This window comes from Protopterus annectens, chromosome 14.part0 (assembly GCF_019279795.1).
Source record: "Protopterus annectens isolate FY-2018-M chromosome 14.part0, PAN1.0, whole genome shotgun sequence".
NCBI lineage: Eukaryota > Metazoa > Chordata > Ceratodontiformes > Protopteridae > Protopterus > Protopterus annectens.
Window position 1 is genome coordinate 925319927 of NC_056748.1, and position 288358 is coordinate 925608284.

General features: G+C 38.4%; 1 protein-coding gene across 1 annotated transcript; it reads right to left on the minus strand.

The window, feature by feature from the left end:
• Positions 1 to 18623: 18623 nt before the first annotated feature.
• LOC122789346 (spondin-2-like) lies at positions 18624 to 212666 on the minus strand. Its single transcript, XM_044056724.1, has 5 exons — positions 212399 to 212666; positions 199983 to 200197; positions 113829 to 114321; positions 46562 to 47044; positions 18624 to 21073 (listed from the first exon to the last, which is right to left on the minus strand). The coding sequence occupies exons 1-5, from the start codon at positions 212598 to 212600 to the stop codon at positions 20988 to 20990; spliced, it is 1479 nt and encodes a 492-aa protein (XP_043912659.1). The 5' UTR covers positions 212601 to 212666; the 3' UTR covers positions 18624 to 20987.
• Positions 212667 to 288358: the final 75692 nt, after the last annotated feature.

Sequence of the window (288358 nt, forward strand, 5' to 3'; positions counted from 1 at the left end):
ACAATGAAATGTTTACATATATTTAATAATAAATAATAAAAAAACAAGAAAACACTGAATATTTATTTACAATGAACACCAGAGGTTCACTCACAGGAAATATAAAAAATAACACAGATGGAAAAACTCAGATACAAAAAAAAAACATTTAGCTAATCTCACTATATTTTTTTTAACTGACTTAAGAATTACTGTTCCCTGGTTACTTACTAAAGCAACTGAACAAACTAAACGCTTTGCAAGTATGGAATGCCCAGCCAAACCATGAACAAATCCAAACACCAAAGGCCAGCATAGAAAGTACAAAAGGCACTTGTAAGTTGAGTGAACTAAAAGTTTCCTTTATTCAGACCGGTTTCGGCTACCCAGCCTTCTTCAGTGATTTTGTTTCACTGAAGAAGGCTGGGTAGCCGAAACCAGTCTGTATAAAGGAAACTTTTAGTTCACTCAGCTTACAAGTGTCTTTTGTACTTTCTATGCTGGCCTTTGGTGTTTGGATACTTACTAAAGCAAGGCAATATGAAAGTGGATGAGTGTCTTGTCAGGTTCAAAAACAGAGTGCACTCCTTACATCTCTCACTAGTATTCAAATACAATTTCAGTGCTGGCTGCAGAATGGCATCACATCTGGTCACTTGACTCTGTAGTTCCCACACTGTCCTGTCACTAGAATTGAGACAGGATCTGGCACTGATGTGTTGCAGTATACAAATAAAACTTTTGCTAAGGTTTATCACAGCATCTGGAAACTAAAATTAATTAACTTGATTTTTCTGCTGTGAACTGGATTGGTTGGCATTATTTTAAATCTGTTTAAATTAAGCTGTCTGACTGTTTTCTGAGATCCAATGAAGCATGTTTTTACATGTGAAAGTGCTTATCTGTTGAATATACAATAAATTTGTTTGATTTTTAGAGCCTGGTGGTCCTGCCTTGTGTCTTCACTTTAGCATCTGGAAACTGTAAAACATTTACACTTCCATCTTTCCTGCAGAAACTAACAAGCAATTCTCTGGCACCCCAGGGTAGCAATTAGTACACCACTAAGAACAATAGAGCAGGATCCCAGCCAAGGGTTTTCACAGACATTGCATCTCTGGCTGCATTCAGAAGTGTGAGATAAAATCTTTATGGCCTAAACCAAGTAATTTTATTTCAGGCTATTTTCCTTAAGGTTTGCGTAACCCTTTCCTTCCAGTATCCTCTGCTAAAACATATATGTTTTATCATTTACAACAATACAGTCTGACATACATGTATATTAATTTTCTGTCCATCAGGACCCACTGTTGATACATTTTTAACACAAGCAACTTTACAAATATATTTTAACACAAGTATCTGGAGAAATCAGTTTGATATTCAAATAACATATACTTACTTACCAAACTCCAGCTAGCTGTACTTGCATATGTTACACATGCACTGCCCTACTCTCCCCAACACAGCTGGCACTATTTCACATCATCACACACATATTTAAATGTAATTAAAAATAAGACTGAATATAACATAATATAAAAACAAGCAAAAGATGACTATTTTTTTTAAAAGTGCGTTACTGTTGGAAGTGTTCCTTTAGTAACAGACAACGCAAAAACATGTATAAAAACAAACTGGGTTGTGCAGTATTTACTCACTTACATTTTTCTTAGAGCATGAAGACTTAACTCCGGCATGCATGGTTAAATACTAAGCAACTCATACTACCAGTATTGATAAGTGCTTAATTAACATACATGCAAAGCACTGCTATTTGGGATAATCTGATAATGAATTACTACTTTTTCATGAATATCATATAAATGACATTCGTCTCCTTTAAATCTGGCCATCAGATTTCAGCTAATAAGAGTGTGCATGATTTCCGCATTCAATATAGCCACCTAGTGTCTACCAGCCCAGGCCTACTTCTGCTAAAAACAGCCTATCAGTACATGACTGAGATCTACAGTTTATGACAATTGGCTCTAGATGTAGTCATATGCTTAGCTGCTACAGTCTGCTCAGTACTGAAAAAGAAGGTATGTTTTAAGAATCCATATTTTCGGCAGTAGATTGTGGTAATAGTAATTTGATTTGATATGTAGGTAGTCTATGATACAAAGTTATTTTATTTGTGTAGATCTGCTTGATTGAGTGAACTCTCAAAAGCAGAGTGTGCGACACAGGATAAATAAAGAGACTCACTGGAGCAAAACAGAGCAAAGCTGTTCCTGTGTTTATTTGCAAGTTGCCTAGAAATAAATAAGTAAAAACTCTGCTATCAGGAACTGTAACCAACCTTATAAAATCACTTACAGAAATTATATGGACAGGTGCATCCCCTTTCATTCAGGAAAAAATAACAACAGTATCAGTTTGCATTGGCATATGGATTTTGTGAGAACATTTCTCTGCATAAAGAGATTGTGTCTAGCTTAATTGAATGTCGGTTAGGAAGCAGAGAAGCTACAGGTGGGCTTTTTAATGTTTTCATTATATTATTCTGTAGGCTCATTCTGAAGACACTGAAACTGATCTCCTGCATGTTGCCACACGAATATAAATATATACTAAACCACAAAGCAGTTAGAAATGTAAACAAGGATATTTGGTAGTATTCCTTTGAGAGAATTAAATACTTTCTTCCAAGAAAGTGCAGATGCACCAGACCAGATCAGCTTGATTTTTTTTATGAATATATATTTTCAACTTTTTTAATGAATTAAGAGATGCCAATATTAACTAAAACAGTTAATATTTCTCCACTACCATGCCAGCATTTATTTATTTATGTATACTTCAGGCATCACATATTAATTCCTGTGAATGAATATTTCTTGCTATAGGTATCATGCTAAACTGTACAAATGACTCCTGTCTTACTATTTCAAGGAGTGATTATATGACTGGGAGTGTCTTATTGCTTTGTGAAATGCATGTCAAAGCCCAGGTGTTGTATGTATATCTTCTAAATACCTTTCTCATTGCCAGAGAGAGTTCTAATAGTATACAATTCACACACCAATTCCTTAACAACCTTAGAATAAGAATGTGTAATTCTGCCTTTTCACACTTCCAAAAATTAATGCTTCCAAGAAGCATTTGTGTACAACATAATCAGGGTATACATAATATTATTGCTCAGCATAACTAGGTATTTCTGGATTTCTAAGATCCAGTCTGAATGGTGCTTAAATATGGTAATTAAAGTCTGTGTACTATCTGTATGTAGCATGTGATTTTATCACAATAAAATAACTTTGTAGACAGTTAATCTCATTTATAATTTAAGCTGCACTAGGCTTGGCAGTGAAACATTAATGATTTACCAGGTTGATTATATATTTGCAGGGTAGGTACTGCTTTTTATTAGTGAATGAAGACAGCTGCTCTTGTCAGTCAGTGAGTGTCACATTTCACTTTAATTCTACCAATAACAGCTGAATGACATAATTGTTGCCATGTTATCCAACTGCCCATGATGGCTTATTTTGTATGGCACTTTGATTCATATAATTATTCTATCACTTGTGTACTTTGATTCATATAATTAATCCATCAGCTATGCATCTTTATTCATATAATTAATACATCAGTTATATGTTCATTCATTCATTCATTCATTCATTCATTCATGTTTGCTACATTAATATTACATTCGGGTTCCCTTGAATATAATTCACATGACTAATAGGGCTAAATTGATCAAAAAGTAAGTCACTAAGTACATGGTTGGGAGGGTGGCCTAATGGTTAAGGTGTTTACCTTATAGATACAAGGTGCAGGGTTTGATTCTCTCATGGGGTAACTGGCTAAGCTTAAAATGGCCCACAAGGACAGTTAGCCTAGTAGTAACCTATGAACCATAAACACACAATTTCCTCATCGAAAAGTGCATTTTACTCTCTGTAAAGTGATCCTTCTACTGCAACATGTGAATGAAGTGTGACTTGGCTATTTCTCCTCTGCAGCATTCATATGCTGTTCAGATTTCTCTGTGCACAACATCTTAGATCTGGGCAAAATCTCACAATATTTTCTTTAGAAATTTGTCTCTCTGGCTATTACAGCATAATAACCATCTCATTTTAATACTTTTGGCAGTGAAAACTATACATAGCAAGAGGTCTCTAGCCCTTATGTCTTTGTTTCCTAATGAATCATAAACTTATTGATTCCTTGATGATTCACATCTCTTTTAAAATGAACCACAGCTGCCTTTTCTCTACCCTTTTGTGCCATAAACCTTTTCAGTCTTTGGAGATTTACTTTTTTGATATGTAATGTCTGTAAACAGCTGAGAATGAAATTTCAGAAATCAAGAAACTTGATACAAAAAACAAACAAACAAACAAAAAAAACCCCAAAGAATTAAGTCTAGTGTATGCCACTGATTTCTAACTTTATAACTTAGAGAAAATATAAATAAACTACTATTTTGTAGGCATAAAAGCCAAGACACATTACAGTGTATTTAATATAAAATATGGCAAATAACATAGACAACAGAGTACCACTGAAGAAAATAAAAACTTACTGATACTTACTCTAGAGATTCTGAAAGAAAAATATAATTTTGAATATTGCCATTCTAACTGAACAAAAAGAAGTTCCCGATTGTGTAGATAGGGCATTATAATCTCAGCTTCTAGGGACACAGAGTGCATTAGTCAGTTAGTCCCACCCTCCCTGTTTTTGTTTTGGTGTTAATCTTAGTGGCCTTGAAACTGCCCGCTCCTCTTGTAAATTTGTGTTTGGATGCTCCTTCTGGGCCCATCTCATTTGCTCACTCAACTGAGTGCAGTGAGATCATATTCTGATTTCAGGCACTCCTACTGTGTACAAAGAGAGCATCTGGGAAACAGAAAAAAAAATGTAAGCTTGTTTCCTGCCTTTCCTGTTAAGTGGTATAGACTATTTGTAGGCTTCTGAGCCCCCAAGCCCTTCTGTGTTGGAGGGAAGCCTTCTAGCTTAGTTTTTTTTCTTATAACTAGCCAGTTTTCTAGTTTCAGCACTCAAATCTGTTTCTTTGATCTCAGCACTTGTTCAGAAAAAAAAAAATTCATCTGCTTTTACTGAACTTGTGTTTCTACCTACTTTATTTTACTTTTGCCTCACCTTAAAAGTACTCAGTTGTATTTATTATTGCTTGGTGTAACTCATTCTAAGCCTTTTGGTTTAAACACTTGGGCTTCGGACCAGTTGTTTTGCACTGAGAGGGTTTGTGGTCTGCACTGTAGTAGCAGAACAGGTAGCTTACATCCTTCTAGGTTGGGAACTGCTGATTGAGGGCTCAGTGTCTGTTACTCTAAAAGTGTATTAATTCTGGTTTAAGCACTTGGGCTTTCAGGCCAGTTATTTTACATTAAGAGGGTTCGTGGTCTGCACTCTTGTGGGAGGAGAGGCTGGACTCTGCCCTTCTGAGCTGGGAATTTCTGGTTAAAGGCTTATAGTGCATGCATATCTGAACTGCTTCTTACTGAAGTTGGTGCGCCTTGTTTGCTGTGGCATAGACTGGATTCGGGCCTGCTGGATCTAGCTTTGTTTGTGTAATTTGAGCACTAATCCAGGCATTCTCTAAAGTATTCAATTGTATTTATTACTGCTTGGTAGTAACTTGATTAAAGTGTAGCTATCATTCTAAGTCTTTTGGATTAAGCACTTGGGCTTCAGACCAGTTGTTTTACATTAGGAAGGTTTGTGGCATGCACTGTGGTGGCAGGACAGGTAGCTTTCATCCTTCTAAGTTGGGAACTGCTGATTGAGAGCCCAGTGTCTGTTATTCTTAAAGTGTATTAATTCTGGTTTAAGCACTTGGGCTTCAGGCCAGTTATTTTACATTAAGAAGGTTCGTGGTCTGCACTCTTGTGGGAGAAGAGGCTGGACTCTGCCCTTCTGAGCTGGGAATTTCTGGTTAAAGGTTTATAGTGCCTGAATATTTGAACTGTATCTTACTGAAATTGGTACACCTTGTTTGCTGTAGCATAGACTAGATCCAGGCCTGCTGAATCTAGCTTTGTTTATATGCTTGTTGTTTGTTTGCTTGTTATTTCCCTGGAAAGCTAATTCCACCTAATACGCGGCTTCTCAGCGCTTCTGTGGATCACTGGTGATATCTGCATTGCTTACTGTACTTATTTCCTTGTTTCACTTGAAAGAAAGTTACTGTTTGTCGTTTTGCATTTAAGTTACCTGTAACACATTGCACTTAAGTTACCTGGCACTTGCTCACTAAAGCAATTATATAAGTCAGCACTAAAAATTAAAAGCACTACACCCTCACTCCCCACTGGCCCTTGTTTTCAATTATTAAGGAATTCCCAATATTATTCTAGCATGTCCAAAGGTCAGTTGTCAATCTCCTCTCCGGTCCAGCTGGTGAATCTGGGAATCTTGAGGCAATGTTACAACTGCCTCATGTACACAGACAACCCCTCTCCTCCTCCCAACAAATTCCAACACATGTGATAGATGCAACCATATAGCCAAACTGAAGGCTAAGCTCTCTCAACTCAGTACTGGCATAACCAGTCAGGAGGAGAAGGAAACCACACTAACTACAATTCCAGTCTCACATAGACCTACCACGACAGCAAACCAAACACATAATCACACAAAAACATACTCGGAGGCTCTAAATAAAGATCTGCCTAAGCAGCAGAGACCTCCAAAGCAGACACCCAAGCAACCGCTACCCCAAAACAAAACACGTGCAACACATATCTCGCAAAGCCAGTGTGCCGAACAGTCACAGCCCTTAAGACTAAACAGCACACCTGATACACTTGTAATAGGTGACTCTATCGTCAGGCACACTGACGTCCCGCTCACCAGGCTGAACAAGGAGAGGGTCACGGTGAGCAGCCTGTCGGGCGCTAGGATCCGCCACATAACACAAGCACTCAGGTCCATGCTGGTGTGAATGACCTGAGACGTACCTCCCTGGACTACATGAAAAGAGACATAAAGGAGCTCTCTGAGCATGTAGCCCAGGCCGGTATGACCCTGACCTTGAGTAGCATCTTACCCTCACCAAGAATGATGCCACAATATGAAGACAAGATGATCAATTTCAACAATTGGCTTAAATACTGGTGTCATTCAAAGGGGATCCAATGCCTGTCAGCTTGGGATGATATGCTCGACAAGCCACGATGCTTCGCTAGGGATGGCTTGCACCTGTCACCCCTGGGCTTTTGGATATTGGCAAAGGCTCTTGCTACCCCCATAGTGCCTTTTTTAGGCAAGGCTCAAAAGACAAACCCATCTCCATAGGTATCACAAGGGATAAGAAACTAAGAGTAATGCTACTCAATGCCAGAAGTCTAAACCTCAGGATGCACGCACTCAAAACTCTCCTTAGCATGGAGAACATCGATATCTGTGCAGTAACAGAAACCTGGTTCAGGGCTCCCGAGAGCACCCCAGCACTACCAGGTTATACCTCATACCATGCTTTTCGGCCCCAAAACTTGGACCGAACCACAAAAGGAGGGGGAGTATCGATATTCATCAAAGATACCCACACCTCCAGGTTGGTGGCAAAGCACGAAGCATCAGAGACTATCCATGTGCAACTAACAGTGGGTAAAACTGCCTTCCAGTTTATAGCCTGCTACAGACCACCCTCCCAAACCCAGGAACCCCACTCGGCCTTCCTGAGAACACGGAAAATATGAAGGTCTCTCCAAACACCATTATATTGGGTGACTTCAACTACCCAAACATAGACTGGGAGCATTACTCTAGCTCCAACACCCTAGCCCAAAGGTTCCTAGAATTTATAAACTCAAATGCTATGGAACAACTTGTTACCACTCCCACAAGAGGGGAAAACATACTGGACCTGATCATCACCAACATGGGGACTATATGCTCCAGACCAGAAGTGTATACCTCACTGGTAAGATCAGACCATAAACTAATCTCACTGGATATTCACATCCCGACCCCACCCCCTGCCCAGAAAACCACAGTGAAAAACTTCTCTAAAGCAAATTTCACACTCCTCAAAACCGAGGTGGAATCCTTCAAAGCCCCTGGGCATGTGGAAAATATGGCCCAGACCGCAGAATCCTTTATAAACGCATTCTATGAACACCTTCAGGAATGCATGGATCATGCGATCCCAAATAAAACCAAGACCCAATCCTCCAAAGGCAGACGTCCTGTCTGGTGGACCCCAGCCATAAACAAACTATACAATAGAAGGAAGAAGCTACTAAATGATAGAGCAAAATCCCAAAAAGGGAAGGCATCACTGATCAGTATTAGCAAAAAACTACGGGCACTCATAAAATTGTCTAAGGCCAGCTTCGAGAGAAAAATTGCACAGGACACTAAGGATAATCACAAGGCTTTCTTTAGTTATGTTAGGAACCTGGGTGGTAATTCCCAGATATGCTCAGAATTAGTCCAAAATGACGAAAAATACACTGAACCCACAGACATTGCCAACATCCTAGCTGACAGGTTCAGCGCAAACTTCTCCCCTCCCCACCAAAGGGCAAATATCTATCCCAGCAGAGTGCTGCCCCTGACATCTCAGATGCTCAGGTAAGAGCCGCCCTGTCCAAAGCAAAAGACACAGCATCAATGGGACCAGACGGTGTCCCGGGCTGTGTCCTACATGAACTCCAAGAAGAGCTAAACCCAAACATAAAACTACTGTTCAATCTCAGCCTTACTACAGGATATGTACCCAAAGAGTGGCGTACAGCAACAGTGGTCCCTCTCCATAAAGGTGGTGCCTCAACGGATCCTGGAAACTATCGCCCCATAAGCCTGACTAGCTTGGTCTGCAAAGCTATGGAAAGGATCATCATGGACCTCATAAATAAAGATATTGGGGACCTACAGACACTGGATCCTACCCAGTTTGGCTTTGTTAAGGGCAGATATTGCCTCTTAAACCTGGTTGATTTCTTTGAAACAGTCACCAAGGTGATTGACGAGGGGAAGGTGGTCCACACAGCCTACCTGGACCTCGCAAAAGCCTTGGATACAATACCCCACTCGGGCATTATAGATAAGCTCACCAGCTTAAATATAAACCCCTATGTCACTAGATGGATTACAAACTTGATCAAGGACAGAACCCACATGGTTAGAATTGCTGGAGCCATGTCAGACTCCAAACCAGTTACAAGTGGTGTCCCACAAGGCTCAGTCCTGGGACCTCTCTTGTTCGGTATATATTTCTCGGAGGGACAGGCCAACACGGAAGGACTGTGTCTGACCAAGTTCGCAGATGACTGCAAACTGGGTGCCATAATCGACTCTCCAGCCGACACAAGCATCCTCCAAAAGGGCCTCATAGAAACAGACAACTGGTGCCAGAGCCATGGCCTCAAGCTAAATGCCAAAAAGTGTATAGTCATCCCCTTTGGCAAAAACAAAGTGCCCACAAATTACCACATAGGTGGTAATCCATTAAGTACAGAAGAAGTAATTAGGGACCTGGGGACCCAAGTTGATAGCAATCTCTCATTTGACAACCACGTGGCCAAAGTGGTTAGAAAAACATTTTATATAGCCCACCTAATCATGAAGGGATTCACATGTAGATCAGGGAGGTCATCGTGCCTCTTTACTCATCCCTCATCAGGCCCATAATTGAGTACAATGCCCTTTTGGGATGTACCTTACCAGACACCTGCAGCAACTGGAAAGACCCCAAAAGTACCTCACCAAGAGGATCAAAGGGCTCAAACAGATGCCATATGCTGCCCGGTTAAAGAAACTCCAGCTCTACTCAGTGGCATACCGCCTGCTCAGAGGCGATCTGTGCCTGATGTATAAAGCCATGTCCAACCCGGAATTAATGGACATGCTGCACCTCAGAAAATCCAAATCCCATCGAGCTACGCGCTCGAGAGACTTGAACCTCAGTACTGAAATAAATAGGACATGCTGGAGGGACAGATTCATAACCCAGAGGCTCCCTTCACTCTGGAATAAAATCCCAGTCCAGGTTAGGCAGAGTCCCTCATTGACTCTCTTCAAGAGGAATCTTGATGAGTGGATGGGAGATCGTAGGTTTACCCGGGTATCACTTCTGTGTCACTGTTAGACAGAGGCACAGTATACTAACCTCGAAAAAGGGCATAGCAAAATAAATTTAAAATGGGTGGCGAAAGCCAAACACATTCTGGCTAGGCTTATAAATGCCCTAGGGCAGATAGCCTAGTATGAACCTATGAACCTATGAACCATTGTGAGAAAGACAAATCTAAGCAAAAAAAAAAAAAAAAGAAAGAAAGAAAGCAGTATCTCGTCAGTATGTCTTCATCCATCTAGTCGTTTAGGGTTAAAACAAAATAAAAATTAATTTTCAGTACCTGTAGTGCTACAGGAACATCCATCATTTCTTTACAACTCCTAGTCACTGTTTTATCTTACCATCTGGTTTTGATAACAATTAAAGAATATGTAGTGTCTGAATGCATGGATACACATGAAAAGTTTCTCAGTACAACATGCATATCTTGTCTTCAATTATATACTTGAACATTTTCGTTTTAAATGAAAACAAGCATTTACATGTGTGTTTTGTTTCCTGTGCATGAACAGGGTGGGACATACCAGGCAGTTAATAGAAAACTGGACCTTTCCACTACCAGGGTTTATTCAAGAGGTTAAGCAACATTACTCTGCAGAAAACTGTAATACAAGTTTCAAAGCTAGTTTTGGATATCCTCCCTTTTTCTTTACCGAAGGCCTTGGTTGATCTTGGTAATGTGATGTAATGTGCAGTGGTGGAAACACAGCTGATGATTCTGGAATGCAATAATAATGTATTCATTTTGCTTTTTTAATTTTTTAATGGTTCCCTGTAGTAATTCTGAGACTTGTAATTACAAGCCCAGGAGAACAATAAATATTGAACATTTCTGTTATCCCTTAAAGTTGTTTTTTTTTCAGGGGAGGCAAGTCCCATACTGCCAGACATATAGATACTAACTTCAAGACTGCCATGCCTTGGAGAAAAGGGAATATTCTGAGAAATGTCAGTCTCATACTTGATATATGGAAGTCCATATTTTTAGCCATTTAGTCTTGCTATTCTAGTACTTGCACTTGAGTCTCAGAATCTCAAACAGTTCTCTTTTTAAACATCTGTATATTACTAGAACACAGTAGGTAGAAGACAAACACCATAACCATTTCATACAGCTGGTTATAAAAAAACTCTACAAAAAATAAAACCTACATAGGTTGTACCACGAATGAGCTAAATTCAACAGCTTTCCAGCAAATGGCAATACTTAATACTGGATGGTTTCTTAAAGGTTTACTTGCTTGCAGATCTTTTTTTTTTTGGCCCCCTAACCTCTGATTGCAGAGATCAGCCCTTATTCCTCATAAGTCCCTTCATTCACCTCTCTCCTGGGGAGGGCAGGGAGTGTATGGCCAAATCCTGATGTAACTCTGCATATGGCCCCCCTTCAAGGGGAGAGAGAATGTCCTTGGTGGCTAACAGTCTCTAAGACTGACATTCTCCCCTTTAAAGAAAAGAACTAGGAGCTGACATCAGATATGTGTCTGGGGGCAGACATTTAAGTATGCAGGGAAGTGAGACCCTAACTGGGCAGAGAAAGTATGATGTTTCAGACATCATTGTACTTTGTTATGTTTTCCAGCTACTGAATGATGGGTAACCTCTCTATAGCCAAGGAAACATACCTTAGAATAGATCATGGCTTGGATATAAGTAAAACCCTAATCCCTCCCTTGGGATGGGTGATCTGATGTAAGTCACACTCTCCCAACCTCTACCCCAGCTCCTTCAGTGGCTGAGCCACTAATCAAACTCAGGCCATTTGGTTTGCAGTCAGAGCTCCATCCTTCTATTCTACAGAGATGAGTTTTTTTTTGGGGGGGGGGTCCTTTACATCATCTCTGTGGCACTGTTACCCAGTGCCCCATGTCTACCCTGGGTCTACCAGTTACACCAAATTCTCTGGCTTTAATGCATTAATCTGCTGGGGCTGGTCATGGATCCTAAGGATGCCATGGGGGACTTAGCCATCCACATTCCATTGGGGGGATTTTTTGATTATTGCCAACCCGTCCCCATCCTTTGCAATACCTATGGATACATCTGAGGGTCAGGCATATATTGGGGATTTTGCAGAGTATAGTCCTGTCTCCAAAGCAATTCAGCCATGTCCAGTGCACTTCCAGTTTGGACCATACCTCCTACCATGTGACATCCCCAACCGCCAGCAGGGATTGTTGCAGGAGACATCCATGCCACTGTCCTTCCCAGGGAGTTCTCTTTTTCTTTAACTTATTGTTCCCCTTAGACAGAACTTGGTTTAGAGCTCTGCATTTTCTTAGCTGTCTGAGTTTTATCACTTGCTACCCTTTCTTTGCTCCAAGGACCCTCACTTAAGTGTCTTTATTTTTCTGTTTTGTCATATTTGTTGATGCAACTTTAGTTCCTTTACTTACATCTTTTATTTTTAATTTCTCCAATACTTTTGGGTTTCTAATACTATGATGGAATGGACCCTATTCTTAAGTCAAAGTATGATTAAAGTTCATTAAATTATATTGTTTCAGTCTTTAATGTTAGTCAAAAGTGCTCTTTGTAACACCTACAATGTGCCCAGTACTGTCACCTTCTGCAATTCATATGAAGTTACATGTATCAGTAACATATCTAAATACGACTGTAAATTCTTTTTTTATGAGACACATTGATCCTACTACTAACGCGGTGGTGGTGCTGCGGTAGTGTTGTCGCCTCACAGTAAGACGCTGTCCGGTTCACTTCTCAGCTAGAGCGTCTTCTGTGTGGAGACATGCGTGAAATGGGCGTACCTTCGTTGAAGGTTGTGCATCAGGGCTGGTAACTCGGCATGTAAAAATCAACTACCAATCATTAGTGGATCGGAGTTCCGCTGTGGTGACCCCTAATCGGGAAAAGCCGAAAGACACAACATTGATCCTACTACTATTGGGACTGTCTGGGTATCCTTCTTCCACATTGCCCTCATTTCTGCCTGTATATCCTGTTATTTTATGACTTTGTATCTCTTTGTATGTAAGACACTGTAATCAGTGCATGTAGCAATTTCAATTATCAATGCTATTTTTGTCTTCTTTTCCTGGACTACTATATCTGGTTTTCCTGCACCTTTTTTTTTTTGAACCATTGGTAATGGGTTATCCCACGTGATATAAATATCATCATTTTCTATAATGCTTTGTGGATCATGTTTTCAATACTTCTCAGCTATTTCAGTATAATAATATTTGCACAATCCTCAATGCAACAGTCTTGCCACATTATTTTGCCTTTCAGAATACAAGCCTTCTGGTATTAGTGTATGACACCCAGCAACAAGATGTACAACTGTTTCCAGTTCTGTTTTATAAAACCTGCATTTCTATGTTTCTCTCACATGTTCAATGGACTTTGTAAACCAATGTGTGTGCAGTCCAGTATCCTGGGCCACCGATATTAATCTTTTGTCTTTTGGTTTACATTCACCTCTCCTTAACCATTTCTGCATTAGATCCTGATTGATGTGAGGGTGTTCCAGGAGTTTTCTGTACTTGCAACTGTATTTATGCATTTGCCACATTTCTTGCCTTCTCATCTGATCCTTCACCTTATGTTTTTTTCTTTTGTTTTTTGGCACATTCAGTTGCTGCCTGATTTTTATCTATTTCTGATTTGATTTCCATTCTTGCTTGACACGGATATGCTTCTACTAAACTAAGCAAGGACGTCATCTTAGACTTGTTCTCCTTATGTTTTAAAACATTCTCTATGTTGGGATCTTGTGAGGTCAGCAGAAATGTATGCAGTCGTATGATTGCAGATCTAAATATGTAATCATTTTTAAGGAAGCCCATACCTTCTTCAGAACAGGGAATATATAATCCTGATATGTAGTGATTTTTACAAATCATTTGATAAGTATGAAGCATTTTCTTTTGTTTTCCTGTCCAACTGATTCAATAGTTGTGGGGCCAATCACCCCAAAACTGTAAGTTAGAACAGGAAGTGCAAATTGGTATATAGCTTGGACTTTATTCCTAGATGTCAGATGATGTCAGAGTATAGGGTTTCTGCAGCTCTTTTGATGGGGGCATCTACTGGTTAGACACGCAATCCTTTTTACTGTGTACCAATAACAGATTCTAATCCCTTGTGTAGCATCTGTGTTTACTCCATTGTCCTCATTTAGATTCTGAACCTCAGTATGACTATCACTGTCTTACTCTTTGTCTCATTCTACTGCTGAATTGGTGTACTGAGCGTTTACTATACCACTTCTGATTACGTGTATCAGCCTGCCACACGGTGACTGTGGATTCTCTTCTTCCCTCCTTTAACATGGTTCTTTAAAATGAGGAAGTTCTTTTCTTAATGCAGCATCATGAAGCTACAAGATGTTGAAGATTTCTTAGAATTGTTTGAATTTTTACATGTATGGGGGGATATTTATTTTTATTGCCATGAATACATATTACATCCACTTTCTTCTCATTACTGATTTTGTGCTTACATACCAGGGGACCACTGACAAGGTTAATCATGTCAACATAGTCTAGCAGAGCTTGAACTTCTTTCCCTTCCACAAATATAGTAAATTGACTAGCTTGACTGTAGCAAAATGACATAATTCTGATTCAATTATTTTATATGCAGTGTTATCACATTTCATAGGAGCAATTTCATTTGCAGCATGCATAACCGCTTTCAATTACATCCCACAGGAAAATTGAATTTGTATCATACATATCAGTTTTCACAGTTCTACTACTAGCATTCTGTTATGTACTAGTGGAACAGTATCTGGCTATGTGACCTCTCCATCTAAATTTGAAACAGGTTAACCCATTATTTGCAGCTATTTTCATGGAAAATGTCTCATTCTTACTGCAACTTTGGACTTAGAAATAGGCAAGTCAATTTTAAACAGTTTGTCATTAACTAATTAGTGCTCTACTAAAGTTATTAACTTATCAAAGGTCTTGGGATCACTTTGCAATACCCATTTCCTTAAAATCTACCTACTGCTAGAATGCCTAACATTTTCACTTTACTGTTAGTACCAAGTTTGAACCACAAATTTAAAATATATTTCAAACCATCAACAAAAACTGGGTGACCAGGAATCAAAGTGAAGTGTATTTATTATTGTATAAATAAAGGTACAGTTTCAAAATTCTGTAAGAGATTTCATGCCAACAAGCACTTAAACAGTTGAAAATGTTGCCATTCTATTCTCCTCATATTATAGTAATGCATATCAAAAATGATGCAAGTATCTTAAATGTACAGTTCCTAAAACAGGTTTAAGGCTTCAAAATTCCTTCAGCTCAGGTCTTGCATTAACTTTTAATGAGGTAATCCATCCATATTTACATAGTTCTGTGTAATTAAGTACTTCACTTTGTTCAGTTTATCCTCAACTCTGCCTGATAGTAGCTGGTCATGAGTGGCTAGTGGAATCGCTATTAATTTATGTTGAAAAAATGTTTAAAAAATATTGAATAATGTGTTATCAATTTTAATGGATACCAAACATGTTTATATCAGCTATGGGAATGGTATTCATTTAAGACACCAAATGACTTTATAGAACTCCACAGGAAAATGCTAACTCAAACAGACTATGCAATTGACAGTAGCGGCAGGTCAAGAAATGGCATATGTGGCAAGTTCTTGGCCAAAGTGCAGACGCATACACCACCAGTATAAGTCTGAAAAGACACTGGAAGCAGACTTTAAATAAAACTTTGGTTTATTTGGTAGAAGAAAACATAAATGCAATGAAAAGTATAACCCATTTGGCTCTTTTCAGTAAATACTGCATGCGAAACAAACAGAATATTAAAGGTATCAGCACCACCATACAGTCTTATCCAACCTCTCCAACAAACAGACCGAAAGGGAAGTTGCTGTTGCAGGCTGTGCCAGAACTTCCCTTCATCTCTAAAATGCAATAATCTTCAGCTGAGCTTCTCTCTTGTTAAATCCATACAATCAGAATCAATTGGACCATTGAACTCCAAGTCTCTTGAATCCCTGGTCAGAACCCCTGTTTTCACCCACAATGAATGTCTGACTGAAGAAATTACTTCCTGATTTATGGCTTCCATGCTACATCATTATATACACCCCTACATTTATGTTTACTTTGTCTAATATGCTATGCCAATTGCTTGAGTAATTTTCATAATTTTCATCACATTGCAATACCACTAGATATCTTTCCATAGACTAGATATCACAATTTGCATATGCATGTGCACACACACACACACACACACACACACATATATATATATATATATATATATATATATATATATATATATATATATATATATATATAGGGTCTATATTAGAAGACCGAAAGATTACTTCAGCGAATGCTCACATGAGCGAAAACGTTGATAATCGAACTGCTGATTGTGGGGGCTGTGCCCCCCACACCTCCAGCTAACTATATATTCCAACTCTGAGATCGCACTACAGTGAGGAAAGGGCGAAAATCCCACTCCTCACTGTACCGTGACCCCACAAACACCCTTTCATTTATCAGCGTTTTCGCTCATGTGAGCATTCGCTGAAGTAAACTTTTGGGTTTATAATATAGACCCATATATATACATATATATATATATATATATATATATATATATATATATATATATATATATGTATATATATATATATATATATAATAGGTGTATGACGATTGAATCACCTAAATGTCGACAGGCTAATCACCAAATTTCTAATGTTCAAAATATTGACAGTTAAAAATATCTAAATAAAAAGTATTGACAGGTAAAAATGTCTAAACACAAAATATTTACAAAACCGAACAACATTACTAACCAATATTTCTGCGCACCCCTTACACCTCTTGCTAATTATATGCCAACTCTGAGGTCCCTGGTGCAACTTCAGTTTTGTCAGTATTTTGTGTTTAGATATAGAATAGTTGACAACTGCTTAGTCAACACGTTTAATTGAAAAAATAAATAAATAATCAAAACACAAATTGCTGACAAAACAAACCAGGGCCACACAACTCTAAAAGTTTTTTGCAGGGGGCAATACTCCCAATGTCACCCATGAGGGGGCTGCTTCTAGCACACCCCCCACTACTTAAATATACCATCTCCAAGACCAAACAGCATTGTGGAAAAGGCAAATTTCCCATCACCACCATTACAATGCTCTTGTACCACTAACTTCAACCAGCTGTTTTGTTAACCAAAGTTGACAGAACGGGTGTCAGCCAAACAGTCATTGATTATTTTATACTTACAATAATATTATATACGTATTGATACATACATAAACATATATGTACATATGTATGTATATTTATAATATACTTTTGTCAAACAGTGTTCTGATGTCTTGTTTAATTGGATCACAGTATCATTGAAAATGTTCCAATAAATAGATGTTGTGATACAGTGGGTTTAGAAGTTTGCTCTTTTCCACACTGTTGTGTGGTCCTGGAGTTACTATATTTAAGGTTGTGGGGTGTGGAGGATGCAGGTGGGTTCCTCATACAGAAAGCCTTTGTGTTTTTATGTGTTACTTTATGTGCCAGATTGACAGTGCATTGATGTTTGTAGTTTGAGAACCTCCACTCAGTGGGGTAAGACTGTTTCTTCTAGTTATTATGTTCTTCTCTTTTGTGCAGTCTCTGACAGTAAATATTAACTGTGTAGAGGTGTGGGTGTCTGTGTTTTCAGCAGATTTTATTTTACATTTGACAGATCAGGATTTGATACTTTGGGTTCAGTGCACAATGTCCTAATCAAATGTGTTCTAAATGTAACACCAGCATTTGTGTGTGTGTGTGTGTGTGTGTGTGTGTGTGTGTGTGTGTGTGTGTGTGTGTGTGTGTGTGTGTGTGTGTGTGTATATATGGGATCCATACTTATGCATGAATGGCAATTTCACAGAAAGTGAAACTGACGATCATACATTCGCGAAAGTGCTTTTCACCGAAAAAGCACTTTCGCGGAAGTATGATAAAAAATAGGGGAAATCAGCAGGAATGGCTCTTGCTGAGATCGGAGTACAGTGGGGAAAAGGGAATATTCCCTTTTCCCCACTGTAGTGTGATCTCGGAGTGAGAATATAAAAGTAGGGGTGTGTGGGGAGCACAACCCCCCACATGGGGGTGCAGGGGGCTTGCCCCCCTGCGTAAATGTTAGCTATGTGTTTTTTGTTTTTTATTTTTTTTTTGTTTGTTTATTTTAGGGACTTTAGCGAAAGCGCTTTTTTTGGTTAAAAGCGCTTTCGCTAAAGTGTGTTCGGTAGATGTGGATTCAGACTATTGAACTTTTGTTCAATAGTATATACATATATATATATATATATATATATATATATATATATATATATATATATATACATATATATATATATATATATTATACACACACACACACACACACACACACACTATATATATATATATATATATATATATATACATACACACACACACACACACACACACACACACACACACACACACACACACACACACACACACACACACATAAACACCCACACATATACATATACATACACAATCAATGGACTCAACTTTACTTTTTGTAAATATACCATACCATACTATCTCCAAGCCACTTTTATTATTTTATTATATGAAATAGATTACAGGCTAAAATCGCAACATAAATTATATTACATGAAAAGCTGTACTGTTGTATTATAAGTGACATTAAACTGACTAAAACACATAACCAAAGTTCAAAGCTAAAAGATATAAACATAACCCTTAATAAACAATTATAACAATACCACAAAGCTAGCAACAAGATTAAAAACAATTAGAACTTACCCTCAGAGCTATAGCAGACGTTCACCCATGAGAAAATTCCCTCACAGAAACTTAGGTAAAGCCCCTTTCAACAGACAAACCTCAGAGTAACTGTATTGTACTGAAACGAGTGGGAAATAGTAATCCAAACAAAAAAGTCCTGGCAGAATGTTTAAGTGCAATATCTGGGCTCTGCTTTATGTGACAAATTAAATATATTTAGCTGTAGAATTAGGGAGCTTGTTCTCTGACTCATGGCTATACCATCCTTCATGAGACATGCTGCTAAATCTATGGTAAACCTTCAGTAAAGGATAATTCATTTATCTTATTTATAATATTCCAGACCCCCTACATATATAGATTTATATGCACTCAACTTACCTTTCTAAACATGTCATTCCTGAGACACTTTTATTATACAGAACTCAGAATGAGTTTCAGGGAATAATGAAAGCAGTTTACTTGCACACGATGCTGCATTATCACTGTATTTATTACTCCTAATGGTAACTGCATTTCACCTCTCAGCTAGACTGGCAACATATACATAGTATGTAATTCAGAATATGCTTTATGTGGCCACCTGACATTTAATCAAAACATGAACTACTGAGCGTATTGTATTAAAAGTTTGAAAAGAAAACCCTGGATGAAAAGACAAGCAAGCTCATCACATACCCAAAATGCAGGAGCAAAGTTCTATGTACCTCTTGTCCAACAGAAAATACTTTAAGATTGTACAGTCATGGAAGAAGTTAAAAAAATGTGCAATTGAACCTGCTCCATATAGTGGGTTCAAACAATCATTATTCACTTTATGGTGAAGCAGTTGTAAGTTGCATTACATGGTATACACACAAATGAATGAATTTCATCTCTTCTACCACTCAGTACCTTTACTGCCTCCTGAGCCATTCTCTCTCTCTTTTTTAATTTACTAGCCACTTTCTGGTGGTTAATCTCAGATGGCAGTTCCCTCACTGTATGCCCATTACTTAGTTCATCCCTTTCTCCTGAATCCATCTTAAGAATTGATGAGGTTGAGAATGGGGGTTGATCACTTTTACACTGCAGCTAAAGGTCTTTTTAAAATTTCGACTTACCATCTTTGATCCCATATGAGATAGCAAAGTGCATTGATATGAACTATGGAATTGAGAGTATGCTTATGTGAACCCAAGGGGATGTTTGGCAGTGTTTTCCTGTCTCATCCCTGCATGCTTCCTATAGCACTCCTGGTCTCCATCAGGGGAGTTGCATGGCAAGCTCTCGGAAAACTTCCCATAAAAAGTGGAAACATGACCTCTAGATGCACCATCCCTTTTCCAGTTGTTCCTGTATCACTGGGACAATGAACTGAACTAGATCAGAGACTTCGGTATAAGGAAGGAAACACTTCTCAGTAATAACAGTCATATATGGTCTGTGTAGGTGTTTATGAGCTACTGTTTGTGGGTAGTAAATGAGTGTGGGAGGATGAAATGACAAGGTGCTGAAACGTCAGGTGATAATGACTTCCTGTGGAGTTTAACATCTGAGTCATCAGCTGTAATCTGTGCTCATAGGCAGAAATATTGTGATGAAATCTAGTTCGATGAAGTGTACATCATATGAATGGCTATTCCTTTGTTCATTACTGACAGAGACTATGAATCTTGGAGAAGGTATACTTAACATTTAGTCAGTAATTACTATCTGGATTACTAACAAACGGCCTGTCACCCCTACTTTTTACTTGCTACCCAATGTAGTTTGTAGTGCATCTTATTATTACTATCTGTCATGTGTAACCTACTTCTTTCTGGCTCATTGGGACATGGCTGAAAATATTCCATTGGACCAACTATCCTACCCAGTTAACAACTGAAAAAAATAAAATAATTTAAAAAATACTAATTTATTATAGGTGCCAAAGCTGGAACCATTAAAACAAAACACTCTGCTCCTTTTATCTTTCTGAGGATAATTAAACAGATGCCTGCTTACTGACAGTTCTCTTTCTCAGGTGGTAATGTGAAACTGATGCATATGTTAATAGGCTTACACCATCTGTCAAAACACTGTACATGTATACAAACATGGGATTGGTTTCATTACTCTGTAGACATTTTGTTACAGGTTGGACTGGACTATGCCTGCACTGGCATCGGCTCAGGTATGGTTGCCTCCATGTGATTTGTCTTTTACCTCAGATGGTGAAAAAAATGATGGGAGTTGGTTGCTTGAGCCAGCATAACCTGTAAGTTAAACACAAAGAAAGTTGTCAGAGTGGTCTGCGAGCACACATCACTTTTGAAGTCATAGTCACAGCTTCTTTTCCTGTAAGTTTTGAGTTTTTGCTATCGAAAGATGTGAACTTTTTTTTTTTTTTTTTTTACTGTTTTTATACTTCTGTCATTTTCTTATGTACTAAATAAGACTAGCTTGGGGAAAAGTTCTGCAGCTATGTTTCTTATAAAATACTCTACTTACATATATACTTCTCAGTATGTATCTGTGTTGGTCTATATATATTTATATGTCTGTCAGTCTGCCTGTCTGTCTGTCTGTCTATCTACAGTGGATATAAAAAGTTTGTTAAAATGTCAGGTTTTTGTGATATAAAAAATGAGACCACAATAAATCAATTCTAAACTTTTCTCACATTTAATGTGACCTATAACCTGTACAATTCAATTGAAAAACAAACAAATCTGTTAGAGGGAAAACTATAAAAAATAAAAATGTATGATACGTTGGTTGCATAAGTGCACATATCCTTAAACTAATACTTTGTTTGTGTGCACACCCTTAAACTAATACTTTGTTAAAGCATGTTTTGATTTAATTACAGCATTCAGTCTTCTTGGATACACACCTGCCATCAATTAAAGAGACTCTGATTAACCCCATATAAAGTTCAGCTGTCCTATTAGGATTTTCCTGACATGTACAGTTGCTTGCTACAGCAAAAGCCGTGGTTCGCAGAGAGCTTACAAAGCATCAAAGGGATCTCATTGCTGAAAGGTATCAGCCAGGAGAAGGGTACAAAAAAGTTCCACAGCATTGGATATAACATGGAAACAGTGAACACAGTCATCAAAAAGTGGAGAAAATATGGGACAATGGTGACGTTGCAAAGAACTGGATGTCCCTCCAAAATTGATGAAAAGACAAGATGAAAACTGGTCAGGGAGGCTGCCAAGATACCTACAGCAACACTGAAGGAGCTTCAGGAATTTCTAGCAAGTACTGGTTGTGTACTGCATGTGACAACAATCTCCCATATTCTCCATATGTCTGGACTATGGGGTAGGGTTGCAAGATGGAAGCCTTTTCTTACACAGAAAAACATCCAGGCCTGGCTAAAATTTGCAAAACAATACATCAAGTCTCCCAAAAGCATGTGGGAAAATGTGTTATGGTCTAATGAGACCAATGTTGAACTTTTTGGCCACAATTCCAAAAGATATGTTTGACACAAAAACAACACTTTGCATCACCAAAAGAACACCATCCCCACGATGAAGTATGGTGGTGGCAGTATCATGCTTTGGGGTTGCTTTTCTTCAGCTGGAACTGGGGCTTTAGTCAAGGTGGAGGGAATTATGAACAATTCCAAATACCAGTCACTTTTGGCCCAAAATCTTCAGGCATCTGCTAGAAAGCTGAAGATGAAGAGGAATTTTACCTTTCAACATGACAATGACCCCAAGTATACATCTAAATCAACAAAAGAATTGTTCACCAGAAGAAAATTAAAGTTTTGGAATGGCTCATCCAGAGCCCAGACCTAAATCCAATAGAAAATTTGTGGGGTGACCTGAAGAGGGCTGTGCACAAGAGATGCCCTCGCAATCTGACAGATTTGAAGCACTTTTGCAAGGAAGAGTGGGCAAGTATTGCCAAGTCAAGATGCGCCATGCTGATAGACTCCTACCCAAGAAGACTGAATGCTGTAATTAAATCAAAAGGTGCTTCAACAAAGTATTAGTTTAAGGGTGTGCACACTTATGCAACAAATGTATTGTGCATTTTTTATTTTTTATATTTTTTCCAGAAACAGATTTGTTTGTTTTTCAACTGAATTGTACAGGTTATAGGTCACATTGACGGTGGAAAAAGTTTTGAAATGATTTATTGTGGTCTCATTTTTTTATATCACAAAATCTTGGCATTTTAACAGGGGTCTGTACACTTTTTATATCCACTGTATCTATCTATCTATCTATCTATCTATCTATCTATCTATCTATCTATCTATCTATCTATCTATCTATTTGTCTAACTATCTATCTCTCTATCTGAGACAGAAAATATAATAAATTATCACACATAGTTGGGCAAGAAGGATCAAAGTCAACCAGATATTTTTAAATTGGAAAACTAAAGATGCTATTACATAATTTATGATGTAAGAAGTCTACATAATTTCAGATAATTAAATATTTTTATTTGTTATTATCTGAAGGAAAGATGCAACCAAATGCAAGTCATTTGTTGCTTGTATGACAGTAATTGCAGTATTAACTAGTACAACTTTATTTGTGTTACTATTATCATATAATGTACAAAATATGGCTGTAAAAATCTCATACATGCCCTCCACACATATGTTATTGCATCTCCCATCTTTTTCTTTGATGATAAATCTAAAGAGCACTATGCAGATCTTCTGAGATTTAATACCACATTGGAAGTTTGCCTAGCAAATTTCAAATTCATATTGCACAGTCAAGAGCAAGTGATATAGCCTCATTAGTATTTTCTGCTGAAGTTTTCACTTTCTGTTAATGTAAACTGGAAGAAAGAGTTATATCCAAATATTCTACATCTCATAACTGATAATCTGGTATCTAAATATCTGTTCTATTTCATATCCTTACACATTGTGTCTTTATTTGTTATCTGGATGGTGCAGTGGTGCAGCGGTAGCATTGTCGCTTCACAGCAATAGGTTCTCTAGTTCAGTTCTTGGCTGGAGTGCCTTCTGTGTGGAGTATGCATATCCTCCCTGCATTCGTGTGGGTTTTCTCTGAGTACTCCGGTTTCCTCCCACATTACAAAGACATGTCTGGAGCATTTCTCCCCAGGCCTCCGTTGAAAATTGGCTTTACCGGTAAACAAATGTTAAATAAATAAAATAAAAATAAAATTAAAATAAATCTGTTCAATTATTTATATTTTAACTGGATTAACTTTGCTTGAGGAGAAAAGCTCCCGTCACATCAAAAAAATACATGGAGAGATCTTTCCAGGTGCAAGTGCGTAAACGCAGACTTCTGCAGGCACATTTAGCTTTTCACTCACAGTAATAAAGATAAAGGAATACAGGAATTTTGCACAAGATGCATTTTACACCATATGCATTAATTGCTAGTATTCCTTGCTTATGTATGCTACATTAATACATATTTCCTTACGTTATATATGCAACACTCTATAGACAAAGTAATTCTGAGTATACACAATATGTACAAGGTTTATGCTTGGCTAAAGACAAAAGAAGAACAGCAGTTAAGTTTATCAATGTAACTAAGAATTACTTCAGCTATTTTAAAGAGAATGTTTCTTTCCCTGTACTCCTCTGTGCCCTAGTTTCGCTAATTATTCATTTATTTTTACCTTTTTTTTTCCTTCCTTAACAACTCAGAGGTAAGCTGTACCCTTTGTAGCTCTAACTGTTCCCTTCTTTTATTTTGCCTTCACAATTGTCTAATTATTTCTTTGTCACCTTCTTGTCTTTCATCCAGCTAATAACCTCAGGTGATACTAAACTTAGCCATGCTCCAGGTGAAGCAAAAAATCCCTGAAGCCCAGTGTATGTATTTTCATTTGACTGAGTTACTGCATGCCTTCTCTGTATTGTTTCTGTATTACTAAGACTTGAAAACTATGCATCTTGACTCTGGGAAAATGAGCAACAAATATGATTTACTTCAGGCATGGATTACTTTAAACAGTGTGGCTCAAATGCCTCTCACACTGCTATAGCTGATTCCTTTCATGTATTTAGAAGTGTTAGATCTGGGCTGAAGCATTGTCACCTCACAGCAAGACGTTGTCGCGTTCGATTCTCAGCTAGAGCGTCTTCTGTGTGGAGGCATGTGTGAATGGGCGTGCCTTCGTTGAAGGTTGTGCATCAGGGCTGGTAACTCGGCACGTAAAAATCCATTACCAAACATTAGTGGACTGGAGTTCCGCTGTGGCGACCCCTAACCGGGATAAGCCGAAAGACACACACACACAGATCTGGGTTGAACCCCAGAGGTGGCTTACTTCTCCTAATCAGAATAGTTCTCAACCAATCAGGGACAAATCCAGAAATAATCTGGGACACTTTTAAAATATTAGTACTATTAACTTGAAACAGTGACAGAATAATTGGATACGGATTAATATACATTTTCTGAAGTAAAAGAAGTCTATAACTCTAATTATTGTCATTATTTATTAAGTGTAATTCACCACCTTTTCTCCGAAAGTCACCGGTTTTAGGAGGGATTAAGAGAGACAGAGCTAAAATTTGAGTAAAAAACAGGGACATCCCTGAAAATCAGGAACAGTTGAGAGATAATCTCTACTTAACCATTCCCTCTTGACTGATGGATTTGCCTGTAACTGTCTTTGCTCAAATTTTGTTAGGTAATACTGTAGAAATCAGCTTTTGTTCTGGTAGTATCCCTCCTACTGTGTTTCTTAACTATCTTGACAATCCCTTCCAAACTCTTCCCACTGAGTCAGCTAAAGAAACTTTATTTTGTTAGGAGATCTCAACCTTATCTGGTTAGGGCTTCTCATAAATAAATGTTATGATCATCTATAGTGAATGGAAACCTTTTAAAAGTGCCTGATAATAGTTATACATGAGAAGAGAATGTATGCACCACCAAGCTGAAATGCTATATTGTAATAATCTCCACAAATAACAGTGTGTTAAGCGTATATACGTATTTCTTGAAACAAATTATAAATTCCAAGATCTTTTAGAGAGTCTATTTTGCAATTAAGACAGAACTTACTTCATAGAGTTCTCATCAGCTGTGCTAGCTTACTTTCACTCTTAAGTTGTAGTCTTGGTTAGTAGTTCCCTTAAAAACTTCTGGATTGATGCCAAGTTAGCAAATGCTTTCAAACTGTAAACTGAAGCCCTTTTTCATTAGTCCAAGTCTCATTAAAACCACAAAAAAATTTTATTTCACAGTTTAAAACAACGCTTGCTTCTACAGGGCTCTCATCAGCTATGCTGATGCGCTGTCAGTTCACAATAATAAGTTCTGAATAATAGTTTTCTTTAAAAGCTTTAAAATAAATCCCAAACTAAAAAGCTCGCTCTGGTGAGCTTGTTTAGTAAAACACACACGAAAAGCACTTTCGGCTGTTAGCCTTCTTCAGTTCGGTGAGATTTCAGTTTCTTAGTTCCAAAATATAAAATAACTACTAGCCATTCAGATACTTCCATCTACACACACCTTTTTGTGAACTAATCATGTTCCTTGTATTGAGTACTTTACTTTGGTTTAGCTGAGACACTCCTGTTTCTTAGGATTGGTTTTAAAGGGACTACAGCATTTATCCCAGGTGACTTGTGTGCCTTTAAATTCAATATCCATTTAATTTCTTTATTCTCCGTCAGATTTTTAATATCACCTCCCCTGTTGGTTACTGATATTAATTCAGTAACCTGAAAAACAAAATTATGTGTGGGATGGGCTATGACATGATTTGCTAAATTATTTTGCTGATCCTGATGAATAATATTCCTTTGGTGCCTTAGAATACGTTCTTTAAATCGTTGGTTAGTTTTTCCAATATGAAACGCTGTACAGTCCTTACAGGTTGGAATGTAGACCAGATGTTGTGAGGTGCATGTGGCTGAGACTTTAAAATTAAAATGTTGGCCTGATACAGGATGGATGAAATTAGGTTCAGTGTTAATATATTTACAAGCCTTGCATTGTCCACATTTCTTAGTGCCCATGGCATGGGGAGGTATAGTACTAGTCGGTCTTCCTTTATTACATAATAAACATTTTAAATTCTTCCTATTTTTGAATGTAAATTTTGGTTGATCTCCCACTATGTTCCGTATTTTAGTGTCTTCCATAAGGACCGGCCAATATTTCACCACTTCACATATCTGGGCATTGTCTGTGCTATATGTCAGAGTACACCTAAGCTCATTTGTCATAGTTCCTTTCCTGTTATATGGTAAGGTAGTTCCAGTTGTAGTATTCTGATAATAGGGACATCCCTTATTATCTCTTATGCTAGCAATATCTTCATTTTTACAAAGATCTTTTCCTTTATAGCCCCTTTGTTGTAAATGTCTTGCTAGTGAGGCACATTCTTTCCTATAAGTAGGTTCCTCTGTACATAATCTTGCTATTCGTGTTACTTGATTGTTCATAATATTCTTATATATATATGCCTGGGGGTGCATACTATCACGATGTAAGTAATGGTTCCTCCATGTCTCTTTCCGGTGTAGTTCAGTAATCAAACCTTGGGATGGTGTATATTTCAATTTCACATCAAGAAAATCAATTTCTGTCCTAGAGTATTTTATTGTAAACCTTAGGAATTCCATAGACGAATGTAAATAGTCAACAAATGCTATTATTTCTTCTTCTTGTCCTTTCCATGCTAAAAAAATATTGTCCACAAATCTCCCATAATATAGGAGATGTCTCAACCAAGGATTATTCTCATTCAGTATTTTCTGACGTTCCCACTTTGCTAATACCATATTAGAATAGGTCTTTGCACATGGAGTGCCCATAGCTACACCCCACTTTTGTGAATAGTAATTCTCTTCATATACAAAGATATTATTGTGCAATATAATATCTAATAGGGTGCAAATAAGGTCAGCATTAAATCCAGTCTCTCCAGCTAGATCTCTAATAGCCTCTATTCCATACTCATGCGGTATAACTGTAAAGAGATTGTTCACATCCATAGTTACCAGAATAAGTGGTGTACCTGGCTCTAATTTTTTCATCTCAACTGAAAGTTGTCTTAAGAACTCTCCTGTATCTTTAATAATACTTTCCAGTTTAAATAAATGCGGTTTTAGTTCACATTCCACATACATGGAGATGGGTTCTGTAACCCATCCTCTCCCAGCTACTATTGGCCGTAAAGGTGGGTCCATCGCATCTTTGTGCACCTTTGGTAGTCCACTAATATATGGTATTATGGGATGATCAACCATTAGAAAGTTAAAAAACTCTTCATAAATTCTTCTCTCCATTAATAGTTCATACAAGTCATAATTTATCTTTGCTACCATCTGTTCCTGAATTGACTTTGTTATTATACAATAAGTCTGCTGGTCACTTAGCATGGATAACATTTTTCTTTTATACCAATTTGCTTCCATTACTATTATGGCTCCTCCTTTGTCTGCAGGTTTAAACACCAAGTCTTTTCTCTTTTGTAATTTCTTTAAGGCTTCTACTTCATCTTTAGACATATTGATGAAGCATTTTCCTCTCTTTTCTATTTCTCTTAACTTGGTGACTTCTGCTTCACACAGACGTATAAACATTTCCATTGTCGGATGGTTGACTGGATTAGAACTAAGTGAATCTGAAATAAAAATTAATGAAGAGTTATTTAACTTTCTAATGGTTGATAAAAATCTGACGGAGAATAAAGAAATTAAATGGCTATTGAACTTAAAGGCACACAAGTCACCTGGGATACATGCTGTAGTCCCTTTAAAACCAATCCTAAGAAACAGGCGTGTCTCAGCTAAACCAAAGTAAAGTACTCAATACAAGGAACGTGATTAGTTCACAAAAAGGTGTGTGTAGATGGAAGTATCTGAGTGGTTAGTAATTATTTTATATTTTGGAACTAAGAAACTGAAATTTCATAGAACTGAAGAAGGCTAACAGCCGAAAGCACTTTTCGTGTGTGTTTTACTAAATAAGCTCTCCAGAGCGAGCTTTTTAGTTTGGGATTTATTTTAAAGCTTTTAAAGAAAACTATTATTCAGAACTTATTATTGTGAACTGAGAGCGCGTCAGCATAGCTGATAAGAGCCCTGTGGAGCTAAGCGTTGTTTTAAACTGTGAAATAAAATTTTTTTGTGGTTTTAATGAGACTTGGACTAATGAAAAAGGGCTTCAGTTTACAGTTTGAAAGCATTTGCTAACTTGGCGTCAATCCAGAAGTTTTTAAGGGAACTACTAACCAAGACTACAACTTAAGAGTGAAAGTAAGCTAGCACAGCTGATGAGAACTCTATGAAGTAAGTGCTGTCTTAATTGCAAAATAGACTTGCTGAAAGATCTTGGAATTTATAATTTGTTTTAAGAAATACGTATATACACTTAACACGCTATTTGTGGAGATTATTACAATACAGCGTTTCAGCTTGGTGGTGCATAAATTCTCTTCTCATTTTTGTTCTTGTTTGATGCACCTTTAGTACTTGGGATTTTTTAATTAAGTTGATAATAGTTATACATGTTGCTGAGTATATCCAATGATGAATGGTGAAGTTTTTGATCATGAGAGTTACATATAATTAAATAAGAAATAGAAATTAAACCGGATGTTCTAAGCATAAATTGAATGTAAAGCTGCATACCCCCGAATGAGTTTCATTGTGCCGAGCATTTCTAATCAAGGGCGCCCGCAGGCCGGTGCAAGGGGGTGCACTTACACCCCCCTGGATTTTCTTAATTTATCTGATGAATGATCATGCTGAAATAGAAAAATGTACTGGCAAAACCACACATTTTTCGATTTTCAACTTTTTTTTTTCCCGTTAACCTGCATCATTTGGAAGTTCAGAGGAGATGCTGATATGCTATTGGAGGTTGCGGTCATATGATATATGACGAGCAAGCCTTAATTCCTCCTCAGACTCGATCTCCTACTTTTCCGTCCATTGACAGTTAACATAGCCAAGAGTTATCCAGATTGCCAGTGGCAGAGTCAGAGTGAACAACGAGATTTGTTTTTGTCACCTGAATCAGAAAGAGCTTTTGCCTCAGAAAAGATTAACAGATTTGTCGTGCGTGCAGCACTTAAGGTATGTTCTGTCATAAGAAAGAAGCGCCTACTGGTATTTTTTTTATATACACGGAAAGCATGAATATGTCAGCTAAGCTTCAAGCTTGGCGCCAAAATGTTAAAGTGGCACATTTGAGGCAATTGAGTAGTTTAATTTCCCCTCTTTACTTAAAATATACTGAGGAAAAGTTCATCAGTGCAATACATATCTCATTTTCTAAAAGAAAAAAAAAGCCAAAATCAGGGACAGTCGAAACTTGGTTGGTCTTGAGTGGAATGGCTGCGACCAGTATTTGGTAACGGTTCACAATTTAGCTGTTTTTGCGACAAAAAGTTTATATTCCTTTAATGTAAAGCCCATAAACAAACTAGGTTGAATGAGTGAATTTAATTTATGTACGGTCTACGGTGTTAACTTTTGGTTGTATGAGATTCTCATTTCTTCTTGGCAGGTGTGATGGCGTTGCTCATGTCTCATGCAGTGAGGTTTCTCAGTGCCTTTGGCTTCAAATGCTTTTAGACAAACCCCAGCGTCGGTCACTGAAACGTCGAAGTTTAACAGCGTTGTACCTGGGGGGGCTAGAAGGGATGGTATGGGGAGTTATGAACAATAAGAAATGATGTTGCAATACAAATTATGAATGTGCAGTTACTTTGGTCTCTCCAAGTTATCGAAAATCATTTGCGCTAGTTGTATAGTTGCTGTCTTTGTTCTGTTGTTAATCTGACATTTTTATTTAAACCTGGCTGCGGGGGTTGTGTTAATATTGTGTGATAAAATAGACCTATTATTACCCTTGTAAATTTCAAGTAGAGAATACATCTCTACATTTTGGGGGGAGTACCTCTGAGACTATTGATCGGTAAATGGAAGAAATAGAACAGAAGAAGCGTAACGTAAATGATAGCCCAGATTTCGAATTAATAGCCTGAAGGGAAAAAGCATTAACAAACAAGCTTTACCTGCACATTGCAATTAAACCACTGTCACCTAAAGGATGCACATAGCCCCTTGTCACTTCCCCTAGTGCTCATGTAATGATGGGGATTTATTCTGTGTGGGCTGTGGATTTAGGATGTGTAACAGGGAGTCTGTGAAAGGGGAGTGTGCAGCCTAGTGAGGTGTTTATTCTATGTGCATCTGGTAGGGGAGTCTGTAAATGGGGGTATGGTAGCCATACTCCCCTCAACCTACCCACAGAGCTCCAAAGGATGGCTGCATTCTACTGGTTTGGGTAGGAAAGCTGAAAAGCAGAAAACAAAACTGCTCTTAGGAAATGGTGATACAGGCATGTTTGAAAGTAGTGCATCCATTTGTAATGAATTGACTTTGGCTGCATAGTAAGAACAGGTGTAGTAGTAGGAGCAACAGGTCTTCTAAAAATAATCTACAGTCATATTTAGATACCTGTAACTCCATACAAATTGCAGGAGGAGTCATTACTGGGCACATTGCGGGTCCTGAGAAGAGCACTTTTGGCAGACATCAAAGATTGAAACAGTACTGATTTGATGAACTTTAATTGTACTTTGACTTAGGAATGGGGTACATTCCTGTCAAGGTATTAGAAACCCAATAGATTTGTTCTATCCACTTTCTAAGGAGGTGGGATTTATATCTGTGACTCATACCTCTCAACTCTGAAGATTTTCACAGAATGTCCAGATTTTTGCTTTACATTTTCGGTCTATTCCTTATAAATTTTTTTTTGATGAGCTAAGGATTAAAGTTAATAAATTACATGCATTTCAGTTTCAGACTTCATATCTTTCAGAAAATGCATTCTAACACAAAGTCTTTATTCTAGCAACTTTCTAAATGTGTCCATAGTTTAGGGCCTTTGTCTCCAAATTATAACCGGTTTGTCCAGATTACTTGTGCTAAGAGATTGACGTGTGTGTGTGTGTGTGTGTGTGTGTGTGTGTGTGTGTGTGTGTGTGTGTGTGTGTGTGTGTGTGTGTGTGTGTAGGTGTGTGTTGAAGAGGAAGGTAGTATACCCCTCAGTTATCCAGGTTTTTGCAGAATGTCCAGATTTTTCACCCATATTCCACCTAAAAAGGATTTCAGTTGCTAAATAGTGACAGACATTTTGAGTTTTAGGTGTCCTATCCTTTAGAAAAATGCATACTAACACAAATACTGTTATTCTAGCAATTTTAATCTGACTGTCCCTATTTATTTAGGCTTTGTCCAGATTTCTTGCACTAACAGGTCTGTGTGTGTGTGTCTGTGTGTGTGTGTGTGTGTGTGTGTGTGTGTGTGTGTGTGTGTGTGTGTGTGTGTGTGTGTGTGTGTGTGTGTGTGTGTGTGTGTGTGTGTGTGTGTGTGTGTGTGTGTATGTGTGTGTGTGTGTGTGTGTGTGTGTCTGTGTGTGTGTGAGAGAGAGGCATGACCTAGTTAGAGTTAGCAGGTGGAATTTATTTTCGACTACAATTTCAAGGAATTGTGAGCTTCAATGGAATAGAAGATACTACTACTCATGCTAGGTCTGCTTAAAATGTGCAACTGTTTTGTTTAGCAAATGGTATCTCTATTGTGGTACAGAGTTTTAAAGCAGTGTTAGCAGCACAACAGGTAGCATGCTTGCGTCTTGATACAGAGGGCTGTAGCTTCAACTCCCACAGCATGTAAATTTGTATTTTAAGGGGTGGGTAGGGGAAATGCAATCCTTACTATGGCCTCCTTTGTATGAGACGCCTAGTAACTTTGAAAATCTTTTTCAGCTTGTCATCTATTCCCTATTGCAATATGCCATCTTACCATTTCTTTTAATGTAACATAGGCAATTTATTCTTCAAGGGCAACAGGCACTGAATTTGTAGATGAAACATTGACATACAAGTTGTTTCATAGCAACAATCTCCATTAGTTTCAGATCTTTTTAATGTGGAATTATTCATATGACTTCTGCAGAGATTGTGCATATTGACTGATATTGGTGGATTGTAATGACAGAAGTTTGAGTGGCATTTTATGGTTGAAATGTTCCAAACTGGGCAGTTTGTCATTACTGGCTCATATGTTTTGTTTCACTGCTTAATGGAAAAATGTTCAAAACTATAAATTTAAAACACATTCTAACAAGTGGTGCTGTATTATACAAGGGATATAATTCAATTATTACATATTATAATTAATACAATCAGGAAGGTGATCACAGTACTTTTGCATGTTCCTAAAAATGTGTGCAAGAGGGCCTATGATTTGAAAACAGCCCAAAGGTAAACTTAACCCACCACAGCCCAGATGCATTCTCTTTGAATGTGGGTTTCAATGCTGTTTCAGTGAATGTGAGCTTCAAAGGCAGAGAAACTTTAATGGTAAATCTGTTTTCATTGTAAGACTATTGCTTTGCTTAGCAAATGTCGGTGGTTGTGCTATAAAATTTGAAATAAATGTTGTAAATTAAATCCAAATATCTTTACTCGTAGAAGTAAAGTATAAAAAGTATGCATACTGAGAGTTTTGAACAGTGTTTATGGCAACTGGGAAGAAATAGCCAAGTAATGGGACACTGGAATGGCTGCATGTGGGGGGGAGGGGGCTGCGTGGTGTGGCTCTGGGTTTGCACCCCCTGCAAAAAAATCCTGCGGGCTCCCTTGACAGAGCCAGGAGTTCCTTTATACCTTTCTGTCAAAAAAAACCCCAAACACCAAGTTCACACTGAGTTTAAAGTTGTTGTAACTTTGACAAAATCTATTTATGTACATTGTCAAGGCTGGAATGAGTAAATATTGTAAAAATATTTGGAAAGGACAGTTTACCAAAATCTCTAAGGGAGGTAGCATACCCCTCAGCTGTCCACATTTTTGCAGACTGTCCAGATGTTTGCCCCATATTCCTCCTAAAAGGGATTGAAGTTGCTAAATAGTTTTAGACATCATATCCTTTAAAAAATACATAGTTTCATAGTTTAGTACTAGGCTATCTGCCCTGGGGCATTTGTAAGCCTAGCCATAGTGATGTGGCTTTTGCCACCCCATGAAATGGTACAAAAATGTACAGAATAAATTTAGAATACTGTGCCTCTGTCTAGTAGTGACACAATGAAGGTCCCCTTATATAATAGAATTAGTTTACTGTGCCCCTGTCTAGCAGTGACACAGATGTGACCCCTGGGGTAAACTTACGATCTCCCATCCACTCATCAAGATTTCTCTTGAAGAGAGTCAGTGAGGGGCTCTGCCTAATATGAACTGGGATCTTGTTCCAAAGCATGGGAAGCCTCTGGGTTATGAATCTATCCCTCCAGCATGTCCTATTCATACTTGTGCCGAGGTTTAAGTCTTTAGCTCTCGTGGTCCTGATGGATTTGGATTTTTTGAGATGGAGCATGTCCATCAGATCCTGACTGGACATGGCCTTGTACGTCAGGCAGAGATCACCTCTGAGCAGGCGGTATGCTACTGAATAGAGCTGGAGTTTCTTTAGTCTGGCAGAATAAGACATATGTTGGAGACCCTTGATCCTCTTGGTGAGGTACTTTTGTGGTCTCTCCAGCTGTTGCAAATGCCGGGTGAGGTACATACCAAATGGGGCATTGTACTCAATCATGGGTCTGATGAGGGAGGAGTATAGGGGTACAATGACATCCTTGGATCTGGATGTGAATCCCTTCATGATGAGGTGTGCAAGGTAGAATGTTTTTCTAACCACTTTGACAACGTGGGTGTCAAATGAGAGGTCGCTGTTGACTTGGGTCCCTAGGTCTCTGATTACTTTTTCCGTACTCAGTGGGTTGCTGTCTACCAACACAAATCCTGTTACTCTAGCAATACCAACACAAATCCTGTTACTCATGAAAGCAATATTTATAATCTGTCCCTGTTTATTTTAGGCTTTGTCCAGATTGCACTAAGAGGTTGAGGTGTGTGTGTGTGTGTGTGTGTGTGTGTGTGTGTGTGTGTGTGTGTGTGTGTGTGTGTGTGTGTGTGTGTGTGTGTGTGTGTGTGTGTGTGTGTGTGTGTGTGTGTGTGTGTGTGTTAGAGAGAGAGAAATGTCCTAGTTAGATCTAACAGGTGGAATTTATTTTAAAATGCATTTTCAAGGAATTGTGAGCTTCAAGGGAAGCAAAGGTTACTACTGCTCATGCTAAGTCTGCTTAAAATGTGCAACTGTTTTGTTTAGCAAATGGTATCATTGTGGTATAGAATTTTAAAGCAGTGTTAGCACAGCAGGTAGCATACTTGCATCTTGATGCAAAGGGCTGTAGGTTCTATTCCTACAGCATGTACATTTGCATTTTAAGGGGGTATGGTACTACAGTTCTTAGTATGTCCTTCCTTGGATGAGACACCCAATAACTATGAACCTGTTTTTCAGCTTGCCACCCATTCCCTATTGTAATATACCAGCTTACCATTTCTTTTAATGTAACATAGACAATTTATTCTTCAAGGGCAACAGGCACTGAATTTGTAAATGAAACACTGAAATATAAAGTTGTTTTCTAGCAACAATCTCTTCATTGGTTTAATGTGGAATTATTCAGATGACTTTCTGCATATTGATTGATATTGGTGGATTGTATGACAGAAGTTTGAGTGGCCTTTTATGGTTGAAATGTTCTGAATTGGGCAGGTTGTCATTATTGGTTCATATGATTTGTTTCATTGCTTAAAGGAAGAATGTTGAGAACTATAAATTTAAAACACACTAAAAAGTGGTTCTGTATTATACAAGGGATATAATTCAGTTATTATATAGTATAATTAATACAATCAGGAAGGTGAATCAAAAAACTTTTGCATGGTTCTAAAAATGTGTGTAAGGAGCTTGATTTGAAAACAGCCCAAAGGTAAACTTACCTCGGCACTGGCCAGATGCATTTTCTTTGAATGTGAGTTTCAATGCTGTTTCAGTGAATGTGGGTTTCAAAGGTAAAGTTTTAATGCTAAGTCTGTTTTCATTGTAAGACTATTGCTTTGTTTAGGTTTAGTAAATGCCTATCAGTGTTTGTGCTATAAAATTTGAAATAAAAGTTGTAAATGAAATCCAAATATCTGTAATCATTGTAGAAGTAAAGCATAAAACTATGCACGCTGAGAGATTTGAAAAGTGTCTATGACAAAAGGGGAGAAATATCCAAGTAACAGGACACTGGAATGGCTGCGTGGGTGGTGGGGGCAGGACTCTGTTGCTGTGTGGGTGTGGCTCTGTTGTTGTGTGGGCGGGATTCTGGGTTGTCTGGGCGGGGCTCTGGGTTTGCACCCCCCTGCAAAAAATCCTGCGGGCTCCCTTGTTTCTAATGTTATGATTTTGAGGTGACCTTAAGCTGAAGAGCTAGGAAACCCCTTTCATTATTGGAAGAAACATGGTCCTTTAACAATTCAAGGCTTTGAATGATTGTAATGCCTTATGGTGTACAAGTTAACAAAATCCACTATTGTTCTGGATTCACATGAAAGGATGCCTAGAACATAAGCATGGACGCTCACTCACCTAATCGTCTTATCATACATGTTTCCAGCATTGCGTTCTACCCAGTGCTTGCCTCCCCCCTTTTCTGTATGAATGTACACAACATTAATGAACACTGGCTTTTTGAACTGAGATTTTACATGAATGAGATGAATCATAGGATCCTGATAAGCAGCGCACTAGTGAGATAAGCCACGTCTTAAAACAAATTCAAAACGGGTTCCTATTACATGAATTAACTTTTCAAAGTTCGAATATCACATGGTCGACATTCGGAGTGTTAAGGTAAGTTTTATTTATTTTTTTGATGTTTTATTATACATTAGAAGTTTCAAACTTTGATCATATGTTGTCGAACATATGGGATTCGAAGTTTTTAAACTTTGAATATATAATATAGACTCATTCAAAACTGATCATCGGTGTGCTCTGTTTGGCAGGGGAAGACACTGACGTTGGACTCACGTATAGACTGATACAGCAGCAAAAGCAAAAGGAGGAATTTTGTACTGTGAGGCTTCAGCCCAGTTAAAACCATGGCTGAGAACACTGGCATAGCAAAAAAATGCATCATGATGGATGGATAAATGGATGGAAGAAATGGATGAGTCTTCACAAATTCACGTCAGGCTTGATTGGCCTGGCCCTCTTTGGGAGAGGAAGTACAGTATAAGTGTGAATACTCGCAAGGTGTAAATGGTCATCAGGTTCAGTCACCTTGAATTTTCCATGATCCTATGATCCTAAGAGCTGCAGGCATAAGGGCTGGGATGTCGATGTCATACAGATTGAGAATGCTTTGCTGCAGGCACAACGTAGTTTAGATAGAGCAGTGTTGTCTGCCCCCCCCCCCTCCCCACCTGTCACAGATTGGTCTAAACCAACATTATCTAAACATTTTGTTGTTGAACACAATCTTACTTGGATACCATTGATAGCATAATGACTGATGGTCTGTTAAGCACAGGTATCATACATGTCATATTCTGTCACTGAAACATTAGGAATGTGCACTTTAATAATGTTAATAAGTAGGTATGTTATATGCAGTGATTTACCAATTAACTGCAACTTGGATTTTATTTTTGGAAATACTTAAATTTAAACAAATACCGAAGTAGTAATAAAAATATACTAATAAATGTAGTGAGAAGATTTTTGACTGAATAATCTTGTTTCAAGGACAGTTTTAACTTTGTGTATGTTTATGTATGTATTTAAGCTTGTACATTATTTTGTAGTCAGCTTATGTAAAGTGAAGAATGACTACCCTTCTGATGGATGGAGTTTCTACACTGTGTGTGTGTGTGTGTGTGTGTGTGTGTGTGTGTGTGTGTGTGCTTGGACGTGCAATTTATATATATGTGTGTGTGTGTGTGTGTGTGTGTGTGTGTGTGTGTGTGTGTGTGTGTGTGTGTGTGTGCGTGTGTGTGTGTGCTTGGACGTGCAATTTATATATATGTGTGTGTATGTGCGTGTGTGTGTGTGTGTGTGTGTGTGCTTGGACGTGCAATTTATATATATGTGTGTGTATGTGCGTGTGTGTGTGTGTGTGTGTGTGTGTGTGTGTGTGTGTGTGTGTGTGTGTGCTTGCACGTGCAATTTATATATATGTGTGTGTATGTCTTGTGTGTGTGTGTGTGTGTGTGTGTGTGTGTGTGTGTGTGTGTGTGTGTGTGTGTGTGTGTGTGTGTATAAAATGCAGACAGACCATTGCCAACACCATATTGAACCTATCCCATTGAATATCAAATAGCCAGAACTCTGGGGCAGATTCTAACTTGGGTTCTGCAGGAATGTAAGTACCTGTCTCTCCATATTTTCACAGTGGACCAAATGGTATCAGTCAATCCCATGTTAACCAAATGTCTGTTCAGCATCTCAAACTGGAAATATATATATATATATATATATATATATATATATATATATATATATATATATATATACATACATACATACACAAGCACGCATGCACGCGCACACACACACACACACACACTAATAGATACACACACTCATATACATACATAGAGATATGTGTGTGTAGTACCTAGGGTGTGCATTTGTTTTAAAATCATTTTAGATAATTGCTATTAGAGTCATGAGAATCTTTTATCATTTTTCTATTTGGGCATTTTTAAATGGAAATGGTATCAATCACAGGGAGGTATTTATAGTTAAACTGCTGCAACAGAGAAGGAATATCTTTCCATTTTAGCACTACTGATATAGTGATGGAGGAATTGACCACACTTCTTGTGCAAGGGTGATTATCTGGTTAAGTTTCACTGTGGCACAAGTTGCCACTGTCTGAATTATTTTGTACTGCCACATGACAAAAGTGCTTCTGTTGCACAGAAGTACTTTGCAATACAGTTCCCGTAATGTCATAACAAGATTTGCAAATATGTGTCACAGAGAGAGGCATGCAGGAACGGTGAGAGCATCACAGATGAAGCCAGCAACTATTTAAAGTTATCTTTTTAAAAATAACAGTGTTTTAAAAATAAACAGAAAGACAATGGTTAGTTTCCAGTGCACATAAACCACTTAACAAGGCAAAAACAGCAAAACAATGTAATTGCTAAGTTCTGTTTTGCATCTTTGCACATGACCTTTAACATGTCTTCATTCCTTTATGGACTCGCACAGAATTTTTTTTTCTAACTCGCCCAAACCCAGAATTTTTTTTTCTAACTCGCCCAAACCTCTTAACCGCCAGTGATTCCTCATTAATATCCCAGGTAAGTACATTATCTTTCTCTTTTTTCACCTCTGTAAGTGACCACTGCCTTTTCTAATCTGTTCGGTCCTTCAAAAAAGCTAAATCCTCTCCAGTTATTGTTTCTGGGAAGTCATTTTGTTCCAACAAGTACTCTCTTATTTTCACTCCTCTTTCTTCCATAGACTTGACATATGTTTGCTGCTTGGATAATGGTGAAAATGTGTGGAACTTTTTACCAAATTCCTTCTTTCTCTTAGGAAGTTGGTCTACAGAGTTAAGTTCCGCAGCAATAAAGACCTGTGGGTTACCTATAAATTTAAGCAGCTGGGTTTTTCTCAGGATAAAGTTTGGAAGCAATGAAAATTCATTCTTCTCCTGGCAGATCACGATCTTGTTATTATCTTAAGAACCTTGGTCAGAAAAGAGGTAAAACAGCAAAATCTTGTTTTGCAGAAATGCTCATATATTCCTCATGGACAATCCAAAATAAGTAATATTATGCATCAGACTCAAAATTCTCAGTTGACCATCCCTTTTCTAAACTATTTGTGACATTTCAGAAAAGTGCTAAGTTAGCATTTAAGAGGTTAGACATCTTGACCTTTTAGGTTTTACAGCAGGAACACAGTAGTTACAGAAACACAGGCTTTAATGAAGCTTTCGGGCTCTCAACCCTTCATCAGCATATAACATTATACATTTCAATCCATTTAAATAGAGGAAACAGTTAAAATCACATGATCAAACCAGCCAATAAAACATACTAAAAGGAAAAAGGAAACAAATACATCAAGTTCTGTAGGGAAATATGTTATATTAAAATACATTACCACATACTCTGGCCACTCTAACCAAATATGTGAAATAATCAAGAAAAATTGGCCAATTTTAATGGCAATGCCTGAATTCAGCTCAATAGTGGGCCCCAAACCCAGCTTTTCCTATAGGAATAGTCAAAGTTTAAAGAATATGTTGTGCTATAAAGATTTTGTGGAACAACATAATACCATACATAGTAAGATAGGGACTTATAAATGTTACAATTGTAGCTGTTGCAATGACATTTTAGATACAGATAGTACCTTTAAACATCCTGTCACACATAAAAAATTTCAATTTTACTGTAGTGCTAATTGTAATACTATGAAATTAGTCTACCTCGCCACCTGCATGCAATGCCAGGCTTTTTATGTAGGAAAGACTATACGTAGGCTCAAAGACCGTATAATCGAACATAAATCAGAGATAAATAGACAAATACAGACAAATGCTTTATTTAAGCATATATATGAATTCAGCAACCACACTTTTAAGTTTAGATGTATAGATGTAGTGCAAGTGGGTGTGAGGGGGGGTGATATTAACAACTTTTTAGATATGAGAGAGCTAGAATGGATAATAAGATTACAAGCTGACACTTTACCTGGTTTGAATGGTACTTTTACTATTAAACCAGTATTAGTGAAGCGCCAAATAAGTAATTTATAATACATAATTAATTTTGTAGTATAACAACCTTAAGTATATTACCATGATGGTTTTTAGAATAAAGGGACTCACACATATTTCCCTACAGAACTTGATGTATTTGTTTCCTTTTTCCTTTTAGTATGTTTTATTGGCTGGTTTGATCATGTGATTTTAACTGTTTCCTCTATTTAAATGGATTGAAATGTATAATGTTATATGCTGATGAAGGGTTGAGAGCCCGAAAGCTTCATTAAAGCCTGTGTTTCTGTAACTACTGTGTTCCTGCTGAGATTTTGTTCTATCTACGTGTTCAGTTCTTTTAGGTTTTACCCCAGCCTTTCTCTGATTACCCCTGTGTCTACCACCGTTAAACATTTTCACCACTGATGGTCTCCCCAGATTCCACTTTGATACTTTCCCTTGTACTTTAGTTTATAAATTACTTCAGAAAATTAAACCATCAGCCTCACATTTTCATTATATACTTCATTCATATTCCTAAAAAAACAGCAACATGCATAGCCAAGCCTCTCAGATATCTCAAAAACATATTCCTTTGGTCAGATATTATTCCAGCTGCCTGGAAATTAGTACTAAACACACCTCTTCCTCTTTCCAAATGTTGTACCCTCTTCAAAGTTGAAGACTACAGTGATAGCAGAACTCTCCCCATTGGCTAAAATACGTGCAAGACAGGTCTACACCGAAATTCTCTCATTTGTCCAGGATTGAAGCTTTATTGAGGATAAATAATATGGCTTCAGACTGAGCTTTATTTGTATTACTCCTGTACGTCTAACTATAGATGGCATATTTAAGAAGATGGATGGAGGCCATCATACAGGGGCTTTATATATAGATCTCAGTAATGCTTTTAATATGTTTGACCACTCTGCCTACCTTCTGGACTTTTCTTTATTGTTCTTGATGCCAGCCTGTCAACTGTTTTTAACTACCTTTTCAACAGGTGAATTAAATTATATTTTAGCAACTCTTTCTCAAAGACAGCTACCCTTTTCTCCAGTGGTATCATAGGCTCTATTCTTGATCCTCTGCTCTTTTGTTTACTTATTACTTCCCTTCCTCTTCTAGTTCTCAAACCACAGGCAATGATCTAATCAGATAACTTGTGCTGCTGCTGTAAGCAGGAAAATGTTGCATGTCTTGTGTATTCAAATAAGACACTGAGGCATGGGATGGGTTCAAGTCGTTTATTGTACATAAACACATCACAAGCTGTAACTGGAACATATACTTCAAACTTTGTATGCTTACTGACTGACTCATTACTTCTAACATACTTCCATGCGCATCTCCATTCAAGCTAGCACTCATTCTGACTGACTATACAAAATGGCACTAATCTCACACGTGCTCAGTAACTTATTTGCATGTGCTCTCTGACTACAGTGGCTGACTAGATACAGTATACACAATGATCTACATCCTCCCTCTTTAATTTTGTTCAACATGCAAAATAGGAGAACAAAGACATTTTGAGAGCTAAATGATATTATATCAACATTTTAACAAATAAAACAGTTCAAGTCCATGTCGCTGTGTATTTTGGATTTGGTGTGGAAATTTTACCCGGTCATGTAACATATAAACTTTGACTTTGTTTAGCAACAGGCACAGTCTCTGGGGATTCTTTCACAATGGGAACATCAGAGATTACCTCAAAATTATTTGAAGGAAGCACACTATCCTTTTGAATTCAAATAGGTGTAGAGTCACTTTGGGAATTAGAGTCATCGGCACCGACAATCTGCTGCTTCACTGGTTCAGAGACAGGTAACACATGTATTAGATTCCATATGAAATCCACTCCATCTGATTGTATGATGCAAGATCTCAGTTCCTCACAAATGTTCTTCATGATTCCCACTTGGTCTTATCCTTTAGATGTTTGCATTCTCACAACTTCTTCTTGTAGTAATGGTCTAAGGGATTTGCTGATCTTATTGTAGTACAACTTTTCTGACTGATGTTTTCTTGAAAGTTGAATCAACAAACATGCAAACTCTGCATGGACGGCAAGTGCAGCGGTCCAAAACGCAAAACCAGCAATTCCAAAACAAACGGACCAGCACAAAAGGAGAAGGAACAAGACTTTATTAAAAGTCAAATATGCAAATTCCTTGAAAGTTGAGCCTTGGCCACTCTATTGTTCCTTACATTTGGTACTGACAACTGTTTACTGATTAGTAAAGTTGCTCTAGCCTGTCTGGACATTAATCTCTGAGCAGGTGAATCAAGCAAGTTGTCTTAAGGAATGTTTTTGAGATTGAGTAAGTTAAGTAAAACATCGGTACCATCTCTCTTGGATTTCTCCAACAAATGTTTTGCACTTTGAACTGCATGCACAGCTAATCCATTGGACTGTGGATACTCAAGACTGCTGGTAATATGAATAAAGTTCCAATACTCAGCAAATTTCTTGAACTGTTGACTTTTAAACTGTGCACCATTGTCAGACATGACTTTGTGCGAACTACCATGAACAGAAAAATATCTCTTCAATTTTGTAATGACAGTGCTGGACGTCAAGTTAGGAAGTAGGTCAATTTCAAATGAATTTGAGTAAGAGCCTACTAACACTAAGTAATGTTGGCCATTCCATTTGAAAATATCTGTGGCAACCATCAACCATAGTAATTCAGGAATTTGGTGTAACTGAGGTGGTTCTTTTTGATGATGCAGTTTTGTGCTCTTGCAAACTGAACATGCTAGAATTTCTTTCTCTATATCTTTAGATGGAGAAGGCCAAAAATACAGTGCCTCTTGTCCTTCATTTGGATGAATCAGTACCTGGGTAACCATGACGGAAACTTTTGATATATTCCTGTTGTAATGGTTTAGGAATTACCACTTTTGGACCTTTCATGATGATTCCATCTCCCATCATGAGTTCATCTTGGTAAGGAAAATATTTCTGAATGTCTGTTTGTGAGTTCACTCCTGGATATTACTCCAATTCTAACTGCATGCCTCATGGTTTGCAAGCTGCTTCAACTTCGGATTCCATTCTGACAACATGTCTTATGTCTCGTGTATTCAAATGAAACACTGAGGCATGGGATGGGATCATGTCATTTATTGTACATAAACACACCAGGAATTGTAACTAGAACATATACTTCGAATTTCATATGCTTACTGACTGACTCATTACTTCTAACACACTCACATGTGCATCTCCATTCAAGCTAGCAATCACTGTGACTGACTATACAATACACATTGATCTACAGAAAAGATACCTTACAGTTCCTGAAAAGACACTGGTTGCTGTTAACAATCTCCTCTTCTTGTTTAATACCAATATACTTAATGTTAATACTAAAAAAAAAAAAATTGCTGTTTGGTACCCCACTGAGCTATCCCTATCAGGCTTCTTTCAAACTATCTGACTAACCATCTGACTCTTCTGAGATTTCTATTATCTATGTTAACTCTTATAAATATCTACATCTCCTCAACCCACATCTACAACTGCACCTTCACATTGACCTTGGAGTGAAAAAAATGTCTTTGGATTGCTAAATTCAGATTTTCATTGTGCCATAGCTAAACGTGGCATTATAATTGGCCCTGAATGATTTTTGTGCCTCACTTCTGCAAAGTTATCATTAAAAGGGTCATTTTATTCATTGATATGAGCTGAATTTGAACTTCATTTGAGAAGTTAGTCAGAGGATTAATGATCTGAACAGTTAATGGGCTGCTTCCTGAATCCAAAGTACAGGATGAGGTTCCTCCTACATCTGTTTGCCTACTGTGTGACTCTGAGCAAATCATTTAACCAGAAAGTGCCACTAGGAAGTTGCAGAAAACAGACAGACATTTGCATCTTTTGGGTTTCCCTTGTTAACAAATTTATAAAAGTAAACATCTATGACCCTATAAAAATACAATAAATAAACCTAAAAAAGATGACCCACCTTATATGTTTTTTGGATTAAAAAGCAGTTTTGCCTCTTTTATTGCTTTATTAGGATTGTTCACTGTTAGAAAAATACCATCTATATATATTGTTAATAATTGTGAAGTTATGGATGTTTACACCATTCATTGTTCTGAGAAGGACAGCATTTAACAGAGGTATCCAATCTATGGAGGAGCTATTGCCAGTTTTTAGTTTAATATTGTTGATAATATGTGGTAAACCTATATTTAAGTATTACAACTGAGTATCATTCTTGTGGTGTACCATCACTTTACTTATATTTTTGTTAAGTTGTTTGAACCCTCACTACCAGTTTAAGGACATTCTAGTGCAGAATAGTAAGTGGCTTAAAAATTGCAGGAGAAATGTGATTACTCCATTTTCCTGGTGACATTTTAGAGAATATATTGGCTGATATATTTTATAGCTATTTGACTTGAAGAAATTCTGCCTCACCTGCTGTTTTAAGTATTATAATTCTAAGTATTTATTTAATAAACTAATAGAAACATCCAAAAATTAGTCAGCTAAGTACACACTCCCTATCCTATAATTGCCGTTCCTGATATCCTACTGGTCGTCGATGCTGAGAAATTGGGAAGAATCTGGCGATGTTTGTAGGAACCTTCCCCAGCCTCTTCCATCCACTTTGAGAATACTCTAGAAATAGATACATAGTCTCTTTATCTTTCCTTTTATTTTTGGAATTAATATGCTCAAATAGGACTGTTTGCTGTTTTAGATACTTCTTGATATTGGTAATTCCTGCAGTCGACCAAATCCAAGGTTCTCGAAAATTTGCTTGACCTTTTCTATTAAGCCTAGAGTGAATATTGTAAGCCTTCCCACTAGTATTTGCCTGTTTCCAAGGGAAGCATAAATTGCTCCCATTCCATATCAGGGAAATGTCTCATTCTGTATTTATTCTATGTCCATTCTGATTCCCCCTTTTCTGGCAAAGTTCTGGAGAAACTGGTAGCTAAGCAATTCCATGAATACTTTCCAAAATGTGGCACTCTCTCCAGTAGTAAAACTGTAGATAAGGGCAAAGCAATATTTTTCCTTGCTGACCCTGATATGTTCACTATAGATGAAGGACTATTGACAAGCTTCATCACTGTGACTCTTAGTAGAATATTTTTTACAGAAAAACTTCTATATCCATTTGCTGGGACAGGTTTTGCTTTTATGTCCTTGTGTGTGATTTTCTAGCAGGGTATTGACTGTTAAAGAATGTGCTAATCTTTAGTCTAATGGCATATAAACTGTTTTGTAAGGACTACTGTCTTACCCTTAAGAAATATGAATTGTGGGGGCAACCTTATGCCCTTATGTTTATCATAGATGGAAGCATCAGTCATCCTAGACCTAATCTGAAATGGATGACCGTGCTTTCTCAGTGATGGAACATATAGTATGGAGCAGCTTTTATTTTTGTCATGTAAAGAACAACACTGTATTTCCAGATTTTACAATTAAGCTAGTTAGCTTCTTCATATGAAGGACATTTTGTGAGTATATCAGACAGAAGTTTATAATGGCATGGTTTATCTGCCTTTGTCCTTGTTGCCATTCCAAATCATCTGAATGATAGCTATATAAATCTCCTATACCTGAGTTGTTTAATTGCTTTATTTAGAATTATAATTGGATTTCACTAATTTTGACATTTTCCCTTACTTTATTATTGTACTAATACATGTGTATAGTAGTACTTGCATCTTCTTCTTTTTATATATTTCTGTGCTGCATCTAGGTTTCACAGTGTGTATCAAGTTTTACTACTGATTCTGTAAACATTTGCCCTTGTTCGAGGCTGAGGCTGTAAAGAATTGGACTGATTAGTCCAGCCCATCCATTAATAAATGAATTAACTAATGCATGGATAAATACATACATATTTTTGGGCTACAGTTTATTTATTTATATGTTAACAGGGTAGATCCACTGGGTGCAAATACCTCTTTCATAGCCATTTTTAAAGTTCTGTCTGGTTCTTTTGCTTGCTGAATCACGCATAATGCTAAACATATTTGATGTGGAAATGAAAGGAGAAGCAATACAAATTTGTACATTAACAGTCTGCACATTACTGTTAAATAAACAGAAAAGAAGTTAATATTTAAAATAAAAACAATAAAACATACCATTTTCAGCTGTGTTGAGTGATAGTCCTCTTTCTTTGATGACATGGCTACTGGTTGGTGGGTCTGTGCCTTTTATAAGCTGTCCATCTTGTGTTTTTTCCTGGTTTTCTAACAAAGTTGTCATATTTAAAGACTCTTCTGATGTTGTGTTGTCATAGACAGAAAGATTCTGGTTTGCTGCCTCTGAACTGTTACTCAGCTTTATTGCCATATCTACTTCCGCAGTTTCATTAAGCAGCTTGGGAGTATCAGTAGCATTGCTAGTGTCGGGTTCTTTTTTGGCGATCACACAGAGGGCGTCTTCACATTCTTCCTCCATTGCCAGTTCTGGGCATGGCTCCCCATTATTGGCAGGTTGGAGGATGACATAACGGGTTCTCTTTCTAATACCTTTGCCACATAATCTGCTGCAGAGACCCCAAGAAGACCAATCAGATACCTCACAGTCTAGAGGTGTACCATTGTGTCCCTCTGTATCTTTCTCTAGAACCAAAACGTGAAACCAGATTCTGTCAGTAAGTGAATAACAAAACAAAGCACAACATAACTGCAACTGTTGAATATAATGTAAATTATTAGCTAAGCAAAAGTAGTTTAGATTTTATTATGATAATTGAAAACTATGTGCTTTTTTTTGGCTTAATTATTTGGGATCAGTATAGGTGCCCCAAGTTTTACAGCAACAGCACAGTGCAGTAGAATTTCTTTTTTTTTTTCTCACAGGAGAAGAAAATTCATGTGATAGAAAAGTATAATTCCACAAAAACATAAATGTTTATAGACACATTATTTTTCTTCAGCAAAATAATAGAAGGTGCCTATGATTTAAAAACAGCGAGTGAGGCTTAGACAGGATCAGGACATAGGTTCATAGGTGTGTACTAGGTTAATGGCCCTGGAGCCTTTACAAGTCTAGCCCATAGAAGTGCCCAGGCATCGTGCTGCCTGATGTTAGTTCCCAGTGCCTCTATCAAGCAGAGCCACTGGAGTGATCCCCAGGGTGAACTTTCTATTTCCCATCCACTCGTCAAGATTTCTCTTGAAGAGAGCCAGTGAGGTGCTCTGCTTGACATGTATGGGAAGTCTATTTCAGAGCATGGGCAGTCTCTGGGTTATGAAGATGTCCCTCCAGCATGTTCTGTTGATTGTGGTAATGAGGTTGAAGTCTCTGGAGTATGTGGTGCGGAAGGATTGGGATTTCTATAGATGTAACATTTCTAACAGAGCTGGGTTAGACATGGCTTTGTTAGTCAAGCAGAGATCGCCTCTCAGTAGACGATATGAGACAGAGAATAGCTGGAGTTTTTTGAGTCTGTTCATGTAGGATATGTGTTTAAGGCCTAGGATCCTCTTTGTGAGGTACTTTTGTGGCCTTTCCAGCTATTGCATGGGTCTAGTGAGGTAGATGCTAAATGAGGCATTATACTCGATGATTGGCCTACTGAGGGAAATGTAGAGAGAGATGATGACCTCTTTCTTCCTTGATGCAAAACCCCTGGTAATGAGATGTGCCACATAGAAGGACTTTCTGACCACAGTGGCAATGTGGTGGTCAAAGGAGAGGTTGCTGTCAACCTGTGTCTTTAGATCTTTTATAATGCCTTCAGTGTTCAGTGGGCTCCCATTGATGTGGTAATTAGTGGGAACTGAGTTTTACCCAAAGGGGATGATGATGATGCATTTTTTTGGTATTAAGCTTAAGCCATGGTTTCAACACCAGTTATTGGTCTCAGTGAGGCCTTTATGTAGGGTGTCTACATCACTTGGGGAGTTAATAATGGCTCCCAGCTTGCAGTCATCTGCGAATTTGGTCAGTCAGAGTCTCTCCATGTTGGCCTGGACTTCTGAAAAGTAGATGCCAAACAGGACCTAGGACTGATCCCTGTGGGACTCCACTCGTGACTGGTCTGCAGTCTGACTTGGAGTCCACTACTTTTACACTGTGGGTTCTATCTGTGAGCCAATTTGCAACCCACCTAGTGATATAGGGGTTGATGCCTAGTTTGGTGAGTTTATCAATAATTCCTGAGTGGGGACTGATATCAAAGGCCTTGGCCAGATCAAGGTAGGCTGTATGAACTGCCTTTCCCTCATCCACAGCTCTGGTGACTGACACCTTTCACACAACCAGATTGCATGGGATCTAGAGTTTGGAGAGTCCCTATATCTTGTTAATTAGGTCCATGATGATATGCTCATAGCCTTATGTATCAGACTCATCAGGCTAATGGGGTGATAATTCCCAGGGTCTGTAGTCGTTCCCCCTTTATGGAGAGGGATGACTGTAGCTGTGCACCATTCAGTAGGGACAAAGCCTGAGGTGAAGCTGTGATTGAACAGGGCACACAAATGTGGTGCCAGTTCACTTTGTAGTTCATTTAGAACACATCCAGGGATATTGTCAGGTCCCATGGAAGCTGTATTCTTGGCCTTGGACAATGCAACATTAACCTGTGCTGCAGCAATGCTAGGTGCCTGGCATTCCTTCAGTATTGTGATTGGTCCTTTGGGGGGAGAGAGGGGTAAAGTTTGCACTTAATCTGTTAGCCAGTATGTTGGCAATATCTGTTGGCTCAATATAGGAGGTACCATTGTGCAGTAACTCAGAGCAAACCTGGGTATTGCAGTAGATATTCTTGATATAACTACAGAAGGCTTTGTGGTTGTTTTTAGTGTCTGCCGCAATTCTGCCTTCATAGCTGGCTTTAGAGGTTTTGATGAGGGATTCCAGCTTTTTGTTGAGGCTAATAAGGGGTGCTGTGAAGTTAGCCACCTCTGTTTTTAGGAGTCCAAAGTCAGCTTTGGAGAAGTTTTTCATGGTGGTTACCTCTGCGGGGGGGGGGGGGGGTGAGATGTGGATTTCCATGGTGATTAGACTGTGGTCAGATCTAACCAGGGAGGAATTGACTATTGGTGTAGAGCAATGGTTGCCCATGTTAGCAATAACCAGGTCTAGAAAGTTGCTTTCTCTAGTGGGGGTAAGAATGAGCTGGTCCAGGCCATTGGACTTGAGGAATTCCAGGAAGCATTGGGTCAGTTGCATGAGTAGTTTTCCCAGTTGATGGAGGGGTAGTTGAAGTCATCTAGTATGAGTGTTGGGTTGGACCCTAATAGTTTCCAGGGTGCTTAGGAATGTGGAGTGAGAGTCTTGGGACATGGTTGGGGATGTATAGCAGGCTATGACCTGAATTGCCATCTTACCCAATGTTAGTTGTACCTGAAGTATCTCAGATGCGTTATGCTGGGCTACTAGTCTGGAGGTGTGCATATCCTTTATGAATATGGAGACATCACCTTCTTTGGAGCTTCGGTCCACGTTCTGGGGCCGAAAGGTGTGGAATGAGTTATAGCCTGGTAGCACAGGGGTGCTTTCTGCTGCTTTAAACCAGGTCTGCGTTACAGCATAAATGTCGATATTCTCCATTTTGAGGAGTGCTTTGAGCAAGTGCATCTTGAGATTTAGACTTCTAGTGTTGAGCAGCATGACCCTCAGATTGCATTTATTTATAGCTATTACTGTGGTAATTTGGTCTTTAGAACATCGTCTAAAAAAGGCACCATAGGGGTGGCAAGAGCCTTAGCCAGTGTCCGGAAACCCAGGGGTGACAGATGCAGGCCATCTCTGGCAAAGCATCGAGGTCTGTCAATCATGTCATCCCAAGCAGACAGATTCTGTATCCCCTTAGAATGACACCAGAAACTTAGCAAATTGTTGAAGTCAGTAATTTTCTGCTTGTACTCGGTATCATTCTGGTCGATGGTTGGATGCTGCTCAGGGCTAGGGGTCATACATGCCTGGGCCACATAATCCAAGAGCTCCTCCATGTAACTTTTCATGTAGTCCCGGGAGGTGCATCTCAGGTCATTCACACCCACATGGACAGTGACAGAGTCATACTTGTACTTGTTTTGGAGTGACCTGAGTGCATGTGTTATGTGTCAGATTCTTGCACCTGATAGACAGCTGACTGTTACTTTCTCCTTATTCAACCTAGTGAGTGGTATATCGGTGTGCCTCACTATCAAGTCACCTATGATTAGTGTATTGGGTTAGCTGTTTTGCCTTAGGGGCTTAGGTTGAGGGGCACACTGTGTAGGTGAGCTATGTGTCTTGTGGTTTGTGCTGTGTTGTGGTGGTCAAGTGCATTTCTGCGTGGAGGTCTCTGCTGTTTGGGTAGATTTCTATTGACAGCCTCCATGAAGGTGGGTGTGTGGTTTGTGTTTTATGTGAGAGCTGTGATGGTGGGTGTTCTGGAGGGCTATATGTTGCATGTGGTTTGGTGTAGGTGTTGACCTTCTCCTCTGACCAGCCATTCCAGTCTTGCCTTGAGAGTGCATGGCTTCCAATTTGGATATATAAGTGCATTTCTCACAAGTCTGAGTGTTGGGAGGTAAGAGGAGAAGGTTGTCTGTATACATGAGGCAGTTGCTACACTGCCTCAGAATGCCCAAGTTCACCAAGTTAATAGGAGAAAGCACAGGGAACTGATATTTAGACATGCCAGGAGGGATGGTCATTATTACTAAGTACTGGAGCTGTTTCTTTATATATTCCTTTTACAGAAAAAATTCACTCAAGGTGTCTGAGTCTGTACAGACCACTCCCAAACACTTGAGGTGAAATTAATACATAGACCCTGAAAATTTAAGGATGAAGTATTTAGGCAGATATTATGAAGTTAGAAAGAAATCAAGGCAGTACTTACTGAAAAATAAAGAATTAGCTTGTCAAGAATGATGAAAAAAGGGGAGTCGCATGAATGGATACTGCCTGGCTACTACTAATGCTGGTATCAGCACAGCTTCACTCTGTTGGGATACAATACTCCTTTATTTCTTCTCTCACCAGAAGCAAAATGTTAGCACTAATCCCAAGAAGAGAAGCAGGCCATGGCCTGTTTGGTGATCTACAGTCTTGTCCCAGATGATGCAAGGGTCTGCAGGGTTGTAGCCTTTTTTTAGTAGATGCATCGAATAGCAACCAGACTAATCAGGTATGTTAAGCACAGACACTCACTCTCCAACCAGAAAGAGTCAGGAATCAGTGCACTCTGTTCCTACTCTCACCAGGATCAGAATATAAGCACAGATTCCAAGCTGCCACCTATAAAGCAGTTATTAAGCTTTCTGGATATCTGCAGTCTCCAGGAAATAATGTAACTGCACTCCTTCTCTCACTAGGAGAAAACAGAAGCACTAATCCAAAGATGACTACTGAAAGGCAGAATGTGGGCTCTCCAATAACTGGTGGTCTTGCAATAGATGCTTACAGGTAAGATGAAAAAAATGGTTTATCCTAAACACTGCAGTGTGCACTAGAGGAGTTAGTTAGAAAGTAGGTAACTTAAGTTTTACCTGTCTAAAAAGTTATGTTTTATTGGAGAGTCACTATTTTTAAAACAGCAAGATAGATTGAATGGGAGTGGTCACTTTTGTATTCTGGTACTATGGAATACAGTAGGATGGCCAATAAATTTAAATAGTTGAAGGGGAGTGATTTCACAAAATTATAATGTTGTGCTTACCCACACCAGCCAGTAAAAGCAGAGAGGAAATGAAATACATGGTCAAATTAACATAAGGGGCAGGCAACTAGAAAGACAGTGTGTTTAAGAACACAACAGTAACTGTATGGGACAGTGGGAAACATTTCTGTCTGACTCACAAGAGACAGAGATGTGGTTTCTTTTCAAGTTGTAACATGCAGTTAAAAGCAGAATACAAGCAAAACACAGTGTAAAGAAAACGAATCACAGTATACAAAATAGAAAAAGGCAATAAAGTAATACAAAATGCAACAAATAAAAAGCAAACTAACCTTTCTCTTACAGTAAACTGTAGCAGAGTCTGGGTGAGCCTTTCCAGTAAAGCTCTGAAATGTTTTATTTTACCCCTTAAATAGAAGGTTTAGTTCCTACCTAGCACCACCCCTTAGTTCACAGATGATTAACCTTGACTGACCTGTCCTAACTTATGTGTGACTCCTTAATTGACCTGTTCTAATTTCTGTCTGACTCACAAGAAACAGAGCCGTGGTCTCTTTTCAAGTTTTAATATGCAGTTAAAAGAGGAATACAAGTAAAACACGGTATAAAGAAAACAAATCACAGTATACAAAATAGAAAAAAGACAATAAAGTAGTACAAAATACAACAAATAAAATGCAAACTAACCTTTCCCTCACAGTAAACTGCAGCAGGGTCTGGATAAGTCTTTCCAGTAAAGGTCAAGTGTTACACAAAGGTCAAAGATCAAGATTGCAAAAGTTTGCTGAAACTACTTGCTGTGTGCTACACGGCTGTGTGCTACACGAGCTAAATGAGGAATTAAACCCGCACATAAGGCAGCTGTTTAATCTCAGCCTTACCACAGGATACGTGCCCAAGGAGTGGCGTACGGCAACTGTGGTCCCACTCCACAAAGGTGGCCTCACGGACCCTGGTAATTACGCCCATAAGCTTAACAAGTCTAGTCTGCAAAGCTATGGAGAGGATCATAATGGAGCTCATAAACAAAGATATAGGGGACTTGCAGACATTGGACCCGACCCAGTTTGGCTTTGTCAAGGGAAGATCATGCCTTTTGAACTTGGTCGACTTCTTGAAATAGTCACCAAGGCCATTGATGAGGAAAGGCAGTCCATACAGCCTACCTTGACCTTGCAAAGGCTTTCACACAATACCCCACTCGGTATTGTAGAAAAACTTACCAGCTTAAATGTAAACCCATATGTCACAAGATGGGTTGCAAACTGGCTTAAGGACAGAACCCACAGGGTTAGAGTTGCTGGCGCTGTGTCAGACTCCAAGCCGGTCACAAGTGGTGTCCCACAGTTCTCGGTCCTTGGCCCCTATTGTTTGGCATCTACTTCTCAGAAGTACAGGCCAACATGGGAGGACTTTGGCTGACAAAGTTTGCAGATGACTGCAAACTGGGTGCCATAGTGGAAAGTGCATCGACACTGATATCCTTCAGAAGGGACTCACGGAAACAGATAACTGGTGCCAGAGCCATGGCCTGAAGTTAAACGCCAAAAATGTATAGTCATACCCTTCGGGAAAAACAAGGTAACCCCAAGCTACCATATAGGTGGCAATCCACTAAGCACAGAAGAGGTTATCAGGGACCTGGGGACCCAGGTTGACAGTGGCCTTTCTTTGACACTCACATTGCTAAAGTGGTTAGAAAGACCTTCTACATTGCCCACCTGATCATGAAGGGATTCACATCCAGATCTAGTGAGGTCATTGTTCCCTGTACTCTTCACTTATCAGACCAATGATCGAGTACAATGCCCCATTCGGGATGTATCTCACCCGACATCTGCAGCAATTGGAGAGACCCCAAAAGTTCCTCACCAAAAGGATAAAGGGACTCCAAAATCTGTCATATGCTGCCAGATTGAAGAAACTCCAGCTCTATTCAGTCGCATACCGTCTGCTCAGAGGTGACATGTGCCTGACATACAAGGCCATGTCCAACCCGAATTAATGGACATGCTCCACCTCAAAAATCCAAATCCACCAAAACCACTAGAGCAAGCGACTTAAACCTTAGCACGGATATAAATAGGACGTGCTGGAGGGATAGATTTATCACTCAGAGACTCCCTATGCTGTGGAATAAAATCCCGGTCCATGTGAGGCAGAGCACCTCGCTGACTCTGTTCAAGAGAAATCTAGACCTGTGGATGGGAGATCGTAGGTTTACCCCGGGAATCATCTCTGGGTCACTGCTGGACAGAGGCACAACAAACTAATGGGCACAGTATTTTTTCATATAAGGGGTGGCGTAAGCCACAATAATTTGGGCTAGGCTTATAAATGCCTTAGGGCAGATAGCCTAGTATAAACCTATGAAACCTATGAAACCTACTTAGAATAAATCAAAATAGAAAAACTAGACCAACTGCACTAATATTAAAATGCAACATCATGCAGAGAGCTTTACAGAGACAGGCAGATGACCCAACAAATACATTACACTACATTCATTAGTATACTCTTTAAACACACAGAAATGTACCAAAGAGCATTGCATCTATGAAGAGGGTCAGGGATATACTATGCTAGCATTTCATTACAGCAAACCCATGGATAAAACATAACTGACGTACTGCTAGCAGTACACGGGAAAAGCCATTCAATCTGCTGTGCTGTACACTATATAATAATGCCTAGTTCAACTCGTACATTTACACAGTAGAAACCAGCACTGTGCATTCCAGTTATAGGCATGTCTGGATGGACTAACTTATATATGGATCCTATGGAAGTCCAGAAGATCTGTTCTATTATTCACCTATCCACTCTAATATATGTTATCTTGTGGTACCCAACAACAGCAGCCACTTTATGTATTTCAACATGTGGCATCACAGTGAGTTGATATTGTTTCATATATCCCATTATGTCATTGTAAGTATTTAACTGATCATTTAATGGGCTGTTGTACTAGTTGTTATTTAAGGCCATTTGTATTTGTAGTTTTCTAAGAATTGAATTGTTGTATGACATAGGAAACAGAAGCATACTATTTCACCACATGGTAGATTGGAAAGACGACTATGAAGGGGTCAGGGCCACATGACCATCAAGTAATACAGTTTGTGCAACCCAAGGCAGTATATCGAATCAACATAGATTACTGTGCATCATGGAGTAGGGCTATGATATAGCAGTAATGTAGGCAGCACGTGGTGACGTGTCAGCACATTTTCACCAACATTCCTGGATTCACCATGTATCAGGGTGCCATTGTCCATTAAGCTATGCCCTTACATTTACATACTTAGGCTACTTAGTGCGATCATCTGTCATTCCCACAGGGTCCATGGTTCAAGGTGAACTCTGGTTTGCTGATGTGGACTGGATCACACTGTGTCTAGGGGAACCATTTGTATATTGTACTCAAGAAATATGCAACAGGAAGGAATGATGGGATAAAAGAGCACAAAGGTGTATAGGAAATAATCTGCTTACATTACAGATATTTGTCCTGTGCAGTCCAAACTAGTTTTTAAAAATAGGAGTGATGCACATGATACCTAAAAAGGACTGTCTGACTCTATGGTACAGAGACATGGCATCCTGACTGCAACCCAGGTAACTTGGATTAAATTACCAGCCCCAGCACTGGAGGAACCTGCTGGGGGGTGAAGAGGCATTGATTGTTTTCTCCCCCCAGAGAGTTGGGAGAGATGCTTATACTTTTGGGCAACCAGGGTGTTATTTCCCTACTTGAGACTGGAAATATCATTACTCATGCTTTGGGGAGGGAGGGTGGGGCAACACTGCTTAACAGGAAATACAACACCTTGCAGAACTGAGGGGACTCCCCTCACTCTCAGTATTCCCTTTTTAGTGCTTCACTGAATGTAACTGGGGGAAATGTTGCAGCACGCAAAAACTCAATCCACCCCAATGGCTGCCTAATGATGGCCCATCCCAGTTAACTCTTGTCCTTGTCAATGAATGGGCTGATTTACAGGGAAGGGGATGATGATTGACGGACAATGGGGGCAAAAAGGCATCTTAAATGGAGACCAAAAAGTTGGTTAAAGGTTTAAAGTCATTGAATATGAATTCATAGACTCCTGCATAGAAGTACAGGAGAATAAATGATTTATAGATGGTCTGGGCTGAGATGGAGAATTGCTAACTGGGTCTGCCATATTAATGTTAGTTCTATTGTTATACAAAGAAGGAGCCAAAAGTCTGTAAACTTGTGGTGTGTGTGTGTGTGTGTGTGTGTGTGTGTGTGTGTGTGTGTGTGTGTGTGTGTGTGTGTGTGTGTGTGTGTGTCAGTCAAATTAATTCCTTTCAGGCTTTAAAGCTGATATTACTAGAGATGTACAATACAGATGATTATGCTTCCACAGTGGACTGAGCTACCTTTCCATGAGAACATTTAATTAGAAGCTTTATCAGATGGAACATTTTCAGAATGGTACAGCAGTAGGGTAGGGGCTTTGATGAAAAAGAACAGAATTAGGTCACAAGAATACAGAGTATGATCTACCCTACAGGCACAGTAGGAGAACTACCACCTATGCACCAGTGACTCAGCTTTGTTTAAAGGTTTGAGCACTGGGGAGCCAGATGTTGATAAGAGATACACAGCATATGGCTTGCTCTCCACTGTTTGGGGGTTGTTGGGTTACAGTGCATTTCTGGGTAGGCTAGAGGGCTTGAAATTATCAGTAACAGTGTACATATAGCTCTCCTCAGTGGGGTGCATGTGTGAACACTTACTGTGCTGCATTGCTATATATTGGGCAATGGAAGAGGGGATAAATATCAGGTAGAGCATTAAAAAAAATATCCTGCATTGGGATAGTCTTATATGTTCAGCTGCACACTTGCCACCAATATGGCAAACAAATAAAGTGGTGACTGTAATACCCCTGCACTGGCCCAGTAATCAAGGAGCCTAAATCCTCACCACTGGCAACATTGAGGGATGTACACAATGTGAGGATGACATGTACACACACAGTAAAGTACAATTTCCCTTAAGAGCACACAGATATCACAGTCAGTCTGGGGCTGTTTTCTCCCTCTTTCTTCAGATCCCCAATTAGACTCTCCACTGGCACAGCTATAGGGTGAGATCTTAGGTCAGTGGCCCAGCTAAGACTTCCAGCACCCTGTCTGTCCAACCAGTGCCTCATGTCCCTGCCTAAGTAGCTGACACACACACACACACACACACACACACACACACACACACACACACACACACACACACACACACACACACACACACACTTTGAGATTTGATTGGTATACAAGCATATACACACACCTGGGAAAGACTGGCACAGGTTTACTAGCTATGCCTCCTTCTGCCAAGACTATAAGGTAGTACCAGCTGCCACCAGCCACCCTTACTTATCAGCTACTATAAGGCCCTTACAAAGGGTGACCAATCCTACTGTGTAATGTTACTATAAATCCAAATGGTAGTTTTAACCAAGACTTGCAAGGCTATTTAGGAGTGGCCTGTACAGTGTCACCAAATACATATGCAAGTACTCTAAGAGCTTAAATATATCTCATAAATATCAGCCACAGCTATAGGTTTAAATATATTTAATAATAAATAATAAAATAACAAAACAATCCACAGTAAACAAACACAGTTACTTCAGAGTTCAAAATCACAGGAAATATTGCAAAACAACATTGCAAGACAGTCTCAAATAAAAACAGAAAGAATCTAAATTAATCTTTACTATATTTCTATCTATATCTAAAAGAAATTACTGTACCCTGGTTACTTATTATTAGCAAGGCAAGCACAGACGATGGTGATGATGGATGTTTCCAGGTCAAAAACAAAATACAAAATGCCTAGTCTCTCTCTGAGAGAGTTCTTAAATTAATATCAAACATTACTGCTGGGTTAGCCTGGATGACATCACTCTTTGTCACCTGACTTCAGTTTCCAGGCTAAAACAGAAAGTAATAGAATTTTAACATCTCTGTGTGAGAAATACATCTCTCTCAGATCTTTGCTCAGAACTGGAAGTCACTGCTAGGAAGTCATAAAGCAGTCAAACACTTTACATTGTAAACCTAGTAATTACTTTTCTTTTTGGACAATAGAAAAACTTCTAGGTCTAGACATTGTGTCTGCTTGCTGCATTGAAACTAACTTTATAGCACATCATAAAGCACTTAATTTCAACTTATTTTCTTGAAGTTTTGTAAAGTAATCTTCTGTGTTCCAGAAGGGTATGCTGTGGTTACATTCTTGAAGCTAAGTACATAACATACAGTTCTGTAACAGTAGTTTAATATACACATAATATATATTCTCTTACATTTGTAAAACAAGCATATGAATCATGTTGATATTCAGAAATGACATATAATTATTTACAAAATTCCAGATAGCGGGGCTGGCATGTCACAGTGACCAGTGGACATATTTAGCTTGCATTTACTTTGGAGGAAGGAGGTAAATAAATTAGTTAATTTTAAAGGACAGATAGCAGTAATTTATGCCTTATGAATGTTACAAAATTTGCTTATTCCAGCAGCTTACTGACCATAGGGATTAGTTACTTCTCTTGCAGTGTATTTAGAAGGCAGGAAACAGAAAAAATAGACTTTGCTAGGATTGTGGAAACTGATAACAAGGAACTGAATGTAGGAAAATCTCTTGAGTGAAGATACTGCCTCCTTCAAGAGCATCCCTATATGATCCATGTCCTGCAAAACTTCAAAGTTTGGTCTTTAATAATAATAACTGTAAAAATTTTCAGCAATGAAGTTATAGCATGTACACAAGTGTGTATCCTTTGAGATACTTTCTAGGAAGATGACTCAATGAAATGATATCAAGGGCGTACAACTGAGGAGTGACGTCAAGCAAGCAAAAAGAAAAGACTAAAGCTTGTGGAGGGGGTCAACAGCTGAGTTCCTATGTAAAGTATTACAGATTATCACTCCTATTAAGCTGAACAATAGATTGAGCCAATGAAAGGATTGAGTGGAATCATGCCATGGGTTTACTGTTCTGGAAACTTTGAAACAGAATTTACACAGACATTGCCTAGACCATGATAGGTACTGTGTGAAAGTACAGACTGGTCTGGCAGATAATAACTGGTGTAATGACCAACTCTGTGTCTTGCCCCATCTGAATTGTTTTATACCTCATAAATCACACCTTTCATATAAAAAGGCTATGCTTGCAGAAGCTGGACTGGATGGCATAGGTTACCTTAGCAGAGGAATTAATCAATTCAAAGGTTAAGCCATTTGAACATGAATTCATAGACTCATGCGTGGAAGCACATGAGAATAAATTATTTATACATGGCCTGGGGTCAGCTATAAACCTTTTGTGTTATGTTGCTTGCTTTTATCATCTGAGCTAAAGGTATAATAGCAAGAATTTTCAGTTGAGTTACAGTGTTGTCAGGTGGAAGTTGGTTTGGTTAAGGCTAAATGTAATGGAGAAATGCAGTGGTACACTTCTGTTTGATATCATATTGATGACTAGATTCAGCCAAATGGTGTTATGTACTGACTGTGTGTAGGCAGAAATTTGCATCTGGGTTATGTCTGTCCTTTCCCTTTTTGCTTACTGCCACATCGTATAATACCTGCTGCTCTGTGGGGGTATTAGTGTCATTCTTAAAGTTTGCAGGTGAAACTGTTTTTGCTTAGTAATTGGTGGTGTAGGGGGAATCTGTGTACTTGTATGTGTGCTACTCTAGCCTTCTTGACCACTGTTAATACCCTACCACAGAGAATAGGACAGGATGGAAGGTATCATTTTTGTGTTTTATCTGAGATGTATTGCTCTTAGTATTGTGGGGATACTAGTGAATTAGACTGGTCTGTTTCATTAAAATCTGCACCTATGTTGTTTAATTGGTGCTGCATTGTCAGAATCATTCCCTGTCAAGACTTCTGCAGGGATATCCTCAAACTCACCTACTTGCTTGTTTCCATTTCCATCCTCCCAGTCGAGGTGAACCCTAGCCAAAGGTATTTGGAATGGGGTCCCTCCTAAAGCTCTGATTGGAGTAGACTGCCCAAGCAAGTAGTGCTCCTCTTTACCCATTGCAGGCTTCACAATGGTTAGGTCAGAAGCTGTGCTACTCTTAGCAGTGGCCTCTTTCCCATCTACTAAGATAGGATATAATCTCTTGTGGTAGTTTGGTACCCTTGTTGTCTCCAGACAACTCACTGCTGGCATTCTGTCATTCCCACTTACTGGCTTTCCCACTTTTTGTTCCCCACCTTGCCTCCATGGACATATATATGCTACATCGCCCCACTGGTTGCATTTAAAACATTTAACCCTTCATCCTGGATTTGTACCTGGACTAGCAGCTTCCCCTGCTACTGGTGGACTCTGTTGGGACAGTTTAGGCTGCCCACTATGGGTTCCCTTAGACCCATGAGCAGCACTGGGTATCCCTGTCCAGTGCAGTGATGCCATGCTTGCTAGGTGTAGGTCCCCCTTTTTCTCCAACTCATCTGCAGTCCTGCATTCCCTATCTGCCAACCAGATTCTCAAGTCCTCAGGCAAAGTGCTAAGGGCTTGTTCCCTCACCAAAAGGTCTGATAGCCCTTCAAATGTGGTGACCTGACACCCCTTCACCCACCTATGTAAATAAGTGCTTAAGTCAGCAATATATTCACACACACTTTCATCTGCATTGCTTCTATGCTCATGGACGTTTTTCCTATAAGCTTCAGGTGTTAACTTAAAACACTCTAACAGACAATGTTTAACAGTATTACAATTTAAGTAATCAGTATCAAACAATTTAGAAATAGCAGTTACAGCTTTACCATGAATTAAGGGGATCAGGAGCTTTACCAAGAGCCTTTGGTCAACATTACACTGTTTACATACCCTTTCAAACATATGAATAAAACTGTCAAAACTATCATCCTCTGTAAATTGTGGAGGAAATTTACTGACCTTTGTTGCTTCTGCAGTTTGGTTACTACCTTCCCCATTACCTCCATGACCCTGGCAAAGAGTCATCATCTCCTTTTTGTGTTTCTGCTGCCTCTCATTCTCATCAGCTTCCAGACATCGCAGTTTCTCATTTTCATCAGCCTCCAGACGTCTCAGCTTCTCATTCCCTTCAGCCTCCAGGTTTCTCAGTCTCTCTGCTGATTCTATTTCCAAATGTTTAGCATCCAGTTCAAGTCTCTTTAAATCCAGATAGATTTTAAGTCCTCTGTGGAAAGGTTGAACTGTCCATTTTCTGAGAATTGTACCTCCCCAAGGCCAGTCTAATTGTACTCCTGATTGCTGGTCTGTGATGCAGCTGTGACTAAGACTGAAATCATCTCTGCATTAGTCAGGTAGACATGCAACAGTTCTTTGTCTTTGCACATCTCAGCCAATTGGCTCCTTATCAGTTTGCCATACTCCTCTGCTGACATCCTTGTCTGCTCTCCCTGACTAACTAAGCTAACAAAAACAATAAAACACTTGTGATATGAAACTCTGAATGTTCACTGTGTGGCTGTTTGAGAGTACAAACACCTTCTTTAGTGACCACTGTTTACAGGCTACAGGAATTCAATATCCACACCACTGAATCCTAATATGAGGATATCCCACCACTGGCCACCAATATATGTGATGTGGATATTCCATCACTGCCCACCAATATATGCAATGCCCCAACACTGGCCCACTAATAAAGGAGCTGTAATCCTCACCACTAGCACCAGTGGGGGATGTGTATTGGGAAGATGACAAGTACACACACAGTATTTCCAGATGTAGCTCTCTGCATCAAGTGCAATTTCCTTTAAGAGCACACATAGACCGCAGTCAGTCCAGAACTGGTTTCTCCCTTTTTCTCCAGATCCCCAGTAAGACTCCCCACTGGCACAGCTATAGAGTTGAGATCTCAGCTGAGTGACCAAGCCAAGACCTGCAGCACCCTCTCTGTCCAACCAGTGCTTTGTGTTCCTGCCCAAGTAGCTGACACACACACTCTTTGAGGTTTGAGTTATACTCACACACACACACACACACACACACACACACACACACACACACACACACACACCTGGGAAAGGCTGGCACAGGTTTACTAACTATGCTCCCTTCCGCCCAGACTATAAGGTAGTTATTACTGCCAGCTGCCACAACCTTATCAACTACTTTAAGACTCTTAACAAAGGGTGTCCAATCTTACTGTGTTTGACCAAGAGCAAGGCCATTAGGAGTGCCCCACAGTGTCAACAAATAAATATACAAGTACTCTCAGAACTTACATATGTCTCACAAATATCAGCCACAATGGAAGGTTTAACTATATTTAATAATAACTAATAAAAAACAAGAAAATACTCAATATATAATCACACACAATATATAATCACAGTTACATCAGAGTTCAAAATCACAGGAAATATTTAAAACAGCATTGCAGGACAGTCTCAAGTAAATAAAGAAAAATATCTAAATTAAGCGTTGCTATATTCCTGACTGCATCTAATAGAATTATACTGTACCCTAGTTAACTTGCTTTCAGAGCAAGGCAAGTGTATGGTGAATAGGTGTTCTTGTCAGGTCAAAGACAAAATACAAAATGCTCAGTCTCTCTCTCAGAGATTTCTTAAATTAATATGCCAAATATTACTGCTGGGATAGCTTTCAGCATGACATCACTTCTTGTCATCTGACTATCCTGGATGAACCCCCCCCCCCACTGTAGCATTTAGATTCTACCTGTGAAAATACATAGACCTCAGATCTTTTGGCAAATAGTGGAAGTTGTAAAATAATTTACATTCCTCCACATTTAAAGACAATACAGAAAACTTCTAGTTCTGGACATTATGTCTCCTGCTGCTCTGAAACTGAAAGATAACATATCTTTTTATGGCCCAGCCATAAAGTACTTTAATCTCAACTATTCTTCTGAAGTTAGCTTCTTGTGTTGCAGTCTCCCCTGTTAAAATATATACAACTAAACAGTTACAATAGTGTGTATACATTTCTGCTCAGTACTTTACAAAATATCTGTTCAGCATACATGTCTGTACAATATGACATACAGTTCTAATACATCTGTAACACAAACATCTTACATGAAGCATGTTGACATTGACAAATGACACACAGGCACTTATAAAAATTCCAAAAAGCTGGGCTGGCAGTATGTCCTTTTGTTACATACCTAAGCCATCTCCAAGTATTTCCAATGTTGTAGTCATTCACCCTGCTTGGGTCATCTACTTTCCATGAGAAATTAGCCTTTTCGAGACAACATTTTGTGGTGAAAGAGTGGGAGGAGAGAATGTTAAGCTCCAGGTAACTACCATTTGTATAAGGAGATTATTTTTTCATTCTTTTATTCATACTCTTCATGTTATTACTGTGTTTTATACATGTAATGCATGCAGATGTTAACCCACTGGTGCTTCCTTGCCCTCAGGGCTGTTGTACGATCTGTTGTCATGTGAAGCCCCCCACAACACCACCACCTTGCTCATGTGGGCTAGACTTAAGAATTACCCTACTCCCTGCTCTAACCATATACATTACCTTACTAAAAAACATTTCCTAACACTATCACTACCCAGATGACACTTGATCTTGGTTTTGTAGTTGTGGTTTACTGATATAGGGCTTTCTTTAGTGGGAGAAAAGTATTCCATGTTTTGTGATTCTCTCTTATGCATCATTCAGTGGTCTGTGATTCTCTTTTTTTCTACCATTTGTGATTCTCTCTTTTAAGTTTTCTGTCTTTCATGACACAAACACACACACACACACACACACACACACACACATATATATATATATATATATATATATATATATATATTTTTTTTTTATGTATATGTTGAATTATTGGGATGCAAATGCATTGAAACTGAAGTAATCTATGCCAGTATTCCGAAATTCAGCATATCAAAAAAAAAAAAATTAAATATTGAAACAAAAAATTATTACAAAGAAAAATGGACAGTTTACTTTTACAATCAGAATACTAAAACCCTAAGATGCATTCATCCCAAATTTATCTGAATAGTGTTTGTTTTTAAAGGAAAGGTGAGGATTAGGGGCAGGGTTAGGGTTATCAGGTAAGTTGGACTGGGGTAAGAGTTAACTACTGATACCTGCTAACGCTAATCCTGTACTGTACCTTTAAAAAAATATTTTTGTATCAATAACATTAATCTAGATAGTTTGGAGAGACACACACATGCTACACTACACTAAAACTATGCCCTCATATAACTCTAGCCTAACCCTTCTACACTTGCACAAACACTCTTACCCCCTAATGCCAAAACCTTCAGAATATCTAATGGTTTCTGCATTACTGTCCCAAACCCATACTTACCTTACCCGCAAACATTGATGCTTTGTGCAATTTTAACATTTTGATGAACCAAAATTCACAGTCATTCACACCATTGATCAATAGCAGATTTGATGGCGTGAATGACTCCCCCCAAGTGTTTGTGTCTGTATGTATATAATATATATGCACTTGTGTTTGTCTATATTCATACACACACACATATTCATATGTATATGTATGTATATCTATATTTAATATCTAATATATATATATATATATATATATATATATATATATTCTACATATGTTTATATATCTAGTTCGGGACAGCCTACAACAGTAAAGTGTGGTAAATTCCAAATATTTCCACCAGATCTGGTATCTAGTGATGTGTCTCAGCCCAAAACAGTAAGGCTATAATATAAAGGCAAAAGGAGGGCACCTTAATTCATACCTCAGGACTTTATAACATAGACAGAGAACCCTACTGTGGTGCTTTAAACCCCAAATTTTTCCACAGCAGACAGTTTTTTTTATCTTAAAGCTGTAATTATGAAATAGTATTGTTAGAACCTGTAGGGTGGTAATGCTGTTTAAGAAGTAGAGTTTCTTTATTTTCAAGCAAACCAGTATTTCATGAATAAGATTAAATGATGGCATATAAATCAGAAATTAGGAATGGAGACTTTGGTTGTTATAATTTAAAGAGGACATAATTATCTTGTAGTGCATGGAGCACAGTGATTACACTCCAATATCCAGAAAAAGGTAAATCAGTTAAGGTATTCAATATCCCGCAATCCGATCTTAACAAATTTTAAGCACTCCCTGTTTCATTTGTTAAGATTGAGTATCTTTGCCCTCGAGGAGAATTTCTTAGAATCCATGTCACAAACTCATAACCCTCTATGCCAATGCTTTTTGTGTTATGACTCAGTGATTTCAGTTTTCATCATATCTCTCAGCTTCTTTGCTCAACAATTCTGGACAAAGCCAACAATAATGGAGGGATAAAGGCCCAAAAATCAGAGACATTTTTAAATATTACTTTAATTCACCTAAAATTAATAAAGCAACAACGTTTGCATTAGCATGCATTTTCTTAACAGGAATTATGAAAATCTAACATCTTTGTTGAATGTCTATAATCATAAGTGATGCACCAGAAACTAATACACACATATATACTGTCTCTTCTTGTCTTATATTTATTTCTATCCCAGATGTGAAAAATTTACTTCCAATAATTTCAAACTTTTTTACTGAACTGTTTGCTCTTGTACCTTTTAATTTTACATTTCTCTTAGTAAACAACGTCCAGACCTCTCAATTTATTGTTTGCAACTTTAGTCAGCTTGTTTCCATGGAAACATAAGAATAAAATATGCAGCTGCCCCCAGCTGCAGATTTGTCAGCTGACACTGAACATTTATTTGCTTAAAGAAAACTAATCATTGCATTGTGGTCTGTCATCTTTTTAAAACCCATTTGCATTCACAAAAAACTTGCCATTAGATTAAGCCAAAGCAATTAATCCAGTCACCTGTGCAAAAGTAAAAGAAAACATTTCAATTTTACATATATTATAAGTATTGCACTTTTATGCTCCATGCCCCATCCCAACAGCCCAAGATTACAACCTGTTGACTTAAGCTTTTGTCCAGCCTTTCCTCTCTTTTTACATCACAATACCTACATTTCTTAAAACTAAACAAGAAAAAACAGTACATATCTACTTCAGTATCTTTATCATATCCATCAATCACTGAAAATGCTTTACTATATAACATGTAATTTATGTCACAAAATGTTTTAACAAATACTGCTGAGAACAAATTTTTTTTCTTAGTTACTTTTTCCTGCTTCTTCTTTTCTTCCTTTTAGTGTCCTTTCAAACAATAATGCCATGAAGTGACATGAAGTGGGACAGTCCCCCAACAAGTTTAACAAAGTAAACAAAAATCCAATCTTTCTCAGCCACTTTTTCTTGTAAAGACATATTTCACAAATGTGATTAATGCTTTATAGTCTTACATTTGTTCACTAATTTCAGTGTTGTTGGTCTTCTTCCTGTTCATCTTCATCTCCCTACTCTAGACCTGGTTCAAATCAAAGGTACTCCAGATTCTTCTAGTTAACTCCTGTGCTTTTTATGTTTCTCTCAAACATTTTCCTTTTGACCCTTAGAAAAGGTTTCACTGGTAAAGTCTCTCTATATGAGCCTTACCGTCAGAAGAATGAGAAGCAGACCTTTCTATTTGAGAGCTCACCCTTGTTGGATAAACTTTTGTATTCCTCCCTTAGTCTGTTCTGTATCACAAAATAACTTTGATCCAAATAGAAAAAATATTCTGAAGACAGCTAGATATAGCAGCTTGAATCTTACACTTTCCTCTTGATACTCCCAGATTATTGGATAGATCTGCTTATCTTCTGCCTGATGTACAGTGAACAATCATTTTCCACAAACACTCTACTATCTCCAATTTTTAATATTTTGCCTTTCTGCCACAGTTTTGTCAGGATCAACTTTTTCTGCTGGTATAATTGCATCTTGACAAATACAGGTCTTGGCTGCTTTTTTCATTGTAAGGTTTGGAGCATACACCCGATGTGTTATTGCTATTCGCATATCCTGCTGTGGAATACCAGTCCAGTCCAGTTACTTATTTGTGCTTTCATAAAATTAATACAGTCTGTTGATTCCAGTTTCTCTGGTACAGCATAAAATCTCAGGTTTTCCCTGTGTGTTCTGTCCTCCAAATCTACCCTTTTTATAACAGATCTTCTTGAGCAGTTCATTACTCAACCAGCCTTTTCTTTGTTTTGACCTCTCTGATTTTTGCAGTATTACCAGTTCATCTGAATAGCTGTTTAAAGCATCTGACATTTTCCCCAGTCATTTGCTATTTGAGTTGATATACTCCTTCAGTGCTTTGTTTTCTTTAATCAGCTCTGAGCACATTTGACTTATTTTCTCCTCTAGATTACTAGAAGCCATTCTTGTACCAAAGCTGGAGCTTGAACTTCTTTTTGCTGAACAACTGCAGGATTCTTCCCAGTCAGTATTTGCTCTTCACCCTTTCTAGCTGATTGTCTTTCATGATCCCCATGTTTTTTTCTTTGCTGGCATCCTGGCAGTGTACTTACTAGCCACTAATTTAATTTTCCTAAAACAGGCAGTATTACTGGCCTTTATCAGCTTCACCTTTTACACATAGAGACCTGAAACTAAGCTGTCAAGTCACTGAGCAGCCATCTTGGAAAGCCCAGAGGAGATTCAGATATTAATTGTAATATCAACCATGTGGATATACATAATGAATGCAGTCAGGTCTGATTCGCTAATATTACTTTTAACCATTTAAATGTAGTCTCATGAGGTATTGTCTCTAGTCTACAGTGTTGATATTTGTTGTTTAGATGATTCTGACTCTTTATGACCACAAGGAGTTTAGCACACTAGGCCTGTCTGTAAAAAACTTTTTTTAAGTTCTTGCAAATTTATATTTATTATTTCATTACTCATACTTCACAAGCTGTAGACATTGAAAATTGGAAAAAAGGCCCTTGAAAAATAGGAACACCCAGCTAAAAATCTGGATATCTAATTAGCATGTAAATTGCATACCATCTAGCACATAGCTCTTTCCACTTCCATTAAGAATGTGAGATACTACTCAGAAACGCGTTTAAAAACAGTGACAAAATTATGAAAAAATATAAACATCAAAGAGACAGTGTAAAATCTGTAGTATTTAATGAACTGGATTGCAGAACTCTAACACACGAGGTAATTTATTTTTGCTTCAGAGAAACGGAGTTGTAAGATATGTGTCCTTTTTCTTGATATTATTGTTGCCACTAATAAGTTGGTTGTGTAGTGTGGTTTTCTGTGTACTAGACAGCTTCAAAAATCTAAGTGATGATGGGGGATTCAGAAGATTGTGTGAAGCGATGCATTAAGCCTGAAAATAGTAACATACCTCCAAAAACAGGGACATCCTAAACATACCACTCAATTGTTCAGATTTTTGCAGACTGTCCAGATTTTTGCCCCAAATGTTTGGTCTTTTCCTCATAAAATTTGTGTTTTTTTTTCAATTTTGTGGCAAATCATTGAGGATTGAATTCACTAAATAATTGCAACCATTTGACTTTCAGACTTCATATCCTTCATAGAATGCATGACAATACAAGACCTTTTATTCTAACAACTTTCTAAGTTTATAAGAGCAATATTTTAAAATCTGTCCCTTTTTTGGGATTTTGTCCCCCAGTGTTTTTGATTTTATCCAGATTTTTTGTTCTAAGAGGTTGAGAGCTGTAATCCTAAATAAAACTTGAAAATAAGAACATTCCTCTAAACTAAGAACAGTTGGGGGGATCTGCCATTAATACTGTCCATTTGCCTTAGCTTCTGTCACCCCTTCCTCTTCTGTCTTTAAACGTTCAAGGCATCACTGTATTCTGTAACGAATCCTGCAGAATCATACTTTCTCTTCTCTACCTTACCAGAGAATGTGCATCAAAAGGCACTAAAAGATGAAACAAATGTGATTCACTTTATTTCTGTTGTTAGTTTCTATGAAGACCCTGTAGTTTATGCTTCCAAAGCCCTAACCTTTGATATTCATGCACTGATGGTATGTAGGAAAATTACTTTAAAATTAAATTGGTTTTGTGTACCATTTCATCAAGGGCTGTTGAAGGGCACCTTATTGTAATTCTGACACTCAACAGTGTGTCCCATAATTACCAAAAAAAAAAAAAGATGAAAATGCAGGAGAACAGAGAATGTCAAACATCAGTGTTCTCCTTTAATGTTGTTTTTTACAGAGATGAAGTACAGCTCACCCCCCCAAACTTATATATTCCAACTCCAAGGTTGACATTCCTCAGAGAAAATAAAATACTCTGAGAAAGAGCAGTTTTGAACTTAATATATGCAAAAGAACCAAATAAAAAGAATGCCAGTATATGACTAAAACAGGAAAAATGCCAAAAATCAATATTAACGTGTTTTGTCCACTTTAATTATTATGAACTTCTTCAGAAATGTCATCCCAACATTTCAAACCCTTTAAATATCATCAGAAACCTTTACATGTGATCTGAATAGCCAATATAATGTTTAAAATAATTAATTCAAATAAATATCACAATTAAAAGGACATCACCTTTCTCAAATAAACATATAAAAAAATATATATTTTTATAAGCACAAAGGTTATAGTTATAAAATTGTTTGATAAGAAAATATTTATATATATATATATATTTTTTAAATGTAGTCTACACATATATATATATATATATATATATATATATATATTTTTTTTTTATGTTTATTTGAGAAAGGTGATGTCCTTTTAATTGTGATATTTATTTGAATTAATTATTTTAAACATTGTATTGGCTATTCAGATCACATGTGAAGGTTTCAGATGATATTTAAATGATTTAAAATGTTGGGATGACATTTCTGAAGAAGTTCATAATAATTAAAGTGGACAAAACGCGTTAATATTGATTTTTGGCATTTTTCCTGTTTCAGTCATATACTGACATTCTTTTTATTTGGTTCTTTTGTGTGTGTCAGTAAAGTCTTAATATATACAAGTCCACATTTTTACTTATTCAGTCTTGCTGTTCCTCTGCTCTTAGTTACGAATCTCAGAAAGTCCATCTGTTATGCTTATGAAATCTTGATGCCACTGCATATTGCCTCTTTATAGCCTCATAGAGAATATTGTATATTTATTTGTATATGTTGTATATGGTCTTTAGCATATTCAAACAGCAAAAACAATTACAAATCTATGCTTTCAAAATATTAAATTATGAAGGGCAATGAAAAACTGTAAATTTATTTCCCATTTACTATTATATTCTCAGATGAATTCTTAATACTGCAGTATGATGTTTGCATAATGGACTTTTGGCTGTTATCCTAGGTTTTGACTTATAGTAGCTATGACATTCCTCCTCTGGGCCAGTAATCAAGGAGCCTCAGTCCTCAGCACTGACGCCAGTGTGGGATGTTCACCTAGAACAAAACAGATACACACAGGATTTACAGATGCAGCTCTCTACACCAAGAACAATTTCCCTTAAGAGCACACTCCAGACCTGGGACTGAGTTTTCTTCTCTAGGCCGCAAATATGACTTCACCTTTCTCTCTGCAGAAATCAGTGCTCTGTGTCTCTTTTCTAAGCACCTGACACAAACACACACTCTTTGAGATTTGATTTACACACACACACACACGTAGGAAAGGCTGGCACAAATTTACCCACTACATCACCTTCACCCAGACTATAAGGTAGAGTCACTGCCACCAGCCAGCTACTTTAAGGCTCTTACCAGGGTACCAAATTACTCTCAGTAAAATTAATACTTATACAAATAGTAATGTTTGGCCAAATGGCAAGACTTTCAGGAGCATGAAGCCACAGTGTCACCAAATAAAGGCAATTACTCTCAAAGGTTAAACTATTTTCTAAAAGACTAGCCACGATGAAAGGCAGAGATATTTTAGTAATAAATAATAAAATAGGAAACATGAAAATACTGAATATCTATTTACAATAAACTCAAAAGTCTCCATTCACAGGAACTATAAAAACAATACTGATGAAAAGATCTAGACAGATACAGAAAAACAATATTTAACTAGCCTCACTATATTTTCCTAACTGACTGAAGAATTACTGTTCCCTACTTACTTACTAGAGAAAGGCAAGATGAAATGGATGAGCATCTTTGTTGTCAGTTCCATTAACGGAGTGCTGAGTGTCTTCTTCACTTAGGATCATAGGAAGTTACTAGGCTAAGGGCCCTTGGGCCCTTACAAGCCTAGCCAAGTTCTATCATTATTTCCATGATCAACACCTATTGCCTCTGTCCAAGAGGGACACAGTTGGTACCCCCAGGATGAATTCACGATTACCCACCCAATAGGCCAGGTTGTATTTGAGGAGGGCCAATGAGGAGATGTGTTTGACATGAAGTTGGAGTCTGTTCCAAAGGTGTGGTAACCTCTGGGAGAGAAATCTGTCCCTCAAGCAGGTTCTGTTAATGTCAGTGAGTAACCTGTGTAGCATTTGACTTATGGAGATGCAGCATTTCTAATAAAGCAGGGTTAGAGATTGGCTTGTATGCAAGGCAGAGATCACATCTGATAAGTTTGTATGAAATGGAGTAAAGTGACAGTGATTTCAGATGATCCACATAGGACAGATGCTGAAGACCTAGAATTTTCCTTGTGAGGAATCTTTGTGGTCTTTCCATTTGCTGTACATGCTTGGAACAGTACATACCAAAAGGGGCATTGTACTCAATTATCGGCCTGATGAGGAAAGACTAGAGGGGAGGTTATAACTTCTTTTTTTCTGGAGGCAATGCCCTTACTTATGAGATGAGCAATATAGAATGCCTTTCTTACCAATGTGGAGACATGGTGGTCAAAGGTAAGGTTGTTGTCAACCTGAGTACCCAGGTCTCTCACCACTGACTGCGTATTTAATGTGTTGCTATTGATGTGGTAGTTAGCAGGAATATCACCTTACCGAAAGGGATGATAATGCATTCTTTTGCATTGAGTTTAAGGCCATGACTTTAGCACCAATCATTTGTTTAAGACTCTCTTGTAGGATGTTGACATAATTTGGAGATTCTACCACTCCCAGTTTGCAGTTATCAGCAAACTTTGTCAGCCACAAACCTTTAGTTTTTGCATGTACCTCGGAGAAATAGATTCCAAACTGTAGAGGTCCCAGAACTGATTCCCGTGGAACACCACTGGTTACAGGTCTGCTGTTAGAGGTGGCTTCCCATATTTTGACTACATGGGTTCTATCAGTGAGCCAGTTAGCACCTATCTAATGATGCAAGGGTTGATACCTAGCTGGGTGAGTTTGTCAATTATGCCTGAGTGGGGGATAGCATCAAATTCCTTGGTTAAGTCTAGGTAGGCTGTATGTACAGATTTCCCTTCAACTAGGGCCTTGGTGACTGTCTCGAAGAAGTCCACCAGGTTTAACAGGCATGATCTCCCTTTGACAAATCCAAACTGAGTATGGTCAAGTGCTTGGAGATTACCTATATCCTTCTTGATAGGATCCATGATTATTTGATCCATGGTCTTGCAGATAAGGCTAGTCAGGCTAATAGGTCTATAGTTCCCAGGGTCAGTGGAAGCACCACCCTTGTGTAAGGGAATAACAGTGGCTGTTTTCCATTCAGCTGGGATGAAGTCGGTGCTTAGACTATGATTGAAAAGAGTACCCAGTAGTGTTGCTAATTCTTATTGGAGCCCATGTATGATGCAGTCTGGGATGTTATCAGGTCCCATAGATGCTGTGTTCCTGGCTTTAGAGAGGGCATTAATGACCGACTCTTTAGAGATACAAGGTAGGGGACAGGTGGCAGGGATGTCATGGGGTACAAGGGAGTGAAATTTTCATGGAACTTGTTGGTCAGCAAGTTAGCTATGTCCACAGGCTCAGTATATGTGGTATCATTAACTACTAGTTCGGCACAAATCTGGGCTTTTCCTTTTAGGTTATGGATGTAACTAAAGAATGCCTTATGGTTGTCTTTAGTTGAGGAAGCTAATTTGGATTCATAGTTTGCTTTGGAGGATGTCACAAGAAGTCTTATTCACTTATTTAAGCTGATGAGGGAGTGTTTCTAGTTTAGGGCTCACACCCTCTTACTCTTAGGTAGCAATTTCTTCATAGGTTCATAGGTAGGTACTAAGCTATTGGCCCTAGGGCCTATACAAGCCCAGCCAAAAAGGTACCCTGGCTTTTGCCACCCAAGAAAATTATTTTCCTGTGCCACTGTCGAGCAGAGTCACAGAAGTGATCCCTGGGGTGAATTTCCTATTTCCCATCCAATCATCAATATTTTTCTTGAAGAGTGCTAATGAGGAGCTTTGTTTGATATAGACAGGTAGTTTATTCCAGAGTATGGGAAGTCTCTGGGACAGGAATCTATCCCTCTGGAATATTCTGTTTATTGTGGTGACAAGGTTTAGGTCCCTAGAGCGTGTAGCTTGGAGGGATTGGGATTTCTTTAAGTGGAGCATGTCCAACAGCTCTGGGTTTGAAATAGCTTTGTATGTTAGGCAGAGATCACCTCTGAATAGGTGATATGCGACAGAGTAAAGCTGGAGTATTTTGAGACAGTCTGAGTAGGGCATCTGTTTGAGGCCGGTAATCCTCTTTGTGAGGTATTTCTGCGGCCTTTCTAGTTGTAGTAGATGTCTTGTGAGGTACATACCAAAAGGGGCATTGTACTCTATAATGGGTCTAAAGAGTGATGAGTAGAGGGGAACAATGACTTCTTTTTTTCTGGATGAAAAACCTTTTGTGATGAGGTGTGTTATGTAGAAAGATTTCCTGACTACTGTGGTGATGTGATTATCAAAGAAGAGACTACTGTCCACCTGTGTCGCAAGGTCTCTTATCACACTTTCGGTGTTAAGTATACTACCGCCTATGTTGTAGTTCATGGGTACAGAGTTTTTACCAAAGGGGATGACAATGCACTTTTCGGCATTGAGCTTGAGGCCATGGGGTTGACAGCAGGCATCTGTCTCAGTGAGGCCCTTTTGTAGGATGTCCACATCGTTAGGAGTTCCAATTATGGCTCCTAGTTTGCAGTCATCTGCAAACTTCATTAGCCAAACACATTCTGTGTTAGCCTGTACTTCAAAAAAGTAGATACCAAACAGGAGAGGACCTAGGACTGAACCCTGTGGTACTTCACTTGTCACTGGTCTGAAGTCGGATTTGGAGTCTGCTACTTTCACAGCGTGGGTTCTGTCAGTGAGCCAGGTGGCAACCCATCTTGTGACATAGGGATTTATACCTAATTTAGTGAATTTATCTATAAATCTAGAATTCCAGAGTGGGGGATGGTGTTGAAAGCCTTGGCAAGATCTAGATAGGCTGTGTGAACCACCTTACCCTTGTCTACAGCTTTGGTGACTGCTTCAAAGAAGTCTGTCAGGTTTAGGAGACATGATCTGCCTTTTAAAAACCTGAACTGGGTGGGGTCCAGAGTTTGGAGATTACCAATGTCTTTGTTTATAAGTTCCATGATGATACGTTCCATGGCCTTGCAGACCAGGCTCATCAGGCTAATGGGGCAGTATTTCCCGAGGTCCTTGGTGGCTGCCCCCTTGTGGAGTGGGATAACCATCACTGTGCGCCATTCAGTGGGCACAAAGCCTGAGGTGAGGCTATGACGGAACATGGTACTTAGGTGGGGTGCCAGTTCGTTCTGTAGTTCATGTAGAATGCAGCCTGGGATGTTGTCTGGTCCTATGGATGCTGTGTTCTTGGCTTTGGAGAGTGTGGTTTCTACCTGTGCAGCCGTGATTACAGGAACTTTGCATTCTTCCGGCATAGAGATGGGCCCTTTAGGGGGTGAGAGGGGGGTAAAGTTAGCACTGAACCTATTGGCCAGGATATTGGCAATATCAGTTGGGTCTGTATATTTAGTGCCATTGTGCTGTAACTCAGAGCAGATCTGAGTGTTGCCATTGAGATTGTTGACATAGCTATAGAATGCTTTGTGGCTGTCTTTAGAATCAGTGGTGATTTTGTTTTCATAACTAGCTTTGGAGGATTTTATCAGGGATCGCAGCTTCTTATTGAGGCTGACTGGGGAGCTCCTCCACTCATGGGATTTTACTCTCTTTTGCAACAGTTTCTTCCTTCTGTTATACAGTTTGTTTATGGCAGGGAACCACCAGATTGGCTTCCTTTTTTTGGAGGATAGCGTCTTGGTTCTGTTTGGGATAGCACGATCCATGCACTCGTGTAAGTGCTTATAAAGTCCAATTGTGTAGGATTCAGTAGTCATAACTGTATTGTCTATCTGCATGGGTGTCATGAAGTTCACCACTTCTGTCTTAAGAAGCATGAAGTTGGCTTTGGAGAAATGTTTTACCGTGGTTTCCTTAATGGGGGGTGGGGGCAGTTTGTGGATATCTAGGGTGATTAGCTTATGGTTGGATCGGACCAATTAGGCATTGACTTCAGGTGTGGAACACTGGTCACTCATGTTGGTAATGACTAGATCTAGGATATTGTTGCCCCTGGTGGGGTGTGGATAAGTTGACCCAGGGCATTGGAGTTTATGAATTCCAGAAACTGTTGAGTGAAGGAGTTGGTACACAAGTAGTTTTCCCAATTAATGGTGGGGTAGTTGAAATCACCCATTATTAGGGTGTTTGGTTGAACCCTAATATTTTCCAGTACATCAAGAAAAGAGGAGTGGGAATCCTGGGGCATGGTGGGGATCTGTAGCAAGCTACAATTTGGATTGCAGTTTTGCCCAGAGTTAGTTGCACTTGGATAACCTCGGATGCATTATGCTGAGCAACTAGCCTGGAGGTGTGGTTATCCTTAATGAATATGGACACACCTCCGCCTTTGGTGTTCTGGTCCAGGTACATGGCCAAAAAGTGTGGTATGAGTTATAGCCTGGTAGTGCACGGGTGCTCTCTGGAGCATTGAACCAGGTCTCAGTCACTGCACAGATATCGATGTTCTCCATTTTAAGGAGTGCCTCAAATGAGTGCATTTTGAGATTTAGACTTCTACCATTGAGTAGCATCACCCTCAGTTTTTGCTTGCCTGTTCCTGTTACAGTGGTGAATTTGTCATTTGAACCTTGCCTAAAAAAGGCACTATAGGGGCAGCAAGAACCTTAGCCAGTATCCGGAATCCCAGGGGTGATAGGTGCAGGCCATCTCCGGCAAAGCATCGTGGTCTGTCGACCATGTCATCCCAAGCAGACAGATACTGGATCCCTTTAGAATGACACCAGAAGCTTAGCCAATTGTTGAAGTCAATCATTTTGTTTGTCATTTTGTCAATCATTTCTTCCTCTTATTGTAAAGCCTGTTAATGGCAGTTGTCCACCAGGCAGTTTTGCTCTTCCTTGAGGGGCTTGTTTTGGTCTTATCAGTTACAGCCAAGTCAGTAACCCAGCCACTGGGGATGCACAAGCCAGTGCATTTCTTTGTGCCAGTCCCAAGCCTGGATAAATGGGGAGGGTTGCGTCAGGAAGGGCATCTGGTGTAAAATTGTGCCACATCACACATGCAGAAAACTGTACAGAAACTCATACCGGATCGGTTGAGGCCCAGGTTAACAACGACCGCCACCAGTACTGTTGGTCAACAGGGTGCTGGTGGAAATTGGGCTACTGTTGGCCGAAGGAGGAGAAGAGGTGGAAGGCATGCCCGAAGACAGGTAAAGGCTAGGACTGTGATAGTGAGGGTCAGAACTTTGAATGTTGGCAGTATGACTGGTATAGGGAGGGAGCTAGCTGATATGATGAACCGAAGGACGGTTGGTATATTGTGTGTGCAAGAGACCAGATGGAAGGGGAGCAAGGCTAGGTGTATCGGAGGCAGTTTCAAATTGTTTTTTCATGGTGTGAATGGGAGGAGAAATGGCGTAGGCATTATCCTGAAGGAAGAGTATGCTAAGGGTGTTTTGGAGGTGAAAAGAGTATCGGATAGAGTGATGTTTATGAAGCTGGAAATTGATGGTGTAATGATGAATGTTGTTAGTGCATATGCTCCACAAATTGGGTGTGCGATGGATGAGAAAGAAAAAATTTGGAGTGAGTTGGATGAAGTGGCGATGACTGTACCCAAGGGTGAGAGACTGGTGATTGGAGCATATTTCAATGGGCATGTTGGTGAAGGGAACAGAGGGGACGAGGAAGTGATGGGTAGGTATGGTGTTAAGCAAAGGAATGCAGAAGGTCAGATGGTAGTGGATTTTGTGAAAAGGATGGACATGGCTGTGATGAATACGTATTTTAACAAGAGGGAGGAGCATAGGGTGACATACAAGAGTGGGGGAAGATGCAGACAGGTGGATTATATCTTATGTAGGAGGGCCAATCTGAAGGAGATTGGAGACTGTAAAGTGGTGGCAGGGGAAAGTGCAGTTAGGCAGCATAGGATGGTGGTTTGTAGGATGACATTGGTGATCAAGAAGAGGACGATGAGTGTGAGGGCAGCACCAAGGATCAAATTGAAAAAGGGTAATTGTGAGGTGATGTTCAGGGAAGAGTTAAGACAGGCATTGGGTGGCAGTGAAGAGTTACCGAATAGCTGGGTAACTACAGCATAGCTAGTAAGAGAGATGGCTAGAAGGGTGCTTGGTGTGAATTCTAGAAAGAGGAAGGAGGACAAGGAGACCTGGTGGTGGAATGAAGAAGTACAGGAGAGTATACAGAGAAAGAGTTTGGCGAAGAAGAAGTGGGATTGTCAAAGAGATGAAGAAAGTAGACAAGAGTATAAGGAGATGAGGTGTATGGCAAAGAGAGAGGTGGCGAAGGCTAAGGATAAGGCGTATGAAGAGTTGTATAAAAGGTTGGACACTAAGGAGGGAGAAAAGGACCTGTACCGATTGGCTAGACAGAGGGACCAAGCTAGTAAAGATGTGCAGCAGGTAAGGGTGATAAAGGATAATGAGGGAAACGTACTCACAAGCAAGGAGAGTGTGTTGAGCAGATGGAAAGAGTACTTTGAGGGGTTGATGAATGAAGAGAATGAGAGGGAGAGAAGGTTGGATGATGTGCGGATAGTGAATCATGAAGTGCAGTGGATTAGCAAGGAGGAAGTAAGGATGGCTATGAAGAGGATGAAGAACGGAAAGGCTGCTGGTCCAGATGGCATACCTGTGGAAGCATTTAGGTGTTTAGGTGAAATGACAGTGGAGGTTTTAATTAGATTGTTTAATGAAATTTTGGAAAGTGAGAGGATGCCTGAGGAATGGAGAAAAAGTGTTTTGGTACCGATTTTTAAGAATAAGGGTGATGTGCAGAGCTGTAGTAACTACAGAGGGATTAAACTGATCAGTCACAGCATGAAGTTATGGGAAAGAGTAGTGGAAGCTAGGTTAAGAAGGGAGGTGATGATTAGTGATCAGCAGTATGGTTTCATGCCAGGAAAGAGCAGTACAGATGTGATGTTTGCTCTGAGAGTGTTGATGGAGAAGTACAGAGAAGGTCAGAAGGAGTTGCATTGTGTCTTTGTGGATTTAGAGAAAGCATATGACAGGGTGCCTAGAGAGGAGTTGTGGTATTGTATGAGGAAGTCGGGAGTGTCCGAGAAGTATGTAAGAGTGGTACAAGATATATACGAGGGTAGTGTGACAGCAGTGAGGTCTGCGGTGGGAGTGACGGATGCGTTTAAGGTGGAGGTGGGATTACATCAAGGATCAGCTCTGAGCCCTTTCTTATTTGCAATGGTGATGGGCAGGTTGACAGACGAGATCAGACAGGAGTCCCCGTGGACTATGATGTTTGCAGATGACATTGTGATCTGTAGTGAGAGTAGGGAACAGGTGGAGGAGACCCTGGAGAGGTGGAGATATGCTCTAGATAGAAGAGGAATGAAGGTCAGCAGGACTAAGACAGAATATGTGTGTGTGAATGAGAGGAAGGATAGAGGAATGGTGAGGATGCAGGGAGTAGAGGTGGCGAAGGTGAATGAGTTTAAGTACTTGGGATCAACAGTTCAGAGTAATGGTGAGTGTGGAAGAGAGGTGAAGAAGAGAGTACAGGCAGGATGGAGTGAGTGGAGAAGAGTGTCAGGAGTAATTTGTGACAGACGAGTACCAGTAAGAGTGAAAGTGAAGGTCTACAAGACTGTAGTAAGACCAGCTATGTTATACGGGTTGGAGACAGTGGCACTGACAAAAAGGCAGGAGTCGGAGCTTGACGTGGCAGAGTTGAAAATGTTAAGATTTGCATTAGGTGTGACGAGGATGGACAGGATTAGGAATAAGTATATTAGAGGGTCAGCCCAGGTTGGAAGGTTTGGAGACAAAGCCAGAGAGGCAAGATTACGTTGATTTGGACATGTGCTGAGGAGGGATGCAGAGTATATTGGGAAAAAGATGCTAAGGATGAAGCTGCCAGGTAACAGGAAAAGAGGAAGGCCTAAGATAAGGTTTATGGATGTGGTGAGAGAGGATATGCAGGTGGTTGGTGTGACAGAGCAAGATGCAGAGGACAGGAGGAAATGGAAACAGTTGATCTGCTGTGGCGACCCCTAACGTGAGCAGCTGAAAGAAGAAGAAGACGTTACAGCCAAGTCAGTGCAGTTATACATGTGTTTGTAGAAAGCATTGGTGTAGAACTTGGCATAGTTAACACAACCAAAATCCAAATCCAGTAAATAATTAATTAAGAAGGAAACACTGCAACCAGGTGAACACAAGGAAAACAAAATCTTTAGTGTATAAAACACTTTATTCCATGCTCTCACCATGCAGTTCTTCAGAATACATTTAGTGCAAACAGAAACAGTTTAAATATAAAATCCATCCAATGAAAATCAAACTACTTAATAAGTAATTACAATTTAAAAACACCCTATCTAAAAACACATGTTAAAACACAACAAGTGAAAAAAACCTTTTATAATACTTCACTTTTTCAAATATACTCCCCGATGAACTTACAGATATGAACACTGTGATGACCAGTTATAGGAAAATGTATTCTTTTTTATTTGACTGCCTTATGAATGGAGACTTAGACAAGTCAGTTTATGATTTTTGTCATATAGATTTTCCAAAGCTGGGAACTTTGTTTGGAATTACTAAGTCACATAAGAACTTAATAGATCCTCCTTAGACCGATAGTTTCAGCTCCAAATTATATAACAGAGGGGATTTTGTTAGTAGTAGACTCAATGTTAAATCCATTAGTGCAGAAAATGTAATCTTATTTAAAAGACTCTTGGGATTTTCTGAATAATTTTAGCAATTTCACTCAGGTGTTTAGATTTCAACCACATATTCATGCAATGTTTACTATCGATGTAATATCTTTCTTCACATGTATTCCACATCATACCTGAATTGAATGTGTCATTGAGTGCTTGAACAAGTACTCTGAGTTTCCTATTACCAAAGTTAATTTTTGTTGTGAGTTATTGGATGTGTTACTCAATAATAATTACTTCTTATTTAACAGGAAAGTGTACAGGCAAACCAGAGCAGTAGCCATGGTCTCTCCTGCTGCTCCTTCTTTTACAAATATGGTAATGGGTTGGTGGGAGATTGTAGTGTTGGAATCCCTTATAACAACTTATCAACTACACTTTTTCAAAAGGTTTGTAGATGACTTGTTTTTTGCTTTTACTGGAGATGGTAACAAAGTACAAGAGTTTATTAAGAATTTAAACTCTTAAGTCTGAGTTTTTACAATTCACTTTAGGTGATGTAAGAACCACTGTTAATTTTTTGGATGTAACATTAAAATGGGACACTAATAAAGACAAGTTTGTCAGTAATATACATTGTAAGAATACTTTTACAAATAGTTATTTACTTTACTCTAGTTCACATCCACGATTCATGAAAAACAAATACCTAAGGGACAATTCATTCAAGCTTGTCGGATGACTAGTGAAACTAAGCATTAAGTTAAAGAAATTGATTTTATTATTTCTCTGTTTGTTGCTAGGGGATATGATGAAAGTTTTTTAAGGGAACAAGCTGAATTTGTATTGGGTTGAAGAGAAACACATTATTCAGCTATTTTAGAAGTGCCCTTTACCAATGGTAACCATTTTAAAAAGAAAATTTCCACTTCAGGTATATAGTGTAACTTAGATATGACAGTGGATAGTGGACATATTAAGGAAATTATAAAGAGTATTTGGAGAATTTTAGAAGGAAATGGCGAGTTATAGAAGATGAATGGCCCAGGTCTAGACCTCAATTTGTCTATAAAAAATCAGTATAATTTAAAAACTATTATTGAAAGAGACAGATATAATAGAACACATTTAAGTATTCAGAGTAACAAGAATCCAGGTATGCATAAATGCAGTCATTGCAATGCATGTAGATATATACTTGAAGGACTTTTTGTCAACTTGAACCATCTGTCTTACACTATTCTGGTACCAGGTTATTACAATTGTAAAAGTAGGGGTTTAGTGACATCAGAGTGTGTGCCAAATGCTCCACTTTTTACATTGGAATGATGACTCGAGCTTTATGTGTTTGAATAAGGGAACACTTTTATAGTATTAAGAAAATGGACAAAAATAATGCCTTTTTTAGGCATACTTTAAAGTGTACTGATTATAACAAGTTTTTATTTTCTGTGTTAGGACAAGGTGTTTTAGACTGCTAAAGGATTTCAAGACTGATTTGGAGCAGAGAGAAGCCTTATGACAACTCAGGTTAAATTCTGATAAAGAGCCTAGCTTAAAGGATTATGTTAACATAAAGTGTTTTTTTGAAAATTCGTAGAGTATATTTGAGAAAGTGAAGCATTATAAAAGTTTTTTTCACTTGCTGTGTTTTAATGTGTTTTTAGATATGGTGTTTTTAAATTGTAACTACTTGTTAAGTAGGTTGATTTTCACTGGATGACTTTTATAGTTAAACTATTTTGTTTGTACTAAGTGTATTCTGAAGAAGTCTCTGATGAAAGCGTGGACTAAAGTGCTTTATATGCTAAAGATTTTGTTTGCTGTTGTGGTCACCTCATTCCAGTGTTTCCAACTTGGCATAGCTGCCAATTCCATCTGAGGGGGGTAGGTGCAGAGAAGCTATTTATACCATCCTGTAAGAGGATCTGTTTTGGAGAACGTTTTTTAGTTTAGTTGCTGCTGGGGGGGCAAGTGTGATAGTTACTTCAAATTAGACTGATTTCTGGTCAGAGCTCACCAAGGAATACCTCACAGTGAGGTGCTACAGTGGTCCCCCATATTAGTAAGAACCAGATCCAGAAAGTTTGCCCCCTCTTACTAATATCTAAAATAATTTCAGTGCTGGCAAAGAGAATGACATCACATCTGGTTACCTGATTCAGTGGTTCCCACACTACCTCCCTGACTAGAAGCTGAACCAGGATCTAGCACAGATGTGTCACAATACACACCTGTAACTTTGCTACTGCTTCTTCCAGCATCTGGAGACTGTAAAACAATTCCAACCCTTGCATCCCTGCTGTAGAAACTAACTAGTCATTCTCTGTTCTCTGGCACCCCAGGGTAGAAATTAATTCACTACTAAGGACAATAAGAGCCCGAGCCTTTCCCAGACATTGCGTCTCTGTCTGCATTCAGGCAAATCTTTATGGCCTAAACCAAGTCATTTAATTTTGGCTATTTTTCTTAAGGTAAGCTGAGCTGAGCTTAACCGCTTCCTTTCTAGCATCCTCTGTTTATATATATATATATATATATATATATATATATATATATATATGTACATTTCCTCAGTTACAACAATACAGTCTGATACAAATGTACATGTCTTTTCTGTTCTGCAGGACCCACTGTTGATACATTTTCAACACAAGCATCTGTGCAAATTAGTTTGATAGACAAATGACATAAAGTTCTTTACAAAACTCCAGCTAGCTATGCTGGCATATGTTACATATACATTGCCCTACTCTCTCTGGTATAGCTGGCACTACCTCACACCACCACAGTAGCCATAACTTTAATATTGGAAATAATAATCTTTTGTTGCATATTGAAGGAAGGTGCTCAGTAGTGATATCTAGAGTGTTCCATTTTAATGTAGTGAGTTTATGGAACAAGTCAACAAGAAATATTAACATTTCTTCTAAGCTGTCTCAGTTTAAAACTAATTCAAATGATTATTATGGTGAATGCAAATTCATGATGTTTTTGACTGGCAACAGGTGCAGTTATGATTCTAATATACATTGAGTTTGTTTTCAAAGAACTTTAAGCTGTGAAGTTTGAACTTTGAAGCATTATTTAGCTTGGTTAGCAATAAAAGCAAGATCAAGCAAGTGTGGGCAAAGGTGTTCAGGGGTGTGATTGTCAGGTGCTAATGGAATGACACTGCAGTACCAATATTAATTCATAAAGTCTGATACTGCATTTGTGGTCTCAGCTGAAGAGCTGAAGCACTGAAATGCTCAGTGTGTATGTGGTGATTTAAGTGTAACAAGCTGCTTGTTACGATTGTAGCAAGCAGCTTGCTACAGCTTTAAAACAGAAGAGATTTATTTTTTGCTATTTAAATTTAAGTTAAAAGGGGCATGAGTTTAGCAGTTTGAGGAACTGCACAGGTTGCCAGATAACCTAGCTAATGATATGACTGAAATGACAAATGTAAAAATCAAGGTATTCAAAAAGGACACTAAAATCTGATAAATAACTGGTCAAAATACATTCAGAAGCTAGCAATATCCAGTATGGAAGGATAGAGATTCAGCCTGCAGATAGTATGTTGCATTCTCAGCACCACAGCAAGCAGCTTGTCATAATCAGGTGTATCAAATACAGTCTGCGAAGCATTACTCACAACCTCGACTAAAGAGCAGCCCATGGGGCCTGGAGGAGGCAGTGTGAAACTAATGGTGGCAAAACTGTCCTTGAGAAACTATGAATGTACTTGACACACAAAGGTGGTTAGACAGACTAGAGTGCACTGCTTAACCAAATAAGAGAATATGATGGAATGTTTCAGTACCACAAAAGGTTTCATAGTGAGACTCAAAAGAAAAATCCTAAATACATTTTGTTTAGGAATACCAGACAAAATTCAAACAAGAAAGGAAAGCTACAATTAAATATATGAAGTATTTCAAAATGTATAGTATTGTGGGATATAACATAGTTTCTCTTATAAATGACAATTTAACTGAAAAGACTAATCCTGCTTATAAAAAATGTTGTTTGTTTTTTAATGCAGTTTATGTACAAGTTTAATTTGAGAAGGATACATTGCTGAGAATATTTCTATGAATTTTACTTCATTACATATATAGGTGATTAGGAAAAGGTATTCTCAAACCCCATTTCTAATGATTTACATATAAAACTGAAAATTATACAATAGAGTCCAATTGCTATTTGAAAATGAGCACGCTGATTGGATAGCACAACCAGCGTGCCCATTATAAATTGAGCATATACCAATAGAAAGAAGCCTGTTCGCTGTGCTGACAGTCTTTCTATTGCAATATGCACTGTAAAGCCATCCTTGTATCCTGCTCTATGGAGCAGGCTTTTAGTGTAAGATTTTTTTTAAAAGCAGTTTGAATTCTCCACTTAGCAGCACAGAGAAAGTATGCTAATATGTTTCTTCCTGTAGAAAAAAAAGCATTCAAGTTTATCTTTCAGTGATAAACTTGAATTCTTCTTTTTCTACAGGAGAGTTTAAATAAATAGATGCACCTGGTGCATCCAATAACTTAAAGTCAAGTTAAGAGTCGAGGAAAAACTGGGAATAAGGTGGAAACCTACTGGAAGAGCTGAAGTTCTGAAAAACTTCCTTGAGTCAACACAACTGTGTATTTATAATTATCACAGTGAAGTTTCCTTTCTTCAAACCAGCTCCATTGGTGCTGAAGAATAAAGCCACGACTATAACCCAGGTGACCCAAATTTGATTAGGGGTTCAGGTGCCTCTTATCATTGACAAGATGAGGAAAGGAGAGGAGTGTAATTACAAGGCTTAATTCCCATCACCTCTGTTTGGGGAAGGCCAGGGGCATTTTCATGAGCATACTCTCCACAGTAGAATGCCCAGTGGTGACTGGGGATAACAAAAAGATGCCTGAGTCTTGGGGGTGGGGGGTGGAGTAGCAAGCAAATTGAGAAGATCACACAGATGAGCAGCATGCATCAGAAAGACCCATTTTATGTTACGAAACCTAAATGGCCTCCTTACTGAAGGTTCTAATTGGTCATCTCTTGCCTTGATAAGGGGAACGAAAGGGCCAATTTTCGGAGAATGGAGTTGATGGTCAGCTGGCAGTGGGTCCAAAAAGAAAGAAAAAAGAAACTTCCTATTAGGATGACCAAATAGCACATGGAAGGAAATTGAATGTCCCCTGGAAAGTGAAAAGGATGTCTTCTCTGCCTCTCCCATTTTCAGGTATCTGTCGGATATCCCTCATATTTAGACATTACAATGTGACATGTGATTTGTTTCTCAACCCTACTCCATATAGTCTCTCTCACTTACCATTATTTATTTATTTATTTTCATTTGATTTTCCAAAGACGTGTCTGGAGCCTTCGCTGAAAATAGGCTTTGTCCTAGTTGGACTTTCCCAGTCAACAAACATTAAATAAATAAATAAATACATTTTTCAATATCCAGACTTTTAGACTGCCATTTTACATTTTATAAGGTAGCAATACAGTTATTTTCTTACTGTCCAGGATTACTGATAAAGGATAAGGGCATAACAGATATATGCTTCTTACCTTCCTAAAAATGCCATCTATCATTATAACATTTAACCTCCATAGGAAAGTTTTATCTCAGCTCTGCAATCATACCATACAGCTGGAAATACTCCATCATTTTACCTGGGGCAGGCATTACTCCTGACAAATACAGGAACATCTCAAACTTGTCATCACCTGTATGACTTAAGACTCTAGTAGTCTGCTAGCAACTAAACGGGTCTATATTAGATAATCGAACTTTCAAAAGTTCGACTGTCATATGGTCGACAGCATATGATCGAACTTTTAAAAGTTTGAATATCTAATAAAAAAAAAAACTACACAAATAACCTACCTGAACGTTTTAAGCAGGGGGGACAAGGCCCCCTGCACCCCCCGCTCTTTCAATATACCAACTCCGAGATCACACTACAGTGCAGAAAAGAGAAATCGTCCCATTCCACGCCATACGGAGATCTCTGTTAAAACATTCAAACTTTCAAAAATTCAGTCATATGGTGTCGACCATATGACAGTCGAACTTTTGAAAGTTCGATCATCTAATATAGACCCAACTAAATGATCATCTGCATGGATGTAGTATACTTGTCTTTGCTCAACATAGGTTCATAAACTCCTTCAGTCCTATTATTGTCTCCCAATACTTCATGAACACTATTTGTATTAGTACAGATCATCATCTCCTTTCATGTTATCCCGGTTAGGGGTCGCTACAGCGGATCACCAGTCCACTCATGATTGGCAGCGGAGTTTTATGGTGTCGAGTTGCCAGCCTGGCATCCAACCTTCCACAGAAGGCATACACACACACACACACACACACACACACACACACACACACACACACACACACACACACACCCCTAGGGACAATTTAGAGTTTCCAATCCACCTACAGTATGTCTTTAGGATGTGGGAGGAAACCAGAGCACCTGGAGGAAACCCACATGATCACAGGGAGGACATAAAGACTCTACACAGAAGGCACCCTAGCCAAGAATCGAACAGGAGAACCTCTTGCTGTGAAGCAGCAATGCTAACCACTGCACCACAGTGGCTGCCCATTTGTATTAGTACAGATAATTTTTTTTAATGAAAGGTGCTAGTTTTCTTGACTTATAAAGAACCTTTGACCATACATATTTTTTGAATTGTTTCCAACAACAACAACAACAACAAAATGTTTAGATATTGTTCCCCCCTCAAGGACAGAAGTAATGAAATAAAACACAGTCTTCCCAGTTTCTTATTAAAATTTGAGAGGCATGGTAATAGAGTGCACCCAAAACTGAATGGACTTGTGGGTAGCAGCACAGACTCTAGGTGGAGCCTTTTATGGAAAGACTTGTGTAGACCAAACACTTTTGGAATCAGCTGTTGTGCACAGTATCCTGTAAACAGAAGAATGTGGATCACAGACTGTGCACCATATCAGGGCTGGCCACTCGGTGCTATAGACATTGGTTGTAGATGATTTGGTTAGGCCATCTAATATCACCAAAACTGGCATGGATATTTGCTGGAGCTAAATGGGTCTTGGACCTGGCTTATTCTGATTTACTCCAAGGAACCATGCTACTAATTGGAGGGGTCTATGCATCACTATTAGCCAGTGTGTGTCTGTCATAAAGCTCAGCAGCCCTGGGTCAATAAGCTACTGACTGGTTGGTATCCAATTATCCAGCCTGGGTTATTTGGGATAGCACTTATCAACAAAAGGTGGACGTAAAACCAATCAACCTGAAAACAAATGAACAGAGGATTGCTACATTGAATATAAGTTTACTGCCAGGATGCAGCTTGGAAGTGGAGGACATAAAGGTTAGGAGGAGACTGGACATCCAATGTATCCAGTACACAAGGTAGAAGATCAGTGCAGTAAAGTTACCTGACTTGGGATCAAGAGTCTGTTACTCCGGGGGACTGGCTACAAATGGGTGTGAGACTTGTGAGAGAGTGAGACTCTTCTGAAGACAGTAAGTGATGTCATCAGAATTAGTGACAGACTCATAGCAATAATATTCCAATGTAAATTTCAGCCTATGCCCCACAGCAGGGTTGTGACGGCAAGGAAAAGACTGCTAGACAAAATTAGCTGGTGTTGATGATGGGGAAACTGAATGCTCAGAGTGAGACAGACAAAACAGTACATGAGGAATACCTAGGTCCACATAGGTGGATAGCAGGAATAAAGAGGAAGAGGCTATTCTAGGCTACTGTCTGGCAAATGGCTTCATGGTTACAAACATGATTCAGCACGAGAATGAGTCACAAGATCATATACAAGAGCACTCAACATGCAACTCACGTAGACTTCCACCTAGTCAGGAAAGGGCATTGATCTAGAATCAGAGATTGGAAAGCCATCCCTATTAAAACTGTCGGCTTCCAGCATAAACCCGTGGTTGTCATAATCAGCTGCAAGCAGTTATCATCGAAGGTTCTAAGGTCAAAAGAGATCAGGCTGAAGACCTAGAAGTAGACTGGAGTGAAAGCACAGACGTTCAAGGAAATACTCAAGGTTCTAGCATTTCAGGGAGGTGAGGAAATATTGGTGGAGTTGAAGAAGAATGTCAGTGTGTTAAAACAGCATGTGTATAGACTATAGAATAGATATGTGGGCAAGCCAGGTATAGAAGGTACATAAGGAAAATGGGTGATGGAATGCAGAAGTGCAGGAAAAAGTGAGAGAGAGAAAAGATGGACCAGACTAGGAAGGAATACTGGTTGGCTAATAAAGAGACTAAGAAAGCAGTTGCAATGGCAAAAAAACAAGGTGTCAGAGAAATTCCACCAGGTTCCAGAAAGTGACTCAGATGGCACAAAGAAACTGCAAGGAAAGGACATTAAGATGAAGAATATAGTCATTTGAAACCATTCATAAGGGGTGCCAGCACCAATCTGCTCACCAGTCCAGCAGCTTCTGAATGAAGAAAACCTCACAGAAGCTGTACTGCTTCATAACATCCTGTGATGAAAGATGAAGAAGGCCCCACCCTAGAAAAAGAAGTAAGAACAGCACTAAGGAAAATTATGTCACTGAAAGCAATAGCCATGGCAGGTATGATCAAGATGTTGGGTGAATTAGGACACACCTAGCTCCTGAGGGTACTTATTACAGTATGGATAAAAAGTCTATTCCAGATGACTGGAAAAAAGTATTGTAGTGTAAATGTACAAGAACAAAGGGGGCATTCTCAACTATGGGTAGTACAGAAGTATTAAACTCCTGTCTCACTGCATGAAAATGCTGATGAGGGAGGGTGATTGATAAAACAAATACACACAGCAGTAGAAAGTAAGATGAGAGATGAACAGTTTGGATTTAGATCAGGAAGTCGCACAACTGACCTGATGTTTGCAGTGAAACAGGTAGTAGATAAGTACCTAAATATGGGGAAAAAAAAAAAAGTTCAGCTGAGCATTCCTAGACTTGGAGAAAACACATGACAAGGTCCCTAAGCATGATGATTTGGGAAGTCCTGTGATTATATGAACTCTTAGAAACACTGGTAGCATTAGTGTAGACTATATACAAAGACCCAATGACCCAAGTATAAACAGTGTTTGGACTAACAGAGGAGTAACCAGTGGGAGTGGGTGTGCATCAGGGGCTCAGCTCTGAGTCTCCTGCTGTTTATAGTGGTGAAGACCTACATTAACAAACACGTAAGAGGGGTCAACAGAGCTGTTGTATGCAGACAATGTGGCATTGCAATCATACTCTGAACAGCAACATCAGCAAATGATAGGGGACTGGGTTGCAAACCTGAAGGCATATGGGTTGAGACTAAGTACAAACAAGACAGTTACATTACAGAAAATGGGGAAATCAGATGGAGATGAAAATTTAGTTAGAAGGGAAAATAGTGGAACAGGATACAAAGGTCAAGTATCTGGGAGGGGCAGTAGAAGAAGGGAAGTCTGAATGACAAGATCAAAGTTAGAACCAGAGGTACTATAGTCGACTAGCACAGACTATCAGGAGTAGTGTACCACAGAAGAAGGCCAAAGAAGCTGAAAAATAAGTTGTACAAAACAGTGGTGCGACCAGTGCTTCTGTATGGCACAGAGGCCTGAGGAGTGAAACCAGAGCAGTAAAGGAAGCTTGAAAGGATAAGGATAAGTGCCTGAGATGGGTGTTAGGATGCACGCTATGGGGCACATGGAGAAATGCAGATAGAAGACATAGCCTCAGTTGTAGAGAAGGTCAGAAACAGAATACAGTGGTTTGATCACATATGCAGGAAAGCATACGCAGATTGTATGAAGAACATTTGGGAGAAACAGGAAAATGCAAAAAAAAAAAAAAAGGATATCCAGCCAAGAGATGGATGAATTGCATGATAGATGGTCTGCAACACTCAGGTGTGACTGTCGAAGAAGGTAGGAGAGTGACAAAGATTTGAGAGAAGTGGCAACAGCTGACAGTTGGCACAACACCCCAACCTAGGTAGAAAAGAGGAAAAATGTGGGTTGATGATGGTGTTTGGATGTGGCCCATTAGCTGTTTTGGCAACAACCACGCTTATAATAAAAGAACTTGTCAAAGATTCTGAATCCTTCTTTGACCCAGAAACATGAGCTCAGGAGATCTCCTCATAGATGTGTTCTTGGTCCCATCTTGTTTATGCTATTTACTGATAATCTAATAATAATTATATTTTGAGCTTTATTTTATGTTGGGAGAATTGTTAACTAAATTAATGCATTGATCCCAAAAGACCAATTTCAGTCACTGACTCTGTACAATGCACTAGAGAGACACATCTACAGTTCACAAATATAACATATGTTACACTGACTTATTCAGACAGTATGAATTTGCAGGAAATACTTCTACAGGGTGCTATACAATGAACTCACACATGTTAAATATCTGCGGTGCTAAATACAGCTTTTTGACCATACAGGTTTAGTAATTACTTTAAAATGAAATACAGGACAATGTCAGCCTAGGGAGTATGACTAGTGCAAACAGTAATGTAAATAATCCTGCAAACTAGTTCATAGCTAACAGCTAACGTGGTGACTTTTAGTAAGAAGTTTTGAGTAGACAGACCTTAATGCAATTTAAATCTTAAAGAAACTATGCATACAGATGACCTTATGCTCATCAGGTCTGATAAATCTGTTGTCTTCCTCCAGTCTGGACTGCAGCATGACCTTACATGAATGTGTTACTGACACTAAAAAGATGGTTGGTAGTTAATATCTCAAAGTTCTACACCATATTGCGCAGGATACATCAGGGATGAGCCACTACTCTTACAATCGCTAACTCTAGTAACTGCCTTCACTTACAACTATGATCACAAAGAGAGTGTTAGATGAAGCTTGCATGAAAAGATCAGGATTGCTGTACTTCAGAGAATTCCCATTACTTTGAAATGCAGGAATCCTGGAGTTAGTATATGTAAGTACCGGACGTGTGGGGGTATAGCCCCTCAGGTAGGAGCTGTATAGAGTGAGTTCCACCTGCAAAATATTTTAAAGATATTTTAGTAAGTTTTGAATTTTAATCTTTCCATTTGAAATTGTTGTTGTGTGATTGTTTTTTTATGTCTTGGTCACAGATGTGTTCAACATTTGGCTAGATCCCAACCTCTCCTTTATGTGTTATACTGCCTGTCTGTATAGTAAGGCATGGTTATATAAATCCATCACACTTCTGACCTTTGAATCATGTATTTCTTTTGTGAAGACTGTACTGATTTTTTGGCTGTAATAATAATTCAAGAATGCATACTGCATTCATGAAACTCTGTGGATTCATGTCCCTCAGCCCATGTGTGCATTACTGTATTTGAATAGCCAAAGTCAGATGGCTGCCTGCTGTTGACTGAGCTCATTTTCTTTCCTTGTCACACCTGCATGAACTTTTTTACAGCTGCTCTGCTTATGGCTTCAAACTTTATGCAGGTAAAACTCAGGACAGTGTCAGATCCAAATAGGTATATGCTCTCAGGATTACCAGAACCAGTTTTACCATACTATGTAATGAAATTTCTTTCACTCATCTGGGGTTAGCATGATGGAATAATTGCTCATGTATACCTGGAAACCTTAAGTACTTCAAAGAGAAGCTTAATGGTCCATCCTTTTTTTTAAAACCTGCAAAGGTTTTAGATGAACACAACAAATTATCTTAATTATTATTTTTAAGTGACGGTTTTAGTAATCCCTCTTGGAGACTGGAAGTATAATAGTTTTGTAATACATACAGGGGAGGACAGAAGCTGTAATTACACTATACTACATTACATTAACTTGAAAGCAGAAAGAAACAATAAGTGCATCTTCTCTGCCCTTTAAATGCATTTAACATTCTACAACCCGTCTGTCTCTTTCTTCTTCCTCATTCTTACTTCACCTATCTCTAGCTCATTTGAAAGTCTGTGTGGATTTGGTTTCCACACCGCTCATTCTGGTAGACCATTCTAAGGATGTACAACCCTTTCTGTGTGAAGGAAGCACTTTCAGAGATCCAGGTAGTAGTTAGTCCCTAAATCTACTCCCAATGCTCTTCTCCTCTCCCTCTTTCCTTCTTGCTCAAGATAACCCCATCACATCTCCTTGACACCCCCATCCCCCTCACCAGAACTCTTTTTACGTACTACCATTCAGTCATGCAGCATTACAGTTCCTTATCTTGGTGCTACCTCTTCCAGCTTTCCTATAGGGTGAGACTAAGTTCAACATCTTGCTGAAGTCCAACTAGACTATATTTACTGTTACTCCTTTATTATTTTCACTTGCAGTCCTTCTTCTTCTTCTTCTTCTTTCGGCTTTTCCTGGTTAGGGGTCGCCACAGCAGATCACCTTGTCCGCTCATGATTGGCAGGGCTCTTCAAACTATCTGGAGATATACAGAGCCAAGAATATTTTTCTGGCATTTCAGAGTTGTGTACTGGTAATTGTTGTTTGACTAATTTTATATCATTGCTGGCTGACTTCAGAGTTGTGCACTGTTATTGTTGCTTCACTGTATAGTTTTTCAGATCTCTGCTGAAGGTGTTTCCCCCCCCCTCCCCCTATTTCTCTGTGTCTTAAGTTGGTATAACTGTTTTACATCCTGTGTGTTATCTGACCATCTCAAGGATTACTTGCATAAAGTTAGACCCTCTTAGTAAAAAAGTCTGCATATCATTGCTGGAGCCTTCCTGTGTCCTGAAAGAGTGCTCTTCAAACTATCTGGAGATATACAGAGCTGAGTATATTTTTCTGGCACTTCAGAGTTGTGTACTGGTAATTGTTGTTTGACTAATTTTATATCATTGCTGGCTGACTTCAGAGTTGTGCACTGTTATTTTTGCTTCACTGTATAGTTTTTCAGATTTCTGCTGAAGGTGTTGATTTTCACATACCCACCCTCCCTATTCTTGTGTTGTTGTTTAAATTTGGAGGTTTTTGCAGTTGCCCGCCCCCACTGTAGATTTGATCTGGGACACTCCCCCCAGCCCCATCTCTTTACCTCATTCTACCTAATAGACTCCTTCTGCATTGTTTTTAGTCATTTTTAATTTAATTGCATTTTTTAAACTGTTTGGTCTAACATTGCTACATACTCAAGTGTGCTAGCTTGCACTGCATTTGAATTGTTTTGACTGCTGTTTTAGCTACTTTTCTGTATATATAAAAAAAAAACAAAACAACAAAAAAAAAACCTTTCCTGTAACTAGTGTAGTCCAGATTCAGATTTGCTGTATCCAGGACTGTATGTAAGCTTCTGAGCCCCCCCCCCCCAAGCTTTCTGTGTTTGAGGGAAGCCTTCTAGCTTATCAGTGGGAGTGGTAAGCACTAGGTAACCTATCTACCACATAAGGAGAGGTTCTGGTCCAGAATTTGTAGTTATTGGCTGTTTGGGCAGTTTTTCCATCTCTCTCTCAACTTTCTGATTTAAAAGCCCACATTTGCACTTGTTTCCCCCCTTTCCTGTAACTAGTTTAGTCCAGATACAGATTCTTACTTTTAGCACTTGAATTTGCTTATTTGTGATCAGCACTTGTTCAGAACTTGTAAGCACTAAATAACCTACTAATTACTACAGCACTCAACCTTCCTCATTACCTAGAGGAAAACAGTTTTGGTACTTACTTTCCTCACTTGCTTAGAGAAAAACAGCTCTTGTATTCACTTTCCTCACTTATCTAGAGAAAAATAGTTTCTTCATTCAGGCATGTCCAAGGGTCAGCTCCCAGAGTTCTCTCCTGTCTATCTGATGAATCTGGGCATCTTGGGGCAATGTAGAAATTGCCTCATGTACACAACCTCCCTCCTACCACCCAACACTACAACCTGTGAGAGATGCACTTATCTAGCCAAACTGGAGGTAAAGCTCTCTCCAATCAAGACTGAACTTGACAGTCAAGAGGAGAAGGTAAACACTTGCACCACACCACACTCATCACAGTCTCACTAAATCTACACCACCAAAATCCACACATAGAAAGACAAAAACATTTGTGGAGGCTCTCAATAATAATCTGCTCAAGCAACAGAAACCTCCAAAGCAGAAATGCAAGCAACCTCCACCCCCAAAACAACACAAATGACACATAGCCCGCAGACTCAGTGTGCCACTCAACCACAGCCAATAAGGCAAAACAACGTACCCAACACACTAGTCATAGGCGACTCTATAGTCAGGCACACTGATGTCCCACTCACCAGGCTAAACAAGGAGAAGGTTACTGTCAGCTGCCTGTCGGGTGCCAGGATCTGCCACATAACCCACGCACTCAGGTCACTCCACAACAAGTACAAATATGACTCTGTCATTGTCCATGTTGGTTTGAATGACCTGAGACGTACCTCCCTGGACTACACGAAAAGAGACATGGAAGAGCTCTCCGATCTTGTAGCCCAGGCAGGTATGACCCTAGCCCTGAGTAGCATTCTGCCATCACCCAGAATGATGCCGCAATACAAGGACAAAATGATTGACTTCAACAATTGGCTAAGCTTCTGGTGCCATTCTAAAGGGATCCAGTATCTGTCTGCCTGGGATGACATGGTCGACAGACCACGATGCTTTGCCAAAGATGGCCTGCACCTGTCACCCCTGAGATTCTGGATACTGGCTAAGGTTCTTGCCGCCCCTATAGTGCCTTTTTTAGGCAAGGTTCAAATGACAAATTCACCACCGTAACAGGAACAGGCAAGCAAAAACTGAGGGTGATGCTACTCAATGCTAGAAGACTAAATCTCAAAATGCACTCACTCGAGGAACTCCTTAAAATGGAGAACATCGATATCTGTGCAGTGACTGAGACCTGGTTCAAGGCTCCAGAGAGCACCCGTGCACTACCAGGCTATAACTCATACCACACTTTTCGGCCATGTAACCTGGACTGGAACACCAAAGGCGGTGGTGTGTCCATATTCATTAAGGATATCCACACCTCCAGGCTAGTTGCTCAGCATAATGCAGCCGAGGTTATCCAAGTGCAACTAACTCTGGGCAAAACTGCAATCCAAATTGTAGCTTGCTACAGATCCCCCACCATGCCCCAGGATTCCCACTCTTCTTTTCTTGATGTACTGGAAAATATTAGGGTTCAACCAAACACCCTAATAATGGGCGATTTCAACTACCCCACCATTAACTGGGAAAACTACTCATGTACCAAATCCTTCGCTCAACGCTTTCTGGAATTCATAAACTCCAATGCCCTGGATCAACTTATCCACACCCCCACCAGGGGCAACAATATCCTAGATCTACTCATTACCAACATGAGTGAATGGTGTTCCACACCTGAAGTCAACGCCTCATTGGTCCGATTTGACCATAAACTAATTAGCCTAGATATCCACATCCTGCCTCCACCCCCCATTAAGGAAACCATGGTAAAAAATTTCTCCAAAGCCAACTTCATGCTTCTTAAGACAGAAGTGGTGAACTTCATGACACCCATGCAGATGGAAAATACAGTTACGACTACTGAATCCTACACAATTGCACTTTATAAGCACTTACATGAGTGCATGGATCATGCTATCCCAAACAAAATCAAGATGCTATCCTCCAAAAAAAGGAAGCCAATATGGTGGTCCCCTGTCATAAACAAACTGTACAACAGAAGGAAGAAACTCTTGCAGAAGAGAGTAAAATCCCACGAGTGGAGGAGCTCCCTGGTCAGCCTCAGTAAGAAGCTGCGATCCCTGATAAAATCCTCCAAAGCTAGTTACAAAAACAAAATCATCACTGATTCTAAAGGCAACCACAAAGCATTCTATAGCTATGTCAAGAATCTCAATGGCAACACTCAGATCTGCTCTGAGTTACAGCACAATGGCACTAAATATACAGTCCCAACTGATATTGCCAACATCCTGGCAGATAGGTTCAGTGCTAACTTTAGCCCCCTCTCACCCCCTAAAGAGCCCATCTTTATACCAGAAGAATGCAAAGTTCCTGTAATCACGGCTGCATAGGTAAAAACCACACTCTCCAAAGCCAAGAACACAGCATCCATGGGACCAGACAACATCCCCGGCTGCATTCTACATGAACTACAGAATGAACTGGCACCCCACCTAAGTACCATGTTCAATCATAACCTCACCTCAGACTTTGTGCCTGCTGAATGGTGCACAGCAACGGTTATCCCACTCCACAAGGGGGAAGCCACCACGGACCCCAGGAACTACAGCCCCATTAGCCTGAAGAGACTGGTCTGCAAGGCCATGGAACGTATCATCATGGAACTTATAAACAAAGACATTGGTAATCTCCAAACTCTGGATCCCACCCAGTTCGGGTTTGTAAAAGGCAGATCATGTCTCCTAAACCTGATAGACTTCTTTGAAGCAGTCACCAAAGCCGTAGACAAGGGTAAGGTGGTTCACACAGCCTATCTAGATCTTGCCAAGGCTTTCGACACCATCCCCCACTCTGGAATTTTAGATAAACTCATTAAACTAGGTATAAATCCCTATGTCACAAGATGGGTTGCCAACTGGCTCACTGACAGAACCCACACTGTGAAAGTAGCAACTCCAAATCCGACTTCAGAGCAGTGACAAGTAGAGTACCACAGGGTTCAGTCCTGGGTCCTCTCCTGTTTGGTATCTACTTCTCTGAAGTACAAGCTAACACAGACAGCCTTTGGCTAACGAAGTTCGCAGATGACTGCAACTAGGAGCCATAATCGAAACTCCTAACGATGTGGACATCCTACAAAAGGGCCTCACTGAGACAGATGCCTGGTGTCAAAGCCATGGCCTCAAGCTCAATGCTGAAAAGTGCGTTGTCATCCCCTTTGGTAAAAACTCTGTACCCATGAACTACAACATAGGTGGTAGTATACTTAACAGCGAAAGTGTGATAAGAGACCTTGGGACACAGGTGGACAGTAGTCTCTCCTTTGATAATCACATTGCCACAGTAGTCAGGAAATCCTTCTACATGGCACACCTCATCACAAAAGGTTTCTCATCCAGAAAAAAAGAGGTCATTGTTCCCCTCTACTCATCACTCATTAGACCCATTATAGAGTACAACGCCCCTTTTGGTATGTACCTCACAATACATCTACAACAACTGGAAAGGCCACAGAAATACCTCACAAAGAGGATTACTGGCCTCAAACAAATGCCCTATGCAGACCGTCTCAAAAAACTCCAGCTTTACTCCGTCGCATATCGCCTACTCAGAGGTGATCTCTACCTAACATACAAAACTATGTCAAACCCACAGCTGTTGGACATGCTCCACTTAAAGAAATCCCAATCCCTCTGAGCTACACACTCTAGGGACCTAAACCTTGTCACCACAATAAACAGAACATGCCGGAGGGATAGATTCCTGTCCCAGAGACTTCCCATACTCTGGAATAAACTACCTATCTATATCAAACAAAGCTCCTCATTAGCACTCTTCAAGAAAAATCTTGATGATTGGATGGGAAATTCACCCTGGGGATCACCTCTGTGGCTCTGCTCGACAGTGGCACAGGAAAATAATTTTCTTGGGTGGCAAAATCCAAGGTACCTTTTTGGCTGGGCTTATATAGGCCCCAGGGCCAATAGCCTAGTATCTACCTATGAGCTTATGGAGTTTTACAGTGTCAAGTTGCCAGCCCGGTGCCCAACCTTCCACAGAAGGCACACACACACACACACACACACACACACACACACACACACACACACACACACACACACACACACACACACACACACACACACGCACTCACACCTAGGGCCAATTTAGACTGTCCAGTCCACCTACTGCATGTCTTTGGGATGTGGGAGGAAACCGGAGCACCCGGAGGAAACCCACACGACCACAGGGAGGACATGCAGACTCCACACAGAAGGCACCCCAGCCGAGGATCGAACAGGAGAATCTCTTGCTGTGAGGCGACAATGCTAACCGCTGCACCACCGCGGCCACCCTCTTATTTTCACCTGCAGTCCAATCACGAATAAATCAAATCAGGTATAAATGAGAGGTAATTCTATTCATGAAGTTGAGATTAGGTTTGGTAGAAGGGTTAGTATTGTTCCCCTTAGGATTCTCTCCATGACTTTCCCTGCCACTGCTGTTAAGCTAACAGACCTTTAATTTTTTGGATTTTTTTTTTGCTTCTGTGCAGGTTGAGTGATAACATGCTTACTGTCTTCCAGTTCTCAGGCACATTTGCAGAAGTCAGTGAGTCTGTCAGCCCATTAGCCAGATTCCTAAGGTCTCCGGAAGATAGCCCATCTGCTCCTTGGACTTTATGCTCTTTAAAGGGTACTGGTTCTGTCTATAACTCCTCCGTCTCTGTCATCGTATCTATTGGTTGCTCCCCCACTCTGCCATCCCTTTGTTTTAGCATGACATCCCCCATTTTATTTCCCTTGTAAAGAATATAGCTAAGTCTTCATTCGTTATTGTCTTGTTTAATCATTTAGTCAAGTTTGACTCCTTGTAATTTCAGAGATTTTAGCACACCAGTCCTGCCTGTCAAGAACTGCCTCTTTATGTTCTTGCAAATTCATATTCATTACTTCAGTAATGCCATCTATCCATCTTAACCTCTGCTTCCCCTTCTTCTTTTTCCTTTGATTTTTTCACATCATCACGGGTTTCTCTAGTGACTTCTGCCTGCATATTATGTGAACAAAATATATTTGTTTACTTTTACTATCAGACATTCCCAGTGAACAGTCTGGGTTTATTTCCTTAAGTACAGACTGAGCTGATACTCACCATCTGCAGATATCCATGAGTCCAGGATAATAAATTCTGTTGTTGTCTCCATTTTCCCCATCTATTTGCACAGAATTGAAAGAGCTTGGTGATTTAACCATTTCATAAGATGAACATGAAAGCAAGATTGCTGTATTCATCTTCATCAACAGATTCTTCAAAACTTCCTCAGAGTGGTGCCATCTGAAGTTGATTCTAGTATTTGATTACTGTAGTCCAACATTTTGCATAATATATTCAACATACAAATTAAATAAATGAAGCATCAGTTTACAGCCTTGTACTCTCCTCCCAATTTTGAACCAATTAATTTATTCCACATACAGTTCCAAATGTTGCATCTTGGTCTGCATACAGATTCCTCAGGAGGCAAATAGGTTGACCTGTTATCCCTATTTCTCTAAGAATTTGCACATGTTGTTATGGTTTTCACAGCTAAAATCTTTACAGTAGTCAATAAAACAGAAGTAAATTTTTTCTGGAGCTCCCTTGATTTATCTGTTATCCAGATCTCTTGTGGATCTTCACCTTCTAAAATCAGCTTGCACATTTGGCATTCCTCAGTTTATAGGTTCATAGGTAAGTACTAGGCTAGCTGCCCTTATGGGCTATTTTAAGCCTAGTCATTTTCCCTTTTTGTGCTCAAATTAACCTATCCCATTTGGTTAAAGATTGACCTTACCCATCCCATGGTCGATAATTATATATGACCCCTAATAAGAATAACTGGGATCATACCATATAATTTGAGGAGAACCATGCATGTAATAAAGCATTTAGGAGCTGCCTCTGTTCAATAGTAGTACAGGGGAGTTTTGGGGTAAATTTTGTATTTCCCATCCATAGATCTAAGTTGTGCTTGAAAAACAACAGTGATGAACTTTGTTTTACGTGAATGGGTAGTGTGTTCCACAGCAGTGGTATCCTCTGTGAAATATACCTGTCCCTTCAAACTGTTCTGTTGACGTTACAGAAGAGGTTTAGATCCCTAGACTAAGTATTTCTGATGCCACTTAACTTGCTGATGTGTAAATCCATCAGTAATAGGTTGAAGAATGCCTTGTATGCCAGACACAGGTCACCTCTTAACAGTCTGTATGATACAGAGTACAGTGACATGACTTTGAGTCAGTTCATGTAGGACATGTTGTTCAGGCCTTATATACTTTTAGTAAGGTATCTCTGTGGGCATTCCAGTTGTTACATGTGTTTGGACAGACACATGTCAAATGGGGCATTATACTCAATGACTGGCCTGATTAGAGCAGAGTAAAGTAGGACACTGTAATCTTAGCTCTAGATACAATCCCTTAGTTTATAAGCTGTGCAATATAGTAGGACTTTCTTACAACAATAGGCATATATTGGTCAAAAGTTAGATGACTGTCCACATAAATTCCCAAATCCTGAATAACTTGGTGAACTGCTAGGGGAGTACTGCCAATGTGGTAGTTACTTGGGATAGATGACTTCTGAAAGATACAATAACGCATTTTTTTTTTTTAGTTTCAGACCATGATTTTGATACCGGTTATTTATTTATTTGAGACAAACCTTCATGCAGGATGACAAAGTCATTTGGGGATTCAATGATTGTTCCTAACTTACAGTCAGCTGCAAACTTAGTCAGCCAGAGCCCTTTGGTATTGACTTTTACTTTAGAAAAGTAGATGCCAAACAGTAGACGCTATAGCACAGAATCCTGTGAGACTGGTTTACTTGTAGAGGTAACTTCCACTACTTTGATTATCTGCATCCTCTCTGTGTCATAGTTGGCAATCCAGGGGGTGACACAGGGGTTTATTACCAGTTTATTTAGCTTTTCTACTATGCCTGACCGGGCAATTGTGTCAAACACTTTGTTTAGGTCAAGGTATGCGGTGTGTACCATCTTGCCCTCATCTATTGCTTTGGTGACTTTTTCAAAATATCCACCAAGTTGAGTAAGCATGACCTGCCCTTGATGTATCCAAACTGAGATAGATCCAGCATGTATAATTTCCCTATGTCCTGCTTAATTAATTCCATAATAAGTCTTTCCAAGGCTTTGCGCATGAGGTTGGTCAGACTTGTGGAAGGTTCTCCCTTATGTAAGGGAATGACTGTAGCTGTTCTCCATTCTGTTAGTACAAAACCTGTATGGAGGGTGAGAATGAACAGTGTTGTTAGGGGTGCTGCTAAATTGTGCTTCATGCTATTTAGGATGCATCCAGGGATATTGTCAGGACCCACTGATGTGGTATTTTTAGCTTTTGATAACAATTTTAGGACTTGGTCTTGTGTGATAGATGGAAGTGAGCCAGTTTTAGGTATATCTTTAGGGACAGATGGGTGGGAGAGAGGAGTAAAGTTAGAACTAAATTTATTGGCTAGTAGGTTTACTGTATCTTCAGCTTCAGTATAGGTAACATTGTTCAAAATCAGTTCAGCACATTGCTGCATTGTGCTTTTGAGATTATGAACATGACTAAATAATGCCTTGTTGTTGTCTTTGGCTTGGGTAGTTATTTTAATCTCAGACTTGGCTTTGCTGGATTTTATTAAGTTCCTCAGTTGTTTATTTCAATGACAAGGGCTCTAACATTCTGGGAATTACTCTTCTTACGTTTAGTCAAAATTATTTTCCTTTTATTCTAAAGCTTATTGATATTATGGTTACACCATGTGGGTCTGTTTCTGGGGTTTGCCCTGCACTCATTCTTATGGGGTACAGCTGCATCTCTGCAGCTGTTTACATGATGGTATAGTGTGGTGGTGAACATTTCTGTATATTCAGTGGAGTTAACTGGGATGGTAGGGATTTGAAGCTTACCAATGTATCACTTAGGAATAGGTAGTTTGTCTTATAGAAATGTCTAAATGTACCTTGGGTGGAAGGGATCTCTGCTTTCAGTTTTATGTTGAAAGAGACTACTTTATGGTCACACCTAACAAGTGATGAAGATATGCAAGGGATGGTGCAAGATGCTCCTGTATTAGTAAGGACAAGAGCCAAGGTGTTATTCTCCCTAGTGAGTACTTTGACTAATTGTTCCAAGGCACTTATATTGACAAAGTCCAGGAATCTCTGTGATTGTGCATTAGTAGTAGTGTAGGTTTCCCACTCTATAGTTGGATAGTTAAGATCACCTAGGAAAATGGTATTAGGCTTAATACTGAGTGATTCTAGTTCCTGTAGGAAGGCATTTTCATAGAGGGAGTTCTGTAGCTGGTTAATATATGGTATGGGACCTTGGTGATAGTTATTTGGACATGAAGAAGCTCTAGTGCATCATGCTTCTTTACCAGCCTTGATGTGAGTCTCATCTTGATGTAGATTGATACGCCTTCACCTCTTTTCCCCTCCTACGCATTAGCTGGTCTAAACATGTGACTGGTGTTATAACCCTGCACAGCTAGAGTACTCTCTGCTATTTTAAAGCATGTCTCAGTCACTACAGAAGCGTCAATGTCTTCCAGGGTGGGAAGGGCTTGTAGGGTGTGGAGCTTCTTGTTCAGGCCCCCGGTATTGATCAGTAACACCTTCATATTTTCCTTGGCTTTTTTCATTATGTTGTTAGATTTATCAGCTTGTCATTGCCTAAAAAAGGCGTGACACTGCCTTTGCCAATAATCAAAATCCTAGGGAAGAACAGATGCAGGCCATCCTTTTTGAAACATTGTGCTTTGTTGATTATATCCTCTAAGGCTGACAAATATTGGGACGCCTTTGAATGACACCAAAAACTATTACTGAAGTCACTTAGTTTTTGCTCATGTTAAGGCATCATCCTTGGAGAAGGCAGACTGTTGCTCTATGCTAGGGTCATACTTGTCTTAGACACATAGTTATCTTATTCTTGGCAAAAACAAAGTGCTCACAAATTACCACATAGGTGGTAATCCATTAAGTACAGAAGAAGTAATTAGGGACCTGGGGACCCAAGTTGATAGCAATCTCTCATTTGACAACCACGTGGCCAAAGTGGTTAGAAAAACATTTCGTATAGCCCACCTAATCATGCAGAGATTCACATCTAGTCCAGGGGAGGTCATCTTGCCTCTTTACTCATCCCTCATCAGGCCCATAATTGAGTACAATGCCCCTTTTGGGATGTACCTTAACAGACACCTGCAGCAACTGGAAAGACCCCAAAAGTACCTCACCAAGAGGATCAAAGGGCTCAAACAGATGCCATATGCTGCCCGGTTAAAGAAACTCCAGCTCTACTCAGTGGCATACCGCCTGCTCAGAGGCGATCTGTGCCTGACGTATAAAGCCATGTCCAACCCGGAATTAATGGACATGCTGCACCTCAGAAAATCCAAATCCCATCGAGCTATGCTCGAGACTTGAACCTCAGCACTGAAATAAATAGGACATGCTGGAGGGACAGATTCATAACCCAGAGGCTCCCTTCACTCTGGAATAAAATCCCAGTCCAGGTTAGGCAGAGTCCCTCATTGACTCTCTTCAAGAGGAATCTTGATGAGTGGATGGGAGATCGTAGGTTTACCCCGGGTATCACTTCTGTGTCACTGTTAGACAGAGGCACAGTATACTAACCTCGAAAAAGGGCATAGCAAAATAAATTTAAAATGGGTGGCGAAAGCCAAACACATTCTGGCTAGGCTTATAAATGCCCAATGGCATATAGCCTAGTATGAACCTATGAACCTATAGTCCAGGGAGATACACTTGAAGTCATTGACAATGGCATGAACTATGACACACTCATACTGGTACTTGTTGTCCAAGGACTTGAGTGCATGTATGTAGAGCCGTGATTACAGATGTTTGGATTTATTTCAACTTTTATAACACAAAGACTGATAGCCATTTGCTAAACAAAACAATACATTCTCACAATGAGAACAGATTTGGCATGAACAATAAACTTTTCTGGCCTTGAAATGGCATTGAAACCCACATTCAAAGAAAATGCATTTGTCCAGTCATGGATTAAGTTTACCTTTGGGCTGTTTTCAAACCATAGACCCCTTGCACACATTTATAGGACCATGCATACATGCGAGTGTTCTTTGGTTCACCTTCCTAATTGCATTAAATTATATTACTTGTATAATACAGCAACACTTGCTAGAGTGTGTTTTCAATTCATAGTTTTGAACATTTTTTTAGTAAGCAATGACATAAAACATATGAACCAATAATGACAAAACTACCCGTTTCAGAACATTTCAAGTATAAAAGGCCACTCAGACTTCATTACAGTTCACCAATATGAGTCAATATACACAATCTCTGCAGAAGTAACAGTGATCTGAATAATTCCACATTAAAGAGATCTGTAATTAATGAAGATATTGCTGCTGGCAAACTACTTTACATTTCAATGTTTCATCTTCAAATTAAGTACCTGCTGGAAAAAAAGCAACGGGGAATGGCTGTTAAACCAGCAACAGGTTCATAGTCACTAGGCATCTCATCCAAAGGAAGGCACACTTAGGAGTGCAGCACCTGCATTCCCCTTTAAAGTACACTGCAGTTTCAGCAATTGATCTTCATGATATGGGTGTAGAACCCACAGGCTTCTACACCAAGAGCAAGTATATTACCTATTGTGATACTAACTCTGCTTTCAAACTGTATAGCACAAAACACTTATAGCCATTTGCTAAAGAAAATAGTTGTACATTGAAAACAGACTTGGCATGAGCAACAGTACATTTCTCTTTCTTTGAAACTCACAATTAATTGAACATGTACTGACACTCACAATTCCTTGAAAAATTCACTGAATGAAAAATACACTGAAACTCACATTTGTTTTGAAAACTGCACTGAAACTCACAATTCCTTGAAAATAATGCATTGAATGAAAAATACAGTAAAACTCACAAATTCTTGAAAAATGCACTGAAACTTACAATTCTTTGAAAAATGCACTAAAACTCTTAGGTAGTCTAGTAGTTGGTGTAGTGGATTTAGACTCTTGTTTCCTGTATCCAGGGTACAGGGTTTGAGCCTGAGCAAGTTAATTAATAACCTGCCATCCCTAACTGGGACATCACACACACACACACACACACACACACACACACACACACACACACACACACACACACACACACACACACACACACATACACCTTTCAGATGACAGGAACCCAAGCAACTTTAAATTCCATGCATGCAGAAAAAAAGAATCAGCAGCAACAAAAAGATGTGTGTGCCGATGCTCAGGAATGTAGCTGTGCCCATGCATCGATACATGCAGTGTGTATTATTAAAGAAGAACACTGTCTAAAAAGCAGACTTTTTTTAATTAAAAATTAAATGTTGTGGCAGGCTCCTGGTCAGCGTGCCCCACCAGGGAAGGGGCCCTAGGCAACTGTCTAGGTCACCTACTGCTGAATCTGGCTCTACATATGTGATCTGATGAATCCTGGCACCAGACAAGCAACTAACCATCACTCTTTCCTTGTTCAGCCTGGTAAGAGGCCATCTGTATGCCTTACAATGGAGTCACCTCTAACAAGAATGTTTGGTTGGGTTGATGCCTGACTTACAGGCTCAGCATCTGGGACTCTTTTTGCTATGTGAGGAAGTAGGCTTAACTTGCTGAATGTGCTTTGTGTCTATGTTATGTTTTGGAGGTCTTTGAGGTTTAGTCAGGTTAATATTTAGAACCTCAGCATATGGTGGATTATATGTATTGTGATAGCCTTGGAGAGGTATGATGTGTAGTGTACTGCTACAGTTTTGGTGTCTGAATTTACTGTGTGTGAGATTTTTGCCTCCAAGGATATTATCTTTGTACATCTCTCACACACTGTGTTATGCTGTTTGAGAAACAGATGATCACCAGACAGCATGAGATAAGCCTTGCATTGTCTCAAGATACCCATCTCAATCAGGTTGGCTAGAGAAGTTGTGGGGAAGTGCTGATCCATGGTAGTGACAGAAATGACTTTGGGGGCAGGGGTAACCACAACTGCTTGGAGTCATACATCTCAGCTGTACAGATGTTCGTAGAATGTCCAGAATTTTGCCACATATTTTTAGTCCCTTTTTCATAAAATTCAGTTTTTCTGGCAAATTAGTGGCAAATCATTAAAAACTGAAGTTAGAAAATAATGACAGAGACTTGTGTTTCAGACTTCATACCCTTCAGAAAATTCATGCTAATGCAAAACCTGTTATTCAATCAACTTTCTAAATTTTTAAGAGTAATATTTAAAAATTGTCCCTATTTTTTTGCCTTTGTTCTACCTTTATTTATGGCTTTATCCAGATTTATTGCTCTAAGAGGTTGAGAGGTATGCTTGGAGTTCAGATTTAGAATGATGTTTGGGTGGACTAACTACTGAATATTTTAATTTCACTACAAAACAACTAGTCTGGAAACCTTCTTCTGCCACCAGCAAGAACCAGTAAACTAATTATAGTAAGAAAAACTCACTAATTTGATACTAAACTCAATGCAAGCATTATCAATTCACTTAATATTAAGGCATTTTATCAAAGGTCTTTTAGGCTGCTGTGTAAGGGCAGAGACTTTGTAAAATAATACTTATGTGCCTATTGTCAACAGCTAATAAACAGGGAGTGGAAGGGAATTATGTTGCCAAATTATCATTGGGGCAGGTAATAACAGATACACTGGGTTTAAGCACACAACTACAAAAGGGTGGGTGGAAGAGAAAAAGCAAAGACAAGTCCTGAACTAGCTTGACATACACTCAGGACACAGGAGTGAAACCAGAGCTTAATAACAACAGTTAGACCAGTTAAAACAGCAAATAATGCAGTGCAACTATGCACTGGAATCACTTTAGTTGTTTGTGTCTTTCGGATTTTCCCGGTTAGGGGTCGCCACAGCGGAACTCCGGTCCGCTAATGATTGGCAGTTGATTTTTACGTACCGGCTTGCCAGGCCTGACGCACAACCTTCAACGAAGGTACGCCCATTCACGCATGTCTCCACACAGAAGACGCTCTAGCTGAGAATCGAACCGGACAGCGTCTTACTGTGAGGCGACAACGCTACCGCAGCACCACCACCGCGGGTTATGTACTGGAATCACTAATATAGGCTTAATAACATTATCTGAAGTTGATACAGACTGTTAAAATGAATTTAAAATCAGATCAAGAAACTTGTCTGTCTTTCTCTGTGTAGTACAACTATTATATTGACAATAAAAATTAGTTGTTGGCAGCATGCGGGATCTTGAGCATTAAGTTAGTGGTATGTGGAACAACTGCAGCTGTTTGATAATCTGAACACTCTGTCATTGCCCTTTTTTGGCTTTCCAAATTTACTGGCAAATTAAAAGCAACACTGTAACAACATCATCAGAAGTGTTTTAAACAATTCAGTGAGAATTCAATCGCTTTCTGCAGCCTTATTTGCAAGGCTTTCTGGGGCCATTTAATGGTACTCTCCAAGATGCCTGAGTCTAGATCAGAGAACATACCATCTATAGAGCAGTGCTGTTAGGGTCCTTATATAGTTCTCCTGTATATTTCTGTCACCTGTTAATATTTTCTGCTTCTCCTAGGCTACCCTCATCATTGTCTTTATTATGGCCATTTTATCCTGGGAGTTTCCTTTTGTCTCACCCTTCTTCTTTCAGAGATCTCATGTCTTTCTTACTCTGTTATCATCTTCCACATCTTTGCTCTGCTTATTTAAATATGCAAGTTTATATCTCCTGGCTAATTTTTGGAACTCTGCATTCAGGTTGACAAATTTGCCCTATCTTCATTGCCTTTTGTTTCCTTTCTTTCCTCAGTCACTTCTGTAGCCTCCAAGAGCAGTTATTTTGCTTTGTTAATCTTTCATTCTGGAATATTTTGCTACCTCCTAGACAATATCTCAAACTTCTGTCCATAGTTTTTCAGTCACTGTAGTTACCAGGACTAATCCCTTAAATCTCTTATTTTCCATTACGTATTCACAAGGAATATTTTCAAGTGTTATGTATTTGGCCTGGAGGCTTTTCTTCATCTCTTTAATTTGTTTCTAAAATTTGCAATAAGAAGGTGATGCGCTGAGCCACAGTCACCTCCTGGTCTTGTTTTTGCTGACTGTAGAAAGGTCTTCCATTTCTGCCTTCAGATGATATAGCCAATCTGATTTCAATATTGATCATCTGGTGATACTTGTGTAAAGCCATCTCTCTCAGTTGAAAAAGGGTTCTTGCTATGACCAGTGAATTATTTTGGCAATATTGTACTACTCTACTTCCCACTTCATTTTGTAGTCTACGGCTAAACTTGTCAATTATTCCACTTATTCTTTGACTACCAACTTTGGCATTTCAGTCACCTGCAACCAATATATCTTTTTGTTGAAGTTATACCCACAAGATGCTGCAGATCCTCATAAAACCAAGGTTCTCATCTACAGCATCCTGTATCACTGTAATGTTGAATGGCTTCTCTTGGATTCGGAATTAAATCATTCTGTCATTCTTTTTGTTATAACCAGGCAATAATTTTGATGCCCTTTTATGAGGGCTACCCCATTTTTCTCACAAGATTCTTAACCACAGACAGTAGAGAACCTTGATGATTGTCTGATGCAAAATGACCCATTCCAGTCCATTTTAATTCACTAATTCCCAAGCTGTCAGTGTTTATTCTTACCATTTCATCTTTAACCATATCAAATTTACCTTGGTTCACAGCTGTTATGTACTGCATTCCAATTGAGTGTAGTTCTATTCAGCATAAGACTTTCCAGTTGTCTCTGAGAAGCTTCAGTGGATATGCTTTTTTCTCAGACTTCTACAATTTTTTTTATCTTTCCTCAGGATGACCAAGGTTGTCTCCTTTCTTCCTTCTGCTATGTACTTAAAAAGCCCTTATTTCCATTTATCACTCCTTCTTCTGTTTCCATTTCATCTTGAACATTTACTGCCACCACCTCACTTTTGCCAATCTGCTTCCTTGTACAATGCCTCTTCCACCTGTCCACCTTTCCTTTCTACCTCGTATAATACATATCTTTTGTCCTAATTGCTAGCCTCACCTCACGTTTATATGTAGCCACACTGACCTTCTGCTATTTTGCAGTTTTGCTGGTTACTCACATATTTGTAAATAGCTTTGGGTACTCTATCCCTGACCCAATTCATTCATTTTACTCCATGAGCCTGTCTCCTAACTCATGCTTAATCCCCTCCCTAGCTCAATATAATGCAGTCTTCTAAATCCTGTACCATATTTTTGTCTTGTATTCTTAATCTCCCCAGCTCTGAATGACACACAAACATGATCACAGTCACTGTTGTGTAACAGTTTTTTCACTTGTACAAAAGTGAGTCTCTTTGTCTGCAATGGTTAAGACCGCATTCAGAATTGTACCTTTTTCGGAATAGCCCTGCACCTTCCATGAACCAGGATGCCAATCATTTCTTGTCCCTTTGTACACTGGAGCGTTTTGCAGATTCAGGTCTCCCATGAGTGTTACACTCTTCCTCCTACCACACATCTTTATTCTCTCCTCCAGTCTCTTATCTTCCTCATTTCTTGTGATTGGTGGACAATACTCTGCATCAGTCCACCAACTCCTCCCTTTCTCTGCCACGGCCAGAGCATGTAACCGAGGCTCTGGTTCTGTCCACTCTTCTGCCACATTCTTGGCTTGGTGTTCTTCTCCTCTGACCTCATATTTGTTGCACTTCCTTATGAATATTGGTATTCCACATATCTCTCTCTCTCTCTTTGTCTCCATTCTCTATCACTTCTGAACAGCACGTATGTAGACACCTCCTTACTCTCCCTCTTATCACTTCCCTATCATTCTGTGATATTAACAACATAAATTCTTCCTCTGCTGCATCACTGATTGCATCTCTACAACCCTCCTTCCCAGATTCCTTGCATTACAAAGTACTACTGCTTACTCACACTTAGTCTTCCTTATTTTTCCTCTGCTATATGCTATACCAGTTTACCTTTTATCTACTACCTTATTATGTATCCCATGCTCTGCTTATGTGACACATCCCCCATCCCTTTGAATTTAGTTTAAAGGTACAATCACTGAAGTGTACCTTTCTAACCCAACAGTAACACTGCTGCCCCTTCTAGGCTAAGATGGAGCCTATTCATAGTGCACAGCTGATCTCTCTCTCAGGTCTCTTCCTAGTCATTTAGTGTTTACACGCCTTTCTCCTTTGCCTGTTGCTGCAGTCAGACATTATTCTCCCTCATCCAGCCTTTCCTTTGTGTGCTGGCTGGGTTTTACTTCATAATCTCGAATTACTGAAATCTCGAATTTCAGTAACTCGAGACAATGAAGGCAAAAACCAGAATGCCGAAAGTGCATAAGCGCGAATTCAGATATCTTGAATCTGCTCTTATGCACTTCTGGTACATTGCGTGTAGTGTTATGGTGCCTGAAATTGCAGGGAAGTTAGTGTTTGTGTGTGTGTTTTTGTATGTTGTATGTGTGGGTAAGGGTAGGGAGGTGTAAGTGTGAGTGTTGGATTTGTTGGTGTTTGTGTATGTGTGATGTGTATTTGTGTATGAGCGAGTGGAGGATGGCATGGTGTGTGGTGTTTTTTTATTTTTTTTATTTTATGTGCGACCTCGGAGTTGGTATATATAAGTAGGAGGTGTGGGGGGGGGCGCAGTATGTTCAGTGGTGTATGGTGTATGGGTGTTCATGATTGTGTGATTCGGGATTGTGGGTTTTGGTGTTGTGAATGGTTTGACTTCATAGTCTCGGGTTACTGAATTTTGAGATTTCAGTAATTCGAGATTATGAAGTGAAACCACTGGCTAGTGGTACAAGTAACCTCTCTGAAAAATCTTACTCCAACTTCCTGTCATGGTATCTCTCTATCACCTTGTGACCCTGCTTACTCTAACCAAGTTGTGTTTTCTGACAGGTTATTGGTGTTTATATGCACCACAATGTGTATCCACGTCTTTCTTTGATGACTACTTTGGTCACCTCCTCCTGAATCGTACTGTGTTTAAGCCCCTAGATTAGTTTAACTGAAATCTGGTCTGTTCTTTCTTACTTACCAATACTACTAATCCCTTGTATATATGACTTTCCAGTCAACATTTTTTTTTTTCTGTCCCTGCACTATCATCAACTTGATTTCCTATCCTGTGTCACTAGCGCTCCTTTCAGTAACCTGTCTTCTCCAACTTCCACAACCCAAAGCCATTTTCATTGTTGATGCTTCCTTCCTGTGATACACCTAATTCTTTCTCCATCTCTCCTGTTCTCCCCCTACAAGGCTTCTTCACTTTTCTGTGTCTTTATCCTCTGACCCTGCATCTGGCTGATGTTGATACCTGCCCACTTCCCTGCTACTCTACTGTGGTGCTGGCTCCCAATGACCTCCTGTGGCTCTATATCTCCTTCATTATTAGTCAGTGCTGTCTACACCCGTACTTCCACTTTGACTACTTTATTTTTGTCCTCCATTTTGTAGCTGCATGTCATAATCTGTCTACACCTGTACTTCCACTTTGACTACTTTATTTTTGTCCTCCATTTTGTAGCTGCATGTCATACTTTATCCCTTTAACTTCCTCTCTTCTACCCCACTTGCCTTTACATTTCAGATGACCTCTTCCCATACTGTCCTTTCTCATTTTCCACATCGTTTTCCACTTCATCCTGTTTGCTAGACTGCTGTTACCCCCCCCTTTCTCCCAATACCCTCTACTCTTTCTTGCTTGACTAAGTACTCTGACACTGTTTTTAGCTCCCGTATTCTCTCACAGTGCATCTCATTTTCTGGCAGACCCCGCATTCTCTCTCTTTCACAAGGCTTCTCCCATCCTGAGCACTTCAGAAGTCGCTCTCCTGCTTTGTCCAGGCAGTGCTGCTGCTTTCATTTCCCATTCCTGGATCCCCCATTTTCTATTTTATCTTTTGCTTTCATTCTATGGGTATACCTTTTTCAGCCTAACTTGACCTTTCTGTCTCAAGCATTATCGGGCCATGAAAGCTGTCCTCTACAGGTTGTCAGAAATGCTGAACTCCTCCTATTTGGCCAAACAATGTACAAGGTATCTTTAGTAGATATCAAGTCTACATTCCCTTAGATGTGGGGGAAATTTTGTTTCTTGGGGGCACAGTAGGGGATGCTAAGCACTGTAATGGCAGTAATGATGTTGTACAATGTATAGTTTGCTGTTAAGGGGGTTATTAGACTTAGTACAATTCTTCACCATTCACTCAACCTGGTCATGCTCTGACAACTATTATTTCCAGAAAGAAGTGCTGTCTGTATTTGTCAAGATGCAGCAAAAAAGTGTTTTCTGTAGAGGACTGGTGTCTCTGACACCCTCTTTAAGGGGAGATGTACGCCATGCTCCAGCTATTTAATACAATCCGCTCTAAGAGTGCTGTTTCATATAAAGAAATATATAGTTTTTACTATGTGACAATCTTTTTTTTAATGCTTCCTAAATTCCATCACATTCAAAGCAAGTGCATGAAGTACATTGGTGCAAAGCAGGTTGTTGGCATGTGTACTCTCTCCCATGCCAGGGCTAGGTTTCCCAGTGTAGTGTGCTCTTGACAGCATATGCTTTAGAAGCTTCACACCTTGTCTCTGACTGGGTGAAAAATACAGTGTTAGTCATGAAAATATTGTCCCTTCTTACTGCTTGTTATGGTGCTGAACCACATGGTTTATAAAACATGTTGGATTAAGGTAATAAGAGCACAGCATTAGTGAAATGCCCACACATCCCTGTGTTACTTTATCATTATCATTATAGGTAGCCAGAAGATAGGCAGGAATGGGGCTACTGAGAGACAGATGTCCAAGCATTTTAGGGAATGAGCTGAGTGTTATAGCAAGACAGGAGTACAGACTTTGATAGCAGGTAAAGCAGCTTTGATTACCTAGTTTGCCAGTTTGCTTGCTGGCTGGATAATCTGCCAGTCATATTTACCTACAGCCTGATACTTTAGATGCACACAGAAAGCTATTGATCTGTTACATGAATTCTCATATTTCTTCATTATATTTCTTCCCATAGTTTCCACTATGTGGCAGTTTCATTGCATGCATCCATGGCATAATTTGGAATTTTTAAAATCTTACTTGCCGATTCATAGTTAATGTACTAGTTTACTTGGAAGGGTCAGTTTCTCCAGTGTGGTAAATGAGATATTAATTTTCTGTTGCAGGTTCTGACCCTGCCCTTTGAAGTAGGGAATTGTACCCACATAGCTTTATATATAGTACTGTGAGATCACACAGTACTCCTATAGAAGTGGAACTTCTAAGAAGAACTCAGACGTAGCAACTGGCACAACTTTCCACTCCACGGCCAATTGTTTTCAGTCTCTCTGCATATATATATATATATATATATATATATATATATATATATATATATATATATATATACATACATACATACATGCATGCATACCTATGACCTGCTCAACACGTATACCTAAATTACCAGCATTTGACACATTCGTCTTCCTAATTCACTTTAATATTTTTATATGGCTTCTAATACAGAATGTGTACCATTTTAACCCTCCTCTGAGCTATCTCCACCTTATATTCTTATAGGAATATGTCTGTAGAACTTCAGATAATATTCAAGACAGGTGTTTCACCACCTGTGTGTAGACGGCATTGACAACTTCCTGTTTTCTATGGATTATGCATACTTTTAGCCATCCTAATGAGATGATTTCCCCTAAAATGAAGTTGCATTTATAGTACTGACTTCCAAGAGCAGTAGAAACATTACAGTGTGGTTCAGAAATGTGTGGAATGGACATATAGTTACTCTGAAAATGTGCAGAGTGGAGACAGTCATACAGTGGTAAGGACCGCACATACATCAGTGAGTAGGAAGTAAGTATACTAGATGTCTGTCATTGTCCTTATCTACTGACAGGGCTCAGATGTCCATGATTGTAACTTTAGATAAGGAGAAGGTATTTTACTGCTTTTCTTGTTTTTTGTACCTTCCATTTCATTTTAATGCAGCATGGGAATGCATTTTCTTAACAAATACTATTTATAAAAATGTGTACCTACTTTGCTCTGATTTCTCTTCATGATCATCTAGTGGATATGTTACTTCTTCTTTTTTGCTGACAGTATGATTTGCTGTGATTTCTTCCTGTTCTGCTTTTGTATCATTTTCAGTGTCAAGAAAAACATGTGAGTCTAAACTATAGAGAGTTGAGTTTTTCATTGTTTCATTTTCCGGTAGCTCCATTTCTTCAATTTCTTCTATAGCTAACAGCTCAAGTTCTAGATGACCAATCCGGGGTAGATTTTCCAGTCTTGGGTAGAAGAAGGAGTTGGCCGGATGGGACGGATGCTTGGCAGTTATTTGAAATATTGGCTCTGGAGGATCAGTGGCAAAGTTTGGAGATGAGAATGTAAATCCGCTGTCTGTTCCTGCATCCCATGGATAAAGGTCATACTTAACTGTTTTCTTCCACTGTTTTTTTTCACACAGATTTAGACTGCTTGTACCAACAAACCAGTCTGGGCTAGGAATAATCCTTACAAGTATGGAGACCTATTCAAGGAAGTAAATGAAATGTCAGCTTGTTCAAAGGTTATTCCAAAACAGCAACAACAATTCAGTAATGTGATATATTTTATTGGATTAACAAGCAAGAAAAGAGGTGCTTCAACATTTTAGAATATGTAAGTAGATGCAGAAAGTTTGCCTCAGAATTCTGAAACCAAGGAATGGAACACTGTCATTGAAATGTTCTTTTATCTAGGTTTCTGCAACTCAGAGGTAAGAATATCACTCATCTCCAATAGTTTTGAATACCTGGATTATGAATTCTGTTACCTGGAATTTGAGATTCAACGAGTTTGCAATTTTTGCTCAGCCTACATTGTTGTTATGGTTGTTTTTAATAAGTGAACTGTGTAGAATCATGTCAGTGAGTTAAAGAGACACAAGTGGCTTAGATATGTTGGAAATATCTACAAAAACAATAGCATGGGGATTTAAGAATGAAAAAGGGTAGAGACCAGAATGAATAGAAGTTAAAGGGAATAATCTGCAGTGATGGTAGGAAAAGGTGTACAGGGAAAAAGCAAAAAAATGGAATGCAGTTTAAATAAAATAACAAGAATGTATGTGAGTGTGCATGCACATGTCGAAGTGTATGTAAACATGAAAGTATACAAATTGTCATGGCGAATGAGTAAGACACAGCAGATATAATTATTAACACTATGAAGCTTTACTTCAGAATGATTCAGTCTGAAGGATTGTGTGATACACTGGTGCCAGTCAAAATATTGACCTTAGAAACATAGGCACACTATTTTATTACTTTGCATATCTATATATGACATCCCCCTTACTATAAAAAGAATTGTATTCTATACACTGCATACTTTGGATCAGTAAGTACTACTCTGTATGTACAATATATACCATATGATGTGCACAAAAATATATGGAATCAAGTAATAATTCATTGGATTTGAGAACATGCATATTTGACATTTATATACTATGTACAGTCATTATAATAAATTGTCTTTTTTCAGTCTTCAAAATTTGAATACGTTTGAGATGATTGGTTCGAACTATCATCACAATTTGTGTTATCCAGACTAGTGTCAGTTACTAATGTCACTAATGAAGATTCTGGTTGAGCTGAATTATAATCCATAAAGATATTTTCACTCTGAGAAGGTGGTGATGGTTTCTCAAAAGTCTGATATACTAATAAATCTTTGGAACCTTGAGTCATAGTTGACTAAATATCAACTGGATCTGACAATGTTGTTAAATGTTTCAGTTTATTTGCATACTTGCATATCAGTACCCTGTACCAGATATGATATAGGGTGTTCTACAGAAGCAATTACTGTACCATGACCTGAACTTTTACATGAAATACTAAACAAAAAGCAGACTTTTGGCAGTATTTATATTTGTTGTTTCCTCTTTGTGTAAAACTGAATGATTTGGGATGATTGGTCATAATAAAACTTTAGTTTACATTGTCTTTTCAGCAACAACTCAACAGCAGATACTTTACTTTCAGATATAGGTCATGAAAATGAAAAAAGTAAGTTGGACATTAGACAGCTGCATATTATCAACTTTGTGCAAGACAGATCCACAGATTGTCTTGGTGAATTTCTGTATTTAAGACAACTCAGAATTGTCACACTTTCTGATGTTTAGTTTGGACCATTCCTTCCAGCTGCCCATGGCTTTGAAGATACCTAAGCTTTGAAGTAATGTGTTTGAACTGGCACTCATTCATAAAATTGTGAAACTCCTTCTTCATAAATTGAGGACCATTATCTGATATTTCATCAGGATTTCCATGATCACAAGCAACCATGATACTGCACTACTTGAATAGTTGGTGACAAAAAAGGAAAGCAAAATGAAAGCCAATGTTATCATCCAATCATACATTCATTCATTTATTTTTTGGTATCTGCTTTTACAGCTAGTCCTGGTTGTGATATCTGTCCATTGCTGGACACACACACACACACACACACACACACACACACACACACACACACACACACACACACACACACACATTGCCATACTTTGTGAAGAAATACACACACTTACATGTGGTTTAGAGGATTGCTGGTTCATCTACCTACATGTCTTTGGGATGTAGGAGGAAGCCAAACACTGAGCAAAAAGCACCGCAGACACAAGGGGGATGTTTAGACTCCATACTTAAGACGCTCCAGCCAAAAAATGAACCAGAGAGCAAAACCCCTAATGCTGCAACAGAAAGCAGCATGCCACTTTGCTGCCCCATTATAGTCTGTGTATTCTGCAATTCTTGAATGCATGGGCTGGTGAAATTTGTTTTGCATTTCTTAAATAGATATCTGAACTGGTCCAAACTCTCTTTTTAGCACAGCCTGAGCCACAAAGCAGTTGCAAACATTTAAAACTGGAATAATTAATAGTCCTAAACACAATAATGCAGGTACAGTAATATTACTTAGAAAATGAGCAAACGTATATTGTCATCCTGTTAGAGAACAATTGTTCTCCAGCAGGGTGTTAATATACATATAAAATTCAGTGAAAATAAGTCCACTACTTCATGGCAGCTTAATAAGCTCAGACAAAAAAAAAAAATAAAGCAGACTGACACTAGATGTTATACATACTGAGTATGGATTTTCTGTTTAACAAACATAAAATAAAAAAAGCAAATTAAGAAAAAAGTAACAGTTGTGTGTGTGCGCGCGCGCATACGCATGTGCCTGTGCCTATCTGTGTGTGCATGTCTTTGTTTCTTCAAAAAAAACATTGCGTGTGCTACAGCAAGTTTGAGACATTGCACAAAGGAACTATTTTGCATCAAAAATATAAAAACAAGTACGCAGTAAAAACAAACATATAAACAAAAAATAAACAAATATGAAACAATTTAACAGCTAGCCCATTTTTTTACACATAATAATGCCCTCTAGGGTGGACATTATCAGGTAAATAATGCCCTTCCTTGGGTGGCAAGGTCCTCCATCTCTGGCATTGGGCCTTAGAACATTTCTGGATGGGTGTAAATCCCATGATAGTACCCACCCTGTTCAGCATTAGTGTTTTCTTATTAAATTCATAAAATGGCATTATTTTGATCTACCTGAAATGGTAAGAAAAATAATAAAATCTGTGGCAGTCAAAAGGAGCAAATATGGAGGGAAAAAATGAGTGAGCAAAAATGTTGATCAGTGTCAGATAGATTTCCTTCATAGTACATTTGGGCACATAGACTTGTAAAGAGAGAAGACAGTAGCAAAAAGATATGATGTTATGTTGTCCCATCTTGCCTTCATTCTTGCTGGTTGGATTTGGAGCCAATCCTCGACTCCAACTTGGCCGATTTACTATAGCTCAAGAGCTTATACTGTTTCAAGGCTAACCCCTATCTCAACATGCCTAGCAGTAGCTACCCAGATCTCGTTTGCCGCTTGCAGCATCGAGATTGTGACTACAGGCTCAGGCTAAGTACTTAGAGTTTTTTCACATATATTGTTATCCTTTCCAGGGTTTTATTATTGAATTACCTTGTTAAAGTGTGTATTTATCCCCTTTTAGTCTAACAACCTTTTTTTCTACTTGTTGATGGGTGTTCTTGGCCATCGTTTTCTTCCTCAGGCCTTGCTTTCCCCTTTGAGCTTGTTTTAAATTAGAGGGGTCTTCTTCTTCTTCCCCACCTTTTCAGAGTAGTCATTTAAGTTAGAGGCTCTCTCTCCCTTTTTTCTTCTTCTTCTCTTTCCCTTCAAAAAAAAGAAAAAAAAAAGAGATATCCTTTCTTGTTGTTTTGCTAGCCATTATAGCCTTGTTAGTAGTGTTAGCTGTTACAGTTTTGTTGCTGTTGTATTTTTTGTTTAACCACAATGTCCCAAGATTCGAAATCCTCTGGGTTAAAAAAAGTGACTAGTGTTGCCAAATAAATGTCCCTTATGGATTGGCACACAAGTTGTTTATACTGTTTAGGGGCTGTTCACCTGCAGGACTCATGCTCTATCTGTCATGCTTTCAGCTCCAGAGTCCAGCAGGAGAGAAAGAACAAACTGATTTCACATGGCCTTCTGAAGAACCCTCAAGATTCTTCATCTCAGGGTCCTTACCCAGCTAAATTGTCCAAAATATCTAATAAGCCATCCTCATCGGTTCTGAGTTCGGACCAATCTAAATTCAATGTCAAACCTTCAGCTCTGTCAGTTCCCAGTGTTGGCTCCAACAAAGCTAAGTCACTGGTGCTCCATCAGTATCCTTGGAGCCAGTCCGGACCCATAAAAGAACCGGGTCTCCTTCTTTGCAGCCGGTGTGCTCTGCTCCACAATCTCCTTTGCTGCAATCTGGAGCTGGCATTCACCGGTCCTCTTCTCACTCCTCTTGGTCCTCCAGGCTTTCGGATAATGACATGGAGTTGAGTGGTCAATAGGCTCCTCAAGTCTCAGGCACTTGCCAAATTACTATTGAGCCCAGCCCATAAGGAATTGGCTCCTTCGGCCCATCCAGCTTCTTCATCGGTTCCTCCTCTGACTCTCTTGAGCTCGAAGCCGGAGTTGATGGAGGTCATGGTGGTGGAACCCTCAGCTCCAGTTACTTCTCCTTTATTGGTTCCGATACCTGCTCCGATCTCCTCGATGTCTCAGTCCATCGAGAGATCTGGGTGCCGAAGCTCTCTCACCAGCTCTGAGGGGGGATGTGGCATCAGACCCTTGTCTGACCCCGTTCTCCCTCTTGGAGCTTCGGCGTAGGTGAGCTTGGCTCCTACATCAGCCTTGGAGCCGTCGCTCTCAGTTTGCAGGAGATCTCTAGGCTCTTCAGAGCCGGAGGCTCCTTTGACTCAGGACCGTGGCACCTTCGGGGTGATGAGTGTGCTGTCTCCAGAGACAGCTCCACCCTCAGCTCCATTGGCTCCCTCTCCTTTGGTGTCTGTGCCTGCCTTTGACCCTCCTTCTGCTTAAAAGCATAGGGAACCTGTGCCCCAGGACACCCCATTGAGCAGCCCCACTTCTTCTGAGACCTCCCACGAACACTCGGAGAAGGTCCCTTGGAAGAAAAAATGTAAGAGGAAGCATCTGGACTCCCCTGAGTCCATCACTTCAGACACAAACTTGAATGAATCTGAAGGATCCCCACGGTCCTCCTCTGAGGATTTCTCTTTTTCGGACATCTTGGAAATCCTTAGACAGGAGGTGGCTGGAAGTCCCTAGCCCCTTCTGAGGATAAGTCTGTCTACCTGGACGCATTTGGTTACTGACCCTCCACCTCTTGGGTGTTTCCGCCTTTTGACCCACTTTTGTCTGTAGTGAGTCGAAAGGTGTGGAGCACTCCAGAGACCATAGAACCAGTTCCAAGGAGACCAAATAAATTTATAACTGCACCCATGGACAAATCTTTCCTTTCCAAAGGGGTTCCTGTTGATGCCATGGTGGTGGCAGCAGCCACTAAGAAGGAACTTGTGGAAACTTCTTCATCTGTCCATCTGCCGAACAAGGAGTCCCGTATGATAGACAGGTATGGGAAGCATACATTCTCTTCAGTGACCTTTACTCTCAGGTCACTGAATTACTTGTCACACTTCACACAACTTCACAGAGATCTCCTAAAGGAGTTAGGAGATACTATGCAGGATCCTACAGCTGATGGAGTTGCGAACAGGGCAGCTTCCCAGCTTGTGACCTTGACTTCAGTGGTTAACTCCTCCATGAGGCTCATTTCTTATGCGTCAGATGGAGTGAGCAGGCAGCAGGTACCAGAGTTGCTTTGTGGAGACACTCTTAGATGCGTCCTTGTCAGTTTGCGGAACCATTCAAGTCTTCCTTTACCAATACCCCCTTTTATGGCTCGTCCTTATTTGGGCCTCAGGTAAAAGAGACTCTCACTAGGTGTGAACAGGATGGCAAGACTCTCTCTGCCATAGGAGTCCATTTTTACACTCCATCTAGACCCTATCCTAAAGGTCAGAAGAGTGGAAAGATGTGGTTTCAAAAATCCCATAGAGCTTTGCCTGACAGACGTGGAGATTTTCCCCCAGGGACAGAGGGGGAAACAACAATGGAAGATGCCAGTCTCGTGGCAGAGGAGGTCCACAACAGCAGGGTATCAGAGATATGTTCTCTGCTAGGCCCTTCCAGCACTCCTGAAGGGAGGCCCGACTGTCCACCTCTGGAGGCAGTCGGGGGCAGACTACCATTGTACCCAACAGCCTGGCAAACTATCACAAAAGAAGCATGGGTACTGTCAGTAATATCCAGGGGTTACAAAATTCCCTTTTCCCACTTACCCCCCTCAAGAGAAAAACGTTCTATCCCAGATGTTCCACCCAGTCTTCAGGATCAAGCAATCCTAGAGGTACAAAGATTGCTAGAAAAAAAGAGCCATCCAAGAAGTCCCTGCAGACCAAATCAAATCCAGAACTTACTCAAGGTTCTTTTTAGTTCCAAAAAAGATAGGGGACTGGAGACCCATTTTGGATCTCAGCAAGCTAAACAAATCTGTAAAAAAGACAAAGTTCCGGATGGTAACACTGCAGTCCATTGTTCTCTTCTTGGGTCAGGACAATTGGATGTGCTCCATCCATCTCCAGGATGCGTACTACCATATGAAAATGGACAGGTGATCCAGGAGATTCCTATGCTTCCGACTGGGAGCCAGTCATTATCAGTTCAAAGCTCTGTCCTTTGGTCACATCACAGCCCCCAGGGTTTTCACCAAGTGTATGGCAGTGGTCACTGGGGTGTCTAGGATTCCAGGTGTTTCCATATCTAGACGACTGGCTCCTCACCGCCACCACCGAGCATCAACTAATCAAAGCATGGGACTACACAATTCAAACTTGTTCCCAGCTAGGCATCACAATAAACTATGAAAAATCTGCCTTGTTGCCTTGTCAGTCTATTACCTTCATAGGGGCAGACTTAGATACAAGACACATAATAGCAAAGCTGCCTCAAGACAGGGTGGCAACCATTTGTCAGCAAGTTTCATCTCTCATAAAAAAAGAGGAGAGTTCAGGCAAGAGAAGTATTGCAAGTCTTGGTCTCATTGGCCACAAAAATTACTCTAGTTCCTATGGCTCGCTTCCACATGAGGATTCTGCAGTGACTTCTTTTCACTCAATGGTCTTTCCAAGATTTACCAATGTCACACATGCTCTTGATCACAAAATCTTGCAAAAAGGACTTAGTATGGTGGCTTGTCTCCCCTGGTGAATCTGGGCAGACCCTTTCTAGACCCCCATCCAGTAATCGCAGTGACCATGGATGCCTCCTAGATCAGGTGGGAGGGCATTATCTGGGACAAACCATCCGAGGCATGTAGCAACCTCACAAGTACCATTTGCACATCAATGTTCTAGAGATGAGAGCGGTGCTTCTGGCGTTGCAAGCACTTCAAGACTCTCTACCTACCGGGACCATTGCAATTCAGACAGACAATATGTCAGTGGTTTGGTACATCAACAAGCAGGGTGGGACCAGGTCTTACCCCTTGTGTTGGGAGGCCCTTCAAGTATGACAATGGGTGATGTCTTCCCAATGTTTTTTTATTGCGACACATATTCCCGGGAAATCCAATGTGATAGTGGACAGGCTCAGCAAGGCTATCCTCATGCCTCACAAGTGGTCCCTGAAGCAAGAAGTCGCAGATTTTATTTTTCTCAAATGGGACCAGCCATGCTGTGATCTTTTTGTCACTCCCCTCAACAACAAATGCAGCAGCTACTTCGCCCTAGTCCCTCCACCGAGACAGCTGCCCAGGGATGCACTTGTTCACGATTGGCCTCTGGGACTACTCTATGCCTTTCCTCCTTTTCCTCTAATCCCAAAGGTACTGCAGAAAGCAAAGTTGTTGGGTTGCAAACTTATCCTCATTGCTCCTTACTGGCCTCATCAGATATGGTTTCTGTTTCTCTGCCATCATCTTCTAGTGGAGCATTGGATACTGGACCCAATTCCGGACCTCTTGATGCATCAGTTAGCAGACTCCATCCTTCCTTCCAATCTCTCAAGCTGACTGCTTGGTTTCTCCACTTCCAGTCTTAGCCAGGCTCCCAAATATTTCCCCTGCTGTACAACACATCCTAGTGTTCTCCCACAAGCCCATTACCAGGAGGATTTACACTAGCAAATGGAAGAGGTTCTCTTATTGGGTGAAGAGTAATGACATTGATCCCTTCACTGCTCCTGTTCACAAGATTCTTGATTTCCTGGCCAAAACCTTTGAACGAGGGGCAGCTGCAGCTACTATTAGGGTCCAACTAGCTGCCATCTCCAATTTTCATGTAGGAGAGTTGGGCTCTAACATCATGTCTCATAAGTTGTGCAGAGGATTCTTACGAGGTACAACTCTTTTACGGGCCCCGGTAAGAGAACCTCCCCCACCCTGGGACCTAAACTTGGTTTTAGCCTCTCTGGTTCTTCCACCCTTTGAACCACCAGCATCTTGCCCCATGAAATTTCTATCTTGGAGAACCCTTTTCTTGGTTGCCATCACCTCAGCTAGATGGGTTTCTGAATTACACGCTTTATCTATTCACCCGCCGTATCTCATTTTTCACAAAGATAGAGTCTCTCTTAGAACAAATCCTTCTTTCTTGCCAAAGGTACATTCAGAGTGTAATTGAAATCAGTCCATTGAGCTTCCTGTATTCTTTCCCAATTATAGCAACAAGGCAGAGTATAGACTCCACCAACTGGATGTTCATACACAATTATGTTTTTTATTTACACAAGACCTTAGAAAATCAGATCAATTGTTTGTATCCTTTACTGACAATAAACAAGGTTCTACAGTTTCAAAAGTGACCTTATCAGAGGGGCTGTCAGACACAATCAGTTTTTCTTATGATTTGCATAAAAAGAAGCTTCCAGGGAGGGCCAGAGGACATTCAACCGGGGCCTTAGCTACCTCTGTTGCCTTCCAAGCCAAATTGCCTTTAGATTCAATCTGTGCAGCAGCAACATGGGCAAATCCTTATTACAAAGTGGATGTTGTCTCCCGGAACATGGCATCCTTTGGTTCCACGGTTCTGAAGAGTTTGTTCCAGTGAGCCACCCAAGAACCAGGTGCTGGGGATGTGGTCCCAACCAGCAAGAATGAAGGTGAGATCGGACAACATAACATAAAGAAGTTCCATGTTTGTTGTCCTTCATCTCTCCTTCCTTCTTTCATTCCCCCCTCCTTCCCTCTTCCTGGATGATCGAGAGGAATTCCTTCATTGGTTACACTGGCTGAGTTTCCTTTGACATACCAGGTTAGTTAACCATGCCTTGTATTTCATCTTTCCTTCCTAACCTTAAATGTGTAAGTGCTTAGTAAAATTTGCATTTACTATGATTTATCTAGTGTGGGCTATTACAAATGAGATCTGGGTAGCTACCGCTAGGCATGTTGGGATAGGGGTTACCCTTGAGACAGTACAAGCTCTCAAGCTATAGTAAATCAGCTGAGCCAGAGCTGAGGATCGGCTCTGAACCCAACCAGCAAGAAGGAAGGCAAGATGAAGGACAACAAACGTGGAACATTATGGTAGGTACATAACTTCTTTTTTAGGGTGACCCATATTGTTTGTGGTGTAAGAAGGGGTGAAGTCTAAGGAAGGACAGCTGGGCTAAGGGTTGACTTTTTAAGATAGACATGAGGAAAATTATACTTCATAGAAAGAGTATTAGGGCTCTGACTTTTATTACCCGAGGCACTGTACAGTGTATGGCAAGAGAAGGGATCAAAGCTGTTTCAGTTACTTGGATTACAGCCAGAAAAGAAGGGATGGTGGGAGAAGGGCACCAGCTAAGTAGGGATTACCATCAGCTCCCATACAGACACAGAAGATTATAGTTTCATAGGTTTGTAGTCAAGGTTTCAGAATTTAATTTCTTCCACTACCATTTGCTTATTGTGTGACTTTGAGCAAGTCACTTAAACAAGCAATGATCCTGGGTCTCCCCTGAAAGGGGTCCTTTGTGTTCACTGGGCTACATTGTTAACAAATGTAAAAAAAGTAAACATTTTGTCATATGCTTCCACTTGAGATTTCAAAACAGATAAATTACTATAGTTGTGTCATTTTTCTAATCAGTTTGATAATATATACCTGTTGACATACATCAGTGAAGTCAAAAAATGGTTAAGGAGTCATCCTGCAACATTCATAATGGGCTGTACTGAAATACTCCTGCATATAGTACTCTAACCATGCAATTTTATGTCTGCACTTTTTAAATACTTTAAAGGTCACATGCCTGCTGTTTTATGAACCTACCTTATATGCCATGTTTTGGAATGCCATACTGGATTGCCCAGGAAGTCATAATATGCTTGGTATTTTAAGTCTAATTTCACCCTGCCTGCACTGTTTTTCAGCATCATTTCAGCATACATCATTTGAGGCATGTCAGTTATCACATTATATAAATATTATACTAAACATTAAGGCCTACTATGTGGTTTGTTATTCATCAACCTGCCCAGAATTTTCCTTGTGGTAAATATAGTGTATGCAAAGTTATTATTACTGAATAATATGCTACTACCATTAATGGACTCCTTTATGGAAATATCCCATGTATAACAGTTGGCAATTAGTTTACATGATAGTTATGTGAATGTGGACTTCCCTATATAGGTTAGACAAAAAAGTGCTACAAGGCTTAATGAATGTCATTGCAACATCAGAAACAGGGATTTTAATAGTCTCTTTGCTGGTCATTTCTTTGTATTTTAAAGTTCTAATTATGATAATCTGAAGGCAAAAATGTTATTTTGTATTAAAAATTTGGACTGAGTTACAGACAGAATATTTTTTTAAATGACAATTAGATGAAAGTTAAAAATATTCCTTGTCCTAAAATCTCAGGACGTTTGACATTTCTCTCTTTTTTTCCCTGAAGGACACAAATGCAAAACAGGGAATTTCCGGCTTAAAGAGTGACAGATGGTAAACCTAACCTTTTGTACCTGTTGTGGAACATATCTGTATCATTTTAAATTGTAGTGTATGCAAATGAGTAATTGACTTAAATAGCTAACATTAATTACCATACTGATGCCTATTAACATTTAAACTTTAACTCAGGCAAAACTGTTTTCCTTTCTCTGTGTACCACCTATCAAACTCAGACTACATCCTCTACTGTACCTAAAATAAAATATAAAGGCACATTCCATTACATCAGTCACAATCCATAACAACTTATTATCTCTCCACCAACCAGTACAAAAATGTATTACGTTATAGCCTCATAAAAATACCCAAAATGCATAAAACAACAAAATACTAATTTTTGCAAACCCCAAAACATGTAACTTCAGTCTCTTTTTTCATCTAGCTGAAGGAACAGAGCTTTTTCACATGACTATTAGCTAGAGGTGACATCACTGAAACCCTGTATCGCCGCTTAGCAATATCCTTCTCTCAGATTCATCAGACCCTGCCCAAACAGGGATGTAGAATCTCAGACTAGTGCTTATCAGTACCTGACATGTTTGCAATAAACTACCACTCCTTCATTTTGGATAAAAGAACTCAAGTCTAATATCCTGTCCATTACAGGAATGAATTAAATCTTTCTTCCTGACTACAGTCTCTTTTGACAAAATGCATTACACAAAGGAAAACGTGGCATGTACTTTGATGTGCTACCCTTTATACATTGTCCAGTCCAACTCCCCATATCCAGACAAAATGCACTGCTATATCAGCTAGCCAAAACATTACAAAATATATTGCATTAGGCTGTTCTGTTTTCCCCCATGATCCTACAAAGATAACAATGAAGATGATCTACCATGGCTGCTGGAATAGACTGCTCTGTGACTATATTCTATTTTGGATGGTATATTTATGTTAGTTATTTCAATTTAAAGTTTTTAATAGAGTTTTACTAACTCTAGGTTAGGGTAAAAACATGCCTTGAATTCTTTTTGTGTAAACGGGAAATGATTGCTTGTGAATTATGAAAGGAAATGGAAACTAGTCTTTTAATACATAAATAAGGATATCCAATTTAAGATTTTCCTGGGAGAGGTTTTGGAACAGACTGATGTATAAAAATATCAGAATTTCATGCCTCACACATATCCTGTTCCTGCTGACTTCATATGTCCAGTATTTCTTGAGTTGCCTATCCCTTATAATTACTTAACTTCAAAAGTCCTGTTCATCTTGTTTGCTCTTCCTAGTGATAACATCATGATCATACTGTGAAATCCCTCCTCCAAATCTAGTAACTTCAACTCCTCTCCCATTCATATCTTTAAACCCATTACTTGCACATTGCAAGCACCAATTTAACCATATTTTCTACATTACTTGTAAAATGTCCTACAAAGTAGCTGCAAACAAGTAAAGCAGAGCAGACATAACTTTAAAAGAGAAAAATCTATTACAAAACTGACGAGTTTTATGTCTCCTTGACAAAGTACACATTTCTCAGATATCTTACATAGGTGGGATCTTACTACAGATTAGCTATAAGGCATTATACGATCTAACTTTCAAAAACTTGATAGATGACAGTTATCTTGGGCAGTGTAAGAATGGACTCATGCATAGTTCTCAACCTTCAATCTGAAATGTGGGAAATTACCTCTTACCATGTGGAAACATGGAGAAACTGTGGAACATCTATTAATGTCTTCAACAGAGAAGCTCAAGCTTGGTTACTAATTGATACTTCATACATAAAAATAGTTGTTTTGATGAATTAACATGATTTTATATTATTCAGTAATTAGTTGTCATGGGTATTTGTTAAAAAATTCTTATCAATGAATATGTGCTAAGACTTTTTAGTGTAGAACAGTGTGGAACACAGAATTTTTTAGAATGAATGTAAGAAATGTTCCTCAAACTGGAGTACGGTTGAGAGGTATGGCCTCATGCCCACCGAAAATATTGCTTCTTATTGACAAGATCATAAATATTTGAGAGAGGTGTAAGTGCATGCATAATATTGAGGTGAAATTCTCAGCAGTAACACAGCTGCACACACACACACACACACACACACACACACACACACACACACACACACACACATCACTACATACATGAAGGTTCTGAAGAAAACACCCATAAACATCTTAACAGTACGTCAAGAAGCTATAAGATATCAAACATGCAACACCTGGCACAGATCCCCAGCTGAACAAAATAAATCAAACATTTATAGTTACCATAAGACTGTAACAATGAGAGTTCAAAATAATAAAATACCTGGGAATAAAAGTGAGCAAATCCAGACATTAAAGCCCATAGGGAGACACTACTATGTGTAAACTACAATTCAGGCATATACTTCACTAGACATTGCAAGGAGTTTATGAAAGTGTCATGCCTACATGGGGCCAAGACCTAGAACATCTCAACTGGGTTAAGAAGGATTACAGGTAATTATAACATGGTCATTGTTCATGTCAGACTGAACATTATAAAAAAAAATCTCTCTTTGATAAGCATAAAATGTATCGGATTTTTGCATTTTGTTTTTATTTTATTTATTTTAACTGTTTCATCCCACTGGGCACAGGTATCCCTTTTCAGGAGCACTGTTTGTGTAACATTCTTGCTAAGGGTTTCAAAGTAGACATATGGAGGTTAAAGGAATCAAATCCTGGGTTACAGGAATCAGCTTGCTAACACATCATAGCCTTAAACCTCTGTACCAACTAATAGACTGAATTCCCCATGGAATGGGATAAGATGTATCTGTTTTTAAATCCTCCAATCTTTGTACATGGTAGCTTATTACCAGATTGAACTCCCCAGGCATGGGATAAGATGTATCTGTTTATTAAATCCTCCAATCTTTGTACATCGTAGCTTATTACCAGATTGAACTCCCCCAGGCATGGGATAAGACGTATCTGTTTATTAAATCCTCCAATCTTTGTACATGGTAGCTTATTACCAGATTGAACTCCCTAGGCATGGGATAAGACGTATCTGTTTATTAAATCCTCCAATCTTTGCACTTGGTAGCTTATTACCAGATTGAAATCCCCAGGCATGGGATAAGACGTATCTGTTTATTAAATCCTCCAATCTTTGTACATGGTAGCTTATTACCAGATTGAACTCCCCAGGCATGGGATAAGACGTATCTGTTTATTAAATCCTCCAATCTTTGTACATCGTAGCTTATTACCAGATTGAACTCCCCCAGGCATGGGATAAGACGTATCTGTTTATTAAATCCTCCAATCTTTGTACATGGTAGCTTATTACCAGACTGAACTCCCTAGACATGGGATAAGACGTATCTGTTTATTAAATCCTCCAATCTTTGTACTTGGTAGCTTATTACCAGATTGAACTCCCCAGGCATGGGATAAGACGTATCTGTTTATTAAATCCTCCAATCTTTGTACATGGTAGCTTATTACCAGATTGAACTCCCCAGGCATGGGATAAGACGTATCTGTTTATTAAATCCTCCAATCTTTGTACATCGTAGCTTATTACCAGATTGAACTCCCAGGCATGGGATAAGACGTATCTGTTTATTAAATCCTCCAATCTTTGTACATGGTAGCTTATTACCAGATTGAACTCCCCAGGCATGGGATAAGATGTATCTGTTTATTAAATCCTCCAGTCTTTGTACATGGTAGCTTATTACCAGATTGAACTCCCCAGGCATGGGATAAGACGTATCTGTTTATTAAATCCTCCAATCTTTGTACATCGTAGCTGTATTTCAAGACACTTTTTGTCTCTTTTTGCCACCCTCCAGCTATTGATCATTTGCTAAATGCATTCCAAATTGATTCCTGTGTAATTTTGTGGATAGCAAATTGGCTGAGGGACAGAACCCACAAAGCAGGTGTATCCTCAGAGAGCATGAAGATTACTAGTGAGGTCCCTTAAGGATTCATGCTTCGCCCAGTGCACCACCTTTGTAGTGGATGCTAACCCTAAGCCTAATGCTACCCCTTCCTGCAACCCTAACCCTACACCTTAAGGTCATTAAAACCTTCCCGTAACACTGTCACTACATAAGACAGACTCAGACACACAAACATTCACAAAAACACTCAAACAACACCATATTTATTCTCTAACCTAACCGTTATCCTTACCCTAAAATACACAAACTCACACACAACACTCAGCCTTCACCCACCCCCTTCCCTAACCCTACCTCACATACACACGCACATAGTCTCATCCCCACAGAGCCACTTTCCTGTATCAACATTCCATACTGTCAACATATCAACTGTTCTGCAATCCACACCTTTGACATTTCCAGCATTCAGATATCTGCACAAATGACATTAACTCACACCCCTTGCTTTTGTCAATCAAATGTACGTTCATTCAAACACAGGGCAACCATCTGAGCACATGGTGTAATGAAAGAATGCCCAATTGTTCTGCTTTTAACTGGAGATACCAGATCTAGTCAGCATCCCAAAAGATCTTTTCCTTTCTATACTTCAACTAAACTTCTTACAAAAATGAAATCCTTCTATAGCTCTAAACTTTCATAGGCAGCTTTTCATATCTTGGAAACTGTGCAGCCAAGACATGTGTGTCCGAACATTTTTGTTCACCCAAACTTAAGTTTTTACATGATAGCTAGACATTCTTCTTTGAGTACTTTTTCATTGAGGTGTTTACATAAATATGAAACATTATGATTAGTTGTATCATTAATGCCATTGATAATGCCAAATATCTCTGAAATATCTCTACTTCAGTGCAAATATCAGTTACAGTTTTCTTCAACATCATCTAATGTTTCTTCTACAAGCCATGTAATAGTATGTAAGTTAAGCTGGTTTTAAAAATACTAAGGTACATATGGAAATATTGTGCATCTTCAAAATTATCAGCAAACAATTAGCAACATGTCCAGTATAGTGTATTAAACTGGACAGTGACAATGTATTTTTCTGTTCCCCATCATGATATTTCACACCATGCCCCTCAGTAACACATAGATCTAGCAGCTAGGAAAATATGAATATAAATATGAATAATAAGTGACAAGACTCATCCATCCACCTATAGCCCCCTTTTTTCCCATATTTGCACATGGGGTTAGGGTGTCACATAAACAGTGACCATCATCTAGGGGCAGTGTTCATAACTGGTGACTATCTCTGTCACACTTGTTATGCCATACCACACACACCCACACTCACACCTATGGCCAATCCACCTACTGCATATCTTTGGACTGTGGGAAGAAATTGGAGCACCTGAAGAAAACTCATACAAACACAGGAAGGACATGCAGACTCCAAACAGAAGGCACGCCAGCCAGGAATTGAACTGGAGTCCCTCTTGCTGTGAAATAACAGTGCTACCTACTGTGTCATGCCACCCCTCAACTAAAACAAGTGACACTGACAGACAATAATTAATATTAGTATTGCAGGATATCCTTGATTAACTATTTTAATGTAATTTTATTATTTGCACTTTTCTCTTTCTTATGCTGCTTATTATTAATTGGCAAGTCACTTAATTGAGGATGTCAGTCCAAAGAATATCTAGATGGCATAAGGAACTATGGGTGTTAAATGGAAGTTTATGAAAAAGGTGGTATAGATGTAAATAAATAACTATGGATGAAAGCCATGCTTTTGTACAATTACATTGGCTGCCTTACTATTTTTACATTTGGACCTTAACAGTAAGGCACAGAGATAGGAAGATAGAGCTGTGAAGTCTCCCTCTCTCTCTCTCTCTCTCTGGGTCTCTATGTCTCCTTCTACTGAGCTGGATGTTTAAGCAATAACCGACATTGGTGTGGTATATTAAGATTTACCCATGGTTTAATCATGAGGGTGAAGCCCGAGTGATTAAATAAAGCCAACCGTGGGTAAATCTTAATATACCACAACACGGAGTCGGTTATTGCTATTATACAATGACATTATTTAAGAAAAAAAAAAACTTACTTTTCTTAAATAATGTCTTTGTATAACAGCACCGTGCTGTCCTTCCATGGCTGGTATACATCCTGTTGCTTTTTTGATGTACTGAGCATGCATATGGGACTTGCGTTCCTGAGCATACCCAATACATCAGTGCTTTGGAAAGGAAGCAACGGAGAAAAGAAGGTCTCCATTGCTCCATTTTTGTTTTTTTTTTTTTTTTTTTTTTTATTAAAAAAGTTTTGGGCAGTTTAGGGGTAAGAGAGCAACAGAATGGAAGAAATACACAGAAAATCAGGTATGTGTCTTTAGTTTTAAGTAATGTACCTGATTTTCCTAGAATTTTCTCCATGCTGTCTCTTTCGTATGTATGGTGTCTGGACTACAGATTTATTTATTTTTTTTGTTTAAAAAAAATAAAACTTACAGAATATACCAATGGAAAAAAATCCGGGTGACCGGACCTTTTTTTGTTGGTATATTCCCGGATTTACAATGGATACGCTGGTTGGGCTAGCCAATCAGTGTGCTCATTTTAGAATATTAATGGCCAGTCATTGTATAATTATATATTTGTCATGATTCTACTTCTTGAACTTTTTCATTTCTTGTCCTTTGGAAACAACATATCACTATTATCAGGTATGAGAAGTCTAGCAAGTTAGACAGGTGACTCTGATATTTGTTCATTTACTACAACTAGGGGGCAAGTTCTAAAACACTTTATCTCCATGTAAGGAACTTAGTCCAGTGTTAGGCTGTTTTGTAAATAGACATTACACCAGACACACTCACTTACAGTGAGAGTAAATATTTTACAATCTGACCATAAGAAGGTAAAAAAACATGCTATAACTAGTCCTGTAGTCATCAAAATGTGTTCAAAATTATAAGCCAACCCTATGTGGTAAAAAATAACATTTCTTTTTTGGTAGTAAACATCATTATTTGGATACTATTAACTAGAGCTCTAGTGTGGAACTTGAAGTGATGTCTTCTTTTTAATATTTGCATTTTCAGATTTTCTGTCTGTGCTTTTTACTTTTTGTGTAGCTAATCTGGTGATTAAAAATACTCTTGATAATTTAGAGTTATTGTACTATTTAAGTTATCCCTAAGAGCTTCCTGTATTAATTTTTCAACATACAAAGGTTTCCTCTCTGAAGCAGTCTGAGTAACACAAAATATAATCTGTTCTTTTCCCCACAGAAGTTTAAAATTTGCAGTCTGCCTGTTCTATCACCACTTTACTTTTCCATTGCAGGTTTTGATGTTTTTTTCTAACTGTTCCACTATTTGCCAGTGTTGAATTGGTTTTTGCTAACCGGAGTAGAGCATGGATCTCCATGGACCTATTTGTCAGACCAAACCAAGGAGCTCATTCTGATTAAGGGACTTGTTTTTGAGTCATACAAACAAATAAAGACTGAAGGAATCAAACCTGGACGAAAGAGAACAGCTCATTTACAGTTCATTGCCTTAATTCTCTGTGCCTAGTGCCAGATAAACTTAAGAAATGCATAAGAGAAATGCTTAAAAAGAGCGCTGCTTAATAGAAGAAATGTTTAAGAACTGCTTGAAAGTCACTTGAGAAATGCTTAAAAACTGTTTAAGACCTGCTTAAATAAGAGAAAAGCTTAATAAATGATTGATAACTGTTCAAGAGAACTGTTTAAACTGCTTAAGATGTTTAAGAGGAAACTGTTTAAGAAATATTTCAGAGGAGAACTGCTCAAGACCTATTTACATTGCTTAAGAGGAAAAGGCTTAGGAATTTCTTGAGAACTACTTAAAGTGAGAACTGCTTAATAGGAGAACTAGTTAAGGAGTACATAACAACTCCTTCAGAACTATTGAAGTACATTAAAGCTACTTAAGATAACTGCATGTAAACTGCCTGTGAGGAGAGCTGTTTGAAATAGCTTTACAGGAAACTGATTAACAACTGTTTGAGAACTGCATAAGAACTGCTGAAATGGCTTGAGAATTGTTTCATAAAAAATTTCGATATATGAGTAGGCTGTTCAAAAAGTGTTTATAAATGGCCAACCACAACAAAGTGCAAATGTAATGACTCTCTATTGAACTGTTGACACTAGAAATGTCATGGACCAACAAGCTGAAAAAAAATACCAAAAACACAGGAGGAGTGAATTTTGAAAATTGCTTTTCTCCTTTAAACTTCTTTTTGTAAGGGGCAAGCACTCTGCACCCCCCCACCCCATAAACTTAAAACTTATATATGTCAACTCCAAGATTGCCATACCTAGGAGAAAAGGGAATATTCTGAGAAATGGCATATTGGCCTTGGTATATATAAGTCTGTTCTTTTGGCCATTCAGTCTCCATATTTTGGGATTCACTCTAGTGGGTCCTGACATTTCAAATGGTTATCAAATTCAGTTCCTTCATAAAAGGCACCCAGTTATCCATCCTGTCTTTTTTCCAATTGCTTCAGAGAACTGCTTAAACAAGAGAAGGGCTTGGGAATGGCTTGCTGTCTGCAGTAATGAACTGCATATACACTCTTAAGAGGAGAACTGCTTAAGACAAGAAATGCTTAAGAGCTGCATAAGAACTGCTTCATAACTAAATTTCTCAAGAAGAGAATTCTCAAAAGAACTGCTTGAGAATTGCTTAAACAAGATAACTGTTTGAGAATTGGTTTCAAACTGCTTAAGACATGCTTAAGATGAGAAATAGAACTCAACTGAGAAGATCAAAATTATAGTTATACAACTTTTGTGGGAATTTTGATACAGTGTGTGGAAAGTATTGCATCTTACAAACACAAAAGATCTTCCAGTAAATTACTTTTTTGGTGGACCATGTAAATAAAATGGCTCTACATCAAAAAGAAAATAGTTCAGTGCTTATAAAAAGTGTCCCAGTTGTATGATGAAAAAAAATCACTGAAGGTAGAAGAGCTTGGAGGAAAAGCTAGCATATGACAAATCCAATATGACATATTTATAAATATTTATACAAGTATGTTAATAATTGATATAAAAAACACATGGAGTTGGGTATTGAAAGTAAGCAATTCCTTGGCTTACAATTTAGAGATAATTGTAAATTAATTGGCTATTATTTTATTAATAGACAAAGAAGTCATCGCATGTCAAATGATTTTGATACAGGGCTTATCATACACTCCAACATTTCTTTTCCATTTATCAGTACAGTCTCCGTATGGAAAGCATTGCAGAGTATTACAAAGCAAACAGTAATGGGACCTAACAATATTCCTTCTATATTTCTATATAATATTGGGGATCTCATAGAATCCCAGTTAAAAACGATTTTCAGTAAATGTCTGATTTCTGGTAAAGTATCAGATTTTTGGAAAATTTCTCATGTTATACCAGTGTATAAGAAAGGGAGCAGAAACAAAATTAAAAACTATCACCCTATTACATAACATGAGAAATTTTCCAAAAATCTGGTACTTTACCTGAAATCATTAGTTTAACATATGCCGCAGTGGTATGGCGGTAGCGTTGTTACCTCACAGCAAGAGGTTCTCCTGTTTGATTCTCAGCTTGGCTTGGGAGTGCCTTCTGTGTGGAGTCTGCATGTCCTCCCCGCGGTTGGGTAGCGTTCGAAAGACATGAGTGCGTAAATGGGCATGCCTTCGTTGAAGGTTGGGCGTCGAGCTGGCACCTCTGCGTTTCGTAAAAATCTACTGCCAATCATTAGCAGACTGGAGTTCCGCTGTGGCGACCCCTTACCGGGAAAAGCCGAAAGACAAACAACAACAACAACAACCCTATTAGTTTAACATCACTTCTTGCCAAACTTCTTAGAGAGGTACCGTAAATGAGCTAAATCGGTTTGTTGAATATTTAATGACAACTGTAGATTTTTCAGTTGTAAAACTACAGTATCAGAAGCCTATATTGAATTTTTAGATATTACCATAACAAAGTTTGTAGATGGAATGCTGGACACATCTATTTATTAAAAATATGTGAAAAAGAATATGTATTTATACCACAATAGTATGCATTCAGATTTTATATTTAAGTACATCGTGAAGGGCCAGATGTTGAGGCTGAATAGGTTAGTGACAAATGATAAATTATTTCTTGAACAACTGGATCTTATGGAAATAAATTTTATGTAGAGGAAATACAGGATGGAGGAAAATAAATATGTGAAGGACTTGGTGAAAGATAAAAAGAATCCCAGACAGGCACCATTTATTTTCTGGTGCTGGGAATGATGTTGAACCAATGGTAATGGACAGCATGGTATAGGCTTTAGATATGTGTTAACTTATAATATGAAAGCTTTAGATATACAAAAGATCATTAAGAAGCATTGCATATGTTATCTTCTTTAGAGAAGCTGGGGGACCACTTTTTACAGGCACCCCACTTTAGTTTCAGAAATAACAGGACATTAAAAAAGATTATCTGCTGTAAGGAGCAGCAGAATTACGTTGATGTGAGGTATAGTCATAAAAAGGGCACCTGACCATGTTATAAATGTGCTTTTTGCAAATTCATTTATAGAAATGGAAAGTTTAATCATCTCCTTTTAAATAAAGACTTTAGTCTATGTCAATATCCTTACTGTGATATATATATATATATATATATAGTGCTGTGTGAGGAATGTCTGTCCTTCTATATTGGTAAATCTAATAGAAAATGAAAAGAAAGGATATGTCAACATCTATTTGATATTAGGAGAGGAGTAGGGTCAAATGCTTTATGCAAACATTCTATGGACAAGGGTGTTGGCCATAGATGTAAGTTTGTAGTACTAACTGGTCTTAAATTGGAGAGTGGGTGACATTGTTTTTTAACAGTGAGGGAAGAGTATAAGTGGATTTCCTTTTTTATAGTGGAACAACCCCTGGTTGTAAATGAAGCTGTGTCAAATCTGCTTTGAAATGCAAACATTTTAGATGAAATTGTATTTGGATTAGATAACATGTGACTGTGACCATTTGTTATTTAATGAGTATTGTATGTGAAAGAAACTTTTTAATGCCTGATGATTCACGGGTGTGATGTGAAAGTTTATATTTTGATTTTAATAAACTCTGGTAACTTAACTGAGAAATTGGTGTTTTCTTGGGAAATGCTTTGAGCTCTGCCTAAGTGACATATATAGTGGAAATGAATTGGATCTTCTGGAAACTTTTCAACATGAATTTCTGAAAAGAAGATGTATCCAAATCAATCTGTGTTTTATGATCGGATATATTGGCTTTATATATGGACTTATCAGCAGAATGATATATTTAGACATGGCCAAGGCACTCATTCACTTTCTTATTCAACAATGCATTGTACAACATACATCATAAGGTAAATTATGTCCTGGTTGTCTAGCAGTTAGTACAGATGGGTAAGGCTATGAGCAATCGTTCACGCGGTGTAGGGTTTGAGTCCATCAGCCCAGATTTGCCTACAGTGTGACCTTGAGCAAATCACATAAGCAGACACTGCTCCTGGGTTGCTCATGAAAAACCATTGGCCTATGTGGTTAACAAATGGGTATTGTTACTGGTTAAAAAGATGAATACAGTCAGTGGTGTTACATGATATCAAATTAGACTATTTACCAGTTACAATTGGAGTACCTGAGTGTTCAGTCCTGGGTCCAGTATTGTTTAACATTATCTATTCTTCCTTCCTGTTAAACACTGGCACTGATAACATAAAATTGGATTTCTGATTGATTATATGAACAAAGTACACAAGTTCACATCCATAGGTCTTACATATAGCATAGACAAATGCTGTGTAATGTATTTTGGTAAGCACAGGGTGAGCTGACCTATATAGTTATCCAAATCATTCAAGGACCTGGGTCCACTAGTATCTAACCTTTCCTTTGGGAATCATGTATATTCATTATATTGCTTTGCAAAGAGACATTTTGGCCTTATGATGAGAAAGGGGATAGCAATTCTGATTGTCTTGTACAGAACAAATATAAGATATATTCTTAAGTGTAATGATGTACTCATTGTTTATAATAAATGACAACTTAGAACTTCTGAGTCAGTTTGAGGGTAATTCACAAAACACTTACGTCATTTTTTAGCATGAGCTATACAGATAGATGCACATTTCTTGAAATGTATTCAATGCAGTCTAGATACTTAAGGATAAGTTAATACTGATGTACAGAATATTTTATGATACTTTTTAAAAGCAAATTTTAATACTGAACTGTATCAAGGAATTCTATTAAAAAACTCAAAGTTAGTTATAAATAATTGTAGAGCCATACTGAGAAAATCTTTTATAACACATAGAATTCTAAGTTCATGGAACAGACTTCTTGTAGTTATTAGAAGTTCTACTACATTGTGTATATTTAAATCAGTCTTGACAAATTGATGGGAAACTTAGTTTATGACCATGGATTAATGGAGTCAGTTTTCCTTGATAGACCTAAGCACTGTATATAAACTTATGAAATTCTTAAAAGGAGAACTACCAGAAAGCTGCTTAAGTAATGCTTAAGAGAACTGCTTTAGAAGAGAACTGTTTGAGTACTACTTACGAACAGCTTAAGAGGAAAACTTCTTGAGAACTGCTAAGAGGAGAACTGCTCAAGAATTGCTTAACAGGAGAATTGCATGAGTGGAGAACTGCTTAGGAACTGCTTAAAAAGTGAAACAGCTTGAAATTTGCTAAGAGGAACTGCTTGAGAGCTGCTTAAGCATAACTGATTTAGAATGGCTTAAATATGTTTTAAAAACAGCTATAAAACTGGACTTCCAAGATGGCTGCACATTGAGTAACAACTTAATTCTCGTTCTCCGAGTGTGAAAACAGAACTTTAGCAGAGAAAACCAGTGGACCTAGATTTCTGAATAAATTTCAATAACTGACTAGTAAGTGCACTGCCTGGATGCCAGGAAAAAATAAATACAGATGACCTGTAGGATAATTACTTACAAAAGGTGATGAAAAAACACTGACATGGAAAAGTACTGTGTTCACCAAAAAGAAGTGCAAGCTCCAGACATGATTTCCAGTAATGTTGAGGAAAGTATAAAGAAATTGCATATAGACCTGACTAAAATAAATGAAACACAGATGAAGTCTATCAACTCAAACAATAAAAGGCTGGAAAAAAATGGAAGAAACTTTATACAGATACTCAGATGAGATGATAAAACTGCAAAACTCAGAGGCTGAAATAAAAAAAAGTCTGGCTGAATATGAGACTTCAGAAGAAGAGATATTTCAAAAATAATAAAATTAGAGGACAGAATACTTAGAGAAAACCTGAGATTTTATGCTGTACCTGAGAAGCTGGAAGGAAGAGACTGTATTAATTTCATGAAAGCACAAATAAGCAACTGGACTGGTATTCCACAACAAGAACTATTAAATGAAAGGGGACATTATGTGTATACTCCAAACCTGGCTATGAGAAAACAACCTAGACCTTTAATAGTAAAAATGCAATCTTACCAATAGAAGGAATTGATTCTGATAAAACTGTGGCAGAAGGACAAACCATTAAAAGTGGGAGACAGCAGAGTGTTTGTGGAGAATGACTACTCAATGTACATCAGGCAGAAGAGGAATAAATGTATTCAATTATATACTGAATGCCTTGAAGCAGTGGCTAGGTTCAAACTACTGTACCAGGCTATCTTCAAAATATTTTTCCCCGGAGGAACAAAAACAGACCACAGAGAGACTGTGCCAGTGAAACCTTTCCCAGTGTTTTAACAGAAAATGCTTGAGAGAGGGAAAAAGCACAGGAATTGACTAGAAGAATTGAGAGTGCACTGGGAGATAAAGCAGAGACTGGGTTTGGGAGATGGAGATGAACATGAACAGAACAAGAAAATCTGGAAATATTGGACTTTCTTGGACTTTGTTAAACTTGTAGGGGACTCTAAAACATATGCCCTATCTCATGTTATTTACATTTGGACACTAAAATCAGTAACTTGGAAAATGACAAATGTGGGATTACAAACAAATAATTATATTTGTGAAACAGGACAGAACAAGGAAATAAGGAACTATTGGACTTGTTTGGACTTTGTTAAAACTGTAGGGGACTCTAATGCATATGCCCTACTTCTTGTCATTAATGTTCGGAAAAATACTCAGGAGAGGAGAAGAGGAGGAGCAGAGAGAGTTAACTGTAAGTAAAACAAAAGTTTTTCTTAACAGTATTACTTAAGTGGTGCATGATTTTGTTTGCATGTTATAAAGTAAAGCTTTTTCAGTTGTTTTTAAATGTAATGGAGACACTAATATAAATAGGTGTTTCTGTTTATTCTTTTTGTTTCTTTCTCCCTTCTTCTGTCTTTCTCCTGGTTCACTTTTAAGACATGTAGGCAGTGCAATGTAAAAAAGTGTGCTTTTTCTCATTTTTGCAGAGGGGAATGACTGGGTTAAGGCCATTACCTTTATATAGTAAGAAGAGTTAACAGAAAGTAAGTAAATGAAGAAATAATATTAAATATTATAAATTTTTCCTAGTAAATAGTTCTGTATCTGGTTCTCATGTCACTAGAAGACAATCTAATAAAGAGAAATGGCTATAAGAAAATGTTTTCTGAAAGTTTTCCCAGCTGTGATAGATATAAAGATAAGGTAAAACCAGACAGCATTTCATAGGGTCACAGGCTCTACCATATGGCTTAGCATGGATAAACTTTCTTTCTGTTTACCGGGAGTCTGTATGTGTGGCTGTCAATTTGGAACTTTTGTTCCTATTAGGAGGGTAAAACTTCAATGTTTGAAGATGTACTTAGTTTTGTGTTATATTATTAAGTTAGGATTTAGGAAGGTAGTGTGTGTGTGTGTGTGTGTGTGTGTGTGTGTGTGTGTGTGTGTGTGTGTGTGTGTGTGTGTGTATTTTTGTTTTCAATAAAAGAAAAAGTTCTGCAAGATGTGACATAGGCTCAAATGGAGATGACAAGAAACAGTTGTATAAAATATTAACCTGCCAAACAGTGCATGTATGTAACACAATAGGTGGATCTAGACGTTTAACAAAAAACTGTTATACATAAAAGGTGGGAATAATAATCCCTCAAGAATTAGATTTTTTTCTGTAATGTATTTAAATGTTTATGGTCTCACAGATAAATACAAACAAGAAAGAGTAGTGAACCATATTAAAAATGTAGAGTGCAAATAACTGTGCTACAGGAGACATGTGGAAAGAACTGAACATGTTAATTTGATAAAGAAAGGGTTTCAGGGTGGTTATTCAGTGGAATATCTGGGGCAAAGGAAGAGAGAGATACTTATATTAATTGCAAAAGGAGCTCCATTAATAATAGAAGAGGAAAAAAGACAATAATGGTAGATTTGTAGCACTAAGGGACTATTGGCAAGGGAGGAGGATTACACTGGCATGTATATATATTCCACCGAAAACTGCTGTAATGGAACTTAAGAAAATTCTGAGAGAAATAATTAGCTTTCAGCAAGGAATATTACTTATAGGTGGGAACTGGAATTTGATTTGCAACAGTGAATATGTGTCTGGTGGGCCCAGAAAGGAAAATATAACAAAGAAGGGTGGATTTTTAAAGAAATTTATGAAAATATTTGGCATGGAAGATATGAATTCAGTAATAGGAAATAGGAGTGAATTTACATATTATTCTCCAAGATACAAAAACTGGACTAGGCTAGCCAGAATTTACATTACACAGTAACGTGCAATTAATTAATGATCTTGATACACACTCACTATTTCAGATCATGCACCAATAATAACTAAATAAAAACACAGGGTAATGAAATAACAATGAGACACTGGTGCTTTCCCACATATATGTCAAAAAGAGACAGATTTAAGGAATGGATAGTGGAAATTATTCAGGAGCTATTTGAGAAGGTAGAAACTTCTGAAAATATAGCTAGGGTGTGGGATAAAATTAAAGTGGAATTTAAAAAATAGAGTGAAAATAAAAGAAAGGGAGATACTGTTAAGAAGTACTAAGAATTCTTTAGAGGGGATGGCAAATATTAAAGTATTGCAAAACGGGGAATCTCACAGAATGAGAAGAGGAGCAACCGCAGAATGCTAAACAGAAAATAAGGGATTACATTGATAATATGCATGACTTTAGAAAGATTTCTGTTAAGCAACTGCTTTTTGATAATAACTCCAGAGAACAAAAACGTTTATCACAACGACTCAAGCAACAGAAAGTAGAAAGGCTGTCACCAAGCTTAGTGAGCCTATAACTAGAAGATAACAAGGGATTCTGCAGCAGTATTAAAAATATTTCGGAAATTCTATGAAAGTCTATATAAAGCAGAAAAATATGTAAATCAAGAAAAGGTACAAATGGAAATGGTTATGGAAGAATTAAATTTGCCAAGGTTAGAGGGAGAGGAGGCTCAGTTACTAACAATTAGGATAGTAGGAGATGAGATAAAAATGGTGATATATAACCAATCTACAGGAAGGTCCCCAGAAATAGATGATATTCCTGTGGAAGTATGGAAGCTAGGAGGAAAATATTGATGAAGATCTGGAAGGTTTTAATAGTATTTTAAGAGGAGGAGAAGTACCAACATCGAGGGAAGAAAGTAGTGGTACCTGTAATACCCAAAGAGGGTAAAGATCCATCAGATCCAGCTTCATACATGTCCATTTCAATACTAAAACATAATTATAAAGTGTTTATGTCTATAATGGCTAAAAGAATTGCAAAAGTGATAGATGGATCAATGTCATTTTGTAGAGAGGAGGCAAACATTCAACATTATAAACAGAACAGTGATGATCCAGAGGGAAGCAGAATGTGAGACATTGGCATGGTTGCTGGTGGGTCTTGATGCACAGAAAGCATTTGAAAGAGTAAGCTGGGATTTTGTGAGCAGAGCACTGGAAGCATATGCATTCCCGAATAAAATTATAAAGTTGATTAGGAGGATATATGAAGGATTGGAGGTGAAAATTAAAGTTGGTGGGGTCCTCTTTGATAATTTCTGCTTGAGCAGTGGAACCAGGCAGGGAGAGGTGTCTTCTCTCCCTTTGCTGTTTGCATTATATTTAGAACCATTGGCAAAGAAAATAAGGGACTCAGAAATTCAAGGATATAATTGGCATGGTGGCCAAGAAATGCTGGCTCTATTTGCAGGTGACATTATTTTATACCTAACAAAACCAGAAAGGAACAGTGCTGTGGAACATATTGAGACAGTTTCAAACCTTTTTGGGATACAAAATTAATGAAGCTAAAATAAAAGTAATAGCAATAAATTATGTACCCATGTATGAATTGGTTCAGCAATATCCATATTTATGGGGACAAAATAAAATTAAGTATTTTGGAGTATGGATTAAAAATGATACCAGTGTGGTGGCTAAGGGTAAGTGAAAAGAGACTAAACTAAGGATAATCCAAAAACTGAGAAAAATGGAAGCTCTGTTATATGGATATTGATAGTAAGATACAAGTATTCAAAATGTTTTTAGTCCCTTTAGTCTTATACACAGGCCAGGCATATTTTTATCAACCAGAGGAGAAATTGTGGAAAGCAATTAATAAAAAACTGAAGGATTTGATCTGGGAGGGGAAGGTTGCAAGAGTTAAGTGGGATAAGATTATTCTTCTAAAAGAACAGGGTGGATTGGGATTACCCAAGTTAAAAGGGTATTTCAGAGCAACACAGTTAAGGTTCATATACATAGCACATGCAGAGAACTATAATTCAAATTGGAAAGAAATGATTATGAAACAGGAGGGAAGATCAAGTAACAGGGAGAGACTGGGATTTTGGATGCAGACCTTTAAGAAGAACAACAATAATCATACAGACTATTCTATTCATAAAGTAGGAGAAGGTCTTCTAAGAACTAAGCCAACACAGGAATGAAGAAAGGAGATTCTGCCAATAGGGATGACTGCAATTAGGGATACAGACAATAGGCAAGAGGGGGCAGGAATATATTGGAGAAAACTGGCAAAGTAACCAAGGTATTGGAAGCAAATAACTAGAGAGGGAAAAGTAATAGCATAGGAAGATGCCATGGACTTATTTGGAATACAGGCTAGTGTTTGCCTTCCATGTCAAGGGTTGATATCAAAATATAGGCAAAGAGAAAGAAATACAGGGCTCCCAAATGAAAGATCAACACTGATAGAGTTTTTAGTAGATTCTAGAACAGAAGTTGCCATTAACAAATGAATAATTAGTACAGCAAATAAAATATTGCATGACTACTATAAGAATCAATCAGGGGAGGTAGACTAGATAAACAATTCACAAAGAAACAATGGGATATATATGTGTGGGTCTACTTCATATGATTGAAAGTCCATTTGATAGAAACTCATTTGACTGAGACCATAACACCGAAATTTCAAAACACTGAAAACCCATTTGACTGAAAATACATAACACCTAAACATGAAATTTCAAGGATTATGCCCTTTTCTTCACTGTAGTGCAATCCTGGAGTTAGAATATATAGTTAGGGGTGTGTGGGGGCAGAGCCCCCTACAATGGGGGGTGTGGGGTGCAGAGCCCCCCCAATATGCTTCAGACATTTTAAACCATACACATGGATACTTATAACTGCAATGAATAACTATTTGCAAAAAAACAATATTTACCTAAACTATGTGATGGGCTACGCCCCCCACAACCCTCAGTGTTTGTAATTTCAGTGTTATGGTCTCAGTCAAATGAGTTTCTATCAAATAAACTTTTGATCATATGAAGTAGACCCATATATATATATATATATATATATATATATATATATATATATATGTCTCCCAAATATGTAATAAAATCTAGAAGATTTAGGATCTTTGCCTGGAAGTGTTTACATAGGTATTTTTATACTTTGAGCAGACTCCAAATAATTTTTCCTTGGGAAGACAGCAAATGTTGGAGGTGTGATGGGGAAGAAAGAGTTAACTTGGGTTCATATTTTCTTGGAAGGTAATGAGCTGGCAGACTAAAAATCCCTATAGACTGCTCTGTTGAAGATCCTGGCTGAGCAAATTGGACTAACTACAGAAATAATTTTTTGAACTACTATACAGAATCAGAAATGCCTATACATAGTAAGGCCTTGCTGAGTCTAACTTTGATGGCTGACAAAAAAGCAATGACAAGAAAATGGGAATCAAAGTTTAAACCAAATTTACTAGAAGTAGCAAAGATAGTAACATAGATAAAACAATTGGAACTGGGATCTTTAGAAAAGGGTAGGAGCAAATTATGTAGAAAAAAAGTATGAAATGTGAGATCAGTACATGCAGAGGAGAAATGAGGTTAAAAGTGATGTATAATGTTTGCAGCTATGGTTGTGCTGACATGGTTTGGAATGTGTAATGTTTTCAACAGAGATTGTGTCACTGTGGTTTATTTTCATTTATATAAATTTAACATTGCCTATGTCATACATGATTTAATAAAAACGTTTATTGTTTTTTTAAGGATAGCTATAAAACTGCTTCAAAAGTGCTTAAAGGGAGAACTTGAAAATGGATTAAAACCTGTTTGAGACCTGCTGAATCAGAGAACACTTCTTAAGAAATGTTTACAAGGAGAACTGCTTAAGAAAAGAACTGTTTGAGAAGTGTCTAAACAGAAGAGATGCTTGAGACTGCTTAATACTGCTTAAGAGGAGAACGTCTTGAGAGCTTCTTAAACAAGAGGTGTACTTAACTGCCTAATTATTTAAAAGGAAAAGTGCATGCATGACCTGCTTAAAAAGATGAATGATTGATAATTGCTTAAAATGAGACTGCTTAAATGAAAGAACTATTAAGAATTGGTTAAGATGAAACCTGCTAAAGAGGAGAATTGCTTAAAAACTGCTTGAGAAGTGCTTAAGATGAGAACTGGTTAAAGATTGTTTAAGAACTACTTAAGAACTGCTTGTGAACCACTTAACTTCTCAAGAGGAAACTTGCTTAAAAACTTCTTGAGAATTGCTTAAACAAGAGATGTACTTAAAAACAGCTTAATAAATGCTTAGGAGAACTGCTTACAACCTGCTAAAGAGAACTGTTTTACCTTGGTTAACAAATGAAAACAAATAGAGCACTGATCTGCCTCCTTACTGGCGCCGTCTTTACTCCCCTTCACTATGCGTGGCTGCTGACCGATCCCTGGCGTTTAGTCTGTATAGCAATCTCTGCAAAGCTTCTATTCTCACCTTTCCACATTTGTTGTGCCCTTCTGGACTCCAAGACCAGCTCAACCCACCTAGCTAAACCTGCCTGAGTATTTTCTGACCTGGGTAATCCAATTGCCCTTGGACTAAAAGCCACAGCAACTATTAGTCTCTGCAAAGCTTCTATTCTCACCTTTACACATTTGTTGTGCCCTTCTGGACTCCAAGACCAGCTCAACCCACCTACCTAAACCTGCCTGAGTATTTTCTGACCTGGGTAATCCAATTGCCCTTAGACTAAAAGCCACAGCAACTATTATTCTCTGTAAAGCTTCTATTCTCACCTTTCCACATTTGTTGTGCCCTTCTGGACTCCAAGACCAGCTCAACCCACCTACCTAAACCTGCCTGAGTATTTTCTGACCTGGGTAATCCAATTGCCCTTGGACTAAAAGCCACAGCAACTATTATTGTATGTTACAAACAAATCCTTGTTTGTTTTAATTACTTCATCTAAATATCTAACCTCTGCTCCTCCTAGGTGCACTAATTCTCCTGCCATATCTGCCAGCAGCCACCCCCCCCTGTTTTTACTATCTTTGTTCTCTACTGTTTGCCTCTAACTACTTTTGCTCCCCTTCTGCTTTGTTACACCCTTCTATCCTCTTTTACTACTTTACTTTATCTTTATATCCCACTGCTTCCATCTCTATATAGCTCTTACAGACTTTGGCTACTAGATGGCAGTCTTCACCCACCTGTAATCTCACTTCATTGGTTACCCTACCACTTACTGTAAAGCTTTCACGCTTGCTGCACTCTTCTCTTTATCTTCTTTTGACAAAGTCTTCTTAACCCTGCTACCCATCTCATTCCTAGTTCTTATACATCTCTTTACCTAGTCCTCCCCTCTACCTCCACTCCTCTCAGGCGTCCCCTTACTCTCCCAGGTTTTCCCCTCTCTATCTACGTCCTCCTTCCACAGACTCTCACCTTGACTTCTCTGTTACTGTCTCCTGTGCTTACCTTCCTCCTTACTGATTGTTTCTTCTCACTGCTCCCCTTACTTGGGTCTGCCAGTTCTATACTCTACCTTGCCCTCACTCACCTTCTTTCCACCCAAGCTGCATACACTCCCCTTTTCTCTCTACATCTCCCATTCTCAGTGTCTTGCCCCTATCCTTGTACCTGTTTGCTTTGATCTCATTCTCGTCTATTACTTATTTTATCCCTGTCTACCCCCTCTACATAACTCTTAGGTATTCTACTATCTCCCCCATATCTGTTTAGTTCCCAACTCTATTAGATTTCTCTTTGTATACCTCTATCTCCCTCACCCTTACCTCCACCCCCACTGCCCTACCCCACTATTAGTCTTGTTCTCTTACCTTCCAGTAACTCCACCTTTTTCTACTGTTCTGGTCTTTATTCCACTTCTTATTTACTTTGCCCCCCCCCCCCCGCTTACCACATCCATGCTTGAAGTATTATATGGGACTGCCTCCTTACTGGCGCCATCTTTACTCCCCTTCACTACGCGTGGCTGCTGAGCGATCCCTGGCATTTAGTCTGTATAGCAATGTAAGCGTGTTTTTCACAACTGTACTATTTGTTGTTACATGTTGTCGTTTTTGTTACTAACAAAGCCTTGCTTGTTTAATTTTCATTATTGTACTTTTGCCACCTGCTTTTCTGGAATCATTGTACAGTTTTTTGTTTTTCTTTGTTAATTCTTGTAAAACTTTCTCTGTTAGCTCTGAGCACCCCACCTATCTGCCGCTTTTTCCCGCGGCTCCTTAACTGCTGCATAACGTTGTTAGGAAGCAGTATAATGACTCCACAGGATCCCTAAGCTGATTACAGCAGTAGCGTGAGTGACTATCCCTGTTATACATTTGGCCAACCTTATTTCTAAGCTTTGTTCCTAGCGATATATAGTATATAGCTTATTTTGCCTTTATACTGATTAGCGACTAGCCTAGGAAACGGGTGCAGCTGCTTACTCTTTAATTTAATTGTTGCTACCTCTAAAATGTAATTTCATTTTAGTTACCTCTTTTATATATGTGCTATTCCTTGGGTTGATGACTAATTACTACCCTTTGTGTTTATTTGTACCACTTAGACTCCAGGAATCTGCTTACCATTGTGTCTGACCGATCTAGTTTAAACCGGAGTTTTTCCCTTATCACGTTAACTATAGATGCGGCGTTCTATTACTATTTTCAGTGTATAACTTTGCATATCTCTCAGGCGATTTGACACCCCCAAAATGTTTGTAATCTTTATGTACACTTGTATTTCGCTAGTGTAGCAACCTGAAATTAACTTGAGTCCTTTCCTGTATCCACTTGATATAGGAGTTGCGTGTTACTATCGTGCCTTAGTGTATGACTTCGCCCAGCTCAACGGCGTACATGGCACTCACTAGTAGGGTTTAATTGAAGTTCTGTAATACTTTTTCCTCCCTTTTTTCCCTTAAATCTCCCATATTATACGACAATTGCAGAAAACGACAGGAATTGGATTCCAAGAGATCTTTGAGACTATAATTTACACGGCTACACTGTGATGCCTCTGTAGCTCAGATGTTTAGAAATTGGTGTAAGTTCTAACTCTATAAAATAATCATGAAGCTATTATACAAACCATTTGCCTCTGTTAAAAGCCCAACTGTTATCCTGAGACCTTAAATATTGGCAGATTGATTGTTACTACCAGTTGCATATATTATTCATGCTATATTTCGTGATATAACGGCTTTATCACTGTTTATATACTATCTCTTCTAACCAGACTGCTGAAAGAGATCCTCACATTATTACTTTTAACTTATTTCTGGTCCCATGTTTAACCTGAAATGTATATCACTTAGTTAAATGGCTCTGTTTGTAGCTTCATTCTACAGTATTGAAATGTATATCATTTAGTTAAAAGGCTCTGTTTGTAGCTTAATCCGGATAGTTTCATTGTCTATATTCTAATGTATTTTTCAAGAATAGCTGATGTGTTATACATAGTGAAATTATTTGTGCAAACAGGTGAATGCCCTGCACTTTGCTGTGTTAGATAGTCAAGCTATTTTATGTATTTAGGAGACTGCTCTGGGCTTTTAACCTATACTATGTTGTCCTTTTTAACCTGATTGCTGATGTTTATTATTAGTTTCTAGTTCTTTTGTTCTACAACTTGATGTTGTGTACTCCTGGTGCTTAAGAACCACTTTTGTCCTGAGTTATTTATTCTGTTAAAACTATACTACTATTGATAAGACTCTTCTGTTTCACCTATTGTCAATTTTTAACCTTCTTGACTTTGTTTTTTTTTTATTTCTTTCTCCAGCTCTGCAAAGCTTCTATTCTCACCTTTCCAGATTTGTTGTGCCCTTCTGGACTCCAAGACCAGCTCAACCCACCTACCTAAACCTGCCTGAGTATTTTCCGACCTGGGTAATCCAATTGCCCTTGGACTAAAAGCCACAGCAACTATTATTGTATGTTACAAACAAATCCTTGTTCATTTTAATTACTTCATCTAAATATCTAACCTCTGCTCCTCCTAGGTGCACTAATTCTCCTGCCATATCTGCCAGCAGCCATACCCCCCCTGTTTTTACTATCTTTGTTCTCTACTGTTTGCCTCTAACTACTGTAGCTCCCCTTCTGCTTTGTTACACCCCTCTATCCTCTTTTATTACTTTACTTTATCTTTATATCCCACTGCTTCCATCTCTATATAGCTCTTACAGACTTTGGCCACAAGATGGCAGTCTTCACCCACCTGTAATCTCACTTCATTGGTTACCCTACCACTTACCCTAAAGCTTTCACGCTTGCTGCACTCTTCTCTTTATCTTCTTTTGGCAAAGTCTTCTTAACCCTGCTACCCATCTCCTTCCTAGTTCTTATATATCTCTTTACCTAGTCCTCCCCTCTACCTCCACTCCTCTCAGGCGTCCCCTTACTCTCCCAGGTTTTCCCCTCTCTATCTACGTCCTCCTTCCACAGACTCTCACCTTGACTTCTCTGTTACTGTCTCCTGTGCTTACCTTCCTCCTTACTGATTGTTTCTTCTCACTGCTCCCCTTACTTGGGTCTGCCAGTTCTATACTCTACCTTGCCCTCACTCACCTTCTTTCCACCCAAGCTGCATACACTCCCCTTTTCTCTCTACATCTCCCATTCTCAGTGTCTTGCCCCTATCCTTGTACCTGTTTGCTTTGATCTCATTCTCGTCTATTACTTATTTTATCCCTGTCTACCCCCTCTACATAACTCTTAGGTATTCTACTATCTCCCCCATATCTGTTTAGTTCCCAACTCTATTAGATTTCTCTTTGTATACCTCTATCTCCCTCACCCTTACCTCCACCCCCACTGCCCTACCCCACTATTAGTCTTGTTCTCTTACCTTCCAGTAACTCCACCTTTTTCTACTGTTCTGGTCTTTATTCCACTTCTTATTTACTTTGCCCCCCCCCCCCGCTTACCACATCCGTGCTTGAAGTATTATATGGGACTGCCTCCTTACTGGCGCCATCTTTACTCCCCTTCACTACGCGTGGCTGCTGGGCGATCCCTGGCATTTAGTCTGTATAGCAATGTAAGCGTGTTTTTCACAACTGTACTATTTGTTGTTACATGTTGTCGTTTTTGTTACTAACAAAGCCTTGCTTGTTTAATTTTCATTATTGTACTTTTGCCACCTGCTTTTCTGGAATCATTGTACAGTTTTTTGTTTTTCTTTGTTAATTCTTGTAAAACTTTCTCTGTTAGCTCTGAGCACCCCACCTATCTGCCGCTTTTTCCCGCGGCTCCTTAACTGCTGCATAACGTTGTTAGGAAGCAGTATAATGACTCCACAGGATCCCTAAGCTGATTATAGCAGTAGCGTGAGTGACTATCCCTGTTATACATTTGGCCAACCTTATTTCTAAGCTTTGTTCCTAGCGATATATAGTATATAGCTTATTTTGCCTTTATACTGATTAGCGACTAGCCTAGGAAACGGGTGCAGCTGCTTACTCTTTAATTTAATTGTTGCTACCTCTAAAATGTAATTTCATTTTAGTTACCTCTTTTATATATGTGCTATTCCTTGGGTTGATGACTAATTACTACCCTTTGTGTTTATTTGTACCACTTAGACTCCAGGAATCTGCTTACCATTGTGTCTGACCGATCTAGTTTAAACCGGAGTTTTTCCCTTATCACGTTAACTATAGATGCGGCGTTCTATTACTATTTTCAGTGTATAACTTTGCATATCTCTCAGGCGATTTGACACCCCCAAAATGTTTGTAATCTTTATGTACACTTGTATTTCGCTAGTGTAGCAACCTGAAATTAACTTGAGTCCTTTCCTGTATCCACTTGATATAGGAGTTGCGTGTTACTATCGTGCCTTAGTGTATGACTTCGCCCAGCTCAAGCGTACATGGCACTCACTAGTAGGGTTTAATTGAAGTTCTGTAATACTTTTTCCTCCCTTTTTTCCCTTAAATCTCCCATATTATACGACAATTGCAGAAAACGACAGGAATTGGATTCCAAGAGATCTTTGAGACTACAATTTACACGGCTACACTGTGATGCCTCTGTAGCTCAGATGTTTAGAAATTGGTGTAAGTTCTAACTCTATAAAATAATCATGAAGCTATTATACAAACCATTCGCCTCTGTTAAAAGCCCAACTGTTATCCTGAGACCTTAAATATTGGCAGATTGATTGTTACTACCAGTTGCATATATTATTCATGCTATATTTCGTGATATAACGGCTTTATCACTGTTTATATACTATCTCTTCTAACCAGACTGCTGAAAGAGATCCTCACATTATTACTTTTAACTTATTTCTGGTCCCATGTTTAACCTGAAATGTATATCACTTAGTTAAATGGCTCTGTTTGTAGCTTCATTCTACAGTATTGAAATGTATATCATTTAGTTAAAAGGCTCTGTTTGTAGCTTAATCCGGATAGTTTCATTGTCTATATTCTAATGTATTTTTCAAGAATAGCTGATGTGTTATACATAGTGAAATTATTTGTGCAAACAGGTGAATGCCCTGCACTTTGCTGTGTTAGATAGTCAAGCTATTTTATGTATTTAGGAGACTGCTCTGGGCTTTTAACCTATACTATGTTGTCCTTTTTAACCTGATTGCTGATGTTTATTATTAGTTTCTAGTTCTTTTGTTCTACAACTTGATGTTGTGTACTCCTGGTGCTTAAGAACCACTTTTGTCCTGAGTTATTTATTCTGTTAAAACTGTACTACTATTGATAAGACTCTTCTGTTTCACCTATTGTCAATTTTTAACCTTCTTGACTTTGTTTTTTTTTTATTTCTTTCTCCAGCTCTGCAAAGCTTCTATTCTCACCTTTCCAGATTTGTTGTGCCCTTCTGGACTCCAAGACCAGCTCAACCCACCTACCTAAACCTGCCTGAGTATTTTCCGACCTGGGTAATCCAATTGCCCTTGGACTAAAAGCCACAGCAACTATTATTGTATGTTACAAACAAATCCTTGTTCATTTTAATTACTTCATCTAAATATCTAACCTCTGCTCCTCCTAGGTGCACTAATTCTCCTGCCATATCTGCCAGCAGCCATACCCCCCCCTGTTTTTACTATCTTTGTTCTCTACTGTTTGCCTCTAACTACTGTAGCTCCCCTTCTGCTTTGTTACACCCCTCTATCCTCTTTTATTACTTTACTTTATCTTTATATCCCACTGCTTCCATCTCTATATAGCTCTTACAGACTTTGGCCACTAGATGGCAGTCTTCACCCACCTGTAATCTCACTTCATTGGTTACCCTACCACTTACCCTAAAGCTTTCACGCTTGCTGCACTCTTCTCTTTATCTTCTTTTGGCAAAGTCTTCTTAACCCTGCTACCCATCTCCTTCCTAGTTCTTATATATCTCTTTACCTAGTCCTCCCCTCTACCTCCACTCCTCTCAGGCGTCCCCTTACTCTCCCAGGTTTTCCCCTCTCTATCTACGTCCTCCTTCCACAGACTCTCACCTTGACTTCTCTGTTACTGTCTCCTGTGCTTACCTTCCTCCTTACTGATTGTTTCTTCTCACTGCTCTCCTTACTTGGGTCTACCCCGCTCCATTCGCCCTGCAGGCTCACTCCGCTCCCCTGCCCTGCCCCCAATTCCCACCCACCCCCACTACTCCGAAACTTATACTTCACTAATCACTCCCCTCTTACTTCCCAACCAATCACAAAACCCATAACACTAGACCACTCCCTTATCACTTTCTGACATAATTAATACTAATTATCACTCACCTGAACTACATCCTTATTACCTATGCTAATCCATCCTCTGCTCTAACTACCTCCCTTTCCAATTCCTTCTCAACTTCCATTAATTCTCTAACCTTATACTCTTAACCCTCCTCATCCTCTCCTAACATCCTCTCCTATTTTTCTACCCCATCTACTCACACTACCTACTTTCATCTAATAACTACTCTCTACCATGGCTATAACACAAAGAACTATTTTCACATATATGCTACTCTTAACTTGTATAATAGCCTCTCTAACCATACCTTATTCCCTCACCTTCATTGAAAACCTTACTATTTTTAAACAAAACCATAATTTCCAACAAACTCTATCATCTACTTGTATTGACACCCTTACTCATTGTAACATAACCTCTACCTCTAACTACATACTCCCACAATATCACAGAGCAACACATGTAACATACCTTACTTCCAAAAAAAGTTTCAATAACTTCAATAAAATTTTTAAAATTCAACTACTTCACCAATGTCACCTCCTCTCAGATGGTGATATTCATCCAAACCCAGGCCCCAATTATAATAATACCAATAGCCTAGATAATATAACTTTACCTATGCACTCCACATTATCTAAAGCACCTAACTCCCTCCTAATAGCTCATCTTAATATTAGAAGTATCAACAATAAAATCTCACACCTACATGCACTCCTAGACCTGCACTCTTTTGACATGTTATGTCTCACAGAAACATGGCTAAAACCTTCTACCCTAGACCAGGAAATTACCCCTCCAGGTTACAACATCCTTAGACATGACCACATAACCAAAAAAGGTGGAGGAATTGCTATTATCTATAATGCTAATCTCCAGATTTCCCTATTTAATGAGATCCCATTACTTGACACCAAATCCGAAATATTATCAAACAAACTCCAAATAAACAACTCAAAATCTATCTACCTTATTTGTATGTATCTTCCCCCTGGAAACAATACTAATACTCTCAAAAACCTACTTAATTACCTATCAACCCAACTACCCCAAGAGACCATTGTACTGGGTGATTTCAACATAGACTGGCTCACCTGTAATTCCCTGACCCCAACTAACCACTTAAATCTTTATGGCTTCTCTCAATTAATAACTACTCCTACTAGAATTCACAAACCTAACAGGAACGAATCTACCCTTGATTGGATCCTTATCAATAGCCACCCTAACAACTATACTCCAGGAACCCTTCCTGATAATATCAGTGACCATATGCTCACTTACATTATCAGACAAAAAGTTCACATTCTAACTACTCATAATCTCATAACTTCACGCTCAAAAAAATTCTTTAATCCTGACAGTTTTCTAAATGAACTAAAAGCATGTGATTGGTCACCACTAACTTATCTTGAACTTAATGAGGCTGTAACCTACTTCAATACTAACTTTCTTCAAATACTAAATCAGCACTCAACATTCAGCTCCATTCGAATAAGAACCAAATCTGCCCCTTGGCTAACTAAACAAACTAGGCAAAAAATGCTCCTTAGAAACAAAATATGGGCTAAATGGAGAACTACCAAATGCCCATCTGACCACCTCCTCTTTAAACAATTAAGAAATGCTACTAAGAGAGATACCCTTAGGGATAAAAAAGACTTTTACCTAAACCTCCAACAAACTACACAACAAACGCCAAAAAACTTGTGGTCAGGAATCAATAAACATATTCAGCCAGGAAACACTACTACTCCCACCCCAGCAGGTTTCAACCAAAATAATTCCAACCTGATCCCTGATGCCTTTAATAACTACTTTACAGAAGCCATTCAATCCCTAGCCAACTCACTACCACCTTTACCTGCTTCTCCATCGAATACCTCTAATACTCTTTCTCCAACCTTTCATATACACCCTATTCCAACATCTCTTATTTACAAGCTACTTACTAAACTAAAACCTTGCACCCCATCCACTGACCGTCTCCCATCTGAATACCTACAAATTTCCGCACAAGCCATTGACTACCCCATATCTATCCTAATTAAGAGAACCATCTCTGAAGGCAAAATCCCTACCATATGGAAAGTATCCCACATTATCCCTCTACATTAAGGTGGAACTTCAATTGACCTCACTAACTACCGACCCATTGCCTTACTCTCCCCATTAGCTAAGATAATGGAACAATGTATTCACAAACAACTACTCAACCACCTTCTACAAAATAACCTACTAGCCAACTGTCAACATGGCTTTAGACCATTCCATAGTACTACTACTGCTCTTCTCTCCTTCACTGACACTATAAACAAAAACCACAATAATAACTCCTTTTTCTCTGCACTATTTATAGACTTGTCAAAAGCCTTTGATATGGTTAATCATACTCTACTTCTTGAAAAACTAAAGTACCATTCTCTCGATCTACAAGCATTACAATGGTTCAGATGTTATCTTCAAAATAGACAGCAAGCTGTACTCTGGGATAACAATTTGTCTTCCTTACTTCCTGTAAATATTGGAGTCCCTCAAGGCTCTATCTTAGGTCCACTTCTTTTTTCCATATTTATTAACGACCTCCACTTGAACATACCCTATGCCACTTGCATTCAATATGCAGATGACTCTACCTTAATCTGTACTTCCAACAACATAGCCTCCCTCCAGTCCCTAACCCAAACTGTATTCCAAAAAGTAGAAAACTGGTTCATGCAACATCGCCTTCTCCTGAATCCTAAAAAAACAAAACTACTGCTTTTTACGCCAACTCATAAGTCACCACTCCATTCTTCTCTATAACCTCTAATAATGCTACTAACATAGCACCAGATACTACCACCCGCCTACTACGTGTTACAATCGACAATCATCTTAACTATGATGACCATATTAACTCCACCCTAAAGTCTGTCAACAAAAAACTTGGTACCCTCTACAGAATTAAACCCTTCCTTACCCCCTCAGCCAGGAAAACGATAGCACAAACCCACCTCATTTCTACCCTTTTCTATGCCTCTGCTATATATACTAACCTATCTAAAAACAACATCTCTAAACTTTCTACCTGCTATAATAGTATAGCTAGATTCATCACATGCTCTCCCTTTAAAACCCACCACTGCCTTAACCTTAGACAACTAGGATAGTTAGAAATACAGAACCATATACTCTGTCAACAGTTACTTATCACACAAAAGATCCTACACCACCCCAATGATACCCCCATCCTCTCTAATCTGATCTCTCCATATAAAAATCTGGCTACACTACGTTCTGCAAGTAAACTCCTTGTCTCCTCAATTAAATCTAACAACAAAGCTGGTGATTCACTTTTCTCAAACACTATAGGGAAAAACTGGAATCAGCTCCCTCCTAAACTATCTACCCTAGCATCTGCATCTCAATTCAAAAAACACATAAAAGAACATCTAAAAACTAAGTTGCTTTGTCCTTGTGCAAACCCAGACTGAAACTTTTATTTTACTCCTGTTCTTACCCTACCCCTCCCCCCAACTCTTTGCCTCCAAAACTAGTTACTTCTCTTCTTGCTTTAATCTTAGTAATATGATAAAATTTAAGAACTTTAATCTTTCTACATATACCCTAATTCTGTCTAATGCATTTGTTTATTTATATTTAGTTTAACTTTTACCTGAATGTTTATAGTCAATATTTTTTAATGCCATTTTACTTTTCTCCTTTTACCAATGTTACCATAGTACTGTTACCTTATATGACTTTATTACACTTGTTTCCTTTTTTTTTACATTGTTATTGCTTATGCTTGGAGCTTTTCTCCCCGGGCCTCTACTGAAAATGGACATGTATCCAGTTAGACTAGCCCGGTCAACAAATGTAAAATAAAAATAAATAATAATAAAAATAAATCTCCATGGACCTTTTATCCGAATTAGCCTTTAACCACCATCTGATTTAAGTGACTTCCTTAGAGTCATACAGAAAAATGAAGACTGAGGAAATCAAGCCCTGGAGCACATGAAACAGCCCATTAACAGCTTATAGACTTAATCCTCTGCACCAACTTTCAGATGAACGTAAGAACCATTTAGGAGAACTACTTAAGAGACCTGCTTAAGGATCTGCTTAAGGAGAAATGCTTAAAATCTGCTTGAGAATATAAGATTTGCTTCAAAGGAGAAAAGCTTGTGAGATGCTTAAGAATTTTTTAAACAAAAGAACTGCTTAAGAACTACTTGAGAACTATTTGAGAACTGCTTAAATAAGAGACCTGCTTAAGAACTATTTAAGGACTGCTCAAGAGGACAATTGCTAAGAACTGTATAAAACTGTGTATGAGTAAAGTGCTTAACAGGTGCTTGAGAATTGCTTAAAAGCTGCTGAAGATAACTGTTCTCCATTTAGCTTTTCTAGACTCTGCCCTGGAGCACTTTCTGGTTAAGTGGCTTACTCAGAGTACCACGTGGAAATTGCAGCTGAGATAATCAAAACTGGACCACAGGAAGCAGCTTAACAACAGCTCATAACCTTATTCCATTTTTTTTTAATTTCCCCAAGTCTTTTTATTCCATTGTGCAAACTGCCAGTTGAACTTAAAACTGGTTAAGAACTGCTTAATAACTGTGAACTGCTTAAGAGAACTACTGAAAATTGCTTCAGAACTGCTTAAAATGAGAAATGCTTAAGGAATGCTTAAACAAGTGAACTGTTTAAGAATTGCTTAAGCTGAAGGTCTGCTTGGGAACTGCTTGAAAACTGTTTATGCCAGGAAACTGCTTGAGAACATTTTAAGAACTGCCTGAGAACCATGTAAACTAAAGAACTGCATGAGAACTGCTTAAGAGAACTGTTTAAAACTGCTTAAGAGGAAACTGTTGAAGAACTGCTTTAGAACTGCTTAAATGCTTAAGAGAACATTGTTTAGGAGGTGAAATATTTAGATCAGAGTGTGTGTTGTACCTTTAAGACCCACTCCAGTCCATGGGCATGTACATGTAAGTAATGAGCATGTGCAAGCATGAGTGCCATTTTGAGTGAGCAGCCAGAGTGGAAGCAGTTATGTTTGCAGCAGTCATTTAATTAGTTAATTTAAGTTTACCATTCTAGTCATCCATCCTGATGTGTCTGTGTGCAATAAACTACTTAAATGAACACCAAGCCTCATTATGTTATTTGAATGCACAAGACAAATGACATGATGTAAGAATGGGATCTGAAGTAAAACTTCTTCAAGACCATGAGGCGCTCAGCTACAGCTGGAAGAATATGTAGAAGTGAATCATCTGAAGCTCAAACAACTTGCAAACAGGTCAAAAGATAAATCGAGGTACTAAAACTCATTTAAATGAATTTTTACCAAATGAATGTAAAATGAAGCACTGAAACCATTCAAAAAGAATTTCTAGTCAAACGCAATGTTCGAAACTATGATATATTGCTAAAAAGTACTCAAAATGCTTATGAAAATACTTGAAAAGCTTCCAAATCACATAAAATGTATAAAAAGGGAAAACAACCATATTTTTTCAGTATGTGCTTATTTTTCATATTAACTAAAGCTATTCAAAATATCTGAGGTGTGCAAAGTGTTCACAAGTGTGTGCAGTATTACAGTACAGTTATTTCACAGAATACAATCATTTCAAAGAGATTATTGTGCAGTTGAATATTTCTGTGCATTTGAATATAATTATAAAAGCATTTTTGTTGGCATGGCAGAGGAATTTTGCAGACATGCTCCACTTGTATTTGATAATAATGTTGCTGAAAACTGGAGAGTGTTTGAGCAAGTGTACAATATTTTCATACAGGCTGTTTTTTCTGATAAAGTTGCACATACAAAGGCATTTATTCTGCTTAATCTAGCTGGTTCAGAAGTCATTGAAAGGGAGCATTCATTTGTGTATGCCCCAGCTGTGTAAGCAGGGAAGGGGGAAGACCATCATATTGTGGCACCAGCTGAAATGTGGGAAGAACCTGAATGCTTAAAATGTAAATTTAGAGAAATGTGTAACCCTCAAATGAATATTACAATGGAAAAGCACATAATTTACACAAGAGATCAAAAGCCTGGTGAAACATTTGCAGCATATATAACTGACCTGAGAAACAAGGCAAAAATGTGCAGCTTTGATGATTTAAGAGATGAGTTAATAAAAGACAGGCTTGTGTGTGGTATTAAAGATGATGCAGTGAGAAAGATTTTGCTTTGAGACAGTGATTTAACATTGAATAAGGCCATAGAGATTTGTCAGATATATTAGCTCACAGAAAAGCACACAAATATGCTTGCAAATGAGAAAAGCATGCTAATGTTGATAGCATGCAGCATGAGGTTAAAGGATACAGTGATAGTGGCAGGACCATGCCCTGTGCCTCTCTAGAAAAATGCATGGTTGCTTCAGCAAAACCCAGTGCAGCTACAGGAAACCCCAGGGTGCACTAAGTAAAGCAGAGGGGTGAGTATGCAAAACTTATGACAGGCCTCATAGTCAACTGTCATAATTGTGGATGTAGCCATGATCCCAAATGAGAGAAGTGCTTAGCTTTTAATCAGCAGTACCACAGTTGTAAAAAGTGGAATTGTTTCATTTAAAGTTCTTTAAATCAAAAGGGGCACATTCTTTTAATAAATGAGAGCATTCAAAGAGGCAAGTTGATCAATTAGAAAGCTGTGACCCTACTTTTTATGTTGATGGTGAGTTTGTGCTTGATGAAACAGTCAATGCAGTAGATTTGTTAGTAAAGAATGAAGTATTTTGTATTGTTTTGATTAATGGGAGACTTGTAGAGCTCAAAGTTGATACTGGTTCAAGGTGCAATGTTATGTCAGCAGAAATGTTTGCTAAAGTAAAAGCTAGTGAGAAGCTTGATCTGGCAAAGTCAGTGAAGCTTGTTGCTTATGGTGGTGAAGAAATTCAAACCGAAGGCTCTGTAGTGCTTTCATGTTATTCTGCTGGAAACAGCTAGGACTTGCAATTTTACAAGAGACACGTGCAGTCATTGTTAGGCCTCAAAGACAGTTTGAAAATGGGACTGCTTTAATTTAATGCAGAAGTCCACCAAGTAAGCACATGTAATAATGAGAATTTCACACAAGTTATTTTTTTCTGACTATGCTGATCTTTTTGAAGACAAGTTTGGCAAACTCCTAGTTGTGTACTCCATGAAGTTAGACCATGAGATAAGCCCAGTAGTCATGCAAGGCAGAGTCAAAGCTCAGTTAGACAGAATAGTGCATCTAGGAGTAATCTGTCCAGTAGAAGAACCAAATGAATGGGTATCCTCCATGGTGGTAGCTCATAAGAAAAGCTCAGATGATATTAGAATATGTATTGATCTAAGAGATTTGAATAATGCACTAAAACAACCTCATCACCCAATGCATACAGTTTAGGAAGTTGCTACTCTTATGCTAAATGCCACTGTTTTTTTTCTGTCTTACGTGCAAATATTTCATTCATTGCTAATCACTTTCAGTATACCATTTGGAAGGTACAGATTTTTGAGAATGCCATTTCGGATAAATTCTGCAAGTGAAGTCTTTCAAAGTGTGATGTAGCCAATTTTTTTCTGGCTGTCCATGTGCTCTTATAGTAGATGATATTATTTTAGAAGGCAGTGGTGAAGTCGAACATGATAGAAACCTCAGGAAAGTTCTGTAACATGCTCGTGAAGTGAATCTTAAGCTAAATCCTCAGAAATGGAAGTTCAGGCTACAAGAAGTTACTTATGTGGTTCATTTGTTTATCATTTCAGGCTTATGAATAGATCCTTCCAAGCAAACTGAAATTCTTGAGATGCCAGCTCCAGACAATGTCACTTCCTTGCAGTGTTTTCTTGGCATGGCCAACCACTTGGGCAAGTTTATTCCAAATTTGAGTGACCTTTCAATGCCAGTAAGAGAGCTGACACACAGAGATGTCAGTTGGTCCTGGTTGAAACAACACCAAAGAGCATTTGATGCCCTGAAACAGAGAATTGCCAGTCCACCCACTTTAAGATGTTATGATGTTCACAAACCTGTAACTCTTTCTTGTGATACTTCGTAGTTTGGTCTTGGTGCACTCATTCTTCAGGAGGGCAGACCAGGAGCCTATGCATCCAGAACTCTGACTCAAACTGAGATGTGGTATGCTCAAACAGAGAAAGAGCTATTGGCAATTGTGTTTGCATGTTCGAAGTTCTAAGATTATATTTATGGCCATCCTATTCAAATTGAGGCTGACCAACAACCTTTGGTTACTGTTTTGAAAAAGCCAATGTACACAGCTCCTGTGACATTGCAATGCATGATGTTGAAATTGCAAAAGCACAATTTTCAATTGGTTTACACAAAAGACAGTCTTCTTTATCTTGCTGATGCTTTATCCAGATCACCCAGAAAAACAACTGAACTACATGAAAATGAGCAACCTGATTTTTAAGTCATGAAAGTGAGAATTTTTTCTTTCACACATCTTAATTAGCTCAGAACTCACACAGCTTCAGATCCAGTTCTCCAGAATCACAACCACTTTATCAGTCATGGATGGCCGTCAAAGCAGTCTTGTTTACCATTAGATGTGCAGCAGTATTTTCCTTACAGAGATGAGATTTTGATGGAATATGGTACCATCATGAAAGGTCCAAAAGTGATTGTTCCAAAATCCTTGCAACAACAGTATACTCAGATCTTACATTATGGCCACCCAGGAACTGATTCTACCAAAAGAAGGGCGAGAGGACCAGTATTTTGGCCTTCTATGTCAAAAGATATTGAGAAACATCTTCTCTCATCTTGTTCTGTTTGTAATAGTATTAAACCGCATCGGCAAAAAGAACCACTTCAGTTAAGCCAGATTCCTGAATTAACTTGGTCAACAGTAGCTACAGATATTTTCAAATGGAATTGTCAACATTACTTGGTATTAGACTCTTATTCAAACTGGTTCAAAATTGAGCTACCTCCTAATCTCATGTCCAGTACTGTCATTACGAAGTTAAAGAGACATTTTTCTGTCCATGGTAGTCTGCACAAAGTCATTTCTGACAATGGTGCACAGTTTACAAGTCAGCAATTTAAAACATTTCCTGAAACGTGGGAATTTGTTCATGTTACTAGTAGTCCTGAATACCCACAATCGAATGGCCTGGCTGAACATGCAGTTCAAAGTGCAAAACAGCTGTTGGAGAAGTTTAAACATGACAATACTGATGTTTTTCTTAAGCTGCTTAATCTCAGAAACATTCCTCATGACAATTTACTTGGTTCACCTGCCCAGAGATTAATGTCGAGAAAAATCACAACCACACTACCAATCAGTAAGAGTTTGTTGACTCTGAGTGCTAAAAATAACAAAGCAGTAAAAGCTCAACTCCTAAAGAAGCATTTGTCCCAAAAGTCCTACTACAACAAAATCAGCAAGCCTCTGAATCCATTAAAAGAAGGAGAGATAGTAAGGATGCAGACAGCAAAAGGATTTGACTGAGTAGGACTTGTGAAACATTTGTCTGAGGATCTGAGATCATACATCGAGTCGCAAGGGATGGAATTCAGGCGGAAATTGAAACATTTACTACCGGTGTCCGAGCCAGTGTTAGAGCATCTTGCCTCCAATAGACACTCTAATACTCAGAGTAATTTGTCAATGTTCCTGTTCCAGAGAACATTTTATCATCTGTTCCTGTTCATGAATGTATCCCTGAAAACAGAGGTGGTGGAAGCTGTTGAAGACTGGGGGGGGGGCAGAGGGTAAGAGGGGCACTTAGTGATCTAAAAAGGGCAATTTTTTAAAACTATTTACTACTACAACATAGGTTCACTTGGAGGACATTTTAAGCTCAGCCAATTTCCCTTTTGGTGCTTGAATTAACATTTCCTGATTGGTCTTACCTATCCCATGGCTGATAATTGTATATTAGCCCTAGTGAGAATAAATGTGATCATACTATAGATAATTTGAGGGGACCCATGTAAGGGATGCAGAATTTAGGAACTGCCTCTATCCATTAGTGGAATGAGGGGTAATCTTGGAGTACATTTTCTATTACCCATCCTTAGATCCAAGTTGCATTTGAATATGGAAAGGGATGAGCTTTATTTTACTTGAATGGATAGTCTGTTCTGGAACAGTGGTAGCCTCTGTGATATATATCCATCTTGCTACAACATTCAGTTTAGATACCCAGACTGAGTATTTCTGATGCCATTTGACTTGCTGATGTTCAGTAGGTTCTTCTGTATTAGGTCAGAGGATGCCTTGTATGCCAGACATGTCACCTCTAAGCAGCAAATACAATGAAAAGCAAAGACAATGAACCCAATAAATAAAATGTATTCCTCTCTGACGTCTCTGCATACACTGCCTTCTTGGAGTACCCTCTAAGCACTCTGTAGGATACTGAGTATGGTGATAAATCTTTGAGATGGTCCATGCAAGACCTATTGTTTAGGACTTGTATCCATTTAGTAAGGTATCTCTGTGGGTATTCCAATTGTTGCATGGGTCTAGACAGATACATGCCAAAGTGGGTATCATACAAAATGATTGTCCTAATGATGGCTTTGTAAAAGGGGAAAATAACATCTCTAGATCTAGTCACAATCAATTTGTTTATAAGCTGTGCAATATAGAAAGACTTTCTTATGACTCTGGGCACATGTTGGTCAAAAGTTAGGTCATTGTACACACAAGTTCCCAAATGCTAAACAACTGGGTCAGTTCTCAGGGGGTATTGTCAGTTTGGCAGTTCCCTGGAGTAGATGACTTCCCAAAGGATGCAATAATGTATTTCTTGATTCTGGCACCAGTTATTGTTTGGGACAAACCTTTCTGCATGATGGTTAAGTCATTTGGGAATTCAGTAACAGCTCCAAGCTTTCAGTCATCTCAACCTAAGTCAGCCAAAGCCCTTTGGTATTTCCTTTTACTTTTGAGATGTATATGCCAAACACAAAAAGTCTCAGTACCGAACCCTGGGGTCTCCATTGGTAACTGGTCTTTTCCTCTGTTCTGATCTCCTGCACCCTGTGAGCAAGCATACATGTATACATTCTTTGATTCACCTTCCTGATTGTATTAAATTATATTCCTTGTATAATACAGTACCCCTTGTTAGAATGTGTTTTAAATTTGTAGTTTGAAACAGTCTTTTAGTAAGTAATGAAACAAAATGTATGAACCAATAATGACAAAACTACTCATTTTAGAAAATTTCAACCATAAAATGCCACTCAAACTGCTTCTGTCATTGCAATCCACCAATAACAGTAAATATGCAAAATCTCTGCAGAAGTAAGTCATCTAAATAATTCCACATTAAATGGATCTGTAACTAATGAAGAGGTTGCTGCTAGCAAACAACTTTATATTTCATTGATTCATCTACAAGTAAAGTGCCTGTTGCCCTTGAAGAATAAATTGCCCATGCTACATTTAAAAAAATGATAAGCTAGTAATTTTGCAATGGGGAATGGATGGCAAACTGATAACAGAAACATAGTTACTAGGTAACTCCTCTAAAGGAGGACATTCATAGGACTGCAGCATCCATTCCCTTTAAAGTACAACACAGTACAGTAGCAGCAATCCATCTGCATACTGTGGGAGAAGAACCCACAGCCGTCTGCATCAAAGCACGTATACTACCTGCTGTGCTAGTAACAATGCAAATGACTTAGCATAAGTAGCACTAAACTTCTTTTCCCCTGAAGCTGTCAGCTCCTTGTAAAATGCATTTGACACTCAACTAAATCTCTCAACTTCGCAGCACAAGAACTCTGGAAAAAGCCAAAATTTATTTGGGGGAGCAAAGGCCCCAAACCAGGGACGCATTTTAAATATTGCCTGTATAATCTTAGAAAGTTGCTAAAATAAAGTGTTTTGTGTTACCGTGTGTTTCCTGAAAGATAGGAAGACTGAAACTTAAAGGGCTGTCATTATTTAGTGAATTCAGTTCTCACTGATTTGCCAGAAAACCACAAATTTTAAGAGGAACAGACCAAAAGTATAAGCCAAATATTCTGTAAAAATCTGGACAGTTGAGAGCTATGGACTCAACTCCCCGAATCACAAGTGGTGGTATGGGTAGAGAATTCAGGCTCTTGTTTGAGCCTGAGTAACACTAACCACCAGGTATACCTAACTGGGGCATTTTACACATACACACACACACACACACACACACACACACACACACACACACACACACACACGCAGCATAACTCCTGAAAATAAAAGACTCTCCTTACCGGCATGAATCTGGCTCTGGCAGCACCAACAGAACAGTGGCAGCATAAGTCCTGTAACACAGAGCAATAAGAGAACAAGAACAGCTAGTTTAGTTAGTTTAACTTCCACGCGTGAATCCATGTTAGCATGAAAACTCCACTTCATTAATATTTTCCGACGGGTTTTGCAGCTGTAAAAGTGTGTGGTCACCCCTCCCCCTGGTTCTATGGTTCCGGTACCCATGCCTGAAAATCCTGAAGAACAATATTCCCCAGTGACTGTCCTTGTTGCCTAACCCATGTTGAATTATTACATTACAAGGTCAGATCGTATCACAAGACGTAATCCCAAATATATGGCAACCTGGACATGATTGTTATTGTTTGTATACATGTATATAATTTGCATGCTTATTCAATTGTTTCATTGCAGGTCAGAATAGTCAAAGAGGGAGTATGTATATCAGAGTGTGTGTTGTACCTTTAAGAGCCATTCCAGTCTGTGGGCACATGCATATAAGTATTGAGCATGTGCATGCAAGAGTGCCACTTTGAGTGAGCAGCCAGAGGGGAAGCATGTATATGTGTAGCAGTCACTCAGTTAGTTCATTTAAGTTTAATGTTCCAGTCATCCAGCTTGATGTGTTTGTGTGTAATAAACTACTTAAATGAACATCCAAGCCTCATAGTCTTATTTGAATAAACAAGACGAGTGACAAAATGCTCAAGAAGAAATTAAAATTTCTTAACAGGAAACTGCTTAATAATTGTTTCAGAGCTGCTGAAGAGAACATCTTTATTTTTATTGTATTTGTTAACTGGGGTAGAGGACTGCTGTCCACGGACCTTTTTCAGACTCAGTCCTAGAGTTCTTTCTGATTAACTAACTTTCTCAGAGCCACACAAATAAATAGAGGATGAGGGAATCAAAGTCTGGATTACAGGAAGAAGCTCATTAATGACTCATAGCCTTAACACAATATGCTAACTACCAGACAAACTTATTAACAGCTTGAGACCTGCTTAAAAAGACAACTTCTTAAAACTGCTTAAGAAGAGAAATGCGTAATAACTACTTAAGCAGAAGCACTACTTAAAAACTGATTGAGAAATGCTTAAATGAGAGAACTGTTTGAGAACTGCTTAAGGAATGGTTAAGAACTTCTTTAAAGAACTGCTTAGGAGAACTGCCTGACAAGTACTTAAGAAATACATGAAAACTGCTTACAGAATGGAAATACATAAGATCTACGTGAGCAGGAGAAAGTACAGTTGTGTGAGTAAACTTACCATAACAATAGATGTTCAAACAGTCACTGCTGCATAAGCTAAGCTATAAGGGTTATACCCTGCCTAGGATATGACATCCAGACAGCTATGAAAGCTTAAGGGCACCTTGCATGCATCCAGACTGTTGGAAGCTTGAACATTGCAAGGAGAAAACTGGTGGTTTGGGAGCCAAGCCCTTCAGAGCTGACAACTGAAAGAATGAGGCTAGAGCTGTAAAAGAAGGCAGTACTAGGTGAAAATAATCAAATTCCTCACCCTGGAAGACAAAAAACATATAAAAATAAGGAAGATGGAGTGAGTGAGTGGCTACTATAGCAATAATCACTCAAACATCTACAGTTATGGTAACTTTTACTTACATAACTGTACTTTGTTCATCATTTGATCACTGCCACAGTAGCCTAAGCTACTAAAATCTAAAGACTTTTAAAAGGCATAAAAAAGAAATATGAACATGGGAAAGAGAGAGAGATCTGATACCATGCAGTATTTATGCAAAGGAGAAAGCCAAATTAATCAACACAAAAAGGCAGCCCCAAAGATATTCAAAGAGAAATACAGGCAAAGGCATCCAAATATGGAACATTTCACAATGAAAAAATAATATCACAAAGAGGGAATGTAGAACAGAAGATTATCAAAGAAGAAATTAAAAAAAAAATAGAAGTTGGAGAATATCTGTGAAGTGAAGGATTTAGTGCAGAAAGTCTAACACAGGCTATAAAACAGCATGACCAAACAATGAGTCCCCAAGGTAAGGAGAAACAGGAGGAGCAGAAGACATCTGAAGAAGAAATATGGACATGGGAAGAAAAAGAGATTTAATATGGTGAAATATTTATGCAAAGGAGAAAGTAAAACTAATCAATACAAAAAGAGCAGCAAGAAAACACAGGCAAAGGCATCCGGGCATGGAAAACTTTACAATATAAAAAATAAGAAAACAAAGAGGAAAGTAGAAAAGAGGATTAGTACTGGGGAAGTTAAAGAAATAGAAACTGATGTTATGGGTTACCTGTGAAGTGAAGGAGTTAGTGATAACATCACAGAAGGATAGAGCAATGGATCCCCAAATTAAGGAGAAACCAGTGGAGTGGGAAACATCTAATCATGTGCCATATGAAGATACTTTGGAGGCTTCCATAGGAATCCAGTACAAATGTTCAGCTGGAGTTGCCCAACGAGTGAAGGAACAGGAAACTGTACAACTTTGATGCAGTCAGTGTTGTTGAGTGGTAGGCCAGTGAGTTCCCATATGAAAGAGTAATGGATGACACAGGATGAAACTGAAGACCATCATATGACCATGCCACAGGATTCCCACTCCTCTTTTCTTGATATACTGGAAAATATTAGGGTTCAACCAAACACCCTAATATTGGGCGGTTTCAACTACCCCACCATTAACTGGGAAAACTACTCATGTACCAACTCCTTTGCTCAGCGCTTTCTGGAATTCATAAACTCCAATGCCCTGGATCAACTTAGCCACACTCCCACCAGGGGCAACAATATCCTAGACCTAGTCATTACCAACATGAGTGACTGGTGTTCCACACCTGAAGTCAACTCCTCGTTGGTCAGATCCGACCATAAGCTAATCACCCTAGATATCCACATCCCGCCCCCACCCCCCATTAAGGAAACCATGGTAAAAAATTTCTCTAAAGCCACCTTCATGCTTCTTAAGACCAAAGTGGTGAACTTCATGACACCCATGCAGATGGCCAATACAGTTACGACTGCTGAATCCTACACAAATGCACTCTATAAGCACTTACATGAGTGAATGGATCGTGCTATCCCAAACAGAACCAAGACGCTATCCTCCAAAAAAAGGAAGCCAATCTGGTGGTCCCCCTGCCATAAACAAACTCTACAACAGAAGGAAGAAATTGTTGCAAAAGAGAGTAAAATCCCATCAGTGGAGGAGCTCCCTGGTCAGCATCAGCAAGAAGCTGAGATCCTTTATAAGATCATCCAAAGCTAGCTATGAAAACAAGATTGCCACTAATTCTAAGGACAACCACAAAGCATTCTATAGCTATGTCAAGAATCTCAATGTCAATACCCAGATCTGCTCTGAGTTACAGCACAATGGCACAAAAATTACAGAACCAACTGATATTGCCAACATCCTGGCAGATAGGTTCAGTGCTAACTTTATCCCCTCTCTCACCCCCTAAAGGGCCCATATCTATACAGGAAGAATGCAGAGTCCCTGTAATCATAACTTCACAGGTAAAAGCAGCACTCTCTAAAGGCAAAAACACAGCATCCATGGGACCGGACAACATCCCAGGCTGCGTTTTACATGAACTTCAGAATGAACTGGCTCCCCGCCTAAGCACCATGTTCAATCATAGCCTCACGTCAGGCTTTGTGCCCACTGAATGGCGCACACCAACAGTTATCCCACTCCACAAAGGGGGAGCCACCACTGATCCTGGCAACTATCACCCTATTAGCCTGATGAGCCTGGTCTGCAAGGCCATGGAACGTATCATTATGGAATTCATAAACAAAGCCATTGGTAACCTCCAAACTCTGGACCCCACCCAGTTCAGGTTTGTGAAAGGCAGATCATGCCTCCTGAACCTGGTCGACTTCTTTGAGGCAGTCACCAAAGAAGTAGACAAGGGTAAGGTGGTTCACACAGCCTATCTTGACCTCGCCAAGGATTTCAACACCATCCCCCATTCTGGAATTATAGCTAAACTCACTAAAATAGGTATAAATCCCTATGTCACAAGATGGGTTGCCAACTGGCTCACTGACAGAACCCACACTGTAAAAGTTGCAGACTCCAAATTTGACTTCAAACCAGTGACAAGTGGAGTACCACAAGGTTCAGTCTTGGGACCCCTCCTATTTGGTATCCACTACTCTGAAGTACAGACTAACACAGAAGGCCTCTGGCTAATGAAGTTTGCAGATGACTGCAAACTAGGAGCTATAGTCGAGTCCCCAAATGATGTGGACATCCTACAGAAGGGCCTCACTGAGACATATGCCTGGTGTCAGAGCCATGGCCTCAAGCTCAGTGCCAAAAAGTGCATTGTTATCCCCTTTGGTAAAAACCCTGTACCCATGAACTACCACATAGGCGGCAGTCTTCTTAACACTGAATGTGTGATAAGAGACCTTGGGACCCAGGTGGACAGTAGACTCTCCTTTGATAATCACATTGCCACAGTAGTCAGGAAATCCTTCTACATGGCATACCTCATCACAAAAGGGTTCTCATCCAGGAAAAAGAGGTCATTGTTCCCCTCTATTTTACACTCATTAGACCCATTATAGAATACAATGCCCCTTTTGGAATGTACCTCACAAGACATCTGCAGCAGCCGGAAAGGCTACATGTACCTCACAAAGAGAATTACTGGCCTCAAACAGATGCCGTACACTGACCATCTCAAAAAACTCCAGCTTTACTCTGTAGCATATCGCCTACTCCGAGGTGATCTCTGCCTAACATATAAAGCTATGTCAAACCCAGAGATGTTGGACATGCTACCCCTAAAGAAATCCCAATCCCTCCGAGCTACACGCTCTAGGGACCTAAACCTTGTCACCACAATAAACAGGACTTACTGGATGGATAGATTCCTGTCCCAGAGACTTCCCATACTCTGGAACAAGCTACCCATCTATGTCAAGCAAAGTTCCTCATTAATACTCTTCAAGAAAAATCTTGATGAGTGGATGGGAAATAGGAAATACACCCCAGGGATCAGTTCTGTGGCTCTGCTCAACAGGGGCACAGGAAATTAACTTTCTTGGGTTGGCGTAAGCCAGGGAACTTTGTTGGCTAGGCTTACTTAGGCCCTTGGGCCGATAGCCTAGTACATACCTTTGAACCTATGAACCTAGGAGAATGTGGCAGAGGAAGAAACTCTGAAACCTTTTATTAATGAACAGAAATAGTAATATCAATGAAAGAAATAGACTACAGAAAGTCAGTATAAACTAAAAAGTTAGAAGTTTGATAAAACAAATGAGCACAGTAATAAGGACTGTCCACAGAGATTCATGCGATATAACAGAAGTAAATAGGACATATTACTGTGCAAACAAATTAATAACACCAAAATAAAACTAACCACAAAAACACGGGGTAGTAAAGGAAAGGAAGGTGTAAACTGAATGCCGTCATGGAGGTATCAACTAGAGAAAACTATAAAGCAATTAAGACCAGAAGTGTCACTGTTAGAAGAGTATAAAAGCAATTGATTAGCTATATTACAGTGACTATGAAACAGTGGGAAACCACTTTGCAGTTAAGCCATGATAAAGGACAAATTATTATTCTAGGAATCAAAATTCAAAGGGGATATTCCAGGGTGACTCTCTGTCACCGCTGCTCTTTTGTCTTGCCCTTAACCCATTAAGCTGTCTACTTAACATGTTAGGTCATGGCTCCCAGAAAACAACAAATTGTAAAGACTCCTCATCTTCTTTTTGTAGATTATTTAAAACTGTATAGTTCACCAGACAAGGAACTGAAAGCACAACTGTAAGTGGTCAAAACTTTTTCAGATGATACAAGAATGTCATTTGGTCTTGATAAATGTGGAAAAGCAACCTTAAAAACAGGAAAGCTGCAGTACCAAGAAAACATCAGCTTGGGACAGGAATGTGATACAAAAGAATTTGAGCAAGAATGACTGTATAAATATTTGGTAATTGATAAAGGATCACCAATAAAACATGAACAAATGCACGTAAAACATACTAAGGAATATTGTGTAGAAGACTCTAAAACTGAAAACAGTGTTGACATCTAGGAAAAAAGTCCAAGGTCTAAATCAATTTGCTCTTTCTGCCCTAACTTACAGTTTTGGAGTGATTGACTGGCCCCAAAAGATGTTGGATAAGTTGGGCAGGAAAAAAGAAGGAGGTACATGCTCATCAAATGATTTATAAAAATCAGTGCATACCAAGATTATATATTTCAAGGTCTGAAGGAGGTATGGGCCTCTTCAAAATTGACTACATGTATAGATCTGCAATCATGGGACTGTGTACATGTCTGCTGACCTCACAAGACCCAAATGTAGTGAAAGTTTTGAAACATGAGGAGAATAAATCTAAGATGACTTCCCTGCTTAATTTAGCAGAAGCATATTGGCATCAAGTGGGAATGGAAATCAAACCAGAAGTAGATAAAAATCAGACAGCAACAGAATATGCTAAAAAATAAAAGAAAGAATATAAGGTGAAGGATCAGATGAGAAGGCAAGAAATGTGAAAAATGTATAAATATAGTTGCAAGTAGCGAAAACTCTTGGAACCACCTCATGTTGATCAGGATCAAATGCAGGAATGATTAAGGAGAGGTGAATTTAAACCAAAAGATGAAATGTTAATATTGGCAGCCCAAGACAATGGACTACATACACATTGGTTTACAAAGTCCATTTAATATGTGGGAGAAACAGACAAATATAGGTTTTGTAAAACAGAATTAGAAATAGTTGCACATCTTGTTGCTGGTTGCGATATACTAATGGCAGAAGGACTGTATACTGAAAGGCATAATTATGTGGCAAGACTGTTGCAATGGGGATTGTGCAAACTTTCTAATACTGAAGTAGCTGAAAAACACTGGAAACATGAGCCACAAACAATTATAGAAAATGATGAAGTTTATATCACATGAGATCACCATTACCAACAATTCAAAAAATAGATGCGAGAAAACCAAATGTAGTAGTCCATGAAAAGAAGACTAAAGTAGCATTGATCATTGAAATTGTGACACCCATTGACTACAGTGTCTTACATACAGAGAGACACAAAGTCATAAAATACCATGATTTGCTGCCAGAAATGAGGACAATGTGGAAGAATGATACCCAGGCAGTTCCAATAGTAGTAGGAGCAACAGGTCTTATAAAAAAGAATTTACAATCATACTTAGATATGTTACCGATACATGTAACGCCATACAACTTGCAGAATGAGTCATTACTGGGCACATTCTGGGTGCTGTGAAGAGCACTTCTGGCTAACATCAAAGATCGAAACAATACTAATTTCATGAACTTTAATCATATTTTGACTTAGGAATGGGGTCCATTCCTGTCATGGTTTTAGAAACCCAAAAGACTTGGAGAAATTAAAAAAGACAGTAGCCTAAGCTGTATTGGTAGAAAACCAAAGCTGATAAAGAGAGGGAGAAGGAAGGATGAAGGTCCAGGAGCCCCTGGAGAATGGTTCTAGCAGAGCCTGTACTAGACCCAGTAAAGGAATATAGTTTGTAGTGTTTTGTAAAAGCATATACAGAGGACAAATATGCTGACTGTAGAATACTTCTAGAGTCCATCCTTTTGAAAGAACCACTGAATAAGCCAAGTTCAAAGTAGAGTGTGCCTTAACCCTGCCTGGAATTAAGATATTATGATGAGAATAACAACAGGAGGTAGCATGGGACAACCATTTGCAAACTGTCTATTTTGACACTGGTTGTTATAAATTCTTACCTTCATAAGAAATGAATACCTGGACAGAATTTCTGAAGGTTTTAGTTTTGTCAAGATAGTATCTGAGTTGTCTGTGGGCATACTGTGCAAAAGGAGCCATTCTGGAAAGATAATAGGGAGCTTGATAGCTTGGTTGACTGTAATCCTGGATACCACTTTAGCATAAATGAAGGATTAATTCTCAAGAAAACACAATGTTTGAGGAAAATGAGATAGGGTTGAACCACCATAAGACCTTACAACTCAGGCACTGTTCTTGCAGAAGTCAAAGTGATTAGTAACACTGTTTCCATGATAAGAACACAAATTGGCCTGAGGAGCTGGTTCAAATGCAATAAAAAATATTTTTTTCAAAACAAAATTAAGATCACAGGAAGAAGCCACCTGTTTTACGGGTAGATGGATATGTAAAAAAGCACTTTCAAAAACAGCTTGACATGAGAGGACCTTGAAAGTGGAAGATCCATGGGCAGACATTCTCAAATGGCCTGCAAATTAACTTTCATATGGGATTAAAAAAATGCTAGAGGATTAAAACTCAAACAAATAGAACCAAAGAAATGATAACCATAAAAGGATTGTGGTTCTCATTGTTGTACCAACTGGAAAGTCTTTTTCATAAGTTAATATACATGATTTTTAGTAGCAGGTTTCTTTGTCTGCTGTAATTCCTATTACACGTCCTTAGAAAAAAATAATGCCTAAGTGGTATTAATATTGTATCATTCAGGTAGTCAATTGCAGATGATTGAAGTCAGGGAACATGAAACAGCCCCTGTCTTGTGTGGTCCAGTCTGTGAGGAAACTTTTGGCAACTGTCCTTAGCAAATTCCAAAAGAAGGAAGAACCACTGTTACCTGATCTAGAAGGGAGTCACTACAAAGATCTTAGTCCTTCTTAATCTTCAGAATGACTCTGGATATCTGTAGAAGGGATGGAAATGTATACAGAAACATTCTTGTCCAAGAAAAGGAGAATTAATCTGTTTTCCCGGCTGCCCACACGGAATCCTGGAGCAAAATTGTGCTAGTTGTTTGTTGTGACATGTCTGTTTGATATGATTCCCACAGCTGTATCATACCTGGAAGACTCCCTGATTCAGTTTCCATTTTTGAGAGTCTGTGCTGGCTCTGCTCAGCTTGTCTACCAGAAAGATTTTGCTCTGAATGAAAGTAAGAAGCCTGTTGAGTGAGGTTGTACAGAGTTGCTATTTCCCAGGCTACCATGGTTAACCTGCACAGAAGGTAAAATCTAGAAGCCCCGTGTTTGTTTGTCTCTCACATCTGTGTGGTGTAGTCTGTGATCACTTGTAGCTGTCCAAGAGAAAACAGATGATTGAGAGAGGTGAGTGTATTTTTATTGACAATTTTCTCTGTTGTTTAAGTGCTTAGGCCTCTCATTTTTGTTCCAAATACCCTGCACTTTTACCCTCAAAGAGTCAGCCCCCCCCCCCCAAACACAGTCTGACCTGTTGCTGCAGACTGTAGAGGAGCTCGAATGTAGATGAGAGACCTGGATTCAGATAAAAGTAGTCTCTCCTCCAAAACAGTTCCATTTTTATAAATTTAAAAACTGGAGTTTGGAAGAGCAGGGGGTACTGATGCTGGGATCATACAGATTTTAGGTACCATTGAAGTGTGTGTGTGTGTGTGTGTGTGTGTGTGTGTGTGTGTGTGTGTGTGTGTGTGTGTGTGTGTGTGTGTGTGTGTGCATGCGTGTGTGTGTGTGTGTGTGTGTGTGCTTGCGCGTGTGTGCGTGTGTGCGTGTGTGTGTGTGTGTGTGTGTGTGTGTGTGTGTCCGTCCTGCATAGAGGAATAATGAAAATCATAAATGTCACAACCTAAACTCCTGAGAAATTCCTTTGCAGAAGTGCTAGACTGAGTGGAAAAGGCTAAGGAATAAATTTACCAAGGGATCTACTTTTAACATGTAGGTGAAAAGCTCTTTAACTAGAACTATCCAAGAGATACCCCAGGAGTTCCATTGTGTGGAATGGTATAAGATAAGATTTTTAAATGCTGTCCTGGAAACCTAGTATGAGAGGGAGATCTGTTACCAAGTGAGAGATTCCTGACACTTAGGAATAAACTCTGCAAAGATAAGAAAGTTGTCTAAATAAGGAAAACATGGAATATCTCACAGTCTGCAATAGACTACCACTGGAGCCTTGAAGAAGTAATGACCTAAAGGATAATGCAGATAACTGAAAGTGTAATCCAGACACAGAAAATCTTAAAAGTGTTTTAAAAACTGTGGCTATAGGAAATTGGAGATGAACAGTTTTTAATCTAGGTTTTCAAAAAACTGAAAGGGTAAAAAAGTGGTAACAAGTTGTGAAGGGATAGCATTTTGAGATTTGGAATTTCTATTGAGTGAGAAAGGAAAGACTAGTCTCCATGAAGTTTCTTTCTTTTATCCACAAACATCCTAGATAAAACCCTTTTCCGTTGAGAGAAAAATGGACAGTATCTATTACCCCATAGCAACAGATGCTGAAAGACAGAAGAAATTAAATAAGCTTGATCCGGATTATTAGGAGAAAATCCCAGAAAGGAGATAGGGACTCCCATAGCCATCAGAACTCTTATTTGACTTGCTAAATAGAGAAGTGAATATACAAAAATAGGAAGAGAAGAATTAAGCATTGCTAGAGTGGGAGAGGAGATTTTTAGATAGTCTGACTTGTAGGACTGTCCTCTTGAAAGTCTGCTTGCCTGAAAATTCCTGAATCTTTTTAAATTGCTTTTTGTAGAAGTATCCTGAAATAGGGATAAAATGTTTAACAAATGCACTCACTCGAGGCACTCCTTAAAATGGAGAACATTGATATCTGTGCAGTGACTGAGACCTGGTTTAAGGCTCCAGAAAGCACCCCTGCACTACCAGGCTATAACTCATACTGCACTTTTCGGCCATGTAACCTGGACCGAAACACCAAAGGCAGAGGTGTGTCCATATTAATTAAGGATATCCACACCTCCAGGCTAGTTGCTCAGCATAATGCATCCGAGGTCATCCAAGTGCAACTAACACTGGGCAAAACTGCAATCCAAATTGTAGCTTGCTACAGATCCCCCACCATGCCCCAGGATTCCAACTCCTCTTTTCTTGATGTACTGGAAAATATTAGGGTTCAACCAAACACCCTAATAATGGGCGACTTCAACTACCCCACCATTAACTGGGAAAACTACTCGTGTACCAACTCCTTAGCTTTCTGGAATTCATAAACTCCAATGCCCTGGATCAACTTATCCACACCCCCACCAGGGGCAACAATATCCTAGACCTAGTCATTACCAACATGAGTGACCGGTGTTCCACACCTGATGTCAACTCCTTGTTGGTCCGATCCGACCATAAGCTAATCACCCTTGATATCCACATCCCGCTCCCATCCCCCATTAAGGAAACCACAATAAAACATTTCTCCAAAGAAAACTTCATGCTTCTTAAGACAGAAGTGGTGAACTTCATGACACCCATGCAGATGCACAATACAGTTACAACTGCTAAATCCTACACAAATGCACTCACTCTATAAGCACTTACACGAGTGCATGGATAGCATTATCCCAAACAGAACCAAGACGCTATCCTCCAAAAAAGGAAGCCAATCTGGTGGTCCCCTGCCATAAACAAACTGTACAACAGAAGGAAGAAACTGTTGCAAAAGAGAGTAAAATCCCATGAGTGGAGGGGCTCCCTGGTCAGCCTCAGTAAGAAGCTGAGATCCCTTATAAGATTCTCCAAAGCTAGCTATGAAAATAAAATCGCCACTAATTCTAAGGACAACCGCAAAGCATTCTATAGCTATGTTAAGAATCTCTATGGAAACATCCCAGATCTGCTCTGAGTTACAGCACAACGGCACAAAAATTACAGAACCAACTGATATTGCCAACATCCTGGCAGATAGGTTCAGTGCTAACTTTACCCTCTCCACCCCCTAAAGGGCCCATATCTATACAGGAAGAATACAGAGTCCTTGTAATCACAACTGCGCAGGTAAAAGCTGCACTCTCTAAAGTAAAAAACACAGCATCCATGGGACCGGACAATATCCCAGGCTGCGTTTTACATGAACTTCAGAACAAACTGGCTCCCAACTTAAGCACCATGTTCAATAATAGCCTAGCATCAGGCTTTGTGCTCACTGAATGGCACACAGCAACAGTTATCCCACTCCACAAAGGGGGAGCCACCACTGATCATGGGAACTATTGACCTATTAGCCTGATGAGCCTGGTCTGCAAGGCCATGGAATGTATCATCATGGAACTCATAAACAAAGACATTGGTAACCTCCAAACTCTGGATCCCACCCAGTTTGGGTTTGTGAAAGGCAGATCATGCCTCCTGAACCTGATTGACCTCCTTGAGGCAGTCACCAAAGCCGTAGATGAGGGTAAGGTGTTTCACACAGCCTATCTTGACCTCGCCAAGGCTTTCAACACCATCCCCCATTCTGGAAGTATAGCTAAACTCACTAAAATAGGTATAAATCCCTACATCACAAGATGGGTTGCCAACTGGCTCACTGACAGAACCCACACTGCAAAAGTTGCAGACTCCAAATCTGACCTCAAAACAGTGGCAAGTGGAGTACAAAAGGGTTCCATCCTGGGACCTCTCCTGTTTGGTATCTACTTCTCTGAAGTACAGGCTAACACAGAAGGCCTCTAGCTAATGAAGTTTGCAGATGACTGCAAACTAGGAGCCATAGTCAAGTTCCCAAATGATGTGGACATCCTACAGAAGGGCCTCGCTGAGACAGATGCCTGGTGTCAGAACCATGGCCTCAAGCTCAATGCCAAAAAGTGCAACGTCATCCCCTTTGGTAAAAACTCTGTACCCATGAACTACCACATAGGCAGCAATCTACTTAACACCGAATGTGTGATAAGAGACCTTGGGGTCCAGGTGGACAGTAGTCTCTCCTTTGATAATCACATCGCCACAGTAGTCAGGAAGTCCTTCTACATGGTACACCTCATCATAAAAGGTTTCTCATCCAGGAAAAAAGAGGTAATTGTTCCTCTCGACTCAACACTCATTAGACCCATTATAAATTACAACGCCCCTTTTGGAATGTACCTCACAAGACATCTGCAGCAGCTGGAAAGGCCACAGAAGTACCTCACAAAGAGGATTACTGGCTTCATACAAATGCCCTACATTGACCGCCTCAAAAAACTCTAGCTTTACTCCGTAGCATATCACCTATTCTCAGGGGATCTCTGCCTAACATATAAAGCTATGTCAAACCCAGAGCTGTTGGACATGCTACACCTAAAGAAATCCCAATCCCTCCGAGCTACACGCTCTAGGGACCTAAATCTTGTCATCACAATAAACAGGACATGCTGGAGGGATAGATTCCTGTCCCAGAGACTTCCCATACTCTGGAACAGGCTACCTATCTATGTCAAACAAAGTTCTTCATTAACACTCTTCAAGAAAAATCTTGATGAGTGGATGGGAAATAGGAAATGTACCCCGGGGATCACTTCTGTGCCTCTGCTTGACAGTGGCACAGGAAAATAACTTTCTTGGGTGGTGTAAGCCAGGGAACCTTGTTGGCTAGGCTTACATAGGCCCTTGGGCCAATAGCCTAGTACCTACCTATGAACCTATGAACAAAGACTAAAAAACTGAGTCACCCCTTGAATCATTTTTTTCTCTCTCACCACATTTTTTCAGTACTTCAGCAGTAGATGGTCCAAATACAACCTCAGTATCAAAGGAAAAATTCAAAATTTCAGCTTTTATACCTTGAGACATGTTTGTAGAATGTAAGCGTAGAAGTCTTATCATAACTGACACAGATGCTACTGCTATGGAAGAAGCCTCAGATGAGTCTTAAACATTTAAAGAAGATATACTTTCAGAAGAATGAAAATAGGCAATAATGTTCCTCATATTTTCAAAAGAAGCAAACAAAAACTTTGACAGCTGTCAAATAAGAATTTAAAAATAAGAACAGTAGAAGAAGAAATGCTTTTCTCATATCTATAAAAATCTTTCCCATCCTTGTCAGAGGGAGAAGGATTAGAATTTAATAGATGTTTTAGTTGCAAAATGATTTGATAAGAAAATCACTGCAGGGTCAGATCTTGGATTAGAAAAAAATATTTATAAGACTGAGAAACATAATGCAGTTTATCTGCCTGGTTAGGGGTTGCAGGCTGGCTCTTAGGCATGGTGCAGACAGTAATAAAAACATCCTCCAAATCTGGAAATGCAGGGGAAACAGCCATAGACTGAAGAAATTCTAATTGTAATAAATCATACTATTTTTTAAATAAACTGGAATGCCAGTTTGTTCCCAATGAAAAATATTAATTCATTCTAGGAATAGTTTCAGAGTAGGAAAATCCTTCAAAGGGAACATCAGAAGAAAAGCTCTCCTCAGAAACAGAATCTGATGCCTGAGGTGTAATAACTGAAAATGCTCCATGAAATTATATTCCCTGTCCATCACAGAGAGAATTGCCTGAAAGTGAATAGTTTACTTTTCTTTTACCAGTAAAACCAGAATGTGGAATGTGAAGGGTTAAAAGCCTGAACTAAGCCCAATAAATCTTCCCTATCTAAGGAAACAGAGACAGGAGAAGATAAACATTTAACATTTTGCTTCTTTTAAACAGGAGACTCCATAGAAGCAGACCAACTCATGAAACAGACATCACTCTGGGGAACAGGCATCTTAGTACAGCCAGGCAGAGAAGCATTCACTGCTCCTTCCTCTGAAACTAGTGAGAGTGGTTCTCCCATGCCTATCAAGGAACCTCAACAGCTACACAGGATGTGTCTAACCCTTGGTTCATGCTGGCAGAAGGAACTACACCAGAGGAATCCAATAAAAAGATGAGTGGCCGGAGGAACCTGAAATGGCCACTGTGGAGGTCCCCCATCTCTGGCTAAGGCAAGGAAGCAGCCTGCTGAAATGGCAAAGGCTGTCTAGAAATTCTGTTTTGCTTGTGCCCAAAGAAAGGAAGAACTGGGGCAATGGTAAGCTGTTCCATAGTTAAGTTGAGAAAGAAGCCTGAAACAGGGCTAGCAATGTCAGCAGTAGTTAGTAAAAGGTAAGTATCACAAAAATATTATTTCTTCAAAAATAACACAGTGACCAGCACAAAACACACTTGCCCCAGCTCCTAAACATAATTTATAAAATTATCAATACAAAGTAAGAAGACTTGTCAAAAATAAACGTTTACACGAATAACAGTAAAAGAACCACACTAGTTCACCTGACAGAAATGTCTAATGACAGTCCCAAAACAGTAAAATCAAGCTAACAAGAAAAAATATTTAATAAAAGTACTATTTTAGTCATGAAAATAAAATGTGCATGGTGTTCTCCCTGAAGGGAACTTACCTGCTCAGTAATGGACAAACAGTAGCCAACAATCAGTCCTTGAAAGCCTGTGCTTCAGTGGCAAAAAAGAAGGGCTCGGTGACCAGACCACTAGTTATTTTCCTTGCTTTGATTGAGCTTCCAATGATCTGGGCACATGGAAGCTACTCTTAAGGTTTGTAAGCTGTCCATCTGTTATGTCTTAAGCAGGATATAACTCATATAGCTTAGGCCATTGCAGCAATGATCAAATGAGGAACATTTGCTTGAAAGCTGCTTAACAACTACTTAAGAGGAAAACTCCTCAAGAATTTATTAAAATTGTTTAAAAGGAAACTATGGAAACTAGGAATTTCTTGAGAAGTACTTACAAGGAATACTGCTTAAAACTACTTAAGAGAAAACCGTTTAGAACTGCTTGTAAAATGCTTAAAAACTGTTTAAGAGGAGATCCACTCAAGACCTACTTAAAATTGTTTAATGTGAAACTGGTTAATTGTTTGAGAACTGCATAAAACTGCTTGAGAACTAATTAACTACTGGACTGAGCTGCTTTGAAGCTACGTAAGAGAAAGTACAGTTGTGTAAGTAAACTTACCATAACAGTAGATGATTGAATGATTACTGGTGCAGTAGGCTAAGCTATAGGGGTTATATCCTATATAGTATATAACAGCGAGCCAGCTTCCAACAAAGCTTCACAGCACCTTCAGTGTGCCTGAACCATTAGTCTGCTCAAGTTGAGCTGACTAAAAAGACAGTTTGGGGCAGTAAGTCCTTGAGAGTTCATGTCAACTGAGAAAGGGAGGCTGAGCCCTGAGAGGACATTGCTAGGAACAACAAAAAATAAATGTCCAAACCCTGGCATAAAAAATACACAGAAGAAACAAGTGGGTGAAGGGAGAGAGTGGTTATTGCAGCAGTGATCATTCAAACATATACTGTTATGGTAAGTTTACTTACACAATTGTTTTATATTCATCATATTGATCACTGCTGCAATAGCTTAAGCTATATAGATAGTTTACCTTAGCTTAGAACAACAGGAAGGTGGAAGAAGAATGGTCCTAACAAAGCTTGACTTAGACCTGGAGAAGGAATGTAGCTTGTAATGCTTTGTAAAAGTATGTCCAGAGGACCAAGTTGCTACTTCTAGAATACTTCTGGGGTCCAGCCCTTTCCAAAAAAAAAACATAGATGAAGCTAATGCCCTGGTAGATTGTGCCTTGACCCTGTCTGGAATAGTTTTGTTGTGGTGGGAATAACAAAAGGTAATAGCCTGCAACAACCATTTGGAAATAGCCTGTTTTGACACAAGCTGTCCCTTTTTTATTCCTTCACAAAAATGAACAACTGATTGGAAGCTCTGAAAGATTTTGTTCTGTCAAGATAATACCCAAGTTGTCTGTGGGGATCTAAGGTATGACGTATGCTTTCTCCCTCATTTGGGTGTTCAGGAACAAACACAGGGAGATGGATAGTTTGGCTTAAAGTAAACTTGGATACTACTTTAGGCATAAAAGAATGATTAGTTCTCAAGGAAACCCTGTCATTCTAGAAAATGAGATAAGTTTGACCCACCATAAGAACTTGCAACTCAGATACACTTCTTGCAGAGGTCAGGGCAACTATTAAAACTTTTTCCATGTTAAGAACATTAAATCAGCCAGATAAGCCTATTTAAATGGAGCAAGTGTTAGCATCTCTATCACAAAATTAAGATCCCAAGGAAGAGCCAGTGGTTTTCTCGGAGGTCTCTTATGAAAAGCCCCATTCAGAAAATATATTGACATGGGAATGCCTTGAAAGAGGGGATCTACTGGCAGACATGCTGAAATGGCTGACAAACTTTGATAGAGGAGTAAGACAGGCCATAGGAAAGTAACTCACACAAATAATGCAAAACCAGAGAAACACTATCCCTGAATGGGTGCTAGTTATGCTGATCTAGTTTCCATTTACGAGGGTCTGTCTTTATCATGCTAATATGCCTCACAATTTGCTCTGATAGACTTTAGGAAGCCACGAGAGTGTGATTGTGATGCAAAGCTATATCCTATGCTAATATGGCTGGTCTGCATAAGGGATAAGACCTGGATCCCTCTTGCTTATTTATGTATTATATCAGTGTGGTATTGTCTGAAACAATTTGAAGTGGGCCTGGAGACAATAGGTGATTCAGAGAGTTAATTGACTTGATAATGGAAATCATTTTTTTACATTTCTGTGCTTGTGTTGGTCTTTGTAGTCCTAGATACCTTACAATTTTATCCCCCTTGACATTGTTCCCCAAACAAAATCCATGGTGTCTGTGCTGACAGTTTGCTTTGGAGCAGGGTGGGAGAAGGGGGACCTGGATTCAGGGATATTTGATGTCTCCATTACGTGATTTCTCTTCTCACAAATCCCAGAATTGGAATCTGAAAAGATAATGAGTGTTGGTGCTGGGACCAAAGAGACTTCAGATACCATTGTATCTTTCTCATGTGGAGTCTTGCCAGCAGTATCATGAGAATCATAGATACCATGAAACCTAGAATCCTGAGGTATTCCCTCTCAGTGACTGAGGTCTGAGTGTAAAATCCCTAGAATAGATCTAAATATGGATCTTTTTTTTTTCCTATGGAAGAAAAGATCTTTGCACTGAGGTGTCCAGCAGATACTCCAGGAGCATAATCCTGTATGATGGAGTCAAAAAAGACTTCTGGATGTTTGATGTTTTCTTGGAATTCCAGCCTGCACAGATCTTTCACCCAAGTGAGAGATTACTGACACTTTGAAAAAGACTCTGCAAAGATAAGCAAGTAATCTAAATATGGAAAAAAGAAAAATGTGGATACTCTGTAGCCAGTAGTGAGCCATAACTGGAGCTAGACACTCTGTAAGCAATCTTGCAGCAGTGCATAGCCCAAAGGTTAAGGGAAAGAACTGATAATATAATCAAGACACATAAAACCTTAAGATATGTCTGATATCCAGATGGATAGGGATATGATGATAAGCATCTTTTAAATTTAAAGTTACAAAAAACTTCAAATGTAGAAGAAGGTGTAAAAGATTTTGTAGAGAAAACATTTTGAACTTGGGCACAATCACAAACTGATTTAGGAAGAAAATGTCCAGAACTAATCTCCAGCCATTTTCTTTCTCTGGCACCAGAAACATTCTTGAATAAAAATCTGTTCTCCACTGAGAAGGCAGAATTGTTTTATTACCCCCTAAGAAAACATGTGCTCTAGGACAGGAGGGAGCAGTGTGATTAGATCTGGTTGATGTTGAATAATTCCCTGGAAAGGAGGAATTTCTTCTCACTTTCCTCTGTACCTCTGCTGCATCAGTCTCAGAACCCATTTGTCTGAAACAATATTATGCCAAAGAGAGAAATAGAGAATCAGACATTCTGGAAGGGATATGGAACTGCAAGGGGGGGGGGGTATGGTCCTTTACATAGTCATTCTGACTTATATGACTGTCCTTTGTTTTGTGGGGGTGGTTCCTGCTTTCTTTTTTGAACCTCCCTGACAGTTTTTTGAATGTCTGCTTATCGGCATATTGATGAGACTGTTTCTTGCCTAAGTTGGATGAGAGAGCATGAAAAAAACTTTGAAAATTTAGAAGAAGGTTGAAAAATCTGAGCGATTCCTTGTATCAGCTTACCACTTTCAGCATATTTTTGATAATCTGTGCAGCAGAAGCACCAAAACCTACATCTCTGTCCAAAGGTGAATTTAAAATCTCATTTTTTACATCTTCTGAAGGTTTTGAGAATGCAGCCAGGCAAACCTCCTCAACACAGTACCAGTGGCAAAAGCCCTGGATATAGTATCGACAGAGTCATAAACACACTTTAAACACTGAGATAATGACCTGAAAAATAGAAGAAACTAAACCACAGAAAGCAGATGTTCCTCACAGGAAGGAACTGCAGATAAAATATTAATCATACTTTCACAATTAGTCAGCATTAACTTTAATATATGAGTCTGGCAATTCAAAATTATAAAAAAATGAAGATGCAGAAGCATACATTTTCCCTCAAACGTATCAGTTATTTATCCATCCTTGGCATAAGGGGATGGATTAGAATTGGCAAAATGCTTGGCAGCAGCTTAATTGAGTAAAGCTATAGCTGCTGGAACAGGCTGGGGGTGAGTGCATAGAAATGTGAAATACTGAAGAACTCTGTACATTCTATCTGCTTTCTTAGGTACAGCAGGCAGGCTGTCAGGCAGGGCCGGATTTCCATTAGGCACTGTGAGCACAGTGACTAGGGCCTACAAAATTTTTAGGGCCTACGAAGGAGGCATACAAATTGAAAAAAGAAATTAATAAGAAAAAACGAGTGAGAGGCAGAAATCTAATTTAGCTAAAATTCAAAATTACATTACAGAACCAACAATTCAAAATTATTAGCTATTTCCTAAGAAATATTCTTTCTTTGACTTTTCTTTTCAGCAAAGTCTTTAATAATGTCTTTGAAGTCCATATCATGAGTAATGTCACTTTCAGTACACAAAAGAGCCAAAGACGATAGGCGATCCTGGCTCATAGTTGAGCGCATATAATTCTTAATTTTCTTAAGTTTAGAACAATCTTTCTCCTTCTGCATTTGTTCCAATTATTGATAAATAAAGCCTCAACACAATATGTACATTTTGAAAACTTGTAGCAAGTTAATTTTTTATTTGGGATTTTATCAGTTGAGTCACTTCAATTACTGACTTGTCCGTGTACAATGACGAAAACAGAAGATATTCATCAATAAAGTCTTCTTCCAAGTCTGATGAATATATAATAACTAAGTCTCTGGCTTTCAGTTTAACTTCATCTTTTGTTAGAGATCTGTCTGAAAGGAAACCGAAGGTATCATGCAACATACTGTATGCTGCATGTTGTTTTGTCATTTCTGTAACTAATACAGCTAGAATACAATAAAAATATTAATTCAAAATGCATCTTTTGCAGTCAATTTTTGTACCAATTCCTCTGGTGTTTCTTTAAATGGACTCCTTTTCTTCTGATTTCACTCTTTGCATTGTTTCTAATTAGAGTTTTGAAGAAGGTCTTTAGCCATTTTTTTTCAAAATCATCAAATTTATCCTTGACTCGAACCTCAACTAAATAATCCAGAAGTCCAGTATATAATTTTGCAGTTGTGCACAACTCATTTTCAAGTTTCTGAAGTGCTTTATTTATTCTATCAATATTTTTCAGAATATCTTCCCAAATGACTGTGATTAATGCTATTTCTAATCTATTTAGCTTGTTTATCAAAGCTTTTGCTTCATGAACCACTGTGGATTTTTGTTTTTGACATTCTGAGATATCAAGTAGTATTGCACAAATTTGATTGTAATTTATCTTCAGTGATCTGACAGCATCATATCGGGATGACCATCTTGTATGTGATAGATTTTTAAAATAAATTGCATTTTCCATCATATTTAGTTTAGACCATCTTTCTGGTGAGGCTGCAAAGAATGTGTAGAGTGACTGCAAAAACCTGAAAAAAATAATGGCAGGCAAACAGCTTTCTGCAGACCTGATTCCTAGTAAATTTAGGCTGTGAGCCATACTGCCAGTTTGTTGATTTCTTGGATGCTGGCTTAGAGTCCAGAATATATCCCACTGATATTACTGGCATTGTCATATGATTGAGATTTGCAATTTGCTATGTCTGTTCCATGTTTGTCAAATGTAGATACTACTGTGTTAAAAAGATATTTTTGTTTTTCAATGGGAACAAACATTAAGAAGTGCTCATGTACTTCGCTATCTTTTGATACATAATGAATAAAGATTGACAATTGATCTGTCTGACTTATATCTGGGGATGAATCTATACTCAATCCAAAATATTTGCTTCATTAATTTCAGATTTGATCTGCGTCAAAACTTTTAATCTTAATAAATTTATAAATTCTTCATATGTGGTCAAAGTTAGGTATGAAATATTTCTGCTGCTTGGATTTCCATATCTTTTTATGTGTTCTTTGAGAAAAGGATCAAACTCCGACAAAAGATCAATGCATCCGAGAAAGTGCCATTGTTAGGATTGTTATGTAGTTCATTATCACCATGAAAACCCAAACCTCTTTCTACCAGGAATTTAGCCACAGCAACTAAACTTCTTAAAACCTCAGTCCAGTAATTACTTAATTTTTGCATTTCCATTTATAATTATCAGTTTGTAAAGACTTTTGGCATTGTGGCATTGTAGATATTGCAGTGAGATGTTCTTTTGATTTTTCATGCAGCGTGATCCTTGCATATGCATTTTTCCAGTCATCAAATCCAGTTTGAAACTGATTAGATGACTCATTAAACTTATAAATAACATGCACACATAGCAGTACACTTTGGCTGTGTATTCTGAGAATATTAGCCAGTCTCTTTTAAATACCTTACCATTACTCATTTTCCTGTAAAAAATGTTTTTTGCATATCTTACTTTTTTGCCAAGCTGCTTAGATGTTGATTTCAAATTAGATTCCAAAGTTTAAGATGGCATATTTTGGGTGAAGTAATGAATTAGATCTGCATTTATTTCCCATTTAGCTGGATCAGTACTGAAACCTGATGGTGAAACAGTAATGAATGTTTCTAAATCACTTGTAGGTTTTAATTTACCTTGATTTGCAGTTACATCAAATGCCTAAAATGCTGTTTTCTAGCGTTTCTGTGATATAAAAAAGCTTGTTTTTGTTCCATAGTGTACTTATTGTTACCTGCACTTTGAAAAAGTTGTATCTGTGTTTAAAGTAACTGTTTAACTGTTGTAGGCTACACACTCAAGTGCAATAGCCTTTTTCTGTGCATTTAAAGTGTTTTACTGACGTTTTTTTGCCTTAAAAAAAAGATACTTGTTATTTCTGCCTTTCTAAGCTAGTATAGTCTGGTTTTCAGGACCTTGCTGAATCCAGGGCTGTGTTACAATGTTTCTGTGTTTGCCCATACCTTACTTGGATAGAAGGAAATTTCTCTGTTCACCAGTGAGAGTGAGGAGCTTTGAGCAGCCTATCTTTCCTTGGAGGAGTGGTTTCTGCCCAGAAATTAGTAGTTGATTGACCATTTTGAGCTAATTCCTATCTCTTTCATTTCCCTGCTTTGAAACCTGCTTGTGCGCAGTTTTGTGCTTGTATACAGCTCGGCATGCTCCTCGTGGTGTCCTGCAAAGTTCTACAGTGGCAGAGAGACTAAAGAGAGACTTTGGAGTGATTAAGTATCATTTTCCTGCTTCTACTTGTTGTTTGTAGCTATTCCCGCCTAAAATGCTGATTTCTAGCGTTTCTGTGATATAAGAAAGCTCATTTTTGTTCCATAGTGTACTTATTGTTACCTGTACTTTGAAAAAGTCATATCTGTGTTTAAAGTAACTGTTTAACTGTTGTAGGCTACACACTCAAGTGCGATAGCCTTTTCTCTGTGCATTTAAAGTGTTTTACTGACTGTTTTTTTACTTCAAAAAAAAAAAAAGATACTTGTTATTTCTGCCTTTCTAAGCTAGTATAGTCTGGTTTTCAGGTCCTTGCTGAATCCAAGGCTGTGTTGCAAAGTTTCTGTGTTTGCCCATACCTTACTTGGATAGAAGGACGTTTCTCTGTTCACCAGTGGGAGTGGGGAGCTTTGAGTAGCCTATCTTTCCTTGGAGGAGTGGTTTCTGCCCAGAAATTAGTAGTTGATTGGCCATTTTGAGCTAATTCCTATCTCTTTCATTTCCCTGCTTTAAAACCCACTTGTGCAAGGTTTTGCCTGCCGGGCAGTGCCGGTTAGCTAGGGTTAAACTATTCCTGGCTCCACAAAGTCTCCTCTTCAATTTTTCCCTTGAAACTAGTCAAACCTTCAACTTAAGCACTCAAACCATTCACTTTACAACCTAGCACTTACTCATAACTCATAGCAAGCACTAATAAACCCTAGCACTAGATCCTCCTATACTACAAGGCTCTCTATTCATCCCTACAGGACAGTCAACAAAACAACCCACCTTACCTATCCAAGCATGTCCAAAGAGCAGTTTCAGGTGTACTCTCCAGTTCAGCTGGTGAATCTGGGCATCTTGAGGCAATGTTACAATTGCCTCATGTACACTGACAACCCTCTCCTCCTAGCACCCAACACAAATATATGCGAGAGATGCAACTATGTAGCCAAACTGGAGGCCAAGCTCTCTCAACCCAAGGCTGGAACAGCCAGTCATGAGGAGAAGGGAATTACTTGCACCACACCACCAGTCTCACATAGACTTGTCATACCTGCACCAGCAAAAAACACACATAAACACACAAAAACATACCCAGAGGCTCTTAATAAAAATCTGCAAAAGCAGCAGAGACGTCCAAAGCAGATACCCAAGCAACCTCCACCCCCAACACAAACCACGAAACACATACTTCACAAAATCATTGTGCCACACAATCGCAGCCCTTAAGGCTAAATAACACACCCAGCACACTAGTAATAGGTGACTCTATAATCAGGAACACTGAGATCCCGCTCACTAGGCTGAACAAAGAGAAGGTTACTGTAAGCTGTCTGTCAGGTGCCAGGATCTGCCACATAACACAAGCACTCAGGTCACTCCAAAACAAGTACAAATATGACTCTGTCATTGTCCATGTTGGTGTGAATGACCTGAGACATACCTCCCTGGACTACATGAAAAGAGACACGGAGAAGCTCTCTAATCACATAGCCCAGGCTGGTATGACCCTGACCCTGAGTAGCATACTGCCCTCACCTAGAATGATGCCACAGTATAAAGAAAAAAATTATCAATTTCAACAATTGGCTAAGCTTCTGGTGTCATTCTAAGAGGATCCAGTGTCTGTCAGCCTGGGATGACATGCTCGACAAGCCACATTGCTTTGCAAGGGACGGCTTGAACCTGTCACCCTAAGGCTTTCGAATACTGGCCACCCCCATAGTGCCTTTTTTAGGTAAGGTTCAAAAGACAAACCCACCTCCTTAAGCAGCACAAGAAACCAAAAACTGTGGGCGATGCTACTCAATGCCAGAAGTCTAAACCTCAAAATGCATGCACTTGAGGCACTCCTCAGTATGGAGGAAATCGATATCTGTGCAGTAACAGAAACTTGGTTTAAGGCTCCAGAGAGCACCCCAGCACTACCAGGTTACAACTCATACCATGCTTTTCGGCCACAGAACCTGGAACGAAATACAAAAGTGAGGGTGCATCCATATTCATCAAGGATACCCACACCTCCAGGTTAGTGGCACAGTACAATGCCTCAGAGACAATCCATGTGCAACTAACAATGGGCAAAACTGCATTTCAAATTGTAGCTTGTTACAGATCACCCACCATGTCCCAGGACTCCCATTCAGCATTTCTGAAAACACTGGAAAATACGAAGGTGCTACCTAACACCGTGATATTGGGAGAGTTCAATTACCCAAACATAAACTGAGAGAACTACTCAACTACTAACTCCTTTGCCCAATGCTGCTTCCTAGAGTTTATAAATGCAAACACCCTGGACCAACTGGTCACCACTCCCACAAGAGGTGACAACATATTGGACCTGGTTATCACTAACGTGGGTGACCGATGTTCCACACCGGAGGTAAAACCCTCACTGGTTAGATCAGACCATAAACTAATCACTCTGATCATTCACATCCCGACCCCACCCCCAGACAAGGAAACCACTGTGAAAAACTTTTCAAAAGCAAACTTCCCACTACTTAAGACCAAGGTGGTAAGTTTCAAAGCCCCCATGATAAAGGATAATGCTGTCCAAGCTGCAGAAACCTTTACAAATGCACTCTATGACCACCTACAAGAGTGCATGGATCAGGCTATCCCAAGCAAAACCTAGACTCACTCCTCCAAAAAGATGAAACCTGTCTGGTGGACCCCTGCCATAAATAAGCTATGTAATAGAAGAAGGAAACTAGTACAGAATAGAGCAAAATCCCAAGAAGGGAAGACATCCCTGATCAGTATCAGCAAGAAACTATGATCCCTCATAAAATCATCCAAGGCTTGCTTCGAAAGAAAAATTGCCAAAGACTCTAAAGATAACCACAAAGCATTCTTTAGCTATGTCAAGAATCTAAGTGGCAACTCTCAGATCTGCTCTGAGTTAGTGCAGAATGGCACAAAATACACTGAACCAACAGACATTGCCAATGTCCTGGCTGACAGGTTCAGTGCAAACTTCACCCCCCTCTCACCCCCAAAAGGGCCCTTGACCATTCCTGAAGAAAGTAGATACCCAGTAATCACAGACACACAGGTTAAAACAGCCCTCTCCAAAGCCAAAAACACAGCATCAATGGGACTAGATGGTGTCCCAGGCTGCATCTTACACAAGCTCCAAAATACTAACCCCCTCACCTTAATACACTGTTCAAACTCAGCCTTTCCACAGGCTATGTTCCCACGGAATGGCATACAGCAACACTTATCTCACTCCACAAAGGTGGAGCCACAACGGACCCAGGGAAATATCGCCCTATAAGCCTAACTAGCTTGGTCTATAAAGCTGTGCAGCGCATCATCATGGAACTCATTAACAAAGATATTGGGAACCTCCAAACATTGGACCCTACCCAATTTGGCTTTGTTAAGGGCAGATCTTGCCTCCTAAACCTGGTAGACTTCTTTGAAACAGTTACCAAGGCTATAGATAAGGGAAAGGTGGTCCACACAGCCTGCCTAGACCTCGCCAAGGCCTTTGACACCATTCCCCACTCTGGTATTATAGACAAGCTCACCAGCCTGAACATTAACCCCTATGTCACGAGATGGGTTGCCAACTGGCTCACAGATAGAACCCACTCGGTAAGAGTTGCGGGTGCTAGGTCCGACTCTAAACTGGTTACAAGTGGTGTCCCCCAGGGCTCAGTTCTGGGACCCCTCCTGTTCAGTATATACTTCTCTGAGGTACAGGCAAACACAGGATGGCTGTGGCTTACCAAGTTCGCAGATGACTGCAAACTAAGGGCCATAATCTACTCTCTGGCTGACACAGACATCCTCCAGAAGGGTCTCACTGAGACGGATACCTGGTATCAGAATCATGGCCTCAAGCTAAATGCCAAAAAGTGCATAGTCATCCCCTTTGGGAAAAACAAAGTACCCACAAACTACCACATAGGTGGTAGTCCTCTAACTACGGAAGATGTAATTAGGGATCTGGGGACCCAAGTGGATAGTAATCTCTCCTTTGATAACCACATTGCCAAAGTGGTTAGAAAATCCTTCTATGTGGCCCACCTAATCACAAAAGGGTTCGCATCTAGATCAAAAGAGGTTATTGTGCCTCTCTACTCATCTCTCATCAGGCCAATCATAGAGTACAATGCCCCATTTGGGATGTACCTTACTAGACACCTGCAACAGCTAGAAAGACCACAGAAGTACCTCACCAAGAGGATTACCGGCCTCAAACAGATGCCCTATGTTGCTTGACTAAAGAAACTCTAGCTGTACTCGATATCACCTACTCAGAGGTGATCTCTGCCTGACATACAAGGCCATGTCAAACCCAGAACTGATGGACATGCTCCACCTAAAGAAAACCAAATCACTTAGAGACACATGCTCTAGAGATCTAAACCTCACCACAACAATAAATAGGACATGCTGGATGGATAGGTTCCTGTCCCAGAGACTTCCCTTTCTCTGGAACAAGATTCCAATCTACATTAAGCAGAGCACCTCACTGACCCTCTTTAAGAGAAATCTTGATGAGTGGATGGGAAACCGAAAATTTACCCTGGGGATCAATTCAGTGGCTCTGCTGACAGAGGCATAGGAAACTAATCTAAAAGGGTAGCAAAAGCCAACACATTCTGGCTAGGCTTATAAATGCCGTTGGGCAGAAAGCCTAGTACCTACCTATGAACCTATGAACTATAACTCTACCTACATTTGTTAACTTTTCTACTTTTTACGTTTGTACTATGTTTTACTCTCTGAGCCCAATCAGTGGTTAAAATAGGTCCTTCTGGATGAGTCCATTACACTTGTCAACAAACACTAAATAAATAAAAATAAAGATGTATTCCAATAATATTTTAATACATTAAATTAAAAGTTTTATTTTTTCTGCTGTCTTTCCTTTAATGTAGATACTGTAATTATATTTCCAACTCCACTGTATCCACATCTCCCAAGAAACAAAGTAAAAATGACAATCAGCACAGAAATGAAAAGAAGAGCTGGACTCCAAAATACTAAGTGCTTTCTTTCGTCTTTTAATACACTATATATGTCTTCAGAACAAGTATTTCCACCATAAAATACCAACCATTTATACGAAAACACATGACGACATTAACCAGTGACAGTGAATCAGTCAATTATTTAAACTTATCTCTTGAAATCTGAAAAATTTTTTTAGAGAAACACATAACAAATCTGAATGACATATTATGTTAAATCAGTACAATAAAAATAAATCTCTCATATAACCTCAAATAATTCATATAAAACATATATCCACATAAAAAAAATGTTTTATGTAAAAATGTGAAAAACTGTACCACTTTAGAATGTAAACCACATGTAAAAAGTTATTATATATATATATATATATATATATATATATATATATATATATATATATATATATATCACATGTTAAAATAAAATCTAAGTATTGTCTTCAGAATTTCTGCATTTGTAAAAAACACTTTATATTAATTGTTTCGTTCAAACCTGGAAAACAATCTGCACTCAAAGCAATCTGCCATTTACTCTCTCTGCATTCCAGCAAAGTTTTAAAATCTCCAGTGAAAACACCAGAGTCTACAGCATCTAATACAGATAATGTAAACATTTTGATATTATTGCACACTGCAGCATGCTGTGCCAATACAGTCACCTTATCCTTATTTTTAATGGCCAAAACATGTTCATAAATTCTTCTACCTAAGGTCCTGATGGTTTTGCCTATGTAAAAGCTTGTGCAAGAATTACACACTGCAATGTATACAACAAATTTAGAATCACAGATTGTAATGACCTTTGGCCCAAAAGATCTTACCAGAATGTTTTAACTCAACAGAACCTGAATTGGCTAAGAATCTGCATTGTCTGCAGTGGCCTCAAGTGAAAGTGCCAAAGCTTTCATGTCGCCCCTTAATGTCAAAATCTGTTGCATTTTCTAAAATAGCTTTAATGTTCACTACCCTTTTGTAAGTGAACAAAGGCTTACTACCTAAAATCTTAAACAGATCTGAATGCCCCATCAAGACTTTCCAATTATCCATAATAATGCTTTTAATAGCACCATACCATTGGAAATCAGTATTGGAAAAGCCATGTCATATCTTTCTATATTGTGGCTCAAACTCAAATATGAATTCCCATTACCTCTGAGAACAGGACTGGCAGTGCCCTCACATAACATCATAACTTCTGTGACAATTTTCTTTAACCAGAACAAATCATAATTCCTCTGTATGAAAAGAAAAGTTGAGTTTGTCGCTTGTCAAATGGCTCAGCCGTATAAGCTGCCCCCTTGACTACATCTCTTTTCATATGCTGGGGATGCAAGCTGTCCCCATGTAAATACTGATTAACAAATGTTGACTTTTTGAAAATCTTAATAGAAAAAGAAGAATTGTCTTGATTAAATTAAAAATGTATGTCCAAAAAATCAGCTGTTCTACCTAAACAACCATGAATAATTCTTAAAAAATCTGTAGTACTATTTAAATTGTTCACTAAGGTAGAAAATGTTTCAAAATTACCTTGCCACAAAAAAAAAAAAAAAAAAAATCATCTATGTAATGCCTATAAAGCAATATATTGTTTGCCAAAGGATGTGTAGTGAGATGTTTTATCTCCCACATAGCCATTACTAGATTGGCAAAGGATGGTGCTTCCCTGGAACCCATGGCTACGCCAGAAATTTGTTGAAACAAAAAAAATCACAGAATCTGAAAAAATTGTTATTTAACATGACTTCCATTAAAGCACACAATGTATTGATTTTGTCATTATCAAAACCAGTGTAATTGGTTAGATATTCCCTAAACAAATCAAGTCCTGCTTCTTGATCAATACTTGTATATAGAGCAGTAACATCTAATGATGTAAAAGCAAACAAGGTGTTTGAGTTGTTAAAATTACGTACTAATTCTAACAACTGTCATGAGTCATGTAGGTAGAATTTAGATTTTTGAAGCACTGGATTTAAAATGTTGTCTAACCAGATCAAGATAGATTCTGTTTTAGAATATGCAGCTGAAACAATTGGTCTAAATGGCAGGCACGTTCTGTTCTTATGTACCTTTGGAATACCTTTGGAATACCAAACAGCAATGCTATTTTTGGATGTTCAACCTGTAAATATTTATATATAGAATGACTAATGTTACCCTGGCAAAATAAATTAAATAAAAGGCTATCAGCTCTTTTGAAACAATTCTGAATGTACTCAGCAGTAACTTGTCTGTAGTTCTTATCATCACTCAGCAGTTCAAACATAGCCTTTTCGTAATCACTAACCTCCATGATAACAATAGACCCACCCTTGTCTGCCTTCATTACTCTTAATTCATGATTGGTAGCCAACTCATACAGAGCTTTCTTTTCCCCAATAGAAAGATTTGATGGACTGTTGTTACCAAATCTCAAATTTCTAAATTGTTTTACACAAAGTCCACCAAAAACTTGTAGGGTGGGGCACAAAGCCGGATTATAAATACTTCTCCCTTTAGGCACATCTAAAGATGTATTACTAACAGACAAACCCTCAAAAATGAACTTCAGATTTAACTTTCTCAAATATAATTTAAAGTCCACAATAAAGTTGGTTATATTGACATTATTAGATGGAATATACATGAAACCACACTGAAGCACAGTCACATTGTCCTTAGATAAATTCTCACCAGTTAAAATTGCAATATTAATATGATAACTTAGTTTTTCTTTCTGTTCTTCCCTCAACCTTTCCCTTTGGTGTATGCAATCTTCGACCATTTCAGTTTTTTTGATTTTTTAAATCTTTATGGGGGCATTCAGGCCAATAAAGTCTCCATTACTAGAGGTTTAAGGTGCTACATAGAGAAAACTCTAGCTTGGCTGAAATTTTCTTGCAGTTTTTACTAAGGTTTGTCTGTGTGATCTTTTTACTATTTGGTTTGGATGTTAGTTGGGAAACTTTAGGGTGGCCATGGTGGTGCAGCAGTTAGCGTTGCCGCTTCACAGCAAGAGGTTCTCCGGTTCAGTCCTTGGCTGGGGTGCCTTCTGTGCAGAGTCTGCATGTCCTCCCTGTGGTTACGTGGGTTTCCTCTGGGTGCTCTGGTTTCCTCCCACATCCCAAAGACATGCTGTAGGTGGATTGGACACTCTAAATTGGCCTCATGTGTCTGCGTGTGTGTGCCTTCTGTGGAAGGTTGGGCGCCAAGCTGGCAACTTGACACCATAAAACTCCACTGCCAATCATGAGCAGACAGGTGATCCACTGTGGCGACCCCTAACTGGGAAAAGTCGGAAGAAGAAGAAGTTAGTTGGGAAACTTTGCAGGCACCTTAATATTTATGGGGTCAGCTATTTTTAAAGGCATGTATTTCTAATTATAGACAATCCACATATGCTGTGCTAATAAGTTCACTAAAAGACTCAAACATGTATGTCTTGAGCTATTGGTATTTGGCTTTAGTGGTGTGAAGGTACCCATAAACACTTAAAAAATAAAAAGTTATGGACATTCAGAAGCCATGCAGCTGAAACACTCTGTGTCCTTAAGGGTCATTTGTATAAATCCCATGGTCTCTATTATTGAAGGCTTACAGTATCCCATAGTGAAAACTCTGGCTTGTCTGAGTTTTTCATGTAGTTTTTACTGACTGGTTTATCTGTGAGACCTTTTTACCTTTTAGTTTGGCTCTTATGAATACTAGATGCTTTCCTATCCCATTTGGTCCACATAACCATTAGATTATCTGCAGATAAGTCATTTATTTCAATCTGTTCCTCTCTGTTCACTCTGTTTGATGCAGTAATTAAGTTGTTTTGCTCTTATTGTCATTCTTGCCTTTACTATTGACTTCTGTAACCTTTTCATCCAAACCAGCATTTCATTATTTGTTTGGAGTTTTGCTGCATGTAAAGAAAAAAAAAAAACAGGTAGCAAAAAGAAGTCTGAACACTTGTTTTTGATTTTTAGAAAGGCTACATGATTATAAATATTCTACACTTTTTGACTGTGACCCTTGTGATAGTGATAAGAGCACTATGTGTTGTCCGAATTTGATATGGAGCAAGGTAACTTGAGGAGGGACAATCATACTGCTTGCTTCTAAAGCAAGTGATTCAAATTGCAGAGCTTTAATCCGGAATTTTCTGTTATTGATAAGGAGTAGAAGGCATGATTTTTTTGTATTCACTTGCATCCATTTCCAAAGATCTGTCAACTTTTGTTAGTGTAGCATCTACTGCAAAGACCATTTAGACTTTAGTGAGACGTATTGTGTTCTGCTAGTCTGTATAAGTTGCTGACTAAAATAAATGTTTATCCTTTTGTGAAGCTAAAGAGAAAAGGTGGCAATAGATTAAGAAGGATGCCAGGGATACAGAAATGATGAGGTGTCAAGGTTCATTTTATACAGAGCCTAATATTTTCTTCATGCTTGTACTATGTGTGATATCCCCACTCTGGACCAGTATTCAATGAGCCTCAGTCCTCAACACTGACACTGGAGAGGGACATTCACTTGGAACAAAAATAGATGTACACAGTATTTCCAGATGCAGCTCTCTGCAGCAAGTACAATTTCCCTTAAGTGCACATAGGGAACGCACTCAGCCCGGGGTCTGGGTTTCTCTCTGTCTTTCCCCAAGTCCCCCATAAGGCTCGCCACTGGCAAAGCTGTGGAGTTAATTTCTCAGCTGAGTGTCCAAGCCAAGTCCTCCAGCATCCTCTGTGTGAAACCAGTGCTTCATGTCCCTGCTCCAAGTAGCTGACGCACACACACACACACACACACACACACACACACACACACACACACATGCACGCACGCACGCACGCACACACACACACACACACACACACACACACACACACACACACACACACACACACACACACACCTGGGAAAGGAAGGCAGAGATTTACTAGCTATGCCCTCTTCTGCTCAGACTATTAGGTACTTACACTGCCACCAGACCCCCCAAAGCCAGCTACTCTAAGGATCTTGCAAGGGTACCCATTTATACTGACTGAAATTAATATTAATACAAATGGTAATGTTGACCAAACATCCAGGCTTTCAGGAGTGGCCACAGTGTCACCAGTAGATGTGAGTACTCCCAAAGGCTAAAATATACTTTAAAGGACCAGCCACAATGAAAAGTTTAAATATATTTAAGAATAAATAATAAAAGAACATGAAAAACTCTAAACATCTATTTAAAAATAAACACCAGAGTTTCAGTCACAGAAAATATTAAAAATAACACAGGTGGACATGTTCACACAATTACAGAAAAAAAATACTTAACGAATCTCACTATATTTTTCTGACTAATCTAAAGAATTATTATTCCCTGGTTACTTACTAGAGGAAGGCAAGATGAAGTAGGTGAGAGATCCTTCTTTGTCAGGTAACAAAAACAGAGTGCTGTGAGACTTTAGTCTCACCTAGTATTAAACATTATTTTTAGTGATGGATTACAGAATGACATCTGGTCATCTGACTTCTGGTTCCTATGCAACCCCCCCAGTACTAGAAACTGCCAGGATTTAGCACCTGTTTATCAATAATAATACACACACACACACACACACACACACACACACACACACACACACACACACACACACACACACACAGCCTTGCTAAGATCTGCTGCAGCACTTGGAAGTCGTAAAACAATTTCAAACCTCTCCCCCTTTCAGAATAGCAGTTAATTCACCCCAGTGGCAATGCAGAAAGCTTCCCAGTACAGACTTTTTGTCTCTGGCTGCAATGAGAACTGTAAGATAACATCTTTATGGTCTAGGCCCAGTAATTTAATTTCTTACTATTTTTAAAGTTTGAGATTAACCTCACCTCTTCCATTATCCTCTGTTAAAACATATACATTTAAACAGCCACAATAATACATGTACACCTCCTTTTCTGTCCATCAGGGCATGCTGTTCGTACATTTTTAATACAAGCAGCTTTACAAATACATTTTTCAACACAAGCATCTGTACAAATCAATTTCATATACAAGTGACATAAATCTTTACAAAATTCCAGCTAGCTGTGCTGGCTTGTGTTACACATCCACTGCCCTACTTCTCCTGGCATAGATGAAAATGCCTCACATCTTCACACTATGTACATGAGCTATTACAACCATATTGTACTCATATCGCTTCTCAGTCTCTATTACATGTGGTAGTGATTTGTAAAATAAATGTGCAAACCCAACCAAACAGATGTGCTATCCTACTACTAAAGATATGCCTACACAAAACTGCTCAGTCTGCTGACTTCAGTCTTATTTTAAAAAAGTTCCTTGAACTACAGCATTGTATTAACATTTCATTAAGGGAAGACTCCACCCTATACCATAGTTACCATTATATTAACTATGTTATTTTTCTCCCTGTAATATCATTTAAATGTTGTTTAGTGCCCAGTAACCCTTTATTACCTTTGTTTTCTTAAGTTGTGACTGTCACAGATCATGAATGCAGATCATGAAGGCTCTATCATTTTTTACTTATGCAAACCTCACATTACTTATAAAGGTCAATGCCTAGAAATTTGTATCCCCAGTCTGTATTTTCATGAGGTACATAAAGTGCTATAAACAGCTAAAGTGAACTCCTTTTTCAATGAGCTAGTTCTTGGAGGAATCGTTGTTTCCGTTACATCCGAGTGACGTCTCCAGGCGTTTCTGCAGTTACCTCCTACTGCTCCTCTAGGCGTCAAATATTACTTGTTCATACTTGCATTAATAATTTCAAACCATGCTACATATAAGGTATCAGGATATTTTATCTTGAAGCATACATGATGGCAAATACAATTGTACTGATATTTGACCTCTGTCAATGAGTATCTATTAGAATTGCAAGGTGATGACTCAATTTTTAAAGGCTCAGGGCACACCTACTAGGAGTTAAAGGTACACACTCAAAAGACTTGTACTGGAGGGAATGAGTTAATAGAAAAGAGATGAACTGAGCTATGACTATACATAAACAAACTGGTAAATACTGTAATTTTGGGCTAGTGAAATGTTGCTTTTAATCATTTAACTAAACAATTAAGAACAATATCAAATCTGCAGCCAGCTGTTATTTGTCTTTCTAGCTCTTTGAAATGACAGCTTTCAATCAGTGACAAATAGGTAGAGTTGACAGTTTTTATACCTTTCAGGAATGTTGGAGAGTGAAGGTTTGACATTTGTTAATGACTACAGATCTGAATGCTTAACACATATTTTGTATGGGGCAAACAATTTGAATAGAACAAGAAAAGTTTTTTTTTACTAGCTTATAGTAAGCTGGGCTTAGATAAACAAGTACTGAGTCCATTTTCATGGACTATTGAAAAGGCAGAGACTCATAGCAGTGTCACTGCAACTTAATGGAAAAAGAATGTACAATGTCTAGGCTATGTTGTATTAAGGGGTCTCCAACTCCTTTTTAGGAGGACAGAGTGCAAAATAAACCTCATCAATATTTGCGATATAAAAAATCAAATATAAGAAGAAACAGAGTGAATCTAATGCATTAGTAGTATATAGAATCAACAAAAAAGATTTACTTTGTCACATTTAGAAAAGAGGTTTGCTATAAGATATAAGGCATCTGGAGATGCTAACATTCAGATAGTAGATGCATGCAGCTTTAAGTCATATCTTCTAATTTAACAGATGATTATAGCTTAGCAGTATGTTGTTATTGCTTGGTTTATGCATCCTACATAGTATGCTTCTTAATGGTTCAATTTGTCCTTTGCAAGTTAAGCAGAAATAGAAGGATATATCAATATGATTAGTGAGACCACCCCACCTGAGCATCACAACTTCATTATTCTGTTATTTTTTGCTTAGAAACTGACAATAATGAATATCAGCCTTTTTGTTAAAGTGAATGTAAGATGACTTACTAGATGATAGGATGGGTCTGTTCTGAAGACTGTACTTGTCTTTCCTTCACCAGATGTGATAGGATTAGCTGTGAACCAGTGATGAACATTGCCTTCTGATGACTCTACTTCCTCTGTCAACAGTTTAACGTCCCCATTCTCCACAAAACTTTTTACCCCCATCGAAGATAGGGTCCCAGCATCCCAGAGTGTAAAATGGGGACTGTGAACACAGCCTGGGAAACAGAAAAACAGATACAATTAGGACTGTAAATATTATTATATTAATAACATGGGATAAATCAAGTTGCTGTACCATAAATAGAAATGTGGGAGGAGACATTTTGCTGCTTCCTGCTGAAAAGACCTGTTCTTACAAAGCCTAGAGACATATTAAATCTTCTCATAGTTCTGAGTATTTCAACATTAACTGCTGATTTATCTTTAAATGGATGCCTTTCAAAAATTCCGATTTTAATGAACACTTAAAAAAGGGTTCCCTTCAAATGCTCCAATCCTGATTGCCTATTTTTAAAGTGTTTGAGCATGTTTGCCCAAAGCATTGCTTTCCCATGTTTGCTTGCTCACTGCAGTTTGGAACAATAAGTGTTGGTCTGAATTGTAAGCAGTTTACTTCCCCTGAGATCATAATGTCTATGAGAGACAATGAGATGTTTTGCCAGACATTATAGTTTTATGCTTCATATTGTTCATAAAGCACATTGTAATGCTAGACGTGTTGCTCTATTAATTTTTTTTTAAGTGAGTCCAAGTAAGAGTTTAAAAATTCTCCCTGATGTCATATTATATTCCTCCCAGCTTTGTCCTGAAGCTGCCACCCCCCCCCCTTTATGGACACACCCTCATCCCTCTCAGCTGTCCCTGATTTTATGGGCTTCTTTTGATGTTATCTCTTACAAATGCCCTGTCCCTTGCAAGTCACAGACAATTACAATCAGTGAATAATGCCAGACATTAGAGTTTCATACTTCTGAAAGACTAACTCCTCAGTTAGTGTAGTGGTTTAAGGCTCCTGCTTAACAAGCTGCTTTTGTACCAAGGGATCAGGGTTTGAAACCTCTACTTTTACTTTAACTTTTTTTATTTTCAAAGATTTATGGTAATATATTAGAGGTATCTCTGGTGCCTGGTAGTGGCACAGAAGACTAACACTTCTATGTGTGTGTGTGTGTGTCTGTGTGTGTGTGTGTTACACACACACACACACACACACACACACACACACACACACACACACACACACACACAGAGTATCTATCCTCGTTGCCTTGTGCTCTTCCCCGGCCCATGTCTTTCTTGCTGCAAAACTTGTTCTCTTACTTTTTTAAGTGCTTTAGGGCACAAGAGAAAGAGTAACTCTGGTATCTAGTGTTCCCCAACATTGCAAGATTTGCTTGTTAGGTTAGTGGAGTGTATGGAGGTATGACACCACACCTCCCTACACACATTCACACATTGATGCGCGCGTGCGCCCACACACACACACACACACACACACACACACACACACACACACACACACACACCTACCTGTACCCTAACTGACCCCCCCATGACCACTTAGACAGGTAGATATACAGTCACGCACACACCTGTGCATCTGAGGCCCTTCATCCCTCTGCACACACTCACACATGCACCACACAAATGCGCACGTGTACACACACACACACACACACACACACACACACACACACACACACACACACACACACACACACACACCATCATTACTGTGCTGCTAAACTCCCTGTTACTTGCAACTAATGAGGTCTCACCCATTCAAATAGTGGGTGAACATGAGCTTTTCAACATATTCATTAACATGGCCAGGTAAGGTAACTCCTTGAATTGCTCATTTGCATAAATACCTCACTGCAGGCATTTGTAGGGAGACAGCAAATGAATAATTAGTATAGGTCCTTCCCCCCAGAATGCCTCATTAACATTTGCTGAAGGCCAGAGACAACATACAGTGGTGTTGTCTCTGAATTGGAAATTGCACACCATCCTCCCACATTCATGCCTAATCAGGGAGGATGCACACCATCCTCTCATATGCATGCCTCATGAGGGCTGGTGTCACTTATTTGGTATCACCAGGTCCACATACCATGGTTCCATGGCCACCAATATTGTACAGGTCTGCAACAGAATGGTAACATATGAGCAGACTGGTACCATCAAATCCTTCTTTACAGGATGAATGAGCCAGCATAAACCACTCACTTCCGCCTTCCTCTGCTGGGGTCTTCCAGCACTCAGGCCACTAACTGAACTTGGGTCATCTGGGTCATAGGCAGGGCTTTATTTCTCTATGTGACAGAGCCAGGCATTGAATGCATTTTTTGTTCACAAGTAGTTCACCATTTTTAATATGCTTTTTCATTCATTATGTGCATATTTGTTGATACTTTAAAGACAAGAAATACCGATAATGTTAGAATTAATTAACATTTTTCTTTATGTGTAGCAACATTCCTGAATGAGTTTGTGAATCAGTCTTCTTGTATTATGTAAAAAGGTTATCATTCACAGTGCGAATTAAACAGGGGTGGCACTCAGTAATGGTGATTGTGACCAGTTTCCCCACTTCTTGCATATTGAAACAACTCTTTCCATAGGATTCAGAAACATTTCATCACTTATGTAAATTGCCTACCACAGGTATGTCAGTTTCCAAGAAGGTGAGAAAATGTTATTCAAAGACAGCTACGGCTGCAGTAAGAAAGACGTTATTACTGGCTCATTAGCATATCTGTGACTTACTCCTTAGCTAATACAAGCTGACAGAACTGATGGCACTAGCATTTTCCCTGGTGGCCCATGCATTGTATGGGCAAAGGCTCCCCTATATACACACACACATACACTCCCCACAGTCAGTCTCACTCATGATTAGACTTGCCATTCACCCTCTACACACACACATACACCCACCAACCCATATCTTGACTTTTGATTCCCTACCAGCCTCACCTGCTGTGATCACCCAAGCAAACATACACATACACACAAACTTATAAGCAGCAATCCCCCCCCCCTTCTTCCCTGGACTTACTTTCACCAAGACTGCTTCCATAGGAGTGAATATTAACTTCTGTCTTTTGATGGCTTTAACCTTTTCTTCCACCACCTGAAATATTTGCAGCCGCTCAAAAGCATAATTTGGGAGCCACTGGCATTTCCATGGGAGAGCACATGGCTAATTAGTATTAGCTGCTCCCCTGGCCTGCTATATTAGCATGTAGTTCTGCTAGTTGGACCACCCATTGTATTTAACCTCCTGCTAATAGGAAACCTCAACAGTAGAGTATTTAAAGAAGTAGAAGGGCTTACTGCAAGTGGGAAAACAACATCCGCGGTTGTGCAGCAGTAATGTTGTTGCCTCACAGCAAGAAGTTCTCCCGTTCGATTCCCGACTGGAGTGCAGGGAGTGCATTCTGTGTGGAGTCTGCATGTCCTCACCGCGGTTGGGTGGGCGTTCAAAAGACATGCGTAAATGGGCGTGCTTTCGTTGAAGGTTGAACGTTGAGATGGCACCTCGGTGTTCGTGAAGATCTACTGCCAATTATTAGCGGACCGGAGTTCTGCTGTGGTGACCCCTAACCGGGAAAAGCCAAAAAGACAAACAAACTGCAAGTGGGAAAACACACATGTTAAGGCTTCCCGCTTATGGTAAGCTTTTCTGAATTCTAAGGACTGAGTATTATAAATCTACATTTAAGTTCTTTGTAGATTCATTTTCAAATGTTTCCTGGACTGTTCATAAATAACTTGAGGCATTTGTACCTTTGTCTAACCTTTCTTTTGAGGTTAATATAAACTGCCATGACACATTAAGACTAGTTAAGTGGGATTGTTTCTTAATGTAGATTAAAACTCTCCCATATTGAGATGGCAGTAACTATTTTCAGAGTAAAAACCCTTTATAAAAGAGGTAGCTCAGAATATCTCCTGCTTTTCAATGGCAGCATAGTTTTATGAACAAACCTGCTTATGCTAGAAGTAACTCAAAGAGACAACTGATAAAATAACTCATAAAGATAAGGAATCGGAAGATGGAGTTGATTGCTCAGTATACAATAAATAATTTGCTGAATTTTGATTTATGCAGCTCTAACTTATTTAATCAGTATGTTAGTGCAGTTGAACAGTTTCATGATAAATTAATGTATACAGATTTTTGAATATACTACACTTCTAGGGACCAATCAACTTTCATTTGTACATTACCTAAAATTTATAAAGTCATCATACTGCCTTGATGACATTGATGATGTCCTTCTCATCTGTTTAGTGAACGTATCTCATGACCTTGATATAGGCCTGCTTCTCTTCCTCCCCTCCCATTTCATTCCACCATTAGGATGTTTCAGCATTTCTGCCCATTCCATTACATTGGGAGTACTCTAAACTGTTGCTTTACTTAAGGGATAATGATGCCCAAAAGTGATTTTTTATTAACAATGTTTCATTCCCTTTAATTCATCCCCAAGAGTTCTACATGTAAAGAAATCATGTTTTGAGCGTTGATCCTTCCTTATCTTGCCTCTACTTGTTTGTGCAGTTTCTCCATTTGCCATTTTGGTTTTTATACTTTAGATAGTTTTGGGATGTGCTGAGAAGGGGAGCTACACTTACTGCATCAACACCTATGTAGTGTAGAATGTCACATCTCTAGCACTATACTCACATCTTGAATTCCAGAGCATGTTTTCAAAAATAAACTTAAAATGCGTAAGATATACAAATGCAAATATTTATGACCAGTAAAAGCTATTAAAACTATACATATAGCAAGTAAAGCAAATTAGGGAAGTAAATCTTGTGGGAAGAAATAGCCAGGGAATTATGGCTAGGCTTGTATAGGCCCTAGGGCCGATAGCCTAGTACCAACCTATGAACCTATATTATCAGTAAGATATATTCTTTACAGCAATAACAGTCAGCACATTTACAGTCTTTATATAAATAGTACAATATATTATAGGTTCATAGGTTCATAGGTAAGTACTAGGCTATCTGCCCATGGGCATTTATAAGCCTAGCCACAGAGTGATGGCTTTCGCCTCCCCATTAGATTAGTAACCTGAGCCTCTGTCAACAGGGCTCCTGAAGTGATCCCAGGGTAGAACTTACGATTACCCATCCACTCATCAAGATTTCTCTTGAAGAGGGTCATAGAGGAGCTCTGTCGAATATGGATTGGGATTCTATTCCAGAGTGAGGGGAGTCGCTGGGACAGGAATCTATCCCTCCAGCATGTTCTGTTTATTGTTGTACATAGGTTCAAGTCACTAGAACGAGTGGTTCTGAGGGATCTCGTTTTTTTGAGGTGAAGCATGTCCATTAGTTCAGGGTTTGACATGGCCCTATAGGTCAGGCATAGGTCACCTCTGAGCAGACGGTAAGTGACTGAGAAGAGCTGGAGCTTTTTAGTCGTGCTTCATAGGGTAATTGTTTAAGGCCCTTAATCCTCTTAGTGAGGTACTTCTGCGGTCTTCTAGTTGTTGCAGGTGTCTAGTGAGGTACATCTCAAATGGGGCATTGTACTCTATTATGGGCCTAATGAGTGAGGAATAAAGGGGCACAATCACCTCCTTGGATCTGGATGAGAAACCCTTTGTGATAAGGTGTGCCACATAGAAGGATTTCCTGACCGTTTTGGCTATGTGGTTATCAAAGGAGAGCATGCTATCTACTTGGGTACCCAGGTCCCTAATTACTTCTTCTGTACTTAGTGGATTCCCATCTGCATGGTAGTTTGTAGGTACTTTGTTTTTCCCAAATGGGATTACTATGCATTTTTTGGCATTTAGCTTGAGGCCATGACTTTGACACCAGGTGTTTGTCTCTGTGAGACCCTTTTGCAGGATGTCTGTGTCAGCTGGAGAGTCAATTATTGCACCCAATTTACAGTCATCTGCGAACTTGGTTAGCCACAGTCCCTCCGCCTTTGCCTGTACTTCGGAGAAATATATACCGAACAGGAAGGGTCCCAGGACTGAACCCTGTGGGACTCCGCTTGTGACTGGTTTAGAGTCAGACATGGCGCCTGCCACTCTTACCATGTGGGTTCTGTCTGAGAGCCAATTGGCAACCCATCTCGTGACATGGGGGTTGATATTTAAGCTGGTGAGTTTGTCTATGATTCCTGAGTGTGGGATGGTGTCGAACACCTTAGTGAGGTCCAGATATGTTGTGTGGACCACCTTCCCTTCATCTATGGCCTTGGTGACTGTTTCGAAGAAGTCGACCAAGTTCAGGAGGCAAGATCTGCCTTTAACAAAGCCGAACTGGGTGGGGTCCAGTGTCTGGAGGTTCCCAATGTCCCTGTTAATAAGCTCCATGATAATGCATTCCATGGCTTTGCAGACCAAGCTAGTCAAGCTTATAGGGCGATAATTCCCAGGGTCAGTTGTGGCACCACCTTTGTGGAGTGGTACGACTGTTGCTGTACGCCATTCTTTGGGTACATAGCCTGGAGAGAGGCTGAGTTTGAATAGTGATTTGAGATGGGGGGTTAGTTCATTTTGAAGCTCGTGTAACACACAACCTGGGATAGCATCTGGTCCCATTGATGCTGTGTTTTTGGCCTTTGCAAGGGCTGTCTTTACTTGTGTGTCTGAGATATCTGGAGCGCCACATTCTTCTGGGATGGGTGCTAGCCCCTTTGGTGGGGGGGGGGTGAAGTTTGCACTGAACTTGTCAGCCAGGATGTTGGCAATGTCGGTTGGTTCAGTGTATTTATGGCCATTATGCACTAGCTCGGAGCATATCTGAGAATTTGCCCCTAGACTCTTGACATAGTTAAAGAAGGCCTTGTGGTTATCGTTAGAGTCATTGGCTATTTTTCTTTCAAAGTTGGCCTTGGATGATTTAATGAGGGAGCGCAGTTTTTTACTGATGTTAATCAGAGATGCCTTCTTATTTTGGGATTTTGTTCTATCTTGCTGGAGTTTCCTCCTTCTGTTGTAAAGTTTATTTATGGCCGGGGTCCACCAGACTGGCTTCCTCTTTTTTGAGGAGTTGGTTTTGGTTTTACTTGGGATGGCTCAGTCCATGCATTCTTGAAGGTGTTCACAGAATGCACTTGTAAAGGATTCTGCCGATGGGTCATCATTTTCCATTTGATTGGGAGCTTTGAAACTTCCCACCTCGGTCTTGAGGAGTGTGAAGTTGGCTTTAGAGAAGTTTTTTACCTTAATTTCCTTGACTGGGGTTCGGATGTGGATGTCCAGTGTGATTAGTTTGTGATCTGATCTTACCAATGACGAGTTTACCTCAGGTGTGGAACATAGGTTCCCATGTTGGTGATGACCAGGTCCAGTATGTTGTCACCTCTTGTGGGAGTGGTGACCAGCTGTTCAAGGGCGTTTGAGTTTATAAACTCAAGGAAGCATTGGGCTAGGGCGTTTGAGCTTGAGTAGTTTTCCCAGTGAATGTTTGGATAGTTGAAGTCACCCAGTAGCATGGTGTTGGGTAGAATCTTCATACTTTCTAATGTTCTCAGGAATGCTGCGTGAGGGTCCTGAGACAAGGTGGGAGATCTGTAGCAAGCTATAAATTGAACAGTGAATTTACCTGCTGTCAATTGCACTTGGATGGTCTCAGATTCTGCGTGCTGTGCTACTAACCTGGAGGTGTGGGTGTTCTTGATGAATATGGACACACCCCCTCCTTTTTTGTTCCGGTCCTGGTTTTGGAACCTAAAGGTATGGTAGGAGTTATAGCCTGGTAGTGCTGGGGTGCTCTCTGGAGTCTTGAACCAGGTTTCTGTCACTGCACATATGTCAATTTCTTCCATACTAAGGAGAGCCTTGAGTGCGTGCATTTTGAGGTTTAGACTTCTGGCATTGAGAAGCATTACCCTCAGTTTTTGTTTATTATTGTTGTTTATGGAGGTGGGTTTGTCTTTTGAGCCTTGCCTAAAAAAGGCAGTATTGGGGCGGCAAGAGTCTTGGCCAGTATTCGAAAGCCCAGGGGCAACTCATGCAAGCCGTCTCTGGCGAAGCAACGTGGCTTGTCACGCATGTCATCCCAGGCTGACAAGTACTGGATCCCCTTTGAATGACACCAGTAGTTTAGCCAATTGTTGAAACTGATCATTTTTTCTTCGTATGCTGGCATCATTTTGGGTGAGGGCAGGATGCTACTCAGAGTCAGAGTCATACCAGCCCGGTCTACATGGTCAGAGAGCTCCTCCATGTCTCTTTTCATGTAGTCCAGGGAGGTACGTCTCAGGTCATTTACACCAACATGTACAATGACAGAGTCATATTTGTACTTGGTGTGGAGTGACCAAAGTGCATGTGTTATGTGGTGGATTCTGGCACCCAACAGGCAGCTTACGGTAACCTTCTCCTTGTTCAGTCTAGTGAGTGGGACGTCTGTGTGCCTGATGATAGAATCACTGATTACTAGTGTGTTAGGTTTGTTATTTAGCCTTATGGGCTGTTTTTGCTTGGCACACTGATGTTGTGACGTATGTGTTACTTGGTTTCTGGGTTGCTTGGGTGTATGCTTAGGAGGTCCCTGTTGTTTAGGCAGGTTCTTATTTAGAGCCTCCGAGTATGTTTTTGCGTGTTTCTGAGAGTTGTTTTCTGGTGCAGCTATGGCTGGTCTACGTGAGTCTGGTAATGTGGTGCTAGTGTTGCCCTTCTCCTTAATGCACACAAACCCCAAATTATATTTTTTATTAAACTTTCACAAACAAATCATCACATCTTGGAAACTGTACTACCTGGACATATATTGTTAGAGCATTTTTGTCAACCAGACCAGACATAAGCTTTCACATGACAACAAGAAGTTCCTCTATGAGTGCATGTTTACTGAGATATTTGCATAAATATGAAACATATGCATAATTGTATAATTAGCCATATAAATAACACTGAATATCTCTAAAGTTGTACAACGTACAGTGCAAATACCAAAGGCAACGTTCTTCTTGCAACAGTTTATAAGTCACCTATTTTTTTGAAATATTAAGTATATATGGAAATTATGTTTACTTTAATAAGTACTTTCAAACAACTAGCAATATCTTGGGTATAATGTGATATAAATGGATTGACAATGCATGTTCCTGTTTACACCATGGCATACCATACCCCTCAATAACATGCAGTGTTCTCAGCTATGAAAATATGAAGATAAACATGAAAATATGAATAAGTGGCAAATTAATTTCTCTACTGCAGAACATCCTAGATTAACAATCTTAGTTTCATTTTATTAAGAATTATTTGAACTTTCTAATACTGCCTTTTTATTAGCTAGTAAATCACTTAGTTAAAGAAGTCAGGCCCAAAAATGGTCTAGATGCCATAAGGAGTTATGGGTGTGAATTTGAATTATACAAAAATGGCATTATAGGCTTGAGTGAGTTAAGACACTTAACAGTCTTAATAAAACAAAGTAATGTAATCATTGATTGTAAGTGTAGAACCAACAGCATGTCTAAAAAACTAGGCAGCATTTGTGAAGTCAGTTTTTTTAAGTGTGATTCGTTAGTCAAATCATATGACCAGTGTTATACCTCAGCTAGAATGGTGGTCAGAACTGCAGTTCTTAGACTGACCCAAAGCAACCAAGTTAGCAGTTATCTAATATTTGTATTCAAATGTACCTGAAAAGATGTTTAAGGAGATGGCCACAAACAAAATCAAATTAAGTCATTGAAACAGAATACATGATACAGTGGTTACTTACGTTGTTAGTAAAAGGAGAAGCAAACCTGCAGAAGATATTTTGTCTCTCTGATGTAATCTTACAAAGAGTGTAATGTGGAATAATGAAATCCTATCTAGGAAATAAATCCATTTCAGTATGGCAATTTCCATTAGACCACTTGAGGTAGAACAGATAGAAAAATGCAAACTATTTAAAGCAATGAAGGGACATCAGTATTACAGAGAACATCAAGATAAGAGGGTGATTGATATTGTTCTACATTTTGCATGCATGTCTAAACAATCTGACCTGGATCATTTCTGTTTCTGCTATAGAACACAGCTTAGTTACGTTGGTAAGGATTTATTTCATTGATGTATGTCATCCTTAATTCACTTTGAAGCCATATGTCTCCTATTTTTCTAGACTTAGCTGCCCATTCAGGTATGACTGATGGTCATTCTGTGCTACTTGATGGAGCAAATACCTAAACAGCCTGCATCCACAGGGACTCATTGTATTTTATGGCTCTAGAGAGATGGAAAAATGAAAGGGATACATATATCTTGCTTTTTCTGAACTTTTCTGAGGCCAGAAATGTAAAATATAAAGACAAGTAAGCTCTGAGAGCCAGTGAAATAAATTTTTAGAGAAAGTAATGCAAACTCATGCCAACCTAACACTGAAGAAGCTGACAAGCATAAAAATGCCACAGAAAGGAAAACAATACTAAATCATTCTTTATTTTTATGTGCCAATGCAAACATCATTTTAGAGGAATAAAAAAAATCCTACATTGAGAAAATGTGTTTAATGTACAGCTGTCTATAAGATGATTGTTCTTACTGCCACATTAGTCTATATTACAATGCAAGAAACTGTAAGCAGTTCTATAGAGCAGCTTGCAGGAAAAATAAACTGCTGAGCCAGCATGCACAGACTGTGATATCCAACAGAAAAAAAAATGTATTGGGTGTAGCCAATTTAGGAGTCAGACTCAGACAGTCTATCACTTGTATGATCAGAATGCTGCATAAAAAGGAGCAATCTATTTATTGTTCCCATTTAGCGTCTGACTATAGGTTTTGCATGCTGTATTTGCAGTGTTCTTTACATGAGCAATTTGTTTAATATTTTGTTGTAGCTGGCATGCTTTTCTGGATCCTTGCCAACCAGCTGGTCATGGTCCTGGTGCTCAAACCTATATCTTCAGCCCACCCCATGCTGTGTCATTGCTGAGTGACCAGTCTGGCAGTGCATGCTTCCAAGAGAAGAAAAACATCCATCCCAGAGAACTACAAGTACAGTTTTAATAAGTAAAATTCTGTGCACAATCTGTACGTCCCCATCATGTACCAACAACACTATAAGGACAATGGGATGATTAGTTCACCACTGTAATATCCCTAGTAACTCTAGAAGTTCTGTGTGTTAAATTAATTGGTGGCAACTGAAAAATACTGCTTTGAGGCAAATAATAAGCAGAATCATGGTATGTATCCTGTGGCAGGCCTCTAAAATGACTACACAAAATGCCTGAGAAAAAATGCTGAAGTTACGGTAGTTAAGAGCCTGCACTTAATTTGGCAGTTTTTTCTTTGATCACTTTTTTAGAATATTTAACATTTTGATAGATAACTTACAGCACAGTCATTTATACAAACTATTTAAATGAATACCCTAAGTGGAAATTTTTAGATACAGCAGAAAAATGATTTTTACACTCTCCAAATAGTGATATCATTCAATGGGGGTAGGGATCACATGTCAGAAAGAGCACACAAAATAACAGATAATAACAGTTCATGAGGTGGGCCCTGGCATGCTCAGAAGTCTGGATACACTTACTGATAAATGCCAAATTTATGATGCAGTGTTCTTTCTGTTGAATATATTCTTGCTGCTTAGGAAATCATCGGTATTATGACCGGTTAGCTGCCAGACAACAATTTAGAAAATCCACTTAATAAGTTTAATAGATGCTGTTAGTCATATGCAGACTAAAATAACCTCTAACACCTCATGTGGTATTTCAGAATTGCAGAAGGCAGTTGTTTTTATAGTATCAAATGTGTCATTTCACAGCTTTTAAAGCTTCAAAAATTGACAGTATACTGACGTTTGTTCAAACAATAATCTATGTTATCAGAAGCATCTGTGCTAGAAGACCGACTTTCAGAAAGTTGAATTTCACATGGCTGAGACGATATGATCGACTTTTCGAAAAGTCGAATGAGACAAAACAACAAAAATCTATGTTTTTCCAGGGGGGCAAGCCCCCTGCACCCCCACACTTGCTGCATATTATATATATCAACTCCAAGATCATGCAAGAATGGGGATAAAAGTAAATTCCCCAATCTTCACTATACTGTCATCTCCATACAAAAGCTTTGACTTTTTGGAAAGTCAGTCATATGGTCTGGACTATATGAAGTTTGACTTTCTGAAAAGTCGATCTTCTGAAGGGGATGTCTTAATATATCTCTGTAATTTATTACACTGTAACCATTTTTAAAGACTAGCTACAACCTGAACTGCAAGTTCCTTTTATCTTTGACAAATGGCTGTTTTTTTTTTCATCTGACTTCAGCAAGCATACAGCTCAGTGCATAGGGAATCAACTGGTTCATCACTGTAACATGTTAGCATATTAGATGCAATAAAGATAAAGACTATATGACAAGTGACTCTAAATAAACAGGTTTTATAAATTAGTAACTCTATCTACTTACCAAAAAGATGGGACCACTGAGCAGGTGGCCTGAAAGTTGGATACTGCTTCGGAAAGTTGATTGCATTCCATTCTCCAAAAAAAGTTACAGAGTAGTTTGCTTTACTTCTGGCATTACATAAAGGTGGGGTAGTACACTGACCCTTGAACACAATGACAAAGAAGAATGAGAGAAGGATAAGAGGATTTTTTATGAGGGTCATAGCAGAAAATTACAATTCACATATCTCAGCCACAACAGGCTGTGATCAAGTGTAGGATTAAACTTTCTCCTTTCTACACAGTCTGTTAATACATAAACCTTTCAGGCAATAAATATTGACCGCTGAGTTAACAATTAAGAATCAAAGCACTGCTCTTACACAACTTCAACAGCCGGCAGTCAAAAGTACAGCGTTTGCTGAAGCATTAGGATCAACCCTTTGCTATGTTTTATGTGTCAAGCTAACTGGCAACATGACATCCTGCCTGTAAATTCTGTGCCAGTTTCTCATTTGTAGTGCCTGTGCAGAATAAATCATCCTGTGAGGCCCTGATCTAGGATGAATCCAATGTTTATTTAATGTTCTTGCTTCTTTTGATATTAGTAGCCATTACACCTTTATAAAATTTCTGTTTTGGAGAATCTGAATAATGTCATGTTTTTAAAAACAACCTTGAAGCATAGGTAAGGTGACTGACATGAGCGTATGGAGATCGTTTATAATCACTTGTTTCAGGAGTCAAAGGATCAGTTTGTTACAATTCTTGGCACATGTTGTCTACTTGTGATAAAAAAATAAATGATTCGTAGCATACCATAAGTACAACCTACACTGATGAGGTGCTGCATTTTAGATAAAGGTGTAAACAAAGAACTGTGGGATCCACTTCTGGTCATTTTTTTGGGAATAATCATCACATCTGAGTGGCATTTTTATAGGTCAGTGTAAATCAGGCATATAGTTCTACTTGAATTCATAATGGCAATAATGACATTCAGATAATGGCTTTAACTTTGGAAGAACCAGGGCTGTGAAACCAATAATATTATGCAGCATGATATTTACAAAAAAATAAAAAAATCACTGCAGAAACTAATCTTTCTGGGATGGGGGTATAGTTCTGCATGCAGAGGCATAAATGGTTCGTTCCTCCTTTCTACCCCAGCCACCAACTTTCCCTCTGCTGGGTGACTTATATATCCCCAGTAGTCACACTTCAGCCTCATCCTGTTTCACCCAAGAATGTCACTTCCTAGATCTGTTCCACATTCCAATACAGCAACCATTTTGCATTTCCTTTTATATACCCCTTTTTGTCTTTTCTTGGTGCACTCACTATATGTCCCCTTTGTCTTATTTTCACTGTAGCAGCATAGATACTCTGTTTATATGCATCCAGACCCTTAAATCTAAATGTACACAGAATTATCCCATGCCTGTAACCTCTACCTTTAATTCAGATTCATTATGTAATCCCGAAATACTAAAATCCCGAATTTCAGTATTTCTAAATTACATAGCCGAAACCTGCAAATCCCAAACACCCCACAACCGTGAAGTTCTAAAAACCGACAGTACACTACACATACAGCACACACAAACACATACACACAATTCTCCCCCAACACAAATATAAAATCCTACACTACAGATAAGCTGCGCCCCCTACTTATATATACTAACTCCGAGATACTAACACCTTACCATTCACAAACCACAACACCAGAAGCACTGAGTCCAAGATTGCACGATCAGACACACAAAACTAACTCACACCCACAAATTTCCAGTCCCTCACACACACACACACACACACACACACACACACACACACACACATCACAATCACACACACATCACAATCACAACAGACACTTACATACACTATAACCCCTAACCAATACACATACACACACATACATACCCAAACTAACACCTTACCATTCACACACCACAACACCAGAAGCGTTAATTCAAAATCTCCATATTTCGGGATTTTGAATTTCGCACTTCTAGTGTTTTGGAATTTCAAGGCTTCACTATTATAATTTCGACATACTGACATTCAAGATGTCAGTATTTTGAAATTACACAGGGAACCCTTTAATTCTTACATGTTGTGCTGCAAATATCTAAATTCCTTAAAAACAAAGTAGAGCATCCAATACCTAGCACAGATGTATGCAGTATGGAAGTATCTATAACACAATCTGTCTTTTTTCTGAAGTGATGTCTGTTCTTATCTGGCCCTCAGCTCAGAAACATCACTCTAAATGACCCTAATCTTCTTTTATGGAAATCTTCAACTGGCCTAAAAATGTATTTTTTGAATGCGTGCAGTTTCTGCAATAAAGGTACCAGACATCTTAGCTGGATATAACATCTATATTACTGACATTCTTGGAGTATGCAACATGTAGTACAGGCCACTCATTTCAGTTATGGAACCTAGCTTCATGGCATCCTGTATTGTGATGATCATAACTACAAGGGCAAATATGGAGTATCCAAAAACTTTATAGCATACTCTTTGGATTAAATCAGGTTTCCGGCATTTACTAAAGCTGATGCTGTTCTAGTCACCATTACTATTAAGGGAAACATATTAATCACTTTCGGTTGCATACACTTTTTGGGTTCTCCAAAGTCCTCAAATGAAGACATCTCATCCTGGATCATCTCCAACATAAACAAATAGAAAATAACACTAGGGGACTTTATTACTGACTTGACTATAGCTAATGGCCAGCAGTCCCATCCCACTCTCAGTTTGTGTAGCTTTACTCAACAGATACAACTGAAAGGGAGAATAAACAAGGGCTCTGACAAGTATAGTATTTTAGGCTGTATAATATCCACTAATCCAGATACCGCTCTTCATGGAGGAGCAGTGCTGGACTTTGTACCTTCTTTGCCATAGGGAACCGTACAAAAGCATCTGTGTTTTAGTCTTATAAGAAATGCAAAGAACTTTAAAATCTTCCATTTTCTGAAATTCACTGATTGAGCTGCATTTAAAATTTCCACCTAGATGACACCATGGTCTACTTTAGTAAAACTTTTCTTGGTATACTTAATTCATTAGCCTTAGATGCAAAAAAAAAAAAAGTTGGTGAAATTCTGATGCGTCAGTAAGGTCTGGTTTGGAAGGTCCAGCACCATAACACATCTCAGTTTTTGCAACATACCACAAATTAGGCATTAAAGTGAAATTATCACTTCATGAATATAAGTAAATTTACTATCTGTGATAATTGCGAAACACCTGTATAATCCCAAAATGTTTTTGCAATTACATGTCCTTGCCTGCTGGCCTGGGAGGGGGGGCAGGTGAATACAGCCTTGCCCTTTATTTAATGCATACCCTATAACATTGCCAGCAAATGTAATTAATACTGTTTAATGGTATCCATGTCTTTCCCATTTGTAATCAATATTTTAAGTATGCTTTATTTATCCCCTATATTTCTTAATCACTTGGTAACATTGTCTTATCATTGCGCTCATTATGCTCTATTATTTTAATATTCTGTATACTTTTCATAACATTCTGTTTACCTTTTATTCCAAATCACTGTCAGTACTGTGATAATTTATTTGTTGGTACCAGTAAGTATGATGTGTCCTTTTGTATCACACAGAGCTTTTCTCTATAGACCTCCACTTAATATAGCCACTGTCCTGTGAGATTTTCCTGGTTATTAAATGTAAACAACAACAAAAAAATAAGCAAAATACTAGGCCTATACCTACTCAGCAGTTGTGCTGCATAGCATAGTTATTCATCCCTGATAGCAAACCAAGCGACTGTTTTAAAAGCTGAGTTCACTTGGTTACAGAATATGTCACTAACAGATTCACTGGAAGGGCTGCCAGCTAATATGCCCAATGTGATGTAGCGAGGGTGGGCGAATGCTGTGTGCGTAATTCAATTTATTCAGCTTTTGCTACAAGTAGTATCTATCAGATCTCATGAACAGAATATATCACTAACAGATTCACTAGAGGGGCTGCCAGCTAATATGCCCAATGTGATGTAGCAAGGGTGGGCGAATGCTGTGTGCGTAATTCAATTTATTCAGCCTTTGCTACAAGTAGTATCTAGCAGATCTCATGAACAGAATATGTCACTAACAGATTCACTAGAGGGGCTGCCAGCTAATATGCCCAATGTGATGTAGCGAGGGTGGGCGAACGCTGTGTGCTTAATTCAATTTATTCAGCTTTTGCTACAAGGAGTATCTATCAGATCTCACTTTTTTCCTTTCCCCTCCCCATATCTGACCATCAGCTGCCACCTGCTCCTCTACTCATTCACTGAATCTGCTGATGTTGCCTTAGACTCCTTTAGCCTCAACACGACCCATGTCTGGGGTTAGTGAGGAGACTGAGGACACTGTTATCACATCATACGGCTGATCTGGAGTATGGGCTAACCCCTGCCCACCTCATAGCAGCCATGTGAGCTCTGTAGCTGCCTAAGGGAGGTGCATGCACAGCCTCTAAGCAAAGCTGTATACTGCCTGCAGCAAGGAACTCACCCAGCCCTTAAAGCTACTTTGGAGCAAAGCCTAGACAGCCTTCCTCCCCCACCCAGTGGGGGAGCTGGCATCTATCCCAGCTCTCTCCCAACACCCCGGATGCAGTGCCTCAGTGTTAGTGCCATAAGTTGATTGATATCTATCAGCACTCTTGATATGTGTAAGAGAGACATACACTATTCGACAGGAAATTATGTGAATCGTACTTACCAATGTGGAACTATCTACTGCATCTTACCCTAGAAGTCCAGGATGAAATAGTCATGCTTTTGACAAGGCTTCTAAAATAAGCTGGGACATTCTGCTCCAACAACACTAGATCTGCACTAAAGCTGATGATGTTCTCTGTATTTCATTTGTGTGTGTTTCTCTATATTCTTCCCATTCTATGCTTTATGGATTAATACTTTCTGTTCATCCCTGATCTGTGGCGTTCACCATATTTTACTACAATGTCACAGACTTGTGATGTACAATGGTAATACTGCTGTTATTATTTGCTAAATATTTTATTAAAGGACCATTATGGTAAGAAACCTATATATATATATATATATATATATATGGATTCACTACATAATCTCGAAATACTGAAATCTCGAATTTCAGTTTTTCGAGACCATGAAATCGAATCCACACAAGACCGAAACAGCAAAACCGCGAAGCCCAAAACTGCAAAATTCAAAACACCTAAAACACAGCACACACTAGACCACACATATACCACAACACCCACACCACAACATAAACAAACAAAACAATAAACATCCACAAACCTACAACACAAATAAGTGGGGGGCAAGCCCCCCTGCACCCCCATGTGGGGGGGCTGTGCCCCCCACACCCCCTACTTATATATACACTAACTCCTAGATTGCACAAACAGTAAACAAACACACACACACACACACACACACACACACACACACACACACACACACACACACACACGCACGCACATTCTACAGTCCCTCACACACGCTTCACACATATCAGCACACTCACATACACTCAAACTCCCACCCAAAACCCTTTCAAAACACTCACTCACTTAACTGACATAACATGTAAATCTACACACGGCACCACACACCATCCACATACAATCCTGGACATTACGTAGCATAAAGCCATAATTGCGAATTCGAGATATTCAGATTCACAATTATGCACTTTCGCAATTTTCAAATTTTGACTTTATAGTCTCGAGATACTGAAATTCAACATTTCAGTATTTCAAGATTATATAGTGTTTCCATGTGTGTGTGTGTGTGTGTGCGTGTGTGTGTGTGTGTGTGTGTGTGTGTGTGTGTGTGTGTGTATATTTATATATATATATATATATATATATATATATATATATATATATATATATATATTTGTTATCTTATCTTGATGTTCTGTGCAATACAAATGTCACTGCAGCATTATTTCTCATCTCACACCACAAACTGAATACTCACAAATCAGTAGCCATCATATACCTGTACATACCACCAGGTAACAACATTTTTATTCTGGAAGAGATCCTCTCCTGGATCTTGGCCAATGCAAGACTCTAAACCATCTAGCTAGGAGATGTTAACATAAACTGGAAAAAGATAGTCCTAGAAAACCCAACAAATTCAATTCAGCTATATTGCTTCACTCACTTGATCGAGACTCCAAGTACAATTAACAAGGCCATATCTAAAGAATCCATCCTAGACTGGATTCTAAACTGGTACCCCAATCAGCCCCACAATGATCATCCCTATAATATAGTCAAGAACCTCAGAAACTTCATTAAAGAAAGTTGTACTTTCAGCCTGTTCCAGCTGAACTGGGCTCCACTTAAAACTCTTCCCCTTCATGAAGCAGCAGACATATTTAATACAACATTTCTAAATATCCTGACAGAGGAAGCACCATTAAGAATCAAAAGAGTTAAAAACAAAACCAACCCACTGGTTAACTAAAAAAAAAAAATACAGATCAACTCATTATGTTTTGAGATAAAGCCTGGAAGCCATAGCTACAAACCAAGTCTCAGACATTCCCACAATAATACAGACATATAACAGGACAAAGAAGTTTATTATAGCAACACCCAAAATTCATCATCAAACAATCCAAAAATTTTCTGAAAATCCAAAAATACATTGTTCATTCCTGGAAAATCAACCCATCTCAAACCAATAACTCCCAAATTATTGCTTCACAGTTTAACTCACATTTTATAAATACAGCAAACTCCTTCTGCAAAATAAAACTACTACAAATCCAGCCATCCCATCCCAGTCTTTGGACAACAGATCTTCATACTCACTCCAGTGCCAACATCCATAATTAAAAAAATACCTACGCACCCTTATGGCAACAACTACCTCGAAAAACTTCCATCTAAATACCTCAAACTCGCTGCAGATAGACTTGTGTATCCCGTCTTGATTCTAATAAACTAGTCTAGACAAGAAAAATATGTCTCCTCCTTACTGAAAAAAAATCCTATGTAACATCTCTCCATAAAAGTGACTCACCAACTAAGCTCTCAAACTACAGACCAACTGCCATTCTTTTACACTTATTCAAAATCTTGGAAAGATGCATTCACTGTCAACTTACTGCATACATTACCTTTCATAATTTCTGTCCCTGACAGCATGATTTCAGACCCAGTCACAGTACAACCACCGCCCTTCTAAGGTTCACAGACCTAATAAATCTCAATAGAAATTCAGGTCTTCTAACCTCAGCCCTATTTCTGGATGTATCCAAGGCATTTTTCTTAACTAAACTCCCTGCTATGGGTTATAACCCTTAACACTTAACTGTTGTCTTAATTACCTCACTAATAGATCCAAAGCAGTGCAATGGTGAGATGATTTCTCCTTTTTCCTTTCTATATCTAACAGCGTTCAACAAGGCTCCATCCTAGGGTCACTACTGTTTAACTTATTTATCAACAACCTAAGCATAGCAGCCAAAGAGGTCACCATATTACAATACGCCAGTGACTCTGCTCTAATATGCACTGTTAGGACACCACCCATGCTTCAGGCACTCACCCAAAAATCCTTCTCCTTCATAGAAGCTTGGCTCGATAGTGCACAACTCCACCTGCATCCCCCCCCAAAAAAAAACTACTACTATTTACACCCAATTCTGTCTCCTCCCAAAAAACTACCTTATACTGTAATTCAACAAGACCAATATAGAACTTGTATCCTACACCAAACCAATAGATGTGATTATAGATGACCACCTGAAATTTGATCTTTACCTTCAGCAAGCCATAAAGAAGACACACCTAAAGCTAGTGTGCCTTGGTCGAGTAAAACACTACCTCACTGACTAGACAAAATAAAGCCAATTAATTTGTATTCCCCAGCTTATTATATGCCTGTCATATCCTAACCGATCTCACCTCCACTCTATTAGCCAAATTAGAACAATGCTACAATAAAATAGCCAGATTCACAACCAACCAACAATATATCTTGTACAGTGTAATAAGCGCTATGTATATTTAAAGGTAACACCTGATAACACTGGTGATCTGTGTTCCTCATGTCAAAAGTTGAATGATTTATTTACCATTACTAGTAGTAAATCTAGACTTACTGCTGATGATTGCACTTGTGTAATTGCCACAGCTTGGAGAACTTTTGTTAAATATAATAATGAATGGACTGGTGAGACAAAAATCAAATAGAACACATTTAGGAAAGGATGTGTCTATTGTTTGCAAAGAACATTTTTCTATCAGAAAACCTTCAGTCTACAGAAAAAGGCAGCATGTTTTCAAAAGAGAAGGTAGAAAAAAGAGGCAAATGGCAAGTGAAAAGGAAGAAACCAAAACTGAATGTGGAAGGACTGAAAAACATTACTATAAAAAAAAAAGAGGAAAAATATAGATGCTGACAACATGTCTCAAGGTATGGATATACAAATCCAGCTGGATGAGAACTGTATGCTTTGAAATGTAGTACGGAATGAAAACAGTGGGACTGATAAGACTAATGGTGATAAAGATCAATCTCATGTAACAATTGGTAGAGCAGATATTACTGATTTAAAAGTTGAAGCTTCTTCAGATCTGGTCAGAAAAGATATTCTTGTAATTGGAGATTCAATTATTAGAGGAACTGATAGTTATATTTGCAGAGAAAATAATGAATATCAAATTGTGTTATGCTTGCCAGGAGCAAAAATAGAGGCTGTTAGACAAGCCTCAGAACAGCTTAATGTAAGGAAGTATGGATCTGTTTTTATTCATGCCAGTACAAATGATCTCATCCTCAAGGACTCTCTAAATGTTAGTAGGGAACTTCAGCCCTCTTAGATAGTATAGCTTGTACTGGGTTAGGATGCATTTTTCACAAATTACATATAGAAAGGAGAGTCAGGTCACCACAGATGAAAAGATTTTTGGGGGAAATACCTACATAAAAAATGTCCAATTTTAAAAAATGGAAATGTGTAGAGCATCTGACTCTAATTTTGGGCACATGTGTTCAGACAGGATGGTATGCATTTGTCAAGATCAGAGAAGAAAATTTTTGCAGCAGTTATTTTGCAATATTTGATGAGCACAAAGCAAGATTTTTGCTAGGATGAAAATTTAACAGTTCACAGACAGCAACATTTAATGCAACTCTATTGGTAGTTAATGTTAGGAGCATTAATAAAAAAGTTTTATTATTAGAAAATTTGCTACATTCCCACAAGATTGATGTTGTTATTGTTTGTGAAACATGGTTAAAAACAATGACTGTAAACCAGTTCTGTCAGTGTATAAATGTTTTTACTGTAACACATTGTAACAAAAACTCAGGTGGAGATGTTATGATATGGGATTAAAGATAGTTATGAGACCTGTCATTATTACATGTTCAACAATAACACCAATACTTTATATAGTGTAACTGTGACAATAAAGACAACCCTGGAACATAACAATTGTTGGAGTATATAGACCACCAAAGTCAAGTGCTGTGGATCTAGAGGAATTCATATATTTCTAACATGAAACAAGAGGGAAGAATAACAATGATTGGTGTGCAGTGATCATGGGGTTATTAAGGTTAATTTGTTGCTAGATAATTATGCTAAACTGAAATCTAAACCAATGCACAAACGATTAATTACAGATTATATGGAAACAAAACAGTCACTATGCAAAACTAACTGGAGTGATGCGTTCAGTGGAAAAAAATTGCAGAAGGAATGTGGAAAGTTTTGAAAGAGAAATTGTTTGAGTGCAAACAATACAAAAATGTTTAACATCAGGATCTAGGCATACATCAGGAGGGTATATTTCCCTAAGAACAAGATACCTGATTAAGGTGAGAGACAAAAAGTATAAGAAATGGAAAAGAGGTCATACTTCAAATTTGAAAACCAAAATAAACAAGCTGGACTAATAAATTAAGTGTAGTGTAAGACAAGATCAAGAAAAATTTGAAGAAAATGTATATGCAAATATTGAGCATAATAGGAAACCATTTTATAGATACATAGGATGTAGGAGTAAAGACCCACAAATTGATAAACTGTGTGTAGATTCTAAAATATATCCTTAGACACAACAGATTATAAATATATTTACAAAATATTATGCAAAACAGTTTGGCTCTACAAAAGGGGTGATAAGTTGTTCTAGTGATATCCAGATTATATTGAAAAAGAACTATGCAAGCTGGATTTAAACAAAGCTCTGGGAGGAGACAGAATAACTAATAATGACCTGACAGCACTTCAGCAAGAACTTACAGCACCATTCATACTTTGACTTAGGAATGGGGTCCATTCCCTTCATGGTATTAGAAACCCAAAAGATTTGGAGAAATTAGAAAAGGGAGACACCATTATATCTATTATTTACTATGCCTTATAAATATGTGGAGATTCCCCAAGATTGGAGACATGGGCTTATTAAACCTGTCTTTAATGGAAAGGGAAGTAGGACAAACCCAGAGTTATCTAGACCTGTAAGTCTACTCTCATGTTGTGGAAAAATAATGAAGAAGGTGATACTGGCTAAGTTATTGTCAGAACTGGAAAGGTTGCGACTTGAAACCAGAAGTCAGCATGCATTTGTTGAAAATAAATCTATTACCATCTGTAACATGATGCTGTATAACAATATAACCTATGTATGAAACATTGTGCTGTGATATAATTTATATAGATTTAAGTTCAGCATTTCACAAGATCATAAATAAAACACTGATTAATAAATTACAACAGCTAGGTATTGATTTACTCTTGATAATATTGATAGCTGCATGACTTTAAATAGGACATGGACAGGTGAAATTCTTGGTTACAGTTAGTGTGTCCCACAGGGCTCTGTCCTAGGCCCTTACTTGTTTAGATTGTATATTTCAGACCTATCTTTTTCATCTGAAGTGTTTTGCAGTGCTGTATGCAGATGACCTGAAACTGGGTAAACTGATTACACATGTTACAAATAGGGCATGCCTGCAAAAGAACTAGACTAAATTGACCATTTGGGCACAGGGTAATAATATGCTGATAAATACATCAAAACTAAGCATATGAGATTTGGGAGACATAAATTGAAAGGTGAATATTTAATACAGCCACAGTGATTGAAATTGTACATTCATTTAAGGAGCTCGGTATATGGGTAGATTTAGCTTTGAGATTTTCTAATCATATCAACCAATTGGTTAATGATAGTTATAAAACTATATGTTGTATAAAAAAGATTTATAAAATTTAGGAAATCAGAAATGATGAAGTCATTGTTTGTTAACTACATTAGGCTCTAACTTGAGTATGGAATAACAATATGGAAACCTTATACAAAAACAAGCATGAGTAAACTGGAAAGAGTAAAGCAGAAATACACTGAGGGCACTCACATATGTGAAATTTTAAGCTATTATGAAAGACTAAAATATCTGGACTTGTACAGTGTGTCTTACAGATATTTAAATGGAGATCTTATTCAGGTATATAGGGCATTTAGAGACAACTATCTCTGGGAATGTTTGGGGTTATCAAAAAGTAATACAGAATTGGGGCGTGGCTTGGATGGAAGCCTGAACACAGCATAATTTCTCTGCTCTGCAGTTCTGTAATTATTCTGGCAGGAGTTATTTTCAAAAATCACCAAAGATAACTTCAAAGTAACTGATTTATAAACTGGAACTCGAAAGCTTTCTTTTGGTGTATTTTTCAATATATAAAGTTTATATTTTCCTGTCATAATTAACAAGAAAAAGAAAGGGAGAACTACATCTGAAAAAAGATGAGCCTTCTCAAATCTACACAGCAGGGCAACTCTATGAAGAAGGAGATACACTCAATTCTTACAAATATTCAAGACCTAATAACAAAAATGGACAAACTAGATACAAAAATGGACAAAATTAAGGAAGATTCAAATAAGCAAATTGAAATATTGAGTGATATGTTAAAAAAGCAAAAAATCCAGTTATCAGCACTAGATGAATCAGTCTCAGATATCAACTGTAGACTGATAGAGGGAGAGAAAAACATTGAACATCTTCTACAACAAAACAACAATTTATTAATAAAGTGGATGATTTAGAAAATTGGTCCAGAAGAAATAATATCAGGATCTATGGTATACCAAAAGGAATGGAAGGAGATATTGCAGTACATTTTTTAACAGCATGGCTTCCCAAAACTTTAAATTTACCAGAGGCTCTCTCATTTGGCTTCAAGAGAGCCCACATATCACTATCCACAGCCCCATCCAACAGTAAGAATATATATCCAAGATCTATCATTGTAGAACTTATATCTAGCGTGGACAACAATCTTATTTTAAAATCTGCTTGGGCTCTCTCTTCCTTGAAAATAAATGACCAGATAGTCAGATTTGATAATGACTACTCCACTGCTGTTCTTGCAAAAAGGAAAACTTTCATTCCCCTTATTAAAACACTAAAACAAGCTGATATCAAGGCACATCTGACATATCCTGCCAAAATAAGACTCTGCCTGCAAGAGAGAAAAATAACTTTTGAAACTCTTGAATAAGCTAAATACCTTTATAAAGAAGAAAAAACTGATAAATACAGAAGAACAAATGGATACTACCTCTACATTAAAAAGACAAGCAGCAAAACCTGACTGATCTGTTAAAGAGAAAAAGAAATCCAGAGACAAATAAATAAATTTACTTGATTTTTCTCTTAATTTCACTAAATAGATACTCTTTGATTTCATAAAAACATCTAAAATGATAAATAAGGTAAAAACTTTGTTCCTTATTCTTTACTTGTCATTAATAATTTTATAATATAACAACAACAAACAGTTACATAAACCTCAATCAACAAATTTGACAAGTGTTGTAGGATATTTTGATAAAACACAAGTTACTATACATTAATAATTTGCATTATCTAAGCTTCATTTTGATTACTTGCTCTAAATATTTAAAGAGTAAAGGGGGCGTCATAAATGAATGCTGCTGACATAGACTATTATGTCTACTTGTATATTTGTGAAATTATACTCCAGCGTGTTTCTGCTCTGGATTCATGAGAGGGTCTAAAGCCTTTTGTTACACTTGTTCTGACCATTTACTAGATACTGTTTATATTCTCTGCTTAGGGATGTTTGCTATGGTGGGTGCTTTTGTTGACCTGTTTTGAACTGAAACTTCTATGGTATGGTTGCTTTTAACTATTTGGAGTTTTTTGTTGCTAATTTTGCCATTTTACATCAAAAACAACTGTGTTAAATGCAGATGTTTAATACATTCATGAGCATTTCCTAAGTAATCATTCCCATCCTTGTACCTTAAATCTTCACTTGGAACCTTTTGGAAACTGGCTTGAGCTATCCACCTTCATTTAAGGCTTCATTTTCACATGGGAACAGCTGCGACGCCTTGGAGGAAGTTGCAATTGACCCTTGAACTCTTCTCTAACTTCCGGAACCTCCAGACCAACCGGAATGCAACTGAAATAGCAGAGTAGCTCATAACATAAAATGATCCTGTATATTACAAAAGAAAACACATGTAAGTGATTCTTTTGGTCCTTCAAAACAAGTAAAGGCTGAAACTTAATGAAAAGCATATTAAAACAATACTACATAGCGATTTATTTCTCGCACTTGTTACCATAACTGATTATACACTTTCATCACTGCTGCCTGCATATAAGAAATCTGAAGCACTCATGTCTCATAGATTCTGTATAATTTAAATAGACTCATACCTCTAGATTTATAATTATAGTGGTCATTCATGTTTGCTTCACAGATACATATAACTCTTATAATGAGCTGAAGAAGTTTAATTCTTTAACAATGTTGTAGACTCACATGAACTGCTTTGCAACAAGATAGACTTTTAAACTTGTTTGACAGCTTATTGCATTATACAAACTATGATGACATGGTCTAATGTAAAACGTGTAAGCTGATTCTATTTTCAAATGAGATATATTGTTTTTTCAAATGAGATATATTGTTTTTTAAGAACAACAGACCTATTTAACTCCATAGGTTTTAAGAACAACAGACCTATTTAACTCCATTTTATTTCAAGATTCTGCAGTCTGTATATTTGTCTCTTGCTGCCTTTTGTTCTCATCACTCATCAATAGACTAACAGTAACAGTGTCATCCCTTAGTTTCAGCATATTGCCTTGACTGATTATTCAAATATTTATAGAAACACAAATCTACTTTGAATTGATAGTATGCTGGCCACCCTCCCCCCTTTTTTTCAAGAAGTTTCATACTCCCATGGCTATATTTACCCATAAGGTATGCCTTATTATTTCTATCAATAAGTAATATATAATAAATATAAACAAGTGAAACAATACATCTGTTTCTATAAAACATAACAGAACATTGTACCACACTGTTAATACAATATGCTGTAGTCTATGACATAAAATAACAAGTACTTATGCAAGCAATTATATTTTTATTGTAGATATACTGTAGTTACTGATTTTGGTTATTTGCTGTACCTTGCTGAACTTTGGAAAGCAGTTATAAGGTGTGATTTTACTAGACATCATTCAAGTTCTTAAAATATTAGATTGCAATGAAACACATACCTCAATTCATAGTCAGGTTGTATTTTACATACTCATGTTTTAGAAGTTTGTTATTATTATTTCCAAGATGTTTAAGCACAATAATTCTAGGGTATTTTACCTTATATGTAAATGCTTCAAACAGTTTGCTAGATTACATAGGTTCTACATTATCCCTCTCTTTCTTCTCCAAATAATAGCTAATTATGCAGTAGCAGAGATCTACCCCTAAAAGATATGGGTTGGCAGATCTGTGGCTTATATGTAATACATATTAAGCCAGGAACATTAGGTTCCATGAAGAAGGTTGTTAATGTAAATAATATAGAAATGTTTTATTAGTTATAGAAATTCTGTCCATAAGAAATTTTATTTCAACTTATACTACAAATCTCTTAGGAGATCATTATAAATGTTTTGATACTACCCAATACATTAAATTATGTTAACATATAAATGTCTATCAATAAATGTAAATGGGCTGAATAACCATATCAAGAGAGCAAGTATTAATAAGTATCTCTCCTTACATAAGGCAGATATAAAATTGCTTCAAGAGACACATCTAATATCACAAGATTTAAATAAGCTTATAATAAAAAATATAAAATACAGGTGTGTTAATCCTTTGGAAAAAAAAGCCTGATAATCCCAGAAATCATAGACTCATACATGGACAAAGGTGGAATGCTATCATTAGCAGTAGCTAAACTTGAAAAAAAAAATACTATACACTTATAAACTCTTATTGGATTCCCGGATCTGGTACAAAAATGGTAAGGAAATACTTAGACACTATAACCTTACACTCTAGAGGAGAAATTATATTTGCAGGAGACTTTGATTGTATCTTTTCTTCTAGTGAAACAACGAATACTAAATCCTTTAAAATTTCCCCTACAGCAAGACACTTACACAACTACATCAATATGAGAAATTAAAAAGATATATATCATGTACAACTTCCCTCTTCCCTAAAGTTTTCCCACTACTCATATAGATTTCGGACACAAACTAATATTGACAAAGTTTTAATATCAAACTCCATACAATCAAAAATAGAAAATGTACTTTTAATATCCTGCCCCCTGTCTGACCACAACACTATTACTTTTAATATAACTTTTCACACAGAAACCGTAAATCATTGGCAAAGAATACCAGCTTATATTACAAGAATAAAAGACTTTCAAGATTGAATGCTAACTGAAATAAATCAATTTCTAGAGATAAACAAAAATGAAGAGGTATCAGACACAGTTTTATGGGACACCCTAAAAGTTGTGTTATATGGGAAGGTTAAAAACTGGTATATACAAAAAAGAAAATAATGAAATAAAAGATAAGAAGATATTCAAAATGAAATAGATAATCTAAAATGTAATCTTATATTCAAAAACAAAAAGCCCTAGATAATATAAACAAACTAAACAAAGAACACCAAAACATTTTGCAGCATAAAATATCTATAAATCTATAAAAAAAAAACTATATTCATATTCTATCAATCCTAAAAGCTTACATAAAATTGCTGTAAGGTCTAAATGTTTAAATGAAAGGAATCATATAAAAGAAATTATATATGTTGAAAACAAGAGGAAAATAAAAGCTTCTGATATGAACAGCATATTATATTGTTTCAGGAAACATTATGAGAACTTAAATACCCCTAAATCAATCAGCAAAAATGGAACTCTAGATAAATTCTTAATAGATAATATCCCAAAGACCCTATCCCCTGAAAACATAGCCAAAATTGATAGACCTTTTACATTTAAAGAACTAAAAGATCAAATAAATAAATTAAAAAATAGTAAATCACCAGGTTTAGATGGCCTGATTCCCGAAATATATAAAATCTTCTCTGGCAACATATTAAAATATTATTAAGTACATTTCATGAAATTAATAATACGTTTATTAGTCTACCATCATGGAAGTACTATCTCATCTCACCTATACTTAAACCTAATAAAGAACCTACTTCCTGTTCTTCTTATAGACCCATCTCACTTTTAAACATAGATTATAAGATTTTATGAGCATAATAGCAAATATAATCAATTCCATTATACCTAGTCTAATTGAAGAAGACCAGACAGGTTTTATAAAACATAGAAAAGTCCAAGACAACATAATAAGACTTTTATCCCTAATAGACATAGCAAATAAAAATAAACATTTTTTATCCATTAAAATACAATTTTGAACTGCTTCTAACTTGTGGATTTGTGGATTTATTAACTGACTTGTTTATGTGGAGCTCTTTATACAGCCTTGGCATGCTCCTGTGTACCATTTGCACAAAAATAAAAATGAATTAACCATAATGAGTCTTGATATAGATAAAGCATTTGATTCACTTAGCTGGTCTTACTTATTTAGAGTATTAAAACAGTATAACTTTTCTCCAGACTTTCTAAAACTAATTGCAAAGCTTTGTGAAGACTCTGTCTCTTTTGTAAAAATAGGTTCTTTCCTATCCTCTTCCTTTTAACTCATAAAAGGCACAAAACAAGGCTGTCCCCGTTCTCCATTACTTTTTGCATTAGCCATAGAACCATTGGCTAATTATATTAGAAATAACCTCCATATAATAGTTATGATCACAATAATGACCTATCCCCAAAGATTCAACTATTTGCTGATGATCTATTACTAACTAGCAGAGACATTGAAACATCTTTGGGCCACCTACTTAAAGCTCTAGACCTATTTGAAAATTTGTCAGGATTAAAAGTCAATCATAACAAAACCCAAACTCTCTTAATAAATAAAAATGTTTGTTTGTATCTTTCGGCTTTTCCTGGTTAGGGGTCGCCACAGTGGAACTCCGGTCCGCTAATGATTGGCAGTTGATTTTTACGTACCGGCTTGCCAGGCCTGATGCACAACCTTCAATGAAGGTACACCCATTCAAGCATGTCTCCATGCAGAAGACACTCTAGCTGAGAATCGAACTGGACAGCGTCTTACGGTGAGGTGACAACGCTACCGCAGCACCACCACCGTGAGTATAAAATCAGAAATTATAAACACTTCAATTGGGATATTACACATATTAAATATCTAGGTGTCTACATTAATTCAAATCTTAAGAAAACATTATCTATAAACTATAGTAACCTAACAAACTCAATCACTAACCTCATAGATAACTGGAACAAACTTTATTTTACCTTTGAAGATAGGCTAATGTTAGTCAAAATGACATTATTACCCAAAATCCTTTATATCAGCCAGTCTCTGATCATTTCCCCACCTAAAAAAGTTTCAAAAAGATCAATGATATTCTATTAAAATTCCTCTGGCACCCCCCAAAACCCACGATATCTTTGCAAAGACACACTGCAAATTGATAAGAAGGAGGCATTAGTTTCCCTAATATTTGTTTTTATATAAATGCTGATATCTTTAACACACTTTTTCTATGGTTTAAATTTCTCATATAATTCATATTGGAAATTAATACATGAAAAAAAATTGTATTAACCAATAACAAAATGCTAATTGAACCTCTCATTACAATACATGGAAATATCTTTACATGGTCACTAAAAATATATATGCAAAATAAACAGAAATTAAAATCCTTGTCCTTCATTAACCTAATACTAACAAACTTTAAGAGATTTACTCAATCCAACCAGTTAGTTAAAAACTTATTATCTGCCTTTCCAGTTGCCTACACTAATGAGTGCTTAATTACCTTTGATATTAACAAAATCCTTGAATTTAAAGATAGTGATTTATTATACTGGAATCAATTTTTCCCCTAATAAAATTCATCCAGCTAACTATTTAATTGCCAGGTATGGCTTACGTAATCATAACTGGATAGACACACAAACCTGTAGCAAATTCATTTATAACAAAACTATATTCACTTTGCAAACTCGTGGAAATAATATACCTAAAATACTAGAACTAATGTTGAAGTTTATAAAGCTATTAGATTTGATTTTAGTTTTATAAATGCCTCTTATTGGGAGTACTCTACTAAAATAAATAAAGAAGAATTTACTACTAACAATAAAAAGCTTCTCCTAAAATCAATAAGGAAAACAACAATCTCTCCCTACTGGAAGATATATACTTGGAAATTCCTCCACAGATGTTATTTCACACCACAAAGAATTGCAAAAATGTATTAAAAAAATGATACGAAATGTTGGAGATGTAAAGCAATAGATGCTGACTGGTATCATATGATTGTTACATGCAGATTGCTATCTTAGTTTTGGAATTAATTTGAAAATGTTTGTAAAGCCTTGTGGAATGATAATTGTATAATTTCTAACTCTCTCATTTTGTTTAGTGTACCAATACCAGAGGTTATACCCAAAATTCAAGTACATATATTATGGTCAATTCTTGTAGTTGCAAGAAAAGTTGTAACAAAAAATTGGAAAACCAACTCTCCTCTCTCTTTTAATAATGAATTTATATATTTAGCCACAGATCTATGTGAAAAAGAAATTTCTAGCATAAAGCTTAAAACGAAAAACTTAACACGCAAGTTAATTGCTTGGGAAAAGCTATACTTATTATTGCAAAATTTTTAAATGATTTCCTGAATGTATATATACATTTAACTTTGTTATGGACTCTGTATATAGTTATTTTTCTGTTATGATTATAAATATGTTACTACTGTTATTATTATTATTAAAAATAAAAATAAAAAACATTTTTGAGAAAAAAGAGTAGAGAATCATCAGACAAGCTATGTAGAAGATTCTATAGGAATGAGAAACATACTGATTGGTTCCCTGAGAGAGCAGGTGATACACGGAACAGACTACCAAACTACACTAAAACAAGCACTAGTTTATATATTTTTAATAACAGCCTGGACACCTATTATGGGAACAACTGTTTTGGTAAATTGGCAGGCTAGAAGGGAATTAATGCCCATGCTTGAAATATTTGTATGTATGATCACATCACTGCCTCTCTCTAAAACAACTAAATTGGCTCATACTACATAATTCTCTATTGTAGTCACAATTAATTACAGCCTTTGATCAACTGCACAACCCTGATAGATTCCTATCTCTTCACTCCATCATTCAGCCTTACACTGTTAACAGACCTCTACACTTCACTCACAAACCATTATGCTTCATAGGTAAATTGAACAGCAATGCAGGATACACACTGTATTCACACTGCATTGCTAATAGCTGGAATACCATCCCACTCCACTTAAGAATAGTCTGTACCCTGAAAGACTTTAAATGCCAACTGAAGCAACACCTGATAAACAAATGGCTCTGCACCTGCACATCCCCTTGTTAAACTGGTACTAATATAGCTGTATTAATTAGTGCATACTTCTCTGCTGTGTAAACTTTAATGTACTATTATCACAACTATACCCTCCTCTATTATCTCATCTCCTTTACCTTCCTTGAACCTCTCCCCCCCCTTCCTTTATTTGGGCTGCTCTGACTATTTATCTTATCTTCCTATGTTCTAGATTTTTAACACATCTTTATAGTAACACGTTTTCTTACATAAAACGTAACAATCTATGCATATTGACAATGTTGCACTACATATACCTGTCTGTATTAAAACAAAAACAAAAGAATATACAAACCATGTAACTGTTATTTTTAATCAAAACTGTTTGAAAATGATGTAGAAAATGTCAAGGATGTCTAAATAATGGAACAGTTGCTCAGGAATGAAATCGAGTAATAATGATGTAACAATGCAAATGTAGTCCGCAATGTTTATATAATGGACCTTTTCTCCCCGGATCTCCACTGAAAAAGGATACTGCTTAATGAACCTTTTCTGGTAAACAAAAGCCAATAAGTAAAAAATAAATATAAGCAGTTACTAGTAATTTTTAATTTGTTTTAAACCAGAATAACCTGGTGGGGGTATACTGATGGGCTTTTTTCACCATGTTCTCTCTTTCTCACTGTCCTTCTGTGCATCCAGAAGATGAAATTATAATGCCTACTTTGTCATGCAGGATCTTTTCTCTATGTCCTTAAGTGGCAGCACTCAGAATAACTGCTTACCTTTAGAACTTCTGGACATAATAGCATTTTTTGTGCAAGTTATACTGTCTGATTTGTGTAGTGCGTCATTTTTCTAGATGCCATACATGCCTTTTCTTCTTCAACTTCAAAGTACTATTTAAATTGCAGTTTTTGTAAAGACAGGATTCAGATATTTAATGGCAATCCTTTTTCACTCAGTCTGTCAGTGCTTTTAGGTTATTAGGTTTTTTGACATTTAAGCCTCAGTAGCTCTCTAATAGAGCACAGTAAAAGAGTTGTCAGTCTCCAAAGACTTAGGTAATGGCCCAAGTAGAAGGGAAAGAAAGCAACTTTGAATGACAATACATAGTAACAGAAATGAAAACCCCGGGACCCAGCTGGTTTATAATCCCATTTTGAAGGAAGGACTGAAAGGTTACAAATACTTTTCCATCCAGGTTTTCCCAAGCCGGAAAACCTTATAATGCTATATATGTTTTATATATATATATTTTTTACTTTGCATTTGTTGACCAATATATCTTGACAGGCATGTGCCTATTTTCAGTGGAGGCCTGGAGGAAAATCTCCACAAAAATAACAGCAATCTCTAATACAAATTTAAAACCACAAATTAAAACACTAAGATACTGTGCACAGAGGAAATTGAATAGAAAAGAAATGCCACAGAAGGGGAGAAACAACTAAGCAATGATTTATTAACATGTGGTGGTGTAAGGATCAGTTTGTAGGGAGGGAGATACACTCTAGGAAGTGGAAATGTGTGTAGGATGTAATCATTTAGTTCTATATCAAATCATGAACCTTTTTATAATTGCTGCTATCCTCACCCTTATTGTGATCTTTTCTTACTATTCCTCCTGACTTCCTTATAATAGCAACCATTCCTTCATGTTATTCTCTTGGATCCCCTTAAGATAGAACCATCTAGAATTTTACCTGCTCTTTGCTGCTGTTATTGCTCTGTTTCCTCCCACAGCATCACTTTCCTGCACTTCTCATCTCTTTCCTACACCTTTATGGACTTCAAAGTTGATCCATCTAACCTAGAGTAACACCGCTCAACCTTGTTTTATTCCACAGACAATTTTTTGTATATCTGTGTTATACGGTTACTATCTGTTTTTATAATGTGTGGTCAATTCCTTTTCTGATGCAATTTTGTGCCACTTTACTCTTCAGGCTTTTAGTGAAGATGGGCTTTGCTCAGTCCGAATACTAGGATATCAAACTGTAAACAATGTAACAGGTAAATAGTGTTAATAACTAAAAGTCATTCTAAGCTTCCATAGGATTCTGTTTTTTTTCTGTTTCTTAAAAGGAAATATTAAATCAAAGAGAAATTCCCTCGACATTATTCTGTTTATGTCTGTATATTTTCTGGGTATGACTATCTGCATTACAATTTAGCAGTAACCTATGGCTGGATGCGGGTAATGCTGTATTTAGTGATTAAACAAAGACCACCTTAGGTAAGTCCAACATTACCCACATTCTGTCATGAGTTATTTGCTGTTATAAGATAACATTATTTTATAAAATAATTTCTTACCTTTTCAAAATACTCTCATTATATATAGGAACTTTTGTGTCCTTCTGTGATTCCTCCTAGGTAAGGAATGTCTAAGACATATAATGAGCATGCGTTCAGTTTGTACTTGAGGATGTCTTTTTTCTAGAGAATAAAATTGGCTTCTTAAACTCTAGTTGATGGGAGTCACTTTATTAAATGTGATTCCCATTACCTGACATTTATCAAGACATTTCTATTTTCATTTTTAATTCAGTGATCAGTTGGTTTTATTTTATTTTATTTTATGTATTTATTTTTTAATCATGGCTGATGAGTCTACATGCATCTTACTGTTTATGTGAGGATTTTTTTGGGCTTCCCATATGTTGACAGTAAGTTATTTATTTATTTATTTTAGATGATTTGTTTTTATTCTTTTATTTGAGGAAGCTGGAATTCAAACATCCACCCTTCCAATAAATGAAGAATATTTTTTTTTTTCTGCTTTGCAGAGAAGCGGACAGGATGATTACAACTATTTCTTTTAATAGCCACATCTGCCTGAACTTGAGTTTGTTTTCTCTGGTTTGTGGACATAAGAACAGGTCAAGTGTAGCTATATAATAGTAGCAGCTGCCCTGAGTCATGTTTGTTTTCTCCACTTTGTGGAGATGAGGACAATGCTGCAGTAGTTATCTCTTTTAAAAGCTACAGCTGCCAGGAGTTTTTTTTTTTAATTTTCTCCACTTTGCAGAGCTGATAAGAAGGCAGCTATAAATATTCTACTATAACTGCTGCCTGGACTTATTCCTCTTAGGATTGCTCAATTTACAATGGGTGTGTTGATCAATGTGTCCAATGAGTGAGCACGATTTTGAATCCCAAAGACCTGTCATAGTATAGTAATTTGTTACACTACTTCCCTCTGGCTGGGCTTGTCCAATGAGTGAGGACGATTTTGAATCCCAAAGACGTGTCATAGTATAGTAATTTGTTATACTACTTCCCTCTGGCTGGGCTTGTCCAATAAGTGAGGATGATTTTGAATCCCAAAGACCTGTCATAGTATAGTAATTTGTTACACTACTTCCATCTGGCTGAGCTTAGCGTTTAGTGCCATTTAACACTGATGACTTCAGAGCAGGAAAGATTTAGGTTCTAATACTGAAATAAAACTTAAACATCATAGGTTCATAAATGTGTACTAGGCTAATGGCCCTGGAGCTTTTACAAGCCTAGCCCATAGGATTACTCTGGCATCATGCCACCCGACCTTAGTTCCCAGTGCCTCTATCGAGTAGAGCCACTGGAGTGATCCCCGGGGTGAATTTTCTATTTCCCATCCACTCATCAAGATTTCTCTTGAAGAAGGCCAGTGAGGTGCTTTGCTTGACATGTATGGGAAGTCTTTTCCATAGCATGGGCAGTCTCTGGGTTATGAACCTGTCTCTCCAGCTTATTCTGTTGATTGCGGTAATGAGGTTGAGGTCTCTGGAGCGTGTGGTGCGGAGGGATTGGGATTTCTTTAGATGTAGCATTTCTAACAGAGCTGGGTCAGACATGGCTTTGTAAGTCAAGCAAGCGGAGATCACCTCTAAGTAGGCGATATGAAACAGAGAATAGTTGGAGTTTTTTAAGTCTCTCCATATAGGACAAGTGTTTAAGGCCTAGGATCCTCTTTGTGAGGTACTTTTCCAGCCTTTCCAGTTGTTGCAGGTGTCTAGTGAGGTACATGCCAAGTGGGGCATTGTACTCAATGATTGGCCTAATGAGGGAAGAGTAGAGGGAGACAATGACCTCTTTCTTCCTGGATGCAAAACCCTTAGTAATGAGATGTGCCATATAGAAGGACTTTCTGACCACAGTGGCAATGTGGTAATCAAAAGAGAGGTTGCTGTCAACCTGTGTTCCCAGATCTCTTATAATGTCTTCTGTGTTCAGTGGACTACCATCGATGTGGTAAGTCATGGGAACTGGGCTTTTTCCCAAAGGGAATGATGACACATTTCTTGGCATTGAGCTTAAGGCCATGGTTCTGATACCGATCATTGGTCTCAGTGAGGCCTTTCTGTAGGATGTCAGCATCACTTGGGGAGTTAATAATAGTTCCCAACTTGCAATCATCTACGAACTTTGTCAGCCAGAGTCCCTTCATGTTGGCCTGGACTTCAGAGAAGTATATACCAAACAGGAGAGGATCCAGAACCAAACCCAGGCTGTGGGACTCCACTCGTGACTGGTCAGCAGTATGACTTGGAGTCAGCTACATTCACATTATGGGTTCTATCTGTGAGCCAGTTTGCAACCCACCTAATGATATAGGGGTTGAGGCCTAGCTTAGTGAGTTTTTCTATGATTCCTGAGTGGGGAATGGTATCAAAGGCTTTGGCCAGATCAAGGTAGGCTGTATGAACCACTTTGCCATCATCCGCACCTCTGTTGACTGACTCAAAGAAGTCGACCAGGTTGAGCAGGCATGATCTACCCTTCACAAAACCAAACTGTGTGGGATCCAGAGTTTGGAGATTCCCTATATCCTTGTTTATTAGGTCCATGATGATGCATTCCATAGCTTTGTATATCAGACTCATCAGGCTAATGGGTTGATAGTTCCCAGGGTCCGTAGTTGCACCTCTTTTGTGTAGAAGGATGACTGTAGCAGTGCACCATCAGTAGGGACAAAGCCTGAGGTGAGGCTGTGATTGAACAGGGCACACAAGTGAGGTGCCAGTTCACTCTGTAGTTCATGTAGAACACAGCCAGGGATATTGTCAGGTCCCATAGAAGCTGTATTCTTGGCCTTGGACAGGACTGTTTTATCCTGTGCAGCAGTAATACTGGGTGCCTGGAAATCTACTGGTATTGTGATTTGTCCATTGATGGGGGAGAGAGGGTTAAAGTTGACACTGAATCTGTCGGCCAATATATTGGCAAAATCTGTTGACTCAGTATAGGAGGCACCATTGTGTAGTAGCTCAAAGCAAATTTGGGTGTTGCCGTGGAGATTCTTTACATAAATGTAGAAGGCCTTGTGGTTGTCTTTACTATCTGCTGCAATTCTATTTTCATAGCTAGCTTTAGAGGATTTGATCAGGGATCTCAACTTTTTGTTGAGGCTGATAAGGGAGTTTTCCCAGTCTTGGGACTTCACCTTATTCTGCATCAGTTTCCTCCTTCTGTTGTAGAATTTGTTTTTGGCATGATAGTAAAAGCCCTAAGAATCATTGTTACAACCTAGCTTCATACCTCTCAACCTCTTAGCACAAGAAATCTGGAGAATGCCAAAAATAATGGTGGGACAAAGGCCTAAAAATAGGACAGAGTTTAAATATTGCTCTTATAAACTTAGAAATTTGCTAGATTAAAAGGTTTTGTGTTACTATACATTTTTGAATGATATGAATTCTGAAACTTAAATGTTTGTAATTATTTAGTGAAATCAGTCTTCACTAATTTGCCAGAAAAGTACAAGTTTTACAAGGAACAGCCCAAAAATATGAGGCAAAAATCTGGATATTCTGCAAAAATCTGGACAGTTGAGAACTATGCTTAGCCTGTAAAGCTTCTCTAGTCTTAGCCTGTATTTGTTCATCAGACTTTCATAATACACCCTTTACCTCCTTTATATTGTATTTGTTTAAAAAGTGATTCCTGATACGTCTATCTCAAAGCTAAATAAATTTGTTTTACAGCTAGTTACATTTCATGTGTTTTTCCTTGAAACTGCATTTGTCTCTGACTGTGTTTCCTACAGGCAAACAGTCTATAGAACAAATAATCCATTTGCAAATGTTTGAGTTTATTTAAGTATCATTTTAAAAGCTGCACTAAAGATAATTTTAATTTCTGTATCAGCTAAGCTGGATAATTTTAGCTCAAACAAACTACAAGTATTTCCTGTTACAAGGTATTAGACTATTCTACATTATTGTGAGGCTTAAATCTAACTAATATGGCTATGTTCTTAATATAATCACTATTGCCTGCTGCTATTATTTTTTTTGGTATCTTGTAGCCAAATGCAGATTCTCAGATTTAATTAGTATTTTCTATTATAGGACACAGTTTTATTTTTATTTATTTTGTTTTATTTATCTTTTGTTGACCCAGTTTGCCCCACTAGGATAGTGGCATCTTTTCAGGGGGGAAACCTGAAGTGGTATTTATACTAGAAGAAGAAATTTGTCCAGGGCATCTGGAAACTTCCATTATTCTTTTTCATAGGTGCTGTGGATCTTTTACATCCACCTGAGCTATCACCAACTAATGAGATAGGACCTTGGTTTTAACATTTCATCTGAAGCACAAGCAATACACAGCACTGCAAATGACAGCTAAAATGTGTAGGAACTGGTGTGAAAATATGAAAAATACCAAATAAACAACCTCACTCTAAAGAACTACTGTACTAAGGTGTAGGCAATTACTTAATACTGAGATAGTTCTATGCAAATAATATAAACCCAATTCTTAGTCTCATGGAAATTAATAGTTTTACTTCAAATATTAGAAAAAAGATGTACAAAAACACATATATAATTGTAAGCAAAGTACAGGAATGGAGTATATCTGGATTTCTCAGCTACATCTCTTTTAGTGCAATAAAAAATAGAAGTTACTGTGATATGACTGTAAGTGGTGTTAATTCACAAAGGGGCGGGTAACATCAGACCCAAATAATTTAAAATCTATCAACCTGACCAATATTCTGTATAAACTCATGGAGGGAGTCACAATGAAATGTATCCAAAACAACACATGCGACTTCCTTCTTTTAAGTATGGAAGTGCATGGGTTTGTTAACCAAAGAGCTTGTATTTAGTACCTCATGGCATTCTTTGAAAAAGCAACAGCAATACATGACGAAGACTGACAGTGCATACTATTTATCTTGACTTCGCTAAGGCACTCAACATTATTCCACATAAAGGCATGTTTAACATTTTAAGAGTATTAAATGTTGATCCAGATGTAATTCAGTGTGTCTGAACACCGGTGAAGCAGCAGGACAGAACATGTCAGTGAGGGAGGTTATTTCTCAGTACTAGTGTGAGTTACCAGGGGTGTCCCACATGGTTTTTTACAGTGACTAGTTGTTTTTGGACTCTTCTTCTTAGCTATAAAAGTGAGAAATTGGGTAAACCTAAACTTTAAATGCTGATAATTGAAAACTGGGAAACATAATTACTTTAACAGAAGATTCCAAAGTTGTTCATGACGGTCTTCAAAAAATGCACACCTCATGTATGACCTTACCTTTAATGTCAGAGACTTGGCAAAAAAGACATAAATTGTGATTACAAAATAAATGGTCAGGTCACAGAAAATAATACCATTCTTAAAGACTTGAGGACAACGATAAACAAAAATATAAACTTTTAGTTAGAGTACCTTTTGAGAGATTTAAAACACAACTTTTTTTACTATATTAAAACATTAAAATAACTGGCATCTTGCACTTTGCCTTCTTGAATACAAAGTATTCTGCATGAAATGAATATTTAAAAAGTGACAGAACAGTTGATGACAACTGAATGAACAGGAATAACTGTTGAGAGGCTATCAAAAAGAAACAATTGGGAGTCTGCTTGTCTATACTCTAAAAAGTTCCCAAAATACCTAGACTTGGTAGTACATTCCTATAAGTTACAAGGTCCCATTACAGACGGTTTCTGAAATATCCAGCCTTGCTAGAACAATCCTTGTGGTATATATACAATTCCTAAAATGGCCAGGCTTGCTAGAACAGTTCTTATAATATATATAACTAAAGTGAGAAATTAATGGCAGACATTTGAGTTTCAGACTTCATATCCTTCAGAAATTTCACGCTAATGCAAAACATGTTGTTCTATCAACTTTCTACGTCTGTAAGAGAAATATTTAAAAAGTGCCCCTATTTTTGGGTCTTTGTCCCCCCATTATTTGTGGCTTTGTCCATATTTCTTACTCAGAGAGGTTGAGAGGTATGTTGGCAATCTATGCCTGGAAGACTAACACCAGATCAAAGAGTTTAACACTAAAAATAAATATCAATAATAGCAAAAATGTGAGATGCACATAACACAGTATCTTCCAAGGTTACATAAAATCACTTACAATCAGAAGTAGTCAGCTATTAACTTCATTCCAAACTCCTTCTTCTTCTTTTGGCTTTTGCTGGTTAGGGGTCACCAAAGTGAATCACCTGTCCGCTCATGATTGGCAGTGAAGTTTTTACAGTGTTGAGTTGCCAGCCTGGCATCCAACCTTCCACAGAAGGTACACACACGCACTCACACCTAGGGCCAATTTAGAGTGTCCAATCCACCTACAGCATGTCTTTGGGATGTGAGAGGCAACCGGAGCACCCGGAGAAAACCCACACGACCAAACCACGCCAACAAGTAGTAACAAACCGTCCAACAAACAGCTGCAGAAAGCAAACATTCAACCTCTTCACTTAAAATTGTTGTGTTGTCGCTTCTGTAGTAATAATAGCTCATCCACTTAGTAAAAACAATGAGCCGTTTATTAAATAAATAAATGTGAAGCGAAACCAACTGTTAAAACGAATAAGACAATAAAATTCTGTTAAGCGCTTTTCGTCTTCACTGATGTGAAGACTTCTTCAGACTAACTGTTTTCTCCTACAATCCTTCTAATTATAACTTCCTATTACATCACATGGTTTGCTTAATTGGTTTCAATACCATTACAATCTGTAGCTGGTAGCCATTCTCCTTCTGTTACACCTATTAATATTATCCATGCTTGCTCAACTACAATGCGAAACAAGTTCGCATATTGAATATAAGTGAATCATCTGTCCGCTCATGATTGGCAGTGAAGTTTTTACGGTGTTGAGTTGCCAGCCTGGCATCCAACCTTCCACAGAAGGTACACACATGCACTCACTCATGCCTAGGGCCAATTTAGAGTGTCCAATCCTCCTACAGCATGTCTTTGGGATGTGGGAGGCAACCGGAGCACCTGGAGAAAACCCACACGACCACAGGGAGGACATGCAGACTCTGCACAGAAGGTACCTCAGCCGAGGATCAAACCAGAGAACCTCTTGCTGTGAGGCAGCAATGCTAACCTCTGCACCACCGCAGCTGCCCTAACTTCATTCCAAACTAATCTTGATATAATTGTAAGAGGAAAATTAAATCAACATGCACAGTCAAGCTTCTTGAACACAATAGGGCCTAAGTCTGACAGTTTGATCAATGCATATAAGGAACTAATGGCTATAATTTGATTGATTACATGAATAATTACATGAATAATAAAGATACCCTGTCTAACACTTATTGTAACCAGATATCAAAGGTGACATATATTTTGAAGTGTGAGGGGAGAGAGACTCTGTGTCATTTCACCACCACAAAGTTTCTTCTGCCACAGATATTCACTTTTTTTCAGATTACTGGTACCCTTGATGCTTTATCGCTATGGTATTATAAACTCTGAGTTATCACATGCATAAAGACGTTATTGGGAGTAATTAAACTTTTGTTTAAGTTTTGTTCAGATTAGAGGAATGAAGCAGAAGAAATCTGTAGCCATGCTGTGAAATGGCACATATAAAGTGAAGCCTGTTAGTTATTTGTTTACATCTTTCAGAGTATAAGAGTCTGGAAGGATTTGAAGCTGGGTATATTGCTTACCTGTACACTGTTTTACCTGTGAACTATGCTACTTTTTTTGAAAATTAGGAGAATAAGTACAGTAAATTACTGTTGCAGTACCTTGGAGTCTTTGCATTCTAGCAGTAACCTGAGTTTAGTAATGAGCACAGGCTGTTTGACAATAGGCAGGGGGTGATGTGGACCAGGCAACTATAAAGCTGTTACTCTTACTCATCAGGGGAGGGTAATAAATGCTACATGTGCTGTATGACCATGCTCTTTATCAGCAGACAATATTCCTTCTTACTTTCTCTGGATTGCTGTACACTCCCTTGCTATGCCTGTATCTATACTAATCAAGCACTCCATCTCTGAGTCTTAAGTTCCTTCTATCTGGAAACAGTTTTACACTCTTCCTATTCATAAAGTAGGTAACTCCACAGAAATATGTAATTTCAGACTTACCACTATTCTCTCCCCTCTCTCCAAAATCCTTGAGGAATGTATAGACAAACAAGTTATGCATTACCTCTTACAAGAAAAACTTCTCACTCCAACATAGCATAGCTTCAGTCCCAAGCATAGTACAACTACAGCTCTACTGTCATTTCTCAACACCTTAGCCCTGGCTAAAGATAATCACAAATTCATATCCTGTCTATTCCTTGACATTTCTAAGACTTTTGATACTATCTCATGCACTCTGCTACTTAGTAAACTTGTAGACCTAAACTTCTCCCCTGATACAGTTGCATGGTTCTCTAGCTATTTCTCTGATAGGCTGCAGTCAGTACGATAGGACTCAGCACTATCTACCCCTCTCTCAGTAAGAAATGGTGTTCCCCAAGGTTCCATTCTTGGACCTCTACTCTTTAATATCTTCATCAACTCACTCCACTCCTCTTGTCCTCAATCTAACATTGTCCAATACGCAGATGACTCTACAGTCATAACTATTGCTAATTCCCCCTTAGAACTCCTAACAAATGCCCAGACATCTTTTAACTCAGTAGAGACATGGCTCACTAAAATTCAGCTCATCATCAACCATAAGAAAACAAAATTACTACTCTTTCTACCTAAATCTGCAAACCACGTTAAACTTTCCTTCTTTATAAGGTCCCTAAACAATACTCCTATAGAAGTTGAAACTAGCACAAAACTGCTTGGCATTACAATTGATGACCAACTAAAATTTGATCTTCAAATTACAATTATATAAAACAACACCAAAAGCTAGGATTACTGTATAGGAACAAGAAATTCCTAACTACTGAAGCTAGGATTTCTCTTACCCATGCCTACCTTCTACCATGCTTAACCTGTTGTTCCCAAATACTCACAAATCTGAACTCCACCCTACTTACCAAATTAGAATCAACCTACCACAAATTAGCTAGATTTGCAGCTCAGCAAACATATAAATCTCACCACTGTCTCTCCCTAAAATACCTGAACTGGCCTGAACTACCTCACCTGTTCCTACAGTCTCAACAACAGATCATACCCTCCATTCTATATCAGCCTGATTTCAGTCCAAGTCTATCTTCTCTCATCTTTCACTACTCCCCTATCAGACTTCTCCGAAGCTCAACCCAAGACCTACTAAAAATCCATAAACCCAAGTCCAACACATGGTGCAGCTTATACAGCTACCATCCCTCTATTGCATGGAGCAAACTCCCACTAGAAATAAGGTCCCTGACTCACCCCAAACAATTTAAGCTAGCAACCAAAGACCACTTTAAAAAACACTGGTCTTACCTACCTTTTATAGTACAGTCAAACTAACTTACTAAAACTTACCATTAACTACTTCATCCTATGCAACCTCCAAAGCTTCTTCTAATCTAATCTAATCACCTAATCTCTCCGTTACCATCCCTCAGTAAACAAGTGTTGCATGTCATTTTGGAGGTAAGGAGGCCTAGTACTAGAAAATCTTATGCTGAAAAATGGAAAAGATTCTGTGCCTGGAACCAAACTCAAGGGATGGTCACAGCAGCGCCCAGTTTACCTCAGATTCTTCAGTACTTAACTCATTCACTCCAATGGAGCTCAGGAAGTTTGCACTGTAATTTCCAATGGGTGGAGGCTAAGCCTTTTGACAGAGTCAAATTATGTTCTCACATTTCAAACAAATGCTCATATCTCTAGAAACATAGAGATTATGAAAGAAGTATAAATGGCAAATTCTTCAGCACAAACTATTTTTATAGTGGTAGTATTCTTTAGGGTCTAGGTCTTAAACTGAATTTTATAACTCACAATCCCTCTTCAAAAGGAAACTTAATGATTGGATGGGAGAAAGGAAATTCACCCCGGGGATCATGTCAGTCGCCCTGCTAGACAGGGGTCCAGGAAGTAAATAGTGTGAGAAGAAATAGCCAGGGAATTGTTATGGCTAGGCTTGTATAGGCCCTAGGGCCGATAGCCTAGTACCAACCTATGAACAATAAACAGAGTAACTATACTCTGCTCCCTGAAATTTTTATGTAACCTTTTAAGTTTCTGCTATCCTGCATACAAAACCTTATATTTACTCAACTCTTCTTTTAAACCAAAACATACAACGTATTCTACTTTTTTTAACATTCTCCTTTTTGTTTATAGTACAGTTTTATCTGTCGACAATATATATGTATGTAGCTTATGTATTTTAACTACCAAAATTCTCTATTTCTATTTTATTGAAATGTATCTGTATTGCTATTTTTATTGCATTGTATATCTTTGGAGCTTTTCTCCCTGGGCCTCCGCTGAAAAAGGGCAGTAGCTCAGCCGGACACTCCCGGTCAACAAATGTAAAATAAAATAAAAAAAATAAAATAAAATAAAAATGACTTCTGGTACAGCCATGGTGTCAGATTTATTTATTTATTTACTTGTTTACTCTTTGTTAACTGGGTTAGTCCCATTAGATGAGTGACCTGTTTTCAGAAGAGATCAATGGTGATAGTCATGCTGAATGTTGAAAATTTGACCAGACTATGGGGGCAAATTTCGACTAGTCTTTTTTAAGTGCTGTAGGATCTTTTATATCCACCTCAGCTTCCATCAACTGATTCAGGAAAAGTGTGAAGGGAAGTATCGGAGAAACATGATGGAGCAATGAGCATGCCTATGCTAAGCTCATTCTGTGCTATGCCGGATGGGAATTATAATCTGATAGACCACTGTAGAAGGTATGCAATGCCAGATGGGAATTATGACCTGACAGGCCACTGTATGAGGAGATTGCTTGCCAGGCCCATACCTCCTGCCATGCTGTTGTTTTGTCATTAATGAAACATCTGAATGACTCAACGCTAAAATATCTGAAGGACACACACAGTAAAGGTTATGCCTGGGATCACCAAGTTACAGAATACAGGGAGGTACAGCAGTGGATTTGGAACCAGTTACAGACCTGAGGTCAAAGCACAGGAATGTGAACTATTAACTAACACTCTGAAAGTATATGATATGGAATACAAAAATTATCAATTGTGGGCAGTACAGAAGTATTAAAGCCCTGTCATGTTGCATGAAAATGTTGGAGGAGGTGATTGATAAGTGAATGTGCAGAGCAGTAAATGGGAGATGAGCAGTTTGTATTCAGAGCAGGATGTATTTCAACCAACCTGATGTTTGCAGTGAAAAAGATAGTGAAGAAGATGCTGAATATGAGGAAAGAGTTTAACTGGGAATTCCTAAACTTGGAGACAGCATATGACAAGATCCCAAGAAAGTTGATTTGAGCAGTCTTGCAATAGCGTAAAGTCCAGGAGACATTGGTAGAATTACAGCAGACTGTGTACAAGGACCCAACGACACAGTCATGAACAATGTTTGGACTACCCAGAAGGGCTCCCAGTGAGAGTGGGTGTGTACCAGTCTAATCCCATTCCTGTTTATACATGTGATGGATTACATTATTAAAAATTGCAGAGGACAGATCAACAAAACTGTTGAATGCAGAAGATATGATATTACAAGTAGACTCTGAAGTAAGACTAGAGCAAATGAGAGTAAATTGGAATATAAACCCGAAGGCACATGAGATGACACCCAGTACAAATAAGACAGTTGTCATGGCAGCAAATGAGGGGAAATGACAAGAAGCTGAAAACTGACAAAGATGGGAAAATAGTGGAACAGGTTTACACACCTTCAAGTATCTGGGACGTGTGGTTGAAGACAGGAGAAGTCTGGCTGAGGAGGTCAAAGCTAGACAAAAAGCGGTGTTGCACCAAACTAGCAGGAAGTGCCAGGGGTAGTGTGTGACTGAAGAGTGCCAACAAAGCTGAAAAGTAAGGAGTACAAAATGGGGTCACTAGTGTTTCTATGTGGTGCAGAAACCTGGACAGTGAAGGCAGAGCAGCTGAGGAAGCTTGATGTGATGCAGATAAAACACCTGAGATAGGTAGCAGAATGTACACGAGACATATAAAGAAATGGGGATATCAGAGCAGAAGCCAAAGTAATCCCAGTTGCAGAGAGAGCCAATGAGAACAGATTATATTGGTTCAGTCCCATGTTCAGGAAAGCAGATGATGACTTGGTAAAGAAGATTTCAGAAAGACAGGAAGAAGGCACAAGGGCACAAGGATTTCCAGCCAAGCGATGGATTAATGGACTGTGAGAAAAGATCTTCAGGTATTATAGCTGAATAGGATAGGAGTGTGGCTCCGAACTGTGTTACTTGACAGCAGTTGATGAAACACTCTTATTGATTATGATGATGATGATGATAAAGTGGCCTGGAGTTTATAAACAGAGCACATTTATTATTTGTATTATTTATAACAATGAATGAGGTACAACTGTATGTGAGTGTTTATAACTTCATATGTGTATGTGTATACATATATCTATCTATATCTATAGATAGATCTAGTTATACATATATATGTGTGTGTGTGTTTGTGTGTGTGTGTGTGTGTGTGTGTGTGTGTGTGTGTGTGTGTGTGTGTGTGTGTGTGTATCTGCATCCTTATTTCCTACCTGATTATTTGGATTGTTTCTGCTTTTTGCAAGGAAGACTATGGAATAACAAGAAAGTTAAATAACTTGCTTAGGGTCACACAGTTTGCAAATAGAGAGGAAAGGCTTCAAACTAGTGTTTTTGTTTTTTTGCAGCCCAGCATTTCAGTGACTTTTTTAGTGCTTTTCAATATAATTATGAAGCTCAAAAGACAAAGATCATTGTCAAAAAGGATAAACACAAGTGAGCAATTTCATACTGTTAAGCTTTGCAGCTTTTACTATGAAGTGGGGTAGGAGTGACAACAGGGATATGAAAAATGATACAGCCATAAATGGTATCAAGTAATAATAAAGTAAGGACAATCAGATGTTAGAGTAATCTGCACTGAAGACTCTGAAAAGCAATGCTGCCTTTTGTAAACATCACTGTTACAGAGGTTGCAGGATATAATTTCTTACAGGCAAATTAAAATCATTTGTTGCTTCCTCCATGCTCGTTTAGGATGACAGGTTTGTGCATCACTGGAAATCTATTCCAGAATGAATTTACAAAACAAATGTCATAGATGCCATTTCCAGCCTTGATGCACACTAGTTTAATTGAATAGTCTAGTAAAGGATTCAATGTTATTCTGAGACATTCTGTTTCATTTGCAAGTGCTTCTGCTCTATTGTATATGTTGCAGGAGCACAAATGGACCCCAAAGCTGTAGTTTAATTATAACATTAATTTATGACTGGGCAGTCCCATCAGTATACCAGAGCTATTGCTTTTCTGATTATTCAGTACACCATGATATAGTATAAAATACATAAAATTTATATTTGAGATACACAATAATGCATGGGGTATATAAATACTGGTTAAAAATGGAATTTTAAAGATGTGAGGCAGAAACTAGACAGCAGACGTACACAGTAAATAAAAAATAAATGCTGAACAATCATTTGGAAATATGAAAAAAAATTTAAAAGTACAGTGCTGAAATGTCATCTTAGTGTGTGAATAGTGAATAGAGAATATGCTTAAAGCACTTATCTATTTAAAAACACTATAACAAATGCTGCCCAGGTGCCGTCTGAAATCACTAGTTATAAGGCAATTAATATTATGTATGTTAGAAAAACTCAGTAGTTTCTCAGCCTGGATTCAAGGAAAAGCAGTCAGTTATTTGATGCAATCTCTTGAAATTCTAGTCAAAAGATATAGATATTCTGAGAGATGTGCTAGGGAGTGCATTACTATATCGATACATTGGTGAACCACAGGTTTACTGAACACAAGCAACTACTAGAAAGAGATGATGGGAGGATCATAGTGGGTGGTCACTGACTACAAGTGAGACTTCTGTATTCCCATATCAAGACATTATAGACACAGAATTAACTTTAAATATGATCATTTGTTAACCATGTAAGAGTGCTGCTCTGTCTTAGACATGGACAGTTTAGAATAATCACTCAACCAGCATATTTTAGGAAGTCAGTGTACCCGGAGAAAAACTACTTAGGCATAGGGAGAACATCTTTGTTATATGGAGACACTGACTCCACATCACGACTGAACTCTGCACCATACAGTTTTGAGACAGAGATGTGAATTACTGCTGCCCAGCAGGATGCAATGAAGCTAATGCCTTGTGCTTCCAGAACTCAACACAATGTGGAACTCGCTACTTTTTATCGATAATGTACTGTGGGCTCCAGCATTAAGCTGAGGACAATCCAACTTGTGCATGGTAGCAAGATTTGTATCATGTAGGTGACGGCCAGTAGCAAGATTTCTAGACATCTTTAGCATGAAGGTGATTTGAATAGGACAGAGAGCTAGAGAGAGACAGCAAGCGAGAGAGTGAGAGAGAGAGAGAGAGAGGAAGATGATGTAAAAGACAGCCTTCATATGGGTATTTTTATGCTAGCATAAACATGTATTTGGTTTCATCCCACAATGTAGGAGGATACAAAGATTTTTAAATGGTATCCTACTTCAGTGACTCTGCATGTGACAGTAGACATCTGCAGAAGGCACGGTCTATTCTGCTTGTGCTGTATACACCGAGTAATATTTCTGCTATTTTTGCAGACCTGAAGGTAGTTTTGTAAGCTGATAGCTAGTTTTCCATGGTAAGAAACTCTTATTTTGCTATTGTTAAATAATCTTATCTGGCTCTACAAAAGAGTTATGAAGAATTTCACCATTAGCAGCACATTGGGTAATATTGATATTAAAACAATATATCCCTGTGCTGTATACATAGGCTAAGGAAACAAATGGACTGTGTGCAGAGGTAAGCAGCATTGTGGCTTAGTGAGAAAAATCTATGTCTCACAGCACCATTGTCTAAGGTTCAGTCCTGACTTCCAGCCATCAACTGGCAAAGTTTTCCTGAACTCTGCATATCAGCTTTGAATTTCTCTCAGTACTCTGTTTTTTCTCCCAGTACCCCCCCCCCAACACAAAAAAATACAGGTTAAGTGGTTATTCGAAACTGTGCATATATATTGTATTTACCCTTGCCATTGATTTGTCACACACACACACACACACACACACACACACACACACACACACACACACACACACACACACACACACACACACACACACACACACATACACTGACTGTAGTCTGAACAAGCCACTTGTAACACAAGATGCACTGACTTCATAGACACACACACACACACACACACACACACACACACACACACACACGTGTATATGAGTATGTGTGTGCATACATACTGCATGTATACACACTGGTGAATTAGAGGAACACCAGTTCAGCTATGTAATGTCCTTGAAGTGTTTGAGAAAATCACAGCCTATAGGTGAACTCAAATATAACTAGGGAGGGCATGCAGAATCCATACAGAACCCACAGCCAAGAGCTCAATTGTAGCCATGGACTGTGAGATGGCATTGCTACTCACTGCACCATTATGCCAACGATCAGTTATTTTTGTACATTTTAGTTCTCCCAACACCCTGTCCGACAAAACTGTATCACCCTAAGCAGAATCCTAAGTCTATCACTCAAACAGTCTTCTTGGTCCCTGACCCTATAAGTCCCTTCCCTCTCCTAGAACCTAAACTCCCCTCTGACTCCCTGACCCTAAGATTCCCTTCTCAGCTCCTAATCCTAAGACTCGCTTTTCGGTCCCTAAGTCTAAAACTCCACCCCTGCTCCCTAAACTTAAAATCCCTTATCCCTAAACCTAAAAGTGCCTTCCTGTCCAGTGCACTAATCTACATTCCCACCCCCCACTCTCTCACTATGTCTGTCTCAGTTATCTTACTCAAACTCAAATATTGTGTTCAGGTAAGCTACGGCATCTGCTTGTCTGAACTCATCTTTCAGTCTGAACATGAGCAGCAGCAGCCTACCTGAGCTACAAGATGCTTGAGTCCTTGGCTTCAAAATAATCGATGTTGAGAACTTGGAACTCAAGTGCCTGTAGACTACTACCAAGGGTAACCACTAATTGTTTGCAGTGCTGATGCTTGTGATGGAAAGTGAAAATAAATATGGCCAATGTGTTACTCCTAAATACACTGCAACCCCCTACACACACACACACACACACACACACACACACACACACACACACACACACACACACACACACACACACACACACACACACACACACACACACACACAGGCATTAGCTATAGCAGTAGTAATTTTACCCTAATTTTCAGCAAATGCAGTAAATTGTATAACACTGTTCCTGCCACACCAGTTTAGTGACTATTGTTTATCAGTGATAACACCAGTAGGCTTGAATCACTTGGATCTATATCACATAATCGAAATGTTAAATAATTGACAACCATAAGATCGACACATATACATTGAACACTGGTAAATACGAAACACCTAAAAGACAAAATTCAAAATATCAAATTACCGTAGTTGGCCAACATGAACGGAATTACATTTTCTAATCATTTGCGATGATTAGGAAATGTAATTCCTTTCATGTTGGCCAACTATAGTAATTCGATATGTTGAATTTTGTCTTTTAGGTGTTTTGCATTTCTTAGCATTCGATGTATAGGTGTTGATCTACTGGTTGTCGGTTATTTAACGTTTCGATTATATGATATAGGTCCAATCATTTTTATGTGCAGATGGCCACCGAACCCATCAGTTATGGCCACTTTACTGACTGCATACACCTCAGATGCCTGAGTGTGATTAAAAATACTAATAGTAATGGTCATAATTGCAAAGGATTTCATCTTACTTCGTACACATGCACAATACTTTTGCAAAGCCAGATTAGTTACTGTTTAATCTGGACAAATGACAGAAGGGCCAATTACTTTCATACAGACAACTCCTACCTCAGCCAGCAATTTTAGCCACTTGATGACCATGTACATAGCCGGCCTTAGGCATAGGCCAACTAGGCGGCCGCCTAGGGTGCCGCTCCAGCAGGGGCACTTTTCCAGTATTTATTTGGTGTAGGTAGACCAGAATGGGGGCACCGGGTAGTGTGGTGGGGGGCGCCATGGAGCCCTTTTGCCTAGGGCACCAGTTGATCTAAGGCCGCTCCTGACCATGTAATGTATTTCAAGTACAGTAGCCACAAATTAAAGTATTCCACATTGCTTCACACACATCATATTGATCCTGCAAAAGCAGATTAACAAGCAAACAAAGGCAGATAGTCATTTTCATTCACAGAAAGTCCTGGCAGTTATAATCAAGCTATTATTATGTGTATATCTTAGATGTCAGAGGCTTAGAAAAAAAAATTAAAATTAATGAATGAATGGATAAATCAATAAATAATAAACAATTCTCTTAACATCTTAGCACAAGAATTAGGGATAAGCCAAAAAATGTTTGGGGGGGGGGGGCAAAGGCTCAAAATCAGGCACACATTTTAAATGTAGATCATATACCCCTAACTGGGAAAAGCCGAAAGACACAACAAAAAATGTATATTTAGAGAGGTAACAGAAAAACAGCTTTTGCATGGCATGCATTGTCTGAAGGCTGTTAATTTTGAAACCAAAATGTCATTATTTAGTGATTGCAACCCTTGTTAATTTACCAGAACACATATTTGCACATTTTATGAGAAGCAAACCAAAAATACTAGACAAACAGGCTTTCGGTGAAATCAGGGGCTGTCAGGCATAACTCCATTTGCAATGCAAATCCATCTGCTGCCCATATCTGTTAAGTGTTAAGGGGCAAAGTTGATACCATTGGTCTACAACAAACTAACCCTGTCAGTTTCAGGTAAACTTGAAAGTCAGATTCATTGACAAATCTCATGACCATTTTAGGACTTTTGTATTGAATACATTCATACAGAAACTATATTGCAGCAAGTTACAGGCACAGTAATCTTTTATGAAAAAAATTCACATTTCTGATGACATAAATAACATTTTCATATATTTGAAACATTTTGCTTAGTGAAAATGTTAGCAGATGTTTGCTGTATATTCCATAAGATAAACTTATTTACTGAAAGTTTACAGCAATGCACTATAAACTGTAAAGAAAAATGTTAGGAATTTTAGGCTGCTACTAAAGAAAGATAGTGAAGTAAACCCCCCAGTAGGTTGTACTCCACTGTGGACCTTTTCAGGCACTTTCCCCTAGAACTTAGAAACCATATTTTACCAGCCAGTGGGTTGTGTTTTTTTCTTCATTGTTCTTCAATATTGGATTAATACTACAATATCATGCGATTTGAAGGGGTATTTTAGAGCAACACAGTTAAGGCTCATATACATAGTACAAGCAGAAAACTATAATTCAAAGTGGAAAGGGATGATGTTGATACAGGGGAGAAGCTCAAGAAACAGAGACTGAGATTTTGGATGCAACATGGGAATGGAGAAAAGAGATTCTGCCGATAGGGATGACTGCAATTAGGAATATAGACAATAAGCAAGAGGGGTCTGGAATTTAATGGAGAAGCTGCCATTAAAAAAGCAATAATTAGTAGAGCATATAAAATATTGCATTATAACTATAAGAATCAATCAGAGGAGCTTAGAAAGGATTGGGAAGAGAGACGGGATAAACAATTCACAAAGAGACAATGGGGGTGGGGGAAATATATGTATATCTCCCAAATATGCAACAAAGTCTAGAAAACTCAGGGTCTTTGCTTGGAAGTGTTTGCATAGGTATTTTTTATACCCCAAGTAGACTCCAAAGAATTTTTCCTCAGGTAGACAACAAATGTTGGTGATGTGATGGGGAAGAAAGAGATAACTGAGAACATATTTTCTGAGAGTGTAATGAGTTGGTGGACTTTAAAAACTCCCTGCAGACTGCTCTGTCAGAGTTACTGGGTGAACAGATTGGAGTAACTAAGGAAATTATTTTTTTGAGCTACAATACAGAATCAGAACTGTCTAGTCATAGTAAGGCCTTGCTGACTCTGATTATGGTGGCTGTCAAAAAAGCAGTTACAAGAAAATGGAAATCAAAGTCTAAACCAAACTATACTAGAAGTAGTGAAAACACTAACAGAGATAAAACAACTGGAACTGGGATCTTTAGAAAAGGGAAGGAGGAAACTACATAGAAAAAAATGAAAATTGTGGGAACAATACATGCAGACAAGGAACAAGGTTTAAAAGAAGGCAGGAGTTGAATGAGATATGTAATACTTAACTGACAGTGACTGGATAGATTATAAATAATGTATAATGTTGGCAGTTACAGTTGTCTTAATGGGGTCTGTGATGTATAATGTTTACAACTAAAATTGTGTCAATATGTTTATTTTTCATTTATACAAATGTAAGATTGCCTATGTCATATGTGATAATTTAATAAAGATTTTTTTGCTTAAAAAATGCTACAGTATCATGCATTCTACTTTATACACCACTGAGGTGCAGATGCCATTGGCTAAACACGTTTGCCTTTTCATTCCCTGCACCCAAATACTAAATATTGTAAACGGAATCTGTTTTTCAAGCCCTTAGATTTATTCACTAGGCATCTCAAATATGTGCAGCAGCAAGAAACAAAAACACTGTAGAAACTGAATAGAACATCACAGTTGAATGCTGGTTTGCTATACAAAGTATAAAAAGTATTAGTGAAAGAAATAAAGCAAAATGCATTATTAACAAATACTTTTCAAATTTATCAAATTTATTACAATGGGCTTGAACTTTAAAAAATAAAATGTATAAATAATAATAACTATCATTCTGTAACCCAACAGGAAATAATACAAACTGCAGGACGTTTGTATATATTATCTAGATAAACAACTGGAGGAATGCCAGTTTAGAAAGTAGCAACAGTCTGCACTTATATATGCAATTTAAAGAAGGAATGAAAAGAATTGCTTTGTTCAAGGGCTGTAAAATATATTAGGATCTGAACACTTATGCTATCAGAATTCAACCAGTGAAACTCATTCCTAAGTTTGTGCGTGTGCTTAAAAATAGATCATTCTGCATTCTGAAGACAGTTCTGCTAATCTGAATCCTCATTATGTACTTTTAAACTAGACTGCACCTCAGTGTCATAGGTTTCATTTTGCTCCAGACAGCTGCATTTTGTACGTTAGGATTATTTTTGCTGTTCGTATCTGGCACCTTGCACACTTAGACTATGATGCTGCATCAATATTTTAAGATAAATGGAAATCACCCAAATGTGGCATGTAAATGCACAAGATGTCATATGCTATACATATGAAGCACCACTGCATTATGTAGTCAATCTTACTGTAAAAAAATGAACTGTGGATTTTCCATTCCTCATATACCTAATGGCTGAACATGCTTCTGCTAATATAAATAAGGTTATGCGGGGGAAGAAACTTATGTGTTCCATTTTGCACAGTACTCATTGTGAAGATCAACCTTCTCTAGCAATAATCAGAAGTGGTCAAGACGATTATAATTGTTAGAATATTTTTCTCACCATTACGAAGTATGGCTAGCCCAGACCCTATCAGGTTGCATGTCACAACCAGCATTAAAAAAAATTACCTCACATTACCAATAATAGAAACATCATCTGACAGGTAGATTGTGGGTGGGACAGAACAAAAAGCAAGAAATTCAGTGATGAGGTATACAGCATCTACCCCCGGTGCTCTGGCTTACTTTTTGCAAGGGGCTGGTGGGGGCTATTCATTTATTAATTTTCTTAAAGGAAGTAAACAAATGTTCCATTTCCTTAAGAAAATAAACAAACAAACAAACAAACAGAAAACAAGCAAACATATAGTGAAAAAGCACCCTGTACAGTATGGTGGCCTCGGTGTTGATCTAGGCTGCCTATGCACAAGACTGGCTATGGACTTTTTTACTATACTTATCTTATTTTTTTTTATTGGTGACATTCTTGTTTCTTTTATGGTTACTGATTGCTACAGTTTTTTAAAGAAATTATTGATGATATTTGAATGTCGGGCCACCTATAGGTCTTTATCCAACATTTATTTTAAGGTAGTACCAAACCAGAATGAATATCAGGATATGCTCTGGTTATTTTTTGTTAGTTATTTTTTTCACCAGCAGAGGTTATGCTGCCTTAACTGAGGTTGTATTTATTTTAGGATGATAATTTGCAGAAAGTGGCATTTCCCAAACAGATCTATTTTATTCTTCCATGTTTTACCCAAGGCTTTCCTTTTTGGTTTTAGGGTCAGACGCAGCAATGATGAAGCTCTGATAAGAGTTTGTAAATTATCTTATCCTCTGACAGAACAAACTAATAGTTTGGACCCTCATTTTTCTGGAGTTTAATTTTAAACACTTACTGCAAATTTTCACTGGCTAATCATTCATAATTCCTTTTAAGCACTGAATTGTGCTGATTTTACTTACTGTATCTTCCTTTCTGCTACTTGTTTCCCTTAATAGTTAATGTGGTTTAGTGCTGGATAAGTTAGTTAATAGCTCTTTAATATGACTACATTTGTTACTGTTAATGTAGCTGCTTTTATTTATACATTATCTGACTCCTACATTTTACTATTACTGTCACAGTAATGAATTTTACTGTTTTACAATTTGTTTGCATGCCATTTGACCCGAGTCTTGGCAGAAAAAAGAATCTGGAACAGTTCTTAACTGGTTAGCAAATAAATAAATAAAAAAGTAAACACAATCATTCTCTGTCTCTCTCTCTCCTCTTTCACTCTAATGTTTTACCCTGACAAAAGTGTCATTGCTTAATACTTTTTTTCTGGACAAAATAGTCATGTGGCTGGATTTCTGTAACTTAAAGGACAACTGCATTATAAAATGCAACTTTTCTTTTTCACAGCATATGTTTCTCACTACAAAATTATTTATATAACAGTACTTATAAATGAAACAAGAATTACATGTTTCTTACATCATTTGGCAGTCTTTCCAACATCATATCATCCATTACATTTATAGGTTCATAGGTGTTTATTATGCTAATGACTACAAGGGCCTTTTTAAGCCTAGCCGTGCATCCCAAATCTCTGACAAGTTATGGTACCCTTGATAAATGTAAGCAGGGACTTGGGAGGTAAAACATTTACAGGCTGCCTGTGTGCATTAGAGACATAGGTGCCAAACCAGGGATGAATTCCCTGTTCCCCATCCAAATGTCCAAGTTACACTTGAATTGGATTAGGGAGGAACGCTGCTTCACATGGATGGGGTAGTCTCAGGGATATGTACCACTCTCTCCAGCAGGCCCTATTTATATCACGAGCAAGGTGTAAGTCTTTAGAATGGGTAATTCTGGCACTGTTTGCATTGTGGATATGCAGATAGTCCATCAGCATGGGGTCTGACAATGCCCTATATTCCAGGCATAGATCTCCCCTCAAAAGCCTGTAGGAGACAAAATGCAGGGATAGGGCCTTGAGGCGGTCTGCATAAGACATTTTGCTTATGCCCTGTATTCTTTTAGTGAGGAACCTCTGTGGACATTCCAGCTGTTGAATATCAGACAAAAAAACACAAGAAAAGCACAAAGTCAGGATGGCTAACTGTAGGCAATAAGAGCCACTGAAACCAAATGGTCTTCCAAAAAGAAGTCTTTATATAATCCACAAAACTCCACTTTATTAAAAGACAAAACGTTTAAGTGCTTTCACCTGTTGAGTGTCTTTAATTTGAGCAAACAGCTAATGGAAAGGCTATTGTTTAGGCCTGGCCAGTGTAGTGCATCTAGCCATAATTGCCATAATAGTTCAACTTTTTCCAAAAGATATGGCCATGCTGCCCCTCTATCATGCCTTTTTTGGACTTCAAGAACCATATGTGGCCCCTAATATGTTTAGCCAAGGCATTTACATCACTTATATCTCTAATGTTCCTAATGTGTTTACTAATCCTGTTTTTAGCTTAAGTTTGGTTTTCCCGACATAAAAACATGGACAGTGAGAACACTTGGCACAATAGACAACCCTTTCAGTTAGCCAACTACATCTACCGGGTACTCTAACCTTGATGTTATTAATGTCACATTCGTTGACTTCTAAAATATATGGGCAGAACTAACAAGCTCCACATTTAAACATCTGCCCCTTCCTGAATGGCACATTATTAATGCGTTGAAAAATGTTTTTTAAGTTAGAACCCTTTTAATGGAAATAGATTTGACTACAACCAGATTTTTAGCTCTATTGATGAGCAGATGACCATCATTAAAAATAGGAAGATCAAAAAACTTACCAGGGATGAGAGAGAGTATGCCAGTCATGTAGCCTACCCCTCCCCACCTCCTTCACAAGAATGGCATCTCAATAAACATTCCTACCAAAATAATGAGGCTACCAATAGCATTGATACTAACATTAAGAATTAATCCATCGAGGATTATTTTTTAGGGGAAGAAAATTTCCCACAACTCAGACTGTCAGAATGCCTCATGAATCAATGGGGGACCAACAATTTTCAAATAGACAACAACAAGCCCCCATTTAGAGAGGCAATGGCCGAATGAACAGGGGGAACAACAACCATTCATGGAGGGGGAGGAGATAATTAGGAACATTGTTATGACACAGTTAACATCTGATGACTGTTTTGGGGTAAACTCCCACATGTACGTATTGAACTGAACAGTACCAGAAACTTTAAAGTTTACAATTATGCACGTATTGTCTTGAATGTAACTACTTGTGACCTCTTAGCAAAAGGTTTTACATTCATCCTCAATCAGCATGTAAATATTGTTAATACACTAGTAGATTTGAAATTGTATGTCAGAAAATTAAATCTGAATGTACTTGTTCAAGGAGTTGAACAGGTTTGTGAATGATTTAAAGTCTCTAGTTCTTATAATCCTCCCACCCACCCGATTCTGGCCTCTTTTGAAAGAGTTTGCAAACTTGACATAATGAATTTAGGTAGTAAGCTTAGGAACAACCATTTTATTAGCAACTTAACCAATGAAGAGGAATATGAATTAAATTGCCTGAAACAAATGTATGGTATTAGAATAATGAAGTCTGACAAAGGGGGTGGGGTTGTCATAATGAAAACTGAAGACTACATTAATAAAATGAAGGTCATTTTAGAGACAAAAACCTACTGCAAGAGCTCTTTGAATGAGTTGAATGGTACGTATAGGAAAATTAAAGGGTTTTTGAGGATTTATTCATTGACGGGCTCATTACAATTCATGAGTTGCATTTTTTGACAGTTGAATTCCCCATTATACCAACTATTTTTGGGTTACAAAAATTACACAAAGACATACAGCACCCCCCCTCATGCGTCCAGTTGTTGATGCCTGGGGATCAATCACTCACCCTCTGGCTAAGTTTTTGGATACTGAATTGAAAAAGTTCCTGTTGGAAAAAACTCACTTAAGTATTGATTCCTGGGACTTCCTGAGGAAGATTAACAACACTATTTTAATGGCAACTTTTTATTCATTACAGTTGATGTGGTGGATCTATATTCTGTGATCCCACATACAGTGGGGGAGGAATGGTTTTGTGAGTATTTGTTCTCAAAAGGGGTACCACAAGTTAGGATTAATATGTATGAACAAATATTGGACATGGTTTTAAGAAGCAACTTCATCTTGGTTGACAATGAGTACTGTTTACAAACACATGGTGTTGCGATGGGTTCCGCTTGTGGAGGCCTCTATGCAAACATTGTCATGTTAGAATAGGAGAAATTAATTTTGAAACCATCAGTATATTTCCCATTTTGTCATATTACATGAGATATTTGGACGATATCTTTATTTTATGGGAGGGACCCAGAGAAAAAATAGCTAACTTTTTAAACTACATAAACACATCAACATCTTTTTTGAAATTTATACATAGTGTTAATGAGTCTGAAATACCCTACCTGGACATCCTTCTGAAGAAGGATATGGAACAACTGAGATTTGTAGCAGAAATTTTTTGGAAGGAAACTTATTCCAACAGTTTCCTGCATTTTGACAGTTGTCATCCATTCACACAGAAACGTACAGTTGCAATGGGCAATTTGTGCGATCAGCCCATATGATCACAACTTGGACAAGTTTTATTAATGAATGTTCCAACTTGAAAGAAATGTTTCTCAAGAGAGGATACCCTCCAATTTTAATAGATAATATCATGAGGGAAGTTAGTGACAAAAGACAGCGAGGCCATTTTTCACCAATTTTAGGGACCCCCAATATTTACCAGTCCATACTTGCGACCCCAATATTGACTAATAATGTAGTACAGACGGGTAATGTTACTTGTACTTTAATGAGTCCCAACATTCAAGTAGATGTTGATGTTGGAAGTCATAACCCCTTTAGATTTGAAGAAACTAATTATTATTCCAGTTTTTCCACAACCTTTTCATATGATGCATACGCCATCAAAGAAATTTTGTTCAGGAACTGGAACCATAGCCGGCCTCAGGCATAGGCCAACTAGGCAGCCACCTAGGGCACCGCTTTAGGGGGGGCACTTTTCCAGTATTTATTTGGTGTAGGTAGACCAGAATGGGGGCACTGGGTGATGTGGTGGAGGGTGCCGTGGTGCCCTTTTGCCTAGGGCACCAGTTGACCTAAGGCCGCTCCTGACTGGAACCTGCTCAGTTGTGAAAAAGAATTACTTAAAATTTTAGGTGAGAAACCTGTGTGTGTTTTCAAGAAGGGCTCTAACTTAAAAAACATTTTTGAACGCACTAATAATGTACCATTCAGGAAGGGGCAGATGTTTAAATATGGGGCTTGTAAGTTCTGCCCATATATTTTAGAAGTCAGCGAATGTGGAATTAATAACATCAAGGTTAGAGTACCCGGTAGATGTAGTTGACTAACTGAAAGGGTTGTCTGTTGTCCCAAGTGTTCTCACTGTTCATGTTTTTACATCGGGAAAACCGAACATAAGCTAAAAAACAGGATTAGTGAACACATTAGGAACATCAGAGATGTAAGTGATGTAAATGCCTTGGCTAAACATATTAGGGACCACAATAATCATCATTTCAAGTTTATGGTTCTTGAAGTCCAAAAAAGACATGATAGGGGGGCAGCATGGCCATATCCTTTGGAAAAAGCTGAACTATTATGGCAATTACAGCTAGATGCAATTCACTGGCCAGGCCTAAATGATAGCCTTTCCATTAGCTGTTTGCTCAAATTAAAGACACTCAACAGGTGAGCATCGGGTCCCCTATATGTATTTGTTCTGCTTATGCAAGTACACTTGTTTTTAAATTATATATTTTAGAATTATATGTTTGCATATATTTTATGCTTAGTTTTGTACATGACTTTATGTATTTCAGTTTTTATAAAAGAAGTTGACATCTGCTTATATATAATTTTATTCTGAACTTGAGGTTTTTTTTCTGTGTTTAGGAGTTGCAATTAGTGAGGAAATTATGTCATTGAACAATGTGTATAAATTAAGGAATGCTTATCAGCTGAATGTATCTGATGAAGTTCCTGAGTATGTGAATTAGGGACGAAAGTGCTTAAACGTTTTGTCTTTTAATAAAGTGGAGTTTTGTGGATTATATAAAGACTTCTTTTTGGAAGACCAATTGGTTTCAATTGTTCTTATTGCCTACAGTTTGCCATCTTGACATTGTGCTTTTTTTTTTTTTTTGTCTGATATTCAACAACTGGAATGTCCACAGAAGTTTCTCACTAAAAGAATACATGGCATAAGCAAAATGTCCTATGCAGACCGCCTCAAGGCTCTATACCTGTACAGGGCATTGTCAGACCCCATGCTGATGGACTTTCTGCATATCCACAATGTAAATTGTGCCAGAATTACCCATTCTAAAGACTTACACCTTGCTTGTGATATAAATAGGACCGACTGGAGAGAGTGGTATGTATCTCTGAGACCACCCCATCTCTGGAACAGGTTCCCCCATCCATGTGAAGCAGCGTTCCTCCCTAATCCAATTCAAGTGTAACTTGGACAATTGGATGGGGAATGGAAATTCATCCATGGTTTGGCACCTATATCTCTAATGCACACAGGCAGCCTGTAAATGTTTTACCTCCCAAGTCCCTGCTTACATTTATCAAGGGTACCATAATTTGTCAGAGATTTGGGATGCACGGCTAGGCTTAAAAAGGCCCTTGTAGTCATTAGCATAATAAACACCTATGAACCTATAAATGTAATGGATGATATGATGTTGGAAAGATTGCCAATTGATGCAAGAAGCATGTAATTCTTGTTTCACTTATAAGTACTGGTATATAAATAATTTTGTAGTGAGAAACATATGCTGTGAAAAAAGAAAAGTTGCATTTTATAATGCAGTTGCCCTTTAAGTTACAGAAATCCAGCCACATGACTATCTTGTCCAGAAAAAAAGTATTAAGCAATGACACTTTTGTCAGGGTAAAACATTAGAGTGAAAGAGAAGAGAGAGACAGAGAATGATTTTGTTTACTTTTTATTTATTTATTTGCTAACCAGTTAAGAACTGTTCCAGATTCTTTTTTCTGCCAAGACTCAGGTCAAATGGCATGCAAACAAATTGTAAAACAGTAAAATTCATTACTGTGACAGTAACAGTAAAATGTAGGAGTCAGATAATGTATAAATAAAAGCAGCTACATTAGCAGTAACAAATGTAGTCATATTAAAGAGCTATTAACTAACTTATCCAGCACTAAACCATATTAACTATTAAGGGAAATAAGTAGCAGAAAGGAAGATACAGTAAGTAAAATCAGCACAATTCAGTGCTTAAAAGAAATTATGAATCATTAGCCAGTGAAAATGTGCAGTAAGTGTTTAAAATTAAACTCCAGAAAAATGAGGGCCCAAACTATTAGTTTGTTCTGTGAGAGGATAAGATAATTTACAAACTCTTATCAGAGCTTCATCATTGCTGCGTCTGACCCTAAAACCAAAAAGGAAAGCCTTGGGTAAAACATGGAAGAATAAAATAGATCTGTTTGGGAAATGCCACTTTCTGCAAATTATCATCCTAAAATAAATACAACCTCAGTTAAGGCAGCATAACCTCTTCTGGTGAAAAAAATAAGTAACAAAAAATAACCAGAGCATATCCTGATATTCATTCTGGTTTGGTACTACCTTAAAATAAATGTAGGATAAGGACCTATAGGTGGCCCGACATTCAAATATCATCAATAATTTCTTTAAAAACTGTAGCAATTAGTAACCATAAAGGAAACAAGAGTGTCATCAATAAAATAAGATAAATATAATAAAATAGTCCATAGCCAGTCTTGTGCATAGGCAGCCTAGATCAACACCGAGGCCACCATACTGTACAGGGTGCTTTTTCACTATATGTTTGCTTGTTTGTTTGTTTATTTGTTTATTTATTTATTTTCTTAAGGAAATGGAACATTTGTTTACTTCCTTTAAGAAAATTAATAAATGAATAGCCCCCACCAGCCCCTTGCAAAAAGTAAGCCAGAGCACTGGGGGGAGATGCTGTATACCTCATCACTGAATTTCTTGCTTTTTGTTCTGTTGCACCCACAATCTACCTGTCAGATGAAGTTTCTATTATTGGTAATGTGAGGTAATTTTTTTTTTAATGCTGGTTGTGACAGGCAACCTGATACGGTCTGGGCTGTATTGTGGCGGGATTGTCATGTACCTTTTGTTTCTCCACCGGTACTAAAACCAGAGACATTAATCATCCCCAAGAGATAAATAAAACATGGTGCAAGGATACGTTTATAATCCAGAACCTCCCAAACCTCTGGAATAAACTTCCCATGCATGTTAAGAAATTCTATACACTTTCTTTATTTAAACATAAACTGGATGAGAGTCCATACATTTACTCTGGGATTGACTGCTATAGACAACCAGAAGAATGAAGGTGAGGCCTGAGGGAGGTTACTGGTAAGGCATGAAAAGTCATGAGACTCATCGGTCTTCGAAGACTTATGAAATCTGTGAAGTCCTTGTTGGCTTAATACATGCAATCTTTAAATTATTATCTCCAAAACAGTAGAGATAAGTGGTGACTCTTCCTCAGATTTTACCGCTAGTTGTTTGTAAAGTCTGCCCATGACTTCCTATCAAGTCTCTTTTAACTTTCACTCACTTCTTTATTTGGATTACTCACATCAAATCAACACTTATTTACTTATTGTAAAATTTCTTGCATTATTTCTCCTTTATCAATTTAGAATGGATTTTTTTATTTCTTTAGTTAGGATTATGTTTATCCTTCCAACAGATATTATTATTGTATAATAAACAAAAGATCATTTTCTTCCATAGTTCGACAGTGGTAAATTATAATCTGAGATGGTTCATAAGCATGTAGTGTCCTTCTCATCTTCCATTATATTCACTACTTGTTAAATGAGGAAAGTACTACAGTTAAGTTAGGAATTGTTGGCATTTCATTGTTATATTAAATGCTTAAAGAGAAGATGGTTTCATTGTAAACATCCTCTGTGATTCATAAGCCGAACTTATACTTACTTAGGTTAAAAACCCCAAGGAACCTTATCAAGGTATATTTGGCATAGGGCACTGCTGTTGTTTATAAATACCTCTGTGTGTGTGTGTGTGTGTGTGTGTGTGTGTGTGTGTGTGTGTGTGTGTGTGTGTGTGTGTGTGTGTGTGTGTGTGTGTGTGTGTGTGTGTGTGTGTGTGTGTGTGTGTGTGTGTGTGTGTGTGTGTGTGTGTGTGTGCCAGTGTGCACGCGCATGTGAGCACATGTATCTAATACATTATCAGTCAAATATGCTAATGGCAAAGCACATTAATATAAGAAAAATAAGAAAAAAAAATAAGTGAGTAGGATTTTGAGGCCTCTTGATCCAGCACTTACCCCTAAGAAATTCATACTTTACCCCAAGGATGTTTTTTTTCAATCATACTGGGCTGTCAAAAAAGTAAAAGGACACAGCAGATAGTTATCACACCTTCTCCATGCCTCCCTCTTGTGCTGTCAACCAGCTGAATGTTCTGGTTCATATAGTTTTATGTTGACTGAGTCCCAGTCCCAGCACTGTACCTAAATCAATGTTTCACTGAGAGAATCCATGGATTCCCATGACAAGGGTTCTGAACACAACAGTGGCAACTAGTTTGTGTACAGGAAAGAGTCTGCAAAAACTTGATAGAAAAGCCTCATCAATGGTAAGGTACATGTATAAGGCTATGACAGAAAACCTAGAGACTTTATTTAGGCAGCAAAGTTTCTAATAGAATAAACACTATTTCCTAAGTTAGGAAGATGTTCTACTACTTATTATCACTAATTTGCTAGAGTTATATCTTTGAAGGTGTGATTAAATGTAAATACTTAAATGAATCCCAGCAAAATTAAAAGATGCGGTAGATATTATTTCTTTATTTACATATAAAAGGAATAAGAACTTTAATGATATACTGATGAAGAATGATGTGTGAATGATAGAGCAAGGCAGATGGAGGTGCAGTGATTATAGCATTTTGTTAATTCTTCTTTTTTAATTTACTCATTTGATAACTGGGTAAGTGAACTGGTCTTTGTGGCCATGACACTGGAGCAAATGTGTGGCCATGACACTGGAGCAAATGTGTGGCCATGACACTGGAGCAAATGTGTGGCCATGACACTGGAGCAAATGCACTCTATGATATTGCAGGGTTTTTTTCATCCCATTCCTTAAAAAGTGAACATAAATTAAATGAATTCAAATAGCCAGCTGATCTTACACTACTAATCATCATAAGTACAATACCTCTTACATTGGTAAAGTCAAAGTTTACTCTCCACATCTGGGGACATGGCCAGTGGAAAAAGTCAGTTTGAAGACTTGATGGCGGGGTTTTGCTAGGTGATACCTTACACTTTTCAGTACTCATTCAGAGATATTATCAGGACCCATGGAAATATTATTTTTAATTTTGGAAAATACCTTTGTCTAAATTGATCTCAGGGGGTGTGAGTTGAAATGGAAGGAACAGAGGGAAGGGTGAGTAAAATTAAGTCAGAAGCGAATTTGTCTGCAAGAATATTAGCAATATCTTGAGGTCAGAGAAGGAGGTACCACTGGAGAAATGTTCAGCACAAAATCATTGGTTACTTCTAAGCTTCCTAATGTAGCTTAGAATGTCGTACTATTGTCTTTTGAATTAGTTGTAATCCTAAGTTCATAGTTGGTCTTACATTTCCCAGTGGTATATTTGATAGACTTAATTACCAGTTTTAAATCCTTTTTATAATGATGAAGCGACAGCTGTTAGCAATGCCCAGGAGCTCCTTTTCACTACAGAGTTTGTTGATGTGGTAGTTCCACCATACTGGTTCATAGGTTCATAGGTTCATAGGTTAGTACTAACCTATGAAATAATTGGATTTGCAGTAATCCTTGAATGTGGAGGAGTTAGTAAGGTCCCAAAAGTAGATTTTCCTAAGGACGATCACAGCAAAGCAGTCAAAATTGATTACAGAAGAGATAACAAGTAGGGTGGTACAAGTGTGAGAAATGTTTATGAGGACAACATCAAGAAGATTAACACCTCTGATGGGTAAGGGGACAATATAGACAAGCGTACTTGCATTTACAAAGTCCAGAAATCTCTGGGTATGTTTGTTGCTGGTAATGCATGTTTGCCAGTGCATGTGCAAATAGCTGATATCATCCATAGGAATGGGATTTGTTTCAGTTGTTAACTTTTCTGACTGGTTAAATTTTTTTTTTGCTTTGGCTCTGAAGGGATTATTTATAAGGATAGATCATTGTCTATATTATGTCCAACAACAGCACCACGTATGAGGCGACCAGGCTCACTTAAATTATCCAGATTACTTAGAAAGTGTATAAAAGCAAAGATCTTTTATTCACATAAATCCAATAGGTTAGCGCTTTCACGGACTGTTTCCTCATACCTTAAAAATTCAAATGCTACAGTTGCACTCTTTAAATACTGCAACAGTCAAGGGTGAGCCCTTCACTTAACCATTTAAAGGGAAACAACTTAATTTTCTACCTGCTGCCAGATAACACAATATAAAACAATAAATATACATACTTTATCCCTAAACATTGACACTAAAAAACTGTCATTATAACAGATATAACAATACATGATCAAAACCTTAAATGAAACACTACGCATGTTGTCATTGAGCATACATTCAAAATTAAAACTATTCTACCTAAAACATTCAAATTGAATCGGCTCACATATTAGCCATTCTACCTATATATAAAAAATAAATGTAAAATTTCAGAGCAATCAAAGGATATATACATCCTACAAAACAAATTCTAGCTGGAACATAAATATATATATTTCACTATCCATAAATGTCATGGACTCAAAAGGGAGACATGGGCACAAACTCATTATATCTCATCCTATCTAAAAAACCAAAGCTGCGTTCATTTTCAACCTCACTTCTGCATTAAAACATTATTACGTTGCCCTGATCACATATAATATCACAAATATATATATATGACAAAGGTGAAAAAGGCAATACACCCCCTCAGTGTATTTATAAGGCTAATGTGAGACAACCAAACTCCTAGATCTCAAAATAGGGTTGATAGAGGCTCTCTCATTAAGGCCATAGCCTTTATCAGCTCTCAGCCTTACTATCCAGTTAGTTTCTTTCCTCTCAGTATTGTTTCTGATGTTACCCTCCCTAATTATGGGCTGCACATAGTCTATGACCATAAATTTAAAGTGATGTTCTTGCCCAAACGCTAGAGCATGTTTTGCTAATGCATTTTGCATGTACTTAACCCTAATGGCATACAAATGCTCCCTCATCCTATGCCGGAACAATCTATCTGTCTTACCGACATAGAATGAGGGGCAAACTTGGCATACTGCCAAATATACTGCATGCAAACTATTGCAATTAGCTGACACCCTGAACCTATACATCTGTCCAGTATCTGGATGTGTGAACCTGTCAGTAATCATAACATATTCACAAAAGTTACAGTGGCCACAAGATGTAGTCCCCATACAAACACCTAAACCTGGTCTATGATGTTGTTGACATAACAAATGTTTAAGATTAGATTTATTCTTGAATCTAAACATCGGAGTGTCCCCTACAATTTCTCTGATGACTGAATCTGCAGTTAGGACATGCCAATGATGGTTGATAATATCTATGATGGCACCATTGTCCATTGTGTAATACATCGGTATCCTGATACCAGACTGTTTTTCTCTATTGGTTCTAGCATTACTGTTATTACCAGAAAAGTATGGGGCAGCTCTCTCTTGTCTATAGATGTCCATGTCCTTAAGGCCTACCTTTATCTCTTCCTCCTTGTACCCATGTACTCGCAATCTGTCCCTAAACATATCCAACTCAGATTTAAAGCCATCATCTGTGGCATTAAGGTGAGAGATCCTCATCCCTTGACCTTTTATGATATTTTTAAAAATATACTGTGGGTGCATACTGTGTCAATGGAGGAGTGTGTTCTTATAACATTCCTTCCTGAAGACACCAGTATTTATGTGCGTACCCATAACCCTTTCTACATAAACATTAAAATATTCCAGCCTATGGGATGAGTACTTCAAAGTGAATCTTAAATATTCAGTCATATTGTTCATCCAACCTATACACTTAGTTCATCTGTGGGTCCATCCCAAATAAGGAGCACATCGTCCATAAAATGAAGATAAAAAGGTACCCACCTCTTGAACCAATTCTCAACAAATAACATGTCTTCCTCCCAAGCAGCTAAAAACATATTGGCATAGCTATTGGCACACCAGGTGCCCATAGCCACGCCATCACGCTGTATGAAGAACTTGTCCTCAAATACAAATACATTATTTTCCAGGATGATTTCTAGAAACAAACATAAATGATCTATTTTATGTTCTCCAAAGTCACTGTGTTTCGCCAGATATTTCTTGACTGATTCAGTACCTACATTATTGGGAATAATGGTGAACAATGACTGAACATCTAATGTCACAAAAAGCATATAAGGTTTCAACTCATACATGCTATTAAACTCATAAAGATCTGCCAAAAACTGCTTAGTATCTTTAAGTATAATTTTACTACAATTAACTATTGGTCTTAGATGCTTCTCTACATATAGAGAAAATGGTTTTGTGGACCAACCCCTCCCAGAGACTATTGGTCTCATGGGGGGGTTTACACCATTCTTGTGAATTTTTGGCAGGCCTTGAATAACTGGAATCATAGGATGTTCAACTTCCAGAAATTTACCCATATCTGGCGATATTAAATGACTGTTAACTAAATCAGTTACTGCCATGTAAACCCCATACTTGATATTATCAACCTTCTCTTTAGATATAACACTGTAATAATTACTGTCACTCAACATGTGTAACATGGCTTTAGAATAACCTTCTTTGTCCATAATGACTAAGGGTCCCCCCTTGTCCGCAGGCCTTATTAAACTACTGTCATTCTGCAGCCTCTGTAAAGCAATCCTCTCATGAAAGTTCAGATTGAACCTATTATTTCTTACTTTATGTTCCATTCTACCTTCACTATATAATGCATGTAAATCATCCTCCACTAACTTGAAGAAAGCTTCAACCAGTGGATGATTACTAGGTAGATAATCACTTGGTTTCCTAAATACATATCCATGCCCAACGTCACTATTCCCAAAATCATATCTAAGCATAACATTCCTGATGTACATTTTAACATCTATCAATACATCTGTTACTCTATTGTGTTTAGTAGGAATGAAACTCAATCCTTTGTTCAAAACATTCAATTCATGTTGTTGTTTGATTTATTGTCTATACTATGATAATTAATTTTATTGAGTGTAACTCAGACTTCAAGTAATTCCAGGTTTGTATCATGCAAAATTTGGTGAGAGGAAATGGGGTTATGATTAAATACAGTTACTCCCCCAGTTGCTGGTGAATCTGAATGACTGATAAGCATTGTACCCATAATGCAGGGAGTGCTATCACTACAGTGGAACAAGTTTCTGGAATTACTCACATGCTGATATCTTTGAGGTTAGGGAAGGTGTCATGTTCAGTGATATTGTTATTTAGGCTTCTGGCATTCAGCAGTGCAACCTTGATATTATCCAGAATGGAGCTTGCCATGTTGGTAGGTTCATCAGGTGAACTCTACCTTAGAATGCACTGTGAGTTTAGCAAAAGTTATAGGTAGTACGCAAAACCCAAGGGGTAAAATATGCAGGGCTCTCCTGGTAAAGCAGATGGGTCTATTGGCCATTTCATCTCATGCAGACATACACTGAATCACCCTAGAATGACAACAATTTGATAGACAATTATTGAAGCTGATTATTTTATCCCTGAATTTAGGAATCATTCTTAGTGATGATAAAATGCTGATCAATGTCAGGGTGTTGCCTTCTTCAAAGACATTAACAGAGAGATCAAGAATGTCTTATTGCATATCTCCCAGGGTGGAACCCCTAAGATCGTCATTTACACATGGGTAACTACAAAGTCATAACTATATATGAGGTTGTGCAGAAACATAATACCCTTAGTAACATTCCTAATCCTTAACCCAGAGAGGCTGCTGTCACCCTATCTTTTGCTAAACTCATATGAGTTGCATCAGTATGCCTTACAATGGTGTCACGAATTCCATTTTTAGGATGTGTGTCAGACTTATGGGACTTTGAGAGTATGGGCTTGCAGTACAGGTGACTTTCAATAACAACAGGTGTAGGTACAGATGGGGGAGTTATGTTAATATTTTTGCTACATAGATGAGGTAAGCTAGTAGGATGTCTAGGAGGCCTAGGAAGCTTAGACAAGGATTCCTTTACTAATTTAGCATATGTTGAAGTAATGTTTTTTAGATATGCCAATGTAATGTTATTGTGGTACTGTTTACTGACAGTAAGCAGGATAGAGAGACTAGCCTCCAATTTACATAAATAGTTGCACCTCTCACAGGTCGAACCAGTATGTGTTAGAAGTGGATTATCAGTAAACATATGCATTTGATACAGTGCCTCAGAAAATCAAGCTGTAGCAGACTGGCTAATGATGAGGCTCAAGCAGGCTGCAGTTCCACAGTGACAGGCAGTGCTGTTTTTCAATAGTATTAATTGAACAGATAGCAACTAATAGAATTAACATAGTGTTTACATCAAAAATCAGTGCAATAAAGTTAATAATTGAGGACACACAGTCTATAACCAACTTAGTTACAATAGTAGGGGGATCAATTTTGAGTGATATTTTGTCTGATAATTATTTATACATAGTTAACTGGGAACACTCAATGTTCTGTGTCTATGGTATACAGTGGAAGAGTAAACAAATTTAGTTTAAGGAGAGTGCTCTACACAAAGATAATGTTGTACTTACTAATAGGAGCCAATGAAAGAGGAGTAGATGGGAACTATATTGTCAAATTAACATGAGGGGTGGAGAACTCCAAAGCTGCATGGTTAAAGGGACAGTGCCAGAGGATTTATGTTTTGAGTCTGGTCTTTGTTTACATTTTCAGTCTGGCTTTCTGAGCATGTCCCAGCTTTGGCTGCTGGGGGTGGGGGGTGGGGGTGCTTACAGGAAGTTTTAATAGTCTTAGTCAGATTCCATCTCAAATTGCAGTTGTACTCGCAACAGCTCTCACCGAGTCATTCATTAGTTTCACCTGCGCTTTTTATCCTCAGAGGAAAAGAAGTGTTCATGAATTTTATGACTTCTCTTGCTGCTACCTTGCAGGAAAGCACATGAGCAATGCAGAACTAAAACATTAGTAAACAGAGTTTACTGTTCATGTCAGTTTGTATTTTATTTTGTGCGGATTTCTGAATCCTGGCTAAGTGCTATGATGGTATGCATGAAGCATCAGAATGCTACAAGTTTCAAGCAGTAGTAAAAGCCATCTTCTTTTTTTCATGTTTTGCTTTTGATCTCTGATTAATAGCCAAGTCTAATGATTTTATGACCTGCTATAAAAAAAAAAAAAAAAAAGAAAACATGCATGATGCAAGCAATAGATTCATTTTAAACAATGAAGTCCAAAACCTACTGTCACAATGAGGGCTGTACAGTACGGCAACCTGTGATAGTTATACATACTAATTCTGAGATTGCTTTACTATGGAATAAGAGGAATATGTCAGTAGACTGCTAGGATTTAGTATGAATTCACTAAACTGTACTCTTTTGACTATACTGCTTCCGGTAATGCTATGAAGAATAAATAAAGAAAATAAAGAGCTGTACAATTAAGATAAACTTTTTAACATGTGCATAAAAAGTAAACACAGAGACTTGCCTAACCACCCCCACCGCAAACACACTCAAAAATGTAATGACCTTATTGTTTCCCAGTGATCGGGGACTGAACACTTTGAGAGGAACTGAATATTGTTAATTGTGTTCACCAGAGGGAATGAAAACAGGGCTACATAAATTAAATTGAAGCCAGTAGCTTTGATGATGACATGGCAAGTAGGCGATGACAACTGGGAGGTATCAGGACAGGTTTATTTCGGTTAGAATTTTAGAGTCTGGTATTGTCCCTTTAAGAACAGAACAAGAAGAGATGGGAGGATGTAAAATATTTTCCACACACAGCAGTCTGTTCTGTGGCAGAGGCTGTTCCAATGAGATTTCTCTTGAAGACCTCATAACATTTTCTTTTCCCGTGAAATAAAATGTCAGTTCACAGTAATTCATTTCTAATTTCTATGATTCACCAATAGAAACACCTTTGCTCTCCTAACCAAAACATTTAATGCTTTAACGTGTTGCAATAAAAATAAACACAGCAATCAAACAAGAAATAATATAAGAAACCGTATAAGGAGTAGAAGTCAAGAAACGTACCTTTTCCACACAGCAGTCTGTTCTGTGGCAGAGACTAGCACACAGAAATATACAGCATGTGCATATTAAGCCAAAAACTTAAACAACAAAGCTTGCATCTAGTAAATCATTACAGCAGAACATGCTTTCTAGCTAGAAAACTTACAAGTTTGCCTTTATTTATTTTTATGGAATATCAGAGGCATATACTCCAACCATGACAGTATAGTGGTGTATTAGTTTTTGTTGCTGTCTTACAGGGCTTGGCCTTCCATTCAATCTATTGACTGAGCTGCCTTCTGTATGGAGTCATCATGCCCTCTCCATATCTGTGTGAATTTTTGCTAGGTGGTCTGTTGTCCTCCAACAAACGATGTGAGCTGTCAAGCCTCAAAAATTGCCTGTAGGACACACACACACACACACACACACACACATATATATATATATATATATATAATATTTGTACAGGCTGTTAAAAGGATTGTTTCAGATTATCCAGTAGGTGGGGGGATGGGCAGATTGGGTGAGCAAAGTAGTTCTTAAGAACCTCATCTCTGTGAACTGGACTTTGCAGATGGAACACAGGGAGAAAGGCCATTTTGCCTAGACAGAGAAGAGGTCAAGTGACTTGGAGATCCTTCTCAAATAAGGTTATAGTGACTAAGAAGTAGGTTTCCCAAAAATAAGTTTGTATTTGCTGTTGCTTCTGGTTCAGGGGTGGTATGGAAGCTTCTACAACATGAAGTAGAATTTCCATGACCACCTTAAGTAACAGCCTCCAGTGCAGGATGTTGAGTAACTAATCTGATAATGAAGTTGTGTCTTTACCTTTATTAATGTCTCATTCTGGTTCTGCACTGACTTGGGCTGCAGTAAAGATTTGCAAAGGAAAAGGAAAAAGTGAGTGGTAGACGTTGTGTACCGTGAAACAAAGATTAACAGCATTAATGCAAAGGATTTACTCTGATAAGCTAATGTAATTACTGTATATTCTACTACTGTATATTTCTATGGTTTACTATTGAAATTCTGAGTCCGCTTTGGTTGATTGTTCAGAATGGCGATCCGAAATGCTGAATTTGGAATTTCGAAACAGCAACCAAGATGAAAATGAATACATCGATATCTGTAGTTTGATGCATTTGACATAGCAGGAGGTGACGTCAGTCACCCATGCTACGCACATTAATGTATCATTACATTCTACAGTCAATGGTATGTTAATTCTACTATTTTGGCAGGGGGCTATGCCCCCTGCACCCCCCACACTCCCTGCACATTAAATATACTAACTCCGAGATCACATTACAGTGAGGAAATGGGCTAATTCCCTGTTCCTCACTGAACTGCAATCTCCCTGCACAATGTCAAAGCCAAATACTAGAATTACACTACCCGTTCGCTGAAGTGTAGTTTATACATTTTGGTTTGACATTCTGCTGACTTGAAAACTGCCATTTGACCACATGCTGATTGACCAATGCAGTTTCCAAGTTTTGAATGTAAACATATTTCTCTCTATAATACATCATTCATTCCCTGCTTAATCTTGTAATTATATGCATTTTGGCCACGTCAGTTGTCTGGAATAATTTTTATATGCAGTCCAATTTTTGTATGCTATTTTATACATGTAAAAGACTGCAACAGTTATTTGTGTAGGTCAGAAATACTGAGTCCCCTGTACATCTTTCTTCCCTTACCATTCATGAAAAGATGCGAGAGAGAGAGAGAGAGAGAGAGAGAGAGAGAGAGAGAGAGAGAGCTGTAATGGTTAGTACAAAATATATCATTATGATAAGCACATTACTTTTGTAGATGTTCAGAAGTACTCCCTCTTCTTCAGTAACTATAAGATCAGACTACCTCTCAACTGTACAGATTTGTGCCTTATATTTTTGGCCTGTTTTTTCATAAAATTGTGGCTTTCTGGCAAATTAATGACAAATCATTGAAGACTGAAATTGGAAAATAATTACAGACATTTGAGTTTTAGACTTCATACCCTTCAGAAAATTCATGCTAATGCAACACCTGCTATTCTATCAACTTTCTAAGTTTGTAAGAGCAATGTTTCAAAATTGTCCCTATTTATACCACTTTTTTAAGGCTTTGTCCAGATTTCTTACTCTAAGAGGTTGAGAGGTAGGACCATCAGAGAAATCCTCCTGAGTGGCCTGATCATGACAACATCCCTTTGACAGCAGTATTCACAAAAGTAGATGATGCTCTGGAAGAAATATTCAAATTATACTGGTACAGCTGGCAAAGGTATTTGGTGAAGATCATGTGGCCATGCAGCAAATATTGGTAACTAATACATTGCATATGAATGCTGATGACATGGACATAGCTCTAGCTAAGATTACTTTTGGAGAAACCCCAAAAGACTTGCCATTTGTCAGGCAACAGAATAGTAAGCAGTCTTCAAGCTACCTGGAAAGTATGATTTGAGACACTATTTCACTTTTCTTTTTGGGGTGTAAGACTGAGCGTGATTGTGGAAGAATTTCATTTTATCCAAGTAAAAATGCAGATGCCTGTATATGTGTATGCATTGGAGTTTTCCCTTTGTTGGAGTATGAGGGAAGAATACAAGTAAGTTGATTGTCTGGTTCACATTAGTCTCAGTGGCTAAGTTAGGTATGAAGTAAAGTTAATTCTGAGGACTGCTGTCTTTCTGTGATAGACTAGACTTATCACTACCCTTGTAACTTGAGATCTTCCTCACTGGGGTTATGTCCAGTAAGGAGAAGAAGATTTTCCAGCATGTAAATGTAGTATTTGTGGTGGCTGCTGGTTCTAAGGGTGGCATGGGAACTTCAACAAGTTGAAGTACAGTTCCCATGGAGCAAATGGATCTCAGGTGAAAGATTCCTCCCAAATGAAAGCCAGTCAATGCTTGCCACCTGGCATTGCAAACACTGGCTCTAGGTGATTTGGTCACATTAACTAATATTGATGTGACATACCAACTCCATGTAAAAATAGGAAAATGGGATTGATGACAACGATGATGTCCCTCGAGGGAAGAATGACTTGGATCCTTTTCAAACAAATTCAACACTGGGGCTTATGTTCCTATTTGCCACCCAGATGGAAAAATGCATCCTTTCCCTTTTGCCCTTGTATATTTTTTCATTTGGATGGCTTCTGTGAAAACAGAATATCAGTACCCTTCTTGGGATATTCTATATTGTTGGATATGACTGGAAATGAAGGACCCACATGGACAATTTCAGGAAATTGTGATCTGTATGTAATTTGCTTGTGAGGAATATATAGCAACATTTTGAAAGGGAAGAATTACAATGAACTGTCTTCAAGTGTGGAGGCAAGGGTGGAAAACATGATGTGGACAACATAGCTGGTTATATTAGTGAAGGCTGTAATCTGAACCATTGCTTCTCTTTCAGAGGCCTATGCAGTGTCTCATCTATCACATACAGCATTTCATTGAACAGTTTATACTGAAAATACACAGTGAGGTAGCTCAGCGCCTAAGTAATAGAGTACAGGATGCAAATGCAGGGTCTTTCCTGAAATCCCTTTCTGGGGGATGGACTTGGCAGTCTGCCAGAATGTGCATTCTTGTTGGTTGGATTTTGATCTGCTTGCAAGGGATTAGCGGTACTATATTTTGGCTGTTCCTTGCTACATTGGTAGCATCTTCTAAAATATTGATTTAGGGTAGAATCACCTCATAGGACTGTGGGGTGAAATGACAAGTTTGTTATCACTTTCTCAAGGGTAGACTATGGTAGTTCATGGACCACTATGAATTATTTTGCATAATACAAGAATCCTGCAAAACTGTGGTCATCAAGTGATGATCCTAGGTAGTTGGATCCTTTTTCTTTGCGCAGAGCAGTCATTAGTAAATGTAGGGGTTACTCTTTGTGCTTTCCTTTGCTTTGCTGGTTACTTGGTAAAGATATACTATGGTTTAAAGGAGGAAGAGTTTTGGATGGGTTGATAGTTTGAGGAGGCTGTGGTAGATACTTTTAGGAGATTTATTTTCTGGACCAAAATTACTTAGAATCAGTTGTCAATGCTGGTTGAGTTAGTTTAGTGTTAGCTGGGTTTGGACTGAGGCCAACAAAACATTGCAACAGGGCAGTTAATGATTGTGCTGGCACTTGAAAGCACTGTAATGACATTGGGCCATCTTGTGTCAACACATATTAGAGATGTATAAAAAAATGCTTTTGCCTTGCTTCAAGACTTCTGGAGTTGGTCTTTATCTTTGGATAGGATGTCAGAAACAGAAAGGTGAGTGACAAGAGTACAGGTGCTAGACAGGGCTGTACTGTTCATGTCATGAAGGCTGGTACACCAGTACACTACAGAGATTATAAGTGGCAGCCTCAGCACCATTTCAAAAGTGTTCAGGAATGGCAACACTGGAGCATTCAACACTGGCCTAGCTGTAGCAGACCTTTGTGTTGGTCACATTGGTCACCATGGGAATAGTGACACTGAGGGCAAAACCAGAGAATGGAGATATTGGCAACTGGGCATATGCTAAACTTTGCTGGTACCCCTCTGTAGGAAGTATAGGCGCCACCAAAGCAGACATCCTTCATTTTCCATTAATGAGAGCCTCTGCAATGTTTTTGTAATCAACAGGGAGAAGGAGAGGGGTTCACTGAGGTGAGAAAGGGTTTGGATAAAAAAGCAATGTATTCTACAGGGTTTTGGGAAGAGTTGACTATGATAAGGATAGCAGTCTGTGTATTCTTCTCCTGCTGCACTGGCAAAGTAGGTTTTGCCTGGTGAAGCTCCAAACAGACTTGTGAGGACATGATCAGAATGTGCTCCAAAGTTGTGGTAGTTGTAAGCTGGGACAGCTGTCACACTATGGCATTTAGCCTTTTAATTAGACAGTCTTTATGAAATGGTCTTACCATTGTTCATGCGCTATCATTAGAATTCCATAACAATCCTTGATGCATAACTGGTGCTTTGCTTGCATGGGCTTTCTTCGTGAGAAAATCTTGCAGTTTTTTCTTTCCTCTGCTTGTGAGCTTTTGTATCAGTCTTTTAGCAAATAGTATAAACTCACGAAGACAAAGGAAAAGAGTTTGCCTGTCAGTATACAAAATCACCCTTATGCAAACACACTTTGAAAAAAGGGGTTTCAGCATTTTGGCTGACAGGCTTAAGACTCAGCATACTCAGGGTGAGAGGAAAAATAAACAGCAATACTAACAGACAGGAATAGCAAAAAATAAGTTAATGAAAATAGTGACACAGCTGAGCACATTTACTTCAAGTCATGCATGAAAGCAAACTAAAGCAGGCAAAAGAAAATCAAACTTCGTAAAAATTGCTGATGCTAGCAGCCTACGTTTGCTCTAATGTAGGCCTATATGGCCAAGTTGTTTGCATAGCAATAACTGAACTGGATCTCAAAGAAAAGAGATGCATGATGAGACTGGAGGACACAAAGTAGCCTAAGAAAGTTTTATTTGCTGCAGGGTCCTATTGCCTGCAGCATTCAGTCCTAATAGTTACCAAAGATGGACCATTTCTGGCCAGATCTATAGGGTGCCATCAAACATGACTACAGTTTGTTTATTCTTCATATTTTTCTTCTTGAATTCCATTTAGCTTTAAATTTATTTCACTTCTATAGACATTCTTGCATCGCCCTTTTCAGTAGTTTCTATTTCATTCAGAAGGTTTGGTTAACAATTTTGTCTTAAGACTCTTGAGGAATTTTATAATGCTGTCTGTTTCCAACATATATAAAAAAAATCTCGTATTGCAAAAGCAAAATCTTCCCATTATCCTGTCAGAGCCTTGCACAATATAGTACAGGGTTACCAATTGTACCTCTTTGCGCAGTATAACCCTATTTTGGCAGTTTTGTCCTGCAGGGTGGGGTGCCGGTGGGGTTTGGATGGTGAATGCCAAGAGATTTTAAGACCAAAAATATTTTCCAAGTTTCCTTTAACAATTTCATAAAACAATTATCTGTTTGAAACACCTAAATATTGTATGAAACAGCATAAGTAACTCAAATGCCACAAGAATAAAATTTTATTTTGACAAAAATTAAGGTTCAGTCCTTTCCACAGTGGGTATGGGTTTGTCCTTCAAAAATTTCATGGTTCATCAATTTGGGCATTTGAAAAGGTGACAACCCTAAATGTTGTAGAAGTATCTTAAGACAGGAGGCAGGTGGGTTGAGGGAATACTAGATTTTTTTAATTGAAAGGCAAATTAAAAGAAAAGCAAGAGTTTATAAAAATTGATGAGGAGTTCTTGTATTTCTGTTTGCTTGTAACAGTCAGTTCAGGACCTCCACAAGTATGCAAATTAACAAGAAAGCAAGCTTCCTAAAAAGAAAATCAAAGTGTATGAATAATTAATGTATTTTTGGCTGTTTTTTTGAGGGAGGGGATCCATTATAAATAATCTTGCTTCATGTAATCAAAATGCAGTTATTTGAAATCAAAACATCTAAAACCTTGGGAGAGTGCTAATCACTTCCAATGTATTTTTTGTCAGGAGAACAGGTCCCCCTGGCCGTCCATACACACGTGTGTGTGTGTGTGTGTGTGTGTGTGTGTGTGTGTGTGTGTGTGTGTGTGTGTGTGTGTGTGTGTGTATCAACTCTGAGTGTACATAGAGACGAGGGAAAAAAGTGAGGAAGACACAAAGACACAATACTTACTTACTTTCTCACTCTTTTCTGAGTCTAGCCAGATGTGATGATATGAGGTAGTGCCATCTGTGCTAGGAAGAGTAGGGAAGTGCATTTGTAATGTATGCCAGCATAGCTAGCTGGATTTTCGTAAAAAATGTTATGTCATTTGACTATCACACTGATTTGTGCAGATGCTTATGTTAAAAATGTATTTGTAAAGTTGCTTGTGTTAAAAATGCATCAACAGTGGGTCCTGCTGGACAGAAAAGAGATGTATATGTTTGTCAGACGGTATTATTATAACTGAATTAAATGTATATGTTTTAACAGAGAATTCTTGAAGGGAAGAGGTTAATCTTAGTCCAACTAATTTTGAAAAATAGGTTGAAAAGTAAATGAGTTGGTTTAGGCCATAAATATTTTATCTTACAGATTTAATTGCAGCCACAGACAAAATGTCTGGGGTAGCCAGGATTAGGAATCTTACTATATTGTCCTTAGAGGTGAGATAATTGCTACCCTGGAAGGCTGAAAGTTTTTGAAATTGTTTTATAGCATTCAGATGCTACAACAGATCTTAGCAAGGCACTGACTGTGTATTGTATCAGAGTCAGGTGACCAGCTGTGATGTCATTCTATATCCAACACTTAAATTATGTTTTTAGATATCAGTGAGAGATATGAAGGAACTCTTGCAGCAACACTCTGTTCTTCAGAACCTGTCAGGAAAGATCTTTCACAGATACATAACACAACCTCACACCTCATCTTACCTTGCTGTAGTAAGCAAATCAGCATACCTCATCTTGCCTTGTTATAGTAAGCAAGTCAGCACTCATCATCTTGCCTTACTGTAGTAAGTAACTTAACTAGGGAACGGTAATTATTTAGTCAGTCAGAAAAATATAATAAGATGAATTATTGTTTTTCTGCATCTATGTGAATCTATCCAACTGTGTTTTTTTATATTTGCTGTGATTTAAACTCTGGTGTTTATTGTAACTAGATATTCAGTATTCTCATGTTTTCTATTTTTATTATTCATTATTAAATATTTCTATACCTTTCATTGTGGCTGGTCTTTTAGGGAATACGTTTAACTTCTTAAGAGTACTTATGCTTATTTTAGTGACACTGTGGCCACTCCTGAAAGCCTTACTGCATTGGTCAAACTCTACCATTTGTATTAGTATTAATTTTACTGAGTATAATTAGGTACCCTTGTAAGACTCAAAGAGTAGCTGACTGTTGGAGCATAATTACCTTATAGTCTGGGCAGTGGGGGTACACTTGGTAAATCTGTGCCAGCCTTTCCCAGGTGTGTGTGTGTATGTTTGTGTGTGTGTGTGTGTGTGTGTGTGTGTGTGTGTGTGTGTGTGTGTGTGTGTGTGTGAAAATCAAACACCCAAGTGTATGTGTGTGTGTGTGCTACTTGGTACAGTGACACAGAGCTCCAAAGTGGTCAGTATGGAGCCTTGTTTCGGGCCTGGAAAGAGTGAGAGAGTGTCCGGCCCCAGATCTGGAGTGTACTCTTAAGGGAAATTGTGCTTAGTGCAGAGAGCTACATCTGAAAATACTGTGTGCATCAATTTTTATTTCTAGTGGCCATCCCTCACAGGTGTCTGTGTTGAGGATTATGGCTCCTTGATTACTGGCCCAGAGTAAGGACCTTCACACTACCATAACAAGATGGTGATGATCCTATAGGTTCAATGTTTTTAGCAGCAATCAACTATCTGGTGACAAGCAGTACAGCTCCTTTTTTAAAGAACTAGATAATGTTGATACACTGTGGCTACAATTCATGAAAAATTAAAAAAAAATAAATAAACAGAAACAGTAGCCTGAGCTACTTTAGCTGGATCCACTAAGGAGCAAGTAAACTAGATAAAGCTGCTGAATCAGTAAATTAATGCTTACTTGTCACCAGTGACATTGTATAAGCCTGCTTATATGTTTAATCTGGGTCCATTAGTTGGAATGTACAGTGAAGTTTGTTTCAGCTAGTGTTGTGCAGGCTGTACCCATGTACATCCATCCTTCCTGCTTTGCAGTGCAGACTCCTCCCTTACCCCATTTGTCAGCATAATGTCATATTTGGGTCTAGCATACCTCCTTCCCATTTCCCGTCTGTAATATTTTGCACAGCTGCACATGTCTACAATAGTTTCCGCTGCTACCCCTTGTAACACTGTAATTGCTCATGTCTACAGTCATCCTTTTTCCAGTTATTTGACCCACTGTCAAAATGCGAGAATACTCATGTCTAAGGCAGACCTTCCTTCACTGCCCCCATTAGTGGCCATGTGCCACAACCTCTCTCCCTACCACATCGCCCTCCTCGGCTCTCATATTCACAAAAGCAGTTATGTTAATTAAACCCCTTCATCAACATCACATTCTGATAGCAAAATAGGTATGTAAAAAAACTCCTCCATCTTTATTTTCAGCAACCAGTAAAATTACAAAGGTAGCCCTCATCCACTACTCTCCACATGGAGTTTTAAATAATACCTGTTTCAAAAGCTTCCCATATAAAAATGCCTCTGTCTGGGGTAAAACTCCACCCACAACCCCTTATTATAGTATAGAATTAGTGCACATACCTAGAGTAGCCGTCCCATATCCTGGTTCTCCATTTTAAAGGTATAAAGGGACATAGCCAATGAACCCCACTTCCCATCTGTGTGAAAATTATTTCAGGTACTTTTGATTTGTGACTTAAGAGACTTAAGGAACAATGAAAAAAAGGCCAACCCCAACATCTGGTAAGATTTAAAAGAAAGCTATATAAAGACTCGTGTCTGAATGACTACTACATGTTGAAACTCTATGCAACAAACTTAGAATAACAGAACAGTAGTACACACTAAGAAACCAGGGAGGTATTCAACTTGTGAGACCTCCATTTATTATAATCACCACAGCAAAAAAACATTTGAGAAAATCAACTCTGCATGTTGGAACAGTATTCCTGAAAGTATAGGATTAACTGAATAACTCATCCTTTTAGAGAACTACTAGAAAACCAGCTCATCAAAAACAGTTTATGCAACTCCTTTAGAGATAATGGTTAGATACGAAGACATCGGTTGCACAGTGTGCGTGCCAAAAGAATTGACAGTTACTGTTTTGGCTGAGCATTAGGCAACTTACAACTCTTATCAACCAGTTAATGCTTATTAAAATTCTCCTAATGCTGCAGAATGATTATTTCAATGCAGATAATGCAGAAGATTCAGTCTATGACCTGTTAAGAAGGTACTTCTTGTAGTCAAGGGTGCAAGGTTTGATTCCTTCCACCTGCATCTGCCTACTGTGTGAATTTGTGCAAGTCACTTAACCAGGCAGTGCTCCCACCCGTAAAGAAACATTGCATCCAGTGGGCTTACCTGGGAAACAAATAGGTAAAATAAAAAATAAAATAAAATACAAAGAAACAACATAAGTTTATGACTACAAAGGTCTCTTCTTTTCTTCAAATATAAATATTATTCCTTTACAAGATACTTATGCTGTACATGTATAAACAATGCACTAAATTGTAATAACTCATGCTGTTTTTATGCAAGTGATATATCATGCTTCGTTAATGCCAATAAAAACTATGCATGGAATTCTGTATATGCTACAGACAATATACATGAAATGACTATGTAATACATTTGACAAATCTTGGGAAATCTGTATGTTGTTGTTGTGTCTTTCGGCTTTTCCTGGTTAGGGATCGTCACAGCAGAACTGTGGTCTGCTAATGATTGGCAGTAGATTTCTACATGCCGAGTTGCCAGTCCTGACGCACAACCTTCAACGAAGGTACGCCCATTCACGCATGTCTCCACACAGAAGATGCTCTAGCTGAGAATTGAACAGGACAACGTCTTACTGTGAGGCGACAACGCTGCTGCAGCACCACCACCGCAGTTTGGGAAATCTGTATGTAATATGTAAAATCTATGTTTTTGACTATTTGGCCCAGGTTGTGGATAAAGGGGGGTGTGGGGTGTGGAACAGTTCAGTTCCCAGTTATCAAATGAATCAATAAATAAAACATAAATGTTGAAAGGATGTAGTTTCTTATGTACATCATAATAAACAAAAGCTGTACAATAAAAGATATAGTACAATAATGATATTTACAGACTATTACAATTTAGAGCCACGGTGGTGCAGGGGTAGCATTGTTGCCTCACAGCAAGAGGCTCTCCTGTTTGATTCTCGGCTGGAGTGCCTTCTGTGGGGAATCTGCATGTCCTCCCCGCGGTTGAGTGGCGTTCGAAAGACATGCGTGAATGGGCGTGCCTTTGTTGAAGGTTGGGCGTCGGGCTGGCAACTTGGCACCATAAAAATCAACTGCCAATCATTAGCGGACTGGAGTTCCACTGAGACGACCCCTAACCGGGAAAAGCTGAAAAGACAGACTATTACAATTTAACAGAGTAAAACAGGATAGTACATTCAGTTTAGTCTGCACAACTGGTGTTGACTACATACTTCTGTTACATTCTGAGAGAACACAGATTAAATCCAAAAGGAGAAGAAAAATCAACATATCATGCGCCACAGGAGTATTAGTGAGTACAAAAACATGTTAACATTGAGTATCAGCTGTTTAGGAAGAGGTTAATAAAAGATTAAGTGTAATGGATTTTATGAAATAGGCAATGTAAACATATGAAAGATAGGGTGACAAGGGTGGTCATGACAGGACAAGTACATGTGGGAGACAGTGTGTAAAGGTCATAACAAGATGACTGATTGAATAGAAAGAAATTGGGATAATGAAAGATGAAATTTAAGAATAAAAACCTAGGGATTAAAACTGAAAAACAAGTAAGTGAACAGAACTTAATTCCATGAGATACAAGACATTGCATCAGGATGCAGAAGGAAAGGGTGAGAAAAATACTGAAAGACTGAAATGAGAGATTAGTAGAAATGAAGGCTGGGGGTAAAAGTGTAAAATGGGAGACAGAGTAAATATGTATTATAAGGCAGCAGTTAAGTAACAAAGGAGACAGAGGAAAAAGGAGTAAAGATAGATGAAAATGATAACTTAATTCAAAGAAGATCCATAAGGAGCTGAATTCCAGTGTTCAAGGCAGCAGTGGTTAGAGCCATATTTAAGTTTTCCTACAAATACATTTTCATTTAGAGGGCAGTCATTTGGTAAAGGGCAGCAAATTATTGCTTCTTTGGATTACTTTTGACAAATACTGAGTTCCATATGTTTTATATTTAGCCAGGATTCAAATATAGTGACCTGAACATGGAGGCAGGGTTGTAGCTAATCTCAAAGGTCTGGCTGGGTTTTAATTTAACCTACAGCTACTAACAGACTTTTTAAATCAAAAGCAAGTAGCCAACTAGGCAGTTCTTTCTGTGAGAAGCATTTTGAATGTTTTCACTCACTCACTCACTCACTCACTCACTCACTCACTCACTCACTCACTCACTCACTCACTCACTCACTCACTCATTCCCAGTACCTGCTTTATCCTATTCAGGGTCAAGAGATAGCTGGAGTATATCCCAACAAGCAAAGGCCATAAATGAGAGAAGCATTTCTAGATGAGACAGCAGTCCATTTCAGGACACATAACAAATACACACACACACACACACACACACACACACACACACACACACACACACACACACACACACACACACACACACACATGGGTGCACACATACACACACACACACACACACACACACACACACACACACACACACACACACACACACACACACACATGGGTGTATGCGTGGGCGCTCGCACACATACACACACACACACACACACACACACACACACACACACACACACACACACACACACACAGAAATGCATATGCCTGCAACTATAAACATTTCAGAGGATCACTTATTCAGCATCTACCAAGCAATCCAATCTGAATCGTACAGTTACTTACCTGTCCAGCATCCCAGTCCTTGGAATGTAGTAGGAAAATGGTAATACCAATGAAAACCTACACAGACACAGGGAGGACATGTAGACACACAGGAGGCACCCCAATCAGGAACTGAACCAGAGAATCAACTACTGTGAGGTATAACCAAATGCATTTTAGCTTATAGTACATGCTCAGATTTCAAGACTCTAAGGAAAACAGATCTGCCTCTTCCAAATATTTGTTATGGGATCTGCAGTTTTAAAGAGATCTCCTATATCATTTTGCTGCTTTTTTCAGGCAAACTCTAAAGTGTACTCAACCAGTTTGTGGTGTCCACCGTACAAGCCTGAGTCTCACAGGTATTTACTTGTTCACCGTACAAGCCTGAGTACCACAGATATTTTACCTGTCCACCATGCAAGCCTTAGTCCGCAGATATTTTACCTGTCCACCATGCAAGCCCAAGTCCCACATTCATTTGCTTGTTCACTATGTAAGGCTGAGTCCCACAGTTATTTACCTGCTCAACATGCAAACCTGTGTCCCATGCTTATTTGCCTATTTGTGTCCCAGTGTTATTTATCTGACCATCATGCAAGCTTGTATGAGACCCAGAGTTATTTACCCATCCATCGTGCAAGCTTGTCTAAGTCCCACAGTTATTTACCTGTCCATCATGTGAGGCCGAGTCCCACAGTTATTTACCTGTGTGCCATGAGAGTCTATCCGTGCCCCACAGTTGTTTATGTCCACCATGCAAGCATGTCTGAGTCACAGTTATTTGACTGTCTACCATTCAAGCCTGTCTGAGTCTCACTGTTATTTACTTATTCACCATATGAGCATGAGTCTCATTTATTTACCTGTCCATAATGCCAGTCTGTCAAAGTCCCATAATCATTCACCTCTCCAACATGTGAGCCTGAGTCCCAGTGATATTTACTTGTCCACCATGTGAGCCTGAGTTCCACAGTTATTTACCTGTCCAACATGCTAGCCTGAGTCGTATAGTTATTTACCTGTCCACCATGTGAGCCTGAGACCCACAGATATTTCCTTGTCCACCATGTGGGTCTACCTGACTCCCATAATTATTTACCTGTCTACCATGTGAGCCTGTGTCCCACAGTTATTTTCCTGTCCACCTTGTGAGCATAAATCCCACAGTTGTTTTCCTGTCCATCGTACAAGTGTGAGTCCCACAGTTATATACCCATCCACATGCAAGCCTGCTTCCCACTGATATTTATCTGTCCACCCTGATAATTTGTCTGAGTCACACAGTTATTTACTTGTCCACCATGTGAACCTATCTGAGTCCTGCAGTTACTCACCTGTTCATTATGCAACTATGGCAAGTCTATCTGTGTTCTACAGTTATTTTCCTGTCCACCGTATAAGCCTGAGTCCCACAGCTATTTACCTGTCCACCATGTGAGCCTTCCTGAGTACCACAGTAATTAACCTATCCACTGTGTGACTCTACCTGAGTCCCACAGTTATTTACCTGCTTTCATGTGAGCCTATATGAGACCTGTAGTAATTTACCTGTGCCATGTGAGTCTACCTGACTCCCATAGTTATCTGTCCACCATGCAATCTTATCTGAGTCCCACAGTTATTTACCTGTGCACCAAGTAAGCCTATCTGAATCTTACAGTTATTTACCTGTGCACCATGTGAGTCTGTCTGACTCCCACAGTTATTTAAGTTCACCATGAAAGCCTGTCTGAGCCCCAGAGTTATTTACCTGTCCACCATGTGAGCCTAAGTCCCACAATTTTTTGCATGTTTACCATATGAGCCTGAGTCCCGCAGTTATTTATTTGTCCACCATGCGAGCCTATCTGACTCCCATGTTTTCCTCCTAAAGTTGTAGCTTACAAGTAATTCGTTTACCCCTCTAAGTGTTTCTACCTTCCTAATCTTTCTTCTTGCTCCTATACAACTCCTCACTCTTCCTGCACCTGATCTCAAGGTTTTCTCCCTCTTAAAGCTTCCTGGTAAGCAATGATGGCTATGCAAGGGTACTAATCTCTTCTTCTAAATATAGGTAAAGCAGAAGAACTTTGTTATGAAGTTCTGGGAAATTATAACAGTAACTCCTTGTGGGTATACAATATTATTGTGGCTATAGCCTTTGCAGATGTTTTTGCATGCAATTAATTTAAAGTATTTATCCAATTCTAATTAAATTAAAATGGTGCTGTGTAGGTTACTCTTACCTAGAAGCTACTTTAGGCATTTACTTAGACAAGGAGAAACATGAAAAGCAAAAAGTAAAAGTAGCATGTTTATACAGCAGGAAAATGTTTTGGGGCCAGAAGTTGATAAAAGTAGAAAAAGAAAAGTGCAGATGTAAAACTTGCAAGTTAATTATTTTTCATGTTACACATGCCTCTTCCATGGCTGACTGAAAATATTTGCTTTGCTTAGGAAGCTTCAAACATAATTTTGTTTTATGTTCCTGTAACTGCAGATGAATTCATTATTTGAATTTTAGTTTAGTTTGTTGTACATGTTCTTCTAACTGTGCATTACAGCACAGAGACAGATAACATGGGACAACTCTTTCTCAACTCCAGGAGAACAATTAGTACCTTTAGTTTATCCTTAAACCACTTCTTAGTATCTTACACTTTTCTTTAATAACTTGACCACTTTGTGCAGTTTGTTCTATCTACAGCATTCAGCTCTCCAGTACAAAGAAAGCGTGTTTGTGTTGTGAAGACTGGTAGAGATGGGTGAAGGCTGCCAGCCTAGCCAAATAGAATTTGATACATAATTCTGGCATTTGTAAATATAAATGTAAAATACAGGCTTGTTTCTATGAAAGAAACTACTGTAAAATGTTGAACTTCAAGATTGTAGCAACATTGCCATCTGCTGTAAGGAAAACCAAGTCAAGCATTTCAAATCGTTCTTTTCAAGTTAAAATTATTTCAGATCTATCCTTTGATCTGTAGAGCTCGGAGTCAGTCTGTCTGGGCTAGCACATTCTTTCTATTCTTTTAACTTAAGGAATAATTACTAGAGTGTACACGTGGAATGTCTTTTATTGTTGTAGCTTCCTGAGCAGGTGTTAGCTTGCTAAATAACATAGCCTGTTGGCCTGGGAACCCCAGGCTAAGTGTCAAAATGATGTAATGTGTATACTGGGAAACCTAAGTGTCAAAATGATGTAATCTGGGAGGGCCCAGCAGAGATGTTTGTTAGTGATTTTAAAAACTATTGCTCAGAGAGAGTCTGTAAGCATTTTGATCTTGGACATCCAACTCAGTACTGCCTTATGCTCTCTTAAGTAAGTTATCTTAGAAGTATGTTTTCTTGTAGCAATAGCTAGGAATTAGAAAAGATTAGACTAAGTGTTTTTCTGTTATGTCAGAACTGTACTACTAAATTATTTTAAGTTTCTGTGTGATCTCTGAACTCTTGAAAAGCACTGTGGTGTAGTAGTATTGTCTTGTGTTTTTAGTATTTATTATTAAATATTTCTAAAACCT

Coding starts and splice junctions, on each gene's coding strand:
- LOC122789346 (XM_044056724.1), bottom strand. CDS start 212,600: ATGACCCTCATAAAAAATCCTCTTATCCTTCTCTCATTCTTCTTTGTC. Junction 200,198..212,398: donor TCAGTGGTCCCATCTTTTTG/GTAAGTAGATAG, acceptor TCTGTTTCCCAG/GCTGTGTTCACAGTCCCCAT. Junction 114,322..199,982: donor CAGACCCATCCTATCATCTA/GTAAGTCATCTT, acceptor TTCCTTGAATAG/GTCTCCATACTTGTAAGGAT.